This window comes from Centroberyx gerrardi, chromosome 7 (genome assembly GCF_048128805.1).
Source record: "Centroberyx gerrardi isolate f3 chromosome 7, fCenGer3.hap1.cur.20231027, whole genome shotgun sequence".
Classification (NCBI taxonomy): domain Eukaryota; kingdom Metazoa; phylum Chordata; class Actinopteri; order Beryciformes; family Berycidae; genus Centroberyx; species Centroberyx gerrardi.
This window is the reverse complement of record NC_136003.1, coordinates 13,389,357-13,673,322: the sequence shown is the minus strand read 5'-3', so window position 1 is coordinate 13,673,322 and position 283,966 is coordinate 13,389,357. Positions and strand designations below refer to the sequence as shown.

At 41.3% G+C, this 283,966-nt stretch overlaps 22 protein-coding genes and 1 long non-coding RNA gene across 27 annotated transcripts in view; 15 read left to right on the top strand and 8 right to left on the bottom strand.

Moving 5' to 3' along the window:
* The window catches only part of kctd13 (potassium channel tetramerization domain containing 13), a 6,545-nt gene extending 4,345 nt beyond the window's left edge, over positions 1–2,200 (top strand). The window contains exons 6-7 of the mRNA XM_071899909.2: positions 1–31; positions 665–2,200. The exon at positions 1–31 is cut by the window's left edge and continues 165 nt beyond it. Coding sequence (XP_071756010.1) covers positions 1–31; positions 665–907 — 274 coding nt within the window. The 3' untranslated portion in view covers positions 908–2,200. The remainder of the gene's footprint in view (positions 32–664) is intronic.
* A 387-nt stretch (positions 2,201–2,587) lies between these two features.
* hirip3 (HIRA interacting protein 3) lies at positions 2,588–8,975 on the top strand. The gene is made up of 8 exons (XM_078284865.1): positions 2,588–2,658; positions 3,985–4,105; positions 4,211–4,370; positions 5,129–5,539; positions 5,642–5,811; positions 6,725–6,872; positions 7,278–7,376; positions 8,573–8,975. Exons 1-8 carry the CDS (start codon positions 2,588–2,590, stop codon positions 8,755–8,757), a joined length of 1,365 nt encoding a protein of 454 aa, XP_078140991.1. The 3' UTR covers positions 8,758–8,975.
* A 5,097-nt stretch (positions 8,976–14,072) lies between these two features.
* antkmt (adenine nucleotide translocase lysine methyltransferase) lies at positions 14,073–17,833 on the top strand. Of its 2 annotated transcripts, XM_071899915.2 has the most exons (6): positions 14,073–14,114; positions 15,190–15,354; positions 15,619–15,723; positions 16,221–16,361; positions 16,958–17,008; positions 17,597–17,833. In XM_071899915.2, exons 2-6 carry the CDS (start codon positions 15,193–15,195, stop codon positions 17,813–17,815), a joined length of 678 nt encoding a protein of 225 aa, XP_071756016.2. In that variant the 5' UTR covers positions 14,073–14,114; positions 15,190–15,192; the 3' UTR covers positions 17,816–17,833. The 2 variants fall into 2 exon arrangements, with proteins under 2 accessions (XP_071756016.2, XP_078140790.1); XM_078284664.1 differs by lacking the exon at positions 14,073–14,114 and having other exon boundaries at positions 15,183–15,354.
* LOC144539484 (uncharacterized) lies at positions 16,224–30,563 on the bottom strand. Its single transcript, XR_013504984.1, has 3 exons — positions 30,441–30,563; positions 29,420–29,504; positions 16,224–16,352 (listed from the first exon to the last, which is right to left on the bottom strand). It is a non-coding gene; the product is annotated as an uncharacterized LOC144539484 (long non-coding RNA).
* On the top strand, positions 21,135–42,518 carry xpo6 (exportin 6). Its single transcript, XM_071899914.2, has 24 exons — positions 21,135–21,873; positions 23,254–23,344; positions 24,916–25,028; positions 25,816–26,013; positions 27,108–27,267; positions 27,718–27,795; positions 27,971–28,505; positions 29,600–29,726; positions 29,848–29,957; positions 30,174–30,282; positions 30,484–30,576; positions 32,424–32,493; positions 32,629–32,788; positions 33,438–33,530; positions 34,130–34,274; positions 36,151–36,297; positions 36,961–37,150; positions 37,317–37,472; positions 38,367–38,481; positions 39,124–39,295; positions 39,601–39,762; positions 40,074–40,172; positions 40,580–40,810; positions 41,413–42,518. Exons 1-24 carry the CDS (start codon positions 21,871–21,873, stop codon positions 41,512–41,514), a joined length of 3,459 nt encoding a protein of 1,152 aa, XP_071756015.1. The 5' UTR covers positions 21,135–21,870; the 3' UTR covers positions 41,515–42,518.
* Positions 42,519–44,466: 1,948 nt separating this feature from the next.
* Positions 44,467–47,163, top strand: nme4 (NME/NM23 nucleoside diphosphate kinase 4). Its single transcript, XM_071899913.2, has 5 exons — positions 44,467–44,617; positions 45,787–45,917; positions 46,022–46,123; positions 46,656–46,768; positions 47,046–47,163. The coding sequence occupies exons 1-5, from the start codon at positions 44,467–44,469 to the stop codon at positions 47,161–47,163; spliced, it is 615 nt and encodes a 204-aa protein (XP_071756014.2).
* Positions 47,164–49,623: 2,460 nt separating this feature from the next.
* On the bottom strand, positions 49,624–57,647 carry eps8l1a (EPS8 signaling adaptor L1a). Its single transcript, XM_078284915.1, has 15 exons — positions 57,526–57,647; positions 56,212–56,329; positions 55,914–55,972; positions 55,442–55,580; positions 54,515–54,603; positions 54,299–54,373; positions 54,068–54,216; positions 53,835–53,979; positions 53,602–53,660; positions 52,880–52,988; positions 52,625–52,765; positions 52,323–52,470; positions 51,404–51,569; positions 50,804–50,936; positions 49,624–50,266 (listed from the first exon to the last, which is right to left on the bottom strand). The coding sequence occupies exons 2-15, from the start codon at positions 56,327–56,329 to the stop codon at positions 50,180–50,182; spliced, it is 1,617 nt and encodes a 538-aa protein (XP_078141041.1). The 5' UTR covers positions 57,526–57,647; the 3' UTR covers positions 49,624–50,179.
* Positions 57,648–65,478: 7,831 nt separating this feature from the next.
* On the top strand, positions 65,479–88,478 carry slc6a16a (solute carrier family 6 member 16a). Its single transcript, XM_071911893.2, has 12 exons — positions 65,479–65,700; positions 79,436–79,661; positions 79,917–80,074; positions 81,753–81,879; positions 82,636–82,811; positions 82,961–83,071; positions 83,380–83,621; positions 84,393–84,573; positions 85,614–85,815; positions 86,205–86,364; positions 86,531–86,693; positions 87,665–88,478. The coding sequence occupies exons 1-12, from the start codon at positions 65,698–65,700 to the stop codon at positions 88,010–88,012; spliced, it is 2,097 nt and encodes a 698-aa protein (XP_071767994.1). The 5' UTR covers positions 65,479–65,697; the 3' UTR covers positions 88,013–88,478.
* Positions 88,479–91,911: 3,433 nt separating this feature from the next.
* Positions 91,912–111,598, top strand: slc17a7a (solute carrier family 17 member 7a). Its single transcript, XM_071911925.2, has 13 exons — positions 91,912–91,973; positions 104,224–104,476; positions 105,277–105,395; positions 105,999–106,113; positions 106,328–106,415; positions 106,667–106,753; positions 107,893–108,035; positions 108,245–108,394; positions 109,194–109,326; positions 110,281–110,391; positions 110,774–110,901; positions 111,019–111,088; positions 111,306–111,598. The coding sequence occupies exons 1-13, from the start codon at positions 91,912–91,914 to the stop codon at positions 111,596–111,598; spliced, it is 1,752 nt and encodes a 583-aa protein (XP_071768026.1).
* A 3,884-nt stretch (positions 111,599–115,482) lies between these two features.
* LOC139921615 (GTPase KRas) lies at positions 115,483–120,275 on the top strand. The gene is made up of 5 exons (XM_071911895.2): positions 115,483–115,760; positions 116,027–116,139; positions 116,793–116,971; positions 117,564–117,723; positions 118,220–120,275. The coding sequence occupies exons 2-5, from the start codon at positions 116,029–116,031 to the stop codon at positions 118,331–118,333; spliced, it is 564 nt and encodes a 187-aa protein (XP_071767996.1). The 5' UTR covers positions 115,483–115,760; positions 116,027–116,028; the 3' UTR covers positions 118,334–120,275.
* A 1,140-nt stretch (positions 120,276–121,415) lies between these two features.
* On the bottom strand, positions 121,416–138,058 carry pold1 (polymerase (DNA directed), delta 1, catalytic subunit). Its single transcript, XM_071911924.2, has 27 exons — positions 137,983–138,058; positions 136,317–136,505; positions 135,054–135,167; positions 134,464–134,604; positions 134,065–134,190; positions 133,563–133,731; positions 132,563–132,674; positions 132,241–132,370; positions 131,383–131,549; positions 131,126–131,230; positions 130,728–130,868; positions 130,315–130,425; positions 129,511–129,702; positions 129,330–129,418; positions 129,100–129,216; positions 127,746–127,859; positions 127,091–127,238; positions 126,238–126,333; positions 125,714–125,851; positions 125,149–125,324; positions 124,290–124,442; positions 123,939–124,041; positions 123,664–123,796; positions 122,938–123,051; positions 122,470–122,522; positions 121,801–121,898; positions 121,416–121,674 (listed from the first exon to the last, which is right to left on the bottom strand). Exons 2-27 carry the CDS (start codon positions 136,501–136,503, stop codon positions 121,587–121,589), a joined length of 3,315 nt encoding a protein of 1,104 aa, XP_071768025.1. The 5' UTR covers positions 136,504–136,505; positions 137,983–138,058; the 3' UTR covers positions 121,416–121,586.
* A 2,052-nt stretch (positions 138,059–140,110) lies between these two features.
* gys1 (glycogen synthase 1 (muscle)) lies at positions 140,111–152,999 on the top strand. 3 transcript variants are annotated; one of them, XM_071911901.2, is made up of 16 exons: positions 140,111–140,170; positions 142,606–142,724; positions 143,323–143,504; positions 144,625–144,816; positions 145,419–145,604; positions 146,025–146,169; positions 147,530–147,647; positions 147,838–147,958; positions 148,082–148,188; positions 148,358–148,417; positions 148,873–149,065; positions 150,258–150,384; positions 150,478–150,573; positions 150,683–150,846; positions 151,266–151,346; positions 151,523–152,999. In XM_071911901.2, exons 2-16 carry the CDS (start codon positions 142,607–142,609, stop codon positions 151,769–151,771), a joined length of 2,139 nt encoding a protein of 712 aa, XP_071768002.1. In that variant the 5' UTR covers positions 140,111–140,170; position 142,606; the 3' UTR covers positions 151,772–152,999. The 3 variants fall into 3 exon arrangements, with proteins under 3 accessions (XP_071768002.1, XP_078140810.1, XP_071768003.1); XM_078284684.1 differs by lacking the exon at positions 140,111–140,170 and adding an exon at positions 140,460–140,474; XM_071911902.2 differs by lacking the exons at positions 140,111–140,170; positions 142,606–142,724 and having other exon boundaries at positions 143,354–143,499.
* A 179-nt stretch (positions 153,000–153,178) lies between these two features.
* On the bottom strand, positions 153,179–156,768 carry aspdh (aspartate dehydrogenase domain containing). Its single transcript, XM_071911903.2, has 7 exons — positions 156,702–156,768; positions 156,304–156,448; positions 156,063–156,147; positions 155,156–155,305; positions 154,416–154,639; positions 154,186–154,325; positions 153,179–153,344 (listed from the first exon to the last, which is right to left on the bottom strand). The coding sequence occupies exons 1-7, from the start codon at positions 156,754–156,756 to the stop codon at positions 153,307–153,309; spliced, it is 837 nt and encodes a 278-aa protein (XP_071768004.1). The 5' UTR covers positions 156,757–156,768; the 3' UTR covers positions 153,179–153,306.
* Positions 156,769–158,802: 2,034 nt separating this feature from the next.
* tmem86b (transmembrane protein 86B) lies at positions 158,803–159,891 on the top strand. Its single transcript, XM_071911930.2, has 3 exons — positions 158,803–158,853; positions 159,070–159,313; positions 159,428–159,891. The coding sequence occupies exons 1-3, from the start codon at positions 158,803–158,805 to the stop codon at positions 159,877–159,879; spliced, it is 747 nt and encodes a 248-aa protein (XP_071768031.1). The 3' UTR covers positions 159,880–159,891.
* On the bottom strand, positions 159,334–166,983 carry hspbp1 (HSPA (heat shock 70kDa) binding protein, cytoplasmic cochaperone 1). Of its 2 annotated transcripts, none has more exons than XM_071911941.2 (8): positions 166,828–166,983; positions 164,948–165,078; positions 164,567–164,783; positions 163,921–164,145; positions 162,218–162,373; positions 161,734–161,830; positions 161,533–161,644; positions 159,334–161,124 (listed from the first exon to the last, which is right to left on the bottom strand). In XM_071911941.2, exons 2-8 carry the CDS (start codon positions 165,065–165,067, stop codon positions 161,044–161,046), a joined length of 1,008 nt encoding a protein of 335 aa, XP_071768042.1. In that variant the 5' UTR covers positions 165,068–165,078; positions 166,828–166,983; the 3' UTR covers positions 159,334–161,043. The 2 variants fall into 2 exon arrangements, with proteins under 2 accessions (XP_071768042.1, XP_071768041.1); XM_071911940.2 differs by lacking the exon at positions 166,828–166,983 and adding an exon at positions 166,663–166,820 and having other exon boundaries at positions 159,960–161,124.
* Positions 166,984–167,927: 944 nt separating this feature from the next.
* Positions 167,928–173,148, top strand: tufm (Tu translation elongation factor, mitochondrial). Its single transcript, XM_071911934.2, has 10 exons — positions 167,928–167,987; positions 169,158–169,204; positions 169,328–169,466; positions 169,868–170,034; positions 170,496–170,765; positions 170,979–171,111; positions 171,242–171,346; positions 171,506–171,657; positions 172,042–172,161; positions 172,703–173,148. The coding sequence occupies exons 1-10, from the start codon at positions 167,951–167,953 to the stop codon at positions 172,874–172,876; spliced, it is 1,344 nt and encodes a 447-aa protein (XP_071768035.2). The 5' UTR covers positions 167,928–167,950; the 3' UTR covers positions 172,877–173,148.
* A 15,903-nt stretch (positions 173,149–189,051) lies between these two features.
* Positions 189,052–190,329, bottom strand: kcnj12b (potassium inwardly rectifying channel subfamily J member 12b). Its single transcript, XM_071911909.1, has one exon. It carries the CDS (start codon positions 190,327–190,329, stop codon positions 189,052–189,054), a length of 1,278 nt encoding a protein of 425 aa, XP_071768010.1.
* A 15,082-nt stretch (positions 190,330–205,411) lies between these two features.
* On the bottom strand, positions 205,412–221,761 carry LOC139921646 (uncharacterized). Its single transcript, XM_071911935.2, has 19 exons — positions 221,428–221,761; positions 220,794–220,914; positions 220,466–220,601; positions 215,753–215,862; positions 215,113–215,459; positions 214,206–214,477; positions 213,755–213,853; positions 212,268–213,346; positions 211,188–212,183; positions 210,388–211,136; positions 210,167–210,246; positions 209,541–209,688; positions 208,994–209,099; positions 208,373–208,529; positions 208,146–208,250; positions 207,483–207,569; positions 206,329–206,485; positions 205,672–205,766; positions 205,412–205,468 (listed from the first exon to the last, which is right to left on the bottom strand). The coding sequence occupies exons 1-19, from the start codon at positions 221,759–221,761 to the stop codon at positions 205,412–205,414; spliced, it is 5,235 nt and encodes a 1,744-aa protein (XP_071768036.2).
* A 4,730-nt stretch (positions 221,762–226,491) lies between these two features.
* natd1 (protein NATD1) lies at positions 226,492–230,011 on the top strand. Its single transcript, XM_071911950.2, has 3 exons — positions 226,492–226,650; positions 228,761–228,879; positions 229,173–230,011. The coding sequence occupies exons 1-3, from the start codon at positions 226,551–226,553 to the stop codon at positions 229,287–229,289; spliced, it is 336 nt and encodes a 111-aa protein (XP_071768051.1). The 5' UTR covers positions 226,492–226,550; the 3' UTR covers positions 229,290–230,011.
* Positions 230,012–234,858: 4,847 nt separating this feature from the next.
* On the top strand, positions 234,859–237,560 carry tmem11 (transmembrane protein 11). The gene is made up of 2 exons (XM_071911939.2): positions 234,859–234,921; positions 236,558–237,560. Exons 1-2 carry the CDS (start codon positions 234,875–234,877, stop codon positions 237,072–237,074), a joined length of 564 nt encoding a protein of 187 aa, XP_071768040.1. The 5' UTR covers positions 234,859–234,874; the 3' UTR covers positions 237,075–237,560.
* A 3,157-nt stretch (positions 237,561–240,717) lies between these two features.
* On the top strand, positions 240,718–245,489 carry dhrs7b (dehydrogenase/reductase (SDR family) member 7B). The gene is made up of 7 exons (XM_071911933.2): positions 240,718–240,838; positions 242,456–242,642; positions 242,849–242,967; positions 243,455–243,665; positions 243,918–244,010; positions 244,101–244,253; positions 244,887–245,489. The coding sequence occupies exons 2-7, from the start codon at positions 242,489–242,491 to the stop codon at positions 245,090–245,092; spliced, it is 936 nt and encodes a 311-aa protein (XP_071768034.1). The 5' UTR covers positions 240,718–240,838; positions 242,456–242,488; the 3' UTR covers positions 245,093–245,489.
* Positions 245,490–248,508: 3,019 nt separating this feature from the next.
* On the bottom strand, positions 248,509–274,010 carry cramp1 (cramped chromatin regulator 1). The gene is made up of 20 exons (XM_071911929.2): positions 273,877–274,010; positions 273,122–273,495; positions 270,323–270,525; positions 269,953–270,106; positions 267,933–268,016; positions 267,667–267,715; positions 267,122–267,207; positions 266,063–266,186; positions 265,324–265,405; positions 263,662–264,624; positions 257,678–257,855; positions 257,009–257,181; positions 256,410–256,484; positions 255,902–255,983; positions 255,206–255,316; positions 254,643–254,800; positions 253,781–253,967; positions 253,342–253,509; positions 250,961–251,106; positions 248,509–249,849 (listed from the first exon to the last, which is right to left on the bottom strand). The coding sequence occupies exons 1-20, from the start codon at positions 273,924–273,926 to the stop codon at positions 249,736–249,738; spliced, it is 3,561 nt and encodes a 1,186-aa protein (XP_071768030.2). The 5' UTR covers positions 273,927–274,010; the 3' UTR covers positions 248,509–249,735.
* Positions 274,011–276,417: 2,407 nt separating this feature from the next.
* jpt2 (Jupiter microtubule associated homolog 2) lies at positions 276,418–282,285 on the top strand. Its single transcript, XM_071911920.2, has 5 exons — positions 276,418–276,557; positions 277,732–277,883; positions 279,167–279,318; positions 280,270–280,306; positions 280,761–282,285. Exons 1-5 carry the CDS (start codon positions 276,502–276,504, stop codon positions 281,006–281,008), a joined length of 645 nt encoding a protein of 214 aa, XP_071768021.1. The 5' UTR covers positions 276,418–276,501; the 3' UTR covers positions 281,009–282,285.
* The last annotated feature ends 1,681 nt before the right edge of the window (positions 282,286–283,966 follow it).

Here is a 283,966-nt window from a genome sequence, read left to right as displayed (position 1 = left end):
TGTCTATGCCACAGAGAAGAAGCAGACCAAAGTAAGCATGACATAACGTGTTTGAGATTAAGTTGAGTTGATGGCATTTTCGGATTTGGAATGCGGTGCTTTTTTTTTATCATATTAGCAAACATATTTATATATACAGTATTAAAAAAGAGCAGTTGGCAACAAAATGAGGTGCAAGTGAAAACAAGTGCTTTTTGTGATTTTGGGAAACTCACTTTTCAATTACATTCAATGTTGTGTAGCTAAGGCAATATGTGCTGGCTCAATTTTTGTATTCCCATAACTTTGTGCAATCAGTTACTTATGAGGCAATTTCATTATGATAATTAATTTTTGTTTTGGTATTTATTGGAGTCAAAGAAAATAGATACTGTCACCTACCCCGCCACACAATGATGTCTGCTCTGTTGATGATTCTTGTAGCATGTGTAATTCACCACAATTGCATGCTAATAGTTTTTTTAAAAAAGCATTCCTGCTTTATTGGATAGTGTAGCAGAGCGAGACAGGGAGTAGAAAGGGGTTCACTTGCAACATTGGCCAATAGCCAAATATATTATATACATTTATAGTGCCCTGTCAAGATCACAAATTTCAATCACACTGTCCAGGACCAATAAATTATGAGCCACTCGTCACCAAACTTTGACATCTGTGTTTTCAGGTTGAGTTTCCTGAGGCTCGCATCTTTGAAGAAACCCTCAATATCCTCATTTATGAAAATGGCAGAGGATCCGGTCCAGGAGGCCTGCCCCTTTTAGATTCAAAAGGCTCAGGTTCGTCACTAGGCCAATCAGAGGAAGAGGGCGCTGGAGGAGGGGACAGGCGTGTGAGACGGATCCACGTCAGGAGGCACATCATGCACGACGAGAGGGGGCACGGCCAACAAACTGTGTACAAGGACTAAGGATGTGTGGGGACGCAAGGCGTGGGAGACAGAATGTACATTAAGTGTTTCTGTTGGAGACTAGCAGAATGAAAGAGAGGACGATGATCATAGCAATAGTGTGATAGGTCAACTATTACATTAAAAGTCTTAATGTAATAGTTGTGAAATTAAGGGGTTGTTGACTGATTTGTCACTCAAGTACGAAAGTCATTTGAAGATAGAAAATGCTTCTGTTTACAAGAAAACAATCTCTTAAACATTTTTGTAAATTCTTAAAATAGGACATATGTCAAATTACCCGGGCCACGGGACTGACATGAATATTACTTTCCAAACTATAAGGAACCGCCCACATAGTTACTGACCACCATAGTTACTGGCCTCTTTGCCCAGCTCCCACCCTGTCGCTGGTTTTGATTTCTAGAGCAGACAGTGTGAACGATTTGTACTGGGAGCCTCCTCTGTGTTGGACTATACCTGTTCGTTCAGGTTGTGAAACATCTGGCGCCTTTTTATAACTTGGACAGAGATGCTATATGACAGTGATGAACGGACGAGGGATTCCAAGTTGAGCTTCGCTATTTTAACACTGGAATAAAACGGAGTTGCCATTTTTAGTTTGCCAGCTGGGGAGGTTGTCTGTAAGTGAGAGTGCTGACCAGCTCCAATTTTCTTTGTTTAAATTATTACTGCTATTGCTTCAAGATGTGTTTTCTATTAATTTATGAACTTAATTTAATTTATTGTTTGCTATTTAACTTTTTTTTTATTGTACGCAATCTTTCGTGCAAATTGTGTTAGCTAGTGTTCAAGTGAGTTTTAATTTGTGGCATGGATATGATGCACTCCATGGCACAAATCACATTTTTGAATTTACTCACTTATGTCGTGAGCTTAAAAACATTTCAAGAGGAACCATGACGTGTTTACCATCTCCTTGTCTACATTATGGTATTTCACTCTGAGCCATGATCTTTCACTGCTTTATGTCATATACCAAACCACTTAATCTTGCTCAAATAATTGGCTGCACATTGATGGTAAATTTTGCTATGAGACTGTTAATACTGAATTGTATTTCTATTGCCCTCAGGGAGAGGATAATCATTTTTTGTTCGAATATTCACCAATGTCTTGTACAAATCTAATCACTCTGAAAACTTAAAAAGCATGAATGAGAGCAATATGTATCTCAAACCCTTTTTTAAATCACATGTTGGAATACCTTCAAATATGCACTAATTAAACTTCCATCCGTCCAAAATGTATTTGTTAGTGGTCATTGAAATGTTCTCAATAAATGACTTATGAAATCTGATTCTTGTTTTTTTTTTGACTAATTTTACCTCTTTCCTAAAGTAGAATCCGTGCACTCACATGTAGCGACAAATTAATGGAAATTGTATATTTTATTACTTGATAGACTATACACCTGAATCTTTCATTGATTCCTACTAGAAACTGAGATGCTCAAAACTTGACAAGTACCTAGATTACAGATGCAGTGACATGAATTACTCCATATAAATAAGATGTGTAAAATCGTGTTATTTCTTATCATTCTCATCTTATTAGAGCATGGTGCTGTAAAATTGACACAGGTAGAGTGGGCCCGCAGGTTTGGCTGTATACTACGTCATGTCCGGCGACGTTTGAGACGCAGCCGCCAAAATATAACCAGAGCCCGCAGTCAGCATCATGGTGTCCGAGGAAGAAACACGCATCAGGAAATTTGTGTGCCGTCAACTCAGGGACGCGCCTGACCTTAGGTAAAGTTTAGCATTAAAGTGTTTGAGCAAGTTTTGTGTTTTGCCGAGAATGTGTTTGTGTGTGTTAGCTCTGCAAACAACGTTAGTGTGCAAAGCTAACGTTAGTTTACGTACAGTGATGTTCCAAGTTTAGCTAACTTTACAGTTATTATCCGTCTAGCTAACACGAGCAATACTTTCGTCTAGCAGGACTTGCTTATAGGAATATTGTTTAGCTAGCGACTACGCTAGCATCCAGCACTGTGCTGAGAAAGTAGCTAAGTAAGAAATTTATGACAAGCTGCTGCTGCGGGCTGGCGACAAGATAACCAGGGCTGACAAGAGTAGTCAGCTGGCTGGTATACACACACACACACACACACACACACACACACACACACACACACACACTAAGAAACTTATTTTCGCTCCTATTATTTAGTAATCAATAGTATTTTCCTTATCAACGTTACAAAGTGCAGCCACACTTTACTGTACTGAATGTCTTCATTCAGTACAGTAAATAAATTGATCTCACTTCATATTATGTGGCATTACATTTAAGGATGTAATGACTTTGTAGAAAATATGAGCATATGGCTACTGAAAATACAGGAGCGTGCACGCAAGGATCACATAACGCTCTTTACACACTACAATGTTAATCGTGCTTTTTTTTTTTATTATTGCCATTTCATAAGTATCCTAACTTTTTTTAGTCTAATTTTCTCTAGTCATTAAACAGATAAACTTCATGCATCACTGTGACTGTAAAAATAGACAATTTTTGGAGACATCCTCAGTGTCTTGTTAACAACTTTGTAACATTCACTTGTAGAAACATAATCTTTGTTTTCTATCGAATGCAATCACAACCAAAATTGTTTTCTTTGTTACCTCTTCTCTTTTTGTTAGGCTACATCTTAATTTTGCTTTTGAGACAGTTGCTCAGAGTCTCAACACAAAAATATTTCTTCATTCTCACTGTTGTTGTTTCTTTAGTATGCAGATGAGTGAATCAGCATCTTTAGGGTCTGCAGTATCCATCTGTTTAAAAATAGTACTATGCAGGTATATTTATCCTGACTGTGTTCAGATGACTCTCTGTCTCCTACGTTTTACTTCTTGATGAATTCACTAGCAAGTCTTAGTTCTCTTCATTTTCTGCCTTTGGGAGGGAAATGTTTATGTTGCACTTTCCTAGGACTGATAGGCCTATACAGTGATTCTTAAATTGAGTGATATTAAGCAATATTCAGAAACATATGGCTCAAGTTGATCATTCGGTGTCTGTCAGATGACCACTTCCCATTCACTCTCTAATGTAATCTTATTGTCTCATTCAAGTACACTGACTTTAGGCATTTTAAAGCGGCGGTATTTGGCACTTGTGGGCCATGAAGCATTAAGTCCAGAGGCCAGAAGTGTCATGAAAAGGGTGGTTGAAGAGGAACTGATGAAAATGCAGGTAACTAAATTCTTCATACATACTTCATTGAGTGGATATGGATTTTTTTTTTTCTTTGAGTACTGTAGTCCTTACTCTCTAGCAAATTGTAATTTTTACTGCTAGGACAGTGACAAAGATGTCAGTGAGTCGGAGAGTCCCCCTACCGCACCCCCCCAAAACAAGAGGAAGAGAGAAAAGGAAAGTGAGGAGGAGACTAGTAGAAGAGTAGTGGATGAAGGTGAATCCAGGGCAAAGAAATTCCGTCGTCAGTCGAGCTCATCAGGTGGGTCGTAACTGATCCTTTCCCACTATGCAGCTTTTGGCTCCTGTAATTTGAATCATACAGTGCTCTGCTTTTGAGTCACTCTACATGGTACTGTATGTCCAGCAGCATCATGAATAGTTTGTGTGCATTTAGAAATACTGTCACATGGCAGTGTTTCTAAATGCACAATAAAACAATAACTTAAAGTTTTAAGTGAATTGTTCCTCCTTCTTAAACTAAAACTCTGATAAGGATTTAAGGACATCGAGCCACATTAGTGAGATTTACTGTGGTGCAGATCATTTGAGCAGTTTTTTTTTAAAATATATATCTAAGACACATAACTGTCTAATTTGAATAAGTCATTCCATTAATTAGGCAGCCAAAATGTTACTTTGGTTATTCCAGGCCTTGGTCATGCAGCATTTGCAAATACTTTATATGATTTCTTGCCTACTTAAGTCCTAGATGGGTGGGTTATATCACATAGGACAATATGATAGCCTCTTGTCCACTGTCACACTCAAGCTAGGTTAGCTGCTGTGCACTCACACCCAAAATTTTATTTCAATTAATCTTATGAGCGCATAAGGCACAGCCCTCCCTCGCGACCCATTGCAGCTCCTATTTCTTTCGTCAATAGCCCTGTAAAATGCTTGCAGTTATCTTCTTTGCATTATCTCCAATGAGATGCAACACTTCCGTAACACTTGCTCCAATATAAACAAAGAAATGTTCTGTTTGTGGGTGGTTCATGACAGAAATGGAGGAGAAAGAGGACTGCAAAACAGGAAGTGAGGAGAGTGAAGAGGACGAACAAATGAACAAAATCGGAGATGGAGATGAAGAGCAACGGGTGAGAAAATCACAGGAAAAGACAAATGGAATCAGCGAAGAAGAAGAGAGAAACAGTGAGGATTGTGCAGAAGAAGAAAGAAACGTATCAGAAAAACATAAGCAGGGCAAAATATCTGCAGAGAACAGCTCTGATGACGATGAGAAACGGATGGTAAAAAAGAGAGCAAAAAATACACAGAATGGAAGGAAGAGAACCAAGAATACAAGTGAGGGAGAGGAATCTTCTCCATCACAGAGGGATGGAGAAGATGAAATTGGCACTGATGGCAAGAAGGAAAATACTCAGAGGCGCAACAGCAGTGAGTCATCAGAAGAAGACAGTGAAAAGGGTGACTATGCATGCTTTGGTTGGTCATGAATTTATTTTGTAAATGAAATATTGAGCTCATTTTGACATGACTTTTTAATGTTTTCTCTGTTGTGATACGCAGAAGGCAAAGTATTGAAGGAGAAGAAAAATGCTGAGCTTGTTGAGGACTCTGATTCGTCATCACTCCCCTCTCTGGAAGATGAACAGGATAGTGGGACAGAAAAAACACAAGTTACCAAAAAGAAGAAAACAAAAGAAAAAAAAGAGGACAGTGAAAATATTCCCAAAAAGGTGAGCTTACGGGTGATGTTAGCAATCAGGATATCGAGCTTTGCAAAGTTTGCATTGGATAATCTTCAACATCCATAGGTAGATCTTCAAAAGAATGCAAAATGAGCCTACATGGACAGACTCCAGTGTGCTTTGTGCCTGGTGTCATGCAGCGTCTTCAGGAAGGATTCAACCCCCTTGACATATTCCACATATCGTGGTATTACCGCCTGAATGCAAAATTGATGAAATTAAGTTCGTTTTTTTTGTAGCTGATCTACACACAATAACCCATAATGTGAAAGTGGATTTTTTTTATTTACAGTTTGTACAAACTAACGTTAAAAAGCTGAAATGTTTTCAGTCAGTAAGTATTCGACCCTATTGCAGTGACACTGCAGCTTTAATCAGTTTGAATGTCCTTGAGATTTCTCTACAGTTTGATTGGATCCATCTGTGGCCAGTTGTATACATGATTTAGAAAGGCATACGCATATGTCAACATAAGGTCCCACAGATGACGGAGCATGTCAGAGCAGAAGCTCTACCTGAAGTCCAGGAGCCTGTCTGTAGAATTTTGAAACATAATTGTGAGGAGGCACAGATCTGGAGAGCTCTGGGGGGGGGGAATAATAAGGAACTAGCCAGACTCTTCCTTGAGTTCCTTGGCTGGGATGTGAGATCTTGCTGGTAGGCTATCCCAAAAGCCTGTGATATGATCTTTTGAAAATAGACTCCTAAAATATAGAATCAGATAGGGATCAGTGTCCTAGCTGGGTGCTGGATAGCACATGATGCAGGCTTTTGAAAATGGATTATCAAAACATAGATGGCCCAGTGGTACAGTCAAGTAATAGGATACATTCATTTTTCCTTTACAACATGTTTGTCCTTTTGTAAAGTCTATTTGTCTGCCTTCCGATTCACTGTGCAGGATGGCAACAAAGCTGTTGTGAGGCTCAAGCGCTACATTGGCCTCTGCGGTGTGAGGCGGAATTACAAGAAGCTCCTAGGTGGCTGTCGCTCTATTCGCTCAAAGGTGGCTGTTCTGAAGAAGGAGCTTGAAGATCTTGGTGTCCAAGGTTAGTGGGAATACATTCAGCTGTTTACACCCGTTATGAATTTTTTGCTTTTTAGGCGTGGGAAGTATGTCTTAAATTTCATATCGCACACAATATTTACCATGACTGAAGCCCTCTACGACTTTCTACTACTGTCTATTTCTAAACTCGGGCTGCATGGGCCTCAACATTTTTCTCTGCTTACCATTTCAGAAGTTGCTTCATTACATTACATTATGTCATTTAGCAGACGCTTTTGTCCGATGGCAGGTCTACCTGTAATTTAATTTAATTGTGACTAAATTCTGTAGACTAATGCTACTACCTATCCTCTACAGCCTTTTAAGCACATCAAAGTTGAGACAGTTGGACATCAGACGAGGGACCCCTGAGTTAATGTAATAACACAATTCTCTCTACACACAGGTCAGCCATCTATTGAGAAGTGCAAAAAAGCCAGACTCAAGAGGGAAGACGCTGAAGAACTAGCTGCCCTTGATGTCAGCAACATCATTACCACACAAGGTTATTATTATTACTGCTTTCTTGGGTGTTAGCGTCCATAACCATGTTTTTCTATTCTGGAGGAAAGCATTCTTTATTAATTTATCTTGATTTATATCATCAAGCAGAGTTTCTCAACATCCCCCACAGGCAGGGGAAGGAACCAAAATGATTTTGCTATTGGTTCCCTTCAAGCAAAATTGGAGGGAGGTGCAGCTCATATACTGTAGTTGTTGAACTCGAAATTGTTTTGAAATGCAGTACTACAGCATACATAACTTTGTTGTTAGAATCCACACGATAGCCTACTCTGTATAAACCCATAATAATACAAAGCACCAATGGGCCTTAATTATCAAGCAAGAAGAAAATTAATTTGCTCAGAAACCACACAGAAGGTGATTTACACAAGTACTGAGGCATTTATCAGAACTTATGGAAATTACATTTATGTACATTTTCTTTTATTTCAAGCATGTGTAAATATATGACGATTTTCTTGGGGCGTAAAGCAGCAAAAATTCATTATTGTGGCTTGTTTATCATGCAAGCTTATCCACTATGTGGTTTGCATTGCAGTTTGATCAGAGAAGGCAAATGAACTTTAAGTCTCTCTGTAGGAACATCAAAAAAGACAATTGAACAACTACTCCAATTCAAAATGTTGTGGGAGCCTACTAAGGCTTCATTACTCTTCTAAGAAATCATACACAATAGAGGTGAAAGCTTGTATTGCGTTATGTGACTATAGAAAAAGCAACTAGATGTTTTTGAGCTTCCATTGTTGAGTCTGATGTTTTTGCCTACACACTAGATGTAAACGTAATCAGCATTGTAACATTATTTCTGCTTCTCAGTTCAGGATTTGTGTTACTATAGTTGGGTCAAAAAATGAATAACTTCAAAAGTTTACATGCTTCTCAAATGGGGAACTGGCCACTACTCACAGCAATGTCAAACTATGTTCCAAATCTGGGTAAAAGTGGGTGTCATTTTTATATTACAGCATATTAATGAGCTGGTTGGGTGAATAAGTGCAAAGTGCACCCATAGTAATTTGGGATTTGACAGAAATACACTAATTTCACATTTCCCCCTTGTGTCTGCAGGATTGATTAATGTGGAGGAAGTTAGTAGTGTGACTTCATTTGTACACACAAATACAACAGATTGATAAATGAGACCCATTATCAATGAACTGTCAATTTCTTCCTCAGGTCGACCTAAAAGAGGAGCATCAGCATGGCAGAAACAACCTGTCCCTCCATCCTCTACATATCAGCGCATGGTGAACTCCAGCTCTGACAGCGACGAGCCCAGCCGCACAGGCAGAGGGCGCAGGAGAGCGTCAGACTGGGGCAACCTGCAGGGCATCATCAGTGATGATGGAGACAGCGGCTGAGGGGGACAGTGGTATTGAAGGGCCACCTGGACATGGACATTACTTTTCCTGTGTAAAAGTTTGGTTTTGACCTATGTAAGTTATACTAAGGGAAAAACTGTTTACCAAGTATGACCTGAGAGAAAATTGTTCCCTACATTTGCATAATGTTTCATTGAATGGTTCACCCGTCTGTTGAGTTCTGTGGCCATTTCTTTGTGAATTCCTACATTAAATGTTTGTGGGAAGAGAAATTAACTATTTTTTCCTGTTCATCTTTAATCAATGTCTTGAATCATTCCAATAAAAGGATTATGTTTATATGGAACAGATGTCTCTTTTATTTTCAGCTGGTCAAAAAAACACAAGGAGTGCTAATTAAGAATTTTTTGCTAACTTGAGATGAAGGATATAGAAAAGGCAAACTAGGGTGGCGACCTTCCAATAATATTTCTTATATTTACCAGAGAGTTGAAAGACAGGAATGTGAATACACAGATCTGACAGCACAGCAAAGTAATGAGGACACACTGAGCCTCCAGGTTGGTCATTAGGTGTCAGGGAGCCATAGTGAGTAGGGAGACCAAGCTGCTGTGTCTGCAAGCACCCAACCTGCTGAAGTGTCCTTGAGCAAGACAGTGACGGTGCTGCTCTGTAGCTGAGCCTGACCTCTGACCTCCCTGTGGAGGGGGGCATGCAAAAAGAGAATTTCCCTATAGTGAAATAAGTACCAATAAGTATCACATTCTTAAAATTATCATTAAAATTAACCTGTGACTACATAAGCTTTTTTAATTCTGTGACTGTTGTGTATAATGTTCTCAATGTTGCAATCTCACCACTACATCAACTTTAATCACCTGTGGTGTCACTTTGGGTAACGCTTTATTTTACAGCCCGCTAATTATTGTGTAACTAGTTTGTAATTATGGGGTACTAATAAAATAACAATGCTGTAGTTACAGGGTAACAAAACAAGAAGTCCAGGAATTAATTAATTGTACTTACTTATAATAATAATTTGATGAGGTTTTTTTGTTTGTTTTTTACAGAAAACAAGTGGTATATTAAAAGACGGTCTGTGAAAAAACAGCCACATTTAGAATAAATATTGATTATATTGTTAGTAATAGATGTATAGAAAATGTTGATGGCCAACATACTAATTCCATTACACTTTCACTGCTTTAGGCTACAGGTTACCCGTAACTGCAGGAATAAAGGTGTGTTTTGAAGAAATGTGCAAAGACACTATAACAGTAGTGTGCAAATAAATGTATTCTAATAAAATGATTCAGTTGATTTCTGTAAAGTGAATAGGAAGATGACAGGAGTTCAGAAGTGGACTGCAGGTGAGAGGGCAGTCAAGCAGGACTTTGGCTCATCTGCTTCTGTTTGGCAGGTCTGGAGCGGTGTCTCTGCTGTTGCTGCCATGTTGCCAGCAGATTTCTTGTTCTTCCTCCGGAATATGCGGGATAGCCAAGAAAAGAAGCCACGCTTCTTCTTCTTTGGTTTTGTTGACAGGCTGTCTTTGGCACTGGAACTCTGAGGTCCTGCAGGTTTGACCAGCTGGATGGGTGAAAGTGTCTTTTCCAGGGTCAGACCGGACAGATCCTCGGTGTCCTTTACAGCTTTGACCTCAACCTGGATGGCTGGAGCCTGGGACTCCTGAAGCAGGTTGGTTGATCCTTCCTTCAGCAGGCGAATCAGGCTGTTTTCAGCAAGAGAGACAAGGAGAGCCTCCTCTGAGGTGGAAATACTGTCAGGTCCAGCAGAGAGGACAGTGACTTTTGTTTCCTCACAACATTCAGGTTGATGCAGGACGGTGACAGAGCTTTCAGCAGCGGCCTCAATCTGTGCACAAGAGCTGAACGTTTCTGTCTTGATGATAAAAGGACATTGTTCTTCCTCCTTCTGCAAGTCCTGGAGGAACAGCATCAGTTTAGAATCAGCTTTGACGATTGGCTCCCATTCATCAAGATGATCTTGAGTAGGGGCATGGTGTGCAGCGCAGGCAGCCATAAATGTAGAACTCACTGATGAGGAAGCATTCATGTGCTTTTCACCAAGTTCCTCCTCCTCCAGGAGGACTGAGAGGAACTGCATCAGGTGAGAATCAATGCTGCTGACAACAGGTTCCCATTTGTCCAGCTGGTCCAGAGTCGGCCCATGCTGTGGGGAGCAGTCAACTGCAAATCTAGAGAGATGTGAGGAAGCATAGAGGAGCTCCTCACCAAGTCCCTTCTTCTCCAAGTCAAAGTGGGATTTGACCAGTGGCTCCCACTCATCCAGGCAGCCCAGAGTGGATCCACAGGGTGAGCAGCAGTCAGCCACAAATCCAGATGTGTCACCTGGGGGAGCATAGAGGTATCTCTTTCCAACTGCCTCCAGGTGGTAGTCATCATCAAAACCAAAGGGGGAGCGCTGAAGCTGCCACAGTCTCTCAATGATTTTGAAGTCATCAGTCACTAGAGCCTCAACAAGGCGGAGCAGGTTGGACTGAGCCTCAACATGCTGAGCTGGGTGGATGGATGCTCCAGCATTACCTAACGCTGTGTCTTCGGTCATGAGAGGAGACTCTTTCTCTGTGGGAGGAAGGTCTCCTTTGTCCAAATCCAAGAGAAGTTTGTATGCTGATGAAGCTGTGCTGACTATTGGTTCCCATATATTGAGGCTCTCAAATCCACAAGCAGGTTTGGAGCCGAGACCAACAGCAGACTGAGGTGAAAGGTCACAGTCGAGCTCAGCAGTCACTCCAGAGAAACTAGAGGCTTCAGCATAAAGATATTGCTCCTTATTCAGGACTTTCGCAAACATGCAGTTGATGTTTTCATGGCGATCGTCATTAAGGGCATTGAGTCGAGCGACCATTTGCATGGATGCTGAAAGAAATGCAATGGCAACATCTTAATAATCAAATAACCATAAGGCCACCTGATGTAGCTTCATTCAAGGTCAACATGCTTCATCATAGTCCATATAAAGGAATTATCCAACCACACACTGTTAGACTTTGTTGCCAGTTTACTCACATCTTTATTTTTCTTATAACATTTGCAAAAATAGGCTTAAGGAGTGAATGCGTTTCGCTTGTTGCTTCATCTTTCACCTTTCATCATAGTTTTGTTTCAACAACAAATCTAACTGTGAATTTACAATGTAAATCAAACTAAGGAAGAACTGAACACAAATGCAAATCCTTCAACACAAACAACTAGTCTGTCCTGACTGTCTGTCTCTTGTCTGTTCAGCAAAATCCCCTGTACTAATCTTTTTATGTTAAATAATAAAATTAAAAATACATGTGGCTTATTGATGATGGAAATCACTCTCCATGTTTTCCTTTCTAAAAGGTAGATATTGTTGTTGATGTTTCTCCAGATGAATGCAACGTGAGTTTTCTTTCTCAGTTTGCAGGTGAACAGCGATCAGAGATGAAACTGTGAGTCTGAGTCTGTCTTCAGGTCAGTCTGTCTTTATGACACTGACATTCTCAATTCTATGAACTCTGCTGCATTCTGTCCAGCTGCATTATGATTCATCAGATGAAGCTCAGGCCCAGTAAACTTTGAAGACAGAGATGTCTCGCTTTGTATATGGTTACATGATTAAAAAACACATAACTGAATATTTGGAATTTGTATTAAGATACCGTATTTTTTATGTGGAAAACATCTATTTGATTGCGAATTCCAATTGCACTTTCACTGTTTTAAGCCACAAGTTCATTCAGCTCATTCTAATACTACTACCTACTACTACTATATATTACTATTACCTATTACTACTACCTACTATCACATTTGAAGGGTTACTTTAGGGGAAAAAAAGAAGTTATTCATCTTCAGTTCAACTTTTCAGGTGTAGCCTAGAATTTATTTTTTCCATAACAACCTGTGCATCAACACATGTAGTTAATAGAAACATGGGTAGCACTTTACAGTGGCCTTTTTCCAGTGCATGAACCTTTAAGCACCAATATCATGTGTTTAGTCCCTCCTAATTACGTTATTGTACCCTGTAATTATTTTTGAAGTATGCAGTAATTACGAAGACAGTTACGCCATAACTACCTTATAAATCTCTCATAATTACAAAATTGTTCCTCTTAATTCCCGGACTTCTTGTTTTGTTACCCTGTAACTACAACATTGTTATTGTATTAGTATCTCATAATTATTACACCATAATTAGCGGGCTATAAAATAAAGCGTTACCTCACTGGGTTGTTATAAACTGTGCCAAGATGGTCTGATCACAAAATCCGTTGATATTTGTTTCTAAAGAGCTTATTTCATGCTCATTCTTTTCAGTATATCTATAACACACCTGACCCATGCGCTGCAGGACACCACATACACTATTCAACAGCTGCAACCAATCTGTATACTATGCAGCTCAAATCCACGTAGAGGAAAATGTGTTACACAGTCTGCCTCACGTCTTCCACTGCCTCTCTGCAGTGGAAGATGCTGTGTGCATGTGGTGTGAATATCAGATCTGTACACAGTGGTTTATGGAGGTACTGACCCTGACCACTTCAGATGTAAGCATGACCTTGATGTAAGCTGCACTGATAAGGAATGTAATACAATCTTGGCCTTCTGCTGCAAACATTGATTCCTTCTGATGAATGTATTATACACCTCATGAATGGAGGCAGCTTCACCATACTAGTTCTTCTATCCAATGTTGCATCCAATGGGTATGGAATAAAAATCACAGTGTTTAAGATGACATCCTTGTAAAGGTGACTTAGCACACATTTTGGCGGGTGCAGTTTGTATTGCTAATTTCTGTTTAATAACTTTGATTATATTAACTGTATTTAGCCTATATAGCACTTAAAAAGCAGAGTTACAAAGTGCGTCACAGGAATAAAAGAATAGTAATAGGAGGAAAGGATACATGACAAAATAAAATACATAATACAAATACATTCCCAGAAAAACAAGTAAAAGCAAGTCTAAAAAGTGTTTATAATAATAACATAATAAAATAGTGGGAGGAAAGGATACATGATAAAGTAAAATACATAGTTAAAAAGCTACAAAAAATAATGATAAATAAGCAACATTCCCAAAACACAAGTTAAGTAAAAGCAAGTCTAAAAAACTGTGTTGCTATTCTAACTGTGGAATAAGTAAATGTATTTGTTCACTAAACAAAGATCAGTTTCATTCTCTTTATCAGCTGATTTGTTCACTGTGCACACAGTAGGTGCCAGACACCGCCGGGTATCCAACAAGCTGCAACTACACTCAGACATGAAGCAGGCGGAACTAATGTCAGGAAGCTCGCGGATTTACGGAATATTTCTCAGACGGACGGAACGGTGCGGCTAAATAATCTGGCCGGGTCCATTCCCACTCTTGCAGGTCAGTGATATAATGTGTTAATACTATAATTTAACAATACTATAATGTGTTCAGGTCGGTGAGATGTTTTGTCAGTTCAGTAGCAGCACCGTCATTAAGTTGTTTGTGTGTGGCAGTGTGTATGCGAGGCCAGTGAGCTGTTTTGGTAATGACTGTGGCAGTGTTGCAGCCAGGCAATGTAACTGGTTGTTAGTAATAATAGCCAGTTGTAATAGAAAGGTACATTTCCTGGAAAAACAATATGTGGGCTAGCTGGAAGCAGCAAGAAGTGTGCTTGCTTTGATGCCTAAAAGGTTAATAAGTTGAACTCCTTAGAAAGAGTTTATCTATTTGACCACCAATGTCACAGTTCACTCTCAGCCATGGATCTTGTTATATCAAAAAGTTGTTTACATCTTCATCCACTAATGCAGTGATCTGCAACCACGCACCATTGGGAGCCATGTGTATTCAGGTTTTCATTCCAACCAAAGACTCCATCAGCAGGTTTCACTGATCAGCACACCTTCAAACAGAGAGCCAACACCAACTAACATTTTTCATAGCAGAGTTACAAATACAATATTGAGGTCTGCATGTAAACCTGGCTTGGATGTTGGCAGAAAAGATGAAGGGAGGACTTGCACTTAAGACCCACTCAGCAGAAATGGCACCACACCTATATGTAATATTGACATAATACAGATCTACACTAAAAAGAAAGTGAAGAACACTGTAGGCTTTAAGGTCCATTCTGCAACCGCTGAGTATACCATGCCATACCATGAAGCCAAAAGTTAAATTGATACTGCTGGCCTGCTCAGCAAAATTCAGGAACCGTAAACTGCTACACCGATCAGTACAGTACAGAACACAACTTTGATTATCAACCATTCAGCATTGATCTTGCCATGCTGCTTAGTTCAGAGTTCAACAAACAGAACACAGGGCTTGACATCCATCAGCTTCAGAGTGAATTTCAAAAGTTATTACAGTGTTTCGTAACTTGATAAATAACTACATCTTTTTCCCTGTAAATTTTCATATTTCCTATAAAGTATGCTAACTTACACCATACATTACACATGTCATGCAGGTAATGGATGATAACGCACCAGATGAGGCCCTTGCTGAGTTCAAGGACAGGCAGCTCGGGGGTTGGGGTGTTGCTCAGATAGCTGCTGGCACTGGGCTCGCTGTCTACGCTATGTGGGTGGGAATCCTCCAGCCAGGCTTCCGAAAAGTCCCCCTGAGGCTGCAGGTACGGGCTAACTCCTCATAGACCTACCTGTTGATTTAACTAGGAGGCTCTGGTGACGATGAGCACAGTTTTAGCTTGTATTTGAATACATTGCTAAGTCCAATGTTGTTGAAAGACCCTGAGCAGGCAAAACAAGCTGCACACGTAGGATTGGTTTGATTTATTATGATCAGAAAGTCATAACCCATCTTCAACATTTGTATCTCTGAGAGGCTTGAGAAACACCACTCCTTTTCTCAGTAGCTATTTAAAAATTTCTCACAGGTCCCATACCTTCCTGCCAGCAAGACCCAAGTACAAAATGTGATGACGTTGCTGAGGGGTCGACAGGGAACCCTCGTGGATCTGGGCTCAGGTGACGGCCGCATTGTAAGTATAAGCTAGATGTGCGGGTTCCTTTCACTTAGGTAAATTAACCTGAATGCATACTAGGAGGGATGCAGAATATCGTCCCTAAAATGACAACAATGTGTGATCATCATTGTGTGTGTGTGTGTGTGTGTTTAAGATTCATACTGTATGGAATCAGACTCTTAAAAAAACACTTGATAGCAATAGCTTGGTTGTAAGGCTACTAACTTAGAACCTGTGCTCATTATCAACTAGTGTGCAAACTAGCTCTGTCATGTAATATTCGATATTCCTGGCTCTGAAATCAACTTTTCAAGCTACCAGGTTTGGAAATCTACCCAAAAATCATGATTTTTCCAGAAAATAGATTAAGATAGACACAAAAACATTTGGTGGACATTTTGAGCATTTATTTAAAAACCAGCAATTCATTCAAATGGGTTTTAGGATAAACTGCATTTTCATCAGTTTGGCCATGCTTCCACATTTGACTGTGGTCATTTTTAACTGTTAAGGTTCTGGAAGCCCATCGCCACGGCTTCACTCCTGCTGTTGGCTATGAGCTCAACCCCTGGCTGGTTCGTCTGGCGCGCTTTCATGCGTGGAGAGCAGGGCATCGTGGAAAGGTGTCATACCGCCGAGAAGATCTGTGGAAGGTTGGAAATTTGTCTATTGAGTTATTGTATTTGTAGCATTCCTATTCCAATTTATAAAGGATAGCTATTAGGGCTGGGACGTTATATAAAAATTCAATATATCGCAATACAAAAATGTGACAATATGTATCGTGGGGCAGAAAAATGAATCACGATATTGGCTCCATTTTATTCTGCTGTAGTAATCACAAATGAGACGGCTTGCCCATCAGAATTTCACAAGCTCTCCATCGATATCATATCATTTGCACTTTGTAATGATATTTTTAAATTGTTGTTTGCATTTTTGTTTACACTGCACAGTCATACTTTGTCATTGAACCTTTATTCATTACATTGTATCATGGTTGCATTGAATCATGAACCCCATATTGCATATTGAATCGTATTGTGAGATAAGCAGATCGTCCCATCCCTAATAGCTCTACATCAGTTACCTAGGCAGTAAAGTTGGATTCACTAGAAGCTTTATTTATAAAATGGAACAGTTGGCAGATTTATGACACAAAATGTTCACTGTTCAAAAATGTTCAGTGAAAACTACAGGATGAATTATATTCATTATTGATTGTGAATTTTGTTGCATCTCATCACAGGTCGACTTGACAGACTGCAAGAATGTCACAGTGTTTTTGGCCCCCAGTGTGGTGAGTAGCATACTAGTGAACATATGGGTACCATCTGAACTACAGTTTCTCCTCTGCCTGGATGGTTAACTAGCCTAACACTAGCTGAAACTTAACATTATTCCCATGTGGCAACACATAACAGGCCACCAAAAAGATCAATTGTATAAATAGCATTGAAAACAGGTGACATATTTCTATGAAAATTGTAATCATATGTAATAATTATTTTTGGCCTGCACAGATTTTTCTTGGCAGGAGAATACTTAAAAACTCTCGGTGCCCCAAGAAAGAGGAGGTCCTTAGGACAGGCGAGGTCATACTGTATTAGATACATTAGGGTGGGGGGATCAGTGTCACATCTTGTCATGGAGCCTGGAATTCCTTGCGCCCCTGCCTGGGATTAGATATTCCACATGACAAATGGCCACAGTAAATTTCTTAAATTTTGGATACTAGCAGAAAAATGTAAGAACCATTCCTGTAGGAAGAATAAATTACAGCATGGTTGAGGTACAATTGCTTTCAGATGCATGGGTCAAATAGCCTGCTCAAACATTGCAGGGAGTTTAAAATTCACTCTTTTTTTTATGTGCTTTTGTTTCCTAGCTGTCGTTGCTGCAGGAGAAGTTGCAGGCTGAGCTTCCTGATGACGCCCTGGTGGTAGCTGGACGTTTTCCCTTCCGTGATTGGACACCCTGCAGGACTGAGGGACATGGTGTGGACAGAGCCTGGGCCTATAGCATGCAAGCCCAAAGACAAAACACCCACATGAAGAATGACACAAACACTGCCGTGGGTGGGGACCTTGTCAGTGAACTACCCTAGGAGTAAGGAAGCACTCAGAACCGTCAGAACAGCTGTCAGATTTTTTTTTCCTCTAGAATGGTAACAAGGAATTCTAATTTGCATGTGGCTTGACCGTTCATAATGCTCTCATCATCCTATCACAGAACAACCAACCAAAATGCTAGAAAATAACTGCTTTCAAGGTGCAAATAGGCTACACAAGGTGCATTAGGTACATTTTTAACTCAATTTCACTGTCAAAATACATAATTGAAGATGTTGCTGACAAACTGACAAAGGGCAGTGTATTGTTTCTGTTTATTTTACCAAGGAATCCTTGAGCAATAAATACTAAAACTTTTTGGACAGTAACAGTAAATAAAAAGTAATTTTATGGGAATAGGGGCAAATTTTCATCTTCATAACTTTTAGCGCTACGATAAATTAAACCTCAATGTGATGTGAAAGCTCAAGCATTCCATTGGTCCACAATGTGAGCCCATATTGCCAGAGGGCCACCAGGTTTTTACTCTTGATGATCCCAGATCAAAGCCGTAGTTCTTTGGGCTCTAGCTTTTGGAGAGAGTTGTTCATGTTAACAGATAGTGAGTGAACTAAGATCATCAGAAAAGCATAGAAACTTAAGATTTTGTGGTGGATTGTCTCTTGAAGATCACATGACTGCAAAATTGACATGCATTAATCGACAATTAAAGCTCAAATAAGCAATCAGTGCCTCTCCCAAACAATCCATCTACTCATCATTGTGGATGAGTTCATACGCTACCCAGTTATTGAGGCTGGGCAGATTCAGCTTTTCCAGTATTGGATAAGTCTTCTCTGTGTTAAGGATCTCTATAGCATCCTAAAACAAAACTCCACCAGTTTTCCAAGTTTGCGACCTACCAAGGATTTTACCACAGCAAGATCACATCCCTCTGGCTTCATGCACACTCTAGGTAGACCATCCGTATAGCCGGACGACAAGGTCTTCAATGGAAACTGCATCCTTCCTCCCTGGCTAGTGTTCCATGCCACATAGCACCGCTGAGCGCACCAGCAGAGTTCCTGTTTCAGTGAAGGATTGAAACAGAAATCCCCACAGTCGGCCGCACCCCTCCCAAGGGCTCAGCCTGTGACATCAGAGCGAGACAGCAAGGACAAGGCAATGACGTCATCACTCCGTGCCAAGCAGTCTAACAGCAGGTGAGACTGCTTCACCGCCAACCCGAGCACAATAGCTAACCACACCTTTAAACAACGAGCCAAGCACTGTGTCAGAGGTCAAAGGCTCTGTTGTCACAGCAGCAAAGGATGGACACTACATCACCAACTCATTCTCATTACCGTATATCATATAAGAGGATTATCTCTGAGCTCCCGGACTTTCACCAGAACCTGATAATGATGACTCATGAAGACTGTTGTCACTCCAAGGTACGCTTTGAAGTGTAAAAGGAAGCCTGTACTAATTACATGACAATAACTGTTATGGACCATCATGGACTGCTCCCTGTGAGACTCATACACTCAGTGAGATTATTTCATCTCATGGAGTATTGATATTTTGACACTTTAAAAGACTGTTCAATTTCATAGACTGTTCACAACAACTATACTAGACTGAAAAAGTCTGATTTAATGGGTTTTCTTTCAAGCTTCAAGACAATAAAAACTAAAATTTAAAAGGGAATGTAGACTTGATATCTTCTGTAAATTCTCTTGAGTTGTTCATTGTCTTGATGTCATGCACTGACAACTATTGTTGTTGCATTGTTACTATTAAAATTACTACTACATATTGGTATTATTGATTTATATTGGTTGGCATTTAGTTCTGGCTAGTTTATTCACTGTTACTCACTGATTTTATTTAGCTGATGGCTAAGTGTTTTAAAACTGCTTTTTAAAAGTGCTATAAGTATAATGTATGATTTCTTATTTTGGTTACCTACACCAAGATTGATATGTGCACTAGTGCACAAAAAATTGAAAACCTTGGCCAGATGATTAGGCTAGACAAATACATTTTCCTCATTCTCCCTCTAAACTCTGTGAAGGGAAGCTTACTAGCATAAGTCATGCTCACATAGACACTTTGGGCAGCTCAGGGTCTTCCACTGTACAAGATGAATTGCTGATGTGTTTGTCATTTTGTGATTTTCAGTTGCGCATAATTATATAAAGTGAATGATAGACTGTGTGAATGATTGTAAATTTTGCTGATGCACATGCTGGACTAGCATGTAGCTACATCTCTGATCTTTTAAGCCCCAACGAACCAGATCGCAGATCCACAGGCAGGGTACTGTTAGTCTTTCCAAAATCCAGGCTGAAAACAAAGCATGATTGGGCCTTCTCAGTAAGGGCACTGGTGCTGTGGAACAAGGGCCTGAAGAGAACAGGCTAGCTTCTTCAGTGTCTTTTAAATTAAGATGGAGTGGCAGCAATGACAGCAGTGGGCCCTTTCGTAAAGAATGGCTTTTATTAAAAATATGTTCGCAAATGTAACAAACCTAATCACTTTCATAATCATATCCATTGTCTACGAATTGTTCTTGTTGCACTACCTTTGCCTACTGATTTTAGAGCAGTGTGCTATTGTTTGTATGTGAATAATTTATTTTGAACTAAAATGTGAGACGGTAATTCATAATTCCAAGGTCGCAAAACACCATAGATTTACATATGGATCTTTTTGAAAATTAGTAAATTATTGACTGAATGTTCTCCACACACATCAACCAACAGAGCCCTAATTGCCTGTTATAAATGAGGAAAGACACGTATGAGCCAAATCACCTGTTTGAATATCCCTACAGAGAAATGCAGACTTTACCTAATTGTGCTAAAGTAGCTCGAGAGGTAATGCAGATAATGAATTTTGAGGAAGAACATTGTAGATGAAGGGGTTCTCATAAGGAGAGCAACAATTTTAATAAAACTTTTACTTACTATTGATCAGGTCAAGCAAGGCTCTGATGATGATGCATTGCCTTGTATATATTGTGTATATGTGCTTGAGTCTTTGTATGTTTTTGGCAGGCCAATATATAGGCCTAGCAGTGTATGGACATTTCAATAGGCTTGTGAGTAAACTGTGTAAAGGACATTTTGAGGAATTAATATATTTTAACGTACTGGTAATTTCTCATTAAATATATTGTTCATTTTCACGTTGGTACTTTGTATTACTCAAAGAAATTGAATTTCATGTTCATCAAAATAAAGTGTTTTAGTTTGAAAGTTTTAAGCGGAAATCCTTTTTAAAAATGCAGTCTGACTTGACGCATGTTGGTCGGGTTGGTTGATTTCTGTCGTAAAAGAGGAAGTTGCGAAGCAAACCCATGAAACAAGCCAGCTAGCTGTGCTCCTGAGCCACCCTGAGCACCGAAAGGGGGAAAAACAGGAACAAGCGCGCATGATATTATTCACTCAGTGTTGTTGCATACGTTGCTAGATAGACCGGCGTGTATAACTACACGTTTTCGAAATTGACAAGGGTAGTATGAGGTCCATGTGAGCGACAGCCAAAGAAGCATAACGTCTGTTTGACAGCTAACGAACGTTATACCTCCATCGTTCCAGAACAGCTAGCCGAGTTAGCTATCCGCTTTAACGTTAGCAATCGTGTAATGTTAGTAGCACTGAACCGCTTGACCACATAGCAAGCTACCGCTGCACATTTCTCCGGTGCTGCAGTCAGTGTTAGATTTCCGACAATAACACGATTTCTTTTTTTTACGTGAACCTTATCTATGTGACGATGAAGCTACCATTTCATGATTACTAAGTAGTAAGCTTGCAAGCAAAAACGTGTTTTATTTGTTGCGCTAGCAAGCTAATGTTAACTCAATGTTGTGTTATGTTGCAGTTGTAAGTAACATTATCGACGCTAACCTTAGCTAGCTAAGTTAGTTGTGTGTTGTCGTATCGACACAAGGCAAGCGAGCAGACCATGAACCTCCGCTACGGTAACATTAGCCAGCAACACCTAAGCTAGCTATTGAAGTGGCTAGCTGGTTAGCTAACATTAGTTTGCTACTCATATTAATTCGAGACGAAGTAATTTGGGGAAGCCATCTGAGCTAAGCATGGTGAGTATAACTTCATTATTTAGCTAATTATTCGTGTTGTCCCCATTTAGATCAATATTCATTTATCAATAGCTAATATGATGGATCAGCTTCTGTCCTGCATACTTGACTAGACAGACCCACATGTCAATGTCAGTAATGCATTACTTCAACCACTTTCCGTATAGCTGATTGCATCTGAATTTATGCACCAAATTCCTCTACGTAGGTTAAGCGATATAACGGTTTGTGTGAGGCCAGTTAATTTCCGGGATGCAGCAGCTCGCTAAGCCATTTCACGGTACAAGACGCCCATCTTGCAAAACCGAATATTTGTGTTGGGTAATGTTAAGTCTCTGCAAGTTGTGGCTCATTTGAGGAATTCAGACCTGCCTGCCACTGGAGCTGGTGTTTAAATGTCATTTTGCGAGCTAGCGTTAGTGTTCGGCGAGGCAAGGCCGAACTTCCTCCACCTGTCAAACGCGTGATTACCATTGTTAATTGCCTACATATTGCACTGGTTTTGCTTTCATTTGAACATCCTTTGGTCTGTAAGGCCATAATTGGGGTTCTCATGAGTACTGAATTGAATTTTGGAGAGCTGCACAATATATAAGTCAGATAGCAATTTTCTATAAGTATTGCAATTGTAATTTGAACTGTAAAAATGCTAAGCTGTGGTCATATGAACCATATTTTCATGTGATTATGCCAAAACGTTCATAATATCAGTGATACCTGTTTAATGACCAACTAGAAAGATGCTGCAAGAATTGACTTGTGAAATTAGGGCGATTGTCCAGCACAATAAGTGACCCGCCTGAGCAAGAAGGTGCACAGGCCTGCAAACACTCGCCTACTAAAGGTCTCCTCTTCAAAGCAGTCAACTGGGCTACATGTTAGATTACTGTCTTTTTGTGGCTGGGCTGTCCTTATGTGCAGATAATATCATAACTGAAAGCCAGTTTATATGCTGAATACCTTTTTAATACTGTGTGTTTCTAACACATTGTTTATAGTATGCTTTGCATATTGCAAAATGAATATACAAAACCCACCCTAACAAAATGCTCAGAAATGTAAACTAAAGGCCAAATGTGATAGAAAAGTCTCATTATTTGTAAGTCCATTAGTTTAATAATGTAATTAACATGACATCAATAGGAGAAATGACATTAAGTGAAGAGAGAGAGTGATGGGATTAAATAAGAGTAACCAGGGGCAAGTGGCAGTGTTGGCACGTTTGATGGTGTGTAAAAGGGTAGATGGTTATAAAAATGGCAGCTTTTTGGTTTAGATGATGCATATTTCCAAGTGGCACTTAATTTTAATTTAATTAATCATGCAGTCGCTGTGTTCTGTACTAACCATCCTCACCACCAACACCTCTTGGTCCACTAGGCATCAGAGGAGGCGTCGTTACGTGCGCTGGAGAGTCTTATGACGGAGTTCTTTCACAGCTGCACAACCAATGAGCGCAAGAGAGAGATAGGTGAGTTGGGCCACCATGTAAATCCTACCACTACTCTAGTCTATGTAATAGTGTCTACATCTAGTTTACATTGCCCCCAAACATTTTGCAATGTATGCCATATGTAATTAGATTTTTGAACATTGTTCGTCATTTTTAAAATACAGACTTTACAGTGATAAACCTAGCTTCATATTAACTGCTGTATCGGCTTACACCCTAAATAAAATGAAATGGATGTAATGATAACATTTGTAAGGCAGCATGTTTTTATGAATTATTTACTGGCGGCGACTTCCATTTTTTCCCGTGGGTGTCAGGTGATGGACAGTAAGCAGAGCGTAACATAATGCGCACATCGATATGAAAACACTCAACTTAGACAATGATATTACAGATATAATGGAAATATAACAGAAACTTTGACAAAACCAAATTAAAACACATTTTTCATACTGTACAAGAATGAATGGCAGCAAATGGCTTCTTCTGAAGGTAGGAATACAAGCCCTGATATCTCCAGGCAAGGAGAGGAGCAACCTAATCAATTAGCACAAACTTAAAAAAAAAAAAAAACACCGGCACCACTTTTCAGTATCAAGTAGTTTAGTTGGTAGGTGGATGACATGAATGGATCCATCTTTTATTTACAGAAGGCTAGCAGGGCATGGCCCAGCAACAAATTGGTAGCAGGGTGGCCTGGAGATTAGAGAGACCATCCGCTAAGTAGTGGGTCAGCGGTTCAATCCCTGCAACAGCCAATGTGTCCATCCTTGTCAGTCTGTCCTTGAACAAGACACTGAACTCCTGCCTCCACTACCGGCACTGCTCCTTGTTGCCCCAAAACTCAGAACCACTTATTGGCTCATAATGTGTAAAAATCAGGGTCATTGTTAATAAAGTTGCATATTTTCAGTTTATTTTTTTGTTTTACACTAAACTGGGGTGCAAGGGCACCAAAATGTCTGAGGCCTGACTTGGATCTTCTATTGTATTTATTAATTTTAGTGATAAAGAAAATTAAGATAAAAAAAACTCTACTTGAAATTAGGGTCTGTAAAAACTTGCAGAACTCTGACGGCCTTTTTCTCTGAACTTTGTTTCATAGCATGGCAACATTAAACCAGTTGTAGGTATCTTTTTACCAGTTTGAAAGCAAAATGGATCACTTAGTATTTCTGATCTTGTTCTTTGATAAAATATTGGAACACCTGAAGCCTTCGCAGGTGTTTATGTGCAGATTGGTCACGTTGTGTCACAATTTTGCCTTACAGTTATCATGTAGTCTTGTAACAGTTGGGCCATATCTGCCTTGTGTGTCTGTATCCACAAAATAAAAAGTGAAACAACTAGTCCTAGAACATAAAGCTCTTGGTGTCAGACTGTTCAATATAAATGTCATTGTAGAGCAATATGTTTAGATTTTCCTAGCTGTCATTTGGCCTGAAATTATTTGCTTAGTATTAAGTTTTTTTCATTTCATTTTCACACACCTTGTGTTGTGACGCATTCGTTTCAGCCTGCGTACCAATAAAGGGTGAGATTGTCATGCACCTCTGTCAACGATCATGCCTACTTCCTTTTTTCTGCAGAAGAGCTGCTGAACAACTTTGCTCAGCAGACGGGAGCGTGGCGCCACTGCTTGTTCTTCCTCTCCAATACTCGGAATGAGTATGTCATGATGTACAGCCTTACAGTATTTGAGGTAAGTCCTGTTGGTGGATGGTAGTGGAAGATGCATATTTTTGGCGTATAGAATTGCCCAATGCCTTTATTACATTATATGTAAAGAAATAAGACAATATAATACAAAGGGGAAATATTATTGTATAGGCTTTGAACACATGGAGTGTCAAGGAGTACATTGTTTCCTACCTTCCTGTTTGCTCATTTAGTTTATGCTGCAACACAAAGTAGTTAAATGTGTAATAAATATTGCATGGCATGAAAGGCTGAATATTCTGTGACCCGTAGATGCATGCTTATACCTTTTTAAGCAATAGGTGACATTTTAATACTTATATTTGATTTTGTTGCAACTGGGCACTAAATGTTTCCTTTCTACTTCTCCACATCTCTGCCTTTTTCAGTCATAGGCATGCTTCTAGTGCAAGGTGCCGTAGTAAAAATGGTTTTCTATGTCATCTATAATGTTTAATAGGGAATTTTGGCTACATTTGACTGCTATTATAATATCACATTTTCTCCCCTAGTGGTGGAAATTATGTTGCTGTGGTGCCATGTCCCTGCTGAATGAATTCAGAGGAATCCCTGATTACACCCATTATAAAGAACAATTATAATCCAAAATACTTAGCATTTGTGAGGAACATGAGTGCAAATCAGTGGGGCACAAAATAATTTGAAATCATACAGACCACTTTGCAAACAGCCCCATAACTGTTTGTCACATACAGTATGTAACTATATAGAGGGACTTGTCAGAGAAATGAGACACAGTTCTGGCAACTGCTTGTCCTTCTTACTTTCAGAACCTGGTGAATAAAATGTGGCTGGGAGTGGCTTCACAAGACAAGATGGAGATCCGCAGCTGTCTGCCCAAGCTTCTACTAGCCCAGCACAAAGCTATGCCATATTTCATCCGCAATAAACTCTGCAAAGTAATCGTGGACATTGGTCGCCAGGATTGGCCGATGTTCTACCATGATTTCTTTACAAACACCCTTCAGGTAAGCCCTGCTGATGTGATAGTTTCTGTTGTTGGCTGTGCAACTTGTTTAATGTCTGTTCCATTAGATTTAGTCAGCTACTGATAAACATCCCCCACCGTCAAATCGGCGGAGGGACTACTACAATTCAGACGCCACTGATCGGATTTTGAATAAACTTTGGGAAATGATGTATGCCATTCCTCCATTCCGGCATTTTCAAAATTGCACTGATTGGCCTAAGGGGGGGCGCTATAATGGTTGTTCATTTGTTTGATTTTGACGAAACTTGGGGGAATGATCTTTTTATAATTACACTGATCAGCCCAAGGTGAGGCACTACATCATTTGTTCGCTCATCCATGTGTCACGCACAATATCTCAGACACCACCAATCTGAGTTTGATCAAATTTGGGTAAATGATGCATCTCACCACTGCATTCCAGCATTCAAAATTACACTGATTTGGAGAGAAAAGGTGACGTATTTGTTACTGATTGGCCCAGACAGTGACTTCATCATTTGTGTGGGACGATGTTGCCTTGTTTAAATTGTGATATTTATGACTTATAAAAAAGTTGTTCAGTATACAAAAGTCATATTAAAACAACACCAGGGCTACACCAGCGATACATAGCTGCTGTTACACAGAAAGTGTATTCTCTGATAATATAAAGTTGCTCAAAAAAGTATCTCTCTTTACCTATTGCACATCTGTAAAATTATTTCAAAATGTATTTCAGTTTTTCTTTCTTTTTGAATCTGTTCTTTTTGAAAACTTATAGTAATTTAAGGTTTGCACTTCAAATAACAGAAATATCTATTTTGTAAAAGCAAGTGTTGGTTCATTTGGTTCATATGTCACAATGTCAATATGTTAAGGTCTTTCCGCACTTTGCATTTTAGAATATCTCCCATTTTATATCACCACATGATGTGCAGAAAGTGAAGGGAATGAATAATTTGTTGACCAACCATCATATAGCCTCCATCATATAGGCCTATGCACGAAACCATTTTGAATGATTTATGGAGGGAGAATGTAGGTGTTGAGCAAAATTCAATAACTCTGTATTGATTAAGCTGTTATTTTTCAATCTGTGTTTAACGACAGTTGATCCAGTCCCCAGCCCTGGCCTCATTAGGGTTGGTGTTGTTAAAAACCACATCAGAGGAGCTAGCATGCCCTCGAGAAGACTTAAGTGTTGCGAGGAAAGACGAGTTGCGCAAACTGCTGCTGGAGCAGGTGCCCACAGTGCTTGGACTATTGACAGGTGAGAAACCTTTACACTTAATGCATCTCTGATTGCCAAATGTAAAGGGCATTTTTTAAAAGCGCATTAGAACGTGACTTACTTTCTGACAAAGTGTGGCCAGTGTGTTCTTTCTTATCATGGATCTGTGTAATTTATAGAAAAACTAGCCAGTACAAATGTCTTCAAATGACTTTAAAGGATCATTATTTTATGGGCCATTATTGTTATTATTAGAACAGTAACCTCTTCCCCACAATTTTACATTTACACTATATTACATTGACATCTCTTGTTGACAGCTCTTGTTACTCACTTATGACTCACTTATGACTCAGGTTACTCTCTGCTACAGTCATGCATATGTATATATATGTATACAAGGACATTGATTTTTGTGAATGTGATGGAGGAATATATTGTGACAATGAGGACTATTAACCTCTCTTTTGGTCACTTCTTGTTCTGCAGGTATCCTGGAGACGTATTGGGACAAGCACAATGTCATAGCTTCCACCCCGCCTCCCTCACCCACCTCAGGAGAAAGTGGTGAGTGAATCGGCCTCGAGTTACTTGACACTTCAACGAATCACTAATACTGTGGTTGTTATGACGGAACAATTGTTGCTGGTCACAACATCCTAACATTACTACAGTATGCATGTTGTGGAGAGGTTTGTATTACAGCGTTAACCGGGCCGTTTCTTTGTCTCCTCTCTATCAGTGGAGTTGCTGGGCAGTCTATTTCAGGGCAGCCAGTACTCCAAGCTGCTGTGCCAGCCCATGGCAGCATTGGACAATGAGAGTCAGCAACTGTGTTGTCTCGTCTTGGAGTGTCTGGCCCACCTGTTCAGCTGGATCCCGCTGTCCACAAGCATCACACCCACCCTGCTGGCATCTATTTTCCATTTTGCTCGTTTTGGGTGTGACCTCCGGACAAAGGCCAAGACTGGATCCTTCATCTCCTCTTCCACCTCCTCCTCTTCTAATGGCCAGCTGAATCCTGGGACATTGGCACCAACGTCAAACGGAGGAGGGCGAACCTTACAACAGAGTGAGGGGAATAAGGTGGATCGGGCCCGTCTTGGGGTCATGGCCATGACCTGTGTCAATGAACTGGTGTCAAAGAACTGTGTGCCATTGGATTTTGAGGAGTACCTGCTGCGCATGTTCCAGCAGACCTTCTTTCTTCTGCAGAGGCTGACACGAGAGAATAATGCGCACACGGTCAAGAGTCGATTACAGGAACTTGATGAGAGGTATGGCTCAGTTTCTATATTGCCACTGGCTATATTTATTTTTTTTACACCAACGGCCAGACTACACCAGAAGTGACTCAGCTGCGTTTTTTAGTCGTCCGTCTCTCAGAACAGAAACGCTCTTGTTTTAATCAATGCTGTTGTCTACACTGGCTCCGTATAGTCATGTGCTTTAGCTCTGCTCCATCTTTTTACGCTTCAGGTCAACTTTTTCTGCCTGCATGATTTAAAACCCTTTGCATAGACTTTTAAACCATTTAAATACCTGTATTTTGGTGTATTTTTTCTATTAACCAGACAATAGCTGAGAACGATCCACTCTCTTCATGGTCACCTTCTGAAAAATGGTTTCTTTTCCATAGTCCCATTTGGTTTCAATTATACATATTCATCATAGACCGATGAGTGAACATACCTATTTATGTTTGTATCTATTTTAACTTTTTTCTTATACAGAGCAAACTATAAAAAAAAATCACTGAAAAAGTGATGACCCTATCCCTAAGTAAAATAAATCACTTTGTAAATGGTAGACTATGCAACTCTATGTGAGAGCACTGTTGTTTTTAGCCCCGCGACAGCAGGGGCTCTATGGAGGGTATTGTCGGTCGTTCGGTCGCTCTGTTCATCACTGTATGGGTCACGTGGCCCGCAGGGAGTTAGACTGCAGACTCTGAAGCGGGAGACCCGAGTTTGATTCCCGACAGACGCTTCCTCGAAATTTCACAAAAAAGAACGTTGTGGGGCTGTTGGACTCTTAGTCTTGTTGTTGCATGCTGGAGAAACTTTGTCTCATTCATGGTTTCCAAACCTTGCCTTCAAGTTTCAGTATTCAATGACTTTAGTGTTGACAACATATAACATACATACATCAATAATTGGTAGGAAAAAACGTGCAAAATAGGCGTACTTACCCATATCAGAGATGTTTCATTTTCTGCATGTGTACTGTATATCGAGGCTGTGCTTGATGCTGTTGAATGTGCAGCTAAAACGCATCTAAAATGGACACAAACAAAACTTTGCCTGGGTTACTTAAATCTGTTGGTGTTTCCAAAGTCATTTGATGTCTAATTTTCTCTTTCCACCTACAGTTACTTGGAAAAGTTCACAGATTTCCTGCGCCTGTTTGTTAGTGTTCACCTGAGGCGGATCGAGTCCAGTCCTCAATTTCCAATTGTAGAGTTTCTAGCCCTGCTTTTCAAGTACACCTTCAACCAGGTAAAAACCTAAATTACTGAATCCATACTGCTAAACACTCATTCATTGTTGTAATACACCACAGGGTTGCCACAAATTATGGTTTCTGACAAGTTGGACTGACTTCTACTTGGTTTTTCAGCCAAACCATGAAGGCTACTTTGCCTGTTTGGATATATGGAGTGTGTTTTTGGATTTTCTAACAACCAAAATCAAAAGCAGACTAGCAGACCGAGAAAGTGTTCTCAATAGGTAAGTCGCTCAAACATGTATTTATTCCCTGTAACTTTAATGCTTTTCTGTGGCACTCAATGAATTAAAAATGAATAAAAAATCCCAAACTAATGCAGTTTAAAATATGGAAAGTCAAGTGTGAAAATGTTCTAACTGACTGTATTTTTGTCCATTTGTCATTGTTTCATGTATAAAATGTCCTTTTAAAATGAATTGGTTTGTATGGTTGGACAGGTACAAAGATGCCTTAGTGCTTCTGTTGAGGGAAGTTCTGAACCGAATACAGTTTCGATACAATCAGGCCCAGTTAGAGGAACTGGATGATGAGACTCTGGATGATGATGTAAGAATAATTAACTCATACTTCAGTCCTGAACACCTCTTCACATCATGTTTACTGTGCATCTGTCCTAGCCTGGTATATAACAGAAGTATTTTATATTAATAGTATATTAACCTCTTGAAGACGTGCACACATTGCCAAAGAATATATCACCTCACCTCAATCAATTTCTGGATCTTCTCTCCCATTTGGTCACCATAGCAACAGACTGAGTGGCAAAGGTATCTGCGTCAGAGTCTGGAGGTGGTTGCCAAGGTGATGGAGCTGCTCCCATCCCATGCATTCTCTACTTTGGTAAGAGATCATTTTTGGTGTCACCTTGGTCATCTTGACATTTCACAAGGTTTTTAAAAAGGCTCTTAAAATCAGTTTCAGTTTATGCAACCTAGGTAATGAGAATTCTGATGTCAATGTTAATTGTGTCACTGCTAATCAAATTTGTTCATGATTCTCAATTCAAATTTTTTGAATTTGAATAAAACATGATTGCCCCCACAAGATAGTTTTTCACCAATTTGGTATCTTTAGAGCTTCATTAGTATACTGTGTGCACTATAATGTGAATTTTCAAAATGTAAGGCTTTAAAAAATTTAAAAATCTGAAAGCACCTTTTCACATCTTTAATTCACTTTCACAGAAAAATATAAAGCTGAACAAGTTATTGAACACCATCTGTTGGTGTTTTTCTTGAATACTGTTTCTTTTAGGAACAAGTGATTGGTGTTGAGTTTTAGTTTTGTAAATGTGGAATAGACAAGATAGATGAGTGCAGAAAATGTGTCAGTCAACTACAGTGACATCGTGCCCCGAGTTAGACGTAGCAATGGCAGGGCACTATGTGAGCAAGACAGCTTGAAACACTAACTGGAAGAGAAGGTTATTATTGCTTCACCAAAATAGCAATTTGGTTAGACTAGAACATGATATTTTTGTTGTTTGCTAATGATAGCATCATAGAAACAATTTTTGGCTAGCTGTGGCTGGCAACCGGACTTAGCTGTTTGTTACAGCCTAAGCACTTGTGACACTTGTCTTGAAAGGTGCTATACAAATACAGTTTTACTTTTACTTACTTAAGCAAACAAGGTGAATGTGTGAAATTAAGTGATTGTTTTCAAATGCTATCCTATAGGGTTGGGTTCAGTTCACTTCAAGGATTTTCTTAAAAATTCCAAATTCTGAAACACTGATGCTCTAATTGCAATTCTATATTCTGGATACACTGGATATCCAGATACATCACTTCTACCATGAGTTGTTCACTCAGCTTCAATGCTTTCTACCCTCCAAATGTCACATTTAAAAAAATCCAGACAGTCGATTCAGAACAAAATAGTGGGTAGGGCAATGTACTCACGTTCACAGTATACAGTTTTACACATCTGACAACTAAAAAGTTGCTGTCTAGCACAACTGTCTGACATCTTTACAAACACATGGGCAGTGTGTGAAGTCTGGAATTATAAGTTTCACTTTCGTTTTTGCAACGAGAGTCTCTGTCGACCTGGATGAGATACAACAGGAAACCAAACTTCTTTCTTCTTCTTACTGCACCAGCACCGCACTAAACCCAAGTCAAACAAAATATAGAGATAGGAGTGTCTGGTGCATGACTCCAAGTCTCCTAACATCAATATGGTGATCAGATTCGGGGGCAATTACCTTTTTTAAAAATAAACAAAAAGTCAATTATCAACTGTTGTGGAAAACACTGTCTTGTGAGAGGAAGCCTCAGGGAGAGGATTTGATTTTAGCCATAAAAAGCAGCTTTGACGTAAACAGCGTAACAAGCTAGAACAGAACACACAGCAGGAGAGGGTTGCCATGCTCACTAAAGAAGTTACTCCAAAAAACGGGCACCAAGACAATTATTTGTAGCTGCATCAGCATGCCCATATTTAATTTCCAGGTCACACAATTTCATTCCAAAATGGTTGTACTTTAAAGCCCTGTTTTGGCATGAGATAGGCATCATATCCTCCTAACAAGAATTGAGAAGTGTGGACTATCGTTCACACTTTTAATTTACATTTTGAATTTATTGAATTGAAAGTGAATTCTGTTCATGTGATTGTGCATTTTAACTCCATGTTGTTCAGTGCTGGGTGATGACTCCTTACTTATCTTCCTCTTTGTTCAGTTTCCAGTCCTTCAGGAAAATTTGGATGTATACCTGGGTTTGCAGCAGTTTATCGTCACCACTGGCACAAGTAAGTAACAGTTCTGTTGAGCTTTTGTGTCTTTATCTCATCTTTTCTCTTTTGTTTTGAGGTGTAGTCAAGTTGAACGATGCTTACCCATAGATGAAAACGTTAGGATAAGCTGACTTGGTGTCACCCCTTCAGGTCGGAGGCTCAATATCACTGCAGAGAATGATTGCCGTCGACTGCACTGTTCTCTGAGGGACCTCAGCTCCCTACTTCAAGCTGTTGGACGCTTGGCTGAGTATTTCATCGGGGAGGTTTTTGCTGCACGTTTCAATGATGCCCTGGCAGTGGTGGAGAGGTTAGTGCTCTGCTACCCTTCCATAACATCTTATTTCCTTTGACGTTTTTAGATATAACATGAATTTTACTAAGTGTCACCGTTTTAAAAAAAAAAAAAACTGAAAAAAAAAACGGTGAATGTATTCTGGCAAACGGTAATGCATAAATACAGTAGTTTTTACTGAACCACATGTTTTCATGTCATGGTTTCTGTCATCAACTCATAAAAAACACACTTAGAAAAAAGTAAAATTCATTTTTACACAGATTATGTTTGGGGGGGCGGATATTGTTATTTTGTTAATAATTAAAAATAAAAATTCAGGGTTACACATTGACTATTGTGTGCCTACTAATCATCAACCAGTCATGGCTGAAAACATCCAACTGGTCGATAATTGAGTGTTTTGCCATTTTGTTTTGATTCAATATTTCTGTGTGATTTCTGGGAGTATGAATGTACCCTTGACACCTTAAAAGCCCATGAAAATGCTCTGATTTGATGAAAGTATGCCACTTTTTTTCTGGAAAGCATCTCCTATGTATATTCATGTAGTATTTACACTGGGGACTGTGAGATTCTTAAAGATCAAATTGTCATTTGCAGCCCATCTCACTCTTGGTGAGAGGCAAAATGCCTTAACTGACCAAAGTGTTTGTTTTTCTAGGTTGGTTGAGGTCACTTGCTACGGCTCTCAGATCAGCCTTTACGACCTAGAGACCGCTGTGCCTTCTGTTCTCAAGCCAGACCTCATTGATGTGTGAGTATCAGACGGTTAAAGGAAAACTATGCCCTGAAATGGAATTCACAGTATTTATGAATATGAACAGTTCTTTCTGAAAGCCGGAATCCAAAGAACCAAGACTCTAATCTGTTCTGTCATCAGACCAAACACTCCTTGGAGCGTCATTGACAGAGAATGAGGAACTGACTTTGTGAACTGTTAGAATGTTTGCATGAATGTTGACACGCACATGAGCTTTATTTCATAGCAGAAATAAAATGCCACCGAAAAAACGTCCTGGCTATTTGTACAGTGTCCACAAGTTGCCTCCCGTTCCTTGTCAACATGGCAGCTTCAGAAAGTCACTTGATAACGTTACAGAATAGTCGAGTTCCACCTTTGGGAGGGAAAATCCAGCCTAACTTTCCCAAGATTATCTTCCCATTTCAGTATTCGTTTTGGTTTGTAATTTATGACACATTAAAAGGTACTATAAATATTTAACACGTATCACAAGGACCATTTTAGATGCAATTTTGGAAGAAATTTGGCTTCACTATACGATGAAAAACAAGTATGTTGTTTTGTCGGATTCATTGCAATATGTTTTTTGTGTGTGTGTGTGTTGGTTCCAGCCATGCCCAGGCCCTTGCTGCTTTGCAGGCCTACTCTCATTGGCTTGCACAGTTCTACAGTGAGGTCCACAGGCAAAACCAGAGCCGATTCATCAACCTCATCACATCTGCAGTAGATGCAAGTAGCCCCCTCATCACTGCTAAGGTAGACTCCCTCACACTTCCTTTGCCACACACTCAAATATTAAGTCTCAGTTTGGAGCTTCATAAATTAATAAGTCTGTGATTGATTGATTTGATATATGCATTGTTCTATAAATATTAATGCACTGAATTGTCTCTAAGTCAATTAATTAGAAATCAATCAATCTCAAGTAACTATGGTCCCATTACTCTGCGGTCCAATTGAACTTTAAGGACTTTGCAAATTCCTTTAACAGTTTAACTTGTTAGTGTTTTGCATTTGTCCTCTGTTGTAACATCATGATTTAATAATGGTGAGTTAAAAGTGAAATAGTCTTAAAATTAACAGAACAAGATGGCACTTGATAACGTTCACAAAAAAATGGTCAGTTAATCATTACCTCTGCCAAGGAGGTAATGTTTTCACCTGCGTCTGTGTGTCTGTCCGTCTGTTAGCAGGATATCTCAAAAAGTTGGGCACGGATTTGCACAAAACTTGGTGTGAAGGTTGGTTATGGGCCAAGGAAGAACTGATTAACTTTTCATGTCGATTGGCCAAAAGGGGGTGTGGTGGTGGGCGCGGCATATCACCAAAAGGTGCATAACTGCCTTATGGGGTGTTGTCGGCCTTGGCGGAGGTCTGTGCTCTACTGAGTACATTTTCTAGTTACTAGTTATTTTACTAGTTACTTGTTTTTTAAAGTGCTGGAAAAGTGGATGTGAATAGGCTTTTATTTTGCCTGATGTTAAAGCTGAGTGACAACTGCAGTAGTAACAGAGGCCAAAGCCACAGTAGCTGGTTCGTTACTATATATACATCTGTTGAGTGATCATAATGCTTCCCTCATAGTTTACAATTATTTTGATATTTAAAACACGTTCCACAGAATCCTTTCTTGTTTAAGACATCAGTCAATAGCAAATGATGTCACATTGGTGGATATTATTGAAAATGACGATCTGTATTATTCAATGATGTAAGAATTTAAAACAATTAAATAACTACATTTAAAAGAAATAGAAAATAAAATATTTCCAATGCCTAAAACCTGTGGCCCATGTTCAGGATTTGCTTTTTGTTTTTCGCAACATCTCGGTTCGGGATCTACATTTAATCTCATCCTTTGTTTCCTTGTCCTGTCCTTACTGGTCATTGTTCCACCTGGCTGGATGTCAAATCACTAAAATTATGAAATGTGCTTTCTTTAGCATTTGCATTCATTTCTGTATCATTCACATCTTGTGGATAACATTATTATTTCCTAGGTGTACCTGGTATTTTCATTATTACTTGTTTACTACATATTACAAAAGAGATGGGCTTGTAGGATTGGGCCAGAGATGGTGTGAGAGAGATAGCACACATGACAAAGCACAGCTCCTTCAAATAGCTGTGCCAGTCCAAACCTGACTATGCTAAATCACCAAGAGAGTATTATGTTTCAGGGAACTAGAAAAGCAGATAGATATCTTTGTTGTATTGGTCAAAGAAACGTAGATAAAAACATGAAACATGGTACAGGTATTGCAGGTTATTCTGTTGTAGCACTCTGAGGCAACTACTGCAGTGAGGAAAGCTGTGTCTCGTGCATAATGTGTAGACAACAAAATGTGTTCTTGAATAGGAGATAGAATCTCATGCATTATATAAGTCCAGCGACTTAAGGTGGCTTTCAAGGCTTAGCTGCTATTTCAACTTCTAAAGTTATATAAACTAATGCTCATATTCAGCCCCATGTCATTTCAATGATCTGTTGTCTCAAGTGGAGATGCCATTGTTTGACCAAAATTTTCACTTGTCATGGGCAAGCAAATAAGCCTTAATACTGAGCAGGCAATAGAAAGGTATGGCAAAGTTTTTGTGTGTTTAAAGTACTTACATTTTCTCTTGTTTCCAGGTACCTGAAAAGTTGCTGCTGTCAGCATGCCACCTGATGGTTTCCATAACCTCCACAGTGCGGCCTGTGTTCCTGGTCACTCTGCCAGCTGTTCAGAACATCTTCAACCTCATCACAGAGAACCAGACTCGCAGACTCCCTCAAGAGGTTAATGTCCTTTTGCTTTTGTTTTGCATGTGATGTGTGCTGACTCAGAAATTTATATATTTTTCACCAGCTTGTGGTGAAAACAAACAATACTGCAGTCATAGAATTGCGTAACGGCTGTTTCTCAGCAGTTGCACACATTGATAAGACTTTCTTGGATTTTCCCTTTTGAGAAGTAGCTAAGTAGGCGTGCCGGGTGGAGTGTTTGTGGGCGTGTCCACACGCTGATAGGCTGGGGCGGCATCATATTTTTACCAAATGACGTATCTTAGGACAATTGTCCTTGTACACGGCTGCATCTCCAGCTGAACTACAGCTGCCAATTTTAACCACTGGAGGGCGAACTGACCCATGTTTAGTGAGATAAATATGGCACTGGCACATCTGGGCTCAAATGTTGACAGTATGACCGGCGTTGTTGTATTTCATAACTACATAGTGCTAAATACCAGTTTACAACTCAAAAAAGTGTTTTAGTGTGGAGTTACTCTTTGCAAACATATGATAAAGACAGATAGAACCTCATATTTCCAAGATCATAAAATGTCCTCAGTACTCAAGTCATTACTCAACTGCTGTGTGTGTGTGTGTGTGTGTGTGTGTGTGTGTGTGTGTGTGTGTGTGTGTGTGTGTGTGTGTGCGCGTGTGCGTGCACTCTTACAGGCTCACATGTTGGTGTGTAGGGCTTTATCCAACATGCTGCTGCTCCCATGGCCCAACTTACCAGAGAGTGAGCAGCAATGGCAAACACGCTCCAGCAACCATGCCAGCCTGCTGACGGCGCTCACTCGTGACTACCGTATCTTGAGGGGAACGGCGAACCTTCCCCCACGGCGTCCTGACCTGGATGACAGTCAGTATTTCTGTCTTTCTTTTGTTTTTTGTATTTTTCATACTCTTTTTTTCTTGACCTTTTTTCTTTGTTCGTTGTATTACAGTGACACTAATTATAGATTCATTCTTTTCTTTATCACACAGTACAGTAATTATTTTCTCTGCTGCTCTTTTTCCTACTGCAGTGAAAACGGTGCTGCAGCAGACTCTGCCTGTGCTCAGAGACATGGTGGACAGCATCTCCGGGGAATCCACCAAATCACGTCAGATCTGTTACCAGAGTCTTCAGGAGTCTGTCCAAGTGTCCCTCAGCCTTTTCCCGGTGTTTATCCAGCAGCCAGGTCAGAGGAGGCTAATCTCATACCTGCATACCTGGCTTTACATCTAGCATTTCTGTGAAAAATTTGATCACAATATAAAAATGATGCAGTGCGCACTGCTCCACATCTTGATTCAATCTGAGCAGATTCTGTTTACCACAAGGTAGTGACGGGGCAGTGGGATCTGTACTGACAACTGCCATTTATCCATGCAGCCAGTTTGTGTTGAACAGCATTTAAAAGAATAATGTTTTGGTTTTAGCACATAACTCACAGAGTAAAGACTACAAACAGACCAAACGAGAACAACGCAAAATTAAAAGTATGTCTTAATTAATGGAATCCAAATGCGTCTCCTGTTACCTTAGCTCTGTGTTAGTTACTGTGTTAGTTACTGTTTGTCTTTGTGGCTTCCCTTTTACAGTCTCCCTATTCTGCTTATTGTTAGCCCAGCTTTACATTGCTATAGTAAGCGATAATACGTGTAGATTTTACATGTACAAGTTTACTTGTAATGAGAGTCTTATTGATTACATAATAGTCTGTCAGGAAGTTTTAAGATGAATAGCCATGTTATATCCCCACTGCAGTACAAATCACATAGAATGGTCAAAATGCTTCCAGAGATCAGCTGTGGCTTACAGCACTGAATGAAATGTAAAATACACCACATTCGGTATTTATTACAATAGGATATAGCTGCAAACTTCCCGTCAGCCACCTCCACCTTGGAACCTTCCACATTTATCCTGAGGTTATCCCGATATATCTAGCGGTGTAATTTTGCCACCGTACATTTTCACAATCTTCAAGACCTCAACAAAACTTTGTCATGGAAAAAATGGAGACTCAAAAATTTCAGAAAGAGATTGGTAAAACGGACCAACTACATGAATGGTCCCTTGTCTTCCTCAGATGTGACGGACGAGATGTTGGCCTTCTTCCTGACGCTGTTCCAAGCCTTGCGAGTCCAGATGGGCGTTCCCTTCACAGGACAGATCATCCACACTTTCCTCAGCATGTTCACCAGGTAAAGAAACCGTCATTGCTACTCACCTACACATTTTGACAAACACATCCTACCCACACCATTAAGTCACACCCTCTCTCAAACCTCAGCTTCGGTATGATTGATTATGCTATTCTAATTGATATATTAAGGAATGAGTCAGTATCTCTGGGACTGTCTTGGACTGGTTCCCATCGTACCTGTCGAACCGGATTATGTCTCCTCTGCGTCTTTAATGAAGTGTGGTGTGCCTCGAGGCTCACTTCTTTGGCTGACACTCTTTTCTACCCCTTAGCCATCTGATCCATTGCCATAGCATCTGAACACACTCTAGATGAAATCACCTGTCTCTTGCTTCTTTATCTCCTTACAGCCAGCCTGTATCTCAGGTTTAAGGAGTTGTCTTAGATTCATGTTTAAACCCTGAGCAAAATGATAAAAAGCTTTTATTAACTTCAGAACATTACAAAGACTAGCTTGCATTTATTTAACAATACTGAGACTTTACACATGCTTTTATATCACCTCACCTTGATTTGCAACATCCTGTATAAATAAAGCTTATTAGCTCTTATTAAGGTTGGAATGGCATGGGACCAACAATACCAAAATGCTGGTATCATCCTTTACGCAACTGTCTGTTGTCACTTGTGTATTTCACAGGGAACAGCTGGCGGCCAGTATTTTGCAAGAGGGCTGTGCAGGGTGCAGAGTGGTACAGAAGTTCCTGAAAATCCTGCAGGTGGTGGTGCAAGAGCCTGGTCAAGCTTTTAAACCCTTCCTACCTAGCATCCTCTCTCTCTGCATGGAGCAGGTCTACCCCATTGTGGCAGAGGTCTGTTGGTGCTCGCCTATAATTTAATTTTATTATTCAGTCACCACACCACAAATTAACATTTGGTGTCAGAGCTATACTTAAAGCAAAGAAAAAAGCAGGACTTTGACAGCAAAATTGTTGTTCTTCTATTCATTTCTAAAAATTCTAAAAAATTAATTTCTGAAGCATGAGAAATGATCCTGCCTACTATTAAACCTGAATGTTGTTAAATATTCTGGACATGAAGATTGTCAGGTACAGAATGATGAGATCCATAGACTGTCAGGGTAACAGATGGTCTTTGTTTCTCCTGTCTATGATAGCGGTCTTCTCCAGACGTCAAGGCAGAGATGTTTGAGTTACTTTACCAAATACTCCACCAAAACTGGAGGTACTTCTTCAAAACTTCAGTCTTGGCAAGTGTCCAGAGAGGAGCCGCTGAAGATACCATGGAAAATGAGGCCCAGTTCACAGCTGCCATGCAGGTGTGTGTGTGTGTGTGTGTGTGCCTACACTTGTCATCATCCGTCCTCTTTTTGTTAGCACGAGAAAATGTAGAAAACATGACGTTTTTTACTAGATATGGGAAAATGGCTTTACATTCATGATGGATAGAAGGTGGTTAACTTGTGGATGAAGTTTCATAATGATTGGATAATTTGTAATGGATACAGCCAGTTTTCAGAAATGTACTGTATATTCTGTATAATTCATCTTGTCTCAATGTGTAGATAAAGACACTGTTGAATCTAGCTCCACTTGGTTCCCTGACTTTGTACTGAAATGTGTCCAACAGGCTTTTGGACAGTCTTTCCTGCAGCCTGACATCCACATCTTCAAGCAGAACCTCTGCTATCTGGAGTCACTCAACAGCAAGCACAAGTTGTACCACAGGGTAAGTAGAGTTTTTGTCTATGCACAATGTTTGGGTCAGTCCAGTCTCTAGCCCCTATTGGTGTATATCTATCTATGATATGCTCTTGTTAACAGGGTCATCTGTGAAGCGAATCTCACTCTCAAGCTGTCACTAAAAGTAAATGATTGAATTGAGTTTAATTGATGTCAATGATCTCTTGCAGGATGACAGTACTCTTATCCACAGGGCTCATAGTTCATCCCTCAATGCTTTAATAAGCATGAAAACGATGTTAAAGATTCGGCATGGCTTGTGAAAGATTGAAGCAGAGCCTGAGAAACTGTTTCGCGCCACTATAAATGATAACTGCTGGAAACATTGCAAATTGTACTCCACTACATTTCCAGACTCCATGGTCATTCCTCTTTGTTTTTATTCTACTGTAGAAGTTGTTCCGGACCTCCATGTTGTTCCACTTCATCAACGTGCTCCTGCAGGTGCTTCTCCACAAAAGTCATGACCTTCTGCAGGAGGAAATCACCCTAGCTATTTACAACATGGCCTCCGTCGACTTTGATGCCTTCTACTCGGCTTTTATGCCAGAGTTCCTGAACGGCTGCCAGGGTGTGGACGCCAACCAGCGAGCTGTTCTCGCACGCAACTTCAAACTTGAACGGGTAAGAAGTGAAATTTAAAGCCAACAATGATAATTTTCCCCCACACTCTACTGAAAGTGTAACGAACCATGGCCCCAAAACCAAAATACACACTGACCTATGAGTTTTGTGAGCCATTTTACATCTAATAGGAAGCACATTTATTGTATTAGATGGAGATAAGAGATGTGATGGAGATGTGTTAAAACTAGAGTTTTAACAGTTAAATGTACAACAGTCATACTTTCTCAACATATCAGATGAAGTAAGTAAAAAATGTTAAGCTACAGAACAGTGAACACCAAAAACCACGTGGAATCTGTTCCTTTTTAATTCCAATTTAGTCCACATTCGTATGTGGTCCTAGATCCGATACATATCTGATACGCTGGTAGAAAGCAGCTCCACCGGGCCTGTAGAGGAACCACTCAGGTCATTATTACAGTTGATTTGACAATGATATATTCATAGGTGGTTTACCTTTTTATATCATTTCTACCACTAATACAAGTCTGTCTGACCAGTGTGTACCATTGAATGTCCTATGCACTCTGAACAATTTGAACTCATACTTCTTTTGTAACTAATATTCGTGTCCAATTTTTCTCTCCTCCTCTTTCAAGGACTTGCCATCATTCACTCAAAGCGTGCACAGGCTGGTGAATGACCTCCGCTATTACAGACTGTGTAATAGTAGCCTGCCCACAGGCACCGTCAAGCTATAGCACAATGACTGCTTGAACCACTCCACACATCAACTATGATCTTAAAGGATTGCCTGTGCTGACCACTTTGCCCAACACTCCTCCTGCTCCAGGTTCCAGCCTTGCTCCACCTGTTCAGAGTAATGGGAAGGAAAACACAGAGGATAAGTTGTCTGGTTGAGCTGATGGAGGTTGAGGATGCTGCTGATGTTTTTGTTTGATTTCTGCTGTAGAAGGTTGGCGCATAATTTTTTTTTTTTTTAAAGCAGCGCCCTCCTTATCTGTTGCCAATGATAATTTGGCGAGAAGGGTAAACCTGGTCTACAGTTGGCTTTGGCCCAGACTCGGAGCGGTCTGAGCCAGGCCTTCTATCCCACGCCTCTGCAACAAAGCCGGGCCGGGACTGAGCACTTTTCAACTCAATTTGAGTTTTTAAAATGTCTGCTTTTATTCATTTTGCCTTCAGTTTTTTTCATCTCCAAAGGAGACAGACTCTCGACTTAATTTCTTTCATATCATTCCATTCTGAAACAGAAAAAAACATGCTTGATTAATAAAGTGCTTTTTATTAAAACTCGGATATCAGTTAATTTATGATTGTATCAGGGAATGTGCTCTAAATTTTATTTATCACAGCAACTTACAGTATTATTTCTAAGAATAATAGAAATTCAGCATTCTATGTATGTTTAACCCTTAGTTGCATCTTTTTAAACTCCCTGTCAAGCATGCATTTATCCCATGCCTTTTTTCTTTTTTTTCTTTTTTCAAATTGCTAGTTAATTCTTGTGGTCTTGCAGTGCTTTTGTCAGAGAACAGATGGCCAAATGATCAAACCATTTCATTGGTAATGGATAGAATAATGGATAAGGAAGCATAGTTATATGCCTGAAGTTACTAGTTGTTCCTCAAGTTGCTGTATGTTTTATGAAAACCATGAAAAGCAGAAGGTGTTATGTAACCTGGGGCTGGAAATTCATGTGACTCAGTACAACTTAAAGAAATCAAAGAAGTACAAAACTAAAGGATTTGATATGCTGGACTGTCCCTTAATTTGATTTGTTCACTTGTTGCATTTAGCTCAGAGTCTCTTGTCTTAACGTTGACTAAACAAAAGTTTAACAATATTGACAATTATGTCTGTATTGAAGTCTTAGGACAACAGAAGTTTTCAAGATTTGTCAAAAATGGAGTGGAATTCAAAATGGCCAATGGAGCATTTAAGAGGAATGCCGTTCTCTTTAAGAACCCCTCTATGTTACTTCTGTGGTCTTGGACAGTTCAATCAATGAGCATGAGCACTCAAGACAAGGTCATATCACATTATCATTCAGAGCTCCAGACTTTATACCTGATTGTATCACAAGTTCAAAACTTAGTTATAAAACTTAGTTTTAAGTTTTGGAGAGATTTTCTGGGTTCACTGCCACAAAGAGCTAACAGTGTTGGGAAAGAAATGTATGCACTTGACTATAAGTGTAAAAGGTTGCTGGAACTAGACTGTGTTTATTAACTTGTTTGGCAACCCTTTCAGGTAAATGACCCCCTTGTATATGTTGACTTTTAAAGCTTCCAAAGGGGTGGGAACTAGTCTCAAGGACAGTTTCATCATTTAACTCATCCAGTTCTGTTTTTATGCTGTATTCTTCACCTCCTTTGAGCTGCACAGAAGCAGGTATGAATTTAGTAATCCACTCACATGACAACCAGTAAAAATGGCATTTCTTGGGGCCTGTGTTCACAAAATATTTTATCATGCCTCTTAAAATACTTTGAAACAAGCCAAAAATCCAACCACTATGATTGATTTGAGAAGTTGACAGCCTATGGTGCATTGAGCGGCTGCCATATTTAAATAATGCATAGAAAAAGCAATCTTCCCTCTGAAAACCAATGGACGAACTACTAAAGCCAAGCATCAGAGTTGATACAAAAAATGTGCTATACAAGAAAGCATACTTTACCCCCTTTAAGTAAACGAGTAAACAAAAGAAATGTTCTATAGCTGGTATTAGTCTACAATTAGGTTTGGCACTAAAAAATGATTTTGACTACATCATTGCCAGTCACTAAAGAAAGTTGTGAATGTCTTCTACAGTACAGTGATGTGAAGAGGGGCATGAATCACCTCAGCTGACTGTCAGCCTGACAGAGACAATACGCTCCATATAGATCGCTCACTACAACACAACCCTCAGCAGTGCAACTCAGTTCATTCCTGAATTGGTGTTTTTGTCATGTGACTCCTATGTCATTATTGCCTGGATATGACATCATACATATGCATTTGTCTATTATTGAGATGTTTGGTTTCCTTTTGGTGCTGATTGAACATTTCCACAGGCTTCCACTGTGTTGGAAACCTTCATGTTTGAAATCGTGGCTCCAAAAATTGCAGGTTTACTCATTTTGGTGTGGTCAAATAATTGCATGGTTCATAATCAGCCTACGGTTAGGCCTGTGGTCCGTCTTTAATCATGTTGCCAACAAAGCTTTTAATTGTTAAAGTTTTAGCAGGTGAAGCCCAGGATCAGTGTTTGGCTCTATAATCTAAAATCTCCTGTTACTCACCACTCTTCTGTCAAAAACACTCAAGGAGAAGATAAAACGGCTCAGGTAGAAGTTAAAATACTGTAAAAGAAGCTTAGTGATGGTGAAAGTTTATTCAAGTTGGCTATAATTCATGTTAATTTATGTCCACCTCTGCTGATATGTCCAATGTGAGGAATCAGACAATACAGGTTATAATTTTATGAATTCTCAGTCAGAGCCAGAACAAATCATATTTTTCAGTGATGACAGGAGCAACAGGAGGAAACAGCCTCTGGCATCACTGGAGTTAATGAACCACGTTTCTGCTTCAGTTTGGGCGACACGCAGGAGGAGGACTCGTGATATTTGTTTGAGTTTGAGGATACACCAGTGTGTGTAGGGTTGGTTCACACACACATACACACACGCACCCCTCGAAACATGGACCTGTTGCAGCGGTGTGTTTTCAAGAGGATTTTTCAACACGGTCAGTGTTATTTAGGGAGTCAAGACGCCACTAGAAGTTTGGCGTCCAGGTTCCCCTCTGCCCTGCTGGACGGACACAGAGCTGCTGGACACAGGAGCAAATCAAGTAAGTCACTTTATATTTCTGATAGGCATTTAAGATGCTGTAGATCTGGAAAACGGATGAAGGACTAGACAATTAGCCTATTGATTGTGCATTTGTACATTTTGTCTTTCCCCCATTAAAGAAAGCTGTACAGTGTAGAGAATTGGTCAGAGGTCTTAATATTTACCTCCAGGACTGGAAACATAATGACATGTATAAAGCTTTAGATTTGCAGAAACAGGCCAAATAATTGCAGCAAATGGGATGAGTAAGTTAAAATAAATATATATATATATATATATATATATATATATATATATATATATATATATATATATATATATATATATGCTCCTCTAGATTCAAGTCACACTGTTATACTTAATTGTCTACCCGCAGCCAGTTACTAAAACAGACTTTAACGGGACCACTCGCGAAAACAAACAAGCCTGCCTAACTGCTAGGGTCATGAACTAGAAGTAGGTTTGGAGACACCGAGGATAGTGGAGCTGATGGAGATGTAGGGCTCCGTGCCAGCGACGCGCACCGCGCGCTCACAACCTCAGCCGGCCTCGGTCGGCCTGGCTGCAGTCCGGACGCCGCCGCGCATGACGCCATCGCTGTATGTTTTGGCACAGATAATGACGTTATGTGACAGCGTGTTCCTTTACTCGCGAGTCACGTGTGTATTTAATTGATCGTCTGCTGTCATTCATTAGCTCGTAGAGTGGCTGCTTTTGTCCTCATCTACCCAATTCAGTGCATCCAGTAAAGTTAGAAGTCAAAAAAAGTAACATAGGCTAGACTGACGGGCCTTTAGGCGTTCTTTGGGTTTACACAGATAAACTATATGTATGGCCCAGAGACAAATGGATGGTTCATGTGTGTTTGGCATCAGCACACACACTCAGGAAAGAGCAATATGTCTGAAGTAGATCTGCCTGCCAGTAGGTCACAGCTGACTCCGTTCTATTGATAATGTGTGTTGGAGATGGACTGAGGTTTGTTTTCCTGCTCTAATGTAGGTGAGTTTGAGTCAGTATTTTCCCTCCTGTATGTCCTAGCTCATCCCCTTGCCCCACATAGAGAACGTCCTGCAGGTTAGTAATATTGGTTGTATGTGAGAGGGGGGTGCATGAAGATGGAAGGACCAACTTAACGAAATGGAACAAACTGTTGTGTCTCACCAGGTGTCCCTGGTATAGGCGAGCGGACTCTCATAGCCGTAAAGCCAGATGGAGTTCAGCGTCGCCTTGTGGGACAAATAATTCAGCGTTTTGAGCAGCGGGGCTTCAAACTGGTGGGACTGAAGATGTTGCAGGTAGAAAAGTCTGAACTAATGTGTTTGGGATATCTGTGTAATATGCACCTTGTTTTGTTTTGTTTGTTATTTGTATATTGAGTGTCACTGTCTCTCTGGTGAAGGTCTCTGAGGATCTCCTCTCTCAACACTACTGTGAACTGAGGAAGAAGCCCTTCTATCCCAGTCTGCAGCATTACATGACCTCAGGGCCGGTGGTCGTCATGGTGAGGCTCTTCTTTCTGGCACTACTTCCTACTTCCTTTGTGGCTTTCTGCCACAAATTTACAATTATTTTACTTGAAAATACATAAAACAAAACCTCGAGTGCTACAGGCTTTGATTTGCGTATTTGCTACTAGTCAGAATAATGTCTATATGATCATCCTTTGAATCGTGTGGAGAGAATTTCACACCAAACTCCATTCAAAAATCTGGCAATTTAATGTGGGCTGTCTTACATACCTGGGAGTACATGACTTAAGGCCTTTTACAGATCTTTGGGAGATAGTTTTCAATTGAATTCATCCAATTCATCCAAATTATATGTATGCCGGAATGAAGAGGTCACACTGCACATGTGCTAAACAGGATCGAGCAACTGCGAATTTGAAGACACTTTTAATTCACAGTTGGCTATCAGCGGCTTAATAAGACATTAATATTGTGCTGTTTCAGAGAACGATTTGAATGAATGTTATTGGATATTGCTTGTTAGGCGTAAACCTGCTGCTTGTTCCTTCACTTTTCGTTGTCCAGGTGTGGGAAGGGCACAACGTAGTCCAGTCGTGTCGTGTCATGGTGGGACATACCAACCCAGCTCAGGCTCAAGCAGGCACAGTCAGAGGAGACTTCAGTGTTCATGTCAGCAGGTAATCTGATACCTGGAAACACTTTGATTTCTGCATGTGCATATACGGTTTAATAGGTCACCATCCGTTGTATAGCAGCTGACATCACCTGGCACCAATGATCAGCCAATAGCAGATGGCCATTTCAGCAGCACGCATTTTACCATTAGATGTCAGGCTTTACACAGATTTGGGCTTGGGATTTACTCTTTAAATGTGATTTTTCTGACTTGGAGGTAAAATGGTGTCATCAGTGAGCAGTTAGTAATAGTTTGTCGATGTGTGTCTGTACCTTAAGGAATGTGGTCCATGCAAGTGACTCACTGGAGGGGGCACAGAGGGAGATCCAGCTGTGGTTTCAGGGAAAAGACCTGCTGAACTGGGACTGCTCTCACCACACCAGCACTTACGAGTGAAGAAGCCAAGAGGACAGCGCAGTGAGAGCAAGTCCAGTCCTTCTACCTCTACTGCTGTTCACACGTCTGTCTGTTGTGACAGTGAAGTGAAATATATTGGGTTCTTACCAAAAATCGACCTCAATTACAAGAGCCTATTGCATTTATCATCAAAATGTTTTTTTATATAAATTAGCTTGTTGAGAAGAAATATTTAATTCAATGAAAAGAGTTTGGACTGAGATTATTAACGTAACTGAATTTTTATGGCTTAAGCTAAATAGACTCCCTATGATTTTATTGAATGCTGTGCTTTCAGGAAGTGTACGTTTTGGGAGTATTTTCTATTAACATATAATAACCCCAGCTAATATATTTTTTCATAATTCATCACACAGCCATAATAACAAAAGTTTGACTTCGTTCTCAAGGAGAAATGTGCTTAATTAGTTATCCTTTATCAGTCGTTAAGTCAAACACAGTCATTCTTGCCCTTGCACTAACAGTGGATAGATATCAATAGGTGTGAAATGTTTAAAGATACTGGAGTGCCGAGTCACAGCCTGATGAATTAAACATGGAGGCAAAATGATAAAAGTCAGTGGCACCTAATTTCCAAAATATTGTTATGAAATGTTGTTAATTATATGTAACAAAAAGGAGCTGTAACACTGCAGCATCTCACATAAAGGCCAAAGCCCTTGTAAGTCATGGCTGAAATCTGACACGCATACTCAAATTAGACATCCTGACATTTATCGCAAGAAAATATAAAATGTTAGTCTACACAGCTTACAAGTTAGAAGTCACTGTGTGTTAGGGTTATCAAAACCTAATACTTAGACCCAGAGCATGTGGACCACATTAGATTAATTTTTTGACATCTTTGTTGCCCCTGTATTGGTCAGTTTTAAATGGCCTTTGCAGATGTGGTTCCTTAATATTACTATGTGGTTCTGATATTAAATGTAGCTATGGTCAAAATTTGTATGTATTGTTAATGGTAAGGCAACTCATTCTCAGCTTTCCCCATTAAAAAATATGGTGGTGTTTTTGCTAGTGGATAACCAATGCAGATTGGCTAAGAAGATAAGGTTTTTAATTAACAATGTTCATCCAGTTTTTGAAGATAAGAGAATGCAATCATCTACTTTTGGTACCACTGCAAAAATAATAATAATATAATAAAATATATAATAATAATAATAATAATAAAATAATAGAACTCATAACACATGATTGCTCTTAAGGAGTAAAGTAAGTAAAGTACTGTAAGATCACTATTTTTGAAATGAGTAACAAGTGATATGTAGTTTAGCACTTTTTGGGAATAACAAGCCCAACACTGGTCTAAAGCACTGTAATTAACAACTCGGGTACTTAGTGAGCTAATCTTTTACTTCAGCTTTTTCCTAGGTAAATACTGTAGTCATACTTACTCTTCTTGAGTGAAATTTGACTCAAGTTTTCAGTTACCGTCCATCTACTTAATTATAGTATCTTAGTATTCTTCCCACCTCTGTTTAAAACCATTTTGGAGCAGAAGAAAAATAAGAAGCAAAATTGAAGGGGGGTGAACAGTTTAAAAGTAGTAGTAGTAACTGTAGTATTCTGTCAAGATTTGCCTAAATTGTGAAGCATCAAAATCAAATAATCAGTGTAAGCACATTTATGTAAATGTACTGTGAACTCTTTGTGATTTTGACTTGCAAAGTGTGTTGGTAGGTCCAACTAAAATGTACTGAAGTACCTTCTCTCACCTCGGGGCCTTGCACGTACACTTTCTCACAGATTTGACAGCCTCAGGTAGTGAGCAAACCATAGAGCAAAACTCCTTTTACTTAAGGTCAGGGATGTTTACCTCCACCTCCTGTCATGAAATGTAGAGATTTAACTTCAATGCCGCCTACCTGCCATTAAGATCCAGTATTTAGCATCAGTGTTTTGTAGCACTTGCGACTTCATGTAATTCATCATCAAGAATAACTCTTTGAGAATGTGTGATTTGATTATATGTAGTGAATTATATGTAGTGAGTAGGAAAATAGGAAAATATGCCTGATTGGCACCATATTATCAGTGTACAGACACTCAATAGTGATGATCAAGTCATGTAATCATCACTATTGATTTAACATTGTGCTTAATTGGTGTATGTTATAATATGCCCTGCAGCTAAAATCAAATTGAGAAACGTTGAATTAGAAAGTGTTTGGTCTTGAGAGGACGTCATAGGAAGATATCAGATAACAGTTTGGTAAAGTTGACGTTGGGTCACAAACTACACTATTTCTGTATAGGAAAAGTGACTGACATTGAATGAACTTTCATGAATTAAATGCAATTTATTTAGCGTATTTGCTCTAAAACCGAAGATAATTTAATTCTGGGGATGACAGAGGATGGGGGCTTGCTGCAACAAGTGACATTCTCCTAATATAGGATGATGTGCAGGAAATAAATACTCTGGATCAACAGCTGTCTGTTCCTTGGAGTCATACATGTTTGACTTTAATCAGAACCAATATAATTTCATTGTCCTAATACATAAGTCTCTGTTTAACAATAACCAGCGAAACGAATCAAACTGTGGATGAGGTTTATTGTATTGCATTTACTGTGTTTGTTATTCGTAGTGTTTCAAATATTGTCTAAATGATAATAGCAATCTCTTCATTGTAAAAAAAAATTATGGCAAAACAAATGATTAGAATGACTTTAGTAAACTGGCAAAGAGGTGAAAGTCAAAGCCCCTCCATCTCAAAAAACATTTAAAAAAGGAGAAGTTCCACTTTCCATCAGAGTATTAGCGGGTGTGCTTCACTTTTAACAGTTTAGTTTTGTTCGTAAATCTGTAGCACACAGAAGTATAACTAAATGTGTGATAAAGAGATTCAAATCCCTCTGTATTGCCAGCAGTGTGCATTTGTGCACACTGCTTTATAAGCAATTTTAAGCAATTTTTAAGCAATTAAAACTACATTTATGTCCATAGTTTTCTGATGCCACGTGTATTAGTGGATGTTCGATAGCTCTGTCACAGTTTTCCACTCTCCGACTTCACGTCAACCTTCAGTTTTTGCTTCTCCATCACCGTCTCCAGTTCTGTAGCTTTGCGAACATCCTGAGCAAGAAGGAGGATATAATGTCATTGAAAAGGGAAATATCAAGGAAAGTGGGTATTTTAGACATACAAGCAAAATCCCACTGGAGCTTCCCAACTCATCTAGTCCTGTAGTTTGAATGTGTGGATTGCCTATTGCCTATTTTAACTTGATCTCCAGTTTAAAGACACCCCACATACAAAACCCCTGTGATTTCAGGCTAAGACAGCGTTAAAGTTTTCCATGTGATAATAACAATGTCCTTCTGGTGTGAGAACGAGCTCAGCACACACTGCAGTGCAAGGTTTGGCTCTCTCGTAATCACCATCAGCTAAATCTATCCACTGCTGCAAATGGCCTACTGAATACCAAGAAGCTCATTTTTATTCTAGAAGTTTTAAATTCATAGTTAAATATCTTCAATCAGTTTAAATCAACAACAGTGTGCTAATATATGACATAAGCTGGTGCATGAGCCAAGGCCGAGCAAACAGCTGCTTTAGAGAACACACGGACACGAGCACACAACACACACACTCACACACACACACACAAACCTCCAGCAGGGCCTTCTGTACCATGATCTGACTGTAAACTCTAGCACCTTCCTCTGGTGCAACAGTGCGGAGCTCCTCTTTATTCAGGGAGAAAAGCTGCGCTCCAGTTAGGATGCCCAGACTCTGAACTGTCCTAAGAGAGGAGGAGGGAGAAACAAAAAGCACATGTGTCGGGGACAAACTGTTTGATAGAAGACTTTGAATGGTACAAGCCAGGGTTGGGGTCAGTTAAGTTAAAGTGTTAAAAAAGAAACTGAAATTCTCAACCATTGTAGAAAAGATTCCAGTTTTAGAAATTAGAATAAAATCTACTTCTTAAACTGAATGAATTGCCTCGACCCTACAAGCTATGATGCTCTTGGATCTTCTTTTTTTTGGGGGGTAAAAATCTTAAATCCCATTCTTTGAATTGAAATCACTTCTGTCATAATGCTGTTACTGACACTAAAGCATGGATTCGATTCACTTGTACTTGTAACTACTTATAAGGTGAGGAGACAGGTGATTTTTAATGAGCTTTTTGATCAAGTTTGTGGAAACATGTTAAAGATAATGCAGTTTGGCCTCCCAGGTCTGAACCGGAGTTTCCTCCACACTCACTGCTGACTGAAGCCCTTGCCGGTCAGCCAGGATTCCACTTCAGCAGATGGGGAGTGGTAGTTGAGGGGGGCAGCGGTGTCGGCTGTGCGGGGGATCACCAGAGGACGGACCGAGCCTGACCTCCCATTGGCCAGCCGCTGAAGAAGCTCATCGTTCACTATCAGGACTGCACACACACACACAAGCATGTTTGTACATAGAAATGCAAACACACAAAAGCATTTACGTGTGAACATGCAGAGAGGCACAGTATCAGTCGCGGTGAAAGTGCAATACCTTCCAGGGCCTTTTTGTGATTAAACGTGCCATATGGAAGGTGTTTACAAAACATACTGATGATTACAATACATATTATACTACTGTGGTTGTATAGTCTGTCGAGAGCCGGACATTTTTCTTTATTATCATAGCATTATCATCATTATCCTGATGTTTTGTAGAACCAAGATGTTGTTGCTGCTCAGTGTGAAATCACACATTGACTATAAATTTAATTTGATGTGATTTCATTGAACAGTTTAACAAATACACCAATTTTTGTACATTGTCTCAGTGGCTCTCCATTTTTGGATGCCAAAATGACTTCTAAAAGTCTTCAACCCATACATCTCAACAGACTTTTTATATTTTATTGTCAGGTTTTCCCTCCAGCCTTGAAAACTTATTTGACGCTCTGCACAGTTGAACTAATCCTAACTCTTTACTCTTAACATGTTAAGCTCTCAACGCTCTTGGGAACAGACAACGCCCTCTCCATTGAAAAATAATGATAAAAAGAAGCCAGCGCTAAAAAGAGAGGATCCTGGTGGGCTGCAGCCTGATTTGCCGGTTTGCAGAGCTGTGGTTCTTCCAAATACTTGAGGAGTTCACTGGACATGCTAAAAAAAAAACTCACATATTACATGTATGTGTATATTACCTCTGTCTCCTTCGTCTCCCTGCAGAGTTGTAGGAGGCAGAGGCATGCTCTGAGGTCGCACTGGGCTGGTGGTGGTGGGACTGGTCCCAGTTGGGCTTGGCGGGGCGTACGAGAAGTACTTATTGGCTGGAGGGGAAAGAGGCACCTTCTGTGGTGGAAAAGCAGGAAAGAATTAATACTGTGACATGAGAGGAGACAAAATTCAAAATGTACTGTGCACCACAATGCATCAAGCACTGACAAAAACAACAGCAAACCACTGAATGTGTGTGTGTGTGTGTGTGTGTGTGTGTGTGTGTTACCTTTGACTCTCTGCGTACCACTGGGCTGTGTCTCCCAGTGTTACTGAGAGCAGACAGAGGCTCCAGAATATTAAAGGGAACAAATCCTATCTGGTCAAAGCGATTCCGACACTTCCACCAGCGCTTTGACGACTCAATGACCTGAAACAGAGAAACATAATCCACAGATTAGAGTCTTGTCTTTCTGGGCATATTTCAAGAATATATCTACTTTTATAGGGTTATCACTTCTAATTATTGTTATGGGATGTGTACCTCTAGCGTTTCTCCTTGCAGCACGGACAGTTCGCTGCTGTTTCTTGCCACAAAGTCATAACTGCAGCAGAAGTGTCTCTCGCCCTCTGGTGGGAGCTCACTGCCATCTCTGAGATAGAGACGCCATTCAAAAGTTATGCAATATGTACAATATCTTGAATTGATCTGTTAACACAGTGGAGTCAGATATCAATGTTTAGTCTCAATCCAGAATTTTTTGGCAATATAATTTTTAGCTATATTCACAGAGAATTTTGAATAGTTTGACTTATACATATTTGTGCAACTTCCATAACGCATTGTAACGCAAAAAATACAGATCTGTTTTACTTACATACTTGTTTACAAACATTACCAACATACAAAACCTGTTTACAGCCTCAAAATACACATAAAGCTGGTGTTTTCTTGTTGCATACTATCAAGTCCTCAAAAGCTCAGTCAGTCAGTTTTGGGATGACAAATCTCTTTAGTCCAATGAACTGAAGACAGATCAACTCAGAAACAAAGCCAATAGTGGATGGGCAGTGTTTCAGCAGAGGGTGCCTAACGGAAATTTCAGATTGGGGTTTTAAATATATACATTGCCCTTAACCTAATGGAAATAAACAAAACAATATTTATGCCTATGAGAAAATTGTACAAACAGACAAAATCCGTTTTCACCAGGTCTGTATTGATATTTTATCATGATACTTTGTTTTTAATGACTACAGACTTACAATTCGTCAGTTGGTTGTACGGCGGAGACAGGCCCCCCTGTTGTCTGTCGAGCATGGTCCTGCAGACAGAGTCACAGTATTACCAGAGAGTCTGTTAACCTACATGTCAGGTTCAGTTCTTCATACACTGTAAGAATTATTGTTTCACCCTTCTTGTCAGTTAGTTGATATACATATAGATATATATATATATATATTTATTTATTTATTTATTTATTTTTCTGCACTCGTACCTCCCTACTTTGCCTGAAAGCATCCTGTTTATGCTGTGACTCGATGGGGTCTTCCACAGGCTGGGCGTCTGATTCAAGTCCCTGAGGCTGCCACCCATCCAGGAAGACAGGTGTGTATGGAGGGACAGACACGCTAAGCTGGGAACTGGGAGAAACAGCAAAAAGCGCATTGTTGAAAAAGAGTGCCATACCCTCAAACACAGATTTACGAACATACATATGAACACACGGACCAGTGTAAAGTCCAGTTGGCCCCTAGTGAAGTCCACAGCTCCTTCTCCTCTGCGGTCAGATGCTCCTGGAGCAGCGATACAGCTCCGCTGGTCAGAGCGGGACTAACCACCGCCGCCCCTAACTCCGGCCCTCCGGTGGTTTTCACCATCTGTGAATGGGGGGTCACTACAGTGGGTATCAGACAGGAAGGGAGAGAGAGAAACAGCCAAGCAAGAAATTAAGAGACTCACCAGTCCAAGTGGGACAAAGACGTGATGCAGCAGTTCTGGCGAGTCAGGCTCTGCAATGGATGACTTGAGACGGTCCTAAATAAACCAGGAAAGAAAGTTAACTACAAAGTGACACAGCACCCCAAATGTCCAATTTTTTTTTTCATTTTTCATTAATAATTAACCTGGAAATTTTCAGAAATATTCCAGGCTCAACTGTAACTAGTCTAATCTCACCAGGAGACTGAGGGAGTACTTGATTTTCTGAAAGATGTCCACAAATTCCTCCTCTGATGGCGGACACGCTTTCATGGTCAACAAATCATCTGCACAAAGAACAGCAAAATCACTGTTTAATTACAATCAAAGCAACTTCAAAATACACTTACGAAACATGCACACACCATAATCATACCATTGCCACTATTGTTATAACATTTGATAATAATTGATCATTTTGCGAACCCGATATACTTTTAAGGTTTACAAGACAATTATTTGATGATCCAAAATAATATACATGAGTAATTAAAAGCTGCCAGTAAACTTTAGTTACTGGCAGTGAGCCGAGTATATAATTCTGTTTTGCAAAATAAACTTACTACCACTACCACTTATTACCACTTATTACCACTTATTCCTATTCAGGGTCATTGGGGTCTGAAGCCTATCCCAGCATGCATTGGGCAGCCAGTCCATCACAGGGATAACACAGATAGACAAACACACTCACACTCCCATTCACACCTGTGGGTAATTTAGAGTCTCCAATTCAATTCCAAATATCCCATAAGTGTGTCAACTAAATGTCAAAAAATGCTCAACTGGGATTGAATCTGGTTATTGAGAAGGCTTTGGTATAAACATCATTACTCAATACCATTGCGTGGCCACTTGAGGCATCTGGATGGGGACATTTGTCACCCAGGGAGATACTGGTTCAAGAAAGTTATTTGTCATGGGGTGACCTTGATCACGCAGCAATGGAGTGTTTGGAATTAGCGCAGGAGTGTTTGGAATTTGTTTTGCAGTCTTATGAATGGCTGGGTTGTTTTCATGCCAAGAAATGCACCGCACAGCAGAGCCTTCATCAGGGCAGGAGTTCAGCAGGTGTAAATCAGTAGGAGAGTAGATTAACCTGGCAAATAACATCAGTACTCTCACCATCTTGGTTCTCCTTCTTTTTGCTCTTCTTGCTACTCTTCCTATTCTTCCGCTGGTTGAGAACACTCTGAGCCTCAGCGGTCTGCTGCAAGCGGCCCATGAAGCGCTCCACGTCGTCAAAACAGTGGTTCAGCAGCTCCTGGTGCAGATTTGACAGATATGTTTTAGGCATTTACCTGAGCATCCAGGGTGACATACAGGAAGTGCAAAGAGTAAAATACGTCAACATTCATAAGTCACGAGCATTGCAATTGCAAATGCAAGCAATTTAAAAGGTTAGAGCACACAGGCAGACCAACCAGGGGGCAGATGTGTAAAACTTTGCATTAATTCCCCACCAAAAAGGTATGCATGTAAATTTGGTCACAAGTCGTGGGTGGAACTCACTGGAACTCCATCTTACTCATGACTTGTAAGGCTTGACTAGCACACATGTATATGAAAAGATTATCAACATCATTTTTGTACATACCACCTCTCTCTCTGCATTTACTAGCGATGTATGTTTTGACTCCTCACTGGCGCCGTTCACTGAGCAGAGGAAGAGCAAAGTCAGTTATGCAGTTTGTTCAACAGAAACTTGGACTCTTTCACCCACACAAACACCCAAGCCTGCTGTATTCTGTCAGCTGCAAGCAACAGGACAACATAGAGAAGTTAAAAAAAACATCTTTGGGACAACAGCTGTCGCATACAGTGGCTCACTCACATACCATGCTTCTGACCTGCATTGTTCACACAAAACCACTCAGAGACACAAATGAACATACCCTTTCTAAAATTTGAGTAGACGGGCAGGCCACCAGGAGGAAGCTGCTCTCCTGGACCTATCATAACTCGGACACCTGATGGCTTCCTAGGCACAAGCGGAGGAGGTTGTGCAGACATCTGTTGTGTGTGGGGGTGCAGACAGAGATTTTGCTGAGATTTTTATAGAAAAGTTAGAGACCTTAAATCAAGGACATAGGGAAAAGTACATTATTATGGTTACTTCGTTTGTCGGAAAAAGTTGACCATATATCACGTGTATATGTAAAAATAAACTGGGACCAGTATAATGTCTGTACACAACAATTGTTGACAACATTGATATGATATGCATCATGGAGTAAGCTCAGTTATTCTTAAGATTTTGTTCAAATTACAGAAAATGAATTGATGCTTATTCCCTTTGAAACACTTTCAAGCTTTCAAATAATTCCTTATGCTTTGGGACTGCAAAGGAACCAAACAAATCTTTCACTCTAAATATTTGTTATATTATCTTTCTAGCTTTGTCATTATTATCTGATTACAACTTCATGCAATTAATTTTGCATTCCTAAAATATAATTATTAATTTTTGAATCGGACATCTTAGATATGAATTCATGTAATATTACGAAAGATTTACAAAAACCTCACCTGGCTAAAACAAGGTGATCAAAACACACTCAAAAAAAGTATGAAGTCACCATCACATTAATGTGTGAAAATTAGTAAACTTTGATGAATGAGAGGCAGATATTGCCACATTCCACTTGCTGATGGTATGAATGTGGCTCAGCATTCTGTGTGCGTGCACACGCGCGTGTTCGTGTGCGTGGAAATGACAGATTCAGTACAGGAAAAACCACTGTCACTAAGATGCATGGTATGCAGGTGAGACAACCACCAAAACTTGATACAGAAACTGCACCAGCTGAGTAATACTCAGTTCATCACAAGATTACACTATGCAATTTCACCGGTTTCTTCTTTCTTTCTTTGAATGTCTCCTTTCTTTCTCTTCCTGCCCTTCTTCCTCCTTTTATTTTTCCTCATCCTCAACATTTTGATGGCTAAGAGGCTAATACTATATAAATTGTATTGCCTTTACAAACATACATAAAATCATAAAATGTAGAAGGTATAGAGCCAAAGCCCTTCATACAATCATATATTATCACATATTCTAACTCAAGATGAAGTGAAGTTACTTCAGTCTCCTCTGAGCAACACATTTCTGACATAAGATAGTTAATCCTCACAACAGCCGTTTTTTTCTCTCTCTGTCTCTCTACTTACACAAAGTTAACACATGTAGTGTAGATACATCACCGTACCTTTCAGTGCTGTTTGAGTGTTTGAGTCCAAAGCATTAGCAGAAGTCAGTCCTCGCACCAAGTTGTATGTGCATCGAGCCTCGCTGTTTACACGAGTATGTCCCACCTTCTTGAGATATGCAAGAACGAGAAAAACGAGTCTGGCTTTCCTCTCGCAAGAAATCTGTCTTGCTTTCACTCTCCTTCTCTGACTCTCTGATACACACTCCCTCCCTCCCTCCCTTTTCACTGTAACTACGTGAGCCTCTCCTTCCAGGTGACAGACATTTCTCTCAACCGTCGCCTATGGCTATTATGCCAAAGGGCTAATGTGATCTGCATCAGATGCCATTCCAGAAATGTAAGGCAGTCTTCCCCCAACTCCCCCACCATCACAGCTTCAGTGACATCAAATTTCCATCGAGACTATCATAACTAGGCCTATGCTAGGACAAGGCCCAAAGGTGTAGAAGGTATATGAATAAAAGTTTGAACCAGGAAATTACAATTACAGGAAATAACAGATTAAAAATGCAACTTATTCTTTGGCTTTCACCTGTAGGAGAAACCTTGTATAAGCGTAGTCCGCTTTAGTTTGATTTAGAACCCCTTTCCTCTGAGGTCTTCTATTTACGGCCCTGCATACTGCCAAACCCTTTGTGCAGCAGAAAATATAAATGAATAATAAAACCACTTAAGAGCGTATGTTGATTCTCCCAAAAGACATTCATTTTGCAGAACCGCACACAGGAGATGGTGGCTGTCTTAATAACAAGACGGCTTGCTATAGCTCCATGTTTTGTTGAACTAAATACATTTTCCTGAGGCTTTCCAATTGCTTGTTCTTTGAGACTGCATCATCACATATCACAATAATTTTGGATCACTGTAAAGAGACATAAAAGGACATGAAATGAGCAGGTTATCAACTCTTACTCAACTGTGAATCTTTTAGAAAAGGTATAGTGAGTGGAAGAGGTGTAGTGAGTAACCATTAGATCATTGGTTTAGGGCAGTGATTCTCAACCTTTCTCATATTAAGGACCGCTAATTTAGTCCACATTAGGGCCACGGACCCCCATTTGATGAGATTTTGACTCTCGGACCCAAATCCTTTATTGTCAGATATGATATTGTCTAGAATTCCATGACTATCTGTATTGTAGGTAGATAACAGTGAAACTATGATCAACATAGTCATTCTTCTACATTCTCTAATTGTGTCAACTTCTTGTAAATGAAATAATGGTGAAGTTTAATAATTCATCAATTTGCTGGGGACCCCCTGGAACCCCCTCAAGGACCCCTGGTGGTCCCCGGACCCCACGTTGAGAACCACTGGTTTAGGGAACCGTGAGGTAGTTATACTGGATAAAATTAAACGTATGAAATAAATCATGAGGATTAAAGAACATAGACATATTTCCTTAGGCTGAGAAGTGTCATAGGGTACAAAGTCTGAAATTTACACAGGGTTGTGCAAACATAAGCATAAGTAGTGCAAGATTGTAAATATTGCATGTGTAACAATAAATAACTTTGTAACAAATAGTAACAGCAGAAGGGTTATAGACAGGTCTGTAGGATGGTAAGGGAGAGATGTGGAAGGGGGGCGTGTGCGACTCTTGGTCTCCAATCTCAATCTGGTTGCTGACGTGTAACAGTCCACTTCTATTCTGCACATGAACTCAACATTATTGCTGGCCCATGCAAACCAAAGTAGTTTGACAGATGAGTGGTGTAGTCATTAGTGTACAGACAGTAGAGCAGAGCAGAGACCCAAATCCCTCTGGTGAGTCTGTGCTCACAGCAAGAGGGTCTGGCAGTCTGATCTGTTCGATATCCACGCCCAGAATGAGGAAACATTAAACTGATAATTTGCCATGGAGTTGTTCCAGAGTGATGGTGGTGAACATGGAGCTGAAGTCAACAAACAAGATCCTGGCATAGGAGAAAGGGATTTACAGGTGTTCCAGGACAAAGTGCAGTTCCATGTTGACTCTTTTCCACTGACCAACTGTCAGGCAACATGGTCCCTCTACACTAGGGCTGAAACGATTCCTCGAGAAACTCGAGTAACTCGATTACTAAAAATCATCGATGCAAATTCTTTGCATCGAAGCTTCGTTTAATCCATATAACTATATACACACTCAGTGTTTCGCACGGATGATTATTACTGTTGCACAACGCGCTGGAGAAAGAGAGAGAAAATAGCGAGGGGCGAAGAGAAGAGACAGGCCAGAGAAAACGACAGAAAGTGTCCAAAGTTTCGGATCCAGTGTTGCCAACTTGGCGACTTTGTCGCTAGTCTTAGCGACTTTTCAGACCCCCCTGGCGACTTTATTTCTCAAAAGCGACTAGCGACAAATCTGCCGACTTTTTCTGACCATGGGAAGCAATGTTAAAGTGTTGAATCCCAAAGCATTCGGCAATAAATTGGTTCGGCTGATGCCGGTTTTCTCTACTTGCTTGTCTAATCCAGAGAGGTCTGACGGTCACAGCGCTTCCCACACACAGTGTAGCTCCCTCCCTCTGCTGAGAGCAGGGACTGTAGGATAGGGTCCACTTGTAATTGCTACCGGCGTACGCCGAAACTGGCCCGGGTGGGCGGAGTCAGCAATTAATATTAAAACGGGATGAGATGAAGGCTAGTAAAGAATGCACGTTAATTATGGCTATATGTAATGGCTAGTTAAGAACGTAAATCAATATGGTGGCTAGTTATGATGTCCCTAAGTTAGCTAAGTTTTGCTCAAGAAAATAACCACAGAAAATAAAATGCTGCAGTCAATTTGTGAAAGCCTGAGCTTCATTCATGTTATTATTATGATAGTCACACACATACACACACACACACACACACACACACACCCCACACACACACACACCTACTCCCCTCACAGTGATGCATAAAATACCCCAGAAAGCAAAATATCAGGTGGTGTAAGTAGCAATTGGAGCCTAAAATGCACCAGTCCAATACAGCAGGTATATTCAGTTTAGTTTGATTGCAGTGAGTAGGGTCAGCAGGTGTAGGGCAACCCTTCAACATAGTAAATAAATGTACATTAGCCAGTCTTATGAACTTGTATGATATTTAGGCCTAGTAATAAATATCAATAATAATAATTATTTCACCTCGTTTTCAGTAAATCACAGTGTCGTATGGACAGCTTCGTGCGGACAGCTTTTCTCTTTTGTATATTTACTATTGCTCTTTAATAAAGCAAAAGTATTTCTTATCCGATTACTCGATTAATCGATGGAATAATCGGTAGAATACTCGATTACTAAAATAATCGATAGCTGCAGCCCTACTCTACACAGAAACTAATCTGAAGCAGGCAGGGACTTTGCCTATACACACTGAGTGCTTAAAGATGCTGGTGAACACTGACACCAGCTGGTTGGCACACTGTCCTCAGAAAATCATGGCTTAGCATTGTTGTACTTGCTTCATAATGGCTTTCTTTGACAAGCAGGTGTCCTTTACAGAAATAGATATAGGAGCAGATGTATGTAGATTTCAAAACTATCACTCGCAGATCTGCCAGCCTCCCAGTTTGTAGCACTGAGACAGGCTCTGAGCTCTCCAACTGCTTCAAGGGGGGAATGAGTGACGTGCACCTTCAAATCTAGTAAAAGTAAAAGTGGTCCAATGTTTTGTTTCTCGTGTGCTGGACTGCCGGCTACTTGATTACATTTCAGAATTTCAAGTCCCAGCCTACAATGACAACATTGTGTGATTTATTATTTGATTATCAAAATTAATTGATTATCTGACAATAGTAAATTTCCACAAGGTGTCATGCATAACCACATCCTTCACTAGTGGTTGGTTGCCTCCTCTGGCTGTCATCTTGGGAGGCTGATGATGTGGTAGCATCAGTGTCTTCACAATCTAAACACAAAACAAATTAAATATAAATATAATATAGCACAATGACAATTACATAGCCTCACAGTTTCATGATAGTTTATCATTAGCCTGTCTCCCATGTTTTTATTATCCTCCCAACAATCGGACTGACAGCTAACTTATGCTACAACTGTAATTCAATTAAAATATTAAAACAGATTGATGGAAATAGTTTACATCAAAAAAAAAATGTGAACGTCTACTATATTGCTGATAATATTTTCAAACCTAGTACAAATAAGAACATGATACTGACTGTAGCGATTTATGTTGAACATCCAAAACATCCAGACAGAACTTATGCTTGTTTGCTTCATTTTCCCCAGTGTGGGAACTTTATTTAGACCTACATCCCCTCAGTAAGCTATAGGCCTATAGGTCTCCCTCTTGTGGCCATTTTAAATATGGTTTCCCCTCAATAAGGACATGCAGCTCATAGAACTGGAATGCATAGAATGGCCATAGCTAATCAAATCAGCACTCTTGAATGGTCATTTGACTGGTAGACCTCAAGATTGCTGCCACAGAATGTTTGGTAGTGTTGTCATGGATATTAGCATGGTTTACACAAAACAATGGAAAGGTGTGTGTGTGTGTGTGTGTGTGCGTGTGTGTGTGTGTGTGTGTGTGTGTGTGTGTGTGTGTGTTTTGTCTGTTTGGGCAGGTTCCACTCCATCCCTCAACTATCTGGCCAATTACTAATGTTACTTAAGAACATTATTCCTCCACTTATAGATGCTCGTCTAAATTGACTACAGCCAAATGAGGAGCAAGACATTTATTCAGGCAAGTTGAAGTAAGCTTTGCAAGCTAGAGAGCAACATACCTTCTTAATCACCGTCGAAGCCACTTCCACTGTTGTCCATTCCATCACTGTCCTCGGGTCCAGAGCCGGTCCTAGGCTTTTGGTTACCATAAACAAGATTGTGTCTGTGGCCCCAAAACACCCCAACCATAACCACATTACTCCCTCCAGTAACAATAATAATATTTACATTCGTGGACCTTTCTACCAGTTGTGGCCCTAAATGATGGTGTAGAATGTTTATGTAATTTAAGAAATATCACACGAGAGGGAGTGCTGTTGTACTGTATATCAGCACGGCTGTGATTCGGTGAAGACCAACACACTGGACCCCTCTCCCAGGATCCCTACTCATTCCTCCTTATTTGTGTTTCCTTATTCATCAATAACGCACCCCTGTGACAGTTTTTGTATTCACCCTGCCCGAGTCCTTGTGTGTGTTTTACCCCGTCAGAACTACCCCACAACACATCCCCAAAGAAAAGCTTCCATGGCCTTGTTGTATTCTGGACCTTTTCAACAGTCTCTGCTGCAACTGTGGATCTCCCACACTTCTTCCAAAGAGGTTGGATCTTGCCAAATGTTGAATGATACACTTTTCTGTAGGCACTGTGTGATGTTGCTTTCAGAGCACCAACTGTTGATACTAAGTTGAGTAGATGACATGCACATCTCTGGTGTTTGGGCAATTCGTATTCTAGATCTAATATCACCTTTATTCAGAATGCTACAGACATCATTAAACACCTCATCTTCACTCTCTGGTCTACTTCATCCTCCTCTCCTGGCTCAGCTGCTTCTCCCACTGCACTGACTCCTGCTTCATTGTTGTTTTCATCTGCAGCAAAAACCTGAAAGCTTTCAGGAAGTTCGACCCAGTATTTGTTGTTCTCACAGTCTTACCCCTGACGCCACACTCTGCAGCTGCAAACACATCAAAGCTTTGTCAGCCTCTCAACTGTTTGCAGGCAAGGGATGCAAATTATCTACTGAGACTGGCAGAGTCAATCCAATGGACTGCAACACCAGTGAAGCTTCTTCTGACAGACCAGCAGTCGGTGGCGGCGGCAACGCAGTCAACTTCTCCCACAGGCTCAGTCTCCTTCTGCTTCATCAATTCTCAAGCAAAGTAGGGGCTTTTTTCCACAATGGCTAATGGTTGAAGCCCTTGGTCGACAAACTTCACCACAGCTTTGTCAGCTGCCTTTCTGAGAGACCGTGTTGTCGGTCACTGATCTGGTCTGCTTGGTGAAGAAACTTTCAGGAGCTTTTCAAAACTTACACATCCTAGTGGTCAAATCCATCTGAAAGCTATCTGAAAGCTATTAACTATTGTGCCAGTGATTAAATTAGTGAGAGATTAGTTGTAGTAAAAGTTTTTTTTTTGTTTTTTTTTTTATCATGTGTTACCATTAATCAGACTAATACAAACATTAAGCTACAAGCATTGCTTTTTTTTCACAGGTATTAAACTAGAATTCGAAAGACAGATGTTTTTATTGTGCAAAACTATATTACGACCATAGAACCTCAAACAAGAGTACAAATTAATTCCTTTCAAAATTAAATTTCAACTTTTCAGCGCACAGGGGGGCGCTGCACCCAATGTCTAGCTAACAACTTACCTTCTGTAGTTTTGTTTACGTATTTGACCGGTGAGTGGAGTAGCTAGCTAGCCGGCGGTATACTCGGTTACTTTTTGTTTAGCTTAATGTTTTAGCTAGGATTTAAAAAGTAAAGTGGTTAGATTAATCTTTGTTTCCCGCTAATTATGCTGCGTGCTTACCTCAATGATGGTGATGAGTCCTTGAAAGCTCATATTTCGTTGTAAACACAGGAGGCAATGCATGCCGTAGGATTATTCACCCACTGCAAGAAAAGCAAACATTTCTTTAAAATATGAAGAAACAGGTGCGGGCAGCGTGTCAGCTGCTGTTGCCGCTGACTGTCAGTTGACTCGGACTTGCCTTCTACTGTTTGGGTAGACTCGAGTTGGTGACGCCAGGCTCTCTGGTGGGCGGAGTTTGAGGTCTGGTTCTCCTGAAAATGACCGGACTGCATTGATTTTACATGGGTCGTGTGCCCCCCTGTTGCTTGCGTTTGATTTTCATTCATCAATGATTTTGTGGCAAGTAGGATAACTAAAGATGTCTGAGGTGAGACTATGGTTTATTTTGAAAATGCAGTGAAGTAAAAGTGTAAAGTAGCCTACACAGAAAAATAAGATAGGCTACCCTCAAAATATATTTAAGTAGTCTACAGTAGGCTACTGAAGTATTTCTACTATTATTACTTTCCACCACTGTCTGAGTTGTACCTGAAAATCAAATCACTGAATGATATTTTCTCAGAAATAGAAATACATTTTCAATTAGCCTGCTAAATCGTGGGACATACAACTATCAAAAAGTAATTTCTTAGCTGGAGAATGTCAAAAAGGAGAATGAGTTTGTTTTGAGACCTCTACATTACAGGGGGAATGACCTATTGAAATTAGAATGTATTAAAAACAGCTTCTCTTTTTAGTGTCTTCATCTTGAATGGCTAATTATAATTAGTTATTATTTTAATTATAATTAACATATTCCTCAGTATGCCTTCACATGTCTGTTCTGTCTTCAAGTAGCCTAATCTAATTGAAAACTAATCTCCCAGTATCAAACTAACTTGTAGGCTACTACTATTTCAGTAGTATAAACAAAACGTGTAACGAGGCGGGGCAAGTGTGGGAGCAGCGGGGCGAACAGCCAACATTGTCACGTTTATGTATAGCCTACAGTATACGTTTTCTTTTATTTATAGGCAGCTGATGTAGGCTAGATGATGCAGAAATGACAACATGAGTAGAAGAGGATGTTTTACATCATGTTGTCGTCGAAAATGTAAAGTGATTGTCTCTGTTCCTAACCCATACTGTAAAGGCATTAATACCTAGACATGTCATCCATTGGCCGAGTTATGACCCTTTCCACAGCTGCACAGCTATGTGCAGGAATGAGCATGCTATAGGGTACTATGTCAGGAGTCAGGACAGGAATAGCCTCAATTACAATCAGTGGTTTGTAAAACGTATCCTTGCAGTAGTCTGTCCTCTTGTCTTGCAGCCTAACGTTACAGCCCACTGTACTGTATATCCTTGACCGTTTTGGAGAAGGGCAGGGCATTAAGTTGAGGATCAGCCCCTTCGGTCTTTCCATTGGCTCCAGCTCAACTTCTCAACTTCTTGGTTGGCGACGGCAGAGTTTGGTCCTACGAAACAACGTGGCGTTAGATTTCCAAAACTACTTGGTCAAGACTGCGCTTCCTACAAATCCAAGTTGACTTCCCCCGAATATATTCAAAACCAACATAAGGAAGAGAGTAAAATTAGCCTCCTCAACCAAGGAAAAGGACAGAGTGACGGGGCAGCGAAAACTAACACCAGGACTACTGGAAACTCTACTCCGCCTGGCAGAGCGCGCTCAGCATGGTACGTTCATAATGTGTTTGACACTTCATAAGTGTGAGAGTTAATGTATAAAACCTAACAGCTATTGTGCATGTAGCTTCAAGTTCCTCGTACTTTTCCTCACAACGGAAACACATAACACTGTTGGATTTGTGTGATTTCCCATGACAAATAGGCTCCTTGTCAGTGACTTAAGAGGTCATGAACAGGGTTTTAGGCTGTGGTTTGCCTCACTTGGGATAATCTCTATTATAATAATAATCTCGTTATTCTATACATTTATAAGAATGTCAGCCCATGCCGGAATCCCATACGAAAATGTATTTTACATATACTTTGTATGTTTAAAGATATGTTTCAAAACCTTCAAAATCTTGCCTGTGTAATATTCACACCAAATACATTGATAGGAATGTTAGAACAATGAGATGGCAACACGTTACTCTGCGAACCAGTAATCCCTTAAAATAACCTTACATTTTAATTAATTTACATTAATTCACCCCTTAATTCATGCAAAACCCCCTTGAAATTAATTAAGGGAGTTATTAATGGAGGAGAGCCAATCGAAACCTCCTTAAACACCCCCTTAATCTTGACTCTTTACTTTCTAATATAATGTAAAATTAAGGGAGACAGGAACTTTTCCATGAATAACTCATTAATAACCCTGTAAACCATGCATAAAAGGCATGAAAAATCAAGTCAAATCATAAAGCTATGTTATTTTCAGGATAATTAACGTTTATGTAATGGAGAAATTAAGGACATTTCAGGGATAAAATGAAGGGGTTTGGTTTCGTATGACAGGTTGAAGTAACAAAAATCAAATGATAAAAATGATGAAAATGCTTGTGAATTGAAAACAAGAGTGATGAAAATGCATGTGAATTTAAAAACTGAGTGATACATTTTTAAGTGATTTGATTAAAATGGTGGTGATTTGATAAAATCAGAACCATTTTCATCATTTATCACCACTTTCTATCATTCAGCATTGCCATTTATCATTTAAGGCGAGCCTCAGAAGGGTGGAAGTAACAAAAATTAACTGATAAATTTAGAGGTGATAAAAATGAATGTGAATTGAAAAATACTGTGATGAAATTGCATGTGAACTCAAAAAGACAGTGATAAATTGTCAAGTGACTTGATAAATTCAGAGGAGACTGGATTAAATAGCTCAGTGATTTATCATTTACCTGAGTAATTTTTGTTACTTCTGCCCCAAGTAAGTAATTTAGTTACTTCCGCCCTCACACCTAAACGTCAATCAGAAACCACGCCCACTGAAGCTCAGCGATTCTCTCGACTGTCGAGCGTTCCTGTCTTCGACAACAATGGCTGATAGCGCTCGGGAACAGCAAAATATCCTGGACACCGCTATGGAGAAGGCGAAAATGTGCGAGCGTGTAGCAACTGCTTTCGTTTGGAGGATTTTGAAGACGCGGCACAGGAGAAAGAATATTCCCCAAGCTCCGAGACGGAGGACAGTTGCTGTCCGTATTCCCCGGACCTGCCGGGGGGAGAAGCAGGCAGAAGATGCGCCTTAAACGCCCAGGTGTTGAGGTACAATATAATCTGAGTAAATTTACGACATTAGAACTTAATTTCTTTTTATTTTGCCATCTGGCTAAATAAAAGGGTGCAATTTTTGAAGTGACCTTGGATTGCTTGTATGCATGGAAGCTAGCTAACGTTAGCTAGCCAATTTACGAACTAGCTAATGTGTTTATTAGCTCTGTAACGTTGGGCCTAAAGCTACTTGAGTAAAGCCATGATGATTGGAGATGTTTGTTGTAAACACTTCAGTAGGTTTACATCCATTGCTTTGAGGTTGAACTTTTGATTCAAACTAGTGTGGCCATTTGTAACTACAGTATATTGTTTTTGTGACCACAGGCACAGCATCAACAAAGCAGATCCTCTGTTGTAATTGTTGATGTTGCCCCAATCTCTACTATTCTACTTATCTTATCTCTATCATTGTGATTAGCTTTGAACTGCTGGAAAATAGGTGCTTGCTTGATAGAAAAATCATCCTTCTGTCCTCTACATAGTTCAAATACACACAAATTGCACCTAGTGCATTATAAATGTCATTCAATTCTAGTGTATTATGGTGTTGGTAAGCCTTTGACAATTTCAGGTTGTTCTGATTTCTACCCTCAACCCCAAAAGATGCCACTGCGTCAGCACCAACACCATCAGAGAGGGAGACAGTAAGCAGACGGCTTCATCAAGTTCACCTGTGGCACCTTCCATGTCAAAAGTGTGCAAACAATTCAAGCTTTTTGCATTTCTGCTTTATGTTACCGTTATTCTTGTACATGTCTGAGTATAAATACTTAGAAGTTATTATATTGTTCTAACACAGTGACAGAACCAGGACCTTCAACAGTGTCTAAAAATGTTTTAGGTGAGAGCTTCGCTATCAGCCCTACGACCCCTTAGATGAAAGCGACCATCCAGACGACACATGTACATCAAGTACTGAGTGGAGTGCAGAGTCTGATTCGGATCCCCTCACCACACAGTCCTGGAAGAAGCTAAAAGCAGCAGTCTGCAAATTTGACTATACCTGTAAAAAGGTAATAGAGAAGGAACCAAAACACCATGCCTGCCACCCAACATTGCACGCCATCAAGCAACACAAGACTATGTTCAAGACATGAAAATGACACCAGTGCATGTACAAATTACACCACCCTCCCCTTGTTTACTTGTCACATCAAAATACAGTCTACCTCAAATTTTCCTTTGAATTGTCTTATAACAGACATAAATCTGATATAATTTCATTAGTTTAGCACCAATTGATGTGATTATGACCACAGGTCATAATCACATCAATTGGTGCTAAACTAATAAATGGAAAGGTGTTGATTTATAATCTGTCTCCCTGGTGTTTGTCCTGCTGTTCAGATCTGCCACAGTACTATAATTTGAGACTTGTCCATTGTAAAGATTTTAGAAAAGTGTGTTAATTTTAACTGGATGTGAACTGTAACCCATTGAACAGTACAGGTTATAGATTGTATACAACTAGATAAATAATACAAAGCACTGAACTGAAGGAAAATTGATGTAATGCTTTATTTTTCTTCACTCACTGAAACTGGCTGGCAGGTTATTCTTATAGCATCACAGTTACTGATAGATTACACAGCAGCTAGCCTGTGGACAGTCAGTCTGCACTCTGCATCCATCTGTATAGATTATGGTATTCCACATTGAAAATGGTCTCCAGTGAAACTGTAAGCAACTGTCAGTTGGTGAAGTTCCACCTCCACATAGCCATGATACTGTCCATCAGGAGAAGGGAATCCTTCACTAAGGCAGGAAGTACCAGGTTAGTTCCTCGCTCCAGTCTCACTGTGGCGGACCATCCCAGGAAGAGTCTGCCTATAGCAATAGGTAAAACAGGAACAAATTAGGTGAACATGTAATTTCATTTGTACTCCACACACTGTACATTTTCATGTCTCAGACCCAGACTGGCAAATGTGTACTAAATTAAATAGTTGAATGCACAAATTTAAGGCCAGCTCTTACTCATTGATGCAGCTTTCTAGAAGCAGGAAATGAAGTGATCAGGATGCTGGACAGCAGAATGTTGCTGTACTGTATGGGCAGTGAATCAAATCGGCTAGCTTTGATGACCCAGAAAGTATGCCAAACGTTATATGATGCACGCTAGCTGCATCTCGCAGTCAAAGACGCTCTCTGGAGACCGACCGACCTGAATGTGCCTTGTGATGCCTTGGCTGCGCCTTGGGGAAAAATAATAACTGCCTAACATCCCAGACCAGCCAGCCAATTCATTCTGTCCATGAAATACTGAACTCTGTGCTGATATCTAACGTTAGGTGGTGATGGTGATTTTTACAGCTGGCAGAGAGCAGCTACACAGTTTAGCCAAATCGTTAGCAATACAGTTAGTAACGATTTTAGATAGACAAACACTGTCTAACCATGGTGGCCGTTTCACACACGAACTATGCTTAACAAGATGTAAGTTAACATTGGCGAAAAACAACAAAATGCTTTCGCGTTTTGTATCATAGTGTGAAAAGTTATTTGTACTTACTCGGTGGTCATTGTTCCATCTCCTAGCACAGCTTTGGGGATCCAGAAAAATGTCTCCAAAAGAGTTTGTATGGGGTTCAAAACTTTGTGATAAGAGACACTTGTCCTTTTCTTCACCTGCCATTGAAGACAGCAGAAACGGCATGGGTCCATTCATTACAGAAGATTCAATTCTGTAGACAGTTCGACAGTCGATAGAATCGCTGAGCTTCAGTGGGCGTGGTTTCTGATTGACGTTTAGGTGTGAGGGCGGAAGTAACAATAATTACTTACTTGGGGCAGAAGTAACAGAAATTACTCGCGGTAAACGATAAATGGGCGGAAGTGACAAAAATTACTCAGGTAAATGATAAATCACTGAGCTATTTAATCCAGTCTCCTCTGAATTTATCAAGTCACTTGACAATTTATCACTGTCTTTTTGAGTTCACATGCAATTTCATCACAGTATTTTTCAATTCACATTCATTTTTATCACCTCTAAATTTATCAGTTAATTTTTGTTACTTCCACCCTTCTGAGGCTCGCCTTAAATGATAAATGGCAATGCTGAATGATAGAAAGTGGTGATAAATGATGAAAATGGCTCTGTTTTTATCAAATCACCACCATTTTAATCAAATCATTTGCCAGTTTATCACTCAGTTTTTCAATTCACATGCATTTTCATCAGATCACTTAACAATTTATCACTCAGTTTTTCAATTCATATGCATTTTCATCACTCTTGTTTCCAATTCACAAGCATTTTCATCACATCAATTTTTATCATTTGATTTTTGTTACTTCGACCCCTCATAGTTTTGTAGCGTTATTTCTATTGGATGCTTAACGATTGGGGATGCACATTTTCAAAAAAATCTTGATCGATTTGCATTCAAGTTAACGATCAAATATCAATGAAGCAGAATGGAGGCTATAATCATACAGCACAAAATAAGAATATTATTATGTAGGCTGAGGCTACATTATTAGACTATGTAGGTGATGGAGTTATGGCTCATAAAATCCTGCCACATTCTCATCTCCCGTTTCCAAATTCCAAAGGAAATTAAAAAGGATTGTTGAACAAATCAGCTGGGGTTAACTGTTTTGGACCCGTTGCCCTAAACATTTTTATTCATAAAGATCAGCATGTCCAAATGCTCCAGTCCAGTGGATTTGTATCAAGTGGTGGAGGGATTTCTTGAAAGTAGCTCTCCACTTCGGTTTCACGGTCATTTGCGCAGCTGGACTAACCAGCTGGGATGGCGCAATTCAAAAAGTCATTAAGGTTAATCGACGTGATACATAACAAGCAATAAATCGATCATCGATCATCAATATTTCACACTGATGACAGCCTTGCCCCCCAGATCAGAGCAGAGACTGAAAAAGACGCATACCAGAGACTGTTATATCAGACAACGGCCCTCAGTACAAGTGTAAAGGGTTCGAGACCTTTGCCAACACATGGGAGTTTACCCATACAGCCACATGTCCACACTACCCCCAAAGCAATGGCCTCGTCGAGAAACCCGTGCAGATTGCAAAATCGCTTATGGAAAAGGCCAAAGCAGGTCAGAGAGATCCCTATCTGAGTCTCCTTGAGTACCGCAACACGCCAGTTGACAGCTTCAGATCACCAGATCAGCTGCTTATGAGCCGTCGCTTACGCTCAATCCTGCCTAACACCCACCAACAGCTTCAGCCCAAGGTTGTCAGCCACAGAGATGTTCACGCCAAGAGAGTCCAACGACAGCAGCGTCAGAAAAGATACTACAACAGGTCAGCTAAGCCAATGTCACCGCTGCATGAAGGACAAAGCATCAGACTCCAGGAGCATGGCTACTGGAAGCCAGCAGCTGTCATCCAGCCAGCTGGCACTGACAGATCATACTACGTACGTACACCCGAAGGACGAGAATACAGACGAAACAGACGCCACCTCCTGGACACTAAAGAAACACACAAACACTGATGAGAACTCCGATCACAGCAGACAGCGTACACCACACAGCACCGCACCACACACCCCACAGACAAGGGAGGTAGCCCCTCACACTTCTTACAAGACGAGGTATGGACGGGACGTCAAGCCCAGAACTGTTATGGACTTACAGTATAAGAGCATGTAAATGGTGTAGGTGGATCGCTGCCCTTACGGAAAAAAATAAAGGCTGTGTATTGTTGTTTGAGTTATATAGATAAGTATACACTTGCAAAAAAACTTGAAATGGCTATGTTGAAGTATTGCACTACTAGAGTTTGTTAGCTATATATGACAACAGTGCATATTAGTTCTGGTTATCAACACTACACTGATAATATACATGGAGTGTATTCAAAAGCATCTATTTCTCAATTTTTCTTTAAAAGAAAGGGGATGTAATATTCACATCGACAATGAGATGGTAACACATTATTTTTATTAGATGCTTAACAATGCTTAATTTTGATTAATATTTCACACTGACAGTATAGCCCTGGGTGTATGCAGTTCACCTTCCTGTAACAGTCAACAGTCAACAATGTTTTAGAGCATGCCATCATCCTGCAATTAATCTATATACATGGTGTACAAAACAAGACAGCCTGTACATGACATTCATTCAAAATATATCTTGAGTGGCCAAAATATGGATAACCACACAGATATAGCCTACGTTGTGAATGAAGAAAATTAATTTCCATTGCCCAAAGTATATTTTGAATGATTTTCACTTACATGTAGCCTACAAATCCATTTTTACAGGCTATATGTTGGAACATATCTCTAAGCATATTCTAAAGTATATGTGAAATGTATTTTTCCACTATGGGATGATGCCATAGATAATACATCCATTGCAATGGGGAAAAAAACAAACCAGTGAGTGCATTCATGGCTGAGCGCTAGGCTACATGAGTTATGCAATACTGTGGCAAAAAGGTGTGTGTGTGTGTGTGTGTGTGTGTGTGTGTGTGTTTTCACACATACACAAGACACTGACATGTGTCCACCCCCTTTTTCAGTGGCTCTGGGTCTCTAAGTACATTTCCCATTCATTCTCTCTTTAAACACACCTGGTACGCCCACTTGGTTAGAAACATGCTCATCGGAGAGAGATTTTCTACTGAGGTCCCTGTGTAACTTAAGACGTGTTTATTAATTTGAGGAATTCTGATTCTCTAAGAATCAATGTTTCCTCCATTTTCTTTCCCTTCCTGGCCGGCTACTACTCTTGTTGTTTCTCTAGGACGTGAGGGTTTAATCCCAACGCACAGCATGAAAGTTCAACTAGGTTTATTTTTGGGGGCAGGGGCACCAAGGTGGATGCAGCGCCTTTTGGAAATGATGGATTTTAGAGTGCAGGGTGGAGTTATTGTGTCCTATGTGAAAATAGCTTCTGATGCCAAAACCATGGTGGAGCAACGCCAATGACCGATAAAGCTTGCTAGTCAACAAACATTACTTTACTCTGGTCTGGCAACCAACCATGAGCAACTTTGGAGGGGGTAATGTTTCTTTGTTCAGCGATGTCTCCGATTTGTGGGAACTGGCTAAAGCTTGTGGGTAGTGTCGTATTTCACAAGGTACTTGTGATACATTTCTTAACAGTGAAGTTGAAATCAGATTGATGGCAGACTGATGGCTTCTACAGGAACATATACAGTTGTTTCATAACCACTGAACACAGTGGTTAGCACTGTCGCCTCACAGCAAGAAGGACCAGGGTTCAGGGCTCCTTTGTGTGAGTTTGCATGTTTTCCCCATGTTACGTTGGTTTCCTCCCACAGTTGCCCATAGGGGTGAATGTGAGTGTCTGTCTGTGATAGACTGGTGACCTGTCGATGGTGTTTCCCTGCCTTCTGCTCAGTGTGTGCTGGGATAGGCTCCAAAACAGGATTAAGCAGCTAGAAAAAATGTATAAATGAATGAACTTGGAAGGATGTCTGCTATCTTGGACATTTCAGTGGTGGCTGATTTGATTTCTACCTGATTCCCATTCTACAGCCTTTAGGAACAGCTGTGCTGCTAGGGTTTGTTTGATAGTAGAATTTCTTTGTAGATTTCTGGTATGTCCTTTGTTTTTAAAATGATAATCCACCAGGTTCTTTTTTTTATATTTTGGCAACATCTTTGGTGATAAGCGGTTAAGGCTCTGGGTTTTTTGCACTGCTCTTCCATCACTGGACAGACAGACCCAGACAAACAAGCATGGGCTGTTCCTCTGAGATTAGCCAAGCAGCTACAAATAACAGAACAACAGAACTTAAGCCGGTGCCTAAAAGCGACTACAGAAACGGTAATATACTGTATATCAAACATCTTTTTATAAAACAATGTGATAACTTATACATTATTACTGCATATCTTTTACAGTCGATGGCCACAAGCACTCACCAATAATGATATTCTATCTACAAAAGACAACAACTGCTTACAGTAACTTTAGCACTGGACCTATGTTAGCATGTAGCAATAGCTCTCACAAGCTGCAACTCAATTTAGGCTCTGGCCCGACATAATAATGTTACTTAATGTAGACTGTAGATGTATGTGCAGACTAAACAGTAGCAAAGCTACCAGATAAACAGCCACATCTGCATCTGTGAGTGGTTTTTTTTATCTTGGAAAGGCAGTGTCGACGTTCACTCTACTTTTGGCTCAGAGACAGGTGCTTTTCCTTTTTAGTACGCTTGCCTTCCTCTCAGTGACTGTGGATGAAGTTTGAGTTTCTGTAGGTGGCGCTCTTTTCTTTGCATGTTCACCCATGAAGGCTATCGCTGCTCATGCTAACTATCCAGTTCTTCTTCTGTTTATTCCAAACAACGAGCTGTTGCTGCTTCTGTAAGCGTAAAATGCATCACTTCATGTGCACCAGAGGATTTTTCCTGGAAAACGTTACCTGCTCCTAGATGCTTAAAACAGCAAATGTAAAAGCTTTCATATACTGGGTATAGGTTGAATCACTATTGTGTGATATCAACTGGTGATAGAGCAAAACATTTATTTTTTATATAAAAAATGTCATGGATTATTACTTTAACTCATCAAATATTCATTTTTTACCCTCACATTTACCTGTTCAAAAGGCACTTTTCCCTAATGTTTTTAGTATTTATTTTACAGCTATTTATTTCACTCCATATTTAAAACAATGATTCCACTATTTTGATACGATTTTTGTAATGTATCTAAATACAGCTTTTTCCTTTCAACATGACACATTTTACACTTTTACTTTGAAGGCAAATTTGCTTAACGTCTGGGTTTATTCTGTCTGTCTCTGGCAGCTTGACTCGGCTCTAAGCATTGATAAGATCTCTCTTCAGCACAGTTCCCCCCACACCCTCCACCCCCACCCCTCTGCCTTTCTGTCTTCCGCTTATCTTGAGATGCCTGCCAGATAAACTGAGACACACACACACACATGTAAGACACTCATACTAAGTATTTTACATAGGCTGTATGTGCGAGTGTTTCATATGCGAGCAGCAAAGTTTGAATTGTGTCCTAAGCTGTGGCTTCTCATGCCGCTTCGGTCCCCAATAAAAGCCGGGTAAAAAATGTGGCAGAATTACCAGAAAGGAGTCTAAATTCATACAATATTCATAGCCTAAGATATCAACTAACATATCATAAAATATATTACCAAAAACAGTTGTTGCATGTACTGGAACGCACTGACTTGTTGCCATGGATACAGGTACTGGCACAAAAGCCTTAAAATTCATCAGGCAAACAACTCTACTGCTTGGATCACTATACAGCATTGCTCCTGTTTGTTAGTCAATATATAACAGAGGCTTTTTTTTATTCACTTTCGAGGCTTTGGCAGTTATTGTTACATTCCGTTTTGATGCGTTGATGCTTCGTTTGCAAGACTGATGGCCAGGATGTTCAGTAGTAGTAACACAGTTCTTTACAGAATAGCAGTAAATTCTATCACTTTTAGGCAAACTGGGTATTGTGGACCTGCCAAAATAAATAATTTCCTGTCTCTAATAAAGGTGTTGGTGCTCACTTTTGCAGTGGGAAATAAGGGTCCTGGCCATTCTTCTAAGTTTTATGGTAACATGGCAGGGCAAGTCCTGCCTTTCCTGCATACAGTGTAGACTTGTTTTATGATAATCATTAAATGAGACTCACAAAACACAGTGCTTTAGTAATGCTCAGCTCTACAGGAAATGTGATCCAATCTGAGCATCTCTGCACAAAACAGCTTTTAGAAATGCCAGTTGATTTCTAAAACCATCATTTCTGATTTCTAAAAATATTGTTTACAAAATTAGAAGAGATGTTTTTAGAAATTAGGTGGGAAAGTTGGGCTTTTGCTGTGTGTTTTTGTGTATTTACTGCCCATTGCTTAGTGAACTGTGGTTGCCTGTTTTCCTACTATACCCAGACATAGGCCACTGGCCAATAGTCAAAAACCACATAGGGCAGTAACCACTCTGGAGGGGGTTTGAGTTTGGGGGAAGAAGGTGATTTAGGGTTTAGCTAAATATAGAAGAGAGGGTGAGAGAAAAATGGTTCAGTAGAAATCTTTCAAAGAGGCAGATTGCAACTTTGAGGCCCAACACCAAACAGTCAGCATGCTGTATTTATTGCTGCTTCTTTTGAACGTGTGAAAAGCTGAGAGCAAATTACAGTCAAAGAGACAGTGAAAATAGGAACCACTCCACTCTAAACAAACTAACTGTGTCTTTGAAATATCGTCATGTGGTTGAAAACACGTGAACACAACGATGGAAGGATGGAGTTGGTTCATGCACCAAATGATCTTCACTGAACAACCTGCAGGGATTCCTGACTGAGGCTTGTTGTGTTATCATGAGACAGTCTGAGTGGCCAGTAGCTGGTTAGGACAGAATTTACGATTCCTCTGAAATATCTAAAATCCTAACTGCGAGTAAGAGTTGAATACTATCTGCATTTACGAACAGTCCTTACATAAAGGCAAAAATCTTAAAATTTTGCGATTAGGATGAGTCCTGGTTCTCTGGGTTCTAGCTTTGGGATAGCTGTGATTGAATTGTACAACATCATAGGAATAACAGGAATTCTGTTTGAAGGTTGTTATTTTTTCTTTTCAAGATAGAGAGAGATGCCGCTAATATCGCTCAGAGATCTGGTAGGCAGAGTTCATCACATCACAATCAAGTAACATGAATTTGAAAATTGACGTAGAAGCTAAAGGTAACCTTGGCTGGAGTGACGCTAAATGATGAAGGATCTCTTGGAATCATGACTAGACAAAATGATGCTCATCTGAACATTTTTACTCAAAACGCAAAATTGCATAATTAAAAAATTGTTGAAGTAAATATGATAATCCTAGTTTGAGGAATTATTGTCTGTGTCAAAGATGGAGATAAAACAACAGAATAGAAGCCATTTGAAGGGTTCAGCTCCAAAGTCATATAGTTTATTGTAATAATATATTTGGGGGGAAAAGACATTACCAGAAGTTCATTCAATACCTCTAAAATTCAATACCTCTAAAATATCTTTCTGAAAAAGTTTTATAATTTTGTCAACAAAGTACTGAGGTTACCCGCTATCCTTTAAAAGCTACCATACTTTATTTATTTGTTTATTTTTGGGAATTGTGCATAATAACATATTTAAAACTTGAACCAATGATGCATGGCTCTGCTGGCTTTAAAGTGCACATTAGGAGGAACAGATATTGTGTATGTAACCAGAATTCAGATATTATGTAATGCAAACTATTTTGGATGTCCCAACCTTAATGAAGCTGCCGTCTCATTTGCTGTTGTTGACAGACTGTGGAGCTCTGCTAAACGTTGACTTGAGAAATACATCCTACAGCCTAACTCCTGCCTTGTTACCAACATATCTGCTATACAGTCTAACCTCAGCACCTCCCACAGTGTGGACCAATGTAATCCTTACATCCCCCAGTGGAGTCTCCCACCCACTCCCACACACCCACACACACACACACACACACACACACACACACACGTCAATGGAGACTGTCATAGAGAAACCCCTTTAGCCCAAGGTCTGCCAGGGGGCTGTGTTCCCTCTTCCCCTCCTGTCTGTGTGCACATGTTTATTTTGTCACTCTCTCACACTCCTTTTTGTGTGTGTGCGTTTGTGTGTGCGGTGTGTGTGTGTGTGTGCGTGTGTGTGTGTGTGAGACAAATCACCTGCTCTATCTGGCCACGTCTCTCACACAGCCATGTACTTTTCCGTAGTCACAGGGTGCTCGTACTTTTCCACTCTCCCAGCAGATACCAGCAGTGGCACATACAATTTATACTGTGAGGTCATGCACCAAGCCATTTTGGCTCGTGTTCAGCCATTTTGGATTTATGACGTGAGTCAGATGGTGAGACTGTGTAGTTCAAGGTGTGAATGTGGAGACTTATGAGGATTAGATCACCTTTTTATCTGCTTCATTTGTCACATAACAGACCACAGCAAGCAATATACAGGTGAATATACTGAAATATGCACTCTTTGATATGGCAAGTTAATGACAATACTTCTTCCCAAAGAATATGACATCATGTAGTTAAACGTAACAGTGAACAATTGTCTAAAATTTTCCCTTTATGTTATTTGTCTAAAAAGTTAGGGAGAAGATCCCATAGTCTCACTTCTTCCCACATATCCCATGTATTTATTTATGAAAAGGGAGTGCCATATGAGTTACATGTTTTCACATGGGGGTGGGGTGGAGGGTGGGGTTAACATCCATGTGACACTGTAACAACAAAACATAAGATCTGCCCCCCTCTCGCTCCCTCCTCCAGGCTTTCAAAGTGGTCTTCGTCAAGCCTACTGAAGAAGATAGCACATCCTCTCACTGTTTTCCAGACACCCTGCGACTTGCATATTATCATAGACTGGTCCCTGACAAATGATCAGTTGAACTCAGTGGGTATCTATTGGAATGTGAAACGGACATATTGTTGCCAGGATTTAAGGCAGTCCGAGACCGACTAGATGTATTCATGTGATAAAGTATTTAGGTAAAATTCTGGCTGGCCTGAAACTGGCTTCTTACCTCTTACACATTGTTTTTGATTGCAGGTGTTTGGACTTTTGCTGCAGGCAAGCTCATTACCAATGAATAAATGGGATTCAGCTACTGCTTTTTTCTTTTATGTAGTACTTAAAGCACTAAACATGAAAAAATTGCTTAGTGCTAGACTAGTTACAGGCTTGAAAGGGACAATAACCCTAGCAATACAATGAACATGTATACAGTTCTTGAGAACCTTGTTACTATGGAGGCATAATCTGTAAGCAGCCAAAATAATCCACCAGGGAGAAAAGTCTTTAAATAATGTATTATTTATTTTCCATTTACAAAAAGGCAGTAAAAACAAGTGAAATGTAGCGTAGAGTTAGTTATGATTACTGTCAGTAGAGCTGTATCTCGCTGTGAAGGAAACCCAGAGAACAAACTGAAACAAACAAGTGTGAATGGAAAATGGAAATGCCTTCTGCGCATTCCAGTCATAGCAGTGACTTTCGTGTTGCACAGAGGGGTCAAAAGTAAAAGAGGACCAACAAGAAGTGGTCCGAAAGCCGGTGATACCTCCATCTAGAGGCTTGACTCCGCGTCACGCCTAATAAACATGTGTTATGCTCGCTGATGAATGCCCACAGTAGTCCTGACATTCAGATAACACTCTACGTAAATCTTCTCCGACCCACCAGACGGAGAAGCCTCCGCTGCCCGGCGACGAGGAGAGAAGCTGGCTGGGCGAGGGCCAATCCGAGTCCCAGCTCGCGGCGGCGCTCAGCCCGGATGGAGTTGAGACGGACGAGGCGGACCGGCCGGCGTGGGACTCTAAGCTCCAGTACGTGTTGGCGCAGGTGGGGTTCAGCGTGGGCTTGGGCAACGTGTGGAGGTTCCCATACCTCTGCCACCAGAACGGAGGAGGTGAGTGTCTTTCCAAAGAGACAATCTTCAATTTTAACACGTGGACATAAGACAACACATAAGAAAAACTGTTCAAAAGAAAATACAATAAAACAGAACAAAACTATAAAGATATCAGATTTAAAATCATGAAGGATGTACAAAGTGAGTACTTGGGCCCGTGTGTGTGTGCGTGTTTGTTTTCAGGTGATATTACGTCATTGATATATTTCTTTTTTATTAAATCTGTCTCCCATCCTCAATCCCTCCCCACAGGAGCCTTCATGGTGCTCTATGTTGTTCTTCTGCTGGTGGTGGGGGTTCCTCTCTTTTTTATGGAGCTGGCAGCCGGCCAGTGCATTCGACAAGGCAGCATCGGCGTGTGGAAGCACATCTCCCCCAAGCTGGCAGGCATCGGCTACTCCAGCTGCATGGTGAGGATTCCGTGTATTTTTATTTGGGTTTTTTTTTAAACTTGTTCCAGTATCTCATTAAGAAGCCATGGTGCTTACTTCCTCTTTTATCACCCTCCAGTAAACAGGATTTTCTTTTTTATTATAAGCCATACTCATACCTGTCAACATTGGGCTTTGAAAATAAGGGAGATTTTCCGGGACCCCCACCCGACCATTATTTTTACATTATGAAAGGGATTTCCTCTCTCGGTTCCAGAGATCTACCAACTAGCATGCTGGTTGACATCTGTTTTTCCCACCGTGACCAATACTAAACTCCACCCTAAACCTTGCAAAACGCATGGTTGTTTCCCAACATACTTCTGGTCAGGAATGGATAAATAGTCTCCCAAGTGTCTAAATATCTATATAGATATTCAGCTTTTTTTGCTGGCGTCTGATCAGGGACGGACTGGGACAAGAAAATGGCCCCGGACTTTTTGACCCAGACGGCCCACATCCAGCCTGCGAGTATTCCACCATCCCTACCCCACTGACGCATACATGAATACAGCAAGACTTAGTGTCACTACTTATACAGTATATAACACTCACTCACCTCTCTCTCTCTCTCGCTCACTCACCTCTCGCTCACTCACTCACCTCTCTCTCTCTCTCGCTCACTCACCTCTCTCTATCTCTCGCTCACTCACCTCTCTCTCTCGCTCACTCACCTCTCTCTCTCTCTCGCTCTCTCTCTCGCTCACTCACCGCTCTCTCTCTCTCTCGCTCACTCACCGCTCTCTCTCTCACTCTCTCTCTCTCGCTCACTCACCTCTCTCTCTCTCTCTCTCTCTCTCTCTCGCTCACTCACCTCTCTCTCTCTCTCTCTCTCTCTCACTCACTAATCTCTCTCTCTGTATAACTGTAAAAATTAAGGAAAAGAGAAATACAGGAGATTTACGGGGAAAATTACCAAACGGGAGCACGGCGGGAGAGGGGGTGAAAATACAGGAGAAACCCGGGAAAAACGGGAGAGTTGACGGGTCTGGCCATACTGTGTGTGTGTATTCTTGAGAAAGGATGAGGATGACATTCTATACCACTCTGTAATGTGAGAGCGGCTGCCCGCCGTAGCGCTGCCGTGATTTATGTGCTGCACGCTGTTGCGCAACAATTTTCTCCACGGCTCAGAGACAGGGCAAACACAGAGCGGAGCAGAACTTTCTGTACACGTTGCACACACACACACACACACACACAGACATACACAGACATACACACGTACATTTGGATGCCTATAATAATCACCACATTTGACCACATTTGGGTTTTTTTGGGCTGAAAAACCTTACTGTGACTCAATAAAGCATCTAAAGAAGAGAAATAGGAGGCTCTTAAAAATCACTGATGATAGTTTTAGGCCCAATCAGAAGAGTCAACAATTCCATTCCCTTTATAGCTTATGTGGTACAAATGCACAGCATCACATTATAGCTAAATTTCAGTTTGACGTTAAAATGAACGAAGCTGATTTGAAGTCACTGAGTGTTGCTGGTCTCCACTTGTTGATCAGATTTTTGACCTTGGCAGAAAGAAAGTTTCACAGGATGCATACAAGTCAGCAGCACACATGCTACACTTCAAGGACCTGCTATACAAACACCGATAGTATGGTACTAAGTAAATGTTTTGTTAACTCTTTCTTCTCTTCTAGGTCTGTTTTTATGTGGCTCTCTACTACAATGTTATCATTGCATGGAGCCTGTTCTACATGGGGAACTCCTTTCAGTACCCTCTGCCCTGGGAGCAGTGTCCAGTCGATGTAACCACCAATGACACAGGTACTCACAGTGTGCGTGTGTGTGTGTGTGTGTGTGTGTGTGACCATATGTGCACATTTTGATAGTCTAAAAGCAAAGTCGATGCTGGTTCTGCCCCATCTGCCTCTCAGGCGCTGTCCCTTCCTCTAATCAATGAATTACCACCAGATATGTAGGAGGGCATTGAGGGTGGTGGCTGGCAAAGCACACAGTCCATCTCAAACTGTAAGGATGCTTCTCTGAGCTCACTTTCTTGAGAAGTTCATTCTCTCCGAGCCAACTTGGGTAGGTCGTTCTCCACAAGGACACAAGTAGCGACATGGTGTTCTTGGTTTTGAGAAATACCCAGACTCACCAGGGAAAGAGACTCCCTACATCCATTTCTTATGCTGTGAAGACACTAGAGGACTTTTAAAATCCTAACAGATCGGGAACAACAACAACAACAACGACTGCTTACTAGCTACTAGGCTACATTTTTCTAGGCTACATTTTGGTTGCTAGCTATAGCTTAAAATGTGAACCTGTATCCCCCTGGATTCTTGAGATCCATTTGTTTGTAATAGAGTTACAGTGGAATCTGTGAAATGATAAACGTTCGTCCGATTCCCGACGCTTGTAATATTTTCATCTCAGTACACACCAGTAAGACATAGCTAGGCTGTACTTGCTCTTCCGGGTAGTTTCCCACCTCGAGTGTGATGTTCAAGAGTGAAGTTAAAAATGGCCACTGTGGACATAATGTCTATTAAAGTGTTTTCTCTTCCCATCCAACAGTGAAAGAATGCGCAAATAGCTCTCCAACGTCGTATTTCTGGTTCCGGAAGGCGCTTGACATCACAAATTCCATCGATGAGTCCGGGGAGTTTAACCCAATCATGACAGGCTGCTTATTGGCTGCGTGGGCAATTGTCTCCTTGGCGATGATCAAGGGCATCAAGTCGTCTGCAAAGGTAAATTAACCTCTCTCCTCTTTTCACCACAGGAATCCTACAAATGAACAAGTAATACTTAACACACATACACACTCTCGTATGCACTTAACATAATAATATGGTCAGATGCAAAAAAAATGTCCCTCATTTCTTTTTCTGAACTGTAGGTGATGTACTTTTCCTCAGTCTTTCCCTATGTGGTGCTCTTTATTTTCCTCATCAGAGGGTTGATGTTGGACGGCGCAATAGAAGGAATCACCTACATGTTTTATCCTAAAGTAAGCACTTTTTTCATCATGTACTTGATCAGATTTATGTTGCACTCTTGATGAAATTGCACTTTTACTTGCACTGAAAACCACTTAATTCACCAAGGGTTAAATCTATAGCTGCATAGCACTACCAGCTCAAATTTAAGTTTTTACATATGTCTTTTTATTTATATCTAATCATAGGAGAAGTAAATGGAATCTATTTAGAGAGTATGAAAAAGTTCAGGGGCAAATTTCCCAAGACAACGGCATCAACTATAACCTATAAAATAATTTCGACTCACTGTGGCTGTTTATTTGTTTGTGTTTTTCAGTTGGAACTTTGGGGTGAGGTGCAGGTGTGGCGGCAGGCTGCTACACAAGTGTTTTTCGCCCTCGGTCTGGGCTACGGCTCTGTCATCGCCTATTCCTCCTACAATCCAATCCACAACAACTGTCACAGGGATGCGCTGATGGTCTCCGGCATCAACTTCATGACATCTGTGCTGGCATCGCTCGTCGTGTTCGTTGTGCTGGGATTCCGCGCCAAGAACATCGCTCTAAACTGCGTGGCTGAGTACGGATATGTGTGTGTGTGTGTGTGTGTGCATGTATATTAACTTCAGGTGTCCATTGCTGGCCACATTTTTTCTAGTGCTGGTAAGATTTCAGCCTTCCTGTCGACTGTCAACTATCTAAAACATCAACAGTAAACATCAGGTTTTGGTCTCAGTTCCTCAGAATCAAACGGCAAGGGCTTCTTTCCAGACTCACTATATTGCATGGATGTTCAGCAATCATACAGGGAGAAACGCATCATAGAAGAGGATAAGATACTAATTTCTCCACCAACAGTAGCCTCAATAGACCAGAATCCAATGCAGCCACAAGAGATGTTATGTTTCGAGTAAGGGGAGAGACTCACTGTTTTTCAACTCGAAAAATGTACTAAGCTATCACTGTCGCTATTGCTCTCTCCACCTACACGTACTGAATGAAACAAGTTCAGGCTGTGCTCTGGGCATTGTTGAAAGGCATTCTGGGAATTGTAGGAAATCACTAGCTCAAGCAGAAGTAGACGAGGGTCGAGGGAAAGTGGGTACACCAAAACAGTAAATAACAACACTTACATCACAAAAAACCTTTAAGTCAGCTGTGTGCAGTTACATATCTCATTTACCTACAAACAATAAAATAATGAGTAACATAATTGTCTGCATTAATTCCTGACATTTGAAATGATTGCCATGCTTGCCATTCATAATTAACCACAATATTGGAGTGAGAGCCAGCTCTCGGCAGATGTGACCTTTTTGATGATCTGTTTTCCTATTTTGACCCCGCCCAGAAATCTTGGTCTTCTAAGCAACATGGCTTCCCATGGATCTAACCAGCACTGGTGGCCTTGGTTCAACATGACGGACCCCAGCTCGGTGCCCTTAGCTGAATACAGAGAGTGGTACAGTCACTACGGCTCCCTGGTGGGTCCAAACATCACTGACTGCGATCTGGAGGAGGAGATGAATAAGGTAAGCTTGAGAGTGACGCTGTAAATAGATCTACACCGTGTGCCTGCTGTATCACATGCTCAACGTTTCATGTCTAATTCTTTCAAGTCAGATACACTAATGCCATTTGTGACAGCAATAAGACAGTATGTCAACCTACTGAGCAAATAATGATATTGCATTGAAACAGCATGTCAACTTAACTGAGCAAATAATGAAATTGTGTTTTTTCAGGCATTGTACTGTATGCTCTTTGTTTAATGTACCTCTTTGTCTTGTCCAGCCCTAGTTTTCTAGGGAGCCGCCTTTCTAGGCCGAGGGCATCACAAGGCAAATTCAAGTCAGTCAGTCAGTCAGTCAGTCAGGTAACGCTAGTGAGATGATGCGCTTCGTCAGATGGCCTCTAGAGGGCATCTTTGACTGACACAAAATCAAAAGTTGGTCAGTGTATAGAAATCGATCTAAATCAATCTCTAATGTGCCTGATGTGCGCATCACGTCATGTCTGTCATGTGGAGATGTACAGATAGCAGACCAGCAGCATTGAACTCAATCCACAGAGTCTCCAGGTGTGAAAACCAAAGTGAAACTTAACATTCCACAGTTAGTAACGGGGATTTGCAGACAGTAACTCGTCTTCGCTGCCCTACAAACTTTAGTGGTAGGTGACGTCATCTTGTGGTATTTAGGCAACGTTAGTGGAATTAGGTCATTTAACCGTGTCGCAGTGCTTCAGTGTATAGAATTGAACACACGCCGTGGGTCTGTACAGGATCTGTGCTTGTTTGTCCCTGGACTTGTGCTGGTTATGAGTTTGCTTCATCTAATCTACTGTTTGTTTGTTAAACCATATTGTTTTGGGAATGTTTATTCTTTGACAGCAGATTGTGCATGGAGCTACCAAACATTTGCTTGTTAGCGATCTACATTTCTTTCAGTTGACATTCATGTAGCTGTTGCTCAGGCATGATCCTCATGTCTTTCACATACTGTGTAGCTCAGTTTCAAACATGCTCTGCACTCCCTCTTCCACCTCTTTTTCTCCCTCTCTGTGCGTGCAGGGCGTTGAGGGGACAGGCCTGGCATTCATAGCATTCACTGAGGCGATGGCCCTCTTCCCAGCCAGCCCCTTCTGGTCCACACTCTTTTTCCTAATGCTGCTCAATCTGGGCCTCAGTACCATGTTTGGGACCATGCAGGGAATCCTCACACCTCTCATGGACAATTTTAGCCTGTTGGGCCGCCACCGGACCCTGCTCACTGGTAACACACACAAGTCGACACATGTTCACATCACCACTGAGGCATGTAGAAATTTTGTTTGATACTGCTTTGCTGAGGCAGTTTGTCCGTGTTTGACCTACTGTATGTTAAGTGGTGATTGTCAGACTTCTTGAAGCTGAAATATACTGCTAATGCCAATTAACATTATGACTTGCTTGTGTAGCTGGGTTGTATTTGTGATTCAGTTACTTCAAAGTCACAACTATTTCATGTTGTGTTTCCGTTATTTTGTCCTTATCTTGTAGCTCTGATAGAGTAAATTTGATTAGATAAGCATCATAACAGACTGTAGCTGCCTAATGCCTTTGACTTTGTTCAGCTACCTGCTCAATTTACCTACACTGAATACCTTGTTATTTGTGTTTCAGTGTCCAGCTGTGCTTTGGGGTTCATAATCGGACTGTTGTTCACCCAGCGCTCGGGCAACTATTTTGTGACCATGTTTGACGACTACTCAGCAACCCTACCATTAATCATTGTGGTAGTCTTCGAAACACTGAGTGTGGCGTGGGTTTATGGAGCAGATCGGTAAGAAACCAATAGTTCTGACATTTTTTCATTTCGTTATCTCTGTATTACTCTACCCTGTTTCAAAAAGTCATTATGTAATACTGTAGTACTATTACTAGTTTCATTGTTTTACTTGGATTCTTATAAAAGATGCATCTCATACAAACATTTTCCATCACCGCAGCTTCCTGGATGACATTGAAATTATGCTGAAATGGCGCCCTCCAGTGGTGTACAAGTATCTGTGGAAGTATGTTTGCTTGCTGGCGATGGTCGGTCTCCTGGCTGCCAGTCTGCTGCGCATGGTGTTCAAGAGGCCCACATACACCGCCTGGGATCAAAGCACAGTAAGATACTGCAGCGCTGCTGTCATCTTAGACTGCACAATTTCAGAGAAAACAAATTTATCTCAAAGTAGGCTGCTTTAGCTTACAAACTACATTTGCACATTGGGACACAATGTGAATAAGTAGATAATATGAATAGGTAGTAATACACTCGCACATTCGCTTCAACGTGAATCTGTCAATGAAGATGCTGTATCTTTATCTTTTTATTTATCCGGTCTATTTTCAATGTGTTTGCTGTTGTGATCATTTTGCTCTAATTATTTGTTCTGATTACCCTCAGTGTTTACTATTTGTCATGTTCCTATTATATCCTATTCTTTGCTGCTATAATGACCAAGTTCCCAACAAGAATCATTAAAGTTTCATCCAATCTAAAAATCTAAACTAGTCTTAACTGTACATCTTTTTTGTGGACACTAACAAAATATTTACTATTTAAGTAATTTGCACTTTTATTATGCTCAGTTCCAATATGATATATGAGATGAGATTCACATCAAGAATTGACATGTTTATTTGTTTTTGTTGTTGTTGTTGTAATGGTTTATGACAGTCCAGCCAGTATTTGTGAGCATGAATAAAAACAGTGAGCAGTGTGCAGCCTGGAGCTGCTCCACTGAGTTGGAGACTGACTGTGTGGACTCATACAGTGTTTGCCTGAATGTGAGAGAGCTTCATATGACAGCAGTGCTTAACCAGAAAATTTACTCTTAAGAAAATCAATATGGTGCTGTCATAGTTAACTTTTCCATCTTTTCCAACCCACTCTGCTCTCATTTCTTGCTAGAGGAGACAGTTAATTTTTATTATTTACATTTCAAACATGAAAGTAAGTGGTATTGTCCTTAAAACCGAGTGAAAAGCTGAGAAAACCAAACCATTACTCCTCACTGCCTCCCACTCCTCAAGCTCTCCTCTGTGCCTGTCCATGCTTCCCTCTGACACGGTCTCTCTCCTCCTCTCTTTAGGGATCTGAGATGACTCTACAGTATCCCAGCTGGGCCCTGGCTATGATTGGCCTGCTCATCCTCCTCGCCTGCTTGCCCGTGCCGATCGGCTACATCCATTCCATGCTGCAGAACCGCGGGCGTCCCAGCGCCGGCCCCGAGGAGGGAGGCGGCCAGGAGATGCACCGCGAGATGTACAGCAAGTGCGACTCGTCCGAGCAGCTGGACTCCGGCTCCCGGCGCGCCCCCTCCGAGGAAGACGACACCCGTCCCAGGACTAGCTTCCTGCCGCTGGGCACCGACCACTACAGGCTCCTCCCCCAGCAGGAGGACCTGGAGGACGAGGAGGAGGAAGATACAGGGGTGTGAGCGGCATGGGAGCGGGGAGGTAGTTGTTCGTGAAAGGAGGAAATAGTTATTTAAATGTTGAGCCTCAGAGTGTTAGAGAGACACGGGGAAAAGAGATTGCAAGGTGAAGGAAGAACGGCTATAAGCAGAATTATTCTTTATCTGAGAAAGCCTGTTTAGGTAGCAAATCTCTATATTGTTGATATAGCTGGACAAGCCAAAGTAATCTTAATTATTTATATTATTTAAGAAACATTATGGATACCCAATGTGCTAATGTTCACATAACAAGCAAAACAAATGCCTTGTTCTACAGTTATGGAACGTTTAGCTCAGTTATGGAATATAGTTATGGAAAGTATCGCTCAGGTGCCTCATAGAAAACGGCACTAATTCCATGCTTGTATCAAGGGTTTATACAGATACCTCTGAAATTACTGACAACTGTCAAGTGTGCAGCTTAGTTTCATTTCAAATATGACTTCAATCTATTAAAAGGGCATCTAGCAAGCTCTTTAAACTCCTTCTTTCTAGCTCTTTAAACTCCTTCTTGTAGGCTACACATTAGTTCATTTGTTTTCTTGTTGAGACTAGTAGCAGTTCTGGCACCCATGGCTATTAGAAATATATATTTTTCCAAGAAACTGTGATAAAAACTTTGATTACACTAAAAAGGAAATGGCTGCTAGATTCGAATGTATGGAAGGTTTCAGGATAGGAAATGAACAGCGGCCACCAGCCAGATGCTGGTCAGTCTTGGCTGTGACAAGGAGGTTTGTTTACTGTACCAGCCTCTTGACAGGGAGCCACATATCATTTGGAGGTCACACTCCAGTTGGCTGGTAAAATGGTGAAAGTGGCTGGTGAATTTTGGGATGTACCAGCCACTGTGGCCTTTGGATAAATGCCCAGTGTCAGAAGGTTCAGTCAGCTGGCTAGAAACTCTTGAAATAATAAGTGGGAGCAGGAGAAGTGGGAACAAGTTACCGACCGCAAAGTCTTTGTCAGTAACTTGGTTATAATACTTTCAGTTGTTACATATAAAAAGTTGCCAGTGAACACTGCAAAGATATAAACATGGTGCGTCTGTCAAGTAAATGTTGACCTGTATGTTTCAGTCCTGTTGTGGACTGAAGACACATTTCCTGATCTTTGGTTCTTTTTCATTCACCAGAATCCAGTTTGTTCAAGGGAATGAAGGAGTATTTATGTGCCAATAAGATTTCATTTACAGTTTGGTTTTTTTAATTGCTGACTGAGTTCATACAGTGTATTAACTCCAACAAACAGCATACAGCAGCACTTTCTGGGTGACAGAAGTATCATCTGGGCTCGTCACAAAAGTGATAATTGCCTGATGATGGCGGTCATTTTAGATTTTGATCCAAATACCTTTGAGCCCAAAGACGAGGACTTGTCACATGTTTGTCAACAGCTACGTACAATAATACACCCACCTGCACCTCTTGATTCTAATACATTATTGATGATAAATGTAAATAAAGTTTAACATTAATCTAGGTAGCCTAAAACCTCTTTGAAGAGAAAAAATATAATGAGATTAATAAAATAATAATTCCATAATTTCTCAACTGCTGATAATCACAGTAATATGGCTGAAATCATTTTGATGCTCTTGATTAAAATAAAATAACAAAGAACCCTGGATATTTTGTAAAAACCCAGCAGTTTCAAACAAAATTTTAATACTATTTAGAAATGTTCTCACTTTGTCCCATTCTACAATATGATTATGATGATCAAGGGCTGCTGTATCTAGTCAGTATCTGTCTTTGAAAATAACTCATTTGTTGATTTGATTAATTTGTAAATAGCGATGTAAACTGATCTGCTGTGGCACAGAAGCTGTTGCCTAAAAATAAATTACAGTTGAGGAAATTATTGACATAATCCTCTAAATCAGGGCAGCTTATCTGTATCCCCCTTTGCAAACTTGCTGGTGTCAAAAAACTATTAGTGTAGGCCTAAGTTATAATGTATGATGGATAATTACTGACAACAATATGCTTTTTTTGCTGTATTTTAAGCTGTAGATCAAGGATGTATTTGCATGAAAACCATTCTGATTTGTGTTAGCACAACTGTGATTCTCCTGTATACTTGTGTGTCTTGTGTATTTGTACCGTGTGTGTGTGTGTGTGTGTGTGTGTGTGTGTGTGTGCTTGAAGATGTTTCTGTCCTGTCTGCTTGGAGGAGAGCTGCTGATATGACAGTAAGACCTTTAGCGTGTGTTATATTTGTATATGTTTTTACCTCATAAGACCACAGCAATGTTTTTACATTTGTCCACAAGTGTTTAGTTTAACTGCATTTCATCTGGAGACATGTTTGAGCCCACTGCAAAAAATGAATTCCCAGGCAGCGAGGGAATTGCATGGGACACGGGCTGAAATAAACCTCTAGATGGCAGCACCCGCTGACTGACTCTGTGCATTTCTTGGTGGAGTGGAATTTCACACAGGCTCACCCCATAAACTATGACAGCATACTAGGGCCATAGGTGATTTGTTTTCTGCAGCAGGGGAGAGGGGGGTAATATTCCAGAAAAAAAAACTCAGAATTTCTGAGATTTAAGTCAGAAATTTAAGAGAGAAAAAAAATGAAATTTGAGAGGGAAAAAAAATTTGAGATTAAAGTCAGAAATTTGTGAGAAAAAAACTCAGAAAAAAAACTCAACTAAAGTCAAAGTTCAGGTTTTTGACTGACATTCCTAGAGAACTCAGTAAACAAAGTGTTGTTCAAGTGAATATATAATAATATTTGGGGTAGCAGTAGTAGCAGCTGTAGTTATCTCTTATTTATTCAACAGAAATGATGTAAGATCAAGTTAAAAATCACAAGTTTTATCTTTCAATTGCTATAAATTACATAAAATTCTACTAAAATACTGAATGTTCAGAGGGCTCCTGGATTGAGGATGAATTTTGTTAAAAACTTTACCAATCGGTTTTGTTCTGCCTGTGACAGTGGACCTATTTCTATATGGATCTGTATGAAGTGGTCGACTTTAAAGGGAAGCTCCGGGGTTTTTAGAAGCCTCGGGACAATAAAGTTCCCTCACAGGAAATTGAAAAGAGATTTCAATGCTGATGCGAGTAATTGGGATGTGATATTGTTACTCTTAAAATCAAATAGCCTAAACATGCTCTTAGAGATGCTCACACCTCCTCTTTATAGGTTTTAGTTTAGTGTTTAAGAATGGTGTTATCCTCAGAAAAGTTTTTATTCTGTCTTTCTTACTAATTGGACAATTTTAAGTCCCTTCAATACATAGGCTACTGTATCAATTGGATTTTAGGGTGTTGGCTGAACTTTGAGTCCAGTTCCTGAGGTTTCTAAGAAAAATGTCATGTCCAATTTTTAATTTGCCTTTCACAATAAATTGAGGACAGGAGGATCATGGTATATTTATTCCCTCCACGCTGTGCATTGGCATTCATTGGTCCATTCTGCACCCTAAACTATAATGGAAATAGAAATGAAATAAAAACTAAATCTTTAATGGATCTGAAAAATATATGACAAAAAAATAACAAAATAAATGTGAGAATAGGCTTATACATTATAATGACGCCTATACATACGTAGGCCTACATGCATTATGTATTAGGTAGGCTATACGTGTACAAACGTTCCCCGAGTCCAGTAGGATAATTCATGCTCATCCTCGGCCAGCTTAATTAATAGTGATCACATTCGGTTTTTACAGTGTGCAAAGGCCTACACCTATGTCTGGCCATTGTGCTGGCAGGCTTAAAGAGAAGGGTGGTGCGGGTAGGCAGGGTTGAGAGAGAGAGAGGGAGGGAGGGAGAGAGAGAGAGAGGGGGCTGCGCGCGCTCAGGCAGGACAGGAGGACGCGCGGGACTTCAGCACACCGGCCGGGTCAAGGAGCTGCAAGGATGGAGATCCGACCAGACAGGTTTAAGGCGGCCGCGGGCAAAACTCTGGGGAAAATTCACAGGTACGCAACTGTTTTAAATTTGTCTGTCTGACTCCGCCTCTGATTTTGTCCGATTTCCATCCATTTGCTGAGAATAGTTTGTTCCACCGCGGACCATCATGCGGTCAGTCCCACCCGCTCTCCTCCGCCGAGGAACTTTCTTGCGGAGGAAAAGTTTGTTTCTTGTGTAGTTATTGATTGTTACCGAGGCAGTAGCCAGATGGGCTTATAGCGCAAAATATCCATCCATCCATCATCTGTAGGCGGCGGCACCTGGAGGCGCGCTGAAGGTGCTCGCAGAGCGCAGCACAGTGCAAGAAGATAGAAGTGGGCGAAGGATGCTATACTGCTACTGTAGAAATGATTTTGCCATCTTAATCAGGGGTAGTTTGTTTTTGTTTGTTCCCTTTCGAAAAAGAACTACAGTAAAGTAGATTTTAGATGGATACTATACAAATACCACAGCAAAACTATAAGTCTCTCATAGGAATATTATAGTGATACCATGCCTAGGAGATAAAAAAAGATACCAGAGAGTACGATGAGGTCACTATAAACTCACTACTGAGTGCCACACACATTATAATTCCCTGTAGGAATGTAATGGTGATTTCAGGGTTTGTTGCTTGAGATATTGCCGACTATTTGCACTTCTAAAAAACTGAAGAGGTGTTTGTGGAATTCGTTTTCTTCTGTTCGTTTCTTTGTTTGTCGCCAGGATGCTGGTAGATTTGGCTCAGATCAAAGTGTATTGAGTGTAGTTTGTGTTTCAGCCAAGGAGAAGTGTGGTTACATAATGTTTCCGTGTGTAACTGGCGCGTCTTGATTGATTGAGAGTATTGGCCAGATGGAACCTAAGTGGAGCATTATTTAGACTACTATTTAGTATCTATCTATCTATCTATCTATCCCCTCCCCATGTGTGTGTGTGTATGTGTGTCACATCTGGACTGTACCTTTTGTTGTTTTCAGATAAACACATCCATTAATAATCCATTAATGAACAGGCAGGACGGGAACTGGTAAAGAAATTGCTTGTTGTAAATATTTCATTGGAGGCCTTCAGTGGTTTAGCTTAAAATAAAAAACTTAATGCTGTGACAGAACAAAAATGGTGACCGCTTTATATTACAAAAGCCTCTGAGTTCCTCAAGTTCAAGGTGCATTTACTCCATTCAGTGAATAAAACAGGAAAATTAGCATAATTCTTTTGACAGATTATTAACATCAGCCTTAGCATGGAGGTCACACAGATCCCCCTTACTAAACACTAGCAATGGTCTGGTGCCTGTAGTGTGTCTTATGGGCAAACGGATCAAGTGTAATCATTTAAAGCCTTATGGTCAAAAATATTTGGTTTTGGAATTGACCTCCATTTGTTTATGAATATATTAATTTCTAGAGGAAATGTGCGTGAGCATGAGTGTGGTCATGTTTAAAAAATAAATAAATAAAACGTTGCAACATTTCAGGGATCTTCTGGTAAAAGCAACTTAGGTCTGCATCTGATCATTTAACCTTGAGATCTCAGGTCTTTAGTTATGAAATCTACAAAAAAAGTAATGAACCTCATGAATCTGTATTTTATGCAACAAAACACACACAGTAACACAGCACTTACTGCGGCTGATTAAAAAAAAAATCCTCTGATTTGTATTTATGGTCATTCAGAGATTAATGTTATCAAGAAATTATACACTTCTAAAGAAAAGCAAATATTACCTGTACATGCTGTATATAATATACATAGCAGTAGCTCTTTTAGATGTTCTTTATGACAAAAGCAGGGATTTAATAGCTTATGTGTTGGGATCAATGAGCATGTAAACGGCCAGAAAAGATCATTATCATATTTCACATCAGTCTCTTGTTCATACCTTCATAAAAGTGCTAAATATATCAATACATGACATATCAATACATAAGTTGCAGCACAGAAAGGTTGCTGGGACCATTCCACTGAAAAAGAGAGATTATAGGCGCTGATAGAGCGACATGCAATAACCATTGCTTTAAGCTCGCGCTCTCTCAGGATTTGAGGTAGCAACCAAACGTATAAATCCCATCCTGAAATAGCCTGTTTTTTCAGTCCAGCTGTCGGGCCATGCAAATCCCTAAACTCTCCCCTCCCACTCACTCCATCCCCAGCCCATGTCACTTCCTCCAGCCCCCCCCCCCCCCCCCCCCCCCCCCCCCTCCTCCATCCATCCATCCATCCATCCATCCATCCATCCCATTGAGAGACCAGCCTAGGCAACTTTCAGCCCCATCCGGGTCTGCTGGATTAACAGTGTAAGGGCATGCGAATCACAGGCTTTCTCTCTCCCTCTCTCACTGGTCCAGAGCCACGTGCGCCCTCGCAGCTGATGGTATGAGAGAGGCGATGTATCAGATTGGATTCAGATTGGTTTTAGTGGGCCTGCTCAGGCTTAGCTCATGGACTTTCTGATTTCATGTGGCCACGGTGTGGGGCAAAAGCAAGGTTCTAATAAGGAAATGTGAATATAATGCGTATGAGAGCAAATATGCTTGTATGTTTGGATGCGTGTTGGTGTGCAGAGGGCGTTCCTGCCTGTGTGTCTGTGGGCAATCTCTCCAGCTCACAGACAAATCCCTCCTGATGAAAGCAGCCAGGAGTTCATCTATTATTTAAACGTTTTCTCCATCAGAATGCATCTCCTGTTTCTATATTAAACTCCACTAGGTAAGCATAAACTTCAGCACTGTAAGGTCAAGAGCGCTCCAACGTCTCCACCGCCTCGCAGCATTCATTCCTTTAGCGTTGTTACATTAACGCTCACGTACCATCTATTCATCTCCTCCGACCAGAGAACTGCTCAGTGGGACTGAATGAAATGTAATTATTTATAAGGCAGGCTCCTACTGCAACTGTCTGAGCGCTCATGGCCGTTATGAAAGAGTTCAACACTGTAAAGTCTGTAAACCGCAGCCTCCCGTGGATGCTTTGCATCACGTATAAAAGCCCCATGTAAGTTTTTGTAAAAAAAAATTAAAAATCAGTTCGCCATTTGTCTCTATCTGTAGGCTGGCAAGGCTACACAGGCAGCTTATGTGTATTCACAACTCACAAGGCAAGATAGAGTATAACAGGCAATCCATTTTGAATCCCTTTAACCTGCTGTAGAGAACAATCACTAGACAGAAGAGTCAAATATTGCTGGGAGAAACTGAAAATATTATCTATCTATATCTCTACCATGTAGGCTGTGGCCATCTGCAGGAACAAAAGGTGTTGGTATATTTTTAAACGTAGCATTGTTATGGCAACAACACTTTAAAAAAAATTCATACTGGCCTTAACAAAGAGTCGTGAAAGACAAATGTGTGTGTGTGCGCGCACGTGTGTGTGTACGTGTGTGTGTGTGTGTGTGTGTGTGTGTGTCAGACCTCCAGCCTCATACCAGCTCCAACTGAGGCAGCAGGGACGGAGCAGCTTTGCCACTTGGCTTCACTCACTGTGCATGTGCGAAATCAGAGGGGTTGCCTGATGATTGAGGGGTTTGTATCGATCACTTTCTGCAAACATGTGAAATTACATCGCAGTTAACTTTGTGCAATATACTGTCGCTGATAGCCAGAGGAGAATATCTTTATTCTCTAAAAGACAGAAAGCCTTATCTCCAGTCATGAGGCCGGCAGTGAAAAAGGCAAAAGTGATTTTTCCTCCAACATATGACCATCTCACACGAGTGCAGGGATGATGATGATCATGGTGATGATGATGGTAGTGGTAACGACGAGGCTAGTGCAGTTGCTGTCCAACATAAAGCAAAGATGGCTGGTGGCCATCGTAGTTGAGGCAGAAAGGAGTCGGTCAGAGAGTGAGCGATGCCTTTGGAGACTGGCAGAATTTGGATAGACACCAAAACGCTACACTTAAGACACTTTTGCTTGTGCTTGTATCTGTCCCTCTCTCTGTGTTTCCATGCCAGGCCTCTGTCTCTCTCTCTGCTGGTATCAGTGTGTGGGTGTGGTCTGTGATGGGGGCTCCTCAGATGACAGATCTCTCAGGGTCGAGCAGTTTGGAAAGTAAGCTGCAACTTCTCTGCATGAGCAAGTATTGGCAAAGGCTGCTCTTCATATCCATGATGTCAGCACAGTTCCAGTATTTTGTATTTACGCTGCTCCCATGTGTCGTGTAGGTTTAGGCTGTTCCTTTTATCTGCGGCTTTAACCATCTACGCTCTCAACTGACTCACGCTGTGAACGTGTTTGTGTGAATTTGTGCCTCCTCAAAAGTGTCTCTGCATCAGGGCTTTTTTATTATAATTCTATCATTTCTTTTCTTTACTGATGAAGGTTCAGTAGGGATGATAACAATATCAGAACAAGTATTGTTCCTTCATGCATTTCCACGGCAAAATTCAGTTATTATCATATTACTACCTCGCAACTTGTGTGTTAAGGTTTGTGTGAAATGCAGAAAATAAACAATGAGACACATTTTTTCAGTGGATTGGCCGTGGAATCACACATCTTCAGTTCGTTTTCTGTGTATCTGTGCGTGTGTGTGTGTGTGTGCGCGTGCGTGTGTGTGTGCATGTGTACTCAGCATGTGTACTCAGCAAGTGATTGAGTTATAGCCTATACTATGCAAGATCTTGAAGTATTTAGATAGTAAAGTCTATGAAGGTCATGCAGTGTGTGTGTGTGTGTGTGTGCGTGCGTGCTTGAATAATGTGTGTGTGTCTACAGTAGAGAGAGAGAAAAAAAAAAGTAGTGTAACAGGATGGGGGAGGAGGGTGTCTCCCTAGGTGACACAGTCCCACCGAGACCCAATCTGTTCACTTGAGGGAGAGAGAGAGGGAGAGAGAGAGAGAAAGAGACACGGAAGGAGAAGGGGGAGACACCGCTCATAAAATAATAAAATAACTGTAGAAAATTCCATAGGGGGGATTGTGAGCACAGACTTCCAACAATACGGTCAATTATTAAAAAATCTTCAAGCTACCACCCATACTTCCAAACCTTCTAACCCACAAAGAGAAGAGAAATGAGGGAAGACAGGGAGTGGACGGATGAGAAGAAGAAACAAAGTCAGTCAACATGCAGCAGGATGCAGGAACAATCGAGCAGACGAACGTGGACAAATAATGACCAGGGCGTCTGGCATTATATAATATTTTTGCTGCCAGTCTCCCTCTCTCTCTCTCCCTCTCTCTCTCTCTCTCTCTCTCTCGATCATCCTCTTATGAGAGGATTACCAAGAACGCTCTGTGAATTGGTGAATTTAATATAAAAGGTAACAAAAGTCTTAGGTCGCCCGCTCCTTTACTCGCACGTGAAAGCAAATTCAGGAGCATTATCTAACAATTTTTATCAGCGAAATGGAAAAAAAAAAAAAAAAAAAGTTTTTATAATCATATTTCTTTTGGAAGTAAATGACAACCCCAGATCTAGAGGTGCAATAGTTGAAGAGTATAACCTGAGTAAAATAAACATTAATGGTTCTATCTTTTGGAAAATGAATAAACGCTGATAATTCTGTTGTACTGAAGATGCCACTGTTGCTACAGGTACACACGATTTAACAATCCCTATAGGTCAATGAAGGGATTAGTGTGTGATTTCTGATGTCTTCATGGTCCACACTGAATTCAGCAGCTGCAAAGCCATTTAAAAATCAAGTCTGTACAAGTATTCAAGCCTTGTTTTATTTGGGCTTAATCGCTTGAACCGACTGTCAGTTTGATTTTGTACAACGTTTGATGTCATATTTTATTCAGGCTTCATCTTGGGCGGTTGTCTAGGATTTCAACATTGTTTTCCTTCAGAATTGTTCTAATTCTGCCTCTCTGTCCCTCTCTGTCTTCCACACATTATCAGTGGGATTTTAGGTTGTAGGCTGAACATGGCTTCCTATGCTCAAAGTGTGCAGTGTGCGGTTAGTTTTCTGAGTTCTCCACTCAGCCTCTTGGTATTGTGATAGTGATATTTCAGAGAGCCTGCGGTCGTGGGACTCCTGCCTGCTCATGCGCTCTCGCTCATTAATTGTTGCCAGCTGAGACCAATCAGGTCCTCGCTATGCTAACGAGAGAAGCACCACATCAGCTGAGTGGAGGCACACAGGAACGTGAGCCTCACTCGCAGGCAAATGTTGAGGGGCGGCTCTGACTTCCTTTCTGTGTGTGTGTGTGTGTGTGTGTGTGTGTGTGTGTGTGTGTGTGATGCCTAACCATTTTCACCGTCGGTACCACCAATCAGCACTGTTATGAAACCAGTTTTGTCACAACGCCAAGCTAATTTCCAGACATAATATCAATGAATTGTTTATGTGAAGCTTACTGTATTTATATGGCATCTGCAAAGGTAATGCTATACAATGCCATTAAAACTTGACTACCTCCTTAAAACTCGATATCACAAGAGGGAGTCCCTCAGCTATAGTCAGCTATTTTGGGATCGACACACACACACACACACACACACACACACACACACACACACACACACACCAAGATTGCCCTTTAGTGGGAAGCATCCGTAATTAACAGTAATTTCTGCTGTGGGCTAGCCTCGTTAGCTGGTAGCATATGTGAAGGTGTCAGGCTGCAATCTGTCTCAAGGTTTAATGAGGGTCTTCTGACAACATTCCCCAACTCTGAAGCGGGATGTGGAGCTCCACTCAGGGGGCGAGTCACAGTTTACCCTTCACTAGTTTTGTTTTGTACCGAGAAGACAGCAGTGAGCGCGAGGCCAGCTGACGTGTGATTCAGCAGAAAAAAGGAATACACCTTTTTGTCAAATAAGCTCTTTGATCAACTTATTGCTTGCAACTAAAAGACTGATAACAGTTTTGTCTCTCTGTGTCCAGCATTTAGTGCTATGGTGCATTATGCTGAAGCTGTCCGGATGCTCCAAAGCCAGTGTACCTTGCACCAAATGTATATCATGTGCGTTCATGCACTGTAGGTGAAATAAATAATGGACACAGGTTAAATTGTTACCAATCCTCTTGTCACACAACAGTAAGTTAGTAAAACAGGTTATTTGCCAGAAAGTGAGAATATTCCTTAAACAGGGGAGCATAAATACAGAATCTGAAATGTGAAATGTCGAATATTGACTCATCCCTTTACTTGAAAATATTAGTCAGTATTTGTAACAAACATTTGCCATGGATATTTTAGAAACCAAGCTGCCGTGACATTTATAGAACCTATTCATCCAACTCTGAAATTGATTTATTGCGCAAGAGCTCACCAAAATGTTTGTGGCTTGAAACTTATGATAGCTATATAAGTGAAAGCAATCCAGTTCATAACAGGATTCTTTAAGGAAACGTAGAATGGAATCAAGACATGTGATCCAGCATTAAAAAACCCTCAGTGGCCTCTCATATAAACCGATAGGAACGACTGACAGGATGAACCGAGCAGTGCGTGTGTGTTGGAGTGGTGCGGCAGAGAGGCACGCTGAACCACGCCCAGCACTGGTTTGTCCTTCCATATTAATTTCCGGAAGTAAATCATTTTTGTAATCCTAATCTGAATGTTGTGACAGATTAAGAGAGGGAGAGAGGGAGGAGAGAGAATGTGGAATCACGCCTACAGCTCATAAGAGAGAGAGAGAGAGAGAGAGAGAGAAAGAGAGAGAGAGGATGCAACCTCTCTAATCTCTTACAAATTCCAAAACATTGCTTTACAAAGTATTACTCCTCTGTTTGCCATTGTGTTTTACTTGACAAGTAGAATAACTCATGATGGATCCAGGTTGAATTTATATATAATTGTGTTGCCATATCTCTTTTTTTATTCTGATTGACTGATTGCATGTATTGAGTGTATAAAGGGATTACATAGAATCTGCTTTGTGGAAATGGGGGAGGGAGTGAAAGCCACAAGCATAGCTAGATGGAAATATAACGAATAGATGGATAAGAGTGAATAGATAGATAGAAAGATAGATAGATAGATAGATAGATAGATAGATAGATAGATAGATAGATAGATAGAGAGATAGATAGATTATAGTGGAAACGCTAGAGTGAATAATTTATCTCCCCCAAAAACACATCAATAATTGACCAGTGTCGGAGCCTGACTTGTCTGGTGTTAGCATGAGTGAATAAGTGATTTTGGAGTTTCCGTGTGCAGACAGATGAATTGTTCTGAATGGATGACTCTGGCTCGGCTGAAAAAGCACAGCGCTCAGAGCGGTAAACACGTCTTTTAGGAACATATTGAAGCTCAAATTTGAAACACCTCTTTAAAAATGCAACCATCCTCATCACATGGAACAAATCCTTGTGGTGATTCCGCCTGTTTCTCCGCATAATTCTCCAGCTCACTGGCTAACTGGATCAGCCCAATGGAAACTGGGCGGTCGACACGCGCCTGTGTTTCCCCGTGAACTCACACACACTCCAACACACACATACACACACGTGGAAATACACCTACACTGGATGGAGTGCGGTGCTGTACCTAATTTGTTAAGTATAGAAACATACAGCAATAGAGCATGTATGTCTGGCGTGTGTGTGTGTGTGTGTGTGTGTGTGTGTGTGTGTGTGTGGTGGTTGACAGTAGGCAGGTTGTAGTACACAGATGGCTTCTCTCCTGAATTCTCTGTTTGACTCCTGTGGAACAAAGAGACATCGACCACTTGAGCAAACTGACACCCACTCTTACAAAATGAGCGATAGTATGAAATAACAAGAAATTCTGCTGCCTTTTACGGCAAATTACCTAATTTATATCATTTGATTTACAAAATGACACTTTTTCAGACTGGATCCTCTCTATTTTAGATAAATTAAATGATGAATTTAAGGTAATGATTTTTCCTAAAATGGATATATGGGGATAGATATAGGAATGGATATATTTTATGAATTGTGAACATGTGAACGCACAGTTTTCTACATAATTTCCTTTGCATTTGACATTAATATTCATGGATAATGAAAGATGTCCTCTAACGTACAGATTGATTTTGTTTAGCAATCCATCTGAAACACATCTGCCTCTAAATGCAGCCTCTTCTGATTTGAAAAATGCAATGGCCAATATTGGAAATCCAGTCAATTTTTTTCTATTCATTTTGCAGCCCTACTTATGTACCACAGTGCCTTTTACCACTTTATTTCTTGTCTTTGCTTTCTTTCTTTCTTTCTTTCTTTCTTTCTTTCTTTCTTTCTTTCTTTCTTTCTTTCTTTCTTTCTTCCTTCCTTCCTTCCTTCCTTCCTTCCTTCCTTCCTTCCTTGCCTTGTCCTGAACACCGGTGTTCCACAGGGGTGTGTTTTATCTCCCCTTCTATTCTCCATATACACAAATGAGGTAAAATATAACAGCAAAGACCTCTCACTCATAAAGTATGCTGATGACATGGCCCTGGTTGCCTGCCTGCAGGATGTCACCAGCCCTTCCTACTCTCAGCACATCGACCACTTTGCCACCTGGTTTGACGGCAGCTTCCTTGACCTTAATGTCAGTAAGACCAAGGAGCTGTGTCTGGGAGGTAGGATGGGAGCAGGCAGCATAGGGCCTGTCTTCAAGCCAGCTATCATGAAGGGGCAGGAAGTGGAACAGGTCACTCACTTTAAATATCTGGGAACAATCATTGACAATAAACTTACCTTTCAGCCCAATGCAGACTCCATTTATAAAAAAGCAGGCAGCGGCTCTCTCTCCTCAAGAAACTGAGGAGCTTTAATGCCAGCAAACACACTCTGACCATGGTCTACAGGTCACTCACTGAGAGTGTTCTCAGCTTTAACATCGTCTCCTGGTATGGGAACCTCTCAGTTAGACACAGGAACAAGCTGACCCAGGTGGTCAACCAGGCCAGCAAGATCATCAGAGACAAACAATTGCAACTCCAGAACCTATACAATCGGTCCATAACCAAAATGGCAACCCAGGTCTATAATGACCCCACCCACCCCCTTCACTCATCATTCCAGCCGTTGCCATCTGGCAGGAGACTCAAGGTCCCACTAGCCAGGAAAAATGGGTACAAGAAATCATTTGTGCCCTGTGCTGTGACCATTCTAAACAGGGACATAATAAAATACCCCCCCCCCCATAGCCCATGAGCACTGCTGCTGCTGAAAATGTATTTTATGTATTTTAGTTGCTCTTCACTGTCTGTTCTATACTGTGTACTGTCTGTTCTATACTGTGTACTGTCTGTTTTATACTGTGTACTGTCTGTTTTATATTGTGTACTGTCTGTTTTATACTGTGTACTGTCTGTTTTATATTGTGTACTGTCTGTTTTATACTGTGTACTGTCTGTTTTATATTGTGTACTGTCTGTTTTATACTGTGTACTGTCTGTTTTATACTGTGTACTGTCTGTTTTATATTGTGTACTGTCTGTTCTATACTGTGTACTGTCTGTTTTATATTGTGTACTGTCTGTTTTATACTGTGTACTGTCTGTTTTTATTGTGTTGCCAGATTGCCGAAGACAAATTTCCATTTTATGTAAATTTAATGGACAATAAAGTTTTTCTTATCTTATCTTATCTTATCTTCCTCTCTCTCTTCCTGTGCACATTATCTGAGCAGCAGGACAGTGTAAAGTCGTGTGTGTCTGTGTGTCCAGTAGTGAGGTGTAGTTAGAGTCTGGTCTCCAGAGAGCGGACAGTGTGGACAGCGGCAGCATGGCAGCGGGTCCTGGGCGTCCTGAAGGAGCGGGCGCTGGGGGAATGTGCTGTCGAAGCGAACTCTCCTCCGAGGGGCTCGGCTGGTGACAGCTGCTTCCACACACCGGGACACGCTGAGTCACACATGACCTCGACATGCAGCGTGTGTCTGCGCGCATGTGTGTGTGTATGTGTGTTTGAGTGAGTGAGTGAGTTTATCTAAGCATTTGTGTGTGAGTGTGTGTTTGACATTGTCTCCACATGTGTGAAATAGATTGTGTGCTGTTGTGTCTGTGTGACGCTGACTGGCAGAATGTATATAGACCATATATGCCCTGAACCTATGGAAAGTTTAAAGCCAGTGCAAAAATACCATAATGCACTTCATGACCTCAGTCTACATTCTCATGCTGTTTTTTTCAACTATTCATCTAGTGGTGATTATTAATTGTGTTGCAGTGCTACTCACTTTTGCACCATATATGTAACCATAGCATTTTGTGTCTTCATGGTAAGAATTTTTCAGGTTTTTCAGGTTAGGGTCTTTGTGTAACTCTGTTGTGAAAAATGAGAAATTGTAAAATACTGCAATGCCTTAAGGGGAATACTGCAAAATGTAAGGATTCCCATGCATTATTGCTTTAACTTTGGCCTATTCAGCTCATGTTTGTGAATTGCTCCTTCCTAAAGAATGCAAAGAGCACTGTAATCAGCAAAGATGTACAAGTTGGAGCTGCTAGACAGAAAATGAAGAGGAGACTGAGATTGAGAGAGGTTATAGAGATTATTTAATGTAATATTGTGGTGCTTTATTGATTCCCTGGAGCTGGTAACAAGTCAGTGTTTTGCTCGAAGATGTTTGCCGACTCTTGCTTCTCCCCTTTAAAGCTTTAACATCCAAATAAACTTCATTTTAAAGCAGCAATAGCTCATCCGAATGTACAAACACTCCCAGGAAATCCCCCTCAGAGCCACCTTTTCCACGTTATGCAATGTTTTCCCAGTGGAGCTGTGCATCAGTGTGACTTCGCCGTTGTTGTTTTTGTGTGTGTGTGTGTGTGTGTGCGTGTGTGCGTGTGTGCGTGTGTGCGTGTGTGCGTGTGTGTGTGGGGGAGGTGTTCTCATTTTTTGGGTAGAAAGTGACAGTAGTGCATGTTCCCCAATACAAAACCTTACTGCTGTATTCATTCATTCGACATCTATCTCTGTGTCTGTCAGAAACTATATTTGAGTATTTCAATTCAGTGGCATAAGCTATGCCCAGCGAACAGAATAGTCATTATTTACATTGCATTTTTGGAGCAGAGCATCTTGTTCAGCAGTGCAGAGATCAGTGTTATGAAGTTGCATGACAATTATAAAGGGCTTCACAGTGGGAAAGTCTTTGGTGGGAATTGTCATCCAAAGCCTGTTGTGATTAGGAGACTAAAATGCATCATCACACATTCAGTCAGAGGTGTGAACTGGAGAGTTATCACCAATATAACAACCACACTATTGTCACTTGTTTACTCCTAGATCACTCCAGCTGAAAGACACTGTGGCTGAAACAGTGCTTTTGCAGTAGTGTGGTGCGTATGTCTGAATGCAAAGGTTTGTCTGGGCGCTTGGGAAGAAAACGGCTACATATTTGTCCGTCTTTGTGTCTCCTCTCAGGCTGATTGAGAAGCGGCAGCCGAATGGAGAGACCATTGAGCTGTCAGCAGAGGGCCGTCCTGAGCTGGTGGAGGAGAAGGAGCTGCCGGTGGTGGACTGCACCTGCTTCGGCCTGCCCAGGCGCTACATCATCGCCATCCTGTCCGGCCTGGGATTCTGCATCTCTTTTGGCATCCGATGCAACCTGGGTGTGGCCATTGTAAGCATGGTCAATGACCACACTGTCTACAAAGGGAACAAGGAGGTACTCGTGGTAAGTGGCAAAACAAAGTCCAGTGCTTTACCATCATGTTAGACCTGGATCCAGCTCTCTCTCTCTCCTGATGAAGTTAGGTGACGTGAGACGAGCATCACGCAAATATCAAATGTTTGATTATCCACCAAACTGAGTCTTATGTGATTTTGTTTTTGAGTCTTTATGGTTTTGTATTAGTTAAGGGCCAGAATAGTGGCAGTAAAGTATCTTTCTAGACATGGTTTATAAAGAAAGAGACAAAACACAATTTGATTCCTTTCTCCTGGATTCTGATCTCAGGCCAGATAAAAAGCTTTGAACCCTGACAAAGACCATTAAGTCGACACACGTTGGACATTTTTAAATGTCTTGCAGCCCATGTAATAAAGGCTTTTTATCTTTTTTTTCACTTGAGACAGAGTGCCTTGGTTTTCTTTTTACAAGCAAGTGAAGGATCCAAAGTATTCTAGTATAAGCTTTGAACTTGACTGCCATTACATCTAGCACAAACTATTGGAGTATATACATTTGTGTCATCTTTCCCAACCATCATTTTACTTCTTGATTTTAGGATCCTGAACTAGTTGAGTGGTCTTTTATGCTTACCAAAACAGATAATAATAATAATAATAAATTTACAATATTTATGTGGCACATTTTAAGCTGAGAGCACACCCAAAGACACTGTAGATTGAGTTCTTAAAGTCATAGAAAGCATGAAAAATAAAAAATAAATGAAGCACAAAAAAGTATGATGAGAGAGCCATGAGTTGAACGGAGTTGAATCAAGTCAGTTATGTGTGTTCTTCTCTCTCAAGGCTGCTCAGTTCACCTGGGACCCGGAGACAGTGGGGATGATCCACGGCTCCTTCTTCTGGGGCTACATCGTCACACAGATTCCCGGGGGCTTTATATGTCAAAAATTTGCAGCCAACAGGTGAACATCTGCACATTTACAATATCTTCTCCTACATCCTATATTGAAAAACTATTATAACCTTATAATAGGTCATAATTCAAAGTCAATACTGTAAGCTTCACTGGTTGATTGAGAGACAATCACATGTAGGGCTTGGTAAAAAAAAAAAAAAAAAAAGATAACATAACTTTTGGTAACATATCCAATTCTTGGTATTAATTTTCAAGCACCAAGTATCAAATACATCAAAACACTGAAAAATGTTCAGTTGTCATAAAGAGAATTCTTATTTTGTTGACCGGTGTTTTCTACTGAAAAAATCAATTGAACATGGTCTCATTTTAGTTCTGAAAGCAGATGCCAAGCAGATATGCAAATTGATGTTCAATTGAAAATCATGATGAAATGTGTTTTCATTCAACAAAGACGTATCAGCATCAGTACCAACAATTTTAAAGCAGGCAACCCCAATCACATGTACCACCATCAAACAGGTTTGAAGCTTGATCGTCCTTTTCCAGTGTGGGCGATGGGCATAGTTTCTTGTTCTAGTCATTCTTCTTCTTTAGTGGTGTCAGACACTCAATCTGAGGCAGCCTGTTTGTCTTCTGTGTGTTTCAGAGTGTTTGGCTTTGCCATAGTGGCCACATCCACCCTGAACATGCTGATACCATCCGCCGCCCGCTGCCACTACAGCTGTGTCATACTGGTCAGGATATGCCAGGGCCTTGTCGAGGTACGCTGTGGGTCTGTGTGTGTGTGTGTGTGTGTGTGTGTGTGTGTGTGTGTGTGTGTGTGTGTGTGTGTGTGTGCACTTGTGTTAGTCTGTGTTTGTCTTTGTATGAATGTGCCCACATGCATGAAACGGTGCGTGTGTCTGTGTTTGATGTGTGTGCCTGCTGTGTGTGTGTGTGTATGTGTTGGTGTTCTGACTGCATTGTGTCCTACAGGGTGTATCTTACCCAGCATGCCACGGGATCTGGGCCAAGTGGGCTCCCCCTCTGGAGAGAAGTCGACTGGCCACAACAGCCTTTTGCGGTGAAATATCTAATATACAATTTCAACATCCTACAGTCTTCCCTTCCCTGTTTCTACTGATCCACATACTTCGCCTTTAGAAGTACTGGACAAGTGGATTTCTATGGGAAACAAAGTAGCCTAACCACAGAGAAATTTGGCAAAATGAAAGTATTTATCGAGCATTTAGATTGCAGAAACTGCATTGTAATGCATGAATAAAGGAAAAATGAATGACTTGTTCCTCTCCTTTGTGTTTGATGCTTTCTCAGGATCCTACGCAGGCGCGGTGGTGGCCATGCCTTTAGCTGGGGTGCTGGTGCAATACACTGGGTGGCCTTCAGTATTCTATGTCTATGGTTAGTATCATTCACCTCTCAGACCTGGCTGTGACAAAGCTCCCTTTGAAAAAGAAAAAAAAATAGTTTCAAATATGTGCTTACATTCATCTACCGCACTATTGTGAGTCTTTGCAGTCAAGAAAAAACTGTCAAGTGTCCTGATGTTTATATGGATGATTCACTGGTATTCACTGGCTTGCGGCGTTAGACCAAACCATAAACTTCAACTTCAAGACTCCAGGTAGATCTTCAGGACAGACAAATCTCTATTTCACCAATTACGCCTTCATGTTTGCATGCTTCTCTTGACATGACCCAAAATAATCTGATGGGTTGTGCAGCTGCAATGAAAATTTCTTCTGTGGCTTTTATCCTTGCACGCATTACTATTGGTGGCTTAAGAATTTAAGCTTATTTCTTACTAGCCACATTAAAAGACCACACAAAATAAAGTACATCATATCCTATAATCAAGCTTCATGCATTTAATTTAAGCCAAACACATTTCACTCTGAGCAAATGTTCCCTGTGAAACCAGAGACTACAAGCTAGACACGGCTATAACTTCTAACAGTATGCAAATAATTCAGCCGTTGAAAGTTTTACAAAACAACAAATTTCTAACCAGCACTATCAAGTTCTGAACTTCCAACTGTACAGCTGATCCTGGCTACTGCTACTGCTGCAGATATGTTGTTTCTCTTGCTGTTATCTGCAGCTGTATTTGGGGGATTTGTTTGCTGTTATTTTGACTCTCACCTCCATGCACATGCACAGTGATGTGTTCCTAGTGACCCCAAGGTTAAGGAAGTCTTCACTGAGAAATGCTTATCATATATTTCTTGCCTGTATATCCCTCCCTTGATTTTTCAGTCACTTTCTCTCACTCTAACCTTTCCATCTTCTTGCCTTCTTTTTTCACTCCTCTGTCTACAACTCTCCGTTTGTCATCTCCCTCCTCTCCTTCACTACTTCACCTTTAAACTCATCGCCAATCTCCACCTGCCAACTTAACGTCATTCCCTCTACTGCACTTCTCACTTCTTCCTCTTTCTCTCTTACTTCTATACCTCTCACTCTGTCTCTGTCTCTCTCTCTCTTTCTCTACTGTACCTTTCTTTCTGTCTTTCGCGTTCTCTCTCTTCCTCTCTTCCCAGGCAGCTTTGGGATATTCTGGTATTTCTTCTGGGTTCTGGTGTCCTATGAGAGTCCCGCAGCCCATCCCACTATCACACCAGAGGAGAGGAAGTACATTGAAGAAGCGATCGGAGAGTCGGCGTCATTTCTCAATCCTCTCCAGGTATGGCGCTATATGATGTATCACTCAAACACTGAATTTCTCTGATGAAGTCCTACTTAAATACACATATACACGTACAAATATATGCACATACACATGCACACACTGCCAGCTGACTCTCTAGTTCCTGATCCGTCTCATCTGGTCCATTCCTGCTGTGTGGAGGCTGTGAATGAGTCCCAGTAATATCCTATTCCTCTTGGTGGCAGAAATTCAAAACCCCGTGGAGACACTTCTTCACCTCCATGCCAGTGTACGCCATCATTGTCGCCAACTTCTGCAGGAGCTGGACCTTCTACCTGCTGCTCATCAGCCAGCCGGCCTACTTTGAAGAAGTCTTCGGCTTCGAGATCAGCAAGGTGAGATCATGTGGTGCAATCCGCATTATGGTCTCAAATTTTATTTACGCAAGGTCCAAATCCATCCTAAAGCACTTTAGCACTGTTAAAAACTGCTATTGGCGATGTACCTTGGATTCCTTGATCTATTTTGTTGTTTTGTGTATTTTTCTTTTTCCCATGGATAACTGGCCAAACGTAGATGACATGGCGTCATGTTGAGATATTTCCAGTGCAGCTACAATCGAGTTTAATGGCAGAAAAATGTGCAACTATCTAAAACATCAATGGTAATCGTCAGGTTTTGGTGTCAGACCCTCAGAATCAAAGAGCTTCTTTATAGACTCACCAGTTTCGTTGTTCAATAATCATACAGGGAGAAATCCACCATAGAAGCGACAGAGAGACCATTTTCTCCACCCACAGTAGCCTCACTAGACCAGAATGCAATGCAGCCATATGACATGTTGTGTTTCAAGTAAGGGGAGAGACTCTCACTTTTCAATTTGATGATATGTCATCATTCAGTTCAGCTCAATTCAATTCAAAGTAACTACTGGCAAAAACGGATTGATGTGCTGTTTGGGATGTACAGCCATGTGGAAACCGAGCTTGGAAGTTCGAGGAAATTACAATGAAAGAGATTTCCACCCTGCAACCTTTTTCCACCCCTCAATACTCTCACTCTCTCAAACGCTGGTTTGGAACTGATGACACTATTCTTCAATCTCTCTCTCTCTCTCTCTCTCTCTCTCGCTCTCTCTCTCTCTCTCTCTCTCTCGCTCTCTCTCTCTCTCTCCCCTTTTCTCTTCTCTTTCAGGTGGGCTTGGTGTCAGCCTTGCCCCATCTGGTGATGACTATCATCGTGCCCATCGGCGGCCAGTTGGCAGACTACCTGAGAACCCACAACCTGATGACCACCACCAATGTCAGGAAGCTCATGAACTGTGGAGGTGAGAGGCCGAAAGCGAAGAAAATCATGTGTTGTTATCTCATGGTCACTGTGACTGATAATAAAGTGAGGAAATCATTGACAATTTACACTCAGTGGACACAAGCAGACCAGGCGACGCTGTCCTCATTTTTTATTCATACGGTGGAGATTAAGATGGAATCTCACTATAAGCAATACGAAGAAGAATGAGTGTTTAGGCAATGATTCAATCTCTATCATACCAATAAAGCACCGACTGAATTGAAACAGAATTGACAGAGAGAGTGAGAAAGAGAAAAACAGAGCAACTTGGTGCTTTTGCAGCATGTAAGCAGAGAGAGAGATGGTGTGTATGTGTGTGTGAGACCGAGGTGGCTAGCTGTGTGATGTCAGTGTGCACATCCCAGGCTTGTTCAGTTGAGCTAGCCTTGATTGCCTGATGCTGCAGAGAGAGAGCACTTTCTGCCTGGTCTGGGCCACACGGCTGCAGCTGGGCCGGTGCTAGCATAAGCATAACGTGTATGCATCGCTGCCGTTTCCCCTACACTGACTGTGGTCTGATTTGACAGGAGGCACTAACACATTGTACTGTCATGTAGCTGCCACCCCTCACCCTTCAAATTGTCAACTACTGTATTCAGCAACTCATTTGAAGTGTTTAAATATTAACTTTAAAGTGCAGCGGCTGCCAGTGCAGGGACAATGTTTTACGTTTTAGTACATCTTAAAGGTTGCATAAATTACATGCTAGCTTCTATTTCATGACAACTTGAGTGATTTTAAGACAAACGAAGAGCGTAAGCTAAATCAGAATTATGGTATAAATTGCCATTAAACAAATAGTGCATATGTTTATGCACATGCACTCTATGGCTGAGGGCCAAGTGCTTGTCAACAGAGTATAGAGTAGGGGATAGTCTTCTTCATTCCTCCTCCCTGCTGGTGTGTCACATGTTTCCTGGATGTGTTTCAGGGTTTGGAATGGAAGCCACCCTCTTGCTAGTGGTGGGGTTCTCTCACACAAAGGGTGTTGCCATTTCCTTTTTGGTCCTTGCAGTGGGTTTTAGTGGATTTGCTATCTCAGGTAAGAAATGTTCTTTATGCAACAGTAAGCCCAAAGGCTAATCTAATCAGATATACTACAGAGTGACAGTCTTATTCAAATCAACAATTTTTGGAATAAAATTTCATTTTAACAATTGTTTGTTAATTGTTTGTTGCACCAATGATAGAACTCTGATACACACAGCACAAAATGTTGATTTGTGTGGTGTGGATGACGGCCGAATTGCTTCCATGATGATTAGAATTGCAACACTAAATCTTCTTCCTCATCAATGTCACCTTACACTGTTGTTGGAGGAAATGTCAGTGCGTCAGTGGTGTATTTTCCTAACCATAACCATCAAACCAGTTTCAATGCTATCGTAAAAAGTGTTTTGCATTGTTCCTATTCTTTCACTCAGGGTTTAATGTCAACCACTTGGATATCGCCCCTCGCTATGCCAGCATACTGATGGGCATCTCAAATGGAGTGGGAACTTTATCTGGCATGGTTTGCCCTCTCATAGTGGGAGCCATGACCAAACACAAGGTACATCCGTTCACTTGTGTCAATTTGGAGTATAATTTTAGAATTTAACAAAATGTTGATATTTACTTATTATATTTACTACTTACCTATTCTGAATAACTTTTTCCATTATTTCAGACACGTGAGGAGTGGCAGTACGTCTTCCTTATAGCTTCCATTGTTCACTATGGGGGAGTCATTTTCTATGGTATGTCTTCCCTACACTCTATCAGTTGCATAGAAATCATGCACCTACATTTCCCATGTGTCCCATGGGAAAGTTGCCTAAATTGTGTTACGAAATGTGTGACAAAAACACACTTCCCTTCCTCTCAACTCATAGTGTTTAGTAAGACCTCCACCCTCAGACTGAATGGCGATCCTATCAGAGAAAGGGGGTTTGATCTGTGGTTTTCTCTCGCCAGGACTCTTTGCATCCGGAGAGAAGCAGCCGTGGGCGGACATAGAGGACACTAAGGAGGAGAAGTGCGGCATCATCGACGAGGACGAACTGGCCAATGAGACGGAGGAGCTGTACCGTGGGGGCGGGCAGTACGGGGCCATGAGCCAACCGGTGGTCGGTTCGAACGGGGGAGGGGCCGGAGGCGGGGGAGCCGGGGCCGGCTGGGTGACGGACTGGGATAAGTCTGAGGAGTATGTCCAACCCGGATACAACTCTTACATGTATGAGGGAGAAGAGGAGAGGGAGCTGACATAGAGGAGTGACGTGCTGCAAGTAAAAAAGAGATAAATTGAGAAGTGGAAGGGGGGGGACGGGGGGGGGGGGGGGGGGGGGGGGGGGGGGTAGTATGAGAGGGTCACCGCAATACTGAATGGAACTGTTGTGTGCTTTTGTACAATATTTACAATTGCACATGCAAAATAGTATGCATCTGATTCATTTTAGTGCGTGTGTGTGTGTGTGTGTGTGTGTGTGTGTAATTTGCGTGCATGCAGGTGGTAGAGTGGTTAATGTATATAAATACATATTAATTTGCAAAAACTGAACTCGTCTCCCAGAGTTCCTTCCTGCTCCTGGGCTCTTTGCGATTGGTCAGGAGTGATGTTTCAATGGGAAGTGCATCACTGAGGAGAATCTATGTGCGTGTGTGTGTGTGTGTGTGTGTGTGTGTGTGTGTGTGTGTGTGTGTGTGTGTGGGTGTGTGGGTGTATGTGTGCGGTGGACTTATTGCCTGTACAGCAACTCTCTCTAGCCATTGGCATTGTGTTGCATTTCACTTTTAAATGTAAGCCACACATTTACTTTATTTTTATTTTTTTTGCTGGGAAAGCAAACAACATTGTTCAGGTTGATAAATACAAAATCTGGTCAATAAAAAAAGCTCAAACTCAACTTGGACACTTTTCTGTTAAGCAGTATAAGTCAGGCTTACTTACACAATACACATAATATAAATCGCCTGATCATATGATGAAACCAGTATGAAAACCAAAAGGTAATGTTTGTATCAGTGAGGCCCCTTGTGGTCGATCCTGTCCAGAGACTGGGGGTCGGATGCTGCACCCAGCTCACTTTCCTTCGCCACAGCAGCGCTGCGTCATTCCAGTTGTTTCCAAAGCATGCGTAATCAAAGCATGCTTGTGTGTGGTCGTATTTATGGGTTCATTTAGTTGGCAAGAATCCATCATGTTTTAAACCCTCAGTGACTCCTTTCAAACTTTTCAGTCCGAGAGGAGAACGGTGCTTAGGTGTTGTGTTAGTCTGTGTGTCTCACTATGATGTGATCACCTTCCCAGTGTTTTGGACATTTTGCCAAATTCACTGAGTCAACTTGATAAGAGAAAAACATTGATTTCATGAGCCGGTGTATGTGTAAAGGTGCGTAAGCCTTTTGTGATATCAGGCTAAGGTGTATGTGTGTGTGTGTGTGTGTGTGTGGGTTCTGTGTGTGTGCGTGTGAGTGTGCATAGGCGCATGCTTGAGCTTGCGCACAGAGCTGCATGTGGTGTCTAGCTAAATCTCACCTGGGTATGACCTAACTAGGTCACGTCCAGCTAGGCCTATGGGTCACAAAACACATGTCGTGAGTAATCATCTGACAGTTGTGACTTTCCATTTGCTGTGTACGCTCCCATTGGAGAGGCGGCCTAGAACAACAAGTAGAGTGTGATAGTTACTTAACTGTTGAGGTGTTAGATAGTGTGGAATAATAGAGCTTATAATATTCCCAGGCAACGGCGCTCTTGCTGCCTCTCTGTTTCTGCCTTTCTCTGTCTCTGTGGCTGTTGCCTCCCTCTCTCCCTCCGTCTGACTCTCTGTATTTAACAGGAACCCCTCTGTCTTCTCTAGCTCTGTCGATGCTGTTTTAATGTCTTTAATCCCTGATTGTCAGTCATGTATGAGTTGGTGGGTCAGAGCTTACAGATTGTGTGTGTGTATGTGTGTGTGTGTGTGTGTGTGTTGTGTTGGGTGCAGGTGCTGAAACATTGTGCGGTGAGCATGTTTTAATGATAGGTCCAGGAGCACAGCAGCGCAGTAACCCCGTCCCTCTCTCCCTTTTACACACACACACACACACATACACACACATGCATACATATATATATACGTGTGCGTGTTTGTGTGTGTAAACACTGAAGTTCTGCATTTACATGGTACTCACAGGTCATGCTGACATGTATTTTATTTTGAAATTCAAGTACATGTGCAGATGGCTGTATTTGAGATCAAATATCTAATTCCATTTTACTAAGCGATGGTTTGTGATTTGAGCTCAGGCCTGTTGATGTTGACAAGTGTTTATTCTGATAAAGACCAATATCTTTCAATTGAGGATTTAATAATAATAAAAATGTGTTGGTATGTCAAGAAACCATTATTTTGAAAGTGGCTAAGGCAGATTACCATTTTGTTTTGAGTGAAATGTCTCAAAGACATGAATGACGACTCCTGTGAGCAATTTCATTTTTTTAAATGTTGTATTGGTGTATTTTCAATCAAGTTTCTTCTTTGTCTCAGTTTACTAGTCCAATGTTCTCTTCCTCCGTCTCAATGAAATGTATGATTACCTGTGGGGAATCGTGTAAAAAAAAAAAAAAAGGAAATGATATAAATATTTAAACACGCAAAAATGTGAGAAATATTCTATGTATAAAAGATGTATATGTGAGATATCCTTGTGAATAATAAAATTTAAACAATTTAAAATGATGTTATTATTTGAGCACAAACATGATATTAGGATTTATCACCAAAAGAGCATGATGGCACACAATCAATGTAGGAATTTTTGCATCATGGGCACAATGACGATTCTCTCTCTCTCTCTCTCTCTCTTTCTCACTCTCTCAGGACAGATGGATGCAGGATTATCTCGGTGATTTTAGGCAAAGATTAGATAGGAGAGCAGATGCACTCAGTGGGAGAGTGAGGGAGAAACATGAACGTCACAAACAAGGGAAGTGAGGATGATGGGCCATAGGATATATAGAGGGTGGGGCATAGCGCCTAGTGTGTGTGTGTGTGTGTGTGTGTGTGTGTGTGTGTGTGTGTGTGTGTGTGCGAGTGTGTGTTTCTGGCACAGTGCAATTTAAAGTAAACCTTCAAGATGTAAACATATATATGCATTTATAAAAGTGTATTTCTATTCCATATTCAACTACTGTCTACGTACAAAATAGACCGGTGCTTGAGCCTCTTTAATCAGTAATGAGGATAACATTTCACATGAGGAATAGCATTTCAATATTGAGTGACAAAATTAGAAGATTTTCAATTTCCAACAAATTTATCATTTGACTGATTTTAGTGCCATGTTGACCCCATCTCCCATGCAGCTATAGCATGACATGCTTGGCACTCTGGGATCTCATGTCACTTCAGTTGTAAAGTTGTGTGAGCTCTTGTCTTTATTTATTTATTTATTTATTTATTATATTTATTAAAGAAGAACACAAGCATCTACAGAAATAGAAAAGACACAAAAAACAAAAATATACATAGAGGTTATAGGTCAAATACATTATACAGTACCATGTCTTTTTTACATAAGCTCTGGTCACTGCAGTGGATCATAGGGATGAAGTTTACTGTTTGTTAAATATAATTCATGTAAATAATATAAGTAACTTTTGACCTTATGATCATCTTACTTTTTTTTTCTTTTCTTACCCAAATACAACCAAAGTCCTGATTGTAAATGCAGCATCTAGACAGTATGTACATAAACCTTTTGCAGCTTCAGAGCTTTGTAAATTCCCTGAGCATCAGTCAATCAGATCTATACATTTCCCGGCTGGTACATGGTGCCGCCTCCTTCAGCACGCTACTGTCAGTAACAGCCAATCATACGTGAATGCGCTCTTTCCAACGACGTCACTCCTCTACTGCAGTTTGATTGGTTAACACGCGCACAGTGTCGGGACCGTTTGGGCGTGGCCGGTCGTGCTCGAGGTTTGGGTGGTCGCCCTTTTTTTCTGTTTAGACACGCCCCAAGAGGAAAAGCCCTGTTTGTGATTGGACGGCTTCAATCGAGTTCAGAAACTGAAACTCCGCTGTGATTGGACCATCACGACGTCTGTCTATTTCCCACCATTTCATTGGTTGTTTATCGAGGGCGATTAACGTGAAAGCCTTGCCTAGAATGAACCGCAATGGAGTCCAAATAGGAGCCCCCACGAATCCACAGTTTAATTTATTTATAACTTGTAGTTATCTTTTAATTTGTTACTTTGTGTATATAGTTCACAGTTTGGCGCGTAACTCCCGTCAACAAAACTATTTCTGGACTGATATTCAAGTGTTTCCTAAAGTGTTCTGAACAAGGAAATCGTCTCAGGCTATGTAGCAAGCTAGTCTCATTTTGTCATTCGCAAGCTTAGTTGTCCCTTCACAGACTGTTTCAGAAACCCACATAAAGGTAAGCCCGTTTACACCTTGTGCACTTTTATTACCAGTGATCACATGCATTGATTCAGTTTAATAAAGACTCATACAGACAGCTAGCGGGTGGTAACCTTAAATCTGGGTCACTCTCTTCGCCATGTCAGGGCTACTGGGGCGATATCAACTGATTGGATGTGTTCCTCTTCACTTAACAAAGTGCGCTGTAAACCCCGTGAAGCCTTAGTTATACCTTCTTAAATCACAGCACATGCTGCACTTTATAACGTCTAAACCTTTCAGGCATGACGGAGTACAAACTGGTGGTGGTTGGAGCAGGAGGTGTGGGGAAGAGCGCCCTCACCATCCAGCTCATCCAGAACCACTTCGTGGATGAATATGATCCTACTATCGAGGTGAGTGAGGAGTGTGTGTGTGTGTGTGTGTGTGTAACTAATCCATAAACACATTCTCAACAGCCTCTCTTGGACAATGCACACTGGATCTTGTTCTCCCCAGATTTCCCATCTCACATCAGAGTTAATTTAACACTTTCTGATAGTTTATAACAGCCGCCCCAGAGCCATATCAGCTCTATGAGGGACAAACAGCACTCCAATCAACACTAATGATCACTGAAAAATCAACACTTGTAACATTGGAAAAATTTTAAGCTTTTCTCCAATGTCTCAATCTGTAGGCCACATAATGGATTTCCCCCTTTCACACTTACTAGTAATGAAAGTCCATTGTTGTCACTTAGATGCTTTGGAAAATGGAAATATATCTGCACACTGAATTCAAACTTCTAGCAAATTTATTACAAAACAACTTTTCAACCAACAGGCTCTTGATTGTGTGAATTTGCTGGGAACTTGATTTCAGTGTGCGGAGGTTTGCCTTTATCCAGCACCTGAGCCCAAATTGGGTTGGATGTGCATACGTCTCCTTGTTTCATGCTAACCTGGATACAAAGTGCAACAGCTGCATTGCGGAGTAATTCTGTGAATCAGCAGGCAGATGTGTTACATGCTGCTTGCATTATGTTAATGGCGTGTGTTGGTTGCAGGACTCGTACAGGAAGCAGGTGGTGATTGACGGGGAGACGTGTCTGCTGGACATCCTGGACACTGCAGGCCAGGAGGAGTACAGCGCCATGAGGGACCAGTACATGAGGACAGGGGAGGGCTTCCTCTGTGTCTTCGCCATCAACAACAGCAAGTCCTTCGAGGACGTCCACCTTTACAGGTAGGAGATGGCCGAGGTCCCGCAAGCACCTGCCACCTTATAGACTAGTTTAGATGATGGAACAGTTGGAGGAATTGGTAAAACTTGTAAAAAAAAAACAATAAAACTGTCAAAAAAAATTGACAGAATTAGATGTAAAAAATACATGTGTTTGGTTTGGCTCAGCCGGTAGCACAGTTTCTGTTAAATTCAAACTTTTTAACTGATCAAATTAAGCAAATGAATAATGAACAAAATATGAGGTGATGCAAAAATATCTCCCATCAGTACTTTTTTTTTTTTTTTTTTTGTGCACAGTGGCTCGAATGTCTGCCTGTATAAGTGTAAGAAGTAGCCTACAAGTAAGGCCTCCCTCATAGCAACATATAGCAAAGAGCGATTAAACTGTCCTTTCTCCCAATCATATTCTGCTTAAAGCTCGACCTTTATGACTCATCAGTTGTTAAATAGTTTGAACACAAACATTGTCAGTTGATGTCCAGTCTGCTCATCAGGGGGAGTGATGCAGCTGAGCGAGATCAGCAACCATGACCCACGCAGTTCAGAAAGGGCTCGCTTCAGTCTGTGACGTGCTGCTGTTTGTCTTCCTCAGAGAGCAGATCAACAGGGTGAAGGACAGCGACAGCGTTCCCATGGTGCTGGTGGGGAACAAGAGCGACCTGGGCTCCCGGAGCGTGGAGACGCGGCAGGCGCAGGAGCTGGCACGGAGCTACGGAGTTCCCTTTGTGGAAACATCTGCCAAAACCAGACAGGTAGCCGCCAGTTTCTGGAAAAGACACGAGAAACTAGGGATGGGACGATGTATCAAAATTCAGTATTCATAGTGTTCTGTTACATCACCACACGGCCATCTTGGTAGGAAAATAACAGGTGATTGTAATAAAGTAACAGGTGATTACAATCAAATGACAAACACAGCCAGTGAGCTGTGTGTATTGTAAAACGCCATATTGGTAGGAAATATTGGGGCAGAAAAATGAATCATGAATGAATCATTTGATTCTGCTGTAGTAATCACAAATGAGACGCTTGCCCATCACAATTTCACAAGCTCTCCATCAAAATGATATTATTTGCACTTTGTAATGACATTTTTAAATTGTTGTTTTCATTCTAGCAAGCCAATGCCATTTCTAGAAAGACGTAACATAGTTTAAAATTCTTTCTGTGACATGGCTGGCCTTTATACGTTTTTTTTTTTTTTTTTTTTTTAATCTCAGACTACATTTTTCTATTTCTTTCTCTCAGGGTGTGGAGGAAGCTTTCTACTCGCTAGTGCGGGAGATCAGGAGATACAAGGAGACCAACCGCAGCAATAAGAAGAGCAAGAAGAGCACTCAGAGACGCTGCATGATACTATAGCAACACACACACACACACACACAGAGCAACATCGCCCACAGCACTTGTTTTGTCCTCCTCCTCACATGCTGCACCTCCTCCATCACTGTGGAGAAGGCCAGTGCCGCTCTGGACAGGGAAGCAGACGTGGGAAAAATCCACTCTTGTCATCCTGCTGTCACAGCTTCCACTCACTTTCCCATGTATTCATCCAGTGGGCAGTGTCCATTTAATGCTGTGAATTCATTTGATTCATAGGATTTTTTTTTTTTTTAATGACTTAACTAGAATCTGCAGTGTCATTTTATTGATTTTTGTAGCATATTTTATTGATTTTGTTTTAAGTCAATACTTAATTTCAGTCTGTGGTAGAAAGATATTTGACCAAGAGCCTAAATGAGAATTTGTTTGGAAAGATAATTCTCATTCTTGTAGCAGTTTTCAACTTTTTTTTTTTTTACATACCTTTCCAGCTCAGCTCCTGTTGACTTTAGAGGGTTCAGAGTGTCTGTCGGTGTACTTTGCACTGTCACATCCGGAGAGTCTTTCAGTCAAAGTGTTTAGTATTATCTAAGGCTGCAGTACAATGTTTTGGGAGGTGAAATTTGTCATTAATATCTTGCAGTTGCTTGGCACACAAAGTTCATCACAAGTCCCAAAAAAATAGATTAGACCGGAAGCAACAGAGACTAGAATATCGTCGCTGTCCTTTGAAAACGGACGGATGATTGTTTAAAAGTTTTTGGGAGTTGAGAAAAATTGGGTCGTCTTCCCCTTTTACAGCCGTGACAGAGACATTTCACAATTTTGAACAAGTTGGCTGAGCCTCTGAAACACAACAGCAATACTCAAGATAAGAGTTTGGTTTTTTTACACCACACAGGAAATATGTCAGCTGTAAAATGCTGTAGTAGAGCAGGATCACCACAGTCACGTTACTTTATAGCCTCATACTGTGTTCAAGTCTCCTAGGTGCACTTTATTCATTTGCCGTTGTGTGTGTGTGTGTGTTTTTTTTGTAGAAGTTTGCAGTTTTAAAGGTTTACTCAGGAAGACGATGTTATATCAGGAACTGAGGAGTCATGGCTTGAAAGCTGTAAAATGAGCTGTTGTGATCTGAAGCCGGTCCTGTCGGTGGATTCACTCCGTCACATCTTAAAGCGCTGCAGCTTATGTTTATTGGAGTGCCGCCCCATGCTGTCACATTGTATTCCAGAGTCTACCTTTAATGCATTTCTGTTCAGTCTCAAGCTGTTGATGGTTGATCAGTCGCTGTGTCTGAATTATACATACATGCACACACTGTTCGCAGTAAACACTGTTCATACCTACTGAACCTCACATGAAGGTTTCAACATGCTACCCTCAAGCCACTGATGCTCCAACAGTGCAACATCCTGGCATTTTCATTAAACCGATGTTAGAGGACAGATGGCCTCGTGAACCATTTTTAAATTCAGACACAGCGACAGTCATGTTATCAAATCAAACTTATGCTGGATGATGAGGATATTCAACAACATTTTTATAGCGGCATTTATGTCTTCTTTGATAATTACAATGGACTGTTAAATTTTATATTTTTGTAGCATTACAAACAACTTCCCCCAATTTAAAACCAATGACTGCACTAACAACTTGCTGCCACCATAGTTATTGGAATTATATCAACTTCTAATAATAAAGTAACCTCAGTTGAGTTGCATCATGCCAACAGAAGTGAATAAATGCAGAATACTCACTTTGGTGTAAACCTGGTTACATCCAAATGCTTCTTGTATGTCATGATGTCTTGTTATCTCAAATTATGATGTAATTCCATCGTTTAACTATGGAATAACTATTAAATGTTTGAAAACTTTATCTGCCGACAACCGCCATTATGGTTGAAGCTGAACAAGTCTCACTGACAGACAGCAGGGCAAAATCTCCGAATGCATTCTGCTGTTGTGAATGAGTGAATGTCATCTTTTTTTTTATTATTCTTCGCTGGTTATGGGTTTTGACGAGGATGAATGTTTTTGTATTTCCGAAAAGAGGCAGCAGGACATGAATATTAGTTTCTCAAACACAATAACCAGGAGGAGACTGAGGCTACAGTTTCCACCAGGACAACAGATCTGGTTTTTAACCCCTTGAAGCAAAGGCCTCGTCTTTTTATGGCAGCCTAACAAAGTGACAACACACTGGATCTCATTTCCCCTTGTTGAGACAGACATCAAAAGATCAAATCTGTGCCATAAGGGGTTAAATATCATCAGGATTTTCTTCTCCGGTGTAAATGCAGAACTCAGAGGTCCCGAATCAATGGAGGGTTGTGACTGAGACACTGAGTAACATGAAGGAGAAAGCAATCCAGTTCTTCACTTTGATATTAAGTTACGATTGGGGAATGTAGTTAGAGAGGGAGGCAGGGAGATTCTCCACCAGTGTGTAGATTGTTTACCTCTTCACAGCACAGGATAACTCAATTTCACTACCTGTAATGCTGTAGTTGGGTTCTGTATTATTCTGTCTAACATATACTGATGGAGTTGTTCAGAAAATGAAGTACAACTTGTCTTCTAACACAGGGTGGATCTCTCTTGCTCCCACCGCTCCTCTCAAACAGGAGACCTTAAAAAACATTTTCAAGTTGCTTCATAATGTCAAGCAAAATATCAAACTGTAAGTCCCAGCAACAAAACTGCTAGAGCACGGTTTGTTTTCCATACTCTTCACAATTGAGACACATGGGGCCACTCACCTCCTTTTGAAGTGTTGATGGAGAATTGGTGTTTGAGCACTCAGTGAAAATAAAACCGTGGTGGCATGTTCTCAAGGTTACACCACCTTTCTTATCTTTTAAAGTTACAATCTTCTTGAATAAAGAGCATTTTGGCTACTATTGCTTGTAAATGGCTTTATGATTCAATAATACAGTATTATAATTTTTTTATACCCAGGTAGTTAGGGTTAGTGTTCAAATCTATGGGCTTTTAAAGAATGATCCTCCCCATACATTGAATTGTTGAGATTTCACCTCCTGTAAGATTTTTGTTATGTTTGTCCAATGAACAATGATCACACTCCTTGCCCAAAAAGAATAGAATGGTTTTTTTTTATTTTATTTTACAAAAAGATGCTACTAAATGTCATTTTATTCATATTACAAAAAACAGAAATATGCGCAATATATTTGCATTTTTACAAGCGCAAAGATAACAGACGGAGAGGATAAGAGTCCACGGTGATCCAGAATGAGGCACATGAGGATTACAGCTGTGTGCGTCTCTCACGATCCAAACCGAGCCACCAGCTTGCACTGGTCATCCAGATCTTTCTGAACCTTCTTCCTCATGTAGAAGATGGGACAGTCCCGGCTGCAGAGGAGTCAGGAGGGACAGCGGTTACTGGGTGTGATTCAGCCATAAATGCTGCAGTATAAACGGTTGTGATTGTATTCCACAGTTCTCACAAATACAGATACTGTGCATGTGAGCATGTACCTGGTGCAGAGCACGTCCTCATGGAGGGAGCCTTGGCAGCGCTGGCACTGAGTCCACAGGCGAGAGAAACGCTCTTCTAGTGTATTAACGTGAAAGATCTGTAATTCAGAGGCTCACTGTTAGCTCACTCACTAGACACAACTAGAACCCTTAACCTCTACTGCTGTTGTTTCTGAGACTCCCCATTCACTTTTCTGTTGACAAATACAAAATCATCTCATGAAGAATTAACTGTATGAGCTCTACTGGAACAGCTGTTTTTATATAGGCAAGGTTATAATCTATAACCTAAGATTAATTTGATTGATATGGGAACGGGAGTCCTGTGATGTTTAATTGAATGTGCTCTAATTGAATTCTACATCAAATCCCCAAAGGGGAACGCAAGCCTTTCTCACTGAGCTTTGAACACAACCACCAGAGGGCGATATAATGACTTGTCCTGCCCATAAACATCAGGTAAGGTTGGACATGACAACCTCAAATATGATGAAACCCAACATTCCCAGGAAAAGGGACACTTCAGTCTTTACTTTACTTGAAACATTGTCAGTGTTGGCAGTTCATGTCAATCCAGTAAGCTCAGTGCTGGGGTTAGGGGTCTTTTAAACTGTCTAGAAAGAAAACTAGCATGTTAAAATATCAAGACTTATTCTAAATCTTGCATACCTCCTTTTGATACAGTTCAGACTCCTTCTTCTTACAGAAATCACACACAGCCGCTGCAAGGACAGCACATGTTAGACAGTGGCACATCTATAAAGCTCTTCACATATCACTCCCACCCACAGCTACCGCAGATCAAAACATAAACATGGTGACCTTCAGCTAGCCTTAGAAATGAAGAGCTTGAAAACATCCATTTGATTGTGGATATCAAAAGCAAAACAATCATTATAGAATGTCTTACAAATATCTAGTGTGTCTGCCAACGGTTTTCAAGAGGGATTTTCTAAATACCGAGTCATGAATGTCAGGTAACAGATTAACACGTTAATAATCACCTCAGTTGTAAATAAAAATGTATTCTTTGACAACTTGCTTGGTTTAAATATTACAGTCGAGCTCAGTAGCTAAACAAAAGAGAAAATCGGAAAGACATTTGCCAAATTTGAAAAATATGAAGCGCTCACACACCATCTGTCTTGAGCACAGCTTTGCAGCCGATACAGGTGCTCCTCTTCTGAGCAAACGCCATGAGGCCCCCGATCTTCGAGGTCAGCACCGTCTTACAGCGCGTGTGGTCCCCCTCTGGAAAACAAGAAAATCAGCAAAATGAATAAAATCAAAAGCTCAAAAAGATAAGACACGGTTAGTTTAGCTTAGTTTAATCTCATTTCTTTATCCATCATGCATTCTAGGAACACGGGGATAGACTATTTGTTAGATCTATTGTCTGGACACTGCAGCTTTGACACTCGCATTGGCTACTTATAATGTTGCACTCTTAGGCCAGGATCACACTTATGTTGAAATATGTTGAAGGCCTTACTCTCTGATGGAGGTTCATTCATTTTAAACAAGGGAATCTGTCACAGTTGCATCATTCTGTTGGATGCTGCATGCATTTGATTTATCCTACTTAAGACATTGATTATGCATGCATCAACTAAACCAAGCGTGAGTTTATCATGTTTTTTTGGGGTTTTTTAAAATCGGCTCTCTATCAAGTTTTTGTGATGAAAACATTTTGTTACGTTTGAGCCATGGGATCCCTGCACATAATTTGCAGCGACATAAATGCATTACAACTTAAGTGCGATCCCGGCATTAGTAAGTCACTCTGGCAAAGAGTGTCAGCTAATTGCCTCAAATGTCAATGTGAGAATGTGTGTGTGTGTGTGTGTGTGTGTGTAGACTCACTGAGTAGGATGCTCTCTGCCTTGCTCTCCCCCAGGATGGGCTCAAATATTCTCAGCAGCGGCTTGGACAGCTGCTGCTCCAGGTAGTATTGCGTGTCGATGGGAATGTTGTTCTCCAGCACGTAGATTGGGTCCTGCAGCAGCGTAGGACACAAGTGAACACACACACACACACTCGTCAGGACATGGAGGTTCAACACATATGCTTGTTTGAAACTGACGCACAAATAACCCAAACACACGCATGAACGGACAAGCACAGACGGCAGGACAGACCTCGGACTTCATATACGCTGCCACTCCCTTTGTAGCCTTGATGATAACGTAAGGAACTCTGTCTCCCAGGTTGGGGGCGCTGCCTGCGTCTCTTTTCCTCATCCTGTCAAAACAAGCATTAACAGAGAAACCGCTCCATGACTGCCGTTTTCACAACTAACTGCATTTATTCAATCAATCATGGAGATGGAGCTCTTGTCAGATCACCAGCCCAAACTACAAATTTGTCCTTAATTGACTTTCCTGGTGAAGAAATCTACATTTATGATACCTTGTGTTCTGTGTTTCTCATGGATGTTTTTTTCTATTACATTACATCTGTTGAGCACCATTTCAAAAAAAGCCTCTCACCTCTCGGCCAGCTCCACGTGGGCCTGCTTGCCGGCGTACTCCTGGGCGGTGCGGGTCAGCTCCTTGGTGATGATCAGCTGGCTGATGTCGATGCGGTTGCACAGCAGGTCTGAGATCACTTCTTTGGCATGGGCCACGGCACCCTGGGGATCCCTGAGGACAACATCACAGTGGGTGTGTTTACATTCACACTGTGCTCAAGATGACAGCTCATAGCCTGGTTAAGATGCTGTTCAGGATAAGCTGTTCATCAACAGAATTTTCCAAATATTGGCATGCAGTGACCTTATCTACATTTGCGAGAACCAGCAGTAAATGGGGTGAGGTGTCTACATGCCTCAGTATGCCCAATAACATCAGTATAATCCCATTATCATATTTAGATTTCTCATAATCTGGTGTTTATCCTGGTTATTGTAGCTGGGATATCATATTTACTTGTACTAGTTACAAAATGGAATACTGAAGGGACATCGGTGCACATGATAACACATTCAGTGGGTTACATTGTAATTATCAGATTGAGAGAGAAGTCCAATTTGTAAAAGCAGCACATTGAGACACATGTTCACAATCAACACAAACACATCAGCCAGCTGGGGAGCAATGCTGCCCATGAAAAAACTAAGACGTTAAGTCCAAACTAAGACGCTACTGTGAAAATGGCAGCAGGTGAAAGGAGCGTCACTGTAAAGTCATGGATGAAGAGGATGCAGACAATTCTGTAATTCACTAATCGGTTCTGTCCTGATCTTTCTCCTGAGACTTGAAGGGGATAAAATTGCAGGACTACATTTAACTAGATCAGCTAATACATATAATGGCCAAAATCTGCAGTATATGCTGTATGTGTGCGTACCTGTCTATGAGGATGTTCTGCAGACAGGTGTTAATGAGGTTGGCCACCAGAGGGCAGTTGTCTCTGCGGACGGTCTCGATGCCTTTACAGTCCATCTTGTCATGTGTGTCTGGACTGGAGGAGAAATAGAGGCCTGCATACCGCTTCTTGTTGATCAGCAGGTATGGGTAGTACACCTGTGGAAGTGACAAAAACAGGCTTTCATCAGCTAAGAGGACCCAGAGCAAAATTTGCCAATTTTTATTTTTGCCTGTCCCCAGATCTACTGTAATCTCAAACTCCGACTCGCTCCCTTTGGAAACGATTCCCTGCTTCTCAAAGACGATATTTGGCCAGGAGACAAGACACAAGGCTGCTGTGTGTCTGTCCAGCACAAATCCAGCTTTGAGCGTCATCATCATTGACATTGCTCAGTTGTCTCCACCCCAAAGAAACATCTTCATCACAAACACTAACTTCCAACGTCTCAACAAAATTACTGGGACAAGTGTTTTGTGAATCAGGCAGGTTTCTTAAAAACCTGAACTATCTTTATACATCACTTCACTTGATAATGAAACAGTACCTTCTCAAACTCCAGTTTGATGGGTGGGGTGAAATGGGAGGACACCCATGCTGCTGCTTCCCTGCCCACATCCATGGCGTCCCTCACCGTGGCAACACCAAGCTTGACCATGACCGAGTCAGTGTCCCCATAAATTACCTAAAAAAAACACACACACATCAATATTTAATTGGTAAAGGGAAGGTACAATCAGGGTTTTCACCCTTGGCCCACTCAAAACATCCATGACAGCACATTTCAGTTACATAAATATTTTAATTACATTTTGGCATGTTTTCCAGTTAAGAAAAGCACAAAGGAGAATAGTTTGGTTTCCAATACAGGACCAAGCTGGGCTAGCCAGAGCTTGGCATTATCCACTAAACACATAAAGATTTCTCTTTTCAGCAATTTTTTAAAATGTAATTACCACCATCTAATCTAAAATGGAGAGACAATTTATCAGATATTACCTGTAATAGGATAGGAACAAGACAAAGGACATTAGTCAATATTAGTGTACCGTAGCCACATGTTTTCCTCACCTTAGCATCAGCTTGAAAGCCATTGGCAATGGTGTACTTGGACTCCACTAGCTGTTTGGTTTGCTCGATCATCTGCCTTCCAAAGCCAGTGACACTCTTGGGGGGGAAAAGAGGAACATTAAATTCTCTTTAGTTTATCCCTAAACACAATCTGTAATTTTGGAGTAAGCTTTCATTGGCCATACAGCACAATCCTCTACAGCCACACTGGCAGTGAATCCCTGGACAAACATGGTGCCCATGAGCAAGTTCCCTGGTTTTCATTTCAACACAAATCTGGAGTATCTGCGTACAGCTACACCTGGTCTTAACCTTTATGTTCACTGTTGTAATGCCATTACATCTGTGCATTGGAGCGGCAAGAGCATGGCAAGTAGGTGACAACTTCATTTAGGGTGAATGAAAAATTGTGGTACAGTGCATGAATTGTAAGCACTTGATAATCAATCAACTGGTCAATGCTCATCATACAATGTGAATATAAAATGCTTGGGTTTGAGTTAATGTGTCTTCCTTCTCTGTGTGTAAGCAGGATTCCTTCACATTTTTCTTTTTGAAAAGTCCAGATTTTCCTAATCTTAATTTACTGGCTGGATTTGAAGACTTTGGTCTACACGCAACACGCAAATCTATGCTGGTAGTGGCTGGGCAATATAACTGCCAACAAGGCAATATAATATAACAGCTAATACCACAATATGTAAACTGATAGTGTGTCTTCAGCACCATACAGTGTGCAGTGATATTTGCATCAGGCCTAAACAACAGAATTACTCCATTTTGTGCCATTCCCAAACTTTAACTCCTAGAAAATATCAATTTCCTGCGTAGAAACCGAGGATAAAGCTCTCACCTGGGAGATCTCCAGACAGGGCAGCTTGCCCACCTGGGCCCCTGTAAAGCCATAGACAGAGTTGGCACTGATTTTGAGGGCCAGCTGTCGGCCATCCAGCACCTGCTTCTTGAAAGGGTCCGTTTCATTCTTTAGCTCAGCCTTGGCCCTGTGGACAGACAGTGGGACAAGGTGAGAGGCCGGGTCTGGCTTTTCTGGTTTCAAGACATTAACAATTAGTTCACTGAGATGTTATCAGGGATCTAGAGTTAGTTTTGGCAGCGTTTGGATTATACTTTGGAGTTTTGAATATCGGTAAATTGTTTATTAGTTTTAATCATGAGTTTAGTCATGGATCATATTATTGAATTTGGTTTCAGTTTAATTTTCATTGCGAGTCTAGTTTTGTACATCCATTTTTTCTTTGTCTGAAAATCAATACAGTGAAAAGTAATAAGTGAAATAGTAGGGGTGAATCTAGGGATCAAGAAAATAAATAAACTGAAGTAGCAAGTTGAATCTTAATCCAACACCCAGAATCTACCCTGCTTGACAGAGAACCAGCTTGAGTTTGCATTAGTGGTGATCAGCTGGATTTCCTGCCTTTTACGACCATTTTGTGACCTTCTCACTCCAGTTCAAGTTATTTTTGCGATTCATTTGGACTGGTTCCAACCTCTTCCTGGCAGACAGCAGGTTCTCCAGGATCTCAGGCAGAAGTCCTTTCCTCACGGAGCTCCTGACAAACTGGTCGCCAGTCGGAGTCTTGATGAAGTCTTCTGGTGAAAGGCTGAAGACACACAGCCACGTCAAAGATTAGCTCACTCAAATTCACAGTATACACACCTGGGCTAGAACAGAGTGTGTTAATACTGGACATTTTTTCAGTATTTGTTATTAGGCGAATAAATTAAACTATAGTTGAAATGCTACAAGTCGGTGTGGCAGTGCATGTATGTGTTTATGGGGTAAAGGTTACATGTCTGTCCCATGACAGATCATGCTCTTGGATGTATAAACTCAGACAGAAGAAGAGACACTTTCATAAATCCAGATGTGGCAGACAACAGTGAATTATACTGAGTAACTGGACATTTTGTTTATTCCAATTTATGTCTATCAGTTCAACAAGTTATTATTATAACCAACACTTGCGTACTTGCTTGTGTCGCTGGGCCACTAGTACACCAACCAGTACAAATTTTAATTGAGGTGTCATTTTGACAACACACCTTCATGCAGTCTGTAGAATTTTCACAACTGCAGACTATACTGATCCTTGGCTATGAGAGGAAGTGCACACATGCACAACAAGCCTCTGGAGCCAAGAGTCAACTCACTTTCAATCAACTCCAGTCAAAATTTCACGTAAAACTGCAATTCACATAATAATGATCAGGCTTTCATTCTCATTAATTTCATATGTAAAAGAACTGTTTTATCTATATTTATTTATTTTTATATATATATATATATATATATATATATATATATATATATATATATATATATATATATATATATATATATATATATATATATATACACACACACACACACATATACACATATATATATATATATATATATACACACACACACACACACACACACACATATATATATATATATATATATATATATATATATACACTGTTTTTGAATTTTCCTCAACATTCATTCCCTGAATTGATTGAACAGGAAGTTAAGTGACCCCAACTGTGACAATGAGGGGGAGGTGCGCTTGATTTGTATGCCAGTTGAGGTGTGGGAAGGCAGCAGGGTAAAACATATTAAAAAAACAAAATAAGTCTGCAGGCCAGCTAAAAATATCTGGCGAGCCACATTCAGCCCGTGGGACTGATGTCAGACAAGTGGTGCAATCTCTGAGAACACAGACCACAGTTCATGGTTCAATTCCAACTGAATTTTGACTACGAATTCAAATGGCCAAACTTGTCCAAGTAAAATAAAAAAGTTTGAGTGACAAAAGCAAAGACGACTTCCCATAAAGATGAAGAAATCCTCACCCCAGTTTGTCCGCTGAGCCTTTCTGAAGCAGGGTGGTGTAGCACAGATTGTGAGCCATCATGATGGACGGATACAAAGAGGAGAAATCCAGGGTGGCAATGGGAACGCTGTAGTACCTATAGAGACAAGGAGGTGGTGATGGAAAGTTATTTGAGAAGCATGCACCTACAAAACAGAGAAATAAGCACCGAGAGCAGAGCGGTTTCATACAGACAGCAGAAGTACACACCCTTTCTCTGGCTCAATGACTGTAGCTCCAGTGTAATCCTCTCCTCCTTCCGTCTTCACAACAGGCATGACCAGGTCCTGTTTCATGGCCTAACACACACACAGACCCTTAGTGCTTCCATCCATAAACCAGTATGCATCCAGCAGTAACTCTCCAGCGTGTTCGTGTTTTCCTTAGTTACCTGTCGCAGCAGCTGAGAGACGACTTTGATCTGCTGGCCCCTTGACAGCAGGTATGTGAGCGGCACGCCCGTGACTCTGGCCATCTCCATGTAGTTGATCACACACATCAGCTTCTGCAGCAGGCGCAGCGGGAGGTAGGCGTCTTTCAGGCAGTAGACGGCCAAACGCCGCCGTGTCTGTTCGTTGCCGTTCTGAGGTGGAGGAAAAGGAGGCGGGGGAGATGGGAGAATGCAACGACAAAGCAATGGACTGGATGCTGGTACTACTTGACATTACAGGTTGGCAGTGCCAAGGTGATATCTCCTCCTGAAGTAGAGATGGTAGTTTCTTCTTCCATGCTGTACTGTAAGTGCTAATAGGATATTTATAGTACATTATGATGGCTCATAATGCCATTATATCCATAACCAGATTCAATTAGTCTTGATAGGAAGGTTTCTAATTTTCTTCAGGAGACGCAACATGTAACAACCGGTTTTAAGAATTCCTAATGGCTTTTGCACCATCATTACATATCATCATCTATTATACTTGAATGCCTTAAGGTAAAATGTTATCCTAAGAACTAACACATTCACACAGAAGGCATTCCAACTGCAAATCAAATGACTTTTGCTTACAAAAAGTTTCCATCCGTTTTGCAATTTGAAGGATTTCAGCACAGCTAAATGATCCAAATATGCAAAATATTGGTAAATGAGGGCTGTCCAAGGAGGAGTGAAATCTTGAAGTACGCTGTGTTTAGCTCTCAAAGATAACCAGCTCCCCTCCAGATGCGACAGGGCTGCTGCTCTGTGCCTTACCTGCAGGTCAGTGATGATTGAATGCTGCACATCCTCCTTCTGTTCTTGCAGGAAGTGGAAGCTGACGGCGTTCAGTGTGTAAGAGCGCAACTTATAGTCTCTGAGGAGCACCTGACAGACAGAAACACCAGTCAGGTTGTACTCAAAGGCCTCACAGAACCAAATGTTTAGTACAAGTTTTTCAGTATCTGCTGTCTTTTCCTGAAAACAGTCTTATCCTACTGATACATCACATGTTTACTGTATGAACATGCGTCTGTGCGTGTGGCTGCATGTCAGTGGGCTAAAGCAGAGATAAAATCTGCACTTCATGCCAAAAAAACAAGAAGATTCAAGCAGGGAAAAGCGCTGCTGAATGGTGGCATTGTCAGTGAACTATTCTTAAACCATGATTTACAATGGGAAGTACTGACCTGCAGCAGGTCGAACTGAACCCGGCCCTCCATGTTCATGGTCTTGTTCTCTCGGCGGCCCATCTGCTTGCTCTGGAAGCTCGAGTCTCGCAAGACCGACTTGATGCCTCGCACTCGGCCCAGGTAGGGAAACAGATTCACCTTAACACAGAGGAATACTTATTATTCAGTACAGTGGGAGAGAAGAAGGCCCTCCAACCAGAAAGGGGAGATCTGAAGTATTTCTACTACAAATAAATTTTTCTAGAAGCAGAGGGGGAATAAACAGTTGATCCACAAAGGGAACACCAGACTTAGACTCTAAGCATTGATACATATCAAATGAATATTCATCTACCAAGAACATTTCAGGCATTGGTATTGCTTGAAAGGTGTGAATGAATGTGGCTCTGTCTAACCTTTAGCGTAGCCGCCCTGTTGAGCAGGTAGGGGAAGTCAAAGTTCTGGATGTTGTATCCAGTGATGATGTCTGGGTCCACCGTCCTCACAAACTCCGCCCAGCTCTGCACACACAGACACAAACAGACACACACAATGACACGACAGGCAAACAAGGAAATCGGACGCAGTTGAACAGGGAACAAGGAAAACATGGCTGTTCAACGCATTAAGAGTAAAAACACACTGAAGCCTGTGTGTGTGTGAGTGTGTGTACCTGAAGCAGCTGTTTCTCTTGCGTAAAGCAGAGTATCCGAGAGCCTACGATGCTGGCGCAGGACTGCAGGGTGAACACGGTGCGGATGAAGGGCTCCGTCTCGCCCTGCCTCTGCACCATGGACGCTATCTGAATCACAGGGTCTTTGTCTGCTTCTGGGAAGATACCTGGAAGAAAGAGAGAGAGAGAGAGCACGTCTGAGTCCAACGCTGCAGTTGCATTACATCACATCAAGTTCATCCAAGTTGTTTATTTCTGTCCATGTGTGATCCATATTGTTAGTATTGTAGAAAACACATCAGAATGTGCCAGACATTTTTACATGTGTGTTCAGTTGCTAAGAATGCATGTACAGCAAGGCCAATCAGTTTACCTACTTTTGCTAGTCAACCATCTAGCAAACACTGTTGTAAGTGCGTAGGTTAAGTGTGCATGTAACGTATAATGCAGTGAGCCTCTGCAGCTTATATATATATCCAAAATTATTAAGTGTCCATAAGAAATTAATAGAATAGTTAGTATATGAAATTATAGTGCAGAACGTGTATTCACATGGTCTTTCTGTTGTAATTTCATGTAGCAGTGGCACTTAAAGGTCATTTTAGTTGATGTGTAACTTCTGGTTCCATCCGTCTCTGTTTTGACCCCAGTTTTGTTTCTAGTGAAGGCTGCAGCGCTAAAAATTATTTTCTTACTAATCATCAAAATACAAAAAACAATTCTAAACATAAGAACTATACTTTGTGTTATAGGAGGAAAATGTAGAAAAATTACACTTATGTTAATTTGACATTCTTTTCTTGCAGGAATGGTGGTTTGCTTGCTGTACAATAATAATGGCAGTACATAGAAACCCACCTTTTCTTCCAGCACACTCAATGTCAAAGCTGAGGACCCTGAGTGGTGCAATCCTCTGCCACTCTCCCTCTGCTGGGTGACTGATCAAATCTGTCCATCCAACATCCACCTCATACTGACACAAAGACACCTAAAGGACAGAGAGAGGAGGAGAAAGGTCGTGTTTGGTCATTTGGTGAGAGACTTATGGCAGCATCGAGCTACAGGGGAGGTTTGAAAAAATGAGGAATGAGGGGGAAAAAAAGGGGTCACTTCACAGAACCAACAGAACGATGAAGGATGCATCATGCCATGCGATAGGTAAGACATAATCTAGACTGACCTTGCTGGGGGAGTGAGGATCCGTGTCCCCCCTCCGCTCCTCACGCACTCTGTACTTGCTTTTGGGAAGCTCGATCCAGCAGCATCCCACCACATCGCTGTCCACCATAAACCTGGCAACACACAGAGGCTTGTGAAGCTGAAAAATGCAGCTTTAGAGTTTACTAGTCAACTATTTTCTGGAGAAAGCCATTTATAAACAGTGGCAGCTTTAAACAGGCCCTGGCTACTTCTTCCACTTTAACACACAAGGTTTGTACATATTTTCACCACTGGGTTTCCATGACTTCTTTATGACCTAGAACCAAATTTTTATGACCAAAATTTGTGGGATTTCAATGGTGCCACTGCATATACAAGGAAAACGCTAACTTAAAATATGACTAAGAAATTACCCAGAGAAACCAAAACTGCAAACAGCATGTTTACCTTCATAAACATAAATGAATGATATGAACAGTAACTTAATTAAAATAAACTTGTATAAACTTTGTCTAAATTAAACATTTCTTATAGGCTAACATAAATAACACTATAATATTATGTAAATATACGCTGCATTTTCCTGGCATATCGTGGCTTGCTTGGTTAGCTGCTACACACCACAGCTTTCATTAAGCTAGCTTCCAAGGCGAGCAGGCAGCCAGACAAATCAACGCCTAGAACAACTTGTGTCCGTTTACACGGAAAATGCTCAGTGTGCCATTTAATTCAACTGACAAGATGACTGTCTCTTTAAAGTTGCTTTTTTTTCTTTCAGTGAACATAAATACATCATGAGCACAAAACAGACTCTTAAAATAGATTTGTGAGATGAATTTCCATGACAACACCTTTCCAAGCCTGGATTATTCAATTTTCAAATTGTATAACTTTTCTAGGATTTTCATGACCGACTGGCTTGTTCAGGAGAAATTTGGAAAGAACATCCATCTGTCTGTCTAACCATATTTACCAGATGTGTAAAGCAGAACCTAAGACAGGCATCCAGATACACACACCTGATTTCAAAATCAATGTTGGCCTCATAGGAGGGGTAACTCTGGATGGGGAAGGGTCCAAACTTAAAGCCCTGCTCCAGCAGTCTCTTTGCAGGGGCGATGAGACGAGGCATTGCCATGGTAATCCGCAAGAAATCCAGACTCCGCTTCCCATGGTAACCATACATGCCTGGAGGGGAAGAAAACATGAGTGAATATGATGATAGAGGAATACAATGACTATCACTATGCAACATGAATATTGGTAGCAGTTTCACGTGTGTGTATTCATAATCAGGTATCCTATGGTGCATTATGCTAATGCTAAGTACACACGTTAGCATATACACCTTAGCAAACTAAATAAAAAATGGACACAAAGATACAGCTGGTACCAATCTTCTCAGTTCACAATGATAAACTGATCCAAGAGCGTATTTGTGAGTGTTTGTGTATTCCTTTTAACAATTGTATTGGCTGAACAACAACTATACATCAGTGTTTATACATCAGTTGTACTCACTCTCTTTGCGGGTGATATCCACAGCCAACACTGTGACTGAGATGTTGTCCTTATTGGAGCGCATGTCCTTCAGCACAACAGAGTTCAACTCCCTCTTAAAATCACCCAGGTGGTCACGTGTGAACCCTTTTCAGAGGAGACAAAATGGCAGAATTTAAATCCCTTCAATAAAGGAAGAAATTACATGATTTTTCTAATAAACAGAAAATGGGGTTGAAGATCACTAATGTGAAGCCCTTGAGATAGAAGGCCATTCGAGAAAGTTAAATGCTCAGAAGACGGAAATCCATTGAAATACTGAGCCAACGTTTATTCTAAACACAAAGTGTATAGTGATTCCACTTCTGTCCTTGAAAATGAACAAAAATTATGTATAGTGTAAGACAAGGAAGTACTTACCACTTGGTGCAGGTGTGTAGAAGTAAGGCGCAAACCCATGGACATGGCAACAAACGCTGTTGCCGCTGTCCGTTACCCCAAACATCCGAATGATTGGGACATTACCCTGCAGCTGGCCGGGCATGCCAGCCACCGCCGCCCCTGGACAACACAGAAGAAGACACTTTCTCATCTACAGCACTGGCATAAGTGAGGGTGGATGTGTTCTGTGCAAAGCTGCTATCCAAGGTAAGATCAGGACTGTCAGAGAAACCCAGTGGGCTTTCACCTTCAGATTTGACATTGAAGACTCAAAGGGGGAATATCACTCAGAATTCATGTTATTCCTATGGTCCATGATGTAAAATCTAGAACTGCTCCCCATATTATGAATGGGAGATTGATTTTGTGGGCCCAACTAATGTTTTTTTTAGTTTGTTTTTATATCACAATGGGTTTTTGAGTGGTATTCCCCTTTAAGAGGGGCCAAATCTGACCATAGTCTTGCAGTATGCGTTCACCCTAAAGCTCTTTGACAAAAAAAATACATGCAGGAAAAGTTTAGCTCAGTATTATGAAAAGAGCAGAGCAGTCCAAGTCCACTCCATTACCTAAATAGTAGTCGAGGTCAATTTGCTGAAACACCAACGTATCAGATGCTGGGTCCAGCGAAGGGGCGTGAGGCCGCCGCCAGCGAGGGTTAAGGTCTGCCGAGAAGAGGTCACCTGACACAGAAGCAGGGGGTTAATACAGCAGTAATAACTGAGAGGGCAATTCTTTACTCTGACTATGTTTTCAATGGTGATGCAATTAGGTAAGACGTGCTTGCATATTGTCAGAACCACCCAAGTAAACAAGGAGAAATTTGCTAGAAAAATTGTTAACTAGTTGCCACTTATCAGCTGCGCAGGCAGTTACATTACTCACAATGCAAAGCAAGGCACGCTTTACAAACTCAAAGCATGGCTGGATTGCCAATTTAACCATTCAGATTGTTTGGTTAGAACTACCAGCCATATAAATGACTTACCTACATGAACAGAGAAAATCAGGCTGTAAAATAAACATGAGAATTACTCCATGGGTAGGGAGGTTCTGTAGAACGAATAATTCACACGGTCGCCCTGGATCCAGAAGAACTGTAAGCATCAATTTGTGGCGTACAAACTTCACCCTAAGATGGGTTCTAAGTGATTCCACAAATTCAGTTAATCAAGTGATTACCAAGTGATAGAATTGGTTAAAATGTAGGGCTGATATATGAAGATACTGACAAAAAAATTTGAACTGCGATTATTGCAATTACAATTGAAACTGCGATTCATATCATCAGTTTTTTTCTTGTTATACATTACTTTAAAATCGTTTAAAGAAAAGTGATTTTGTTAAAAAAAAAAATAGATGTCAGTGTGCAGGATTTACAGAGTTTGAGTATGATAAAAGGTTTTCTCCAATATTGTATTTAAATCATGGACCAAAGATTACCTGGAGCTCTAAAAGACCTTGTTTAGAAATCCATTCTGGATGCCGCTCTCTCTTAAGCAATTAAATTGCAGCCTCTGCCATTTGGAAAATGCAGAAGTTCATATTGAGATTGCGAATTTGTTTTTCCAATTGGAAAGATTTGAAATTCTCATTAGCAAGATTTCTTATTTCAGTCACATACTGTTAACTTTTAGCCATTTATGGGGTTTTTTCAAAACAGAATTACATGCCATTTACTTGACACAGTAATCTCTTAGACCAATCAAATGTGTGGAACCCCATACAACCTCAGCCTATGGTATGCTATGAATCAATGGTCAAAATTGTTCCTGCACCAGGGGAACCATGTGACTTCTCCCCTCCAAAGTGCTTTTCTATGAGCCACTTACCTACAGGAATAACATCATGTCCTGCCTGCCCCTCCCTCTCCTCTAGTTCCATCTCTGCTTCTTCAAACATGGACAGTTCCTCTTCGAAGACCGACGGGCTGTCCTCCCATTCGCCACCCGGTCTCCCCCTCTTGGGCTGGGAAGCACCACCCATTACTGGGCCGCCGTTGCGTCTTTTGGTCTCCATGTCTAGAAGTCAATTAAAGAAAAACTTAGTGGAATGTTGGAGGCAAAATTTAAGTCATATTAGGGTAGATGATAAATGGTGAGGATTTAAATTAGTAGGTTATTCAGGTTAGCAGGCACTGATGGGATAGTAATATAGCCTAATGATTGAAGTGAACACAAATGGTATGAAACACATTCAGGAAGAGGCAAACTGATGTGTTTTCTTCCTGAATGTGTTTTCATCACAACAAATTCCTATTGTACTAGTTTGGGAACTAATTCCCCCCTGCTGTGAAAGCCAAACAAAGGTTAGACAGAATAAAATGACAGAATGAGTATATGCTTGACAAAACTGTAGTATACACTTACTGTGAAATCATGAATAAAATAAGCAATCTGTGCCTCTTGAACATGCCTGATTAAATTTAAGTCTGACCAACGATACAACAAATTGATGCTCCTGCCTAATGTAGCCAAACAACGTATTATTTTCGAGTATGTTAGAGTTTCCATGGTAGAGAAACCACTTATAAGTCTTGATTTTTCCTCAAGATCTGGAAAGTAGGATACAGTTACTAAAAAAGTGAACTGATTTCTGATACTTTGGATCCTGAATAACATGAATCCACCACAGAGTGCTATCCATATAGCTGCTAAAGGTTTTACTCCTTGATGACCTTGCATATTTGAATCTTAGTTCTCTAGTTTATCACTTTGGGAAGGAGCTGTTAATGTTCATAAACATTAATTAGATGGCCCTACACCAGAAAAGTAACCAAATGTTCTTCTAAATATAGCTTTACTTCGTCCTTCAAAGGTGGCAGTGAACTTGCAAAGAATAATCCACTCGGATCAATAGTAAAGTAAACGGCAAAATAACTCATATAGATTACATTTGATACATTGAATCCTCCCATGATAGGTTGCTAATGTTACAAAACATTTGAACCGAGAGAAAAACGAGTCTAGTATCAAACAGGAGGTGGAGCGGTTCAAGCTGCAACAAACGAGGGGCAAGTCTCCACGCTGCACTTCCTTGTTTGAGACCACCAGTAATGTAGCATGGCTGTTGTGTGAAGACAATAGACCTGCTGCATTTTGGGGTAACGTTATGCCCGCTAACTGTTAAGGTTCAGGACAACCTGCAGTACCACAACCGTGTGTAACGTTACGCGTTGCGTAGTAATCGGTCTATCCAGGCTTCTTGTGTTGTTTCATGACATTACACTCATGGCTGACGATGATTATAACTTATCCTAGCGTTACTGTTACACCTTAAAATTATAAAACCCACAAAAACCTTTTAGGAATGCCTCGTTAACTTTGTGACGACATTTATTTTCGATCAACAACACCACACCAACTAGCTAGCTGCCAAGCTTGTAAACAGAAAATAGCATGGTGCCAATTTTGACCAAATGATGTGACTAACAGTGACTGTGAAATCTGTCAAAACAGCTATCAACTGCTGGTGCATTTCTTACGAAGTTATACATACCTTTGTTAGTGACTTCTTAACAGCAGCCCTCAGTTGACAACAGCTCCCGCCACTCTTCTTCAATTCGTGAACTTTCACCGCAGAAAGCGCGGAAAATTTCCGTTTTCCGGACTACAGCCAATACTAAAAGGATTAGTCGATGACGACATCACAAGGCGGAAACTCGTCGTTCACGGCCATGATAATGGAGAAGGAAGCTTCCCCTGTATACTGTCTACTTCACGCATCCTTCTATATGAAAAGACCGTGTGTCCCGGCAAAATTACGTCAGAGTGTGCTTGAGTTGAAAGGAGGCTCAACAGTTTGCCAAAATGTATTTTTTTTTACTAAGTATTATATTCATAAATGCAACGTTTCTAAAACTAAGCCTAATTTCCAGATTTAAAAAATAAATTAAATCACACATTAAAACAATAACCCCTCCCCCAAACAAGAAGGAACCACTGCGTTTCCTGCCCAATATATCAGTGTAACTTTTTTCCTTTACACCTGGTATCTTCTTTCTGTCCCTGTTAAAGAAATGCTATCTGATATTATGTGTTCTAATTTTTATTCTCTGAATAAGTTTTGGATTACATGTGCAAAATAGGAATAAGAAAAAAGTGGGAAAAACAATTCGATGTGGCACACAACTAGAGAACTGAATAGCTCGTGCAAAGCAATGTTTAATATTTCTAGAAATGAACTCTCTCAAAGCGGAAAAGCGAGCCACGAATGAAGAAAATGACAACTAGCGCCCCACTGCTCAAGTTCTGTCAAACTACATTCTCAGTTCATTTTCCCATTGACAAATACAAATATTTCAAATTCCTAGTTTCATGAATACAACCGAGTCGGCCATTGTCGAATAGATGATTATATGATAAAACAATATAGACTTCATATTATCATCATTTTCCAGCAAACATTCTATTCTATTCTATTCTACAAATCCTTTCAGTCTAGTTTTAGTTTTTTATTGACATCATCAAATAAAAGAAAAAGAAAACAGTCAAAAGAAATATAAGTGCCAGATGAAGTAAAAAAGAGAATGTTAAGAATAACATTCTAAGCACATCACCTTAGCAATATGACATTAAGCACAGAAAACTATTTAGTGTAACAGATTTATCACTAAGATGTTCCTGAAGCAGTTTTAGATCTTAGGATCTGCATTGATGAGAGTTGATTGGGGATTATGTTTACCTAGTTTCAAATAGTAAAGTTGCAACAAAGTGATCTCATCTAATCTTGTCACTGAGTACACTTCATTTTATTAATAATAATAATAATCAGTGTGATACTTTACTAATCTTTTTGTTTGCACCCCCCTCAGAGGTCAGAGGTCAGCTACAGGGCTTCAGTGCCTTATGCTCAGTGACACTTAAGCACTTCAGCAGATGTTTTCCTGTCAAGGGGATCTGAACCTTTCTCCTCTGGGTGAAGGTCTGTCTCTCTGGCCTCCCTTTATTCCCAGAAGCTCCACCAATATAGACCCAGACCTGTTGGCCGATGTGGTCAGGCTGACTGCGGGGGCTGTTTAGACTGAGAGGGAGTCTGGTGGAAAACAGCTGTAAGGGTTAATATAGGATACATCAGAGAGATATGTAGAGGGGTTGGGTGTCTTTTAATGTCACCGGTCACGTTGTATTCCCCCAGCTATGTTCCCTGACCCTTAGCAGGCATTATAAATAACTCTCTTGCCCTTCTCCCTCCTCTTCGGAGAAAAAAAGGAAAAAAAAGTTGCCTCGTTGCTCACGTTACCCACGACTCCCCTCTCTTTTTTTTAGGGTTGATATGATAATTCACCAACCACTGTAAAATCCCTTTAAACTCCGCTCAGCCAATCGCGTCTCTCAGCTGGGGAAAACGCCCAATTCCTGTCACGTTGTTTCCAGAGGCGGAGAATAGACCGGGACCGAGGCCAATGGGAATAAAGCTCATGAATAATGTAAATTAAGGAGGGCCGAGACCACATTCACAACCCCACCTTCTTCCTGGACCACTAGCCACGAGCCCCTTGTCCCTCAAAATGACAGAAAATGCATCAAACCAATGCGAATCACTGACATTTAAATAAGGCCGCCGCCCCTTTCCCGTCTCTCTTGGCTTTTTTTTTTTTTTGTTTTTTTTTTGTTTTTTGGATTGACTGTGACAGCTGCTAATGCTGCCGTAGTTTATCTTTGTGAAGTTGGGACAAAATCGAAGGGTGAGTAGGCCTGTTTCTTCAAAGAATGACATTAATTTAATATTTAATTTCGTAACGAGCGCGCATCAGGACGCGGTGTCCTCGCGCGTTTCCGCAGCAGGATTGCAGTGTAGGTGCCTGCTGTCACGTTCGCGTGTCGCGTTCAACTCCAATAAATGCAACTTCTGTGTGTCTCTGTGCTGATGACATAACATGGCACAGAAAAGATAAAACATTCTCAACATCACACACCTTCCGCCATGCTGTATAGGACTGTTGGCATTGTGGATGTGATCTGGCTTCTGTTGGCGTAGCACTACCAAAGGTGGGTACAGCCTTCATATTCTGATCTGGGACATCAGGAGGTCTGATGCAAAACCTCACTGACTTATACTATACTCCATGACAGAGTGGATGCACACATGATATGTGTGTGTGTGTGTGTGTGTGTGTGAGAGAGAGAGAGAGAGAGAGTTGTCCATTTTTCCATAGCTCCCAGTAGTTCCCCTAAGCCATAAACATCCCTATGTTTTTGCTCAGTCACAAGATTTTGCATGCAACTGGATGTGGTTTTGTTTGAGAGGATGTACAGTGTGTCAGAGATCTGATCGGGGCTCCTGCTCTGGACTTTTATCAAGCGTTGGACTTGAACAGGATAGGACACTGATGAACTGATAACTTAACCATTAACATTGCACGGCCTTTATCCTGTCCCTTTTTGTTATATCATTACACTGTTGTCGTTTAGCCAGTGCAAGAACATAGATAGGAATGTGAGGTCAGGACATCAGCAGAGTATACTGATGGGATTTGAGGCCAAAATGAGAGAGAATCACAGGACCGTGAAAAACAGCAAAATGATGGACTGGATTGGGGAATAGGGGGGAAGAGTGTTTTCCCTCTGTCCTCGTTTAACCCAGTGTGTGTGTGCACAGCTTAATTTTTGTGGCTTTGCACAAGATGACAGCGTTCTGTTGGAGCATGTCAACAACTGCCACAGTATGAATGACTGAGTCAAGTTCATACCTGATCCGTGTCCCTCTCTTTCCTCCGCCTCTGCTTCCTTTCTCACACTCACACCCTCCTTTGTTTCAGGAAGTTGCACCATTTACCCACATCCAAGCAGGCACTGAAGTGTGGAGTACGTGTTGTGCAATGTTTCCCTTACAGTCAGTCGGCAGTGATGCAGCCACTGCTAAAACTGTGAAGAAAGATAAACTAAATCATGTCAAGAGCTACAGTGCTGTATTTATGTCTGATGTACTCAAAAACAAACTACTGGCAACTCAACACTGCACAGTTAAGATTCAAACTTTCCCTCAGAAGCCGACTCAAAGCCCACTTGATGCTCTTCAGCTGTAGGATCATGCAGTGTGTGATATTCAAGGTTGTCTATGTGTTTGTGTGTGTCAGTTATGTGTGTACTTCAGCTTCATGGGAAGGCTGCCAGAAGAAGGCCTTTGACCATCTCATATTATACAGACACACACACACACACACACACACCTCTCCATACTTCACACGCACACAAGTAGTACTGTATCTGTGTTACACAACGTACCGCTTCGCTGGCTGTGAAGTGATTGGCTGGATTTTCTTGTGAGAACTGCCCAAGGGTAAATATGCCAAAGGGTAAATATGGATTCAGTGCTATTCTCTATCAGGTTCCTATCGGTTATCACTTTTGAAAGGAGAAGGTTTGAAATTAATTTTCAAAACGTTACATTTTCAAGAAAGTAGCAAGAAACTTTATCTTCTATTCCACCAGGTGGTTTGGATTTGAGTCTAGAGACACTGACCTGTTATTTTCTAGCTTCAGAGTGGTTGAAATCGTTGAGGAATTGTGAAATAAGTTAAAACCTGTCTGTTGTGTTTACATCACAGCATTATAGTGTAATAGGAGTTATGAAATGGCAGTTATGTGCGGTTCATTGTAGACATACTGGTTTGTCGGTGTGTGGTGAAATGTCATGATGTTTAGAGAAACGTGTATTTTACGCTTATAGTGGTAAATCATTGTATTTCCATTTCCATTTTAGGGATTTAACTGATACTCATACTTATCCAGAACAGCTTACAATGAGTCATCTGTGGAATAAACTTTTAATTCCTGGACTACCAACATCAAAAGCAACTAATAGGAACAAGTACAAGGGTGAAAGTCAGAGCATCCCAACAGTCTATGTAACAGATATTCTTGTGTCCCTAGGATGATAAATATATGATTGAAGTGCCAGGGAAAGAAATCAGGACCAGGAAGAAAAGGTAGGACAGGGTTTTGATGTAAAAACCTGGTAGTCTAGTGTGAATTGCTCAATCCTCAACAGAGTTTTTGGTGGGAAAAATGAGCTCAACAAGTGAGAGTGCAGGAAGCCATCATCCTAGACCGTGTATTGTGCGTACACACAGTTGCAGGGAACTTCCGTCTCAATGGTGCGTGTTCTGTGTTTACCCAGCATGCCGCTGGCTCGCAGCCTGTCCGTCACTTCCCTCTCAGGACTGGAGGAGTGGGACGAGGAGTTTGATTTGGAGGATGCTGTTCTTTTTGAAATCGCCTGGGAGGTCGCCAACAAAGGCAAGTGTGTGTGTGTGTGTGTGTGTGTGTGTGTGTGTGTGTGTGTGTGTGTGTGTGTGTGTGTGTGTGCACATGCATATGTGTTCGCTCCTTGGTTGTGCGCGATTGTGTGTGTATGTCCTCTTGAAAGTTTGTGAAAATAAAAAAAAGTCTATAAGCATTTAAAAGCTGTCAAAAGTTTAGACATTTTTCTTTATTTTTTACTATTTTTCACATTTTAGAATAATAGTAAAGACACTAAACTATGAAATAACACAAATGGAATTATGCAGTGACCCAAAACTATCTTATATTTTAGATTCTTTAAAGTAGCCGCCCTTTGCCTTGATGGAAAGGCAAAGGCTTTGGAAAGAAATTCATACATAGGCATCAATTTCACTATTTATATTTGTCTAAAAAAAACTAATTTCAAGCATTTAAGCATAAGCCTTTAGATCAAAATGGCTTTAAGAGAATGAAAAACATAGTAGCCTACATTCAATCAGGTGTGTCCAAACTTTCGACCGGTAGTGTATACATTTTTGTTTAACCTCATTTGTAAGAGACTCACAGTAACGACTAGTAACAGGTTGTCTTGACCTTGTGTGTGTATGTGCAGTTGGAGGCATCTACACTGTCATCCAGACCAAAGCCCGTCTGACCGCGGAGGAATGGGGGGAGAACTACTTCCTGGTAGGTCCTTATGTGGAGAGCAACGTGCGCACCCAGGTGGAGCTGATCGAGCCCACCAACCCGGCTCTGAAGAGAACCATCGACAAGATGAATGCCAGTGGGTGTAAGGTACTACCATACCTATACAGTAAACTCTTCACACACACACCTCTGAGTCAAATATGTGCCAGTTTGAATGTTACAGGACAGTATTTTTAGTTTGAAGAGTCAAGATGAGTGAAAGCCCTGTTAGACACGCAGATTTATCCCTCTTTTTCAGTCCATCTTTTCATATCTCTCCCTCTCTTTCTCTGCCCTCTCTTTCTCTGTTCCTAACCGTGTCTCTAAACCCTCTGGCATTTCCCCTCAAAGGTTAGAGGGTGTATCAATGTCTCTCTCTCTCTCTCTCTCGCTCTCTCTCTCTCTCTCTCTCTCACCCAGAAATAGATGACTGTGTGTGCAGTTAATGTTTTGTGCTATATGTGTTTGCTGTGTCACTGTAGGAGCACTGTGGCATTATGGGTCAAGGCTATGCAGAGCGGTAGCAGTACTATTTTAAAGGGGTAGTTCAGCATTTTTAGAAGCCTGTCTGGTTTGTCTTGAATCAGAAGACCTTTCAGTCCGCCCAAAAAAGCAACACCAGTGCAATTCATTTAGACTGAAAACTATGAAACTACTGTTTAAAAAAATGAGGTCCTGTATACTAAACTAAGTCCTACATATCTATACACTGGTTTATTAGACTTGAAACAATGTGACTCTGTGTCAGAGTGAAACACCATATCAGTTTACCTTGGGTTGTGGTTGGGAAACTGTTTTGTTATGGGGATCGTCTAGATGTTTGCAATGAAAGGAAAATACAGTTAGATTAGGAATGGATATTTTGACTAATTTTACTACCCATTAATCTAATGTCGTGAAAATGACTAACCAGCTCATCTACATATAGAAAGATGGCAAAAATAAGTCATGGAAATGTATTGTTTTGCTCTGGAAACTCTGGATGTAGGTAAATATAAATGTGTTGTATTTCTTAGTATTTGAGTGTTTTTTAGTATTTCTCTTATTAACTAATGCATCGCCTAGTGATTAACCGGCTAGTCATTTAATCATCCCCACTCCTAAATTAGATGGAGTCAAAGTCCTTAGTTTTTTTTATTTATTTTCACAGATTTCCACTGTCCCTCCCTCTCTATCATGCTCACTTATTTAATAACCCCCCTCTCCACCCCCCCCCCCCACCCCCCAGGTCTACTTCGGGCGCTGGCTGATCGAGGGCAGCCCCTACGTGGTTCTGATCGACGTGGGCTTCACCGCCTGGTCTCTGGACCGCTGGAAGAGCGAGCTGTGGGAGAACTGTGCCATCGGCGTGCCGTGGTTCGACCGCGAGGCCAACGACGCCGTGCTGTTCGGCTTCCTGACCGCCTGGCTCCTGGGAGAGGTCAGACAGCCGGCATCCACTGACGAGATGTGAAAGTGATATATGAGATATGAGATAAGAGATATGACGCACAGTTTGAGTACATGATACAGTCTGTGTGTTCCCTGGACTCCTCTAACTTTGCCTGTCAACTGCGTTAAAATTAGAGATTTGGTTAACATGCTTGCACCTTAAAATGTCCTAAATACAGTAATTAAAAGTCTTTTTTTTCACCATGCAATGACAGGTTTCTTTGTGCTGCATGTCAACCATTTGATTAATACAGAACAGGGTTAGTAGTACAATATACTGTACATCTTATCTGCTTTACTAAACACAACTGGATCTCATGTCCCTTAACAATTAATTTCCTGGTGTCCTTTTTCTTATTCTGCTCATTTATAGTTTCACAACTTTCATTAGCTATGTTCTTCATTTTGGTTTTTAAATAGGTCTTAAATTAATTTCCTAGTAGCATTTGAATGGTTTTAAAAAGTCTCAAATTTGGCTTTCTGAAACCTGCAGACACCCTAGGAGGCCTGTGAAGAAGACTATATGCGTGTGAATTCATGTGTAAGTGTGTGTGTGTCGTCCACGCTGACCTGTGTTCTCCTGTATCGCAGTATGCATCCCAGTGTGAGGAGCCTCCCCACATCCTGGCCCATTTCCACGAGTGGCTGGCCGGCCTGGGCCTGATGCTGTGTCGACAGAGACAGCTGCCCATCGCAACCATCTTCACCACACACGCCACACTGCTGGGGCGCTACCTGTGTGCCGGCAACGTCGACTTCTATAACAACCTTGATGAGGTGTGTGTGTGTGTGTGTGTGTGTTTGTGTGCACCTGTGTACATGTGTCTGTTGGAAAGGATCTAGATTAAAGATTAAAAGCAAACAAGACACAATAAATACGTAATCAGACAGAGCTAAGAAAAGCACAACAGAACTTCACTGTGAAAATTTGCAATTCCAATGGCGAGGTCTAAATTTGTTGGGTTAAGAATTCAACAAGGTATTGACATGTGGAGGAAAAGATCAACAGTGATTTCTTTGCTTCTGCATCCAATTCCTCATCAGGTTATTCTCTCTCTCTCTCTCTCTCTCTCTCTCTCTCTCTCTCTCTCTCTCTCTCTCTCTCTCTCTCTCTCTCTCTCTCTCTCTCTCTCTCTCTCTCTCTCTCTCTCTCTCTCTCTCTCTCTCTCTCTCTCTCTCTGTCTGACTGTCTTTCAGTTCAACGTGGATAAGGAGGCAGGAGACAGACAGATCTACCACCGGTACTGTCTGGAGCGGGCGGCTGCGCGCTGCGCTCATGTCTTCACCACCGTGTCACAGATCACAGCCATCGAGGCAGAGCACCTGCTCAAGAGGAAACCAGGTGTGTCTGAGACCCTGTGGAGGTGAATTAACCTCTGGCCTGCAAGTCATGCATTTTTCACTGCTTTGGTATTGCCTTTCATAATGTTGCATCGTTTTAATTGGTTAACATAGCTACCTAGATAGCATTAATTGAAAATAAACAGAAAAAACTCAATAAACTTGAGAGTTTAATATCAACCCCAACAATGGATGCAGCCGTTCTCCAAGCATCATTCTTGAGCTGCAGTCTATCATATAAGAGTTGTAGAGAACTGGGAACCTTGAATGGCTGTAATCAGCTGCTCGTGCCTTTTGCTCTTGGCAAGCGGAACTACTGTTAATGAAACACAATCACATCTGTAGGGAAAAAAGGAAGCATGGAAATCTGGCTGTTGGCGGCTGATGACTGATGAAAAGTTCAGCCTTGGCAAGCTCGTTGATCAGGAACACTGGCCAAGGTCCCCTGCTCACTCAGCTTTGTAGCTTTGTGGTGACTTGTTGTTTGAGTTGCTTGCAGTGTGAACACAAGGTGACAGAGAGACACCTACAGATGTTATGATTATAGATGCTTCACGAGGTGAAGATTCAAATACACACAGCTGCTCTCAAAGGAGCATAGCTGTATATCAACCTATAGGCCTGCTTACTGAACTCTTGGCTATTCATTTTATCATTTGACTTAATCCCCTAAATTCAGGGAAGGACAGCGTCAGTGAGAGCCCCATCTAGTGTAACTCCTCTCTCCTCATATACTCTCCTACTGGTTACCTCATGGTGTGAAGTGTGGGCCATGTCGCAGCTGTCTGGGCTAGCTTTAAGCTGCTTAAATTGCAACATTTTGATTTTTGTATGAAGGGTATGATTGCTATGAATTTTGCAAAAAAAAAACAACAAAAAAAAACATTACCAAGGCATCAAAACAGAAATAATCAACATTTTTAGACAGGATTGAAGGTGATTCAAAATGTTTAATACTTTTCAATGGATATCTGCCTATTTCTATATGGCATTCATTTGTTGGTGTTTTTCTTTGGATGTTAAGGATACTTCTACAAAGATTCTGGGTATAGATCTTCTGTTAAGTGCTTCTCCCACCTAGCGTAGCTATCATGTGAGTGGACTTGATACTTCACCACTGTACAACTGATTACAGCTATCAAATATTTTAAGCCAAATTTTTACTATGATTTTTATATTGTCAAAAAAAAAACTACGGTAAAGGTAGCTTATGCTGTGTTCAAGAGTGGTGCGTGAAACTGATTTCTCTCTCTTTCTCTCTGTCTCTCTCTCCGTTTTTCTGTCTTTGTTTCTTTCTCACTTTCTCTCTCTCTCTCTCTCCCCTGCATTTCCCGTCCCTTAACCTCTCCCACCACGCACAGACGTCATCACTCCAAACGGGCTGAACGTGAAGAAGTTCTCGGCCATGCACGAGTTTCAGAACCTCCACGCTCAGAGCAAGAGCCGCATCCAGGAGTTCATCAGAGGACACTTCTACGGGTCAGAGACCACCACACACATTACCAGCGTTATATAGTGTATTCAAAACATTCGCAGCATGTTCGAGGAGGATGAATGTTGAATTTAGAATGTCTGTGTATGAATGTGTGCTCATTTAACACAGTAAGCCAATACCAAAGCGCTACACTCATCCATATATTCTGACAGATTTTTTTGTCTTGACCGTTAGGCATCTGGACTTCAACCTGGACAAGTGTTTGTTCCTTTTCATAGCTGGAAGGTACGAATTCTCCAACAAAGGAGCTGACATCTTCTTGGAGGCTTTAGCCAGACTCAACTATCTGCTGAGGGTAAGTGTGTGTTTGTGTGTGTGTGTGTGTGCGGTCCTGTGTTTATGTGTGTGTCTGTGGGAGAGGGGTGGATCCTAGGTGTTAAAACTTAACCCTGATTCCCCTCTGGCCCGTCTGTCACAGGTCAACCACAGTGATGTGACGGTCATTGCATTCTTCATCATGCCAGCTAGGACGAACAATTTCAATGTGGAGACCTTGAAAGGCCAAGCAGTCAGGAAGCAGCTGTGGTGAGTTTGCTTTTCATCCGCCATCCCTCCTCTGCTGATGGAGGGGGTGGGTGGGTGTGGGCCCAGAGGCACCTTGACTGATTTTATAGTAGGCAAATTCATGTAATGATATCCTTTATCATATTGCCATAAGGAGTATTGTGCTTATTGTACTTTTTTCTACTGACAGGGATACTGCTCAGACCGTGAAGGAACGTTTCGGAAAGAAACTTTATGAGTCACTGCTAGTGTAAGTAGACCGCTTGCAGACTACTTTATGAAACCTGTAAGAGGCCACATGCAATGACCTGTCTTATAACAACATCAAATTAAAATATCATGATTGTAAGAGACAACCAGCTCAATTCAAAAAGTGGAAAACGTATTAAGCTGTAATTAAACAGAATCTGCATGTTTCAGTTTTGCAACCATCTTGTGGACTTCCTAACAACATCTAAGTTGCAGTTCTGATTTATGGAGAAAAACAATCATGATGTTAAAATATCCAGTCAACCTTGGATTTTATGTCTGTTTGTGATAAAGCTGGCAAATAACTAAATTGATTCATGCTAATATATATATTGTAATTGTTTTTGAAGATGAATTAGAAACCCAGATACATGATTTACAAATCCGATGTGATGAAGGTTATTATTTTGCCAGTTTCTTTTCATCATTAAGTCTGTAACAATCTGTTTTGCCTAGTGGGCAGCTACCAGATGTGTCAAAGATGCTGGATAAAGAGGATTTCACCATAATGAAGCGTGCCATATTTGCGACTCAGAGACAGTGCCAGCCTCCCATCTGTACCCACAACATGCTGGAGGACAGCAGCGACCCCATCCTCAACTGCATCCGCCGCATCGGCCTCTTCAACAGCTCCGCTGACCGGGTCAAGGTGCATCACAACGCTCTCCATAATATGATCAAAGGGGTTCAGTCACTCACAGATATGTTATTAGTAGTTATTCCCCCTGCACAAAGATTTCTTCTGTACCTTTTTATTTATCAACATCGAGCAACTTTTCTCAGAATAGAGTACACAAAAAGCTCACATACATAAATATACCCAGTTCAATTTGTGATTTATTTACACCCGTCATGAGGCGTGTCCTAAAATAGAAGCAGTCACACTGGGTGTGCTTGTCTAAGGGCACCCAGGACCCTCCTGGTCACGTGATGGGCAGGTACAGATCAAGTGAGAAGAAGAGCATCACTGCTGCTGAATACAGTTTAATGTAAGAATTCATGTGTAATTTACATGTTCTGCACCCCAAGAAAACAGAAACATCAATCGTGAATATGTGGATAAGGAAATGTAGGCCTACATGGCCTGTGAATGTTTCTGTTGATACTTTTGTCCATTGAATTGCAGAGTGTTTACTCATTAGATTGTTGTCCTCCACCATGTGGTTTTTCCGTTTGTTTGCTGGTTTCTGCTGCTGATTCAGAGCCTGCCCAGCCGGTACGTCACCCGTCCAGGAGCCGTTAAATGAGTGCACCCACTGTAGATGACAATGTCACCAATGATGACATGAATAATGAGAACAAATTGAGTTTAGATTGTGCTTGGTTCTACTTCAGGACACGCCTTGCCACCAGTCTAAATAATTCACAAATCAAATTATGTTTTTATTTTCTTCTAAGGACTTTGAGCACACACCCATTCATTTTTAATGGATCCATGCTGGTTCAGTGAGAGGAAACACTGATAAATAAAAAGGTAGAATGGTTGAATCACTTGAAAGTAGATTTGGAACTGGCAAACTGTCCTTCGCTCCCAGGCAGACCCAGGTCTGACTGTAAAGTTACAAAGACAAACTTGCTGTGCTGAATGAAGCGGAAACCCTCAAGGACATTTTCATACATCCCCATCACTTTGCTCACCCATAGCTCGTAGCCTTTCTAGTGATGGTAGCCCCTATGGCACATGATGACTCATGAGTTTCTTCAGTTATTTTCAGCCAACACAGACGCTTTTAGCCAAGAATGGGAATTTGCTACTACACTAATTGTTGTGATATATATATACAGTATATACTCAGATATCCTGTTCTGGTACTGAAACGACCGGCTTTTCCATCCATCAGGTTATCTTCCATCCAGAGTTCCTGTCGTCCACCTCTCCTCTACTTCCCATGGATTATGAGGAGTTTGTAAGAGGCTGCCACCTTGGCGTCTTCCCATCTTACTATGAGCCGTGGGGCTACACACCAGGTATGACTCACCCAGTGTGTGTGTGTGTGTGTGTGTGTGTTGATACAATAATATGAAATGCTAAATGGGCCTCTCTGTCTGTTTTCCCCTCAGCTGAGTGCACAGTCATGGGAATCCCATCAATCTCCACTAATCTGTCGGGCTTTGGCTGTTTCATGGAGGAACACATAGCGGACCCTTCAGCATATGGTGGGTTCCTTTTATATATTATCTGTCAAATTCCCAATGGATTTGGACTAATTATTTTTCTTTAAAATGATTTTACAGAGATTATTGATGCTTCCCCTCCTATTTGCAGGTATTTACATCCTGGACCGGCGGTACCGCGGCGTGGACGAGTCGTGCAACCAGCTCACTTCCTTCCTGTTCCAGTTCTGCAAGCAGAGTCGGCGCCAGCGGATCATCCAAAGGAACCGGACCGAGCGTCTGAGCGACCTGCTGGACTGGAGATACCTGGGCAGGGTGAGGCTCAAAAAGACACAAAGCTCATTTTGTTCACTGCAAAAACTGACACACTTGCTATTTATCTTGTATCCAGATTTATCAAGCTTATTTTAAGCTTTTATTTTTTTAGTGAAATTCAAATTTCAGCAACTTTTTTTTCAGGATAATGTAACTTGTTTCAGGACATTTACTTGGTAAAAGTGAAATTGTCTTGGAGAAAGTTTCTTAAAATGATTTCTTGAAAGAAGTCATTTTGACATGCATCAAGTGAAATTTATTGAAAGCAGAAAGATTATCTGTCAGTGCAGTGAGATAATTTGACTAAAAATATCATGAAATAAGCTTGATAGGTCTGGAACTTGGCAATTTTTGCAGTGTTCGTGTGATGACGTCAAACTGAATTAGATTTTGTTTCTCTGTCTCCTGTTCTGCATTAGTATTACATATCTGCCCGCCACATGGCCCTGGCTAAAGCCTTCCCTGACACCTACCTATATGAACCTCATGAGCCCACCTCGGTAAGTCCACGTGTGTGTGTGTGTGTGTGTGTGTGTGTGTGTGTGTGTGGGTGGGGGGTGTATACAGCTTTTGCCCGCTTCATTTGTTCACTTGTTCATTCCATTTATGGAGGTAAAATACTTTCATCTCCATCCTCCGCTTGACGTTTCGCTGCCTCCTCGTCTCTCCTCTCCAGGCCTCGGGTTTCCGTTACCCCCGCCCGGCCTCGGTGCCCCCGTCTCCGTCCCTGTCCCGCCACTCCTCCCCCCACCACAGCGAGGCCGAGGACAACGATGAAGACGAAGAACGCTACGATGAGGATCTGGAGGCAGAGAAGGACCGGGTGAACATCCGCCAGCCGTTCTCCCTGCCGTTCAAAAACAAGGCTTACGCTGTGCATGGGGCCAACGGGAACGGTGACGGTGCCGCCGGCGAGAAAAACTGAGACAGACACGCAGCACACACACACACACACACACACACACACTCACGCTGAACACACTAGTGAAACGTTTCTGTGGCAATCGTTGCGGCCATCCGTGTACTCAGACACTTCATAGATGAGTGCAGTTGAGTGAACGTGAGATGTTAAGAGAAATATAACATCAGCTTGTTGTGAAAATTACATCACCGTCGATGTCTTCCCAACCTGTGTGTACCTCAGTATTTTTTTAATATCTGTTGGTTTAATATGTCTTGGTATTTTTCAGTTACACCAGCAGTAAAACCAGTGGCTTACTTTGTGGAATAAATTAGAAAGGGCTAATTGAAAGCTCAACAAGAAAAAAAAAAATAAAAATACACCGTTGCTGGATTTCTTAGGGCACTAACACTGGATAGCATAGGTATGAAGCATTGAATATAAAATGGAGGATTATCATGAGGCTTTTTTACTTGATTCAGAGGTGGGTCACAGCAGGGAAAACATAACCCTCCTTTTTACCAGCTTGTCATCTTTACACATTTGAAGCTGCAACGGCCATTTTCCTGGCAAAGCGGCCTGTGTGAAGACAGTTAAGTTGCTGTCAGTAGCCACAGAGAGCACCTATCTCGCTTATGTATTTTGCTTAAAAGGGTGAAGACGACACACTGTTTTGAACTCAACTGTCCACCTCGTGGTAGCACATTTTTTCTTCCAAACCTCCTATTTACTATAAAGCGTCCTAGAATGGAAGTGAAACACACAACACACACCCGCACATCAGCAAACTGCCTCAGAACACAATGCTGAAAAGCTCTCGGTTCTCTCATTTCGAGAATAGTGTTGCGTGTGTGTTTTTGTTTTTTGTTTCTGCGCCTTATTGTACCACCGCCTTTTCAGTTACAATTATCGATCAGCAACCTCACACTCCTGTTTATCTGTCTGTGTGTGCGCTTGTGTGTAGATGGTTTTGGGTTTGCCTGTTTCTTGCCTGTTTCTACGAGTATTTATTTTGGAAAAGGAATGGAGATGAGAAGAGAGAAAAGGGACTTTATCCTGAGATGGCAGCCATGTTTTTAGATGAAAGACACAAGAGAAAGGGCTGGAAAGGGAGCTGCTGTACGTCTAACTAGTTGTCTGTTTTGGAAGAAGGGAAAATGGTTTTACCAGGAGAACACACACTCCCTGTAAGAGTCTATCATTTGTTACAATCTTGCACCAGATGAACTTAAATAAAGTTTAAATATCTATACATATATGTGTGTGTGTGTGTGTGTGTGTTACAAATTATATCAGGTTCTTCTTTCTTTGTTTGGATGCCGTTTATTGCAACACATAGAACCAAGGGTTTGTGGGTATTCAAATGCTCTAGATAAGGGACAACATACTGACCCAGTAACACCATCCACACATCTTATCCACTATCCACAGTCTAATTTATCTGGAAACGTGCAGTAGATCATCTTACAATATATCTAGATGTATCGTCAGTAACTCAGTAACCACCGTCCCTCATATTGGGTTGTGTGTTAGTGAATCCTCCTGAGTCCTCACCTCCTTCAGCACAGGTAAACTCGGCCCCCATGGCCTTTGCAAACTGAAAGAAAAAAAAATGCAACGGTTAAAAAAAATGAGAATCTTGATGACACGCCACTTGTTTGCGCACACACAAACTCCAGATCTTTTCATTTTGTACCCTGATTTTACCATATTGGCGCACTGAATTTGTATCAGCCTTATAAGTTTCAAAATCTAAGGGATGAGGCTTTTATTTGGGGTTTAAATATATTGGGTTTAAATGTATATCCTTATGTCTTTATCTCCATTCTCCTCCATAAAGCATTTGTATACCCACTTCCCTGTTGAAAAGTACTGTAATTCGTGACTGTAATTAGTCATAGCTAGTCTTTTATTGCCCATCTTTGAAGTACTTAGTCCTAAGGTTTGTCATAATACCTGTGGTATAATGATATATTTCAGAGTAAAAGGCTATGCCCCGAATAGCCCTGGATATTCATAGTCACATTACTCTTACGCTTTTATTGTGGAACCTTAATCGTAAAAGTCATAAGTGTATAAAAGATTTATTCTATATCAGTTTTTCAGTAGGCTCCAACTGGGGTCAAAACGGACGGGTCGTCCTCATGAAGATCTATCACTGATGGGGCCTTGTCTACACCAAAGCCACATCTAGCAAATCATTTCAATTTCTTGCTGTGCAAATTCAGCAAAGTTTGCTCTGATTCATTCAAACGTAGTCTCTCCTGGTTTAAATAATTTGGCATGTTTGCTCATCAATTAAAGATTAAGATTAAAAAATTGGATCTTAATGCCACCGGTGATTAGTTTCCCAAGGGAACCAAGTCATATGTGTGGTTTGTGTATGTGTATATTCCACCAAAATATTGTTTAAAATCAGGATGTACGAGAGGACCCACCTAGTAAACTATTCCAGAAGGAGTTGTAAGTGGCGCTGCCTGTTACAGCTCCAAGTTTGGCTGGATTCCTCCTCACTGTGTGCACTGAGAAGCCGTTAGCTCCAGTCACCTCCACCTCCACCACATGGAAATCACTTAACCTGGCGTAGGGAGAGAAATTGGATGGTTATAATATTTCTCCTTTATTTAGAGGGGAGATGAGCATTAGTCAGGGTCTTAGGGAGACTCACGCTGTGTCCGACACAATCTCTCCCCGAACGCCAGGAAAGCCAAGCGTTCCTGCTGCCACTGCTGCTGCTGCCATGGTGTTGACGTTGTTAGGAGCAAGAGGGCACAACTCTGCCACTGAGCCACTGAATAACACACGCCTCCCCTCTCCCTCCGTCCAATCAGAGAGCATGTCTCCTGTCAGCCGGAAGCAGGACGGGTGCTTGGACATTCTGATGAACAAAGCCTGAAAAGTGTTCAAGAGAAGAAACAGAGTTCAATCAAAAAACAAGATGAACAGAGGATGTTCATGGCAACTTGAGTAACATTGAGTCACATTCAGCCACGTTTTCAGTGTGTGGATGCTGACCTACGATCACTGAAGCAAAATCAACCTTATATTGATGTTCCTAGTATGAGAATCTTAATGGTGCCTTATATTTTCAATAGCCATTTTCCTCTATGAAGCCAAACTGAGCTTGGTAGTGTTTAAAGGAACCCAGACACTTTTTGGCAAACAAGTCATGCGATCAGTTTACCATTATGCAACTAGGAGAGTTGTAGGGCACTATTGTTCATGCTTTTGAGATGATACTAAACCAGCTTGTACCATCTACTCAGCATACAAGGAGTGCTAAAGGTTTAGCATGAAAACTGAATAATGGTTGGACTCAGACCGAAAACTGAGACTAATTTTCTCATCACACAATTGTGTTGATCAAAGAACTCATTTGCCAAACAGTCAGTGGCTACAGCCTGTTACCTTCAAGGCCCCACTATCATTCAACCTCTGGATGTCCTGGCCTCCCCACAATGCACCACTGGGGACATAGAGCGTCCTGCCATGCTGCTTAGCGGCCTGACGCAGTTGCTGGTTCAGATCAGGATCAGAAAGGGCAGAGGGAGAGCCGACCTGAGAGGACAAAATGATAAGGGGACAGAAGGAGAAGGAGGGTAGCAGTATAAAAAAATAGGATGTCATTCATACCTTTGTAATTGAAAACTAGCTTAGTTTTACATGCTTGTCAGCTGTGAGCATCTTGACAAGTAATAGTTGTAAGTGTTTTCAGTGACTGTCCTGGATACAGACAACACCTCAAATCTTTTAGCAACACCTTTAGAGTAGAAATGTGTTACATGTCATTAGTTTACAGTCTTGCAAATCTAACCAGACAAAGTTATTTTTGACCAGTGACTATTGAAGAAACAGGAAACAAAGACATCATCAGATAGTCGACCAAATGTGCTTACAATCCCCAAAATATACAAAATCCAAAACACATTCACACTATCTCAACTACAGCTCCTGCTAGGAATGAACCAGTGTCAAGCCAGCTATAATAAAAAATAAGAATTACAGTCTCCAAATAAAACCTAAAAATGACATTCTAGCTATCTCTGCCCTTGTTACAGCTGAGGAACAGGAACATAAGCAGCCAGTCCCAAGGAGTGATCAATGTATCTCTACCCATAATTCCTTAAGCGTCAAGTGCATGGAATAAAGGTAACGCCTCTTTATTTTTGTCATGAAACCATGAAAATAAAATGGCCTTTAACTTTTATTATTGAAAGACATTGTACATTTTATTATTATAGTTATACATTTCTATCACAACCACAGCATGACACTCTACCAGATAAGAACCCAGACAAAAAGAGCAGAATCTCACCATGAAATGAGACTGAGAGAGGAAACGCAGCCCAAAGTCCTTCACTATCTGAGGATGGCACACCTCTACAATCACATCACACCGCCTGTAAAACACACACTGCTTATTCATCAACGTTCAAAAAGGACACACAACACACTAAGTGCATGTCTACCGCAGTGTCTAGTTAACACAAGATGCTGCTACTGTGTTTTGCATATGGGTTCATATTGCATGTGTGTGTGTGTGTGTGTGTGTGCACCTGTTTGTAAAGGCTGATAGATCACCCAGTATGAGTTCATCAGGAACTGAACCTTTGAGCTTGTCAGTATTTCTGTTCCAAACGAAGCCCAGAGTCAGACCCATCGCCGCTCCGTCTTTAAGGATCCTCTCCACCAGGAACTGCCCTACAGCACACACACACACACACGCACACACACACACACACACACACACACACACAGTCACTCACTACCAAGGCAATGTGAATATATCCACTCAAATGTGAATCAATCTGATGATAGATGATTAGCTGTGAAAATGGATTAATGAATTTAGGAAACAGATTCCTGATGATGCATGTGTGTGTGTGTGTGTGTGTGTGTGTGTGTGTGTCGGGTGGGCTCGGGGGGGGGGGGGGGGGGGGACTCAAGTGCAAACCTAGATGCCCATATCCCACAACTCCAATCCTTAGGGTAGAAGCGCTGGTAGCCATGTCCTGTGCAGAGAAAGCCAACAAGCGCATAAAAGCCAAGAACATTCACCTGCAACTTAACACATGCACGCACACACACATAAACACACACACAGCTAACCATGCTACCCACCCTTCTCTCCTGCCCTGTCTGATTCGCTCTGTTTTGCCTTTGACCCTACTCCCTATCTGATTTCCCCGAATCCCGACCTACACAACCTTCTGTTTCACTGCATTTATTGCTCTACTCACCAATTAATCCCACGCCCCTCCAGGTCTGAGTCTCCCAACTCCAAGCACAACAACCGGCCTACTGCTCGATGAATTGTGGGAATGCACAGTACAAAGTTTGACTCGGAGAGGCCTAAGTTAATCATTAGCTGTTGAATCTGTGGAATCATCACAGGCTGGGCTCCTCCTCCATCCATTTCAACAATTTCAGTTTCAGATGTGTAATTTAGAAACAAATTTCCACTATAGTTGACTGCTGAAACGGCAATGGATCCCTACAGTATGTGTACATCAATCGATTTGCTAAACATTTCTTCTCATTTCTCCTGTATCTACTGTGTTACTGTGTGCTTGATTGCGTTTTTAGAGAGAATGCTGTCTTGTAAGCACATATGGGATGTGACTCCCGCAATTCCCACTGCCCCCCACCCCACCCCACCCCACCCCACCCTATCCCGTCACCCCACTGCCAACAAATCACCAACAAATCACCTTTATTTGAGATTTTATGTTATATTTATGCCAAGTACTCTAATTGATTCTAACTGTAAATATTTATTTCAGAAATGTATGTTTGTATAAGTCTTCCCTTGTTTCATTTGGGTTGAACCCTCTTACTGGCAAAATTTCATTGCTCAGATTTCCTCTGCAGCTCTAGTGTTGATGTTGTCGGCACATTCAGTTTTCATTTACAGCAGCAAGTGTTGCTTTTCTTTGACAAAGCTGAAGCAGTGTGGCCATCTAGTGACCACAGTCAATGCCTCGTTCCAAACAGGCTACAACCATAGCATTAGGCACTCTGTGACTCATGAAAGAGCAATAGGAAAAGTGCTTTGTCTGTTTTATCTTGACTAAAGTGGCCTAGTCAAGGAAAGCACACAAAGAATTATTAATTATTAATTATTAAGGTACTTACATATTTCTTGCTTTATGGCAACAATGTGAAACCATCAAACGTGTTGTGCAATCATTATTTTCCTTTATGTGTTCAATTGTTCATCTATGGGGAGAAGATTCTGCAACTTAGGCACAAATGTAATCTTATCTTTCTAACACCTGAACCCCCGAAAAAAATGTATAGTAAATCGCATGATTGTTTAATGTGATACATTTATTCACAAGTAGTCCTGTATAGCAACACAATTTGTTCTGCTGTTCTGAATGCTGGATGGCATAACTATTCCTCTTTCTTCCCATAGTTCTTGCAGAGAAAAAGAGCGCATAGTGCATCGCCTTCAGTGTTTACACATTTGATTCAAAGGATCAAGCTCCTTCCCAGCAGGAATGTGGGAAATTCCCCAAACTTAATTTGACAGAATCCAAGCAGGAGTGCCTAAATACCAACACACTACAAACACCAGAAATTCACATGCAATGTAAGAACAACACCTTATCATACATAGGACCATGTTTTGCTTTTCACGATTACTGCCATTATATCTGCCTAGTTTGACTTTGCCCTTCAACTGCTGATGTCACCAATGTATTCCAGTCGGAGAGGTCAAAGGTCAGCTGCGTGTCCGTGAGAACTCAAAACAGGGAGCATATTGATTATCAGAGAGCAATCTGACAGATACCCTGTCGCAAGGATTGGTCCAAAGTTCATTGCCATCCAACACCGACAGACTGAGACACACGAAACAGAATCTACTGAGAGGGACTGAGACGGGGAGAGAGGAGAGAGAGGAGACAGAGAAGAGAGGTGTCGAGAGCAACAGAGGATCATATACAGTATATAGGTAACCAAGGCAATAAAGACAGGACAGAAACAGGAGAAATAAGGTGTCCAACAGAGACACGTCCGTCAGCACCCACATCAGTCCTGATTTTGAGGAGATGGACATCCTTGAGACTGACGCCTATGACAAGAGGCAGAGGAGAAATACGGTAGCTAAAACTGTTTTCACTCTTTGTCACTCTTGTATAGAATCATTAAGAGATTCACTACTTGTATATACTGTATGTTACTTATACAAATATTCCCTTATGGACATGATGGAATTCTCTATAATCATCATACCAGTCTATCCGTTTGCATATTCAAGTTGTGATGTTTCTCAATCATTTGTCACCCTCATTCCTCCCCTCCTTCCTCTCTATCAGTCCTGCGCTCTCTTTCTCTATCTTTTGCCTTTCTTTTTGGCCACAGCGGCCTACTTCTACCTATGGACTCCCGACTCCCCCCCTTCCATCGTGGCTGCAGGTGTGAAGGCAGCGCCCACGCTCCTATTGGCTGTGCTAGTGCTGAGCTGGAATGGAGGTCAGAGTGTGCTGGGTGTGGCGGGAGGACTGGTCTTCTCAGCTGTTGGTGACTGCTGCCTGATATGGCCCGAACTTTTTATCCATGGTAAGACAGCCTTGTGCGTCTGTGTGTGAAATGCCAAAATTCAGGCGTCTCTGAGTGTTGAATATTGCATGTCAGTCCTTAATATGTTTTGAACATCTCACATATCTGTTTCAGGAATGGGTGCATTTGCTGTGGCTCATCTGCAGTACTCACTCACCTTCCTCTCCACTCGCTATGCAACATATTCCTCCTCCTCCTGGACCCGCTTCCTATATCTGATCCTGTTTGTGGTGGGAGGAGGTTTTTACATCTACCTATATCCCTACCTGCAGAAGACACCCGACTCGGCTCTACTGACTCCAGCCGTTGGGGTGTACATCGCCTTAATTGCTCTAATGGCGACATTAGCCATTCGAACCCGCCGGGCAGCAACACTGTTAGGAAGTCTGTCCTTCATGGTCTCCGACCTGATGCTGGCTCTGCAATTTTTCAAGGTGACGGCACCACTGGAGCATGGCAACACCATTGTCATGGTAACATATTATTTGGCACAGCTACTGATCGCTGTGGGTGATGTGAAAGCGGTGGAGAACAAGGATGACTTTTCAAAATGGAAGAGGTCCTAGCCTGCATCCCTGTGGCATCCCTCAAGGCTGAAGTATCTTCCTCACCTTTCCTTCATCTGTGAAATCCCAATACTTCCTATGAAAAGTTCCTGTAGGTCCTGGCTTTTTGAAAATGAACCCATCAAATGAAGGAATAGAAGAAGAGGCAACAGTAGCTTATGGGATAATCAGTCGGCAGGACAACGACAATTCTTGGACTGGTCAGCACTCGACAGCTACTGGCTGTGTTCAGGACTTTACTGAGAATGAGACCTTACAACTGGAAAAGACGGAACAAACGAGCAGCTTGTAAGAGACGATCCCTTACTGTGCAGACAAAGATTTCAATAGTTATGTGTTTCCAATTTGTATTGGATATTCCAACAAATCATACTGATATAACGTCTCAAAACACCCCCAGATGATTCAATCTCAAATGTGTAACTCTCTTCTCTTAACTGTATGCCAAAATCAAGTAATATCTGTTTTTGAATATGGATTTTGGATTAAATATTCTATCTATAATATCATATTCTGTGATTTGTGTCCATATATTTTAATCAGCGATGTTGCACTATATTGTAGATTGTACAGGTAGTGGAAATGTTTTCCACTTGTGAGCTGCCATCATACATAAAATGGCCATTTGTTTTATTCATAATAAATAAATACGGTGTAAAAAAAAAACTATGATGTTTGTCATTCTGAGTCAAGTTGAAGAAACAATTGATAATTGAGAAATTGAAATTGAAATGATGACACTGTTTTTAAACTGAATTGTTCAGACAAACCTATCTAAGCAATGAACGATGAACTTGGGCTGTAAATATTATCCAACATAAAAAAAGGACAAAAAAATAGAAAGAAAATGTGGTTTAAAGTATGGTAACTACCTATAACCAAGATGCTTGGTGTTACATTTGAGATTTTAAAAACTGAAAACACTGGACTGGAAATCGACAACGTAAGAGCTGACTTGAGCACACCTACAGTTCAAGAGATATTTTTTTTACATCAGATTCATGGACAATGTAAATTCCAGCCCCTCATGGGCATTTCTATCCTCCAGTAACATGCAAAATGGACAGCAACTTTGTCCTCAGGGAGACGACGTTGCTTAGCATCCATGATCCATGTCCTTGTCCAGTGATACCAAAGCAAGTGAGGTGAATAACCAGTAAGAGTTCAGCGATCCATTCCATTGTCATCTGACTGTTGCCCACGGAAACACATCGCCCTCAACCGCTCACAGAAGTCCAATTCTTCCTGTTAGAAACAAAAATGTGACATGACACTTAGTCATACATTTTTTGTCTGTTAAGTGTTTTGCAAAAAACACATTATTACCATCTGTCATGGTATGCTATGTTTTGATTTTGCATTCAGACTTAAAGGGTTCTGTTTTCGTATCAAAATAAAATTGGCCAACATATCATCCACAAAAAGGGTGGGTAAACTTTTGAATAGGAAAAAATGAACGGTAATGAATAGGAGCTGCTGGTGTCACTATATACTTGTAGGTGCATTTACATGGGGGTAAGGCTGCTGAAAACTAACCATGTTATACCAAAGTGAAACATCACTTTAAGTCTGAACACACGATCACAATGCTTAAGACCATTTTTACCATGTTGAGTTAGTGCTTTGCAACAGGCTGGAAGATGTAAGGATTACCTGACTCTCGTCTTTTCCCTGGAGCTCTTTGGCTCGCTGTTTGAGCAGCTCCTCCAGGCCGAGAGAAGGACTCCTGCAGTCTCTAAGGCCCTGTGGGCAATCTTCCACCAGACTGGACACACAAATAGGAAGAAGGGGATAAATAATGGTGCGTTCAATGGAGAGAGTGAGAGTGTGAGCGAGGGAGAGAACGTTTCTTACCAGCAAAGGGCGCCAAGCACGTGTTCGTGGAAAGGCGAGTGGGGCGTGCGAACAACAGATACCAGCTGTTGTGCCATACCCATGGAGAGAACCGTGTCTGGAGGAAAGAGGAAACAGGCTTCAGACACATCAGAGCCGGAACGAATTCAAGCCCCAGTATCAGTTCAGGCAAGAACTAACTTTACCATTTCAATGCTCCCATGCTTAACGGAACAAAATCCAGAAGTTGACACTTGATACAGATTTATGTATCAGATTAGTCCTTTGTTTCTAGCTTTGGGAGCAGCAACAATAGGAATTAAGTTTTCAGATGTATTTTTGGATTAATGGTCAGACGCTCTCGGGCTTGCCATACAAGTGCACAATATATGTAGGCCATTATCATATTATAACCAGTATTAGCTTTCAAAAACCCATACTGGTTGAACTCTAGTTGCTATGTAGCCACTTTAATAGTTGTTCAATATGCCTCATACACCCATACCTTTCTGCTCCGGGTGTGCTGTCAGCAGGTTGAGCAGAAGGAACGCCGACTTGGTCCTTAGCTTCTCATTGTCAGACTGCATGCCTCGCATCAGCACAGAGAAGCCATCGTGAGAGAGGAACGCCCGCAGGCCCGCCTCCTGCTCCCGGACCAGACCTACAGCAACAAACGGGCACAATCACACTACTGTATGTTGTTGGCCAGTTAACTTGAAACTACAGTATATCAAGGCAACACGAATTAAGGCCTGAGAGCTGTAAGGGCTCCCCGGTGCTCATAATTTCTTTTATGCATACATTTCATTCCAATAAACAGAACTAGTCATGGTAAACTGGACCAGTGCATTAACGGTCATTCACTCATTCATTATGTACGTCGTCAATATGTCTCTGCACCAACATCAACTGTACGTTTACTGTAATGGCCGATTCAAGTGATTGGGATTCTGATTCTGTAAAAACGACTGAATCCGTGTCCTGTATACCACAACATTAATTTCCTATCACACCTTTGGAGCAATCATGGCATAAAAGTAGTAATGTTACGTCTGGTGAAGCTCCGAAGCGCGATTCAAACTCGGAAGTACTTTCAAGTGAACCACAGCTTCGGAGCTTGCTTTGTTACGGAAAATGTCACGTGAATGATGACGTTCGAAGCAGCGACTGCTTCATTCCCGCAGTGAATCACATGACTGCTTCGATTGGCCGAGTACCGGGTTTGTCAGATTTGAAACGTATTGGCGGCTTTCCCTTTAAAATGAACCGTAAGAATGAACAAATCATGGGTTGTAGTATTAGTATAGCGTCGTCGTTGTGGACAGTCGATTAGATTGCGTTTATTTCTGTATCATGATTGAGCCAGAAAGAAAGAGCTGCCCTTCCCCAGTGTGGGAATATTTTGAATTTACCCTAACAAGGTTGTCATATTACACAAATGCCTTTGCCTAAATAACAGTTTCACTTGATTTCTGTTTGAAACAGACATATAAATGCCCAACCAAATCAATGTGTTTGTGCAGCACATTCCAGATAATAGCAAAATACAGGCTATTTCAAAACGTATTACTGAATTACCTCTGCCCAAGTGCCCAATGACAGTCTGTCCTTAAGCACTTTCTCCCTATTGTTCCACTTTATCAGAAGTTGTTGTCTTTATTTATCCCTTTTGTTCTTCTGTCCTTGCGTTTATTATCAAAAAATATTCACTCTCACACTCAATATTTTATTATGAAGTTTGAACCACTGAAAAACACAAATTCATGCACACGTATTTATCACGTATGTGGAATCGAACCCGGGTCTACCATGTGGGCGGGCAAAAGCTTCCTCTGTTCACTATACAGACCAGTTACCTATAGGAGGGCTCATAGACTATAAAGCTGTTACTAGTCGTCTGGTTTACTGTGCTACACTCTGTTCACTAGTAGAGGTGATATGTCTCATCTCATATGAAGCTTCGAGTGCTGAACCCATTTTCGACCCTGTGTGTGAAAACCGTAATGCTTCAGAAAGCTTCATTTCGCCATCACTACATAAAAGGTCATAGCTGCATATTCTGAAGTGTCTGACACAATCAGTCCAACCAAAGCACCTAATGAACCTGCTGTTCAGTTGCAAGTTGGCAGTTTTGCATTGGAGGCGATTTGTAGTTCAGTGATTTTACACACTGGCCCCCTGTTTGTACCAAAGCTCTTATATACTCACATGAGACGGCGTAGAGAGCTTTCACTCTGACCGTGGGATGGGGGTCCGAGTCTGTCAGCTGCAGCAGTTTTGGCAGCGCCCCCATGCTAAGCAAGTGGAACTGCACCTCTGGCATGTTCTGGGCACAGGAGGCGATAAGCTGGGCAGCGCGCCACCTCACCCCACTTTGGGCATGACACAGGCACTGGGAGACGCACAGCTCCAGCCCGCCCAGAACCATCAGGTCTGAGAGACAGAGAGAGGGGACACAGTCAGGGTGGAGCCAATAAATGCATTATATTTACTTATAACCTCTTTGTAGCTTCTGGACCAAGGGTCAAGCTGATCTAGGGACTGCTTGGAGAATGTCAAATCTATAATGTTTTATAATATATGGTTTGATAATCTGTAATTTCTCATTTCAAAGTATTTCCTAGGGTTAGTGTTATTGTGTGGGATTCAGATAATAATACATCATCATTTATTCAGTCATGATTTTTACTGTTGTCTATCATAGTTCTGGTTTGATTTGAATTTTCTAAACTCAGCATGAGGTCACCTGCCAAAACTGGGTAGCCCTGCCCTAAGGTAAGATTCAGAGGCTTTGGTGGCATATATACACACAACTGTAGGCTTATTCATTAGTTTCACACCATTTGTTACAAACCTCTAGCATTGTCCAGGTTCTCACAAAGCTCTGACAGCAGCTCCAGGGCTGATTCCCTCTCGTCTTCATCCTCTTCCTCCCTCTCCTCCTCTCCTTCTCTCTCCCTTACGCTCATTCCATCTTTGCGTAGGACAGTCAAGCATTGCCTCATCTGCTCCACCTCATCCATCTGGCCTTTACACACCTCTGCAAGAGCTCCTCTCAACCACTCTTTCCTCTGGAACAGAGAGAGAGCGAGGGACAGTTAAATCATGTAAATTAAATAATCATGTATGCCTATTTTCTACCAAACTGACCATGTTAATGTTATTAATGATCGTTCTGGGACAAATACTTTTGACTGATTTGACCACAAACTGACCAGAAACAGCATACAGTTACCTCCTGTGACAAGGGTTCAAGAGAGGCAGGTCCCTCTGAAGCAGAGCCGGCCTCTACAGCCAGCTGCAGGACGCCCTGAAGATTGTGGGGGTGTCTTCTGTTTTGTCTGTCTTCTGCCATGATGTTTTAGACTGGGACAAAACAAACTGATTTAAAACTAGTCAAGAACAGATGGATTTCAGAAGAGTCTGTCTGAGTCAAAGACAATAAAACATGACAGGACTACACAATACCAGTCCCATAAACAGGCATATGACCTGACCAGGCAAACAGCTTTTTGAGTAGTTTACACTTTAGGACTGAAGCATGCCACTTGTAGTCTCCTATTCATAACTGTAGGCAAGGGCGTAACTTTGGTTTGAGAAGTGGGGGGGACACAATAAAACGGGGAGTCTGGGGGTGCTCCCCCCCCAAAAAAATGCTATTTGAATCCCATTTCCTGCATTTCAACATACATTTAGGGACTACGGTAACCAATACAAAATCCGGGAAATAATTAAAGTTGGTCATCATGCTAAATTCTGCCAGAATAGTACTAAATATGCATATCTTACTTTGTCTTACATGTCTTACTTTCTGTATTGTTCAACTCACAACTTTACTGAACTTCACGTTGAGTTATTCAATTATGGATATATATATATATATATTTTGCAGAATAGGACTGACAGATCTATGGTACATTATTGTGGCACTATCGATAGATAATGTGTCATTTGCAACTTCAATCACAACGAACATATACAAAATGTATCAAAGAATATGAAACTTTATTTTAGACGTTTTTTAGAAGTCACACACTGTCAATACTATACTATACTGCTCAGAAAGTCGCTAGAAGTCGCCAGATGACGTCATACGATAATTTGCATATCAATATATAATGCTGCACTTGTTATGCACGCCGCGGCGTAGCCCGTTTTAATCTAAGTGCTGACTCCGCCCACCCGGGCCAGTTTCGGCGTACGCCGGTAACAATTACAAGTGGACCCTATCCTACAGTCCCTGCTCTCAGCGGAGAGAGGGGGCTACGATGTGTGTGCCAAGCGCTGTGATCATCAGACCTCTCTGGATTAGACAAGCAAGTAGAGCAAACCGGCATCAGCTGTACCAATTTATTGCCAAATGCTTTGGAATTCAACACTTTAACATTGCTTCCCATGGTCAGAAAAAGTCGCCTTTGAGAAATAAAGTCGCCAGGGGGGTCTGAAAAGTCGCTAAGTCTAGCGACAAAGTCGCCAAGTTGGCAACACTGGTCCACAGACGCCAAAATGTACTATAGAACCGCGTAGGCAGGCTGTCCGTGTCCGCGGCAATTTTTTGGAGTATATCAGGGCCTTACCATCAGCAGCTCAATTCACATTCTCAGCCAGAATCTGACGGCTGGCCAAACAGTAGCGTATTAAGCACGATTTTTGCGGTTAAAAAAGTGAGGGGGACACAAACGGGATTTTGAAAAGAGTCCCCGTCCCCAGTGGAAATTACGCCCCAGACTGTAGGATTGCAGTCACTAGTTAGTTTCAGAACCATGTTGACTGAGAAGATTTACACAAACATAGAAGTCCTAGATTCTAGGCTTGATACAAGGAAGTTGTTATAGCTTGTATGCTCTTCAACTAGCTAACACTAGCTATGCATAATCAAGCATTTACCAGTTAGTCAGGAGCTAGCTAGGTAGTTGTCGTTCTCACAACATCAGTTTATTCTTAACTTACCTTTCCAAGTGTCCTATATGACTGTGTTAAATAAATCCACTTTACGTTTCTTTGATTAAATCCTTGACAAGCCCGCTAACTCTCCTTATAAACACTGGAATAAGAAGACGCTAGAACATTCTAGCTAGCTGATCTCGTGAGTGACAAGGAGGCTGCCATCTTTACCGTAAAGCCTCAACCAAACTGGCAGGCAGAGTTCCCTTGAGCGTATTTTTCGCTCACTTTAACGTAATTTCAGTCTTCAAAATACACCATAACCCAGTGAAAGCGAAAGTGATATAATCCGTATGTAAGAAGTAACTGCGATAGTTAGGTCCAACAGCAAATTCTGTGATATTAGCGCAGTTTAGGTAAACGAGTGACGTCTACATGCGCGACTACTACCGATCCAAGCTGTCAAGTTGTAATGACGTCAGATTAGTTGACTTGTCCAGAGAGTACTAGAAGATATGAGAGGTAGTTTTGCACTCACTTCTGTCTTCGACTAGATCGCTCCTGTTTGGTCAAATTTGTTCATCAAAGATTGGCTCCGATATTTTCCTGCTTACGGAGAGCTCAATGAGAAGAGAAAAAAATAAATAAGAAGAGGAAAGGAGGGAGAGAGAGAGGAAAAAAAGCTACATTCAATTACTATATAGCTATCTATAGTATTTATTATTTTTTTCTTATATAAGGAAGTTTTTGTAATGCTTTTTGTTAGTTCCCTTTGAGAGGAGTTAAAAAATAGTGCGAATCTGTGCAACTTTAGGGGCTATGATCTAATGCAGTGGTTTCCAAAGTGGGGTCCAAGGACCTCCAGGGGTCCCTGGACCCCAGCCAAATTAAGAATACCATAAATTCACCGTTATTCCATTAGCAAGAGGTTAGCATGAGTTTCATTCTCCCCACTGTTTTCATCTTACTTACAGAACAGACAGTTATGCAACTCCACACTAAATCACAACTAACTCCAAAAATCTTACCAATGGTCCATGGTCAAATGCACATCTATTTGGTTGGTCCTTGACCTGAAAAAGTTAGGAACCCACTGGTCTGTGTACATTGTTGCACCTGCCATCAGTAAGATCAGTATCACCACTTTGGAATTTATCCAATTAAATCATCATGTTTTCACTTATGCCAGTTATAATCTGTTGTTGCAGCAAATAAAAAATATGGCATTTTTGTAGCGCAACTACATGTGCGCTTGTGCAAACTCTTTGGTTGTAGCGGACCCGTCTCTGCAGGCTGCAGTCGGTGAATTTATCTCTTATTCACGGAACATCTTTGGCTCGTCTCATCGTCCAAGATGGCGGCGCTTGTGGGGCTGCGTGCATGTTTCTCTGGTAAATAACCCTATCTAAAGTAGTATCCGCTTTTGACTGTTTATTATTTCATAGCCCTCTAATATATTGTGCATACATTTGATGTGCGCATGTAGAATACATTCTTTGCATCTGTCGAAAGTTAACAAAACATGGGAAACGAGGTGATGCTGTCTCTTCCGATAGCAAGGTCACGTTACTCGCTAGCTGGTGTTCCCAACGTTAAGCTAGCTGATGATGAGGACTGACTGATGACTGAGGAAGATATTGTAGATAATGAGATGTCTTGTGGCTAGTTGCTGATGCCTTCTGGTCGTTCAGTTCATGCTAATCTGAAGAACTTCGCTGTTAACACTCAATCACATTGACGAGTCTTTCATTCTGATTCAATGGATTTGTTAGCTTAACGTTAGCTGGTTAGCAGCCGTCTCTGCAGGATTCAGATATACTGGCTGGTTTTACCTCATGTAAGCTACAGTAACGTTACCTGAACGGTCGATTCGCCATGAAGTTAATGCAAAGAATACAAACCAGGCGACGCTCCCAGTGAGCCATGTGTGACAGTTTCACTGGACTGGACACTTGAAAGGGCAATACATCATTATGGTCTGAGACTGTCCAGTTAACCTGTAGATATGAACAACTCAAAGCCAGAAACCAGACAACTAAGACTTGACCATGTGATGTCATCAAATGACCTAGAATAATGTAAAATCTGGAGCTGCTTCATAGAAAGTCAACTGTGAAATGTGTTGTAGGTGACAGAGACAGCACCCAGGGGGTTTCTTGAGGTTGCATATTCTGCTTCAGAGCCCATAACACTGTTACAGCCCATTTGAGGTTCAAACCAAAATGTTTTGGTGGTCCACAAAATAATTTTCCCATTCATTGTCCATGGAGCTAAAGTGTGCATCCTGATGACATCACAAGTTTGAGTTGTGGCTTTCTGGTTTCTGGCTCTGGGATAGTTGTTGATCAGACAGTCAGCAGAGGTGTCAGAAAAACAGTCATTTGACAGTAAAATTAATGTCATTGGCAGTAAATTTGCACTGCCTTAGCCCAGTGGATAAAGCCATAAATCAATCCCTTATGTGTGAAATCTTAGACTGTATAAATATTATGAAATAAACATCATTATCTATCATTATATCAAGTTTATACAATTCTCACCTATTGATTCATGCTGCTCAGCCCTTCAGCTTTCTTCGCCAAGTCTCCTGCACAGCTCCTTTAAGCTGGTGAGTATCTACACAACTTTAGCCTGCTTAATATGGATTTTGTAAAGCTGTTATTGTGAAGTAGCACCGATGCTGTAAACAACAAACTGACTGTGTTTCCCTCTGTGTCTCTTTGTGTGGCAGTGTGCTGTGCCTCTCAGTCGGCGGACCTTTGCTGCAGAGGCGAAGAAGACGTACAGCAGAGACAAACCCCATGTCAACATTGGAACAATCGGCCATGTTGATCACGGCAAGACCACACTGACTGCAGCCATCACTAAAGGTGCAAGAAGATTATTTTTTTGGTTAATCATTTAGTCTATAAAATGTCAAAAATAATGACAAATGCCCATCACAAGTTACCAGAGCCCAAAGTGATGCCTTAAAATTGCTTACTTTGTCTGACCAGCTGCTAAAAAAAAACCATAGTATTCATTTTATGATGATATGAAACAGAGAAAGCATTAGCATTTGTGAAGCTGTAACCAGCAAATGTTTGTTTTTTTTTACTTGATAAATGACTAAAACGATTAAAACATTATCCAAATTATAATTTGTTCATTTTCTGATGATCGACTAGTTGAGTAATCAACTAGTCGATCTAATGATTGTTTCAGAACTACACATTGGACTAGATAACAGCGAAGCCAACGGCCCGTATCGACTGTCTGTTTCTTTCCTCAGTGCTGGCTGAGGCAGGCGGTGCTAGCTACAAAAAGTATGAGGACATTGACAACGCCCCCGAGGAGAAGGCCAGAGGAATCACCATCAACGCCTCTCATGTAGAATACACCACAGCCAACAGACACTACGCTCACACAGACTGTCCCGGACACGCCGACTATATCAAGGTAGCTGTTTCTCTTCTTCTAACCCTCTGCGAGTAACCAGACCAAGAAAACATTCACCATGATGCAGCTTCTAACTGATTTGAGCTGATGTGATTCTTTTTCTCAGGTTTTCAGTATTTTTTTACTTCAGGATTTTCAGCTTTTTAGACAAAATTGTCAAGTGGTAAATTGTTGTTAATGTGTCATGTATCTGCTGTTTTTCCCACAAGTAATTGGATCAAAGGGAAATGGATAAAAAATAGAATGATCTTTCCTCCATGTGAGCTGAGTCATGGACAGGTGTGAATGGTCACACATTGTTAATTGGAGGACCAGAAGAGTTGCATTTAAAAAAAAAAAGCAGCATCTCTAAATGCCTGAAATGTACCATTAAACATGATTTTTTTCAAGATGAACCACTTTTTGCAGTATGAATGCCACTTAAATCCCCCCCTTTTTTTTTTTTTTTTTGTCTGTGTTAGAACATGATTACCGGCACGGCCCAGATGGACGGCTGCATCCTGGTGGTGGCGGCCACCGACGGCCAGATGCCTCAGACACGCGAGCACCTCCTGCTGGCCAGGCAGATCGGCGTGGAGCACGTGGTGGTGTTCATCAACAAGGCCGACGCCGTGGAGGACAAGGAGATGCTGGAGCTGGTGGAGCTCGAGATCCGCGAGCTGCTCACCGAGTTCGGCTACGACGGCGAGAGCACGCCCGTCGTGATCGGCTCCGCCCTCTGCGCCCTGGAGGTGAGGGGCGGGTCCTGAGGGAACTGGACGTTGACTGAATAGCTGTGGCAAAACTCATGCAGTGTTTTACCTTCACATGTCAAAAGCATGGGCATGGATCTGGATCCATTTACAACATGTGACTAACTGGAGTACGTTTTGGGTCTTGGGAGTGTGAGTCATCTGGATGTGATGAGAATGTGTCTGACCAGATCGTTTTCTGTCCCATCTCAGAGCAGACAGCCTGATCTAGGTGTGAACGCAGTGATGAAACTGCTGGAGATTGTGGACACCTATGTTCCTCTGCCCAAGAGAGAGCTGGACAAACCCTTCCTTCTGCCCATCGAGGGGGTCTACTCTATCCCAGGTGGGGGAAAACTAGAGAAATGCAGCCTGCACACACACTTCAAAGTTGTTACAAACCAGGACAGGTGGTGGAGACGTGAAAAGATTATCTCTGTCTGTAGTGTTAAAACTTGAATTACCTTTCTTTCCAGGCAGGGGTACGGTTGTGACCGGCACTTTGGAAAGAGGAATGATCAAGAAGGGAGACGACTGTGAGTTTGTGGGGCATAATCGCGCCTTCAAGTCTGTGGTTACAGGTAAGTGAAAGAGGAGAACCATCAGGATCCCAAAGCATTGATCTAAAAACATAGCTCGTCTGTATTCGCCCCCCACTCACACACAAACACACACATACACACATATACACATATATACGGGAAGTTTGTCTTGATGTTCCTCTTTGTCCTGCCTCTCAGGTATTGAGATGTTCCACCAGTCTCTGGACCGGGCGGAAGCAGGAGACAACCTGGGCGCTCTGGTCCGCGGCCTGAAGAGGGAGGACATGAGGAGAGGCATGGTGATGAGCAAACCAGGATCCATCATGCCCCACCAGAAAGTCAAGGCCCAGGTCTGAGAATGCTGCTTTTTTTTACTGTTATTATCACTATTTGATGAGAAGATTCAAAGCAGCTTTGGTTTGTACTGAACTATAAGGTCTGGCTTGATGTCCTGTAGGGCTGCAACTAATGATTATTGTTTTCCATTAGATTTTGTTATCCATTAGTCTGTGGGTTAGTTTATTGAATAATTGGTGAATTTTAACAGCTAATTTTCACCAAGTATTACCAGCTACATTTACATTACATCTCTGTGTATAGACAGTTTTAACACAATTATAATAAAGTAAAATATACATTTAGATGAAGTTCCTAAGGTGTTCCTGATGTGATGATTATAGCAGTATTTCACTGGTGTGTATGTGATGATGACGTTTCCCCTCTCTCTGTTGCAGGTGTATGTTCTGAGTAAGGAGGAGGGAGGCAGACACAAGCCATTCGTCAGCAACTTCATGCCCGTCATGTTCTCTCTAACTTGGGACATGGCCTGTCGAGTCACTCTGCCCGGTGACAAGGTGAGTGTGTGTGTGTGTGTGTGTGTGTCAGTTGCAGTTAACTTTTTGCCAAGCAGTAGGTTGTTGGATTTCAGTTTTTCAGACAAATGTAATTTAATTCCAACCGTAACGATTCAGCCTGCTAATGCCTGTGTGTTAAACATTGTTTTGCCTTATGTAATTGCATGATGTTAAAGGTCCAGTCTGTAATAGCAGTCCGACATCTGATGTTGAAACACTGTCACCCCACCACTGGCTTTGTTTACATAGGGATTTATTGGATTGAAGGATTTTTTTCCCCACTCTGAAATTGTTTGACTGAGCTTTTTATATAAGGGCTGACGGTGTGTGACAGCTAAATCTGAGTTTCACATTTAGTTGTAGGCTTGTAAAAAGAATTGCTGATATTTGTTTGAAATCAGTAAAGCGAAATGATCCTGCATTTTGGGAAGTTGTATCACCCACTGTCGTATTTTTAGTCCATTTTAGTCCAACACTTGTAATTGAAGTAAACCAGCTGCAGTATGAGGAGCGGTAACCACCCCGCTCTCTTTCCCTGCAGGAAATGGTGATGCCGGGGGAGGACACCTCGCTGACGCTCACGCTCCGCCAGCCGATGGTCCTGGAGAAAGGCCAGCGGTTCACTCTCCGAGACGGAAACAGAACCATCGGCACCGGCCTGGTGACAGACATCATGCCCCTGACAGAAGAAGACCAGTGCAACTGGGGCACCTAGAGAGAGAATGAGAGGGGGGGGGGGGTGTGGGAATGTGATTGGGATGGGGTGGAAGGGGGGTGTATGTGTCTGGTCAATAAATAAATTGCTCATAGAAATATACATAAACACATGAACACACCTTAAACAGGAGAGAACTCTTAGGAACGCATGGCTGTATGGTGCAGTTCCACCCAACCAAAATACCTGTAATCTTGTCTTTGTGTTAAAAGGCCAGACTGTCATTTGTCATTTATGTAATAAAATTTATTTAATAAGAAGAATGCCTCTTAATGTTCTTTCTGTAGAGTGTTAGCTATCAAGCCAGCCAGCCAGTTTTCAGACGATAAGCCACAGCCTCCTCTGTGGGGAACACGACATGCACTTCTTTATTTCTTTCTCTGAATGTTGATTAAATTATGTAAAGCATTTAAATGACAAAAAAGTCACACAAACATGGAGAGGAGTAATTATATAATGGGCATGACAGTTGCCTCTGATAGTAGTAGGACAGAAAGCGATAATCCATGGGATTCCCAGTGTGGTCTGGTCTTCCATGACACCAATAGAATTTCCACTGGGCTTTTATGGGACTTGTGCAGTTTTTGAGAAGAATTGCATAACCTAGATGAAAGAAGAGAGGCTGCTGATTTCTCTAGATTGTTTTTAAAGTCCATTACCAGTCCAGATTTTTCCATTTCGTAGGGATGAACTTCCAACGCTTAACACTAGAAATTGTTTTATACCCTTCATCAGTCGGTGCCTCCTCACATGTCTGTCTCTGAATTCTCTGGACAGTTCCTTGGACTTGGTGGTAGTTTCTGCTCTGACATGCTCTGTCATCTGTGGGATCTTATAAAGACAATTGTGTTTACTTCTAAATCATGTCCACATGTAGACTCACATGTGGACATGGAAGACCAATCAAGTTGTAGATAAAACTTAATGACACTCGAATTTAGATGCATCTTAACTCAATTTGGAGAGTCACTACAAATGGGTTGAATACTTACTGACTGAAAACAGGCAGTTTCTGTGGCATCAGCAGTCTCACTGAACAGTTCCTTCTGTATGGACCAAGGTTATTAAACTAAAACTAATATGAAAACTATGGAGGACCAAAATAGTCACAATTAAATAAATATGTCAGTCAAATAAATAATTACGTAAATAAATACAGAAAGAAATTAATAATTGATTGATTGTTTTCCTTTAATTAATTTTAAAAAATGATAAGATTATTTCATAATTATTGTTTTCATAATAACATGACTATATTATATTTTTATTTCATAAAAACTTTTTTTATTTTTCAAATGGCTTTTATTTTAAATTACATGATGATTATTCAGAATTACATGTTTCAAAGTGGTTCTTTTATTTACCTTTTTCTTTTTTCATTGCTCCTCTTTTCATAATAACACTTTTAATTTCATAATGTCACTCACTAATGTCATAATTTCTCAGCCGTCTGTCAATCAAAGTGAATGGGGCGGGATCTATTTGCTGATTGTCTAATCCTTTGCAATCGATTATTTTTCCTGGCTCTGAGGCTGGTCTTGCCCCATGGGCCAAATGACGTAAAAAAAAAAGTCATAATATTACGACAATAAAGTGGTAATTTTGAGAAAATTCGAAATATTACTTTAATATATTATCAGCACCTGGATAAGAACCTGACACCGCGGGAGAGAAGAGGAGCAGTTCACTTCCCCACACAATCCCGACAGCTGCCAGCAGCTCCCAGCACTTCAGCTACACTCTGCTAACAGCTAACAGGTAACTGTAGGGAAATTGTCTGCTGACTCTAGCTATGTTTAGCATGCATTCCTACCTATGATTCCTACTATGGATGTCAATTTTGGGTAATTTTTCTTGGCCCAACATCTGTCATCGACCCTCATTATTAAAAGTTAACTAGGGAGATTATTAGGCTACTTCCTGGCTCTATTGAGTGCATTGATTCTTGTATTGATTAATACCTTCTACTATGACAGACGATACTATCTTCTACTACGATTCTGTTCTATTGTACTACAACTCTAGTATTTTTACTGTAGCTCTGTCATACTGTCATATAGTATGACTCTACCCCACTGATGTTGACCTGGTTTCTTCTGAGTGTATGTGCGTGCTAGAGGTTTTTTGTGAAACCTCCTGGAGATCTGTCCTCTCTGTCCTGTCTGTCTGAGGAGCCCAGACCCGGACCGAAGGCCCCAGTCTGAGCAGAGCAGAGTGCTGGGAGCTCCTGTTCTTCTCCAGCAGAACCTGATGGAGCAGGTAGGAAGACGGACCGGAGCCCCGTAGGCTTTGTGGAACCGATTAAGTCAACATTGATTTGTTAGGCTAACTCTAGTCAGGATTTTCATAATCCTCGGTTTTTTCAATGTGACCATGGCATCCCTCTCTGTGAAGTTCTCAAGACTATTCTTGATGAAACTACCTGCTTAAGCCTTCGTTTGACATTTAGTCAACTGAGAGTTGCCTGTGTTTTACCTTGCATCTGAAACCAATGAATGTAAATCATGATCAAAACAAAACATTTAATTCATGCATTGACTTACCTGCTATAGGTAAAATCACTGATCTGCTGGTAAGTGAATGTCCACTGGCTGCAGCAAGGATCCTGTCCATGTGTGTGACTTCTAGCCTACTGCCTGGTGTACAAGCCAATCATGGGACATTTGTCATCTGTCAAATTCAGCTGAAACCACCTAGATTTAGGCTAGTTGCTGTGGGTTGCTGAGTCTCGAAACATTTTGAAGCAGTTTACCTGATTGCTAGTTTGTTTACCTGGCCTCTGTCAAAAGTCCAGCTAGTTACAACTTTTTTAACAGACTGATATTTTCACACACTGATCTCTATCAATCCATGCCATCCAGCAACGCACAGGTCTCACCGAAGTACAACTAGTAATTTTGAATGTGAACACCACCACATTGCGGTGTAAAGAGCGCGTACCGAAATTAGGCACCGCAGTGCGCACTGGGCACAAACAGCCCGGCTGCCTCTGACTTGAGCTTCATTTTTGTAGCAAAACACTGGGATCAGGTTACTGGTAATTAACACATTAAAGATTACACAACTTTTTGGGAGCCAATATATGAAAATCATCTCTGTGTCTCTGGTGCATAAATCTACCTTGTGCGCTTGCTAATTAGCATACAGCTTTAGCTTACAGTATGTTAAAGGACAACTCCAGCATGATTTGAGTTTTTGCTAACTTTTTTCATCCCTTTAATGTTGACTGTTTTTACATGCATGTGCCACAATTAAAGATATTTTAAAATCAGTTTTGCTATACTACTCGGGCTCATTCATTCCCATTCAATTCCAAACGGCATAGAAAACAACTCTGGAGACTTAATTCAGTCAGTAAAGGTAATCCATCACTGTGAACGAGAGGCTGCCAATCACGTTTTGTAAAATTGCTTCAGAACGATAATATCAGGCTATAAACCTTTACATTTTTAAAGAAGTTCCATTCACGGTTTCATATTAGTGTTCAGGAACACTGCAAGAGCTAAGACAAGACAGAATTACCACCGTTTTCTACTTGTAAACAAATATACCGCTTCCGGGTCATGTCCGATTTCTGCATTTTCCACTCCAAAATAAAACTTTTAACCACTAGAACACAACAACTATAACTTAAATCTGGAGTCAATCGGATTTAAGTTTCGGTCGGTCGGTCGCATGCAACACATGCAATGAGTCATATTTTGTGCTATTTTGGACATATGGGAGAGTCGTACACTTTTATTTTAACACAATATGTTCTTCAAACACAAAATGTTGACAAGGTTGGAGAACACTTTGGGAGGGACCGTGCCTCCATGCAGAACATTTCAAGATCCTTGATAATCTTAGGTTTGTGCTTGTGGACTGCCCTCTTCAATTGAGACCGCAGATTTTCACTAGGGTTCTGAAGGCAAGATGGCCATTGCAAAACACCGATTTTGTGTTCCCGCGACCATTTCTGTGATGATTTTAATGTATGTTTGAGGTCGTTGTCTGGTTGAAAGGTCCTTCCATGGCCAAGTCTCAACCTCCTGGCACCTTCTTTCCTGCAACCCTTCCAAAGAGCTTGTTGACATGGAGGAGGCGTCTGTTGATTTTGACACTTGATAACCTCAGCATTCCACTCAACTGTGCAGTTGTGAAACTGATCCTTGGGTTCCTCTTTGCCTTCCTCACCATCTCCCTCCCTGTTCATGGGGACAATATGCACATGCGACCTCTTCCTGGTGAATTTGCAACTGTTCCAGATTTCTAAAACTTTTTGATTATTGCCCTGACTGTGCTTAGTGGTATTTTACTATCTGTCTCCTCTTGAAAGCTCTTTGATTTTCCACAAAGTGATGGATGTCAAATAGATTTTACATGTGTGCAACCTCATATTTTGACCCCAGTGAAACAGGAAATGATGAAAGCAATACAGTTTCTGGATTCTGTGATCAATAAAAAAAAAAAAAGAATTTTATTTATTTTATACAATACATTTTGCAAGGGGTGACAAGGGTGACAGTAATTCTGGAGTTGACTGTATATGTATATGTATCATGCAATTCCTGTATGATAATTTCTGAATTTTACAATGCATCAATTCACAGTAAATGAAAAAAAATTTGACTGGCATGGACTGATTGCAATGCAACACTGAATTTATTTTTTGCAGTGGGATTTCAGTCCCTCTCTGTTTCCTCGGCTGTTTTCCTCAGTGTTTGGAACAGCCGACGGAAGAAGCATCAGACTGGTGTCAGAGGATTGTTGCACCTCCTCCTTCTCCTCAGTGCCAACCACGCTGCTGGTCAAGCCTTCCTGGACTGGAGTAATGGCAGGAGCTTCAGTAGGGATGGTCAGAGGAACCAGAGGAGCTTCAGTAGGGAGGCTCAGAGGAACCACAGGAGCTTCAATAGGGAGGCTCAGAGGAACCAGAGGAGCTTCAGTAGCGAGTGTCAGAGGAACCACAGGAGCTTCAGTAGTGAGGCTCAGAGGAACCAGAGGAGCTTCAGTAGGGAGGCTCAGAGGAACCAGAGGAGCTTCAGGAGGGAGGCTCACAGGAACCACAGGAGCTTCAGTAGGGAGGCTCACAGGAACCACAGGAGCTTCAATAGGGAGGCTCAGAGGAACCAGAGGAGCTTCAGTAGGGAGGCTCACAGGAACCAGAGGAGCTTCAGTAGGGAGGCTCACAGGAACCAGAGGAGCTTCAGTAGGGAGGCTCACAGGAACCAGAGGAGCTTCAGTAGGGAGAACCAGAGGAACCACAGGAGCTCCAGTAGGGAGAATCAGAGGAACCACAGGAGCATCAGTAGGGAGAACCAGAGGAACCACAGGAGCTTCAGTAGGGAGAATCAGAGGAACCACAGGAGCATCAGTAGGGAGAGTCAGAGACACCAGAGGTGTTGTGTCCTCTTCCAGGCTGGGCTCTTCGCTCAAATCTCCATCAAGGGAGGTGGAGTTCACGGTTCCATCCACTACAGCTGGCTGGGTGGAATCATCTAGTTCCACCTAAAGAGGGAGAGAAGCCGTTTGAATTTTAGAAAAAAAAAAATTTCTTTTTTACTATAGAGTATCTTATCCAGCTACTCGATCATACATCTGCGCAGGTGTTCTTACCTCTTTAGTGGTCAGCACTTCATACATTTCCATGTGTTTCTGTGGCTCGAACATCACACAGATTTCCCCCACTGTGACGTCAACGATCCTGGTCAGCAGCTCTGGCCCAAAGCGCTTCAGCTCCTCCAGCAGGACGTCTGGAGTGTACTTCTCTCTGACCTTGTTCTGGATAGAAAGGACCTTCTCATCCCGAATGGAGCGGGAGAAGGCGGCCTGACGGTCCGTGGAGGTCAGAGAGGCGGAGAGCTTATCCTCAACGGCCTTCGTGAGTCCGACGGCCAGGTCGCTGAGCTGCAGCGGGGGTACGGACAAGAGGATCGCCGGATTAATCCAGAAGCCCTGCAACACTTTGGGCACAACCAGCATCACCACTTCCTGGGGGCCGAGGAGGCTGGAGCTGGGCTGCTGCTTCTCCATCAGGCTCCTGATGGCTTTGTCAGCCAGACGGATGATCTGAGGGTCTCTGTCGATGAGAGTCGCTCAAAATGAGTTGAAATACAGATTTTCTGAAAAGACACAATTTCCCCACGGGAATCATTCAAGTTTCATCTTATCTCATAAATGTGACTTACTGAAAACAAGGACTGTTGGCTTCAGGTGAGTTGAGCACGATTCGGGCTAAAAACTCAATAACCATCATTTTCATACTGATGTTCACCTCCCACATCTGAAACAAGAAATGGGATGCGCCATTAAGATTTGACATATTTACAGGATCAATCTAGTGTTATGTGATAATTTACTCCAAACTGAGTCTTTTCATGATCTTGGTCTTACCAGCGTGAGGAGAGGCTGGACACTTTTATCAAAACTCTCGAGATCAAACCTCCACAGTCTTCAAATGGAAAGAAAACAGAAGGTTCATCTTAACTGTTGCTCTATTTTCTTCTCATTAGTAACAGACTAGCTTAAAGGAATAGTTCACCCAAAAATGAAAATTCAGTCATTATCTACTCACCCCCATGCCAGTAGAAAATCAGGTAAAGTTTGTTAGTCCATACAACAGATGGGCAGACAGAGTTAAAAAAATAACGGAAAATAACCATAAAATGGCTAAAAGAGATAGAGATAAAAAGATCCCAAGGTGACTTGAAAAGACAGACATTTACACAATTATTTAGCTGAAATCGCCACTCTAGCTGTTGATTTAAAAAAACGTCATCGTGTGCAAACCCCGGCCTCGATAGGTAAGACTAGCTTGAATTACCAGAAACAAGACTTCCAGTTTGGCCGTTTAGTTTTAAATCAATTACTTTGTATTTAATTGTCAAATTCAATAAGTGAGCACCCATATTAATGTTTGATGTCGTAATAACATTTTTAACTATAAACGCTGCATGTATTACACTGTGCATAATACATACAGAACAGAGACTAAAGTGGACATCAAACCGATCAAACCGATTTTCTACTGGCATGGGGGTGAGTAGATAATGACTGAATTTTCATTTTTGGGTGAACTATTCCTTTAACATGAGCAGAGTTGATGATAGATTGAGTGGTGGGCTGTCTGTATGTCTCAGTAAGTCTCACCGCTCCCTGAGAGATTTCTTGCCCTGCTCCACCAGCCAGTCAGTCATGTCCTCAGCTGTCAGCTCAGATGGGACCTGCTTTTGTTGCTGAAGCCTCAAAAACTGCACCAGCATTTTTTTCTACAAGACAGAAAACATCAGATGTTCTCATGTATAATCATAGGAGACACTTTACTAGAATTTGTCAGGTGTTTTATTTTGTGCGGGCCTGAAACAAAAGTGGTTCTTACTTGTACTTCATAGTACTTCCACTCCCAGCAGAGCTGTACAGTCTCTCTGTACACCGGTACATTGAACAGTACCTTTGAAGGAAATGAGATAATGTCACTCAAAAGCCTCTTATGCTACATACATACATCAGCTCAAAATCTTTACAATTTAACTGCAATAAACAATGCTCACATACCCTGATGGGTCTATAGATGACCCTTTCTCCTTCAATCCAGTCCATGGATGTTTTGTTACTGGATGACAAATCAACAGTGCAGAAACAACGACACAATAAAACCAACTACCAAACTCACAACTACAGAACAGATGTGAAAGCACTCAAACACAGTTGATACTGGTGGCTGAAATGAACTGAGGGTGTTCAGCGAGAAAGTTTCTGTGGGAGACGGAATGGACTTATTGTTGAGTCACTGGGAGCAGAATTCAGCTCTTTATGACAGACAGATTCTGTTTTGGTTCAGCTGTTCAGGCAGAGATGACCAGAGAAAATAAATGTCTGGGAAAATATGATGATCAAGATCGATCAATAAGTTGCCTTTACATTTTGTATTTAATCAGACAGGAATGTCTTTTTGCAAGGCAACACTTGAATAGATGTTAATCCTGTGTTTTGACTTGGTTAGTTGGTTGGTATTGGGAGTGTAGCCTACATTGCCCTAAAAAACTGCCAGGTGTATCAGCACTTTTATATCCTTGATATGCACACTGTGTAACATTTTGGTCATCATTGCAGGATTACACAGCCCAAGTACATTGTCTCTCACATTGTCTACATGGCAACTTCTAATGCTTTGGTATTATGCTGCAAGTCTGACTTCAATTCCTGTTGACCGACATGTTGCCTTGTCATCTTCTCCAAAATGTTGCTTGCTGTATCACAAGCTTTAGGTCCAAGATGCACAAGCAACATTTTGAAGCTGTGGAGAAGGGAAGTATCGCTTACAACAGGATGGGTTTGGCAAGCAGGACAAAATCAATGTAAACACACTGGCTATCGGAGAATAATGAAAAAATACTTACATACTTTACATTGCGTCACAACACTTTCCATGTATCATGGCCCTTATTCCTCCCTCTAACACATTACACTGAGTTGATTTATTAAAAAGTAACTTTTACTTTGAGTGTATGTTAAATGAGCTACTTTTCTTTTTAATTGAGTAGGTGTTTACACCAGTGATTTTCCTTCTGCTTAAGTAAAATCTCAGCAGACGCTTCCACAAAATTCAGCGCCACGGGGCTGTTAGACTCGTCTTGTCATGCTATAGCCTGTAGGTTCATAACTTATAAAAACAAAATCTCAATTTTCATCACTTTAGGTTTCTGGCTAACTCTGCTAACTTCAAGTATGTAAACAAATCAAGTTATGCTTGAAGTCTCACAGGAAGAGAGATCTTCTGCCATTGAAAGTGCATTCTATTAATAGAATTGTAGGCCTATTTTACCAATCCCCTAAACAAGCCTGGCAGGTTTACAGCGTTAGAGCTGACACCGGTTCTCATTTCCTCACTTTTAGGATAATGCTAGTCGCCTATAATTACTTAACATACTGTATGCTAAAGCATTAGCATGTGCACCAGACAGAGCTATCTACCAGAGGCACAGAGATGATTTTGGTGCTAATATGCTACTCTCGTAATTTGCATGTTGCAAGGGCACCAACTCACCTGAGAACTGCTGGTCAGGGATTATGGCTGAAACTAGTGCCTCTAAATACACATAGGCACTCAAGTCATGCATGTGTCCTGGTAGATTGGCACTTTAGCATACACTGATGATAGAGTGATAGTAGGCTCCTATTAACACTACCAAGGCCAAGCCACCGTCAATTAACTCCTGTTTCGAGTTTTAGAACTGAAATCTCTCAGCTTTCTAAATGTGTTGGTAGACTTTCAAAATCATGTAAGGAAATAGTGGTTATGCTTTACTTCCTTGACAGGTAGTTTTACATCTGTTAGACCAGTGGTTTTCAACCTGGTATGGACTATCTTGACAAACTAGGGCTTGCCACTCAGCGCTCATACATGAGAGCCTCTATAAATCTATAATAGACTTGATCAATCAGTTGAAGACTTGACACCAGGTGGTTGATGATGTGCTGCTGCTCCTCTGGATGTTTGTACACCAACAGCCACATGAGGGCAACAGAGAGGCACTTGAAGATTGTTTGAGCAGGTGTCCAGCCATGTCCAAGCCCATTGATCACTTCTAGCACTTGGCCAAACTAGTCCATACTAATAATTAATTCTCATTTCAAAATGATTGTTATTATTATAATTAAAATGTGCAGATATGAGAAGCAAAAGTGGTGCCCCAGCTATACCTCTCTTTATGTAGGCTAGTTTCCTATGGAAATTTGTTTTAAATCCAGTCAAATCCTTCTTTCTGGGATTTCATTCTATAAAGATTTTATTGTTGATATATTCATCATTATTGACTCTATTAGTTTTCTAGACATACATGTTTGTAAATGTGATGGAAGAATGCATGCTGATCTCTTCTGTAAGTGCATGGATTGGTCCACTGTCCCAAAAAGTGATAGCTTAAAATATTTTGCCTACAGGTCTGTCCCATCACACTTGTATGGTCAACTAAAGAAGGCAGATTCAATATCCCTTCACAATTAAAATAAAGATAATTATATGCCACTTGTCAAAACAGTGTTGCAACATACCTACTGTGCCCAGAGCACAAACCTTTTACTGAGAGGCAAAAAACATTATTGTACAGCTTTAAAATGGGCCAAACAGTGTTTACAAACAATAAGATAAACAGTGAAATGGCATTTTAGTCTCAGACTGCGGTTTGGCTCCTACGGGGTTAAAAGACCTGAAACTAGGAGATAAATGTAGCATTACAAATTACCTAACCTAATTTTGCAAAGGCTAATGGCTAAAGACAAATGGTCTTGAGTTTGTTGTTGGGAGCCTACAGGACAAATACTGTTAGTGTATGTTAAGGTAAAGTCTAATATATTTTTACTTTGGCAATTGGAAACACACTGTGGTCTGCTGCAGACTCTTTTACACACACACACACACAAACACACACACACACTTTCTCTCAGTCTCTCCTCCTTATTCCGTCTTGTCAGTGAAATAAGAAAAATGAAATCAAGGAATGGAAATGCTCCGTCAAAACAACACTGCCCACTAAGTTCACCAAATGGAGATAGATGAGCTGAGACAGAGCGGGACATTGCTGCTGGATGAGGACAAGAAAACAAACGGCCTGAGCCTGGAGACAGAATACATTTTCAGGTGAATAGCTGCCAAGACTGAGACTCCAAAGTTTTCTATACAGTTAAGTCCAAACTGTTTCTGGGTCAACCTGTTAAGCCAAACTAACCCCTATTGGCCTCAGGTGTGAACAGCATAACTATGAGTTAGTGCCCTGTATGTTGGCCCCCAGCAGGATGTTCTCCAGTTGCCCTGTGTTTGCTGTAGGTATTTGAGTCAGCACCTCCTGTAATTGAATCAGCCTGTTGGTGAAATCAAATATGTCTGCAGGAGTTGAGGCTGGAGCAGCTATTACTCCTATATGAGTGATGTGCTCAGCTGGGTATTACTGTCTCCTTAAGCAAAACAACTTAAAGGGATAGATGACTATCGATGTGTGACACTGATACCAACAAAATAGACACTGTCTCTAAACTCCACTGACGCAGGACAGTTAGTGAACCAAAGCTAACAGTTTCAGGGGAATTGGGAGTAAAAACCCTCTTGTGCTGATACACTAAATGTGATTCAAAACGCCATTAACTGAAACTGAAACTGGCAGGACGTTTATTGAACCTGAAATAGTTTGCAGTGGTGTTGACTTTGGAAAACTGGGAATGCTGGATTGCTAATGTGATGTTCTAGCTGAGTCTTGCCAAGCCAATCTGCTTGGCAGTCAAGAGAGATTTGTGCCCTCTTTTAATCAAACTGTTCCATTCAAATGTTCATGTTGGCAAGTAATACCCTAACAGTGTGTAGACACATCAGAAGTAGGAGATGTATTGCACTCCATCAGTTTTCACAATCTTTTAATTTGATTGCCTCTATTGTAGAAGAAAATATATGCCTGAAACACCTGCCAAATATACAAACACCTGTGTCTTGAGCTTTGTACTTGTGACTTGGTATTTAATTTATTGACAGAAAAGATTAATTAATTCCAGAATAAAGTATATTGCCTATTTGAATTATTTTGTGTAGTTGCATTCACACCTCAGTGAGCTATGGTCTCAAATTCACTTGGCTCTGGGTCACAAAGTGTGGAATCTGCGCTCATAATTCTCGCCAAAATCTCCTCAGTTTCTTCACTATATTGCACTATGTAGTTACATCTTGCTTGCCTGGGTGTGCAGCTCTCCAATACAGTCCTACAGGACCAATGAACACAGAACAAAATCGACCCCAAAAGTACCCAAAGCATGTCTTTTTTCGGTATCATGGTTTTTGAACGGTATGATGGGAAATAGGGTCCAGGTGTTAGTGTTGCATCATGTTCCTTTTTTCCATCCTCCATCTCCTTCCTGTAGGCAAAGGATACCACTGAAGACTAGCGCTGCTGCAATTAAGGCAGAATTTGCCTTTAAACAACCCACTCTGCACGCTGGAAGAATGACCCTCCATGCCTTCTCATCCTCCAACACCATGAGGTGGGTGGGAAGCATCCCGTTTTATTCTCAACGCTCCTTCCATGAAACACACACACATCACACGGCACATCTCAGAGGACACAAGACACTAAAGTGATCTATTCTAATTCTATTCTATTTTCTGGGCTCTAGCATGAACTGTTGAAAGTTAAAGAAAATTATCCTGATCGTTTAATGCGTGAAAGAGTAGAACTGTATTTATTCTGGTAAATGTTACTGTGATGGGGCGCTGATTTTACAAAATGCATCCAAGTGGAACAACACTTGTTGGTTGCCATGATGACAATTTACACCTCACACACTCTCACCACATTTTCAGCTGACCGGTCTTGTTAACTGGTAATTGAATGACACCAAATGTGGATAGCTTGGGGCTTCTGTTGATTTACTGGTGTTGACTGAAGTGCTGTGACTGTGCGGTCTCTTTTAGTGTTTATGTGATCTATCTCTTCAAATGTGAAGAGAAAAAGAGAGAGAGAGAGCAATCTGTTCTGCTATACAGAAAGTAATATTATAGTAGTATTATAGTATTACTAATATTACAGTGTATTCTTGTAATGCCCAGGTCAATTACTTACATGTGTGAAGCTTGCTTTATTTTTAAATTAACCAAAAAAACGATGTCAGCTAATATAGATTAAATTTAGTTTTACATTACACAAGCCTTTCCACAGATTAGACAGTTTTGCCCAGAACTAAATTCTGAGTTAAGTTGTTGTTCTAGGCACGCAGGTGTGTGTGTGTAGGTGTGTGTGTGTGTGTGTGTGTGTGCATGTGTGATCTGTTTCCAGTGGTCAAGGTCACATGGGAGTATAACCAGGCAGGACTGCCAAGTCTCCTCTGTGCATATGCAAAGACGTTCCTGAATGATTGCATAAGAGTGAAAGAAGAAACCTCTGACCCCAACCAGATACCATCCCACAAAATCACACAGCCATAAATTACAGTCCAGTCCTCTCTGTTTATCAAACAGGTTGCTCCACTTTCCCCTCACTGCACTCAGTTACACTCCAACAACAAACGCATCCAGCAGATACTTACTGTAAAATTATTCCAATACTTATCTAACTTCTACTCCGTCTACCATGAAGGAAAAAGGAAACAGTTGGTTTTGACAGATATGTTTTATTGTGGTAATTGGTTTTTTTTTTCATTTATCTGTCATTTTATAAATTGGCTTCTCACATAAGAGACCAAACCCTGTGAGGAGAAAATAAGGTGCAACTCAGAGTCAAGATTGCTTCAGATGCGTTCAGTGGAAGACAGCTCTCAAGAGGTCAAAGTTGATCAAGTCGTCCCTTTCAGTAGATGTCGTTTCAATCATCCATCAAGCCAACACAGCTTTTCCAGTAACTTCCTTTGCTCAAGTGGCTTATGATATTAACATTGATTTATTTTTTTTAAATTAATTTCTACTTAGCCTCTATTTAACCAGAAAGGTCAGTTGACAAAAAAAATCTTATTTACAATGAAGGCCTGCCAAATTTACAGATTATAGTTCTCTCTTACTATGCATGCAGGAAGTCCTGAGCTCTGCTGTTGTAGTAGAACCACAATTTGTTTTCTAGAGCAAGCACATTCTGATATTTTCAAAAAGCACAAGTCAGCACGATATAAATACAAATGTGTTGAAATCTGCTGAAATGGCAGTCAGGTGTAAGTTAACCCATATGGAACTTTTAGTTAGAGAGATGCAGAGAAAAACTAATTCATCTCTTCCTGACCTAATATCTTTGTTAGCCCTATTAGGAATGACACAGATGCCGTATGAGGGATGATGGTGTTTCTCGTCTTGCATCCCCAGATAGAGAGAAACATACGCACAGATTTCATCTTCAAAAGTGCAACTTTATGAAAGTGGCCGGGGTCTTTTTGAGAGCCCAGGACTTCTACCAAACAGCAAGTCGCCCTGAACATGAGCAGGTCTAGGAGGCTCATGGTCTTCCCTCTAAGCTGTGTGTGTCTGCGTACGACATTTTAAAAACCCACACAGAAGAAATGTGTCTCGCCTCATACAAAACTGTCTATGTGCTTTAGCACTCAAACAAAACTGAAAATGATTATTATTAGGCAAATGTTTCTTGAATGCTTGCTGTTTATATAGTCATGCAATTTAAGGATATACTAAGGACTTTTCCCAAGGTCAGGCTTGATTTGTTTGCCTTTTGATTCCCACCCAGATCGACACCATGTGTGTTGTTGTCGCTTCATCTACAAGCTGAACTCTGAACTCTTACCTCTTCAAATTCCATGTTCATTATTGTCTGTTGTATTGTTTACAGCCATTATCCAGGGTTTTGTTGATTATTTCATTTTGAATTAAGAACTAAAATATATCCACTGATATAATAGGTAAAATTACTTACTGTCATTTAATGTTTGGATTGAGAATAAAAAGTCTTCATATCACTGCCAAGCATCATGATGTATTAAAATCTGAGTTAGAGCTTGTTACAACTTTCTCATCTTACTACAACAAAAAAATTCCATTTTACTCGAGTGTTTATAGACAATATAAATGTAAGCAAATCTTTTCTAGTAACACATCTAAAACTTGTAGGAGCCATGAATATATGTAGATCTTCAAATTATGTGAACAAAACTGTCCTCAGTCCTGTGTTTGGGTGTTCCTCTGTTTGGTTTTTGGACTTGGCCTTTAAACTCAGTGTAGATAGTGCACAGATGTTGCTCAGTATTAAAACTACTCCTTCTTCCAGGAGTCTTGCATGTGTCAGGGTTTAATTTTAGATGACTTTAATTAGACTATTCTATTGCCTATGGGAGCCTTCCAAAATTATGTGTCAAGTCTTGGATTTCCCATTAACACAAACGAGTGAGGGGTTGAATTAATTTCTCCTGTTCAAGCAGTAGACTGCATTTTTTCTCCTCTAATTTCATGCCCTGAGGTTTGAATAATTGCTGAACTTTGAGGTGCTTGTTATTTGTCTTTGGTTATTAGTTTTGTGGATGATTGGCTTGGCTCATGATCATTTTAGTTTAGCTTCTCACAGGTCATGAGGATGGCTTTCTGTCCTACAACTACACATTTCTGATGGGAAAGAGTTTCATCTGTGAAATATAGCCTTCAATGTAGGGTAGTATTTTTCAAGCAGTTTTCCTTTCAGTACACACACTTTGCATCTGAGCAATATCTAAAAATAAATCTGTGAATTCATTCATTCAGGCAGCTCTCACCCTCCCAAAGACATGGTTTACACATGATGCCTGTGAGAGAGTTCATTGCTAAGTTAGTGTTTTTCGTGCCTTTCCTCCCGGGGGTCTGGAGAGACGACCGCCACTCAGGTCAGCAGCTGCTGCAGCATATACTGTGTATTATTAACTGTTGTCAACAACCAGGCAGCCATGGTTGTTCACCTGTTCTATCTTTTCTCTTTTGATGTTTTCGGTAAACTGTCTAAAATAAAATATATCATTTATATCTGTTCACCTCCAGTGGCTTCCACTGGCTGAAATGTAAATAGAGAAATGAATGGTTTTCCCTTTCAGCTTTTGTACATAATATAGGATGAACCATCAAGTTCTACTTTTGTATCAGAAATATTTATAACTCTACTTTTTGTGTCTCCCTTAGTTATGTGCAATCCATGTTTTTATTGTTTTATTTTTCTTGTTCAAATAATAATGGGATAAATAATTATCCCATTCAAAATTAAAACTCTGTTGTATTCCTCTATATTTTGCCTATTGAATCTAGAGAAGATTTAGATCTCTAAACAACATTGGCAAGGGATCAATTTCAACCTCACTGTTCTGGAAATATGCAGGATCACCGCCTCACACTCACCTCTAAACCGTATATTTGACATTCCCGCCAAAATTATCACAATCTTTTCAAAATATTCATAAAAAACTATGCTATTTTCATGCATTTTATAACTAGTGTCATCTACAAATTGAAATGTATAAAGCTCATTAACCATCTCATGAAAGAAAACAAGTTTTTCTAATGAGAAACGCGACCAGTCTCATCTTTGCTTGGGAGATCAGTGCTGCTGTCCTTCCCCCTGTGGCAAAACGTTCGTCGGTCGTGTCGGCATGGCAGCAGAATGACACTCACTGGGCGCTTCAAATGCCGTCATATGACACTTTCATTTCACCGCATCTGAAAACAACACAGATCTAAGAAGGAGGTTCTGGAGAGCCAAAGGTCACATTTCAGATTCTCTACGGGACGACATTCGATCTTTTCCAGGAGTGACCTGCTCATTCAGCGGCTCTGACGGACTCTTCCTGTCTTCCTCCTTGTCCGCCTCCCCCTCCTCTTCCTCGTCCCTGCTGATGAAGGCCAGCTCATTCTCGTAGCAGAAGGAGTTGGCGCTCGACGTCGGGAATTTCCTCTCCTCCATGTCCTTGGCGCTGCATCGTGGGGTGGACGGCACTTCGAATGTTTTGTGAAAGTATGCGTAATCCACCCTGTACTGGCTCTTCTCCTCGAAGACGACCGGCTCGAAGCGGTGACCCCACAGGATCTCCGAGGACAGGTAAGAGCTGCGCGCCTGTGTCGTCATGGCTGTGGCCTCCACCATGCCCTCCAGTATGATCACGATCTCAAAGTCTGACGTCTCCAGATCCTGCTTGCTGATGCCAAACAGCGGGCTTTCCTCATCAATCTCATGTATGACGGTGAGAGGTGCGACCAGAAAGAGGCGGTCAATGCCTTTGTCGTATCCTACGTTCATGTCAATCTGATCCAGGGGGATGTACTCGCCTTCCTCCGTCACGCGGGGCTTGACGAGCTGGGCCCGGACATGAGCTTCCACAATGTGGCTCTTCCTCAGATTACCGACCCGAAACATGAGGCTCAGCTTCCCGTCCCGCATGGCGATGACCGCATTGTGGCTGAACAGTAGAGTCTCCGCGCGCTTCTTGGGCCGCGCCATCTTGGCCATGATAGCACCGATCATGAAAGCATCGATGATGCATCCCACGATGGACTGAAAGACCACCATGAAGACAGCGGCGGGGCATTCCTCCGTCACACAGCGGGAGCCGTACCCAATGGTGGTCTGGGTCTCCACAGAGAACAGGAAAGCTGCCACAAAGGTGTTCACTTGCATGACACAAGGGACAAAGCTGTCATCGCCTCCAGGGTTGTCCATGTCGCCGTGTAGTAAGCCGATGACCCAGAATGCCAGGCCAAATGTCAGCCAGGACACCACAAAGACCAGGCTGAACACCAAAAACATGTATCGCCAGCGGATGTCCACGCAAGTTGTGAAAATGTCAGATATGTACCGCTGTGACTTCTCATCCATGTTTGAGAAGTGGATGTTGCATTGCCCAGTCTTGTTGACAAACCGGCTGTGGCATTTGCGTCGTGTGTGGATCTTGCCATTGCCAAAGCTGCCCACGGCAGGCATGGTACCTAGTCTCAGGCCTTCTTCACAGGACACGAAGCTGTAGCGGTGGGCCCTTCCCACACTCATGCCTCAGTGGGCCAGAGCCACGTGGATCCAGTGTCTCTCCGGCTCATACAAGACGGACCGGGCTCACAGGAATACACAGCTGTGTCCAACACAGACTTGGTGTGAAGTGGTGAAGCGGTGTGAAGCACAACTGCAGCTTCCTGTGGAGAAGACAGGAGAGGGGAAATATCAGGACAAAATATTTTCTATTTTCTGTCCATACTGTCATTTTCTGAAGCATAAATATCACATATCACCTGAAAAGTGGACTATGAATTGATTTGCCTTTGTTCAAATATAGTTAAAATTAAGTAAATGATATAGTAGTGTCATGCAATGGTCAGCTTTAATTTTGTCTGCCTGGACATGTGACACCTTTTCCATATTACATTAAACGTGTCTAGGCTTCTTTTGCCTCAGTGGATGCTACTCACATAAGTTCACATTTTTGTGAACATTGTAAGTCATGTTCACTGGCTTGGGTCCTTAAATGTTACCTAGCAGTACAAGGTTTTATTTGGCCAAATATATAAAAATCTGGTAATTATATAAAGATATAGTTGATATATTTATGATGTGTTAATAACAGTATACAAAAAGAATGATGTCAAATATTTATATTAATGAAGAAAAACTAAGCTATTGATACAAGGACTGACAGTATGTGACATCGTTACAGAGAAGTTTTTATTTAATCTTCTCTGGAGCCGTATGGTTTGCCTGTATTTATATTGTATGCAAACACTGGAGCAAAATTAATGTGTAAATTGGAGTGACAGATGTGAAGGGGAATATTTTCCTTCAACAAGACCTTCCCTTTAAACCGTCTGTGTCTGTATACCCATAATGTACATTAAAAATATCTAGACTGGGACTTTGAGGAGTCTATCACTCTCTGTCATCTCTTTCTAAGTCTGGCACAGAGAGTTTTAGGACTGATTCATTTCTATTAATAGCTGCTAGTCTAAAACCCTTTCTCAGTCGGAGCATGCTGTATTCTCACTCATTTTTCACCAGTGATTTAGGAACAATAATGTTATTTTTCATGTCAGTACGGTCAAAACATTGTTGATAAATGCAATTCACAGTAGTATTCCTTTTTGAAGATGTATACTGGCTTTATTCATCTGTACTGCACAATTTATGACAAATTTCAACATGGAAGTGACATGTAGTTATATATTGTGTATTTCCAAACTTGCTTTCTGTGCTGGAAAATTGGTTTCTTGGTATGTTACATATTTTAACCTTGCATTAATGTACAACAACATTTTGAATATGCAAAACTTTCAAAGCACCCAGTTGATGTCCTGTGTTCCCTCTCTTACTCCTCTGCTCTAATGGAAATATCCTGATTCACCTTTCTCTGATCAACAAAATACAGAAATAGCCAGCTAATCCAAGGCCCTGACATCTTATGTGATGTGTTTTCTGTTTCCTCCAGCTGGTATAACTATTAGAGTCAGAGTGTGAAGAGGCTGTGTGTGATTCCCTTGTGGGATTGCACTGGAAAACAATAATACTGGATAAAAAAGATGGAGAGAGAAAATGAAGAATCAGAGAAGCGACGGATACAAAGGGCTGGATGGTCGGGAGTGTTTCTGCTGAGCCAGGGAGCGACAGGATCACTTCACACACATTAAGGGAGAAAGGGAAAAGGGAAACGGATCCTGATCTGTCCTAACTATAGGCTGCCTTCAGGCCATTACACATGCAGCTTGTGTTTTGTCATGAAGAAATACAACGTCACAATAAAATAAAATAAAAACAATGAAATATTCTATATAATTTCCTGCAAATTGTGTTGTTTTTCTAGAAATTCAGTTTTTACATTATCTTTATTTATATCAAATTTAAATTTTTGTCAAGTCTATTGATAGTTGTGAGCACTGATATTATTTGCCTTTATTCTGCAAGGTAAACCGCCCTTACAAAGTCTAGCAAGCAGAGATTTGATGTAACATTTTGCCCACTTATATTCAGCTTGAAGCTTTGCGACTAATGGGTCGGTAAACGATTTAAATGCAAACAGGCAGTTGATATTCGGGCCACACATTAGGGAGGCTGACTTAGCCAAACTATATCAACAAACATCACCCACAATTACTTGATTCAAAATGTCATCTCTAAAACAGTCCAGTCACTGCAAAACCAGTTTGCTCTTCCTGACACTGAGTTGTCGGCTGTATCAGAAGTGTTTCCCAGGCTCTTCAGTAAGAGTCTGGTTAGGACCAGGTAAGTGCAGTTTATATTGCTTGGAACAATTTTTGTGCAAGGCTGTTCATTAATTTTACAGTCTAGTTAATTAAACTCTGTGAAAAAGATCATCTCATATTGTAAAACTGCATTTGAACCAAAGTTAATGAGAGAAGATGATAAAAACTGGTTGAAGGGACGCGGCAGAAGCCATATGTCAGAAACCATTTTAGCAGGAGACCCGGCTCTGTGTCTTTTTGTACAAGGTTTAATTGTTCTTTTAGATAATAAATATCCTCCTTATACAAAAACTGAGTTAAGCCACATAAGACAAGAATTAATAACAGTTATGCTCTGAGACTGTGAAAGGTTTAATTCACTTAACAGCATGAATTTCTCCAAGCTAATTTCACTGGTCAATGGGAAAATTAGCCAGAAGAACTACATGTCAACGTATAGTGGTGGGAGGGTGATATTTTTTTTTCTTGGAATCCTCAGGAATTACACTCAAATGCCATCCATAGGCTTGATTGGACTTGATTGGATTTTGACAAAACTTGCAGGATTGATGCATCTCACCACTGCATTCCAGTATTATCAAAATGACACTGACGGGCCCAAGGGGGCGCTACACCTACAGGTCAAAACAAGGTGACATATTTGTCACTGACTGGCTGTGAGGAGGGGCCGCATCATTTGTGGGGTGCGACATGTTTACTGTTGCTTTGTAGATAATTGTCATACTGTGATTAATGTGATATTGTTATAGTTTTTTTGGATGGTCTGAAAACATACAAAGATCATAAGACTGGTTGGTTGCAGCTCAGTAAAAGTGAGATCACAGGCAGTAGATTGTGGTGAAGGTTGACTCGTTTCTCTATGGTGTTTTTTGGAGCAGACATGATGCAATAAAATACAAAATATTGTACATTTGGCAATCTGAATAGCCGCAAAGCAACTATGATTTTCTCATTAATATATTTGTCATATCTGTTGTGAAGACATATTCTCAAGTTAGTATTAAATGTTGTTATGTTCCCTATAAATGAATGTAAACTCAGTCAAATAAAGCAAACTAACAATAGTAACCCTTACCAGCCAAACCAATCTAAATGTTTCCATAAGGGGTCTTAAAGGCACCTATGGGTGCGCCCCAACCATGGATACAATACAGTTTTGTCTAATAAACCCAAAGAGAACACAGAGCAGGTAAGTAACTAAAAGGCTTGCACCAAATGGAAAAAGGAAATCAAAATTAAGAAATGTGAAGAAAAGAATGACTGTAAAATATATTTCTCTTACAGATATCATGTCGAGGTTTATTCTTCATGTCCTCCTAACCCGCATCCTGAAGTGTACCATTTTAATAACTGCTAACAGGCTCCAGGATGACATTATGCAATAGATTTGAGAATTTTTGCCTGAGATTGACTCAAATTCACTCTGTGTGTGCGTGTGTGTTTGTGTGTGTGTGTGTGTGTGTGTATGCGTGTGTGTGTGTGTGTGCGTGTGTGTGTGTGTGTGTGTGTGTCTGTGTGTGCGCGTGCAGGTTACGCAGCAGTTGCTGTTGCTGAATGCTCTAGTTGCTAGGAAGCAGGATGTTGAGTGTCCAAGGGATATTAATATCTAATATTATGTGCGACGGCTCCTCGGCTCTTTCAGGAGCTACACTAAGCCTGCTGTGCTGTGATCTTACAAGGGTGCTAGCATGAGGATATTTCTCCTCAAAAGAAACTGTTCTCAGTCTAAACTCATTTGAAATATGATTTTAAACGATCAGAGACAGTCCACTGAGGAAAGCACAGTATGAATCTAAGGAGAGGTGACAGCTACAGGAAAGTATTCCTATCTAAAAGCATTAGCTTACCTTTAAGTGTGCCAGTTAAATGTCGTATTTCCAAGTTTCCTCTTCTCCCAGGTGTCCAAGTCCTCTAGCCAAACTGCTGCATGTTCCTGCTCAGGCTTCTTCAACTCGGGTCTCTTAAGGGTAGAACCACTCTATCCTTGTGAGGCAGAAAAGTAAACCGCCACGGAGATCCTTCATGTCTGTCCCTCCTAGCTTTAATGTGTCTGTTCCTCTACCCAGCGAAGAGGGCATTACCACTCACTTCCACTCTGAGGTCCTCCAAAGTTTCTACTCGAATTGTATCCAGTTGATCAGAAATGGATCAGAAATGAGGACCTTAGTGCAGCATCAAAGCCATAATCTTGCCTCCCCTCCCAAAAAAAGCACAATGACTTGATTCAACAACACTGATATCCCTAATGAAATGTTTAATAAGGGGCTGTCTTGCTCTGCAGGGTCCACTCCAATAAAAAAATGAATTCCACACAGCTTATTTTAGAGTCATGGCCAGTCGGCAGTCTCCCCCTCTCTTCTCCCTGTGTCTCACACTTTCTTAGTATCTTTGCTATCTGATCTGGTTCTGCTGCAGATCCTTCTCTCTATCCCACATCCAGTGAACTATTGCTCACTGCTCTGCTCCAGTCCTCCCCCTCCCTCTCACCGTGTCACTGTAGCTACTTGGCATTTGGAGAATATGTGCTCTTCCCCTACCAAGTGTTGCACCAGCTCTGGGAGGCAACCTGATGCTCGGGGTTGGAAGAATCGACTGGACGCACTTAGAGCGACACGCAATGTCCAGACTAGAATCAACACATAATTAAACCATATGATACAATATTTCACTGGGTTTGATTAGGTTTGATTGGTTTCTCAAGGCATCGAATGTAATTATTCCTTGGATGTGTGTGTCTTTAGATGTTGCAAAGTGTGTTTTTTCAGATGATGGACATGAAGATGGATATCCTGACCTTCTCTCAAGAAAACAAAAGAGATACTGCTAGCACACAGAGACCCTTATAGTATAATCTGATATAACAATATTGATGTTGCTTTACTGAGAATGCACATGCACTGATTTCTCCAGAACAAATGTACTTACTACTTAGCCATATATGGGAATATAGGAGTAATTCACTGACTGGCTCTGTAATGTTTTCTTCATTTTCTAGCTAAAATAAAACAGACCACAGAGTGGGTGGTGTGGTCTCCATTTTGACTCATCAATTCAGAAGGCATACCAGCTCATGTTGAATGTACTGTAGTTCAAAAAGATGATGTAGACTGTTTCTCACTGAGCATGGCTCTTCATTTGTCCTACATGAACATGTGTATGTTTGTGTGTGTGTATGTATGTATGGTGTTTACTAGTTTAGGTTGAGTCACGGAGCCAAGAAGGAGATGGACCCTTGAAAATGTTATTGATTAGTTGTAAAAGTAGTGTAGTACTGTGGCCATGAGGTAATTCCCTGAAATTCCCTGCCTGGGCTAGATGTGTGTGTGTGGCATCAAGCCTAGACCAGAAGGCTGTGCATGTGCCTTTACCCCAACTCCTCATGGGAAATGTCTTAATTAGAAAATACAGCATGGAAATATTTGTCAAAACAAACATTAGATAGTGTAGATGAAAAACATTCCAAACCATAAATATTCACACTGTTTTAACTATTGAAACCTGAGGTTGAAAAAAAGCAGAAGAGGGAGGGGATGAAAGAGAGAAAAAAATGAAATACTGAGAGCAAAACATTGACAAACTGAACAAAACAAATGCAAACTTGATATGAGGCTGTGGCAGGAAAAGACAGAGTAAGATTAATGATATTGTTAGTGATCAATCATGACTACCTGTTATCTGCCATACTGCGCTACTATTTCACTCTGGCAGTAACAATACCAGATAAAAATTAATCACCACATTAATCCAACCCGCACACACATTATCAATGAAGCGAAGTGAGGTTTTTGCACAGTCTGGCGATTCTACACAGGCCACAATCAATTCACACACTCCACAATTAGCACACCTGCTTGCAATACATCTGCCATGTGCGGTGCATAAGCAGCAACCTGCTTCATCTCTTAATCTTCGATGTTCTTTAAAAATCCCACAACCTCCCCGCTCTCCCCAGGAGTCTCACGGTGTTTAGTTAGTTTCTCCTGACAGAAACAGGATCAGCAGTTCCATTATTGGCCTGACCCAGATTCACTAGAGGTCACCACAGAGCAGGGAACCAGCGGGAAGGTGCGTACGACTGCAATATGACGGCCACCAGGGAAGCTCAGCTGAGGAAGACTGGGGATCAGTTTCTCATTTAAATAGGAAGTACTGTTTGACCTTTTTGGTTATAGTGCTGTTGAGTCCTGTGCGTAGTGCTGGAAGTTCAGTAAAGCAATATGTGCTGCTGGAGTTAGGGTAGACAGAAGAGAGGATCACTATAGTGTGTGTAAGCAAGCAAATTCAGCCAGTGTTTGTATAAATATAAACAATGCATATGGATTGAAATTGTTAAAGCCACGTTAATGTATGTTAGGCATATGAAAAGTGCAGTTGGGGTGAAATAGGGTTGTGAAATTACATTTGTGAGGTCTCAGGACATTGGACTCTTCTGGATTTTATTGTATAGGAAGAGACAAATTCTAGACACCTTTCCTGATGTTTGTATGTCTTATATCGTTCTGTTCTATTGTTGATTGTTGATCAGTTAGATCTAGTTCTAGTCAGGGTCTAGATCTAGTCATTCTCTGTAAAGTCCTATGAGACATGTATGTGACAAAGGGCTATAAACAAACTTGAACTTGAACTTGATCTAGATTTTTTACACTTATGCTTTTACCCCTTATGAAGTGCCATACATACAGAACATTGCTGCGAGGAGTAACTCAGTTCTGCTTTTCAGCAGCAGCACAATATCTTGTGACACTGCTGAAAAGTCTGTTCAGAACAGGCATGAATTTAAGAAATAAAACATATCACTGATAAAACATCAGTGCAGAAGGAACATTCTGTATGTGTGTGTTCACACGCATGTGTGTGTAGGTGTATGTGTTTATATCTAGAGTATCAAGTGTTACTATGATGTCAGGCCTGTAAGTGGGTTATGGGTACAGTCAGGGGATGAAAAACCAGATGGGGATGTGCAGTGTGCTATCGGGACGGAGAGAGCCCAGAGCCCAGCCAGCACCGCGGACCCGCTGAGTTATTTAAAGCTGCCTGGATGCGGCAGGACAAAGTGGGCCAGACCCGACCGCGCTCAGAACATGAGCTGCAGCATTCAATCACACTTGATTGCCTATCAGGTAATCAACACACCCACATCTGACTCATTTAAAGTGTTATGATGTGGTGATCCCTCTGTGGCACAGGAGCACAGGATGTATGCACCAGTATAACTAGGATCATGAGCATGACAGGTACATGACAGGTACTCCAACTATATGACACTGTAGTGACTGCGTTCAATCTTCAATCTTACCAATACTCCTGCTGTTGTTGCCTGCTGTGTGTTTATGCAGTTCCAGTTCATTGTTCTATAAAATAGCTAGAAGTAATGGCTTGTAACTGACAGCGGGAATCAAATTAATACCAAGATAGTGTGATCAGCTGACCCACTTACCTGCTGTTGAATTTTTGAAAATTAAAAGAACTGTGCAGGCTTAAGTGTACAGGTGCAATGTAGGCTACTGAGTGTAGCAGAGTTTAAGTCTCATCAGCGCTGAGAGTGGGTGAAATCTACTGTTGAGCCTCCATCGAATGTGTCATGGGTTTTATGAAACAAAACACCAGCGTTTGGGGCAGAGCTTGGTCAAATAGTATTTGCTTTAACCTGCTTTGATTACTTGAACTGTCTATTTAGACATGGATGGCTAATAGTAAACAAATTTCCATGATCAGTCTTTGATATCTTTGAGCTAGAGCTGGTAAGTTGTAACTCATAGTTCCCTTCCAGTCGAGTTTAAGGGAACACAGCTCATCACAACTGGAGAAAGATCTACCTATTAAATCCTTTTTTGATCTACAACCACAGCTGAAGGGCAATGGGTGGTTTGTTGGTGGAGGCTCTGAAGTCCCTAGCCTCCACTGACAAACCTCCTCCTATATATATATGTCCCCTTTACACACCAATTTTCTCAGTTCTTATGCCTCTCATAAGACAGTATGTCTTGCATACTGACCCACTGGTGCCTTCACAGAAAGAAATTCTGAGTCCTGAGCATGCATCACCATGGAAAGTAGGTGTTTCTTCTGTCAGTGTCCAAGGATTTATGAGCTTTGCAGGTGAATATCTGGCAGTGTGTAAAGGATGGATGTGATTTCCTTTCCTCTGGTTTTGAGTTTCCTGCTTCTGTTCATTAAATTTCATGCTCCTATTAGTATACGTTTCATACTGCTCTTGTATTGAATTAAATACCCAAATTTCACGATGTTACAGTAGATGGTGCAAGTTACATCTAAAATGATTATGGCAATTTTCTCCCTTTCTCTATCAGCTGACAGAATTACTCATTTGATGACAGTGACAATAATTCAATGACAGTGGAAGATGACTTGAATCCAGCTCCATTTCTCAATGTACTCAGATATTAGAAATTGCTGTTGAGCACCACACTCATATTTCTAACATTAGAAAATTACATGCAGCACAACATGGACAAGGTGGTGTATGCCAAGTCAAACAAAATGGACAGAGTGAAACAGAGCAAAATCTTGTAGCGCTGGTGCAGCTGCCAAAGCCCAAGACTGTTGTCACATGAATACTAATAATGCCAGTTTCAAGGAAAAAAACACACCACCTGCTGTCAATGCCAAGCCATCAGGTTCAGCTAACGTTAAGCCTACAAAGCCCCCTGATTGCACCGCAGTTTCAACTTCTATGAATAAAATTGTATTGAATAAAAAAACAATAACAATACAATGTATTGCAGAGATAGACAGAAAGAGCATTTTTTTTCTTCCATCTAAGGATGAGAGCTAACTGTGCTTGTGCTGCGAAGGCCTCTGCTGTATGGTTGTATAACACTGAAGCAGTGATCACACAGAACAGACAGACAGAGAGAACAGACAAACACGGACGCCAGGGAGAGAGAGTCTTCTCCTGTCAGCCGTTTGGCTGCCAGCAGAGACAAAACGAGCTGTGAGTGGGGCAGAGAGGCGTTCTGCACCCAACCAACGAAAACAAGGGCTGTACTGTACACACACAAGATGCAGGGATTGTAAAGGGAAGAGCAGCCTGTCACTAACCTCTCTGCTCCGAAAAAAAAAAAGATACATTTCTTGGGGTCACAACACATTCCAAATGATGATAATTTTGCAGTGAATGAGAGTGTACAGATGATTAATAATCATGGGCAATGTTTGCATACTGTAGCTTTCCATTGCAATCCAGATTCCAGATTCCAGATTCTAAATTCCAAATTCCAGATTCCAGATTCCAGATTCCAGATTCCAGATTCCAGATTCCAGATTCCAAATTCCAAATTCGCTGCTGATATCAGCTTTTTTTGGATCAGTGTTGATGTTTATTCTAGGATGTCCATATCCAATACCAATATGAAGTGACAGTGATGTTGAAAAGACACACGTGCGTAGTCACAATAACAAAAGATGTCACATCTGTTTTTGTACCTAGGCTTCTCCCGTTTGTTTCTAACATATTTCGGTTGCAGTAGGCTATGTGCCTTTGAGATTTGACTGAATTGATGCGTCTCCCCAAATACCGTTGTTGCGTCTCGTTGTCCTTCATGCTAACGCTGGCTCAGCTAAGCTGCTGTGGATGGCAATTTTATCACAATTGTCTCAGGTGAACAATGTAGGATTTACCCATTGTCATGTAAATGCTGACAAATTCCAATTTTAGAGTTCAAATACAAGTTGTGCGTAGGTTGCATGCCTCTGAGTCTGATTTTGCACCAGATATCCATGTGGTTGAAATCAGAATTGAAAAACTGCGACTCTATGCAGCTTTTTGCTCTTCATACTGATCTTACATCAGAGCTGTCCTGTGTCACATGTGAGGCAAATAATCAGAATTGGGAGACTTTCAGCTGCAGTGTGAACGGAGCTGAAGTGTATCATTGGGGCAAGAAGGCAGGCTCTGCTGGCTGATCACAGTGCCTTCTGTGCTGGGTACAGATAGCAGTAATTGATCTTTGCATGGCTAAATGGGCCACTTATTTTTACAGCCTGAGCAGGTGCACTGTGTTCTGGTGTTTCAACATCAGCCGCTGATCAGTCATGTGGACTGGGAGCGTTAGTGGGGCAGCCCGACTCAGAACAAGCCCTGCAGGTGTATACACACAGACTTATACACAAAGGAATGGAGACAAATTGAGATTCATTTTCTCACTGGTTTCTCTAAATAAGTATGTGCTTGTTCATTATAACAAAGCTAGTCAGTGCAACACTTTCTTCTTTTTTCCGTTTAACATTTTGTATGTGGTAATCTGGGTATATGACACATTAACATTAAAAACTCATATAGAAGAACTCCTGAGGGAATTAAAAATGAAATTCAGGCATTTTTATGCCTTGACAGTAGAGTAAGCAACAAGCCATGAGAGAGAAGCATTTTTAGGCATGTTAGTCAATAATAATTTCTAGCAGTCACCACGTTGTTTGGTTTTATTGCTAGAAATAAAATAATGTCAAGATTTTTTTTCAGAAAAAAAAGAAAGAAAAAAAAAGAATTAACTTATGTTCTAAGTTTAACCTTGATTCAATCTTGTGTCCAGAATATGTGCATGAATACATGATCCCATACACATCATGGAAAGCTCTTGGTTAGGGTCAGAATAAGCTACATCAGGCATATAACAAGATAAGTGTGTAGATTAGCAGTTTCCTATTGGATTTAGTGTTGACAAAGTTCCTGGTTCTCATCCGCTCTGGCATCATCAAGACCTAAATTAGTCATCTGAAAAGTACAACATTACCAAAGTTTTTTTTTTTTTTATGTCTGTGTCCTGCCAAAATATCTTATAAGACTTATCTTGAGGACAAAATATCTGATAAGAAGAAACCTTTAGAATTGCTGGTTTTGGGTCATGCAAGGGAAAATCATTGAAAACTGTGAGACGTGTTGCAAGGCAATCAGCGTCCTTAAAGCTGCACCAGGCAACTTCACAGGCAGGCCCAGATGGCAGCGAGAGGCAGGCCTAACTGTTTGAATGTTGCAGATTTAAAAACCCAGACATCATGTAACGTCACATCAGTAAACTACGCACTGATCTGACCTAAATGTCTTCTTTGTGGCAGGTGGGATAGAGGGGGTAAAGAGGTTCAGCCATCTCAGTGAAATCTCCACATAGCACACATTAGTTTCAGGATTGGTTATAAGGTCTGATATCGCTTATTGCAGGTTTAAGTTCTTAAAGGTCTTAAGGACGATCTTACCTTCCTGATGTAAAACTATGGTGACTGTTAGTAAGCAAATGCAGGACTGGTGGACAGTTTAAATGTATAGGCCGCATGTTGTTTCAACTGTCACAGCAACCCAGAAAAGTTCACTGGTACATAAATATCCATGATGGGTAACATTGAGAATCAGCTTGTTTTCCTTTAGAAGTGTCAGCTCACATGACTGCAGTTTCCCACGCAGGAGTCACAAGGAAGAGAAGTTGAGTATTGGGTTTTAATGAGGTGCTATGTTCCTGTTAAAGAAATGTGAGCAGGAAGAGAGCAGCATCGAGATTAAGTCCTCTGCAGAGACATTAAGATCTGTGATTTATTATCGACAAAGAAATCAGATCTGAGGCTCCCAGGGCAGCAGATGCCTGAGGCAGGTGGAAAAGTATTATGAATCTGTATTTATTTCAATAGAATGAAATCGGACAGATTGTTAAAATAAGTTAAAATATGCATTTTTCTCACGGAAAAGGTCAAAATGTGATATTTCGAATAAGCAGAAAACAAGAACATTAAATGTATGACAAAAAGAAAAAGATCCTTACATCATCTGATGATTTATACCTCAAGACACACACATTAAAGCTCTTCTTGTGAAGTTCTAAGTCATCTCAGGGTTATCTGAGGCAAGCTGTAACCCATCTCAGGGTTATGTGAGGTAAGTTCAGAAAAGACTATATGAAACCATAGCAGTTAAAGCTAGTTCAATGGTCAATGGAGTCAGAATAAAGAAAACCTACAAAGCTTTCAAAATTGATTGCAAAATGTTTGGGGGCTGTCTGGAATGGGAACCAGGGAGATCAGGCTTTGTAGGACTCCTCTGACTCCCACTGTCCTGCATCTCCTCAACCTCTTCCTCTATAGGTACGACCCTGCTGAAATGTATTATCACCTCCTGGACAGGCTCTATCCAAATATGATGCTCCACTAATAAGGTGTGTGTCGCTTCTGAGAGAGCACATCAGTGTTTTCCTGCACCAGCTTCTTCATTTCTTCATTTCCTGCTGCACTCTTGAAGGCCAAGGTCCATATGTCACACACTTCCACTGCCTGGAGCAAAGGGAAACTGAAACTCTCCTGGCACTCTAATCTACTTACTCTACTTACCTGTGGTACAATTGCCTTTGGACTTTCTGGGCTTGACACATGTTAATCTGTTTGTACAACCCCACATCATGTCCACATGCTCAATCAGGCTGCCATGGGCAATGTGTTACACAAACTAAACCTTATAACCCATTGATAACACCTGGGCCAAACCTCCATAGAGTAAGTAGAGTAGCTGTACTCTCGCCCAAGGGCTCAATCGCTGTCATTAATTTACGTAAAGTTACATCTTGTCACTATTCTCTAGTTCCATCACAAAATAGTAAGTTCTGTTACTCCACATAACTGGTCAAGGTTGGACTGTAGAGCTGCAGGACAGAGCTTCTCTCTCATATCTTTTTCTACTAAAAGCCAACCAAAGGTTTCCATTTGTTTTCATGTTCAACCCGAGAACCCAGGTGTTTGTAACATTTCAGTCTTATTAGCAGTGCTTCTCAATCCTGGTCCTCGGGACCCAGAGCCCGACTGGTTTTCATTCTAGCCATCTGATCAGGGTCTACATGCAATGTGAATGCAAGTAACTACCTGCAGGATAGAAAAACAGCAGTTCTGGATCCCGAGAACCAGGATTGAGAACCATTGCTTTACAGTATGTTATTGATAAGGCAGTATAGTGCCATTTAGATATCTGGCAGCAGCTTCTGCCTAAAGTCAATTTTCTGTGTCTCAAACAGTTTTCTTGCTCAGAAATTGTCAGGGGAAGACAGAGAAGAGATAACTAATGATTTGTTTTGGTACTAGGCAGAGAAGACTAGGCTGAGCTGACACCTGAGTTGAGTTGTTTTTCCTTTCATTGTTCTAGGGATGTGTGCAATGTAAGTCACCATCAAAATGGATGACCTTGTGTTTTTTCTGCTGTTAATCAGTAGAGGGTGCAGTAGAGGGTGCAGTATTGATTTTGGGCAGTGAGAGTCTCTGTTACATACAGGGTGGGGGCTTCAACATTTTCTGACTGCTTGGAAGTGTAAAAGTATTGTGAAAATGGATATGTGTTTTTTGTTTGTTTTTTGCGTACCCCTGACCTCACTCTGCGTACCCCTGGAGGGACGTGTGCCTCAGTTTGGGAAACATTCAATTAGAGTGAGCAGAGGAGGGAGGGCATGTGGTTTTTAGCAAACTCATGATTTCTTTCAAACTTAACTATGACAACTTTGATGCCTCTAATTTAAAGTTACAGTTAAAACTTGAATAATTAATAATATTCCTGCAGGAATAGTGCAATTTAATGGACTCTTATCTTATGGAAATACTTTATTGCCACTTGTTTGTATTTACAGTTTGTTCAATAATGTAGTAAATAGAAATGATTTATACCATCATACAAAATCCTCACACACCATGACCAATATCTTTTGTGTGTTAATAACAGTACAGAACATATTGAAAATGATGGTCATGAAATTGTCAATTCTTGCATTCATTTTAATGCACTTTTTCTCAACTCAAACATTTAAGCTTATATCATGGCTGTATGTTTGCTGCTGAGCTTGCAACAGTTGCAAAACTGGCTTTAAGGTTAAGAAAATGCTTTGTATGTTCACGTTACCTCAGTTTCAGAGTGCTTGTCCTTGGTTGGGTGAGTGTTATGCTACATCTAGTGGTAAAATATGTTAATAACAGTTTTTTTTTACAACTGTTGCAATATACTGTAACTTTAATGAAAGCACAGTCTGTGTGTCTGCGAGTTAGAAATTACTGTGCTATGTGGTTATTAATTGTGTTAATATGATATAAAATGCAGAATATAAAGTAAAAGTGTTCAGACTGGGCCACCCTCACAGCGCCAACCCCCCCCCCCCCCCCCCCCCCTTTTAACTGCTTAATGTAGTAAAAGATGCAGCCATATTTCCCCCCCCCTTGCATCATACTCTGCATCTGAGAAATAAAACATAAAATCCTGAGGAGGTTTAAGTTTTCACATAAGAAGTGTTTTACTCACAAACTGTGAAATTCCAGTCTGTAATACACATTGTAACTTACAATATGACAACTTAAACTGTCACTACACACTAAAACGTCGGTAGATATACTTTAGTATACTACTACTAAATTATTATTGTATGTTATTTATGATTAATATTTATGTAGAAATGTCAATGTGTTTTACTCCCTCTAGTGGTTCATTTGTCCCTTTTGGGATTTTAATGACACACTCACACACACACACACACACACACACACACACACACACACGTGTTCACCACAATAGATAGATATCTCTGTTGTTAATTCTCTCTGAACTGTTGATTCTTCATAAGTAGCAGGGAAGTATATGCAGTGACTCTCAACTCTTTCCTAATTGCAGGATTTGGTTCAAAGCTCTTTTCCAAACACACAGCACATCGACAACAAACAATAAAAAAAAACAACTTTCACACATGAAAAATGAAGTGACAAAAAGGTACAATGCACTATTATGATTATGATCACCAGTAAAAATCATAAAAAAAAGTTATGCATAATGGGCAAAATACAATGTCTTCACTGAACAGTGGTTTTACTCTGATGCGTTCATCCATCCATTCAGAAAATCGCACCGTCTCATCTTCATCGAATCAGAAAGACTCAAACAACTTCATTCTTTCTTGCATAGACAGGCCTTCTTTTAAACTCTGGAAGGCAAACAAAAACATGAGGGATGAGGAAGGACACAGAAAAGGAGTCAAGGGTTCACAATCTGTATTTAATGTTTGACAGAAATATATCATTTGGACCATATCATAACGGTGAATAGAGCCCTTTTCAGTATTTGATAGGTCAATAATTTCTTCTAAAATGTAGAAAACTTTCCTCTTGATGTAGCGTCAAACTTTACCTTTGATCTCACTACTCTGATCTGACGGGTGAGGGAGGTTCTTCTATCTGTTTTCTTCATAAAAACAGCATCACTTTTGTTTGTCACAATGTCTTCTGGGAAAACAAGAGGGAGGGAAGGTCAAGGAGGGAGGGAAAAAAAGAGCAGTGTGAAATCTTGAGAAGTTTACTCATTTAGTCAACCATGTTCTGGTAAAGGACATCAGGCCGTAGATGGCATCAATGTGCCTATCATCATAAATGTAGAGGATCATAGGCACAGGCAGCACCATTCACTAACCAGCTCATCCAAATGTTACAGGGTTGAATGTGTGAGTATGTATATGGCATAGAGACAGTTTCAGCTCTCAGCATCCCAGAACCACAATCACCCCCTAGTGCTAGTTAGGATTCAGGGGGTTTGGAACATGCTACCACAAAACATGCTAAATACCAAAGACCAAATGCACAGGATAACTAAAACAACAATGAAAACAAAATACCAACCATAGTTGGAGAGAGAGAGAGAGAGAGAGAGAGAGAGATGCCTTGCACTAAGCAGAGTCACTGTTTATCAGTATATTCCTCCACAACAAAGAGGGTTCCAGATAGAAATTTTTGAAGTTGTCATTATTATTACATTTCATAATGTACGTAATTCCATTAAGACGTGTCTCACCATGCTGGTGTCCTGAAGTGGGATCGTCCCGGCTGTGATCCTTAGGAGACCAAGTGGCGTACTTGAAATCCTCACAGAGTTTAGCGGCGTCATGTTGGGGTTCATCCTGACTGTTGGCATAGAGCGCTTTGAGCTTGTTCTGGGCATACATTTTGTCCTGTGATGCACACACACACACACATGCACACACACACACACACACACACACACACACACACACACACACACACACACACGTGTTCAGGGCTTGGTTATCAACAGTACTAAACCCATATTGGGAAATAGACACATCATTCTGTACAGTACACAAATATTTTCTCTGTAGTATACTGGAGGTCACAATAGCTGCAAATTGTGTACATTTGTCAATAATAGATGCAGGGACAACATTTAAAGGGGTATATCACTCTATTCAATATTTCCCATATATTATTTCTCTCACAATGGGAAGCCTAATCAGGCTCCCATTCAATCTCAGTGGAGTAGCTCCAAGTTGTACATCAGTCACAGATTGGATTTTGGTTCTTTGGATTCTTGTTTAATGGAGAGAGTTGTTCTTTTTTGTTATAAGTGGTTATTGGACTGTCGTGGGCCACAGAGATAACATATATGAATTCTCCACTTAAAGTTTGTCAGTACGCCTTTCCTCTATTTTTATGCCCTTTACAGCTTACATGCTGAGTTCAGCAGAGGTATGTGAGAACAGATATTTTTCTTTCTTTGAAGAGCAACACATTGATGGTCCCACAGTGACTTATTTTAATTACACTTAATATAAAAACGTCCATGCATGCATGCCCTGATGACCTACATCATTTGGAAAATTTTACGCAGCTGCCTAACTTTATCAAGTCCTTAGGTAAATACTTTTGCTTTAACCTGTAATCACTCAGCTTTAACCTCAGTCCCACTCCCTCTCACACTCACACACACACACACACACACATACACACACACACACTCACACACACACTTATTTCAAGCTTTATGTTTTTTTAGTTTTGGCTTCTCCAGTTGCTCCAGTAAATGTAAATTTAGTTATGCTTTCAGTAAGAATGGATGCTAGGGATTCCCTAAATGGGGTCTTCTCACAAACTCTGTACTTGAACTTCTGTTGGCAAGTTCCCCAAAGAGCTTTAGAGAGATTTCAGTACCATGCGAGCAGTTTTCAGTTCCTCCTTGAGAGAAAGGGCCTCCTGTCTCAGAAACTGCATTTCTGCATCCTTGACCCGCAGAATCACCTGCAACATAATAATAGTAGATGAGTAGGTTCTGTAAAACATTGAGTCCAGAACCTGAGTAAAGTTCCTTAACTGTACAGTTCAGAGAAAGGCTATGTTTCTTTCAATAATTAGTACATATATGTGTTATGGTACTGTGGGAAAATCGTAAATGTAAACATTTACCCTAAACATGTGGACACTTATCATTTTCCCACATTTATCTTAACATATATACAGAATATACTGCAACCTTCAGATCCCGCTGTAACTCAAGCTACAGGTCTGTTTTGCCACAAAACACAAATGTAAACAAACCACTTACATCATCAAACAACCATTTAAAACTCATGTTGCTAATTAAAGTAGTGTAGTAGTGGAATGAAAGTGGACACTATGCTCCAATTATGGATGGCATCACTCTCTGTTTGGTAAGATTATTTAGTATGGAATTTTTAATTTATTAATCAGTTAAGGAGACAGGAGAGTGGATGATATGAAGGTAAAGGGTCAACTGAAACCCACTATATTGTGAGATCGTAGCAGGCACTCGAATCCTCTGAGCCCATTTCCAAAGCTTGTTTTTCAGACACGTACCTCCATCTCATAGAGGTCCTTTGCTTGAGAAGTCACATTGGACTGTTTCCCGTTTAGCGAGGAACGCAGGTGGGAAATCTCCTCTGTCACTTTCTGAGTCATTTCCTTCCAGAATACAAGGAAACAGAGGGAGATGGGGACAAGGTGATAATATGGAGAATTACCCCCAGCAATACCTCCACAAAATTGAAAAAAGTTGCAGTTTACATACATAACCTGTTGAGTACCTGCTTGCTTTTGAGCTCCTGGTTCTCTCTCTGGTACTGTAACGAGGTTTGTCTCTCAGCTTGCAGCTCCTGGCTCATCTGAGAGTTTTCCAGGCATTTCTCAGTGTGCTGAACCGACAAAACCTCCAGCTCCTGATGTAACAACTGGATCTCCTTCCTGCAGTGGCAAAACAGAAGCACGGATGATGTTGTACTGTAGAGTGTGAAGAATTATTAACCAATCTCGGGCAAAAAGTGCTTCAAATGTAGTTTTTAGGTAAAATCCTTCTTTATGTTTCATTCCTGCGTTTTGTTGTTGTTACACCATTTCCCTCCTTGTTGAGTTTTTTCATTGTTTCTGCTATACAGTTCAGTTCCACATTTTCCCAAAATAATCCAGGAATTTTTTCAGTTTTTAATCACCTCAGTCATTCTTTCTCAAGATGAAGGAAAATGCAATCATATGACACCATCAAATAGCATTTTTTCCACAATTCTAGATATATAAAGAGGATTTTTGCAATGAATCATTTCTGATTAAAGGAGGATAACATGTGAACTAACAATAACTATGGCTGATTAAATTATCCATCAGTACCTTAACTGTAAAATATATTTATGAAAAGACCAGCAGTCACTCACTCATATTCGGTGTGCAGTTGTGTGATGTCATCAGTCTCCCTGATGTGCTGGGACCACTGGCTTCTCTCCAGCTCTTCTTTATGGACCTTCCTCATTGCTACAATCGCTGTTAACAGGCCAGAGAGGACAGATTTAACAAATTGCTTCAATGTTTACCATTCTCCCCCCAAAGATACAATATTGCTTTCAAGATCACAGTGTTTGTAAAATAACTTTTTTGAACACTTTTTTTTTATTTCACTTTAAATCATCACTGGCAGATAGTTTCATCTCATTTTCGGATTTTAATGTGACATTCATGCAGTTTAAGGTTAAATAAGCAACTAACTAAAGTGAGTCTGTTTCTAGTTTATTGGTAGGATGTCCGTACCTCTTCATCCAGAACCCAGTGTTTGATTTCAAGGAAGTTTGGGGATATTTTTCATCAAATTTCACCATTCGTCACAAATAAATAATTTATTAAAAAAGTGAAATTCTGTTTCCACTCGTTTAATAGACCTACTATGGCTTTCCTATTTGGTATGATTTATGGTTGAAGCACTTTTACCTGCCATGGTGGCAGCAGTCTCTTCCTTCAGCAGCTGGTCTTTCTCCTTCAGAAGTGCTGCCGCCTCCCTCTGATGCTGCTGCTGCAGATCACTCACCAGCTTCCTGTGCATTTCCTCCATAGCAGTGAAACCTTGATCACAGGAAGCCTGTATTGAAATATAGACACAGTTTCAAATTACCATTGATATAATGCATTATGTGGTGGGTATGTGTTCTATTTAATAATGTTTTAATTTCATGGGCACACAGCACAACTTCATCATGAGATTATTTGAAAGGCTGAAATGTTCTGATTACTCAAACACACTGAGAAACCTCTCCGAAGTTTTATTCAATATACTACAAAGCGTACTCATGAATTGCTGATGATTTTTTTTTTTATATTATGAAAACATATGAAGTAACAGAGAAAAGCAGAATGCACACTACCACATACACACAAGTAATTTGACAGCAGCACTTTCTTCATCTTTTTGCTCAGCATTGTTTTTGCTCATTGTATTTTTCAAGTGAAATTTTGTTGAGGCAGTTGAGGCAATCAAAGGGAAATAAGGAATCATATGCAAATTAAGAATGGTCTCACAAGAAATGGTAAAAGTGATTGCATCGAGAGGTTTGTGTTACCTTAAGTTTTTCAAAGTCTCTCTGGTAAGCTTCTCTCATGGCAACTGCATCGCCTTCCCCCATTCGGTTCCCTTGCTCCTCTTTTGTTTTTGCCTCCAACTCGTTGATTTGCCCCTTCTTTGTCCCCATGGGTGATCCTTTGAGCTGGTTGTTTGGTCCATCCGTTATCAGTTCATCTGCTGGAGGGCCTGAGTTCAGGGTCAGGTCTGGTGGGAAGGTGCTAGTGTCAGTGGGAGAAGGTCCCTCCATGGGGGATTTGGTCTGTTTATCTTTGGAAATACAAGCAGTCTTGGCATAATAATTATGCAAGTGTTTCATCTCCTGTTCATGGATCTGCTGCAGTTCCCTTATCTTCGCTTGGAACTCCTTCTCCAGTTTTTGCATCCTTTCCTCATGATAATCCTCAATTTTCTGTATGTCTTCTAGGAGTCGCTGGTTCCCAGTCTCAGCAGATATTATCTTTTGCTCTGCACACTCTAGCTGTTCTCTTAGAACACTGTTGTCCTCCTGTAGCTCACATAAGGTGTGATTAAAAGCCTCCTGCTCATCATTAAGCGTTATATCCTGCTCTTTGCACAAGGCTTGCAGTCTGTCATGCACCATCTTACTTTGCTGCAACTCCAGCTCTAAATCCAAGTAGAGCCTGTCTGACAAATAGATCAACTTGGCCTGCTCCTTCACCCAAGTTAAGTCTATTGCAGAATCATTTACGCAGTTATGGTCCACACTACTCTCATTGTCTGGTCCGTTGCCATCAGAGATCTCCTGGCGGAGTTGGTGTAAGGCTTTAGCCCTTCTTTGCAGTCGGGATATAAGTCTCTCTAACCAGTCTGGCTGTTTCTCTACCTTGTTAGTAACAGATTGGTCCCTGTCAAGCGGCTTTGCAGCCTCTTCCATACCTCTGCCCTCCACCTGCACCTGCTCCTCATAAGGAGCCAACTCTGGGGGATTAATATCTGCCAGACTCCTCCTAGCCACAACAATTACATCACCGCATTTCACAGGGCCTTGCCAGAGATGCTCCACTTCTTGATTGTTTACTTGAAGGTCTCCCTGAGTCATGCTCTCATATTTCCGCTGGAATTTAAGAGCAGTATAAATGAGCTCTGCCTCAGCACAAACTCTGCCAATGGCACTTTCCAAAGTGCCATTGTCTCCTTCTGCTTTCCCCAGCTGGGTCCCTTTCTCCATTTCTAAGGCTATTCTTTGGGACATTATGCTTTTGTACCTGTGTGCCACATCCCCCTCATCTCCTGATATTAAGTGTAGTTGGCCAATGTCATGTTGACTCTGAAGGACAGACACCATTTTTTCTACCACTAATACTTCTCTCATTAATGTTCTGCCAATACTATCCTCTGAGGGTAACATTTTAGTGAATCTGCTTTTAGCACTTTTAGCCCCAGGTAAAGTCTCGTCACTGATCATCTTATCCTCCACTTTGCAGGCATAATGTGATTTGTGCTGTTGTTTTTCTGCATCTTTCTCTCCTTGCTGGAGGCAGGCAGCAGCAGTGGCTAATTGCTTCTCAAACTCAGTGATATCAGCGGCGGCGCTGCTTCCTCCCTGGTTCTTAGCTTGAAGCCTCTTCCTGCAGCCTTCTACAATGCTGAGTGCAGCCTGAAACCTGTCAACCAACACCCTGGAGCGGTTCTCTGTCTCCTTGGCAAAGCGTTGGCTCTGCTTGGCCTGACTGTGAAGCAACAGACTGAGGTGCTGGGCAGTCGCTCGGCTCTGAGTGAGCTCGGAGCAAAGGTGGGGGTCTTGGCAGGTCATGTGACTCTGGTGGTCCTCCAGCCTTTGGGTAATGTCCCTTAGCTTCTCTTCTGTCACATATAGCTTGGTCTCAAGGAGCTTGATCACAGACATAAACCTATCTGGGTCGTCTCCTGCAGTGACAATGTACTGGTATGATGGGTCAATTGAGTGAGACCGGGTTCTTGCATGTTCTGCATAAGAATGGTTGCCATTTTGTTGAGCAACATCTATGGCATTTGAGATGTCAGATGATTGGTCGCTGGATTTTACCTCTGGCTTGCTGTCATTCACAGTGAGAAGAGGCTCAGCTGTCTGCTGTTTTCTCTCATCATGCTGATCAGACTCTGAAGACTCATTCTCCAGCTGAGAAGAGGCACAGGTGCAAACTTTCAATACCTCAGCTAGTTTCACTTCTGTCTCTTCAAGGCTATTCCCTAAGACTTCCATCTTTACCAAAACGTCACTAAGCTCTTGCTCCTTCCCATCAAGGAGCCTCTCGTAGCCTTCCCGTATGTCCTGTGTTTCGGCCTCCCTGCCCTGTACCTGCCCTAAAGCCAGCTGCAGTTCCTCACAAGCTCTCTCATATGAGTGCTCCAGGTTGTAGTAGTGTGTCTCATCTGTTTTCAGGCGGTTCTGCAGCCGGCTCACCTCCCCATCCGCCTCAGCCAACTGGTTCTGGAGCTCCTGACAGCGACGGTTGAGCTGCTCTCTTTCCTCCTGTAGCCTCTGTACAGCCGACACTGTGCAAGCTAGCTCCTCTTGAAGCTGTTGTTGAGCCTCCTCAATTTCCCTGGTCCATGACTGACTCTTATTCAGGCTGTCCACCTGCTGCTCAGCCCTTTCCAGTCTTTCCTGAAGGTCCTGTGAGTGTTGCTCTGCCTGTGCCAGGCTAGAAGCCAGGCTCCTCCGTTCTCTGTCCTGACTTTCTTGAAGGAGCACCAGATGCTTCTGCAGGCGAACCTCTTTCTGAGCCTGTGCTTCCTCGTTGGCACAAAGCTGAGCTGTCACATCTTGGAGATGTTCCCGCAGGCGATTCGCCTCCTGCTGGAGACCTGGGTAGCCCTGACATTCCTGCTGCAGCTGCATCAAGCAGGACTCAGCCTCCCTCCTCTGCTCTTCACTGATGCTCAGCTTGGACCGCAGGGAGGCCACACAACGCTCCCACTCTACTTGCTGTTCGCGAAAGAGTCGGCGATCTTGCTCTAGATGGGCCTGTGCAAGCGCTGTAGCGTCTCCTGTGACCAGTAACTGTGCCTGCTGAGCTAAGAGATCTACTCTTCGCCGTAGTTCAGCCTCTCTGGCTTCCTCCTGGCTCTTCCTTTGTGCCTCCAACTCAAAGCGCAGGTCATGGTTAATCTTCTGCAGTCGTTCTAAGGCCAGTGCTTGTGCTGATGAAGAGTTGGAGGTTGAAAGAAGGCCATTCTAAAGAACAACAATAAGCTTTTATTAAGACAAAGGGTACTTAGTATGGGATTGGTTTATGAAAGTTCACTTTAATATTTAAACTAGGCTATAATAAGTAACTTTACTACTTTTGAGTTAAAATACATGAATTGCATATGTAATCTGTAAAAACATTGAACTGTGGATGAAAAACTGTTGTTTTAAAATAAATTTGAAAGCAAAACAGAATTCACCCCAATCTTATCTTAACTTTTTTTTATGACAGAACAACCTTTTGCATTTGAAAGTAGTCTAGTGTGCTTTCAAAGAGCATTTTGGTTTTTCACAAGTGATGATGATGTGTCACCCTGAAGCTAAATACTGCTACTAGAAATATTAGATTATCAGATTATTTGGGTGTCATCTGCATTATACCTGTGGACGAACCCCCCCTCTTGAATGATTCTCTCTGTGTTGCCGTAGCTGATCCTGCAGATTTCTATTTAACTGCTGGAGTCGAGACAACTCCTTCTGTGTTTGTTCCAGCTGTAGAGATGGCAAGGAAATTCAGGGAAAACACTTGCAGCAAAAAAAGTTGAAACAGTAACCAACTGTTATTCAAAACATATATGGTGAACATAATTAGATCAAACTGAGGTATACCTTTGTATACTTTGTATTGTTTTTCCTTTTTCCTTCATTTAGGTTTTTAACTGTGTTACTCACAGTGATCACTGCTGCTATTAATATGATTATCTTATATTTTACTCAAAATAAATGAGTATTATATTTTTACTGACTCAATAATTGCTACTTTAAGGACCAACAACGTTATGGGAGAATTGAACACAGTGTCTTCAGACACACACACACACGCACACACACACAGAGGTCTCACCTCTTTGACAAGTTGCCCCATTTGTTGATGAGACAGTTTTTCCTTTGTTTTTCCGTCCTTCATACACTCACAGGTGGTGCTTATGGATACCTGTCTCTCCTCCCTGAGGGGTGTGGTTTCAACTTGCTGCCATCTCTGCTCAATCTCCACCCGCACATTCGAGTGCTCATCATGACCCTCATCATTAGGTGGGACCAGTGTGGATGTGGAGCTGTCACTTTCAGCTCCTTCAGACTGGGACGTTGCAACACCAGATGATGCATCAGTCACACCTGTTGCACAGACAGCCAAACACACATGTAGAAAGAGTCAATCCAATGTGAGGCATAGTGTCTTGGTTTTTGAACTGTTATTCGCCATATAGAGCTGTGATGCCCAGTCAAACACCACGCTAACTGGATTCACTAATTAATACAACTTTGACTAAAGAGGGGGAACTAATTCGTAAATCAGCTGTTGTAGTGTTTGCTTGGGATGAAAACCGTTATGCTCCTGGCCTTCAACAGCACATGATTGGACACCACTGGTATATCAGAACAGCACATGTGAGTTCCTGAATTGAGCGGAATTCCCCTTTAAATCCTAAATCCAGATTTTTAGGAATATACAAGAGGTATATAAGAGGTATATACAGAACTTGCTGATGTAATATAATGTGTCCACAATGTTCATGTCTGTCTGTGTGTCAATAGTTCAATCAATGAATTTCAAACTGAAAAAATTTCTTCAATGAATCAGAATGTACAGGGGCTAAACAGGAGGCATCTAACTCAAATTCCAGCCTGGGCCTTTAATTCACAGTTTGAAAAAAAAAAAAGACATTTATCCTCCATTTGTCTTGCTTGGGTAATTAACACACCTGTTTTTGTGGTTCCAATAACAAGCGGACGTTGATGACAGAAAGTACTTCCGCTCTCTTGTCCCTCCTCCGCCCGATGTGGAGAATCCCTGAGAAACCGAGAGGAAGAGGTGGAGGAGGCAGCAGACGAGATGGGGGAAGAGACACAAGAGGACGCGACCGGAAGTGATGCAGAGCTTCCGTCAGCACGACCCTGCTCTCTCTCCAGCTGCAGTTCGGGCTCCTGCTCTTTCTGCTGTTGAGGCGTGACCTTTGACCAGTCAAATGTTTTGTACCGTCCCTCTCTGCAGCGCTCTGGCACACGGCTCTTTTGATGTGCTGCATTCCCCACAACCTCAGCTGACTGTGAATCTGGTTTGTGTGACTTCAGTCGAGTCCTTTGCTCTGGAAGGGAGCTGGGAGAAGGGAAAAGAGTCTGTAACTTATACATAAACTTGTATGGGTAATTCATTAAATGTGCAATCCACTTACAATTATGTACAAAAGTGTTGAATTATTTATATGGAAGCACAACTTGGCTTGTAAGGCCTCCAGGATCGATCAAAATCAGTCCTACAGGCAGATCCCATTAGATTTGGAGCTGAACGTGTGTCATAGCTGAGGTCAGTATGCAATTGTATGTAATACATTTTTCCTACAAATTTGACACCAATTTGTCACCTTGAAAAAACAAATCCACTGAATTTACCTTGTGACATCAGGTGTAAGAGTGGGCCTCACGTTCTTCAACACTGCTTGGACCCAGTTGCGTCTAATCCCAGAAGTCATAGCACAGAGGGTGTACACTCCATCTTTAGTCTGTGAAAAGAGATGCGTTATTCACTACCAGACATGCCTTACAGGAGGAGGATGGGAAGTACATTGAGTGGTGAGTGATGGTGAAGCAATGAATCAGTATGAAAAGATACACCAGAACTGTGAATGTGACAGTCTAATCACATGGTGCAAAGACACTACTGACTATCAGTGAGCATTGCTGTTAAATGCAGGTTAACAGGAGTCATGACAACAACAGAGCACAGCAGGATAAAGGGTTAAAATAATGGGAAATGGAAGTGTTGACAGGTTTGTTTTAGGTGATGACCATTGCAGCCGAGACCAGACAGTTCAGATGAATACAACAGGAAACTTTGTGTGAGACAGAGCATCATGTAAATCTGCATGCCAAAATTTGGCAGTTTAATGTTTGCTTGCTCACATACACCTTATAGAACATGATTTAAGACTTTTTATGAACTGATAGGGTTCACTCCTCATTTTAGTAAACATCCAACCCAGCAAGTAGCACTTATTTCAATAAAATTTCAACCTCTGAAATTGGTATGCCAGGTATTCCTTCAACCTCTTCCACCAAAAACACCATGAGGAGGTAGTGGGCAGTGCAGAGACGTAGTCATCTCATTGAAGTAATAGCAGCTTGGAGGATTGGATGGCTTTACAGCTATAGCTTATGTTACTGTTATCTGTGGTAAAACCAGAAAGGAGCAATGGAGGAGCCTCCATGTAATGCTACAGCATTTCGGAAAGCGACAAGTCAATCCCAACCCTGAGAAGTGCACTTTTGGTATACCACTGAGGTGAAATACTCTGAACATTGCCTGGACATCAAGTGAGATCGAGACAAGGTTGCAGAGACTAAACTGAGAGAGGAAACGTAGGAAGGACGGCCTGAAGAGAGGAGAGTAGCCCATCGGTACCGTCAAACTGTCACTTCAAGGATGAGAAACTCACCCCTCCAACACAGAAGAGTCCATGATAAGCCAAGTAGTGGAAACTGATCTGTTCACATGGAACAGTGGAGATTCCCTTATCAATGTGGACAACTAATCTGGGTACTTTGATCTTGAGAAGTTGTACAGCACAACATCCACAGCTGCACAAACTAAAATTAGCCTTTTCCAGACTGTTTTGTCCCCAGTACAAAGCAGCAGGGATCAAATCATGGCCACCACAAGGGACTTCATCCATGCTACCACAGGTCCACACTACCCTCACAGTAATGGTCTTGCAAAAAAGTCCATGTAGACTGCAAACTCCCTTGTTGAAAATGCCAAAGTTACCCTCACATAAGTTTCTTAAAGTACTACAATACTCCAGTGACACCTTCAAGTCATCAGCACAGTTGCTGATGAGCCGTTGCCTGCATTTTGCATTCTCATTAACTCAATTATATAATAATTACTGAACAACTCATGTAATTATTATTTAACTCTAATTGTAATGATTATTGGACTCACATGAATTTGAAAACCATAGTTCTTCTGAGATGGGTAGTCTGTGATGTCAAAACATGTGGACAAGTTTATCTCACCATCCATGTCAGCTGCCTGAAATGAACAATCAGGGAACAAGACAGCTTAGGGCAAATATCTGTTTCAGAAATCTACATTCTTATCCTAGGGTATAGGCATTCATTAATTCCTTACAATAAATGTTGACTAGTATGTCATACATGTGGGTCTCTGACCCACACGTACCTATACATGATTGCCGGGATCAGTTTCCCAACAGCTAACCACAAAGGTGAAAACTACAAGACATATAAGCTTCTTGTTTAATTATAAATTTTAAGTTTGTTTCATATGACAAAGCAGAATACCTCCTCAGCCATTGAATCTCTGTAGAACCTCAGGACTTGGTCAGTCAGGACAAACCAGTGTTTCTGCCACTGTATCAAACACATTCAAAGTAGAAAAGCAGAAAAGGTACAAATTACCCAACTGAGTTTAGAAACACAGTCCTACTCTGTCCTAAATACTTGATGAATAGCATGTTGGGGCTCAGATCATTTCCAATTGAGACAATCCACTCATCAGATTTTCAATGACAGTGAATTGACCTATTCACCTGTCCATCTGCATCCTGTCGCATCATCCATCCTTTCTTAAAGTTGAGTAGGTCAGGCTGAGGAGGAAGCAAAGCATCTTAAGTGCTGCCATATTAATGAAATATACTTAGTCATTACTATCAAGTATTGAATATCACCCTGTCTTAATCCACAAAGTATATCTATTACTAATTAAGATGAATCAACTGCTCTAAATCGACTGAGAGCATCAGCAATTTTTTTGTTTTAAAGATTATTTTAGTGAGTCTGACCTCAACCTTTGCACGTGGTATACACCTTAACCCACTGAACCACCAAAATAATTTGTTTAACATGCTGACTTCATCATATGAGGGCTTGTGTCACAAATCTGCCATCAGATGCTCCTGTCACAAACTCCACATCATCCCGACATTTACAAGTACAAGAGCTTAAGTACTTATTGGTGATAGAACAGAAATGTTTCACTCTTGGGAGAATGTGTCACGATCAGACTCACAACAGCAGAGGCCTCAACATCTCTGCAGTCAAGGGATTTGGAGCAGCAGTAGCGAGGGAAGGAGACATCAGGCACAGAGTGTTGCAATGCCGAGTCCTGAGACAGAAAAGAGGGCAGAACTGCTGCTGAGGTTCTAGATTACCCACCTAGGGGATTTATCTAATGCTAGGAAGTGTGATGTGTTGTTTTTGAAGAATGAGACGTAGAGGCATGTTATAGCACTGAGGAATGTTGCATTGTGGCTCCTCTGTTAGAAGATTATGGATTATAGAGATATAAGTAATTATTTGTTAACAAACAACATGAACGGATACTCTTATTTTTGTTTTTGGTCTATTTTGTTTATGTATGAATTTAAAACCATTATTTTGTTTGGTGGTTTAGATAAGGACTTTTTCCAGAAGATTTCTGTTTGACAAGCGTGTTTCAGTTGAACATATTTCGGCGCAATCTACCGTTGTATTTGAAACATTTGAAAAAGGATGCATCAGGGGGAAGGAAGAACCATGAGAAGGTAAATGACTTGTGGTATCACTTCAGTGTGTATTACTTCCATGGAGATATTTATCTGATTTGGATTCATAATTACTTTAAGAGGGGTTTTAACTGCTGTGAGATATGTATTTCTCTCAAATGTCCTACTCTTTTGATGGAGCATTTATTAAAGTTGGGCTTTAAAGAAGGAATTTTAGGAAATAAAACTTCAAATGTGGTTTTAGGGCAGCCAGAGAAGACTCCTAAGGCTTAAGAAAGAATGAAGTATCATCAGCATATACTGTAATCTTTGTTTCCAAGTTTGACATCCTGCTATGTGAGATTTATTTCTAAACATATAAGCTACACTTTTAATGGCTAACAAGACAAGTATGACAAGCTCAGACTGCTGAACACTATTAGAGAGATTGAATGTTTTAGATAAGTATCCTCCGAGTCTCACCATAACCATGGAGTTCCTGCCATCCAATTTCCCACTGACTTCAATACATATCCAAAATGCACAAGAAATTGTACCCTATGTATTTTCTAAATTATTATTTTCACCTTGATGAAACAGAATCATTTGTATTGATCTCAGAAAAAAACAGGAATAATTTAATTTATAAATATTTGTAGCATCACTAAATGTCAAGGGGTAGGAAAAGGACAGGAAATGGACAGGAAATGTCCTCCAGTGCACACACACACACACACACACACACTCACACACTCTCTCTCACACACACACACATTGTAATGTATTGGTCTAATAAGTCTAATGTGCTCTGTGGTCTTTGGGGTCCTCCTTTAGCATCTTTCACTTCCTTCTCTTTCAGGTCCTCCACCAGCACTTCTTATATATCATTCAGTTTTAATTACATACACAGAGCCTCCTGGAGCTCTGCTGTGAGAGGTCGCATTCATGGTAGCAAGGACTTTCCTTTCAGGGCCAGTCCCTTTCAAACCAAAGTCTTGTCTGTTCCAGTATGACAGTCGGCTGTGATACTAATCAAGTGTATACAAAGGTGCACTATTGAATTGGATAAGGGATTGTATTTCTAGCAGATGAGTGACTTTTACTAACTAACTCCTTTACACTTGAAAATAACCTTTTTCCTATTATTCTGTCTATTTTCACTTATTCATACCTAAATCATATGCCTTTTCAGGCTTTACTGTGACTGTAAACAATATCACACAATTCCAACACTTCAAAGCAGGTATAAGAGGGTCACAGAGTTACACTTTGAGGAGTTATTTTGGGTCCTTTACGTTTCTGGAGTGTATTCAGGTGATCACATCTACATCACTGTCATGATTACTGTGTTCAAGATGCCACTGCCATATATTACTGGACTCAGTGATTTACTTAACATTATGCAAGGTCTTCTGATTCTCATGGACAATATGAAGCAATGACACATGAATGTAGAATATTTGGGGGAATTTTCTACACCTATTCAGTGCTAAACATGCATCACATAGTCATCACAATGCCCAAAATGTTGCAGTTACTGCTCACACATAGTAGTGCTGAAACAAGTTCCCCATCAACATCAACACTGATAAATGCAAATTAAAATTTGAACTAAAAGTACCTGTTTCTTTAGTTTGTTGCTGTGGTGATGACATGCAGCACTGGAAACCACAGAAGAAGAAGAAGCTGGTGGCTCAGAAGAGAAGCTTGTTTCCATTTTGTCAGCGTTATCACCATCAGACTGGTCTTTCTTAGCCCTGTTAACAACAAACACATAAATGGAACAGACAATCTCAGTGGCAAACTCAATAATGGCTTAGTGCAGAGCAGTAAAATCTGACACTCATTTATTTGAAATATAGTCCAGTGATTGTATTTCACAGAGAGCAGAACCATGAACAGAGAGAAGCCTCTGCAGTTCTTGGAAAGTCTTATAAATGAGGATCAACCTGGACGGCTCCTCTGTAGCAGCAGGGCAGGACAGATGGCTAGAATCCAGGACTGTCTTTACCGAGGATGAGTGTCCGGTCTTTACTTGAGATCTTGGCACTGCGTGTTCAGAACCTGTTTCTGAAACGTCAAAGGAGGAGGGTCAAAATCCAAAATGTTTAGTAGCTCATGACATTTATTCGAGCATGTCTTGCATACTAAAGAAACAGCAGCTCAAGTAAAAAAAACTCTTTCAGCTACAAATTAAACCAGATGGGTTAGACCAGCTGGAGGTCTGGAGCCAAATTCAGAAACATTGTCTTAAGATAAAACTTAAGACGATTTGTATGGGGAAAGAAATTGACATTCTCAAGAAACTTCTCAAGTACAATTGATCAGTATGTTCTTACAATATTGCTATTTCTTTAGGAACTTAATATTTTACTTAAGAACTAGTTTCTTTGTTGTTGCTTAGATTAGGAAACAAACAAATAAAGAGCAAGAAAAATGAGCAACCAAATTTTTCATTTACACAGAAATAGATTTTTGACTGTGATAGTTACATTATTGCAGGAATGATGCTTACAACATAAACACACATGACCACTACATACACCCAAGACACAAAAACAAACAAACAGAAATGACTCTTACCATCCCTGATGGGACTTTGGTCGAGTCTGCTGAGAGAGCGGCAGCTTCTCATGAACGGAGCGGCAGAGAGAGAGAGAGAGGAGGTGTGGAGGGACGGAGAGCTTTGGCTGCTGCAGCGGCGAACTGCCAGTCTGGCCGGGCGAGACGTCTGTCTGCTACCCTGGAGGCTGGTGCTGCCTCTGCTCACACCGCCACCAGCACTGCTGCCCGTAGCGCTCCGGTCAACACCTCTGCTGCTCACACTGCCACCAGCACTGCTGCTCCTTCCACATCTAAAACTGTGTTTAGCAGTACTGCCGCCAGCTGGGATACCTCCACTGGGTACAGGCACCATAAGCTGGTGTAGTTCCTTTGGGATCAAGAGAGAGAGAGAGAGAGAGAGAGAGAGAGAGAGAGAGAGAGAGAGATGAGATGAGATACAGAGGGAAACACTTACACTAATCAAACAGAGATTAACTGAAAAAATAAGTCACAAATACAACCTTTCAGTAGAAATCTATGTATGCTTTTTAGTTTTGGTGAATGTGAATATTTAAATGTCAAAAGTCTCATCCCCTACTCACCCCCCTCCCAACCTGGACTCTTTGACACATACAATCCAATCACCCCTAGAGAGTAGCTTTTAATCCTCACAAGATCTCTTAATTTGCTTAAGTACCATCTGACCAATGCTGGGATGACGCCCATGAACACAACACACACACACACACACACACACACACACACACACACACACACACACACACAAAGTAGCCAAAGCTTAATCACACTTGAGCATCGGAAAGCCATCAGGCAGAGGCAGTACATTCCAATCTTGGGAGATGCAACCTCACCAACTGCAGAGGCGATCAATCTGCGGCTGGACCACACGACAGAGAAATCAATTAGCTCCAGCGCCCGGGATGAAGAGTCCTGAAGAGTCCTGACTTAGCAGCTTGTGCAGGTTTTCACTGCACTGACTTGATCTTAGCACATTAACTACTAAATAAATCAAACCAAATGCATGCACTTGCTCAAGAAAACCCCACTCTGACAGATCTAACAGGACAGATCTTTGTGAAAATAGACCGACCAATTTAAACATTTTCAGATGCACAGTTGACATTATACTACTGTTGTTAAAAGATACTGTAGGTCTAACCTTGTAAAATAAGCAAACATTCCTACTTGCTTATCTGTTCCCCCACTTGATCCAGTGGCTGTATAAGACAACACAAATTTATTAAAAAGCTGCGTTGAAAATCAAGTTCTTTATTTTCCCATTTTTTAATGTCCCAGTTTTATTTTCCGAGGCTTGTGTTATCACATTTGTAAGTGCTTTAATCATGTTGTCATAATCTAATCTAATGTTGTTTTAATCTAAATAGCCTAATCTATATTTACCATAGCCATAAAACATGTTAATCTTTTGTTCAAATCTTTTGTTTATCATGACAATATAATAGCTATAAAGTACTCTATATCCACTTTGTCAAACCCAAAACCCCATGGCTTGGTTTGCTTGGCAGAATTAAACTTGAAAGGAACTTAACTTCATATCAACAACTCCCTACTGACTAAATTCCTCCTGGAAACAAGTACACTGTGTAAATAATGTAACAATGCAGATGCAAATCCTTAGATAATGTTGCCCCAGAAAAATGTTGCATTCTGTGTATCAAAATTTAAAAGCCATGTGTGTCTGTGTGAATGAGGTTGAGTTTCATCTTGAATGATAAACTTTCACATCTGATAAATGCAAGATGGTAAATATGTCAAGATAGAAAACACACAGAATAGAAATGTCTCATCTCGGGATGATTTTGAATCAATATAACAGTGGTGTTGTATTTATGTCACAGGAGCCTCCTCCTCAGAGAAACCTGAATGCTTAAGGTTGTAATCATAACTATATCATCTGATCTATATTGTTTGAGATCCTTTTTATCTAAATGAATGAGGTACTTACCTTTCCCCTTTTCTTCTGGGTTGGTTTGTTAGTCTTAGCATTTGTCAGGGCCTCGTGCCATCGGCTTTAAAACAAACAAACATACAGGTAAATAAAGTACACACATGCTCTGCTTTCACAAAATGATTATTCAGTAAGGGTGAAAAAGGAGGATGTCCCAATATTTTCAATACAGGCAAGATTTGACTGACTGAGCCATATTGAAACGTGTGGAGCATGATGTCAATGTGGTGATGAGGTTGAGGATGCATACATGTAGATTAAAGGAGGGACGATGAGTGAGACACATCTGGCCTTACTCTTCCAATTATTTAACATGGAGGTGTTGCCATCTTACATTATGCTTCATAGTCAAAAAAGTTCACATGCCAGCTGCTGCTTTGAAAATAATAATTTAAGACATAAGTAAAAAAAATCAAATAAATTCTGTTTACCCCCTGAGGTTGTTAGCCACTAGCAAACAGCTTGTAGCTCTAGCCCAGGTTAGTAGAAACAGTAGATATTCTGCTAACTTCTGGGTCAAAGATTGTTGCCATCTAAAGGGAATCTGTGCAGTCATTTTGTTCTTCTGTATGTACGAGTTTATTCCTCTCTGCTTCTTCTGTAACAGATACTGTGGCTGTACTGACACAGTTAACATTGCAGTTCACCATAGCGGTCACTGTTATTTACAATTGCACTGGGCTACTGCCGGACATTTTTAATGCGAGGTAGTAGGTCACCTGTGAGAAATCAAATGAGGGACAGAGCGATGCAGCAGGGTTATGATGTTTTCACTATGTGCACAACAGACAGACATTGAGTTGTGAAAGCATGTGCACATGTGCAAAAGTCAAGATATTGCCATAAAAATGTAAATTTATCTTTTTTGATGTCTTAACCAAAACAGTAATTCTGAATATATAATATAACATAACCCCATAATCTCATTGTAAGGAGTTTCTCCTTACAATACTTTTCAATAACTAAACCTGCCTTTTTGATATATAGAGCTGGGGAAAAAACCTGAATGCTGGTGCTGACAGCAGAACCCGAGGGCAGAAAATGATGGAGCCAAGTTAACTGAATGAGATTGTATGTTATTTGAACCACTTATCATGTTTTAATGAGACACTAAGTAAGATTAAAAACTCACTAGAACAAAATAAACATGATCAACGCTCCCACCTCAGCACTACTCTTTTTCATATCACCCAGTAATTCTAAACTCTGTACACTGTTTTGCTTCAGCAGACAGGTGGCTATTAAATTCATTTACTCTGGCTTTGATTCAAATAAACAACCAATACTATTGATAGTAAAGACTCATTCACATAAGCCTGCTATTGGTTAGAATGGATAGGATATGCCTGCATCCACATGCTGATAACTCACCCTATGCTTTCACGCTATCCTCAGCAGGTTAACAGAAATATACAGTGTGGGATTTTCATTCCCCTTAAAATACCATACACAGAGAAATTAACTTCCTATGTGGTAGAAAATAGCTGGTAACAGTTGACTTACCTTTGTTTCTTAGACATCATCTGATCTCTCTAAAGCAGAAGTTCAGATGTCCTCAGTAATCCACTGACAATATGCAAAGCTAAATGTGAGAGGCCAGTACAAACTCAGATGTTGTTTTTCTATCTGTCTGCAAAAAGAACTGTGCTCACTCTAACTCGGGCAAAAAAAAAGAAAGAACAAATCACAAACATCCTTACATTCCTGTACAACATTTTTCCAAAGAAACACACACACACACACACACACACACACACTTAATCTCATAGAGTTGACACCCTCCATTAGAGTTTTGTAGGATTAGGACAACAGCTTAACAAGTTCATCACAGCCAGTAAGCTTAATGAACTTGACGTTCCTCCCTCTAGTGTCTTGAAATGTTTCATACATTAACACTGTTATCTCAAGTGTCTTTACTAAAACCTTTCACATTACACAAAGCAACAGTTATGTCCATTAAGTTTCTATCCAGACACATTATTTATTTTAAAGCAACACAAAACTCTCCTAGCAAGGAGCGCACTCAAATCAAATGAGAAGTGTTTGTCTCCTGGCCGTAAATTCCTTCTGCTGAGGACACAGAGGGGCACAACTGTCACCATGGACCTGCTGTGACTTCATCTGACCAATCAAAAGCAGTCTCTCAAGTGTATCACTTCTCCTTGGAGAAAATTACTTTTTTGCCTTTATTAGACAGATGAAAGTGAAGAGAGACAGGAAAGACTGGGAGAGAGAGGGGAATGGCATGCCACAAAGGTCCTGGGCCGGATTTGAACGCAGGATGTCGAGGTCACATTGTATGCACCTTAGACCACTGAGCCACCAGAACGCCCCAGAAAAAGACTTTCTGCTCACCAAAAAAATAAAAAATAACCAAGCCCAGAAGGCCAGAGGCTACTGCGTTTGGCTTCTACCTGCCTCCACCTTATCCATGAATTTTACATCTAGAAAGAAATGTTTCTCCAACACCAGATCTTGCAATGAGAGCTGTAGAAAAATGAATCATGAATGAATCATTTAATAATAGTGTGGCCCAAGCACAAGGTGTGAATGCTAAAACAGCATAGTACAAATGAATTGTAAAATGAATAGGAAACCACATTAGTAAATTGAATAATAAAAAGTAAACTTTGAATTCCTTTTCAAAAATCATTTTACAAATTGACTTATGAATTCAGTAATTATTCATATCTTAAATACAGAATAATGAAAAATAATTATTAATTTACACATTTAATATTTTTTATTAACATTTAAATGTAAAACTAAATGTCATAAATTCTGTTTTTAAATGTATCTACTAACTGATCAATAACTATTTATCACTGAAGTAGTCTACAATAATTAGCTTGGCACGTTAAAGCCCCCACACACCATACAGTGCTAAACAGAACTACAAAGCTTCACAGGTCTCACCCATGGGTCTCACCCTAATATCAGTAACTTCCGGTAACTTCTCTTCCAGGCGTGCATCTTCTTTGGAGCTTCCTGCTTCATCCTCTCCAAACATGAACAGCAGTTTCCATTGGTTTAACGTCACGTGACCTTACAGCTGATTTCCCTGGATGGAGTGTTTTGCTTCGGCCGTGTTGATCAATCTATGTGAGCCATTTCTGGCTAGCGACGTTGCAGAGTAACATAGCTACGTTAACGTCAACTTTAGGTGGCTATTATGGCACAGGCAGCACAAGTAAATGTCCTCGAAATTAACAACTCTCCAATCCAGGTGGAACACGATAAAAAACGTCGGCAGTTTGTCATAAGACTGAACGGTAAGTTCAACAACATGTAAACATCAGCACGCTAGCTGGCTAATGTTAGCTCACTAGCAAGCTAACGTTAGTTTAGCTTTCTTCGTTGTTAACCTTGTCGTCCTGCCCTTATTGATAATGCAAGCTGCCATTTCAGACACTGAAGCGTTATTCAGTTCATGTAGTCAGAATGTCAAGTCGTTACTCAGGTAACTGTCACTCTCATAATGTGTCGTATCACGAAATGATCCGAAGTTAGTACTTGGACAATGCTGCTGACTTCCTTAACTTATTGTATCTCGCTGTTTGGAACGGCGATAACTTTTTTCGTTTCTTTCAAGCAAATATCCAACCTTCAGTAGTGTTCACTTAACCACATAATTTCTTTGACTTCATACAGCTAAATTGATATGAATAATTCTTCCAAGACAAACAAGAGAACCAGACCCCTGAAAACCTTCTTAGGAAACTGGGAGAGATAATACTCTCCCCGAGCTGGAAAAGCTTAAAATATTCTGTTTTGGGGCTTGAATGTATAATTATGTTATAGCCTGAACAGTGCACTCCTCATTTTCCACTTCTCACTGCTTGTCAATTATCAACCTCACTTTGCCTGAGCTTTTGGTACAGGTACAACAAAAGAAAATGCATATTTTAGGCTGTAAAAGGTGTGATCATATTTTCAAGTCAAATTATATATGAACATACCCATGATGATGAAGTGCATTCCAGTTTGTATCTTTAAAACTGATCCTACAAGGCACTTTTGTTTACTTACAACAAAAGGTTGTAATGGGGCCATTGTTCACAGAGTGAAGACACTATCTCTCCACCCAGTTACATATTCCTTTTGTACAAAGGCTTGACTGTACCTGGCTAGGTGACGTGGTTAATTCTCTAAGATATACCAGCTGCATGCTGGCCCACACATGCCCCATTCATTCATTGTCTTTACTTATTCCTATTGAGGGTTATGGGGGCTGGAGCCAGGTAATATCCCAGCGCACCTGAAACACCCTGCACAGTTTGACAGTCCATTACAGGACTAACACAGATAAACAATCACTCACATTCACACCTGTGAGCAATTTAGAGTATCCAGTCCACTTGACTTGCATGTCTTTGGACTGTGGGAGGAAACCCACGGCAACATGGAAAGGACCATGGCCAGGATTCGCACCCAGGACCTTCTTGCTGTGAGGCCACAGTGCTAAACACTGAGCCAGCATGCCACCTTGCTTTAAGTAATTGACCAACTTAGTTGGAATGTGTCTGTATTGAACAGCTTAGGGTATCACTTTATTTAGATAGTCCACTGTTGACTCAATGCATCAGTAGATACTCAACAGTGTGTCAGCTGAGTGTCAACAAGAATTGTTTCAACAGTTAGGTATTTTCAGTTGACTATCAACAAATGTTCAACAAACTATCTGTAATTTATGTCAACAGTTGATTGTCAAGTACTTACTATTAAGAGACTGTTGGTAGACTGTCAACAACTTCGGTTAGGGTTAAGTTTCCGCACATAAAACTTGGTTAAGGTCATAGGACAGTAAAGCAATTCACTCATGAAACAGTTTCATATGTAGAAATGTGTTTCTCCCTAGCTGATATTCAACAGTTACTCAGTTGATGAAGTCTGTTGATCAGCACTTGAGATGCCCCTTAAAGCCTACTAACGGTTGGTTGAATACATGTTATGTGTCTGTTGAGACAAATTGCCACTGACGGTCAACTGACTTGTTGTAAAGAGTCAATAGTGGACTATCAAAATAAAGTGTTACACAGTGTGGATGTTGTGTTATCCTCACCTCACAAAGCCACAAAATGCTGGAATGCACACAGAGAATACATACTCAATTTTAAATGCCCTGACTTAATCAGGAATGGGTTTTGGAAAATGTGTGCTACAAGGTTTTTGTGTGTAGGGACGTGTTTGCCATAGCAAGCAATTTTTGGGAATCCACTTTTTAAAGTTTTACCTGCTGGTTGAAAGTTATCTATTGTGTCTTTAACTATTGTCAGTGTTCCCTAGCGAGGAGGGGTCAAGTCACTGTATGTATGCAGTATGAAACTGGGTGGAGACAAAGTCTTGACACAACTGAGAGCTCCAGCTTCTGTCTGCCCTCAGGATCTCATGATCGAGCCGTTCTTCTGTACGAGTATGTTGGGAAGAAGACGGTGGACTTGCAGCACACTGAAGTTCCAGACGCTTACCGAGGGAGAGGCATTGCCAAGCACCTGGCTAAGGTACAGATTTTAGTGGTCTATTTTTGTTTTACAGTGATTACTCTAATATAGGTGATGCTTTGCTTACACACATTGTGGAAATGAAAAGAAATAGTTTGTAGTGATCTTTTTTGTAATTCCTTAAATTTCAGACCTGAAAAATCTAATGCCTTAATGCTCATTTCCTTTTTAAAGGGAAAAGTGGTGTGTGTGTGTGTGTGTAAATATACATAAAATGTTATGTGTTTAGTTGTTTGGTGAAATGCTCGTCAGAGTAATTTAGATGTGATTTTATTTTTATTTTCTGATGGCAGGCAGCCATGGATTTTGTGGTGGAAGAGGATCTGAAAGCTCACTTGACCTGCTGGTACATTCAGAAATACGTCAAAGAGAATCCTCAGCCTCAGTACTTTGAACACATTTATCAATGACCCCACCAGGCACCGAAGGAGAAGGGATGGAGAGTGCAGGAAGAGACTCCCAGGAGAGAAATAAGGCCACATGCTTCGGGGTGAGAGGCTGATTTACAACAGAGGACCTTCCAGGCATTGTTAAACCAGACATTGTGTGAATCCAGAGGGAGCTGATCTCACGGTTAAGGCTTCCGTGAGGTGAATGTTTGGGCGACCAGTCACCGATGTCCAAAACACCGGGATACAGACTCACCAGAAACAGGAAGCGAATCATCATACTGTAGTTGGCTGCTCACGACCTTTTAAGAGCAAAAGCAAACAAACCAACCAAAGTTGAAGCCTGTTACCTCAGCCAAAAATTATAAGGATGTATACCTAACATGGACTGGAAGCAAGCGTTAGACATGTAATGATAGCAGATGGGAGTCAAATCTTTTGTTGCAAATTTCTATCCTCTTTTGGACTCGCTGGCAGTGAGCAGTGGCAGAGGACGACACGAGTATCTGATGTCTTGGATGGAGCCAGTGATGGCTTCCCTGACACTTCGCTGAGGATTGCTTCTCTTTTTTGGCACCCTTCTGATATCCTTTGGGTTTGTTTCATTTTTAAACTTCCGTTCCCCGCCTCTCTCAGAAAATCTGCTTTATCGGGCTGAAATGCTTAATCGGTTGTGAATGCTAATGCAGCACTGGAACTTGGATCTAGCCTTACCAATAAAACTGAAAGAGAAACTTCTGTGGGGGCGTTGCTATTCAAAAGACGTTATTTTTTTTTTGTTTCTAGGTGATTGTAAAGAGGTAGGTCTTTGGTATCTTTGAGCGATAGGCATGTAGTCGGTGGTTAGCAGAGGTATTTTTTTCTATTATGGTCTTTTGAAGGCATTTGTTCATTACACATTTATTTGCCCAAATGTGCTGTTAAAAACAAAAATGTATGTTCATTTGGTTTCAGTATCACTCCATCCACTTCCATTTGTCCCAGTAACAGAAATCTACTGTCCATTTGCAGGAATCATTATAAATTGATGAATCAAATGTAGATGGATGTGGAAACAGATCCTGACTCAGAACCAAAGAACACAAACTAACTCTGGATGTGCAAACTTTCGTCTTTCATTCAGAAATATGGCAACAGATGGGTGGAACTTACAAATTGATAGTTTTGTTTCCCTCCATCTGTTGTTTTTTTTCCATTTCTCTTATCCTCAAGGTTTTTTTAGTCTGCTGATGTCAAAATGAGGTCATCATAAAGAGAAATTTTTAATTTGCAATATGGTTTAACACGGCTTGCCTATGTTAGCTCTTGAAGAGCTTTTGACCTTGACAATCTCCTTGTCAAGGGGAATAACACCTCAGGTTCATAAACACTCCTTCCATGGCAGACATCGACATGCAAAGCAGACTCCATCTACTTTCAGACTCGAGTGGTCACACAAAACCACTTTACGTTCATTAAAAAACTCCTTATAAAACTCCTTTGGTTGGCACACACCTATTGCATGGGCCAAGGTATACACTAAGGCATTATTTCTTTTTCTGTGTGTGTGTGTGTGTGTGTGTGTGTTTTCTTGAAAGGACACAGCAACGCCTGTAGAGTTTAGACCAGCTGGCTCCACTAAATGCATCAAAATGTATCATCCTTGTTATATTGTTGTGTAACTGAAAATATTTTGTTTCTCTTCATTTTTGTTGTCTTTCTAAATAAATAACTCACTCAAATACTCATTAAATGTTATTCATGTCATAGTATGCATGTATGGCAAGGCAGAGACAATGACAGGCAAGACACAATGTGGATATTGAGTTCAGTCTTAAATACAGCCGACTGTAAAGAGAAGATTTGATTCTGTACAGAACCTTTTTGTAGTCTTGGCGCATTCATCACTAGTTGACTGTTTATACAAAGGTCACTTTCTGAAAATACATATTTATGTTGAAATGTGATCACAGGAATATGAATTTAAACATTATGCTTGCCTGCTCCGGTCTTATTGAGCAGCCTGTGATGGCTTTCTGTATTGGATCTGATCGAGAGAATCTGCCATCCAAAGGTTTTAAAAATTGATCATCGTCAAAGCAACGGTGGTTAATTTTTTCAGCCAGTTCCCAGGGACACACCCTCATGTTTCTATAGAAATATTGTTATTACCGTGCCAAACAAGAATTATTACTGTTGTGGGCTAAAAAAAAAAAGCATTTATAGTCAGATATGTTTTGCGTTGGCAGCCTATCAATGTAATTTTGTTGTTGTACTGGCTGTGTTGATACTATGTTTATGGTAGTATTTACAGCATTCATACTGTTTGAATTCAGATCTCAAGGTACCAGAATAGGCATGTAGTGACTACAGACTGGGCAAGGTATGGTTTCATTTTATCTCAGTGCCCTGTTGAGGACTCTGGTATTTGTTTCATTGTTTCATTTGTTCAGAAAATATCTTGATGGGTGAAAGCACTTCCAAACACATGCACATAGACACAGTTGGCACAATACATCTCAATGTGTGCAGGATGGAAACGCGTACCACATACAAGTCAGAAGACCCGTAACATTCATAAGAGAGACAACTCAAAACTATGTATCAATCTTCTCTTTCAATAAACACATGAATCACACCTATTCAAAGGAATATCAAAGCCATTTCCATCTCCAATTATGTGCCATATATTGCTTACAAAGTATTGGGTTGATACATTGAGTTACACATTTAAGTAAATTTTTTAGCTATTTTTTCACCACTGGAAAATTGACAAATGTATAATTGACAAAATGTAGGAAAGTTGAAGCAGTGATTTCACATTAATAACTGAACCTTTGATTGAGACGCTTTAGTGAAAGTTGGCCATTTTGGGGATGAGATGGAAATACTTTTTCTGCAAATGCTGAGATAGATAAGACATACTATATGGACTGCATTTATATAGCGCTTTTCTAGTCTACCGACCACTCAAAGCGCTTTACAATAATGCCTACATTCACTCACATTCATACACCGATGGCGGCAAGCTACCACGCAGGGTGCTGGCACAACCATCGGGAGCAATTTGGGGTTCAGTATCTTCCCCAAGGACACTTCGACATGCAGACTGGAGGAGCCGGGGATCGAACCACCGACCTTCTGATTAGTGGACGACCCGCTCTACCTCCTGAGCCACAGCCGCCCCTATAGGTTTTATATAGTGAGCTAAAACTAAAAAGATGGGTGTGTTCACATTCAAAGAGCTGCTAAGGCCACTCACACTATTACACATGAATATGAACGGGATTTTTGGAGCCACAGGATCCTCTTGACTTGAGCTACATGTAAACACCACCATGCTGGAACTGCTGGTTGAACTTGGACGCACTGGAAGTCATTTTGTGCAAATGGGAACCTGCCTCTCACCCCCCCCCCCCCCCCCCCCCCCCCCCCCAAGAGGGAATTCCAGGGGGTCCCCAGAAAAATGAGCAGTAGTTAAATTTCACCATTGTTTCACTTCCTGGAAGTTAGCACGAGAATATGTATAAAGACTATTTTGCTCGTAGTTTTCACTCTCCACCTTATTGGTATCAACTCACCTACAGTATGTACAAGTATATAATTCAGTACCAAGTCATATCTAACAACAAAAATCTTCTCAGATGGGGTTCCACAGGACAAAACCTTGAATCTTATTGAATGGGGTCCATGGTCTAATGCGGATGTATTTGATATGAGAACGTTTGGGGACCCCTGCAATAGAAGGATATGTGCTCTACACCCTGTATAACAGTCATTACACATCCTGCCACCTGTGTATAAAACTACTTAAGTTTGCAGCTGATGTTGGGCCATGCTGGCAGGCTTCATCACCAACAAAGATGAGGGCAAGTCCAGGAGAGAGGAGATCCGTCATTATGCATTATGGTGTGCTGTTAACAACTTGGAGCTGAACACTCTCCAAGCTGTTGGGATGGGGACTGACTTTCAAAGAAACCCGCTCGATCATCTCCCCTCGGGAGAGCAGTAGTTCAATTCTGAACCCAGCTGAGACACTCAGGTTCCTGGGGACGACTGTCACCAACACACTCAGATGGGATGAGAACATCTGGTTAATGAAGCAGACCCAACAGATGTCTTTTCTACAAGCATCCAGGGACAATGTATAGGTCAGTGATAAAGCATTCTCCTTTTAAATCAGGCATCGCTCTAGTTCTGCCTCCTTCCATTCCAAGGACAAGCTGCGGTGTCTTGTCCCCGCTGCTGAGCAGGGCATTGAACGCCAGCTCTCCTCCATCAGGTAACAGTATGACAGCAGAACAAAGAAAAGGGCAGGAAGGGCTGGCATCAATAATGGCACCTGGGCAATCCTCTGCTCTAAAAAAAACCCTCTTCTCTGGGAGATGATACCAGTTCATTAAGACCAACACCATATGTCTCCTCAACAGCTTCTGCTGAGAGCGATCACCACTCTTCACCAACGCTCCTAACACTCAAAACACCTAGGCCTCTCCGGTGGAAGTCAGAGCCATTAGTTTTTACAATGCTCCAACTTGGGTGGAGTGGGTACTCAAAGGCACACTTACTGTAATGATTACAGTTGATTACATGCACATAATATTCTGGTTATTTGCCAGATACTCAAGAATTCTGTTTATGAGCTAGCATATCACATTTACAGTAACTCAATTAAGCTCTTTATGATGAGAAACCCAAACATGACAGTTTGGGATATTTGCTGGGATTGCCGCCGTTCTCTTCAGGGGGGATGAACAAGCAGGTTCCTCCAAAAGTCAGTCCTCACCTCAATAGTTTTTAATCACAAACAGTTTTCAAGATAGACAATATTCAGTATATTCACATGTGTAGGGATGTGTGTGATGGGGACACGATGATGCAACAGCTTACCTATGAGCTTGTATGAATACCACAAATTAAGTTTTGATGATGAATTCCTTGCATCAGCAGCAGGTAATAAATTCTGTTATCCATGCATAGTGTAGCTCCCTGGATTGTAAAGTTGTTACACTTGCTGTTACTGGTATTTGCATTTTAAATGATGAGACAATCTGGAACGGAGCCATTAGTTAGCTCCAAAGAGCTTAAGGTTACACCACACGGACGGCAGCTCATAGTGCACCGAGACACAAACACAGACACAACTCCAGAGGTTTGAACAGCGCACAATATGGGTGAGTACATGGGAGTCTACGTCGCAAATACAACTCATACTAAAAACGAGATAAAGGGACACTGGGGTATGTTACATGTGCGGTGTATCCGAGTTATTTATGCAATGTACTTGCACAAATGACACGGTTTGTCCTAATCTGTACCCCATAGCTTTGTCCTTGCGTTCAATTGGTCATTCCGGATGTTCAGTGTTGATGTACTTGATTACTTAATGTCTGTAAATGAAAGTACTTCCGTTTATTTTTGTTGGGTTTATGAAATGTAGTCTGACCTCTCTCTGTACATGCATTATAATAAAATACGTAAGAGGCATATACCCTGCATGAATGGCATCATGGGAATTGTAGTGCGTAGTTGCCCTTGAACGATGCTCGTAGCACATTAATACACTACATTACGCAAAATGCTCAGTGTCGTAATACGTCAGCCGCAATCACTGTTGTATCTCCAACATGGCGTCGCTGGGAAGGAGGCGCGGTGTCCCAGTAAACAGGGAGAGGTCAGTTACTGTACATCTTTGCCATTTAACGAAGCTCTTTTAATATGGTAGTCTGTCTTGCCGATGTCATTATGTGCCACATCCTGAATATGCATATCGTTTGGGCTTTGGAGTTAAATACCAAGGCGACAAGGCTGAATTTATCCATTGGTTAGCTAACGTTAGCTGGCTAACGTGAACAGCTAACGTTAGCAAGCAAACTAGCTAGCAGCTCATGTGATGTTTTGATTAACATTGGCCATTAACTGTTGGAAAGTTGCGTTTAATGATACGTTGATGCGAATATTTGCGTGATATTCCGCGGCTCTCCCGCGTGTATTAGCTTAGCTAGCCGCTGTGTTTGTTGGCCTGTTATGAAAGTAAAATGGTATTGAACTTAGCTGGCCAGTCCCCCAACTTTCTACCATGCAAGCTAGCTAGCTAACGTTATCTAACCAACGCTTAAATCAACTTGGCAAACTTGTGTTACTTTAAACGCTATTAACCAGTAACACGCTGTCAGACCGCCTTATCTCCTTTCTCCTTAAGTCGATGTCCCGCCGTCCTTAAAGTTGAATAAGCTTGGGATCCGACTAGTCAGAAAACTTGTAACACTGGGGTTGCTTGCCATCTTGTCACCATCCATTGAAGGCCTCAGACTGTTGCCACTGAACAAGATATTTGGAAGTCATAACTGTTCCTGACATGTTTGAAGATAATTTGAGATAAGAAGTTGAAGATAAGCAGAGAAATCTCTCAAGTTACAGTGGTAGACATATTCGAAACAGTATTTTACCAGTCGTTGAATAATAAATTGTCCAGGATATGGTCAAGCAAAACTCGGTACAATTTGAAAATTGTGTTTATCAACCCTGGAAACCTTGTGGGAATTCATACACATACACAAACTACATAAACATGTGTTCATCACATCTCATATTCAGCTGTCAAATGTTTGTTGTAAAGTTTGGTTGTTAATGGATCCAGTTGAAAGTTGCAGATAGCCCAAACAAGACTAGAACACATTGAATTTAGCTTTTTAACAACAGAATTGATCATTTTAACATAGAGGCTGAAAGATGTTGGTATGGAAATTTCAGCAAAAATATGTAGAAATAAAGTATGTATGTAATCCTGCACTGCTAATTGATGCAACACTTTTTTTCAGTAGAAGCAGATGTAATACAATGCAAACTATCCAGGGGGTGGTATATGATGTAATAATATATGATGCAAGATTTTATGCTCCTCAAAAAGCAAATTTGAATAAGACATTTGTGTTTCCTGAATTTTGAATGAATTTTGACTGACACCATTTGACAGCTAGTAGGCTAAAACATAAAGGTTTTGAGAGTATATACGCTAAGCAATGACATTTCCTCTCACCATTTTCTAGTTGCTTTATTTTGTACCGTATTTTGTACCTGTGTCACATTCTGTACTGTAGTCTTGCTCTGTCTGAAAGGCTTTCCATTAACCCTGTCCAAAAAAACGTTAAAAAAAAAAAAAAATTCACAGGTGGACTGCCCACAAAAAAGGAGCAGGTTGGTGTGGAGATTTGGTTAAACAAACCGAGTGCTGGATGTAATGATTCTTGTTATTCTAATCTAATATCTTTTCTCTCACTGTTCCTGCCCATTTTTCTGTTTCTGTGCAGGGGAGTGATGGCGGCGACAGACTGCTACATCGTGCACGAGATCTACAATGGGGAGAATGCGCAGGACCAGTTTGAGTACGAGCTGGAGCAGGCACTGGAGGCCCAGTACAAATACATTGTGATCGAGCCCACGCGCATCGGCGATGAGACGGCCCGCTGGATCGCCGTGGGCAACTGCCTGCACAAGACGGCCGTGTTGTCAGGTGCCGCTTGCCTCCTGACGCCGCTTTCGCTGCCACCTGAATACTCGCGCTACGTGGCGTTGCCCGCCGGCGCCCTCAGCGTGGCCTGCGCTGCCCTCTACGGGATTTCCTGGCAGTTTGACCCCTGCTGCAAGTACCAGGTGGAATACGACAGCCAAAAACTCTCGCGGCTGCCCCTGCATACGCTCACCTCTTCCACGCCCGTGGTATTGGTACGCAGGGATGACATCCACAGAAAGAGACTCCATAACACGATAGCACTGGCCGCGCTGGCCTATTGCGCCAAGAAGATCTACGAACTCTATGCGGTATGAGCGCACTCTGAAGAGGGTTTAAGAACCAACAGAAAAAAGGAAAAACAACAAAAAAACAGAACCTATCCACCCCCAGAAGTAAGCAGAGTGGACGCCATGATCAGGCCCAGCGGTCAGCTCCACACACGTGGGGGGCGCTTCCATTTTGAACTTTGATTGATCAGAGGGATATAGTTAAAACTAAAAGGAATTGTTTTTTTCCCTTCCATTTCCTTTACTTGTATGTGACAACAACAGCACACTTATCTCCATAGTACCCTTGCGCCTCCTCCCCCGCGCCTCCACCTGCCTCCTTGATACACACCAAGCTAGTGCACAAGGGTATAGAAGCAGTTCCTGTGGACTGAATCGTGTTGCGGTTGAAGCGGACAGACATGTTTTGAGTACATCCAAGCTCTTTGCCCTTTCCCTCGTAGTTTTACTGTACCCCTTTCTTGCTGATCAGTACACCACCCTTTCATTAAACATTAGGATATTTCAAACTCACCTTTCTGTATTTTATTTTACTTTTTTCATTAAATGGATTCTACATGATGTCCTGAAGAGGGCAAGTAGCAGCACCTTATTTGAGACTGTGTCTTGTTCATGTAGATTTTTTTGCTCAAAAAGAGCGAGTGAGATCTGAAGTGACAATGTCATCATCTGGTATAGTAAAAAAATACAAGCTTCTGAAATTCACATTTCTCAAATGTACAGGCAAATTGCTTCCAATAATGGACTCTGCATCAAGATCAAGCCAAATCCTCTGAAACATTAACTACAGACACTTGTGAACAATACAGATAATAATGCAACCAGTGGGACCAGACAGAGCAAATTCAGGAACACACTTGTGTACATGCATCCAATGGTGGTTGCTGTGTAGATTAATAGTTTTCATATTGTTGGTTCCAGCACGAGGTAAAATTGGTTATGGGTTAATGGCAAATGAGTGTCATGGATGAAGTAATCAAACTAGAGAGGCAATGATACATTTTTTTTGCTAACAATTTAATGAGGAAGTGGAATCCAGACGCAAGTTGTTGATATGAGTGAGAGTGTTAGTAGCCACATTATTGTCACTGATGAAGCCAAATAAGATGTCAGTGTCCCATTAAAAGTAGAAGGGGATTATTGACTTTTCCATGTGGAAGTTACTTCTTTGACTGCAGGAAATGTAATGTAATGCAACAAGTCCTGAGCAAATTAAAACATTTCATTGTTGGTCAATCTATAAAAAGGTGGAGAATCTCTGGTGTAAATCACTTCAAAGATACAACAAAAATAATGTATCAAAAATAAGATCCACGTGTACTCTCACTTCAACGTTTTAAAAGTCAGGGTGTTTCACCAAAAAGGCGTGATCATACATATTGCATAACTATCGGAAACAACTGCAAGCTGTGAGGAACAGAGGCACGATGGGTAGAATGGAAATGGGAAAGTCCTACTTTCACTTCATTCAGGATATTTTTTCTGATGTTCAGTAGAACTTTCTGACATGAATGGAGAATCTAACTTAATCAGGGGAAAGTGGTACACAACTTGTGTAATATGCCCTGTACAATATTTTAGGGATTACAGTAGAGTTGCTGAAAATTGAACTTGTTTGGAGGCAACACTTTACGTTCAGCTGTTGGAATTCATACATCATCACATTAAGTGCCCTTTTGTTACAGCGAGGGAAATGCTCCCAAGTAATTTTAGGGGAAAGGAATGACAAATGTACAAACTTCCCCAATGTGACTGTAGTCTTAAGGAAAAAAACAACTAAAATTCAAAATATAGTGTTCTTTTTTTCTGCCTTAGAAAATGGTGCTTATAGAAGTGAATTGCATAGCTACCAAACAGTTCTGTAACAATTTGTGAGAGGCAGCAGCTCCTCAGATCACTGTGACCTCGGCTGCTGGCTTCAAGCTGCAGAAGAGCAAAATGGGTTACAATCTTGGCTCTGTTTTGTTCACATTCACTATGCCAGCTCAGCCGTGGTTTGTGGTAATTGTGGTGGAGCTGGGCAGCTACTGGCACAAAGTGTTTGTGTGAGAGAGCACACATGCTTTTTCTAAATATTGAGTTTTAAACCCACTCAGGTTTAAATTGAATAATATGGCATGAATTTATGTACACAACATTAGAGCCTTCCGATGTCATTGTGCCTTTAAATGTTATTCCCTCGACACTTTAAATATAACACTGATTATAAATTATATTCAACTAAGATTATAAGTACAACCCTCTGACTTTAAAGGCGCTCTGTAAAATGTCTTCCATCATGTTCAAAAACACCTGAATTATATACCAGGAAAGTCAGTTTTCTAAAATAAGTAGGTTCTTTGTGTTCCTGGATTGCAGCTTGTCCTCTGAAGTATTTCTTACTGCAGGAAAACTGAGACGTAATTCGATCTCACCTCAGTGAGGAATCGAAGTCATAAGTTTAATGATGAGGTGCTGTAATTAAATTTCACAATAATGATTCTACTCTGCTGTTTCTGCATACAGAATCGAATATCTGCAGTCAGGGAGCATAACTAACTAACTGTGGAATGAGCAGAAATGAAGCAGTTGATAGCAAAACTGTCAAGCAGAGGCACGAGTGCTCAGACAGACAGCTTCAAAAAGACGACCTTATCAGTGTGTTGATTTGTAACCAGAGTGGGCCAATTATCTGTCAGCTGACCCACTGCTGCCACTAACTCAGAGTGGTCAGCCTGATCTACAGCAGTTATGCAGATATATGGACCGGCTATTTATCAGCTATTTCAGAGTAGCACTGCTGGGCCTTGTGGACTGGGGATGCCTTGGCGATCCTAACGAATGGGATGATATAATGCTAATGATGGTGATAATAATGATGCATGATGGAAACAGGCCAGTAACCCTGTTCTGACAGTCTTGATAAGTGCTGGCCCCTTCTCCAGTTCCCTCCAGACATTGCTTTCCCATTACTGCTGTCTGTCTGGTCGGCCTGGAAGAGCTGTCACAATTTCCTTGGCTCCAGAAGTGGCATCCAGGCCCGTCACTCCAGGTCGTCCTGCACACAACAGACCATCCACTAAAGAGAGAGATGATTTATTTATCCATATGGCCAAGGCAGATTGTTTGCAATGACAGTGGATACGGAAATGATAGATGTGCTGGAGAATTTAATACCTATGCCTCCAAAATATGGAGCTAGTGATAGTATTGTGACCTCTATGTGCCACACTGATGCCTCTCATTATCTGGAGGGAGGAGTGTAATTACCAATATCAACCTTTTTTTTGTATCCCAGTCTTAAGAACAGCTCAGGCGTTCTCCACTGCCTCCATTATAGCCATAAGGTACAAAGCAGGAATCAGTCTTATTTTAGGTTTCAAGGAAGCTCTGTAGGTTTGTTTAGCAGTTATGTTGTCACATGCAGGAAAACCTAACCAGTTGTGTAAAGTTTGGCAGCAAAGAGAAGGTGTGTGTGTGTGTGTGTGTGTGTGTGTGTGTGTGTGTGTGTGTGTGTGTGTGAGTGAGTGAGTGAGTGAGTGAGTGAGTGAGTGAGTGAGTGAGTGAGAGAGCGAGAGAGAGAGAGCCTGTCTGTTGTGTCTGTGTCTACGGGGTTATTCAGACGGTTTACAGGCTGGTTCATGTTAAACTTCAATTCCCACAATTCCTAGCGGAGTACACACACTGCCGGTAGCGCTCCAAGAAACACACTCCGGCCGTTTGTCCTCTTCTTCCGGGCTCCATCCTGGTTCAGTCACCGACCCACTAAACTAAACCACTGTGCTGTACGACAGGACAACTGCTGAACTCAGGTGAGCTGCACGCTGCTCGGCTACATGCTAGCTTAGCATTAGCTTGTCAGTCAGCGGCTAAACTGTGGAAGCTAGTGAAGTTATCCTGCCATTAGCTTGCACTGCTAGTCTGCTGTGCCTAGCAAGACAAGACACACACGATTTGATGCCCATGAGGTGTGTTTTGGTGGAAGGTTAAGGAATAGTAATAATAGTTGAAAATGGGGTTGCTAAAACAAACAAAAAACTTAATTTATCCTGGAAGGTTTTCTCAGTTCGCCTGCTGTTTTTCAGCAGTGTCCTGTGTCACATTCACACCTGGGCACTACTCAACAGGTGAAGTGCCTGGCTCAAGGGCAAGTCGGCAGTAGTTGTTGAGGGAGGAGAGAGTGTTACTAACAGTATAATACTTCCATCAGTGTTACTCGGCTCCAGGAATGTGACTGGTCATTTCTCTAATCTCTAGTTTCCCGGCGCCTAGATCCCTAATAAGTAATAAGAGAATGTGCAAAGCTTATCATTATTGGAGTAGAGCTACATTAGGAGAGACTTTTCATAGACTCAACTGTCATAAGATGTCAGGTCTATTCTAAGAAATTACTAATCATAGCAAAATTTCCATTAGGTTACAAGTGTACAAGTGTAGCCCACTGCATGTTCATACCTCCACTATCTATATAGATGTATAGGCATCGAAAGCACTGTAAGGCACTTAGATGAAAGCATACACCAAATGGCATGTTATGTTCAATGCCCTTCATAGTCCATTTCTCAGTTTGCGCTTTTCTTTTCATTCAGAGGAAAAGCCTTACAGTGTTTGAATCCTGTCTTCTGAACTGGCAGAGTGCATGTGTGCGCACAAGTGCACAACATTGTTTGCATGGGTGTGTGCATGCGCATTGCATGATAGTAGCTGTCACTGTTGCTATGCTGATTGTTTGTGCTGTGCTTTGGAAACAGGACCAGTGGCAGGGGCTTAACTAAATGACCTGGACATTAAAACATCTACAATCCATTTGGCACTGGGGCATGGCATAAGGATTTACAGAATACACAAGTCAAGGTCACAGTTTGGCTTGTCAAAATCCCCTTTTAGTTATTTTTTCTGTCTGAATATAGTATTTGTTTGCAAATGCAGTGCCGAAATAACAGGCCTATATGGTATAGAGAGTTTCTGCCACATCATGTCACACCTCTGATGTTAATAGAGCTCAGGAGTTGCCTATGACTCGATGGCAATGAGTCAAAGGTTTTTCATATCCTTGTCAAATTAATTGTGATGATGCATTTTTATTATAGCAAAACATCCCCGTAATAACACAGTTACAGATGGTAGGCCTTGCCCCAGTTTATGTGGTTCATATGGTACAATTTGGGAGGTTTTGGTTTGGGGGTTAACGACATCTGCTGATACAAAGTAGCTCTTTTGCATGATAGAGCGTAGCACCTATGGCCATTATCGCAATTCATTTGACAGTGATATAGTCGGTGAAAATTGTCTTGGAAGTGCCTTTAGTGTGGTGATATTCTTCACACAAAAGCAGTGAATTTGAATGTTTTCTGCTGCGCTTAAGAGTTGAAGGGAAGAAAAAAACCTCTTCCTAACTTGATTTCTTTGAGTGTGTGTTTGTTTCCCAGGCAGCTTGTGTGGAGCAGGGGGGCGTGCCAGCCATGGAGCGTGTGACGGGAGGAGGCATGCTGCCTTTGGCTTTGGCAAGTCTGGGGGTCATGCTGCTCTACCGGATACTGGTCCGTCTCAGACCAGGGGCTTCTGTCCAGGATGCCGTGGTGGTCATCACAGGGGCGAGCTCCGGCCTGGGGAAAGGTCAGTCACCTGGACATTCGTTCAGCATACATGTAGATATTCCTTTGCTCTATAATTCAGTCAAATTAATAGACAGCAGTTCATTTAATTTGGGTAGGAGTGAGATAATGTAACGTGCTGAAATCTGCCGGTGTTGCGGTGCAAGTGCTAACATGCCTTGCTGTGATATTCACAGTGAACAAGAGGTGTGTTTGTTTGCGTTGTAGAGTGCGCACGGGTCTTCCACGCTGCAGGGGCACGGCTTGTGCTGTGTGGACGAGATGCAGCGCGGCTGCAGCAGGTGGTCCAGGAGCTCACAGCGGGTTCAGCAGACGTACAGCGGCAGGTGTGTACACACACACACACCACCAAAGAAAATTCAGATTCTCGGACCATTAATGCCCCTGATGTCTAGGATTTTATCCCACCAGAGGCCCTGGTCTGTGTCTTCCATACTTTATCATTTCTATTACTGATAATTCTGTCTCAAAACAAACTTGAGGTGAATGAAATGCACCTTTCTCCTTTTAAAAAGTAGCTCCTTGTTTAAAAGTAAATGTACAGCTTAAAGGGGAAGTTCATATTTTTTATAAGCCGATGTTATTAATCACTAATCACTCCTCCTTGGACATTCAAAAAGTTTTGTTTTTGTTTCTGAGAATCTGCCACTATCCTCCATGGGGAATGAAACAATTCTCTCAACTTTACTTAGTGTTGCTCCACTAAAAACTCTACTTCTCCAGATCTTTGTAAGTATTTACTGGAAGCTTGACTGAAGGAATATGATTCTATTCTATTCTATTCTATTCTATTCTATTCTATTGTACCTACAGACATACGTCCCCAGCACGGTGGTCTTTGACCTGGCTGAGACGGAGACAGTGGACAGGGCTGCAGAGGAGATCCTGAAGTGTTATGGCCAGGTGGACATCCTCATCAACAATGCCGGAATCAGTTACCGTGGTAACATCCTGGATACACACCTTTCGGTTCAGCGGGATGTCATGGAAACAAATTACTTTGGGCCCATTGCTCTTACTCAAGGTTAGTGAGGAGAGAATCTGATATTGTCTGCTATCTTGGAAATCCCAAACTTCCAATTTGCCCTTTTCACTTGGACAACTGATCAAAATCAACATACAGTGTTTTTATAACGGCTTGACCAATACAGGATTTTTAAATCCAATAACAGCATGTCAAAATAACCAATTTTAGATTTATCTATTTACATTACACAATTTCTGTATATATATCAGTGTTTTTCCTCAATGTAATTCTTCCCTCCTCCCTCTGCAGCCCTCCTGCCCTCCATGGTTCGCCGGCGCAGCGGCCACATTGTGGTCATCAGCAGCGTCCAAGGCAAAATAGCCATTCCGTACAGATCAGCGTGTGAGTAATCTTTCATCATTTAAAACGTAACATCCAACACCATTTCAGTGTGCCGAGTTGATGGGAATGCTTTGTAACCTCTCTGGTCAGACGCTGCCTCCAAACACGCCACCCAGGCGTACTTTGACTGCTTGCGGGCGGAGATGGAGCGCTACGGGATTCCAGTGAGCGTGATCAGTCCCGGGTACATCCGAACCAACCTGTCGCTCAACGCCGTCACAGGGGACGGCTCCAAGTACGGAGGTAAGGCAATGAAATGGAGAGATACAAGTGTGTGACTACATTTCCATTCAAGTAGTAAGAAATTTGCAGTTTGTCATATGCTTTCTGCTGTTGTCCTTCACAGCTGTTAAGCCCAGTGAGTAATTCATTAGTGGAAAAAGGTGTTTCTCTTATACATGAATGCTATACATAAAAAAATGACTTCTCAAAGTTTTATAGCTGATTTACCTTGATCACACAACTTGTGCATTGTGTTTTTAACTGAAATGTATTTGACAAACTTAGAATTTATGATAAAATCTACTTTGATACATATTCTTTTTTGGTGCTTGCACACAAGTGGATTGATGTAAGCAGGCATCTACATGCATCGCATTACACTAATGTTCTCCTATAGGACAGATATTTTACAGAGGAATCCAGTTCCAACTACAGTGAAATATCAACACATAATTAGCCTTCATGTGAGCATAGCCATTGTCAGTATTGATAGCGTTGCCATTCAGTCAGTAAGATAAACACTCGAAGTACGAACCACAGCCAGGAATACAATCCCAACAATTTAACTGCTTCCTGTAGGGAGTCGATGTAGAAAGTCGACTCCCTAGTATAATTGAGGTAACATGTTTTCTTCCTGTGCAACATTGGTTTCAGTTTTGGACAAGACCACAGCTATGGGCCGGGACCCCAGGGACGTGGCTCAGGCAGTCCTGAAGGCCGTCCGTCAGAGGAGCAAAGACGTCCTTTTGGCAGGACCCCTGCCCTCCCTCGCCGTCTACCTGCGCACGCTGTGGCCCGCCCTCTTCTTCAAACTCATGTCCTCTCGCGCTCGCAAGGAACAGAAACCTAAAGACGAGTGAGAGGGACTGATGCGGAGGCAGGCGAGGACCGAGAGGCTCGTGGGGCGTGACGGGGCAGGAAAGAGAGAGATACGGGAGACAAAGGGTCCAAGTAATGAAACTGTGAACGCCCCATTGGAGGCCAGACAGACGTGGGATGTGAATAGCTTCAGCACATCAATAACACTAGACAAACTCACATTGTCTGCAGTGCTCTTAGTGTATAAGTTGGGGTTTATTTGTTAGTCTAGCATGATCTGATACACTAAGCAGTAAACCAGCAAATAACAGGTTCTCATGGTCAATGTTTCTTTTCCTTCCCAACAGCTGTGGGTTGACCAGATTTGCAAGGTTGTATTGTCTAGTTCTAATTTACAAACATTACTGCAATTGAAGAATAAACAGTTTTTTAATAATACTGAAAACATTGATTTTATGGTTTAAAAACCATTGGTTTGTTTGTACTTGTCCTTAGAATCAGTGTTGTAGATTACAGAGGAAACTCAAAGCTCAATGCTCCAGCGATGTTTTGAGCAAGTGGTGCTGTTAACTGCTGGCATTCACTTCACATGGGGTTTACATGACCAGTGATTTTGATGGGTAGATAAAGCATTCATAATTGTCGACAAAATGCCACCTAAGCTTGTGTGTCTTGTCCTATCAGATTGTTGAGCTACTATCTCATTAGAGCCTCAAGAAGCAAATTAGTAACTATTCTGCTGTCCCACTGATGAAAGTCATCTTTAATAGCCTGCTGTTTCAGTATTTTGATTACTGAACAATGGAACAAACACATTGAGATTAATGTGTACACATTACCCTACAGATGTACTGCTGGCCTTTAGATACCTTGCAGTCCATGCAACCAGATATGAAAACAACTCATGCACAGGATATGATGTAACTATCCCTTGTGCTATTAGGACTTATGTAGAAACCTATGTTAGATGAAATGTTGATGAAAGGGTATGTAGATGTGTACCGTGCTATAATCACAATAAGGCTGTAAATCATGCACTGGGGGAAAGCCCCCACTGAAAACATCACTCGAACACTTTGTCACACATTTCTTTGAGAGCTGGCACAGCACCAGACATTTTGATTGCAGGTCATCTTCGTGGCAAACACGGAGCACACCGCTGAAAATGACAAGCTGAAATCGAAAGTTACATGACCAGTACAACAGTGGCTGTCAAAACAAAACAGAAAGTGCGTTTAATAAATCTAGAGGGGAAATAATTTGTGAAAAGCTGCATCCAGCTTGGCACTTTAAGAAAGACCAAACCAGCCAGAACGTTCAGAGGGGAAATCCAGATCGGGGGTGGTGGGGTGGGGGTTGCATATGAAAATAACTCCTCTTTCTCTCTCGCACAGAGTTTCATTTTCATGATAAATGCCCAACAATGGGTGGTCATTTTATAAACTGGCATGCCTTTCCTGTACGCTGCCACCACTGGCATGCACATTCAAGAATAAGGCTGCAACTGTTTAAAAGGGGAAGCCAGCATGCATGAAAGAATAGTTGTGCTAAATTGACTCACTTGGGATTAGAACCTGGGATCTCTGGTGCAGCAAACCCGTGCTTTACCAAGTGATGCATCAAGTAGGCTCATGTCTTTATAGCTGTGTCCCGCAATGGCACAAGCGCAGTAAAGTTTAAAAAAATGTTTGGGACTAGCTGCTGGTCGCAGCTAAAAAGATTGCCTAAATCTGTCCAGATACATTTACCAGTCAAGTTTTTTTAGTGTTAAGTTCTACAGATTTCCTATTTTCCTCATGTGACTTTTCAGTTTTTTCTTTTAATCAGTTCTCCATTTCAGTTCCCTTTGTCAATCATTTCCACTTTACTCCCAGTGGATGTCCAACATCACAGTTCCTTTGTTTTTTGCCATGAGAAGCAGTACTGAATATTGATTAATCCCAATAATATGGATAACGTGTTTAAAAGATGAAATTTTGTGGTATTCCTGTTAAACTGTGTGTTAAATTAACAGTGGCAATAAGTTTAAATTTCAGTGTGAACCGGCCATACCAAATAAACACATCCTACATACAACCGTACATACTGAGGCAACCAGGCATTCGTTTTCATAACTATCTTTATACACAGAATAAAAACACCTTTTACAAACTGAAAACTTTACACAACAGGTTTTTGCTTTTTAGATGTCATCTTAATATTAAGTTAAACAGAAACACCTTTCTGTAAATGTTAACAATAAATAGTCCAAATAACAATTTACATTATGTTACAAAAGCGCAGTGAATACTGGAATCGTCATTGTACAAATAAATCCTTCAACAGAAAAAAAATATATGCATGCCCGATTCAAAGACAAAACCTGCTATATGTTTCTTAATTAAAAAACATCTTCATAGCTTCTTATCTAGTGTGAGAAGAACAAGCCTTTTTGAGATGTTATCGTTCCCAAATGAATATTTATCACAAAAGATTTTACATTATACAGTCATTTAGGTGAGTAGTCACATTAACTCTTTCAGAGCCCCGTGGTGCTGAAGGAGACGGATGTTTTAAATGTAAAATCCTGCTTATGGAATGACAATAAAAGCTCCATGACACACCGGCAGAGACGAAGATAAACATGATGCTGAGACAAGATGTTTACAATACTGCAACTTACACATCGTTAATGCTGGTTAATTGAAATTCAAAGAATATCTGCGTCCTTTGAGCCTTAACTTTACATCTTGTGTGCATTCACTGTGAACAATAGTGCACTGCAAGGGTGCAATTACATGGGGAAAGTAACAGTTAAAATGGACGCCCCACTTTAACAGAAAGTACTTGAAATGAAAACATCCAGTTACCTTTAACCTTATCACATAAAGAGTGAACTAAGGTTAAAGAGATGGTTTAGTATTTTTAGAAGCCAATCATATTGACATTGGCCATAGTGTCTAGTACTAGTCAATGGGGAATTAAACCACCGGGCACAACCAATCAGAGGGTTTGACTAGAGATCAAAAGACTGACTAAAACGCTTAAAAAACCCCAGAACCCTCCCTTTAAATAAGTGGAGTGTTCAACCATGGCTTTAGTGTTAGATTCACTTACATGCTTCCCACTGCTTCTTCCATCCTCTGATGGAAGATCTCCCCTGACTGTGGAGCTTGAACTGAGTGTAACACTACTAGAAACATAAAGAGATACCAACATTTTGAATTTTAGTCTGCCATTTAAAATGAACGGCCACTTGGTCACATTGTGGGTAAGGAAGTCTACATGTATTCTTCAGTTATCCTGAAAACTGCTTGGTTGGATTCTTTGTTTAAACAAATGAGGACTGCTAAGATACAAGCTAGTGAGCTCAGTTACAGCTGGCAGTAATGACTGGTTTATATGAGGAATGTTAATGTTATTTTTCAGTTAGTTGAAGAGTCCCTCCCCTCCTCCCCCCACACTGTGACAAGTGGTAGGTCGTTAAAAATCAGACTAAAATTTGAAATGTTAAGACCTGTCTTTAGCGTGTAATAGTAAAAAAAGACAGTAGAAAGAGAACCCTCTGGGCATTTGCAACAAGAAGGTTGAAGTACATGTTATTGCTTCTACTCCTGTTAACTTTAAAGTAACCGAGTTGGATAGTAGAAGTGATGAAAATTAAAAAAGGGATAGGGGACAACCGACAACTCCTGGAACTGGAGTTGGCGATGGACACTATGAACTTTGCTCCAATATGAAGGCAGCTCATAATGCAAGGTAATGATGACTGGGCAGTATAGCAGAAGGCAATCACAGGTCAGGGGGAATACTACCATGCGTGACAAATAAGACTGTAGTAGACCCCAGAAATGGCTGTAATGTGACTGGACTGCATGGGATGACCCGATACCCAGGACAGGCTTTCCTCTTTCCATATTTGGGCTGCTTTTCATTCCACATCATGGTTGGCTCCCCTTGATGTTCCAAGTGCAGCCAGCACTATTATGGACTGATCCCGACGGAGCGGGAGCACGTGAAATGAAGCAAGGGAACGACTTGGACTTTTGCTTCCACCTGCCCTGCTAGCTTGTGTTCTACTTTTGCAACCAAGGTCACAGGTTAACTGGAACTAAGAGAAACAACTACGAGAAATATCTCTTCACATTCAACCTCTTGTTCACTGCCATTACTTTAAAAAAAAAAAAAACTACCGCCAGCTGTTTACCACCAGTTGGGGTCTAAACTGCACATTTTGGCGCATTTACACACTTTGAGGGTAGATCCAACAGAGAGTAGAAGACAAACGGACAAAGACAGAGCAAGAAGAGACACAGAACAGTGAAAATATTTTGTTCAGATATGGCATAGTTTTTTTCCTGTACATGAGGTTGTGTTTTGTAAACGCAGTTGTTTTCTAAAGTGTTTCTTTTTAAAGGGCATTTCACCGAAAAGAACAGTTCAGTGAAACCAACACGTTTCTCACTTGCTTTGAACGATGCGACTCTAGACGAAGGTCAAGGTTCACCGTTATTATTGCACTTTTACAAACAGGTCGGGGATGGCTTTGGGGGCGACTGGTCTTTCTCCACAGCCTTGCTCCTTCCAAAGTAGGAGGGACGGCTCGGTGGCGAGTAGACAGCGAGGAGAAACCGACCCTTGGCGTCACTCAACCACTGATCTGCTCCAGATGGCTGAGGATGGGAGGGGCCAGTTCCTGTCCTCCTCAGGGCGGAGGGATGGAGGGCTCGGTCACGGCCAGCTCCTGCGCCAGGTCATTGAAGCGAGCGATGTAGTCCACGCTGCTCTCGCTCATCATACATGCGAGCTGAGTGTCCATCTGCAGGCACAGTCAAAGAGCTGTCAATGTACAACAGCACTGACAACAAGGAATATAGGCTCAACAGCAGCGCAGCGCTATACACTCACCGAGCACTTTATTAGGAACACCTGCTTATTCATGCAATTATCCAGTCAGCCAATCATGTGGCAGCAGTGCAGTGCATAAGATCATGCAGATATAGGTCAGCAGCTTCAGTTAATGTTCACATCAAACATCAGAATGGGGAAAAAATGTGATCTCAGTGACTTTGACCGTGGCATGGCTGTTGGTGCCGGATGGGCTGGTTTGAGTATTTCTGAAACTGCTGATCTCCTGGGATTTTCACGCACAGCAGTCTCTAGAGTTCACACAGAATGGTGCGAAAAACAAAAAACATCCAGTGAGCGGCAGTTCTGCGGACGGAAACGCCTCGTTGATGAGAGAGGTCAGAGGAGAACGGCCAGACTGGTTGGAGCTGACAGAAAGGCAACAGTAACTCAGATAACCTCTTTACAACTGTGGAGAGCAGAAAAGCATCTCAGAATGCAACACGTCGAACCTTGAGGCGGATGTCACTTTGGTAGCCGGTTGACATTGAGGTGAAAGCTGATACCTACCCAGTATTGGTAAGGTGTTCCTAATAAAGTGCTCGGTGAGTGTATAACTTTATTTATATAGCGCTTTAAAGAACAAAGCCAGTGTGTGTCAAAGTGCTTCACAAAAGACAAATTTGATCATTTGTTTCTTAAGTTCTTAATCAGATGGTGAGAGAGCAATGAAGTTGGAGTCCTTGTCACAGAGGACATGAGGGTGTTTTCTAGTAAAAGCGCGAGAACTGGACAAAACAGCAATTTTGTAAGATTGTCACAAAAGCGTTCATTTTTCAAATAATATAATTTACTGATGCAGCCTACTTGCTGGATTACTTGGTAAAGCACATAATTTAAAAATAGGTCTATGACCGAAACATCACAATAAATTGCAATTTGCAAGTAGATGGTGTGCGGGAGCTTCATATACTTATGTTACTCTTTTTTTCTCCCAGCACCCATGACTGAAATTGTCAGGTGTGCAATTTAATTTGCCTGTTGACATTTGCATGTCATTTTATGAAAAAGGGCTCACTTACTTCTGCCACATCCGGAAGGCCGCGAGACTGAAAGGAATCATGGGAGTTGCAGTCCAGGAGGCTGGGACCAAGGAGGGCAGTACCACTGGAGGGGCCGGAGGGGGTGAGGGTGGCCCGCCTGCTCTTATCAGGAGAGACCAGGCTGGCTGGAAGGAAGAGAGAGAGAGAGAATGAGAGTTAGACTATAACAAACGCACAGAGTGGAAACAAAGCCTTCTTCATGAGACATCGCTGCAAGTGGAAATCTCAGGCTGTCAGTGTCAGTGTGCATTTATGAGAGAGTGAGCGTTTTAAGGCACTATGACTTCTCTGGAAAGTTTTCGCTCAATTCGAACTTTGCTACTTCTAGTGTACCTATGCCTTTATTAATGCGTAATGTATATCGTGAGATGGGTCATTCAAAGCTACTTAATATTCTGCATATATTCTGGATCCCATTCAGTTTGACTCTCAAAAGGAATGCATCGTCTTTTTGGCAAATACCTAAACTTTGATCAACTTACCACTGTTCAAAAACAGCAAAGGTAGAAGTGTCAGCTTTGTGTGTTCAGTATTTAGTGTACATTGTGTAAATAAAACCAATCATCATGTTGTATAACAATAAGCTGATTTAAGAATGACAGTCTTCCTCATCAATCCCAACCTGTAAATAATCATTCCAATATACATACATATATACATATACATATATATATATATATATATATATATATATATATATATATATATATATATATGTATATTGGAATGATTATATATATTATATATATATATATATATATAATGATTATATATATATATATATATATATATATATATATATATATATATATATATATATATATATATATATAATTTTTTTTTTGTTTTTTTGTTTTGTTTGTATTTTGTTTTTAATTTATTGTTATAACAAGCTTCCTTGTTTCTCTCAGGCAGTAACTTTTATCTTAGCTGGCACCAAACTTCTGGATAACAAGCATCTAAGCAGGGCTGCAACAGACATTCAATTAAATTTGAAAAATTCAACCCCCACTCCCCCTCGGTTGAAGAACAGTAGTCTAGACCGCACAGTGCAATGAACGTGCATTCATCATTATTCTACCACATGAGCGCGCCAATGCGTCATCCATTTCTCTGCTTCTTCTGTTGCCCTCTTTTCAACATCAGCACCATCTGAACACCTGCTCCCCTCTGCTGGAAACATCGCCCCAAGAAAGACAGATAGTCCAAGTCCAGATAATGTAAACATGCTGACATTTCATTCTAAAGCAACGGTCCTGTAATGGTTAGAGCAGAACTTCTGAAACACAGTGGCACAGTAGTGTGGTGGGATTACTAAATACATTGAATTCATTCAAGATATACGTTGATTTTATTTTATTTTTTTTAAATTTTACATTTTGAAAAGCTTAAAGTCGAGATGAAACGGCATTTCGAGAGTATCTAACTTCCGTATCGTGACGTATTTCCGAGTGAAACAGGAAAGACAGGCGGGACATAACGTTGGGAGGAATTTGATTTGAACGTTGAAAAGTGGGTGTCATAACACCCGAAGACACACCGAAGTACCATGCTGTTGCTAGCTAGCTAACTAATGAATCTTAGCCTCTTAGCTCTGTGCGCTAAAAGTTGAAGATTGATTGATGGGTGGATGTCATGATATTATTGGTTGAAATTAGTTACGGGCATGCTTACGTAAGCACACGGCATATTTTGTTTTACAGGAAGAAAACATGATTGAATTTTGATATAAGAATACAATGAAATTGATTTTTGGTATTTTTTTTGGCGTATATTGTTAAATAGGTGCATAGTATGACCGGGGATGTGATCTAAAAGGGTTAAAAAGGCATTTTTCATTTCATCTCATCTTTAAAACTTTATTGGGCTATCATATTTAGTTGACATTACACCGTATGGAACTTTTGTGCATTGGTCAACAAGGTGACATTTTGATTTTTTAATCATGTTTGTCACACAGTAATGTTGGAAAATGGTGTGTTCTTGATTACAAATCATTGGAATTTTTGATGTTAAATTCAATAGATTATTCAAGAATGAAATTAATTGATGGTTGCACACAGCACAAGCAGTATAAAATGTGCTGGAATCGTTAGTTGTGACTAACAATTTATTTCATATTATTCATCGGTCAACATGTTTATATGCACCATCACTGCCAATTTTGGTGAGTTAAAGAGACCTTGCCCTATTGAGAAAAGATTCAGGATAATGTCCAGGTGCAATGGAATGGAAAATAAAATGAGCCAAAAAAGGAAGAACAGCAGTTTTGTGACTCAAAGAAGCAAATGAGGCTTAGATGTGTATGTGTGTGTGTGTGTGTGTGTGTGTGTGTGTTTGAGAGAGAGAAAAAGACTTACAGAGGAGGCATCCCAGTGTGGAGTCGGAGGAGTCGCTGGGGTACCACTGGGGGTCGTGGCTGGGCGAGGGGATCCAGCCCCGGGACGGGCTGACAGGGGGAGAGGAGGCCAACAGCTTGGAGCTGTCACTGTTGCTCAGCTTGGCTGGGGACAGAGCGGCCTCCTCGCCTGAAACACAACAGGCAAACTGGCTTATTGAACCTTGTATGTGTGTTCCAATGGCCGACTGCTCAGAAGTTATTTGGCTGCTCAGTCATGGGTTCCATACATTAAGTCTGAATGCTAGAACAAATGTTTATTGTTATAAAATAGTTACTGTGGTTAATTTTAGACAAGACCAGAAGATTCCTGTGGAAACTGAATGCGCATATAAACATAGCCTGATACCAACAATATAGAAACAGATACCAGCATATCAGATACAAGCCCATACACGTACCATAGTGGGCAGAGTTGATGGCGAGCTCAATGATGGAGTCACTGATGTGTGTTTGGGGTTCTCCGGGGGCCAGAGCCTCTTCAGGGGGTCCAGGAAGAGAGATGTCCAGGAGTGAGGCTACACTGGGTGGGGAGAGGAGCGAGTCCCCGCCCCCACTCACTCCAGGAGAAGGTGGAGGCAGGCCATTCTGTAGGGAGTTGAAAGGTTAATAGTGGTGTTTTTATTTTTATTTTATCATCTACAGAGGGTAAACCAAATAACAGAACTACCACATATAAAAGAACTTCAACTTTGAAGTAATTATATCACAAGTACAACGGCAGCTACACAGGTGAATCATATTAAGTTGAATGCCAATTAGCAGTATATGCCAGCTTTAAAAGAGGTCTGACAATCACCACTTATATATACAAGTTTTCCAAGCAACATGAGCCAACTAACAGTTCCAAAGAGGCCAAACAGTCGGTGCCCGAATTGAAATGTCTTGAAAATCATGACAGTAAATGCCAAACACGGACAAACTGCACTGGCAAAAAGGAACAGTGGTCGCATGTCAAACCTCACTCACAGGGTTAGACAGGAACATTGTTTTTGTGGTAATAGGTTATATTTTGTATGGAAAAAAAATATTTTCCACATAAAATGTTAAGAGCCCAAAAACCCACAGGCATTTAAAGGCAGAATAAGAAAGGTTATGGAAGGATGAGATACAGTTTGGAGAAATTACATTTTAAAATCGGAACGGGTCATTGGCCTTTGTAGTGTTAAGGCCTTTGCTTAGAAATGGTTGTGATTTTGAAATAATGTTGTGTAGCTTGTGCAGTAGCTTGCGGTGTGTTTTTTGTTTGTGCATGTTGCTGACCTCTGGGGCATTGTGCTGGAGGAGCTGAGCGTCTGGTTCGGCGTCTACGATGGGCGCGGAGCCGAGCAGCGTGCTGTTATCAACGCTGGGAGGCTCCAGCTCCCGACAGGGGCTGCCAGGGATGATGCCTGCAGACTTGGCTGCCAGGTCAATGGCACCTGAAATAGGATAAACACTTCTGAAATACAAGGAACTTTTTGCTGTGATTTTTTTGTATGTTGTCCAAAAGCTAACACATCCATAAATACCTGATATGTAATAACATTATTATTGAGACAAACCAAAGAGGTTGCCTTGTTTGACAAGTTGAACAGAGAAAAAAAAACTATGTGTACTATCATCCATTTACAGGGACTGGCGAAAAAAACACTACAAGATAAGTGAAGTGCTATACAACTTTAAAAAAGACAAACGGAGCATGATGAATTGATGAGAAACTTAGATGAAAACAGCACAAGATGAATGTTTTCATTATTGATTGTGAGGTTTTGGTCATGCGATGTCCAGAATTGGATACAGCAATGTTATAGCACAAAAATAGACCAATACAAGCCAAGACATACTGGAGAGCTGGCTGGCCGAAGCAGAGCCAGAGGCTGCAAGGGAAGCTTTGGAGAGCAGGGGGCGGGAGGAAGGGGCCAGGCGGGTCTGGATTGGCCGGAAGGAGCCAGTTCCTGAGGGAAGAAACAGGAAGTGAAAGAGAGCTCAGTGGAGTTCTGCATGAGCTGTGATTGTGTAAAGCAGCTGCGGGCCTTACCACTCAACTACAGATACATTTTACCTTTTAGGCATTTAGCTACTTGCAATGAGTGCAATAGCTGAATGAGTACAACATCTTAGATTGCCAACATTACAAGCAACCAGCAGTATGTGATGCAAGAGTCAAAGCCACAGTGTCCTGACAATATATAACAAGCATTCCTGTGTCCCTCAAATGATCATGTATGATAGAGATCAGCAGAGACTACTAGATCATATATAGGCCTTCTTTCAAGAGGGCTGCACACAGCTGCATGCCAATACACATTAATCATTTTCTTTAACTTCACATTCCCAGGTCAGTAACTTCTATAAAATAAAGGGCAGCCCTAAAAGATTGTTAGTAGCATGCACTAGCCTGGCAAAGATATTTAGGCTGCCATCTCCATTAGCCTCTTCAAACTTTGGCTGCTGATGACAATTTTACACTATCCCAGAGGCAAGTTTCTATCCTCTGCCGACAACATATTGTACGATAGGATCCTGGTTTTGAGGCGTACCTGTAGCGGAGGAGTTGGAGAGGATGGAGAAGGAGCACACATGCTGAGGAGTGTCACCGGTAGTGCGGGGGAGCAGCGTTCGCTGAGGACAAGACAGGATCCAATCAACTAACCGCACCAGTAGTTACACTTTAGTTCCATCATGAGCCAACATCATGAAAGAGATGCACCATAAAGACAGATGAGGGCACACGCATTCAACTCATTCCCAATTCCCCAAAGGTTCCTACACCTTAGTTTTAAGACACTGCAGACTGATCAGTTACTTGTTTTACACCTTTGACTATGAGCGAGTACTATTTTATATACAGACTCTCTTGGGAACATGCAACTCGCAGTGTGGTGAACTGCCGCCCAAAAGTTTCAAAATTTTCTCACATTTTTTGCATTTTTCCAAACAGACCACAAAGTTTTCATACTTCCCCACAAGTCTGTAACTGTCTTTTACTAATTTCCTAAACATAAACAAAGTGATGCTACAAAACAACCGAACTCTTCCTCTTCTTACCTGAACCACAAGTGGCTTCCGTAGCTGTCTGTTCCGGGGTTTTCTCTGTTTAGAAAGGAAAAGATCTGACTGCATCTACAAGGAAAATGAATGAATGAATAAATAAATAAACAAATATATTTCATCCTCACCATTTTGGACAACATAACAAATACCAGCAGTCTGCTGCCTAAATATGCTAATCATTTCATTGAGTGTTGTGAGTTCAGACAATACATATAACTTATGAGAAATAATAAAGGACAACATAACTATAATACATTTCTCCTCTATGCAGTGATCATCAGTTTTGAATTTTCCTTTTTTTCTTCAAAGTTTCTAAAGAAAATATGGAACTATCCCTAAAGTGATTAATTTAACTGGTAGACTACATACCAATACTGATATGTAGTGCTTCTTTTTATTGCCTCTTTGTTAAGCACTTTGTAACTTATTATTATATTATATTAATTATGTTATTATTACAATTATATATGTATTATTTTTGTTAATAATTATTTCTGTGGAAGTACAATATGGCCTTTTGGTGCACCGATATGTCCATCGGGCCAATATATGTGTGTGTGTGTGTGTGTGTGTGTGCGTGCAGAGGCTCTTACACTGATAGAGTCTAGCTGCTGTCTGAAGGCCAGCTCAGCTTCTTTGTTGGGGGAGAACATTCTGGAGTGGCGCGAGCTGTTGGGAGGCAGCGTGGTGGGAACTGCGAAGACACCGCCTTCCGAGTCGCTGCCCGCCGTCGAGCCCAGCAGAGAGCGTGGCAAGTTACGCCCACCTGGAGAGGAGAGGAGGGGACCAAGCAGGAGACATCATGTGTCTGAGACACTCAGCTGAGAATACTGAATAAAGCTATTTAGCAGTGTCAAGTGTCAATATACCAACAAACAATCAACTATGATATAGGGAACACTTGCATTGCAATCTATTAACGCCCATAGCCAAACAAATTATCAATAGTACTGTAGCACAGTCAGTGCAAACACTAATTATCAGTTAAATGCTCAAGTTTATGAATAGACAGAAGACTTAAAGGGGTGGTTCATCAAGAAACAGCCGATATATTTTATACATCAGCTCTCACATATCCCAAAACTATAACCAGTCTTAAACAACTTTATGATTTCACACAAATTCAAACCCAAACCCAAAGTATCTAATGAACTGAAGACCACAGCGACAATCTTCATGGGGAATCAACTATACCCAATGTAGATGCCCCTCTAATGGACATAGTGGCAGGTTTAGAGTGTGTCAGAGAGACCAAAATTTACCTGAGGCTCCAGCGTTTGGCAGGAGTAGCTTGGCCCCTCGGACAGAGGCCTGCGGCCGGCCACAGCTGGGGCTGCGGACCCCCACAATGGGACCCTTCCCTGGAGGGGTGAGGGCCTGGCTTTGCTCCTCCTGGGGGGTCTTGAGCGGTGATGTGGCTGTCGAGCACAGCTCCGGAGCCTGGAGGAGGAAGAGAGGACACTCTAATAATAACAACTAATAATAACAATAATAATAATAACTCTAATAATAACACTAATGACACTCTGCTCTACCTTTACATGCCTGTATAATACTATCACTGGAGTTTAAGGTGGCATCGACATCACAGTCCATTGCCGATACCGTTCCTGAGTACAGAATTTTAAATATCGGCTGACAGAATACCAATCTGATCCTTTACTTGTGTTTAACCTTTATTTATCCAGGGAGGATTTGTTGTGCATGAGGTGGCACTCGACAGTGAGCTTGTTTTTAAGCCAGTGGTCTCAAACCATGTGCCATGGAGGGCCGAGAGCATGCAGGTTTTCATTCCAACAAGTCTCACTTTTAATTTACAGGTTGTTTGACTAATATAATATCTACTGCAATGGCGTGTCATTATGTCGAACATGCACATAGAGTATAGGATCTGAAATGTATTGGAACCAAGTAAAAAAAGCACTTTAATAGAGAGAATGCTTCTGGATACACCTTAGTGGGATGACTGATCAATGAAGCCTAATGATTTTTTAATTTGAAAACAAATAGACATTAATTTTATAGGATATTAGGGTAGGGGATAGAAGGTTATTAGATAATGTATGACCTCTATCAGTGAGTAGGAATTGCAACATCGCTAGAACGTAACTCCTTCTACAGTCTCTCCCCCCCCATTTCTCCTCTCACCCCTCCCATTCCTTTAAGCTATGGTAACTTGTAATTAATACAAACAATAAGGTCACATTTTCACAATAGAGATGAGCAAGCTAGCTCATTAGAGCAGAGAAACAACAGAAGTGCCCAGTGAAGAGGTAATATGTCACGATGCAAAACACTGTAATAATAATACTGCTTTGTCATTTGCTTCACTGGCTTATTTTTTTATCCTCCATTGTTGAGCAGCTGAAAATGCGTGGAGAAAGGAATGAGTAGGGAGTAGGTGGAGAGAGGAGACTGGGAGTGGCTTGAAATTCCAATGGTTGGGAAGTTTTTGATCCAAAACAGAAAGCATGTGCCAGACAGTGAGTTTTGAAAGCCAGAAAAGTAATCATTGAGTCATTGGTATTGATCAACAACCCTATCAGCCTCCTGCAGATTCATTACAGTCATTTTTGCTATGGGGCAGTAAAAATTTTACTTATTTCCCCTTTAACACTGCAGCCGCCGCTGCAGTCTGTGGGACCGTTTTGATATTTGTAATGCATATAACTCTATTTCAATAAAAAATATGACCCCACCAGTCCATGACTTTTCCTAAATATGTGTTTTTTATTGTCTATCAAAGTTTTAAAGTTATGCAATAAAAGGTAAGAGAGTAATAATCATTTCTTCCTTGGACCGCCAAGCAGTCTTGGGTCCCAGGGACCGCTCGCTATGTCTATAGGCGAAGGAATGTGTTTTTTTTTCGATTTCCGCACTTCGCTGTTTACTGCCTGGGTTGCCTAGCAACTATATTGTTATTTTATGATATTCTAATATAACCAGCGGGCATTACAATAACATTCATTGAATGAACGAGACCTATTGACTGCATATAGAAAAGGATTAGAATAGAATAAAATTCAATAGCACAGAATAGCTAGAATAGCATAGAAGAGAACAGAATAGAATAGAATAGCAGAACATAATAACATAGAACAGAATAGAATAATCGAAAGAACAAAATGGATCCAAAGAAGAGGAGAAATATGACCACGGAGGAGGCATTGGCATTGTTCCACGACCTAGGTGAAGCGGAGTCCGATGGTGAGGAGGTGTTGGTGCCGGTGGAAAAGCCAGACAGTTCTGACTCTGACTACGAGCCTCCTCTGCCTCTGAAAAGGAGAGCCCCAAATCCCGCACCCGCTGTGCCATCTGTGCCACAACTTCAAGGTGCAAGCTCTTCATCTGTGCCAGGTAGGTTTATTATGTCTAGCCTATTTATTTGTTTATTTATCTCCCACATAGTGAAACGAAGCAATCTGCTGATGGCCAGACAAAAATTATGCTAAATGTGGCCCATCCTGCATTGTTTAGGGCTATCGGATGAATTAATATAGCCCAGCTAGCTGTAGAAGTGACTATCTCGGATACCTATGCCTTTTTATGGATACTTTTATTTTATTTGTTTATTTATCCTATTTATTTATTTATTTAGGCTATTTTTACACTGCGCCTGTAGCCTAGAACAGGCTAATAGTAGTCTATTATGCCTAATGATAACAAAAATACCATAATGCGCGAAAAAATAATATAACCTACAATTTATTTTTGTTGCAGTGCCAAACCAACCACCAGCCCAAGAAGGGAGAGGCGAGACAGGGAAAGATGGGACCCTTTGGACTGTCCTTCAGCCAGGAGAAAGGCAGCCGGGGAGAAGACAAGCCCAAAATGTGTTGACAGAGCCTGCAGGACCAACACCACACGCCAAGCTCATCACAGACTCTCCGCTTGGTGCATTTCTGTGCTTGCTGGATAGGTCCATGCCGCAGCACATTCGGGACTGCACAGTGGCCGAGGCACATAGGGTGGGGGACAAGTCATGGGATGTGACTGTGGAGGAACTGAAGGCGTTCATAGCACTGCTGTATGTGCGAGGGGCCTTCAGCAAGAATACTGAAATGGAGAGCCTTTGGTCGGAGGAATGGGGGCTACCATTCTTCACCACAACAATGGCCAGAAACAGGTACAGGGAAATCATGCGCTTCCTCCGATTTGACAACAAGGCCAACAGGGCAGCTCGTCTCCACAAGGATAAGTTTGCCTGCATGTCGGAGGTTTGGGGGAGATTTGTGAACAACAGCATCGCCTGTTACAACCCAGGAGCCTACATCACTGTGGCTCGTCCACAGTGATGTAGGCTCACTGTGGACGAGCAGTTGTTCCCCACTAAAGCGCGCTGCCGATTTACACAATACATGGCAAGCAAGCCCGACAAATTTGGCATAAAGTTTTGGATTGCAGCGGATGTGGAGACCAAATACATGCTGAACAGCTACCCGTACCTCGGCAAAGACGAGAGCAGGCCCGTTACTCAGCGTCTGGGAGAGAGTGTTGTATTGAAGCTGGTGGAGCCATTCGTGGGAAAGGGAAGGAATGTCACAACAGACAATGTCGTCACCTCTCTCTCTCTCTCGCCCAGAGCGTGCTGGCAAAAAACACCAGCCTTGTGGGAACTATGAACAAAGCCAGGAGGGAGCTGCCACCATCCGTACAGGAGAGGCGGGAGCTGTTCTCGACCAGGGTCCTGGGCACCGAGCGCGCCACCCTCACCATCTATCAGAGCAAGCGACTGAAAAATGTTGCCATCCTCAGCACCGCTCACCAGGATGTTGACATCGGAGGTGACATGAAAAAAAACCAGAGACTGTCTGCCTCTACAATTCCACCAAGGTCGGCGTCGATGTGCTAGACCAGATGGCACGGCAGTACTCCGTCAAGGGAGCAACCAGAAGATGGCCTGTGGTGGTCTTCTGCATCCTGCTGGATCTGGCTGCTATCAACGCTCACATCCTCTACAAAGGCTGCACAGGAGAGGACATTGCCAGGAGGAGCTTCATCTTGGAGCTGGCCAAGGAGCTGCACGCAGACCTCCTAACAGCCAAGCAGGCGACCCTGTGTGTGCGCGTCAGAGAGCAGCCGCAACCGCAGAAGAGGAGGCAGTGCCAGGTCAACACTGACTGCAAACAGAGCAAGACCTGGATCACTTGCGAAAAGTGCAAAAAGCCGGTTTGTGAAAAATGCACTGCAAAGGTTTTCAGCTTTTGCCCCAGCTGTGTGTAAACAGTGCGTCAGCTGTGTAAATTAGTCTGTTGGTTTAGGATTAGTTTTAGCATAGCCTGTGTTTGATTATAGGCTATAGGATGTCTACAACGTTTATATTGATTGAACAGTTTTTTTTTTCGTTTTTCTTGGCATTTGTTATTTATTTCAGGAATTTAATTTGATAATTTTGGATTACTGCATAACGAATATAAATAATATTGTCATGTACTCGCATAATAAACATTTGGTTAGTTCAGATATTGTCTGCATGTGATAATTCTTTATTTTTGTCATGTCTTAATTCAAAAAAGCTAAAAATGTAGATGTTGAACAGATAGGCCTACTTTGTCTGAAGAGGATAATACATATCTTTAGCTTTTTAGACTAAATCCTTGATCCATTGTTTAGGTTTGCCAATGTTTCACCTTATAGGCTATTTTCCCCTTAGTAGCGTCAAAGTTAGATTTTTTTTTCTATAGGTCTAGTAGGACAATGTCACATAGGCCTACATATTCTGTATCTGCTAGTTTCAACACTTCACTGAAGGTAGCATGTTTATATTGATCGAAATATTCAAACCCAAGACCCATTTTTATGGCTGCACTATTACAACAAATGGGAAATTCAAATCTATTTCCATTTTCATTGTATAATTCCATGTAGGCCTAATTCAGCACAATATATTTGGTAACCCTGGGATCTTGACTAGAATTTAAAATAAAGTTCTGTGGGTATGCGCTTGGCCACACAACATGCTGAAGTTGAAACCATCATCGGGACCAACAGGTGGAATAGGTTCAATGACTTGATACCGCATCTTTTCAACAGAGAGAGATAAAGTAGGCTATATAATAATTTTGATTATAATTCCATTTGTAATCATACAAATCAGTTACTGCCTATGAAGCCCAAGTCAGCCGATATGGCTATTAAAGACACTTATCATAAACATAACCTGGCCTTCATGGTTTACATAATTAATTAGTCATATCTGTGTGCTATTAAGGATCCTTTTTAATTTAACTAATATAAAAATCAATTTATTGTTAAGACCGTCCTTATTATTGCGAAATAATTTTACACAGCGGGACAGGCCGCTGCAGCGGACAGAGGGAGCGTTAAAAACCTGGCGGCCGCAGTGTTAATGTATTTGTGTACTGAAGTGGTGCAAACTCACTTCATCTGGATATGATAAGTGATGACTTGATTGAATCATATCACTAAAGTGATAGGAGAATGAGAGAGAACGAGTGAAGGGAGAGGAGGCATGGGAAGAAGCAGGGTGTATGAAGTGTGATTTCATGTCACTCATGGATAATGACATGGTTGAAATATGTGGAACAGCTGATCACATTGTTGAGTACAAGATCAAGTTCTACGACTGCAACTTCCTGTCCTCTGTCTATACGGGAGGATTAGTGTTGTTAAGCTTTTTAGATGGTTATGTAACATGTATATAGATTGTGTGCAGACTGCAGACTTGTAATCAGGACTCCCTTAGTTTTAAATCTTTGGGGCTACTTTTAGGAGATAAGTGGAAAAATGGCCTGCTGCTACCAATTATTATTTTGTTACCAGTTCCATTATCAAATATTTTTTTATTGATTCTTAATAATTAAATAAGTTACTACATTACGGTTATGGCAAGCTAGCTAACTATCACACTTGCCTCCTCTCTGTGTCATGTGCCCATGTGCTTATAATTGCACAATCAGATTTTTTTGTCCATTTTGGCTCTGTGCAGCAGTTGCTGTGGTAAGCCACTTCAGCTTTGCACAGTGAACAAAGCAGTGAAGCACCATATTATGGAGTTCTACAGTATTCCCATACTTGGGAATACATGCACTCAGGGTTCAGGCTTGCCACAGCCGTGTTGTAAACAAAATGATGCGCTGATTATGAATATGCAAAATCAACAAATTTACATAATGCAACAATGTTGTTGACACATCTTTGCAGCCTTTCCTAAAGTACTTTACTTTAAGATCTTAGCCCAAGTGGTCTGGTACAATGAATGCCTTAATAAACAATTTGTCCCTACCAGAGGTTTAGGATTGACCTCGGTGGCCACCAGCTTGAGCAGGCAGCGCAGAACGCGGTGTGTGCTGGAGGGCGTCTGAGGATGGAGGTGTGCCGGGGCTTGTCCGTTTTCCTGGGAGGAGGGTGGCACTGCAGTGGGCAGCCACTCATACTCCAGCTGCAGCTTGCTGGGCTTCCCCAACATCAGGTAGAGCTCAGCCAACGTGACGTTCTCTGCAGCGCGGGCACTCCAGCCCTCCTCCCTGATCTGCTCCACAGTCCGGTCTTTGGCTGCCGGGGCGGTGCCGCCCTGCTGTGCTCCCTCCTCTGAGCCAATCACTGGAGGCTTGCCTGGAGGAGTCCTGTTGACCTCTGGGGAAGAGGTGCCGGTGTTCTGCTCCTCTCTACACTGCTCTGATGAGCTCTCTGCACCACTACACGACTTCTCCTTGCTTTTGGTCCCTACTAGCCCTCCACTGGACTCCACACCAGTACACGTCTTGCTCCCTTCCAGCGGTCCAATCCCACTCCCCTCCTCTCTGGGAGCCACAGTCTGCTGAGTGGAAGGGGGCACAGACAAAGACGGAGGTCTCTTCTCCTCTACTTTTGTAGAACTGTCCAGTGGAGGGTCGGGGATAGGGGGCTCAGCTCGACGACTGTCGCCCGACACAGTCACCGATGCACTAGTAGCAGCAGCAGTGCTGCCACGTCCAGATTTGGCACCACCCCGAAGGGGCGGAGCTGTGTGGATCCCTAGGATCTGGGCGGCAGGCAGCTCCTTGGAGCCAGGCCGGTTCTTGCCGCTCTCCAGCCAGTGCACAGTGCAGGAGGCCTTGGAGTGGACCACACGTGCCACACCAGGCAGCGTGGTCAAGGTGCTGCACTCGGCCGGGTAAAGGAACAGCTCCTCCTTCTGGGCTTTGCTGGGAGAGGCTGTGCTGGACTGGCTGCCCTCCAGAGCCTCTCTCTCCAGAAGACTCTTCAGCTGGACGCCTCGGTGTCAAGGACTCGCACAACACTCCAGTGGTTTTGACATAAGGACATCAGCATTCCCCCCAAACATTTACAGCGAAAGTGCAGCACCACTGCTGAATTCCCAAGTGCCTCCACTAACATCAGAAAAATAGATACTTTATTCCCCCAATAAAACCTCACATTCAGATGACCTCCAAAAAAGAAGACGTGGAAGGAAGTCAGGGTCTGTCAGACTCGGCTCAGGAAACACGTCAACAATGATTTGATAGGTTAGGCCTACCAAACACTTGTTTGTGGCAATTTTCATCAAGGCAGAGAGTTGCAATGTCGGAGAAAAAGCAGAAAGATGTATTCTAGACTGGAAAAAACATGAATACATCTTTGCTTGAGGTGTCTCTGGTTAGATTACCGAATGGATCACTGAGCCGCTGATCACTATAGCAGTGATCACTACAGATCACTAAAGAGGCTGGCTGTATAAAAATGTATATTTATAAAATTATATATATATATATATATATATATATATACATATATATATATATATATATATATATATATATATATATATATATATATATATATAATTTTATGTATATATGTATGAAAAACTTTTGTATAAATCATTTTATCCTATAATTTACCTCGTCAGAATATTGTTGGCGCAGCGTGTAACAATTTGCTGACCACATGATGTGTTTAAGGATACAATCCGCTGGTCATGGAAGGCCCACTTCTGTTTCAGATACTCGATGAGACTGGAGACTTTCCTGTGGAGCTCCACCACCATCCTGGGTTGGAAGAGAAAACCAAAACATTTGGTTTAGCAACAGGTGATAGACAAGATGATGCACAAGAAGCTGCTATGGTAAGATCATGCAGGATGGCGTTGGGATGAGTAATTCAGCCTTTAAGCCCTATCACGTTTCTCACATATACTTCTAGGATTCACACTGACTGAAGGACTGACTAGAAATAATCATGGTAGCAACTCAGAGGGGGTTAACAAGGGTATTCCTATCATTAGAGCAGAATAGGAGCTAATTTCATAAACTGGTCTGGGCATAGAAAATACAGCAAAGTAAAGACATTTACATTACAGTTACATTGGTTTTCTCTGTTGAAAAATATTAATGACAAACGGTTAATTTCATTTAACAGTTATTAAACAAAAAGTATTTGCTACTTCACAAAATATCTGTCTATAATTTCATTTGCCAATAGTGCAGAACAGCCAAAACAAAGCAAGTCCATCATATTAAAATCTTGACATAAACAAAATATAAAGCCATTTGGGAAGGACAAATTTAGGCAAGCTGACCATTCAGTGAAATCTGTCATTTATTCAGGGGCTCTAAATTCTCATTTTACTCAGTGGCTTTTGTGCCCTTGCAGGTGGAGCTTGATGCCCTAAAAAAAAAAAAAAATACACCAGGCCTGAGCCTGACCTGAGACGGGGGTTGTGGGCCAGGCTCTGGACGCGGGCCCAGGAGTGGTTACTGCGCGGCTGGAGCTCCACTGCCACCTTCAGTGGGAGACGCACCGGCTTCTGGTCCTCCTCGTCACTCACTCCTGCAGGGAGAGGAAGACAGAACGAGACCGACTGAGATACACGACACAGCTCTGTCCGGAGAAAAGGTGTTTTTGTTGTGACAGTGCACAGTGAGGAGAATCAAGGACTGAGCAGAGAGAAATGCCACTACAACAGTACATCACAATACTGAAGCATAAAGTGCCGCTAAGAAGACTGCATGGAAAGCACACTTGACCAGTACAGTTTAGGGTACGCTTGGTTTAGAGCAAGGGCAGAAGCCGCACTCCAATAGTTACTAAAAGAATCACCTCAGTGCTTCATTTTGCTGGTTTATTTAATTTGTTTTTGGGGATCAGACCCATTCTGGACAGCACACTGTTGTGTTTCAGCCTAGCAAGAAGCCTTCATCAGAACACTGATTCTCTTTTTTAAACTATTGGAGCGCCGCTTCTGCCCTTGTTTTTGAGGGTAATGTAAGTTTACTGTTGACTAGCTTGTGGCAGAGCACCCAGCCAAAGTTTTTTGGAGAAGTTTTTTGTTTTTCCCTTCTGAGGTTGGAAGGGAATAAACCAGAAAGAGGCACTTTGTCAGGATTTCCTTTTTTGTATAGCACTGATGTAGCAATGAAAAGAAAGGCGGACTACATGAGGAGGACGGCAGATGCAGAGGCAGTGGCGGGATCCTGCTTTCCCGTTCTTTTATGAAACCAAATGTTTCCTACAACTTTGTTGAGTGCGCGTTATTGAACAGAGGGGTAGATGACAGCCGGTCAGAGCAGTCATCTCCACTACCTCCTCCTCATCACTCTGTTCCAACAGTGTTACCATGGAAACGCAACCCTTCCAGCCCACATGCTGCCATTGTTACCGCCAAAACCCCGCCCACACAAACCCTGCTCCTCGCCATCGAGACGGTTAGTGTGTTCAATGCTGATGTTTGTTTACTTTGCGTGCGTGTGCGTGTGCATGCTCACCATCTGGGTCACAGAGTTTCTTTAGTGCGCGGCACATGGGCGCTTTGATTCGCAGGTTCCTGCCTTTGGAGCGCACAGTGGTGGCCCTGGGCAAACAGATTGGGGAACAACAGAGAACCATTCAGTGTTTAGAGGATGATTTCTCAGGACCACGTCACACTTTTCAGTGGAGTACAATGGAGCCTCACTGTCACTCAGCACGTTTACATGCAGAAAGTATTCTCATAATTCATATCCTGATTAAGAACTTATTCAGAATGAGCTCTATTTATGTATATCACAAATGCAGATCTCAAATATCCCTGTATACATGAATAAACAGTATAGACAGAATATTAGCACGGAAACTGAACATGCATAGACTGCACCACATTGTAGATATGGTGTTTATGTACGCCAACTCCAAAACGGCATACTTGACTATACTATACTTGACTAAATAATATGTGCATGTAAGCACAAACGTGTTTTTTCTTACATCCAAAATGTCAAACAATGAGTAGCTGTACATCTCTGTATTGCGTCTGGATTTTATGCCGACTTACCCTTGCTGGATGAGTTCGTTGAGCTTCGTCACATTCTTATCATCCATTACTGTCAGGAGAGAGAAAACACAAGCCAGAGAGCCGTTTACAACACCATCCCTCAGGAGCTGAACCTACACACCAGGAGCAATTGTCCCCCATGACTGGGAGCATAGCGTGCAGCATTTAATCACTTCCCTTGTGTCCCCAACTAGCTGCACCAAAACACTCACACACAAACAACTTTAAAAGGGATGCACTCAAACGCATGCACAGCTTTCACTTACGTCCTCCAACTTTTTTGCGGAGCTCGGCGTAGCAGATGAGCCCGTACAGTTCTTGGGAGGATTTCTTCAGCGCTCGGGAGTACGCTGAGTGGGAAAGGTGGAACACGTTATAACACTGCTGTAACCTAGCAAGGCAGGAAGCATGAGTAAAGCATGCAATGTAAAGATAACCGCAGCAGCAGAAGGCCATTAGAAGGGAAAGGGGCTCATGCTTATCTAGTGAGATTCTTTAACAGATGTTTTGGGACAGACTCACCCTACCATACAAATTGCTGTATAAACATCAGTGCAGGAGTGGTTGAAAAAGAGGCCCTGGAACATTTACGACTAGACCAGACTTGATATTCAAGCTGCACGTTCTCTTGATTCAGCCAATTTTGATTCAGCCAATTTATTTTTTGACAGATTGACTGTTTCAAGAAGCACCATTAAAACAGGTCCACAAGGCAAAGTCTGCCTCCCTAGTGTACCATACCATGTGAGTAAGTCAAACTATAGCCTCTTTCACACATTGAACCTGTAAAATTGCCGTGTCAACTTTTCTGGCAGCACTTTTGAGTTCCTCTGTTCATACTATTAGCTGCTATCTGTAAAAAGTCTATGTAGAATGTGTTCACACACACAACATGACTGTCCTGTATAGGTGAGGCGAAACCCTTTAAACATGGGGGTTATTCGGCACTTGACCGCCATGAAAACTAGAATATAAGGTAATCACCAAGATCGGATGCAGCTGGACGAGTTTGTGCGTTTGAATGAAGCCACGTATCATATCCCACTTTCAAGACAATAAAGCAGTAATTGGTCCGTCCTCATTTTGCATTTCTATTGTTAGTTTACACTAAAATTAGTATTTAAAAATAAAAGTAGATCTGGTCTCCCAAACAAGACATGTATGTTAGGGTTAATACTCCTGTCAGTGCCCCTGACCAAGGCACTGGCAAAAAGAACTGGAGTTGGTCCCCGGGCGCTGTACTGCGGCTGCCCAGTGCTCCTAGTGTGTGTATAGGATGGGTCAAATGCAGAGGACAAATTTCCCCACAGGGATAATAAAAGTATACAAAAAAATACAAACAGGAACTATCTCTCCTAAATAGTATCCCTCTGCTATTTCTTTTCTATCAATAAAAATGCTATTTGGCAAAATTATGTTCTGAAACGCCGGACCAAAGGTCCAGTGAAAATCACGGCAGCAGGATCTGTTGTTGAATCTGTTCACCAACGTGTTAAATGTTACTTTTCAGGCTATTTTCAAATGAATGGGAAGTAAAAGTCTGAACGCTACAAACTCGTCCAGCTGCATCCGATCTTGGTGATTAGTTTATATTCTGGTTTTCATGGCGGTCAAGTGCCAAATAACCCCCATGTTAAAACTAGGTGGAATATTGCTTTAAGGTACATGATGGAAGACGTCACTTGTTATTGTTTTATAAAAATGGCAGATGAGGAGCTCCTGTGACCAGGTGCCGAGTCTCTCCTGCTATTATTAATGAATAACACATTTTTTCGACAAGTGATGGTGTCGTCTTGTCTCGGAGTCTGTCCAATTTCCAGACATTTTTGAAAACTGAACTTGCCGTGAGCAAGTCGTAGAATAAAACGCCCCACCCCAGAGTCTCTTGCGATTGGTTCGTTGGCTCTACATGAAAGCGCATTATGTAAAACTGTCGTAACCCTTTGTGTGCTCGACCCAGGAATCTTGCAGCTTTTGTTCACACTGGCGTCGCAAAGGATTCTCAGGAATTTCACTAGGTTATGAGGGGGGATATTGCCAGATCAACTTTTCCAGAATATTGACTCTGGCTCCCGTTTACACATAAGTCCTGACACAGAAAATTACCAGAAATGTTCTGGGTGAAGCTGCGTGTGTGAAAGGGCCTTATGTCTTTAGGTTTGCAGTGTAATTCTCAAAGTGTGCTTTACAGTTGAACCCGGAACTTTCACCATTTGATGCCTTCCATAAAAGCTTTATAAAAAATATGGTGCTGTGCTAGGGAGACAGAGGTAAGGGAGGGCTCACCGTTTGCAAAGTCAATGTGTTTGGAGATCTTGTGCCAGGTGCGGTAGTAGAAATGGCGGACTTGCTCCTTGTTCTTCACCATGTTGGCTGGCTTGCCTCTCTTCTTGTATTTCATCGCAATGTTGTTCTGGATAGCCTCAAAATCCTTACCATGCTGGGGACAGGAGAGGTAGAGGTGAGATAAAGACATCAAAAGAGAGAGCTGAAGAGTTACATTTTGACTTGGTATTAATTTGTCCTGTGATAAACATAAATACCATTATAGAAAGCTAGGATTTGTGCCACATAAGCTAGTGCCCATATACTGTATGTAATCATAAGGCAAGTGCAGTTCTTAGGTAATGACGACCCATTAAGTTCCACCTTCTACCTCATAGAGTCCCTCAAAGAAGCTGTTTTTGTCCTCAGCGCTCCAGGACTCCCACTGGCGCCGGGCCCTCTTCTGGTTACCAGCTTGCTCCTCCTTGTCAGCCGGGCCTTGGCCCCTGGACGCCTTGGACACTCCGCCGGTGGAGCCAGTCACAGAGCCCGACTGACCTGCTGCCCCATGGGAGGAAGAGCCATTCTCTGCCCCTGTGGTACACGAGGACAGGGAACCGACAAATCCATCAGCCATGAAAAACACAACTTACATATCACAGTAAAAATTTAGGCACCGAGCCAAAAGGTTTCTGCTAGTCTTTCCCAGTTGTTTTGTATGACATGAAGTACAGCTAAAGGAAACACAACTGTAGCTCTGCAGTACCAGTTTTGAGAGATGCTAAAATACATGCACACAACGCTGCCCACTACCATTACAGCACACAACCTGCAGAGCTTCCCCTTCTGTGGTTCAGCTCTGGCAAGGAGGCAGGAAAAGAAATCAGTCCCTATGGCCAGGTCTACAGTACACAGGTCCAAAACCAACTTGCGGTGGGCTCAAATGGCCAAGTTTACCCCAGCACAGAGCACAATGCCAGGAGGTTTTAACACAAACAGTGAGGCTGTTGCAACATTGGCCTTTATTAGGACAACTGTAGATTTTCAACCAAAATGGGTGTTCATTTAAAACCCAAATGCAAATCTGTGGAACAAATGTATGGCTTATAGGTTCTGGCCTAGATGCATTTGCTTCCGAATAGATGTGCACCAATATAGCATCATATGAAAATAAGTAGGGCTGAACTCCCTTGGTAAACTGGTCAATGCTTGGTCGACCTAAATATATTTTGTGAAACAATCACAGTCTCTTTCTCTCTTCCAACAACAACAAAATGAATCCCACCAGTCGCGCCTGTTGGAGTAGACAAGTCCATCAACCCGAATGTTTACGTCTGTTTCATCCAAGTCAAATTTATTTAACTTTAATTCAATTTATAAAGCCCTTTTAACTATGAAGTCTGGCATAAAGTGCTTTGCAGAGCAGCATAAAAACACATCAAAACAAGTCTGTAATAATTTCTCACAAGATTTGTGAGGAAATAAGAAATCCTTGAAAAAAGGAGGTGTGTAGTTGTTGACTGGGTGGAGGGACTTCACTGACAGGATCTCAGGTGAGGAAAAGCCAAAGCCAGTTTTACAAATGTTGCTCAAGTTTCAGTGATATATCACTGCTACGCCCCCCACCTTTCTTAGGCTCTAGTGGGAGATGTGGTAGGGAAACCCAGGAGGTGATGCCTTATTTAACGGATACATCGGTTTAAGCCAGGTTTCAGTTAATGCTAGGGAAGCTTATTTGTGATCAGTAATCAATTCATTAATGGGACAGGCCTCAGATGTGTTTAAAAGACCTATTTGCACATGGGATCTGCTCTCTGCACATATTATTAGTAATCCTGTCAGCCGACTGATCAAAAGTTGACAAGCTTACTATGTGAGTCATTCATCTTCTCCCCTTGATTTGAAAGTCGGTGAAGATTGGGAGCTCATCTCTAGTTTTAGTTCTTTGGTCGGAAGCTTAACGTCACCATGTCACTTCACCCATAATAGACCCTGCAAGCTAAAGGCTATTTGCTCACATTGCAAGTCATCACACCAACAAAGCAACAGCCAGTTTACTTCCAACTCCTGAAACAGAAGAAACAGTTGTGGCTTTTTTTTTTAAATATATATATTTGTTGTGTTTATCCATGACATGGTTACTTGTAGAGAATGGTCAATGTGCAATGTGGCTGTTAAATTAGAATTCCATTTGTCAGCACAGAGTAAACTGGTTTTTACTGTGTTATGTTAGCTCAGTTGGTTACACTTAACAAATTCAGCTGGCAACAGAATCGGGTGACATGACGGAGGTTTGCATTTTGTCTCCATAATACTGCCAATACTGCAAATATCTTAGCTTCTAAATAAAGACCTGAAATCCCATTTAGTGCAAAATGTAGACTGCTGTCTAAAATGGGTAAAACGCACCTCTACAGTGGCTTCTCACCTCATGAGGCAGACTGCACACTGAGCAAGACATCAGTGTAGTTTGTTGTGACACAAATATGGATAAATTGTTCATGTTTATATATTTAAGTGTACAAGTTCACGAATGGCAAAAAACAAATCAACTGTTTAAAACGTTCATTCACCAATTGGTTGGATCAGTGGGCCAGTGGAATTCTTGGCTGAGGGCAATAAGGTCATCCTTTTGGCTTTTCTGTCCCCCAGAGCAATTGTTAGAAGTGCAAGCACCTTTCTAGAAAACTGCCTCTTGTATTTGCTGTCCTGTACTCATTTACCATGATATAATAATATAATAATAATAATAAAAAGTTGGAGTCATTGTTTAGTTGTCCATCTTACATTTTCCTAACAAGCAGTGTAATGACAGTCATAACAGCCTGTGTGTTTTCAATGTCATAATGGCAAGTTTCCAAGAAATTATAATTGAAAATAGTCAGATGATATCCTAATAGAAATTTGAGCCCTGGCTTATGATTCTCCTATTTTTCACTGAACTGTCAGGATGGTGTTGCAACTTGGAGTGAAGCAGCCAGAATCTACTCTGAACACAACCCAAAGGAATACAGCTCCTCACACCAGTCAGTGGCCCAGAGGGAATATACAATACACCACATTGCCAAAACACTACGCAGATGAGTAGCAATTTACCCGTCACTGATATACAAACTATAAAAAATAGTGCAACCGGGACAGTTAAAATTGAGAGCGGACCCCCACACTCTTCCCAGAGCTGGTCACCTACCTTTCGATTTTGCCCCGCCATGTCCATTGATGGTTGAGCCGATTGAATCCTTCCGGATCCGTTTGCTCGGAGGTCGAACGCTTGATCGGAGAAAATGATGCTGGTCGTGACATGGAGGGGCGGGTTCTGCAGAGGAGTGGGGCTGCTGGGTCGAGCCGGGTCCGGCCCGGTTCGGCAGGGAGGTGGGGAGGACTGGTGCTGGACCGGGGCTGAGACCCGTGGTTGATGGATTAAGAATTTCCACTCCGTCTCCCTTTGTACTGCGCTCCTCGCTCCCCTGCTCTCCGCTCTCCTCCTCGTCACAACCTTCAGGCTTTCTGGACGAATTCTTCCTCCCATCGACACCGATCCCTTCCCGGGAGCCCAGTGTCATTCTGACAAAACACATTCAAAGAAAATATGTCACATTTGGAGGAAAGCGGTGTGCGAAATTAACTTCTAAAGACGACGTTCTCTCTCTCTCAACATGGCCGCCGCTGTTTGTTTCAAATCCCCTCTCCAGTCCCAACAAAACAACACCAAATATATATATCTAACGTTTTTAGATGATTTACATTCAATAATCAGAACAGTTTAGCAACTGACCGCGGTGTTTAACCAGTTGTCTTTCAGCTCGATTGACGAATATTTGGGGTTGAATTTCAACTAAATTCAAATGCGAGCGCCTTTCAGTTTAGCGCCCTGCAGAAACGACAACGAAAACCTTCAGTGCATTCGACCTCTAAATAAAGTGTTTCTTTTGGAGACAATTTTACCCATTCTCGTGCTCTTCGGTAGCAGGCGACGTCTTCTTTCTCTTCACCATGGATCCGACCGGTTGAGTTTGCAATAACTGACCAAATTGAGCATAATAAAAGCACGACCGATCTCGCCGCTTTCTGCCCTCTCCTTGCTCCTGCCTCGACTGAGCTGAACTCTGCGCAGTTCAACTGTTTTCTATCAGCAACAACATTACTCTATGAATTCAATGCTTCTTTGCAACAAGACCCTAGAATAACACCAATAATGATAAACACGAGAGATTTATTTTATGTAAAACAGAAGAATTATCAGAACATTGCAGATTAGCTCATTTGAATTGATAGCATTGATAAAGTTTTAATCCATCCATTAACCTGTGTGCAGCTGGACTTTGCATGTCACTACGTCACCGTCGCCTGTAGAAATTATATCTCCAAAACAAGTTATTTGATATGAATCCTGTGACTGTGAGGCTGTGTAACATCAATCTTATTTTCTAAAATCACTATCACCTCATATCCTCACAGAAAAAGAAATTTGTCATACGTTAAGAGCAGTGGAGGAAACTGGCTTTATATCCTTATGCTCGTTACGCGTCAAGAAATGATGTATTGCATTTGGAAGACAGTGTTATATAGTGTACATAACATTTATAATACACATGTATAATACTCTGCTCGATCACTCTCCAGTGATTTCATGATTTATGAGTGATATCTGGGAAAGAGAGCTAGGAAGAATGAGAGCAAGAGAGAACTAAATAAAGATTAAATTGACATGAGAAGCTTAAGTCTGAAATTGACGAGGAATACCATTATCCTTCTATATTCTAACACAGCAAAAACACCCTGTTTTGTGTCAAGAAATTATAACTAAACGCTGATTCTCAGATAAATACTACCAGCCATAGACTAAATTGATCTGGCTGTAAGAGCCCGAAACTACTATTGTTTAAAGTTACCTGCGCTCTTTGAACTCATACAACTTAAAATAAACGTAGTGTTAACAGCGATACTTGACTATATTTTAATTTACATTCAACGTCAACATAACGTTAAAGTGTAACGTAACTTAAGGTTAATAAAAAAAATCTTACAGTAAAGTATATAGATCCATAATAATCACTCCCTTATTTCAGAGTTACATTACATTTCCCCTTCCAAAATAATAATCCGAGCATTGATTCCACTGGCCTAACCAGGAGTCTTTTCAATATCACTTTAAAATAGCAATAATATAATCAGTTATAGTTACATGGCATGTAAGCAAGAGCCATCTCCATACATAACGTGGTGCCTAGCATAGCTAACTGCTGTTGTTGGCTAACGTTTGGTAGCTATGACAATCAAACAAGCACTCATTACAGACACTGCTTGTAAGATAATGATTATTTTACGAAGAGCCTCAATAACTTGTGAGTGCAAGAGCTGTAATAAAGTTTCCAAAATACCTTAAGTGGAGGCTGGTTAGTGGTATTCCCGAATCGAAACATAGGCTAACATGACTAACGGTAGCTCTTCAGCTCGCTGCGGTAGCTTGCTTCTGGGCTGCAGTGACAGTTCCTGCAAAGCGGTTTCCCACGCGCTTTAGCACGCCCACTACTACTCGAAAACAAATCCCGTGATTGGTCAGAAATACACGCGGACGATAATTAAATAAGATTGACAGGGGACCCTTCCAATGGTTAGCGAGAGAGGGAATTGCAAACGACCAATTGTTTTTCTTCCTGTTATGCCTTTTAAAGTTGTTATTCTTAGTATGCGTTTTCAGCGTTCAAAACAAATTCAACGCTTGAATATAACGTTTTAGTACATTTGCTGTACTGCAGCTTTATTTCAACGAGTTTTGCGTCACTAAGATACAATAGTGGCAATCAGTTCCGCCCATGAAGTGATTGACATTTAAAGAGTCAAATCACAACTGATGGCTGATAGGCATAACTCATACTCACATGAACCAGTGAAATTACTGTATGGGTGCACTCGTTCAAGGGATCCCGGTCGGCCGGTCGGCCGCTCGGCCACGTACCGTCGGGACGGAGTTTGCAGTCGTTTTAAAACGGCCCTCCCAGAGGCAGCTAGGCTCCCGACCTGGCCGCTCTGAGTCATCGGTAAAGAAACAAAACAGAAACCCACATGGTGGAGGACAAACAATTTGACAAATAGCTCATAAGGAAGTCATATGGATTTTCACGATTGGCGTTGCTATTTTATTGGGATGCACAACGCGTAAAATAGACACAAATACTTCCAATATGTAACGTTATAGGCTGTCAAAACTATGGTATGCTACATTAAACCACATTATGCGACAGTGGCGCTCCTCTTCTCACTTGATGTGTCATGTTTAGGCATAATAGGAGAGGATTTATGTCGGTTTATGCACTCGATTACTTTGCCGGTGTCCGGCATCCGCCCGTCACGTGGACTGGAGGGTACCGGATGCCCTTAAACGAGCGCGCCCTATCATTCGACCGATTGGCTTTGGACCAGTGATATTCCTCTGTGTCATTGTTAGGGCGGAGTTAAAGGGAGCTTGGCTGGGGCACACGCAAGCAAGAACTAACTGCTGGTCGTCCAGTTGGCTAACTGAAGTAGTTGTTTGTCTTCGGAGTTTTGACGGCTCAAAATAAAACTACAATGACTTCGACGAACATGTTTCAAGGGTTGGGCAGTGGTGCAAAACCAAGTTCAAGGTAAATAACATTCAATCGGGTACCTTGATTAGCATTTAAGACAATAGCACAACATTACCTTATTTCAAGTTTAGGTAGCCGCCCGGTCAGCTAATCTTGTTCTTAGCTAATTTCGCTACCTAGCTTTACGAGAACTTCGTACTTGCTTTGTGTAACGTTAGCCATGCGGCAACACTGCCCTTACACTTCAGCTTTTAGATTAGCTTCTAAAATCTGTTGTAGTTAGCTTATCTTTGTGTGGTCGTTCAACTTGAGCTGTCTTGGTTTGAGGTGTCTTGGCGAACTTAGGCAAGATTTAGCTTACAAGCTAACCGACCAGGCGTTGTCTGGTGCGCCTGCGGAAGTGTGAAAGCCACTTCAAACTCCTCTCTGTGCTTGTTAACAGAGGCGTTGCAGCCACACTGTTCTAACCGAAGAGAAGGCAGAGGCTCCGGTTCCGCTATTGCCTCGAATGCACCAGGTCTTGGTCAGCTTGGCTTAGCTGCCTAGTTCAAACATGTTTTGGCTTGTAATGACTTGAGGACACAGTTTACGTCTGTCAAGTAGCCTACCAAATGAAAATGTCCCCAGACGGTATGACGCTCTTTCTGAATGTATATATATATATATATATATATGTAATCACAAAATCTCTGATCCGATGATGTTGGCTTAAGCTATAAAACTAATTCTGCTCTTTCGATGCATGCTTTTTTCTCTTTTCCCCCTTTGTCTGAGACATAACGTCATGTCAAACCGCATAACGAAATTTGGTAACGTTGCCTTGCTCATCTGCAAACATGCATATCTCCTGGAGCATTACTCAAGACATCTACCAATCGTTAGTGTCTACGTTAAATTTGGCATAAAATTGCATCTGCGCCTCACATCAGAATTAATTTCAATTAAATTGCACCCTCTAAAATGGCACTGCACACACTCTATACACTCGATTTATTTTGATAGACGAAGAGGACTGAATAACAAGCAAATCAGTTAGAAAAGTTGCCATGTGACTTTTTTTAGACTTATCCACTGTGCTTTCTGTCTCAGTGTAACACCCAGTTAGACTGCTCCTGTCTTTGTCATGTCACCCTTGTACGAGATCATTGGTCTTAATGAGAGTAGCTTGGATAAATAACGGTTGGATAAGTTACTATAAAAGGGTCCTACAGTTTTCTTTTGTCTCCTGCAGAGTCTTGCGGCCTCCTGGAGGTGGCTCCAGTAACCTGTTTGGTGGCTATGAGGAAGATGCCGCAGCATCAAGAAGGCCCAATAAGATGGCCTCTACGATTTTTGCTCCAGCGGAGGAGCCCCAGGGAGGCCCCAAGCGCTCCAACCCCCCAGGTTAGATCAGCCTGTCTGGGCAAATGGATGAGTAGAGACAGGCCCGCCAAAGCATCTGTCAGTGCCCAGGGTGTGAAAACCATCGCTATAATGTGATCATTCCAGTGTACAGAAGGGTTGCAAGAGTTGTTCACTTGCATCATTCTCCGTACCTCCCCTTCCTCCACCTCCAGATTTTGTTTAATATATGATATATAGTCATATATGTGCTGTTCACAGTTCCCTGTTGAAAAAGGTCTCACACTTTCCAGACAGGGACCACTCAGTCAGCCAGGCTGCCTTATCTGCCCCCCCTTCACTGTGGCATGAACCTTCCCTGAAATAGTCAGTGAATTGCTGCCACTCTAGCATCAATGCTGCCACGAGCATTGATACAGAAGCCCAATTAGGATGACAAAAGGATGATGTACTAACCCACAAATGGTGACTATAGATGACATCAGGCTACGCTGTCATAAATCTATAGGACCATCAGACAGGCAGGACCATTCAGCAGCCACATAATCTAAATGTTACAGGGTTGAGTGTGTGAGTGCGGGCTTGTCACCAGGGTTATCAAGTTTGTCACTGGAGTTATCAAGTGGACACCCCCACCCGCTCTCAACACCCTGTACTTACGCTCAGGCTTATCCCTAGTTTCTAACACTACTCTGTAATTTTAGAACCCACTATTGATCTCAGAAACAGGCTGAGACGGCTGATCAAGCTGCTTAAAATGGCCTGCTCAGCAGTTCAGAAACCAAATTGTATCAGCAAACAATACATCACCACTGATTAAGATTTTGTCACCATTTGGCTTTACAGGTAGATTGTGGACATTGTGTATACTATAGTAGGCTACAACCCACATGTATTTTCCATTCATAACTTATACTATAACTGTTTGCATTCACTGAAATGCAATGAAAAGAGAAGCACATGCTAGGATGGTTCCTATTGAAATGGTTGAAAATTAAGGTTTTGCACAACTGTGCTTTGAATGCTGCAAGAAAATGGCAGTTATACTTCAGAGCTCTATTGAGTCTTATTACTCATTTCATTTGTGACTGAAAGCTTTGCAGTGCTTGGTTAATCTTATCAAAATAGTTTTCTTTTTAAATGAAAACATACTTTGACCTATTCTGATTGTCTTTGTTGTTCTTCTACTTGTGTTTATACTGAAATTTTTAATTTGAAGTGGACTACTACTTCTCATATCCTCCAGAAACTTGCATTAAAATAATAATAAAATAATTAATAATAATTTAACATGAGTCTTTTTGTTTTATGTATTGTTGGTGTAGGTGGGAAGAGTAGTGGAATATTTGGGGAACCTGAAGCTCCGGCTCAACATCAGAGACCCAAGCCTCCAGGTGGACCAAGCAGCAACATTTTCGGGGCTGCGGAGATTGCCCCTGTCCAAAGCCCAACCCGGAGCCACCCCAATAAGCCAAAGGTAGGCCAGGCACCTAAATGCAATATTTCACTTTAGAGGGGTCTTTATTTTTTCCGTCTCTCCACAGAGAAACAGACAGGCAAATGACTTAAAGGAATAGTTCACCCCAAAGTGAAAATCAACTCCATAGAAGCGTGTAGGACGACCAAACACAGCGAGTTAGCCCCTGTGGTTCCATCTCAGCCTTTTCCCAAACTATTGAAGTTAAATGGGCCATCTGTATACAGCTCCAAAAAAGTGGAAAACAGCCATCAAATTCCTCCCAACAGCTTGTGTAGGATAATCCAAGTGTTTTGTAGCCAAACGACTGCACTGTGGGTCCAAAAGTCCACTATTTACTTATGTCCTATATTTTCCTCATTGACACCCTACAGTAGGAAGCAGAGACTTCTGCCAGAAGGCTCTAGGGAGTGCATGCGAACAGAGCAGTGTCAAGTACACTCAACACATTCATGCAAATGGTGTATGTGAATTGCAAGCAGCCACTACCTTTTTATTTATCACACAGTCGCTGGTTTCCAACCTTGGGAAAACCCAGAAAAGCCATGTAATTTTACTGAGGTGTTTATCATGCCTGGGGAAAATTGAAAGTGTAAAAGGTTTTGGAAAAGCCATAAAGATTTACAATTGCCATACTATCATGCTTGGTCATGTGTAAAGAGCTTGGTTGCTGTTGGATTCCGGAACCTTTTCTAATGCCTGGAAATAAATTAAGTTCCTTATTGCAGAAATACAAAATTATGGCTATAGCTAGCCAAAATATTTAGACAGTTGCGCATTCACTGACAAATATTGGTCATGGAAATTGCACTAAATGGGATTTGTTCAGGAATTTGAACAACTGCTTTAGCTTAATTTTGGGAAGAAGCCAGAAGAAAAGGAAACCTGTGTTAAGTCCTGTCATTGATTCAAAGTGTATTACATCCGTTTTGTCTTGAATTTTGTTTACAGGACAATTTAAGTGTGGGGCCTGAACCTGAGCCACCAGGTGAGTTTGTTACATAATGGAAAATGTCGACGTGAAGTTTGTCAGATTTCTCTTACTACCTTTACTCATCACTGTTGCTTTGGAATGTACTTACAAACCGTACAAGGTTAGACCAATTTGATGTCTATCTTACTGATACTCCACTTACTGTACGTTCTGGTCCTTGTATACTTGGGTGCACATGATCCTATTAGACGCGGGTAATAAAATGTGTGCTTTTTTTTTAATTGGTTTTACCGGTATAAATTACACTTTGAAAGGCACATGAGTCTAGGATACCAACCAATGAGTAGAGATGAAAAAAAAGCTGATGCACACAAGTGCCTTCTTTAAGACGGGGATGCAGTAGGTACAGGGTGCAGCAGGGTCCATACCGGGAATTTATTTTGAGACTATTATTCTGCTCTGGCTTTTTTTTTTTTTTTTTTAAATGCTTGCTTTCCCCCTCTTGAAGCGCCCCAGGCCAATGTGAGCCCACCTGAGGTGAAGGAAGAGCCCGCTCCCCCAATTGTCATCCCAGCCAAGGAGGAGCCTGTTGCTGTCGCAGCCTGTCCAGAACCAGAGCCCTCCTCCCCCCCCTCCTCCTCTTCCCCTGATCAGGGGTCAGACAAGAACCACGAGCCCCACCTGGGGCCCAGGCCTCGCTCTCACAACAGGGTCATCAATCCCCCAGGAGGAAAGTCTAGTGTTGTATTCTACTGAACACACTCACCTACCACTCCTTCCTAGTTTTGTCCATGCACTCCTTCCTGTCTGCTGCCTACTTAACCTCTCTCATTCCAACTTGTTTTCCCCCTCCATTTACTTCAACTGTATGACTAACCAGAAATCAGGAATTTTTTTTTCTGTCACAAAATTCCTGGTTCAATCTGTTGTCCTCAACTTCTTGCACTTTTAGCCCTATTCCTGGCTCCCCTCTTTGTCTGATGCTTTCGTATATCTTGAAACCCTCAAACATGCAATCAACCAAGCAACCAGTCAATCAACAGGCTAGCTATTATGTAATCACTTGAACTGTGACACCAATCAGTCGACGACGTTGCGGTTATCGCTTCTGTGTTTCAGCATGTATAAATATTCTATGTTGGTAAAAGGTGTTTTTCCGTCAATTTGAAAATAATTTTGTGGCTCTTAAGAACTGTGGGGACATTGCAAGAAGAAGGCTTTGACATTTTCCTGCTTTCTGAGATGGTCCTGGTTTCAGCTGATTTGATCTGACTTAGTGTAAATCCATTGCAGATATTTTCTCAAATTTTAGCCACCTAATGTAAGATGCATCAGGGAGTTACACCAGTGCCAAGTTTTGAGCGCTACCAGGTCTCCATTAGATGACTATATAATAATTATAATAAATGTTTTGGGGGGGATTATTCCAAATTAGACTAGTGTTAGACCACAATTAATGACTGTATAATCAGAAGCCTGATACCATCTGATCATTCTTTCTGACTTCCCATTATGTTGTCTCTTCATTTTCTCTCTCCACATTGCAACCTGTCTTAAGTTTAATCGCCTGTTGTCAGAGCACAAACTCTGTTCAGGGAGAAATGCCAAAAATTGACTAAAGAAACAAAGATGGATGCTATTGCCTGCTCCCAAACTTTTCTATTTCCTCAAAGAAATTCCATTTTGATTTTATGTCATGGATGCTAATGGCGATTGTATTGTGCGGGTACTATTCTGCTCTGTCATCATTGCTTGCTTTATTTGAGAACATGCTCTTCGCTTGGGGTAGGCCTCGGTTTATGTTTTAAATTAAAACAGCTGAACACAAGTGAACTCTGGAAAAGTGCATGGCCTGCCTGAGTCAAGGTGGGCTGAAGACCCTTATCAATAATCACCTTTTCACCACTTCACGACTGCACGTTCATGGTATTCTGGTGCCAGCCTGTCCCCTGAATGTTGATGTGCCTGGCAGGCAATGAGCATAGCAGAAGAAGAAGACAACCTGTGTATTGCAATAAAAATGTTGTTTTGCATTTGGAGTTTGTTTCTTTTGCTGTACAAGGAGTTATAATTCACATATTCAGTGTCAGTATATTTGATATTAAGTAATGATAATGACTAATGAATGATAATGACTAAGGAATAACAAAATGCAAGCAGAAAACTTAAAATTGTTATGACATATCTGAAATCAAAATAACTATACATACCTTGTCAGGAACAGTGTTAATGTGACATGCCCAAGCCAGAGTCTTGGCTGCTCCAGATTTAATGTAATTGCTTGAATTGCAGACACTGATGCCTTTGTCTGGCTTGGTCCTCTGGCAGCAAGCTACGTGTTCTCTGTTAAATAGCCACACATTACCTAGGGGAATTTCTGTAATTTCTTTTAGTTTAAATTTTGCTACTGCACACTGGAAACTGTGGCACTCGTATTTAGTAAAATCCTAAAACAGTAGATAGTTTGAATAAATGAGAGGTATCCAGTATACACGATGTGGTCTCGAGAATGGAAGCAGTGAACATCCCATCATGCTTAGAGTTGTGTGTAAAAGGCCGGGCAAACCCAGTTTCTCAGTCCCAATCTCTCACACTCTGTGGTCCAGATGACTGACTGAAAACAACAAGACAGCTGTAAAGCGAACTGAGAGCCCTCCTGTAAAGATTACTGAGGCGTTCTGGAGGCATAGCAGCCACCAGCATTGCAACCGATGTAGAGGCTGATGAGGCGAACAGGCCCCAACCAGACTAATGGTAGAGGATGCTTGTGTTGCCTCAGAAGTGCATGAGGATGCTGCTGCCTCGGGAGGTTGTCGAGGCATTTTTTGGATGATGTCAGCGACTTTGCACCGACTCGGTGACAGTGATGCTGAGAGACAGACTGAGGCTGACGGGAGCAGCAACAGAGCAACTGTGCTATACTCTGCTGCTCTTAAAACTTTGCTCAGAGTGCAGGAGAAGCATAAGATGTTTGTTTTTTTTCTTTGCTCCACCTTTTTGTCCAGAAAACAACCGGAGATGAGAAATCCCAAGTTTTACAGGTGTGAGCCAATCCTCTGCTCGTTATTGCAATAGTGAACCTCGTGTTCAACATGAAGGGACCTGTGATGCTAAAAGAAAACTTCTATCTGTATCATCATTTTATTAATTAGTAAAAACTTTTGCATCCATAACTCTTTCTGCCGTTGTCTAGCCTATTTGATCCAACATTGCTCAGAGTTTGTGATGCTGTAGCTTGTGAACTTGTTAGCTGGTTGATTTATCACATGACAAACTCATATGAACAAGGTGTTCAGGTGCTTGTTTTGATAAACAAATGAGGGCCACTGAGATCCAAGATGCATTCAGTCATATAATTAGGCCTTTTTTGCATGTATGTGGTTTTGATTCTGTTCATGATAGGCCTATTCTGTTTGCAATACTCCATGCACAAACACATTGCCTCGTTTGAGATTTTAGATGCCACCAAAAGTGAGAGGTGAGCTAAGCTTCACAACTCAGACTAGCCCGAGTTTACCATCTGGATTTATTTTGAGACTATATTGTCCATTTAGGTGCAATTTTCAAGTAGTAAACTTGAAGATTGCTAGTTTACAAGAACCACTCAGATGCTGATGCCTCTGAAGAGGGCTGGATGGTGTGAAGTGTCAACACACACTGTCAGTGTCTCACTGCCACCTACTGGATGGGACGGGAAGGACAGAAGCTCAGTGC

Excerpts from the sequence above, each read along its gene's own strand:
- dhrs7b (XM_071911933.2), top strand. The coding sequence starts at position 242,489 with ATGGAGCGTGTGACGGGAGGAGGCATGCTGCCTTTGGCTTTGGCAAGT. Across the intron at positions 243,666-243,917 it reads GCCCATTGCTCTTACTCAAG|CCCTCCTGCCCTCCATGGTT; the intron begins GTTAGTGAGGAG and ends CTCCCTCTGCAG. Across the intron at positions 244,011-244,100 it reads CATTCCGTACAGATCAGCGT|ACGCTGCCTCCAAACACGCC; the intron begins GTGAGTAATCTT and ends CTCTCTGGTCAG.
- kcnj12b (XM_071911909.1), bottom strand. The coding sequence starts at position 190,329 with ATGAGTGTGGGAAGGGCCCACCGCTACAGCTTCGTGTCCTGTGAAGAA.
- slc6a16a (XM_071911893.2), top strand. Across the intron at positions 83,072-83,379 it reads CCTACATGTTTTATCCTAAA|TTGGAACTTTGGGGTGAGGT; the intron begins GTAAGCACTTTT and ends TGTGTTTTTCAG. Across the intron at positions 86,365-86,530 it reads TGGGTTTATGGAGCAGATCG|CTTCCTGGATGACATTGAAA; the intron begins GTAAGAAACCAA and ends CCATCACCGCAG.
- gys1 (XM_071911901.2), top strand. The coding sequence starts at position 142,607 with ATGCCGCTGGCTCGCAGCCTGTCCGTCACTTCCCTCTCAGGACTGGAG. Across the intron at positions 146,170-147,529 it reads CCTGCTCAAGAGGAAACCAG|ACGTCATCACTCCAAACGGG; the intron begins GTGTGTCTGAGA and ends CACCACGCACAG. Across the intron at positions 150,847-151,265 it reads ACTGGAGATACCTGGGCAGG|TATTACATATCTGCCCGCCA; the intron begins GTGAGGCTCAAA and ends GTTCTGCATTAG.
- tmem86b (XM_071911930.2), top strand. The coding sequence starts at position 158,803 with ATGGACATCCTTGAGACTGACGCCTATGACAAGAGGCAGAGGAGAAAT. Across the intron at positions 158,854-159,069 it reads AGAGGCAGAGGAGAAATACG|TCCTGCGCTCTCTTTCTCTA; the intron begins GTAGCTAAAACT and ends CCTCTCTATCAG. Across the intron at positions 159,314-159,427 it reads GCCCGAACTTTTTATCCATG|GAATGGGTGCATTTGCTGTG; the intron begins GTAAGACAGCCT and ends TATCTGTTTCAG.
- tmem11 (XM_071911939.2), top strand. The coding sequence starts at position 234,875 with ATGGCGTCGCTGGGAAGGAGGCGCGGTGTCCCAGTAAACAGGGAGAG. Across the intron at positions 234,922-236,557 it reads GTCCCAGTAAACAGGGAGAG|GGGAGTGATGGCGGCGACAG; the intron begins GTCAGTTACTGT and ends GTTTCTGTGCAG.
- eps8l1a (XM_078284915.1), bottom strand. The coding sequence starts at position 56,329 with ATGTCTGCACAACCTCCTCCGCTTGTGCCTAGGAAGCCATCAGGTGTC. Across the intron at positions 54,604-55,441 it reads AAAGAAGGAGAACCAAGATG|ATGATTTGTTGACCATGAAA; the intron begins GTGAGAGTACTG and ends TTCTTTGTGCAG. Across the intron at positions 53,661-53,834 it reads CTTTCAGGCAAAGTAGGGAG|GACCATGCTCGACAGACAAC; the intron begins GTACGAGTGCAG and ends CTCTGTCTGCAG.
- hspbp1 (XM_071911941.2), bottom strand. The coding sequence starts at position 165,067 with ATGGCAGAAGACAGACAAAACAGAAGACACCCCCACAATCTTCAGGGC. Across the intron at positions 164,146-164,566 it reads GAACCTGGACAATGCTAGAG|ACCTGATGGTTCTGGGCGGG; the intron begins GTTTGTAACAAA and ends TCTGTCTCTCAG. Across the intron at positions 162,374-163,920 it reads AGCTCTCTACGCCGTCTCAT|GTCTGGTCCGGGAGCAGGAG; the intron begins GTGAGTATATAA and ends TTGTTGCTGTAG.
- xpo6 (XM_071899914.2), top strand. Across the intron at positions 30,577-32,423 it reads CCCATGCATTCTCTACTTTG|TTTCCAGTCCTTCAGGAAAA; the intron begins GTAAGAGATCAT and ends CTCTTTGTTCAG. Across the intron at positions 37,151-37,316 it reads GCGTCCTGACCTGGATGACA|TGAAAACGGTGCTGCAGCAG; the intron begins GTCAGTATTTCT and ends TTCCTACTGCAG.
- aspdh (XM_071911903.2), bottom strand. The coding sequence starts at position 156,756 with ATGGCTACCAGCGCTTCTACCCTAAGGATTGGAGTTGTGGGATATGGG. Across the intron at positions 154,640-155,155 it reads ATGATAGTGGGGCCTTGAAG|GCTTTGTTCATCAGAATGTC; the intron begins GTAACAGGCTGT and ends AACACTTTTCAG. Across the intron at positions 153,345-154,185 it reads CTTCTGGAATAGTTTACTAG|TTTGCAAAGGCCATGGGGGC; the intron begins GTGGGTCCTCTC and ends TTTTTCTTTCAG.
- antkmt (XM_078284664.1), top strand. The coding sequence starts at position 15,184 with ATGCAGGTAATGGATGATAACGCACCAGATGAGGCCCTTGCTGAGTTC. Across the intron at positions 15,724-16,220 it reads GCTCAGGTGACGGCCGCATT|GTTCTGGAAGCCCATCGCCA; the intron begins GTAAGTATAAGC and ends TTAACTGTTAAG. Across the intron at positions 16,362-16,957 it reads GCCGAGAAGATCTGTGGAAG|GTCGACTTGACAGACTGCAA; the intron begins GTTGGAAATTTG and ends ATCTCATCACAG.
- slc17a7a (XM_071911925.2), top strand. The coding sequence starts at position 91,912 with ATGGAGATCCGACCAGACAGGTTTAAGGCGGCCGCGGGCAAAACTCTG. Across the intron at positions 106,114-106,327 it reads TATGCCAGGGCCTTGTCGAG|GGTGTATCTTACCCAGCATG; the intron begins GTACGCTGTGGG and ends TGTGTCCTACAG. Across the intron at positions 106,754-107,892 it reads TTCAGTATTCTATGTCTATG|GCAGCTTTGGGATATTCTGG; the intron begins GTTAGTATCATT and ends CTCTCTTCCCAG.
- cramp1 (XM_071911929.2), bottom strand. The coding sequence starts at position 273,926 with ATGGTGAAGAGAAAGAAGACGTCGCCTGCTACCGAAGAGCACGAGAAT. Across the intron at positions 267,208-267,666 it reads AACGAACTCATCCAGCAAGG|GGCCACCACTGTGCGCTCCA; the intron begins GTAAGTCGGCAT and ends CTGTTTGCCCAG. Across the intron at positions 264,625-265,323 it reads CCTTCCATGACCAGCGGATT|CTGAAGAGTCTTCTGGAGAG; the intron begins GTATCCTTAAAC and ends CGAGGCGTCCAG.
- tufm (XM_071911934.2), top strand. The coding sequence starts at position 167,951 with ATGGCGGCGCTTGTGGGGCTGCGTGCATGTTTCTCTG. Across the intron at positions 169,467-169,867 it reads GACTGCAGCCATCACTAAAG|TGCTGGCTGAGGCAGGCGGT; the intron begins GTGCAAGAAGAT and ends TTCTTTCCTCAG. Across the intron at positions 170,766-170,978 it reads CCGCCCTCTGCGCCCTGGAG|AGCAGACAGCCTGATCTAGG; the intron begins GTGAGGGGCGGG and ends GTCCCATCTCAG.
- LOC139921615 (XM_071911895.2), top strand. The coding sequence starts at position 116,029 with ATGACGGAGTACAAACTGGTGGTGGTTGGAGCAGGAGGTGTGGGGAAG. Across the intron at positions 116,140-116,792 it reads AATATGATCCTACTATCGAG|GACTCGTACAGGAAGCAGGT; the intron begins GTGAGTGAGGAG and ends TGTTGGTTGCAG. Across the intron at positions 117,724-118,219 it reads CATCTGCCAAAACCAGACAG|GGTGTGGAGGAAGCTTTCTA; the intron begins GTAGCCGCCAGT and ends TCTTTCTCTCAG.
- pold1 (XM_071911924.2), bottom strand. The coding sequence starts at position 136,503 with ATGGAGACCAAAAGACGCAACGGCGGCCCAGTAATGGGTGGTGCTTCC. Across the intron at positions 132,371-132,562 it reads ATCCTCACTCCCCCAGCAAG|GTGTCTTTGTGTCAGTATGA; the intron begins GTCAGTCTAGAT and ends TCTGTCCTTTAG. Across the intron at positions 127,239-127,745 it reads CTGCTGTCTGCCAGGAAGAG|GGCCAAGGCTGAGCTAAAGA; the intron begins GTTGGAACCAGT and ends GTCTGTCCACAG.
- natd1 (XM_071911950.2), top strand. The coding sequence starts at position 226,551 with ATGGCACAGGCAGCACAAGTAAATGTCCTCGAAATTAACAACTCTCCA. Across the intron at positions 226,651-228,760 it reads GTTTGTCATAAGACTGAACG|GATCTCATGATCGAGCCGTT; the intron begins GTAAGTTCAACA and ends GTCTGCCCTCAG. Across the intron at positions 228,880-229,172 it reads TTGCCAAGCACCTGGCTAAG|GCAGCCATGGATTTTGTGGT; the intron begins GTACAGATTTTA and ends TTCTGATGGCAG.
- hirip3 (XM_078284865.1), top strand. The coding sequence starts at position 2,588 with ATGGTGTCCGAGGAAGAAACACGCATCAGGAAATTTGTGTGCCGTCAA. Across the intron at positions 4,371-5,128 it reads TCGTCAGTCGAGCTCATCAG|AGGACTGCAAAACAGGAAGT; the intron begins GTGGGTCGTAAC and ends TGGAGGAGAAAG. Across the intron at positions 5,540-5,641 it reads AGAAGAAGACAGTGAAAAGG|AAGGCAAAGTATTGAAGGAG; the intron begins GTGACTATGCAT and ends TGTGATACGCAG.
- LOC139921646 (XM_071911935.2), bottom strand. The coding sequence starts at position 221,761 with ATGGTGCCTGTACCCAGTGGAGGTATCCCAGCTGGCGGCAGTACTGCT. Across the intron at positions 220,915-221,427 it reads CCAAAGTCCCATCAGGGATG|AAACAGGTTCTGAACACGCA; the intron begins GTAAGAGTCATT and ends TTGACGTTTCAG. Across the intron at positions 205,767-206,328 it reads CACTTCAGGACACCAGCATG|AAGACATTGTGACAAACAAA; the intron begins GTGAGACACGTC and ends TTGTTTTCCCAG.
- nme4 (XM_071899913.2), top strand. The coding sequence starts at position 44,467 with ATGGACCTGTTGCAGCGGTGTGTTTTCAAGAGGATTTTTCAACACGGT. Across the intron at positions 44,618-45,786 it reads TGGACACAGGAGCAAATCAA|GTGTCCCTGGTATAGGCGAG; the intron begins GTAAGTCACTTT and ends GTGTCTCACCAG. Across the intron at positions 46,769-47,045 it reads TTCAGTGTTCATGTCAGCAG|GAATGTGGTCCATGCAAGTG; the intron begins GTAATCTGATAC and ends CTGTACCTTAAG.
- jpt2 (XM_071911920.2), top strand. The coding sequence starts at position 276,502 with ATGACTTCGACGAACATGTTTCAAGGGTTGGGCAGTGGTGCAAAACCA. Across the intron at positions 277,884-279,166 it reads CAAGCGCTCCAACCCCCCAG|GTGGGAAGAGTAGTGGAATA; the intron begins GTTAGATCAGCC and ends TTGTTGGTGTAG. Across the intron at positions 280,307-280,760 it reads GCCTGAACCTGAGCCACCAG|CGCCCCAGGCCAATGTGAGC; the intron begins GTGAGTTTGTTA and ends CCCCTCTTGAAG.